Source organism: Maylandia zebra, linkage group LG13, assembly GCF_041146795.1.
Source record: "Maylandia zebra isolate NMK-2024a linkage group LG13, Mzebra_GT3a, whole genome shotgun sequence".
Taxonomy (NCBI): Eukaryota; Metazoa; Chordata; class Actinopteri; order Cichliformes; family Cichlidae; genus Maylandia; species Maylandia zebra.
In genome coordinates this window covers 25066282-25303140 of record NC_135179.1, presented here as the reverse complement: position 1 = coordinate 25303140, position 236859 = coordinate 25066282, and the positions used below count along the sequence as shown (strand labels likewise).

General features: G+C 42.0%; 4 protein-coding genes and 3 long non-coding RNA genes across 19 annotated transcripts; 3 read left to right on the top strand and 4 right to left on the bottom strand.

Moving 5' to 3' along the window:
* Positions 1-801: 801 nt before the first annotated feature.
* Positions 802-73876, bottom strand: ptk7b (protein tyrosine kinase 7b). Its single transcript, XM_014410010.3, has 20 exons — positions 73253-73876; positions 23490-23786; positions 17230-17332; positions 16945-17129; positions 15231-15378; positions 11363-11493; positions 9781-10047; positions 9233-9369; positions 8981-9116; positions 6982-7101; positions 6528-6677; positions 6007-6154; positions 5433-5560; positions 4504-4704; positions 4050-4211; positions 3723-3955; positions 3538-3618; positions 3069-3220; positions 2794-2972; positions 802-2705 (listed from the first exon to the last, which is right to left on the bottom strand). The coding sequence occupies exons 1-20, from the start codon at positions 73371-73373 to the stop codon at positions 2545-2547; spliced, it is 3240 nt and encodes a 1079-aa protein (XP_014265496.2). The 5' UTR covers positions 73374-73876; the 3' UTR covers positions 802-2544.
* A 1540-nt stretch (positions 73877-75416) lies between these two features.
* On the bottom strand, positions 75417-99473 carry klc1b (kinesin light chain 1b). 11 transcript variants are annotated; one of them, XM_076891853.1, is made up of 16 exons: positions 99367-99473; positions 89947-90214; positions 89395-89625; positions 88444-88525; positions 87992-88220; positions 87810-87897; positions 87144-87245; positions 86431-86604; positions 85711-85810; positions 84199-84248; positions 83872-83939; positions 83554-83662; positions 83031-83183; positions 77108-77232; positions 76742-76799; positions 75417-76649 (listed from the first exon to the last, which is right to left on the bottom strand). In XM_076891853.1, the coding sequence occupies exons 2-16, from the start codon at positions 90193-90195 to the stop codon at positions 76575-76577; spliced, it is 1893 nt and encodes a 630-aa protein (XP_076747968.1). In that variant the 5' UTR covers positions 90196-90214; positions 99367-99473; the 3' UTR covers positions 75417-76574. The 11 variants fall into 11 exon arrangements, 10 of the variants coding, with proteins under 10 accessions (XP_076747968.1, XP_014265483.1, XP_076747972.1 ...); XM_014409997.4 differs by lacking the exon at positions 99367-99473 and adding an exon at positions 96163-96300; XM_076891857.1 differs by lacking the exon at positions 99367-99473 and adding an exon at positions 96163-96300 and having other exon boundaries at positions 83058-83183.
* Positions 99474-104784: 5311 nt separating this feature from the next.
* Positions 104785-107347, top strand: mrpl2 (mitochondrial ribosomal protein L2). The gene is made up of 8 exons (XM_004559710.2): positions 104785-104911; positions 105246-105336; positions 105431-105602; positions 106250-106391; positions 106471-106586; positions 106668-106778; positions 106879-106952; positions 107035-107347. Exons 2-8 carry the CDS (start codon positions 105265-105267, stop codon positions 107242-107244), a joined length of 897 nt encoding a protein of 298 aa, XP_004559767.1. The 5' UTR covers positions 104785-104911; positions 105246-105264; the 3' UTR covers positions 107245-107347.
* A 4-nt stretch (positions 107348-107351) lies between these two features.
* Positions 107352-153159, bottom strand: LOC101469954 (phosphofurin acidic cluster sorting protein 2). 3 transcript variants are annotated; one of them, XM_076891850.1, is made up of 25 exons: positions 152825-153159; positions 135376-135463; positions 128074-128163; positions 127237-127362; positions 125404-125561; positions 124039-124135; positions 123780-123860; positions 123381-123440; positions 121821-121972; positions 120612-120705; positions 119657-119740; positions 117905-118071; positions 117612-117744; positions 117381-117485; positions 117018-117124; positions 115748-115902; positions 115553-115663; positions 114254-114356; positions 113598-113630; positions 111971-112013; positions 111824-111866; positions 111476-111614; positions 111115-111338; positions 110264-110377; positions 107352-110152 (listed from the first exon to the last, which is right to left on the bottom strand). In XM_076891850.1, the coding sequence occupies exons 1-25, from the start codon at positions 153034-153036 to the stop codon at positions 110037-110039; spliced, it is 2835 nt and encodes a 944-aa protein (XP_076747965.1). In that variant the 5' UTR covers positions 153037-153159; the 3' UTR covers positions 107352-110036. The 3 variants fall into 3 exon arrangements, with proteins under 3 accessions (XP_076747965.1, XP_076747967.1, XP_076747966.1); XM_076891852.1 differs by having other exon boundaries at positions 117905-118032; positions 152825-153158; XM_076891851.1 differs by lacking the exon at positions 113598-113630.
* A 7697-nt stretch (positions 153160-160856) lies between these two features.
* On the bottom strand, positions 160857-164773 carry LOC106675451 (uncharacterized). The gene is made up of 3 exons (XR_003024752.2): positions 164568-164773; positions 163308-163442; positions 160857-162024 (listed from the first exon to the last, which is right to left on the bottom strand). It is a non-coding gene; the product is annotated as an uncharacterized LOC106675451 (long non-coding RNA).
* A 2304-nt stretch (positions 164774-167077) lies between these two features.
* Positions 167078-169094, top strand: LOC143421848 (uncharacterized). Its single transcript, XR_013101459.1, has 3 exons — positions 167078-167110; positions 167272-167359; positions 168961-169094. It is a non-coding gene; the product is annotated as an uncharacterized LOC143421848 (long non-coding RNA).
* Positions 169095-184545: 15451 nt separating this feature from the next.
* LOC143421815 (uncharacterized) lies at positions 184546-200739 on the top strand. Its single transcript, XR_013101403.1, has 2 exons — positions 184546-186178; positions 195564-200739. It is a non-coding gene; the product is annotated as an uncharacterized LOC143421815 (long non-coding RNA).
* Positions 200740-236859: the final 36120 nt, after the last annotated feature.

The following is a 236859-nucleotide window of genomic DNA, read 5'->3' as shown; positions in this document are numbered from 1 at the left end:
CACACACACACACACACACACACACACACACACACACACACACACACACACACACACGCACGCACGCACGCACACACACAAATTGCACAGTGCTCAAAGTTAGGAGGAGACCCATAATGACTGAGGGAGTGCTAAAACTCACTAAGCACATAGACCCATTGAGGAAACTTCTTTAAAAGCTAGTTATCACATTAAACTGTAAACAAATTATAATAGGGAAAAAAATGTTTGGCAAGCCTCAAGGGTCAGCTTTAATCCTTACCTAACCACACAGCGCCTTCTAGTGGCTACAACAGAGACTTTTTATTTGGATAAAGAAAAAAACAGTACTGGATGTACTTTTACAAGGTCATAAGAGTGGTTTAACAAACTACAGCCCAACACTATAAAGTACAAATCCTTTTAGTCCTACTTCTAGCCCCCACCACCACCACCACACACACTTTAATTATGTGTGTGTGTAACTTGTAGAGACTTGCAAGAGATAAACAATCCACCTCATTTAAGATTTCATCACTTATGCTTAACCTCATATTTTGTTGTAACACGGCTGCAAGAAGAGCGTGTCACACAACACTCTGGTATCAGTGAAGAAGCCACCAGCTCCATGATTTACAACATATTTTCACTTCAATACAAAAAACAAGGCATTTATTTCTCACCACTCCAACACCTTATTTGGGGGTGAACTTGTACACAGCTGAATTACCACATTTTTTTTTCAAATATTTGTTACAACCTCAGCATAAACACTGAGCTGAAAATATTAAGAAGTTAAAGTAACTGTCACAACAAACTGGGTAAAAACACTGTGAACCTTTATTGACAGCAGCATGTATGCTTTTGTATACATCTGTGATTACTGTGAACATGTGCTGAAGCAGATTTTAAAAAAGAAAGAGGTCTAGTTGTGAGTGCCTAGCATTCATAAAAACAAAATATTACACTAAAAACAACGTATAAAAACAGGTTCATAAACAAAGGCCATCGCATATGATTAGATGATGTAAAAACAACAACAAACAGAAAGGGAAACGGTTAAGATAATCCTTCATTTACTAGGCACTTAAACGAGCACTGGTGACCTGCAGTCACTCTTTTGACCTCCTTTGTACTTTGTGTTAGCATACCCAGCCGGTTACCAGACTGAACGCACACCGAGATGGACCGTGAGAATGAATACATAGCATAAACCACCTCACAGAAGTACCTTTCTATTACAGTTAAAAAAAACAAAAGACAGGACCTTCATCATAAATAACCAGGCACCTGCATGTCCTTCTACACAACATGATATATATATTTATATATATATATAAAAAAGGGATAATCTTTTAAGTGAAGTTAGTGCAAGGCTTCTAACATTATGTACACACTGCCTGGTGTGATGGTCCGCTTCGCAGCATTGCACAAAACAGGTGGACCAGGAGAGAAACTGTGATTGGACCTCTGGAGAGAATAAAGCAGGTCAAACGTGGCGGCGGGTTCAATTCCTGCAGCTGAGAGGACACGATGGTGTTCGTGTGGTAAAAATGAGTACTCCTACCCATCAGCAGTGACCTGTAAGCACCTCAAAGTTAACAGAGCACACTTATAAAAATGTATAAAGCCCACACTGGCACGATCTCATCCGTTCAACATGTTCCTTGGCTATAAAACATGCTTCTTTGTTGTCGTTGTTCCGGAAGTGTTACCGTAACACGGATTACTTGTTTTCCACAAACCTTCATGCAAAACCCCATTCCTTATCTGTCTGTAGGGACAACAGTTCAGTGCATGTACACACACACTCACTCAAACACACAAAAGCAAACAATTTGGGGGATTGTACCCGGTGGAGAGAGAGCAGACACCTGAGGGGTCAGGGTGGCGGACTCGGGATGCAGCTCGATGTAATTGCGAGGGGAACAGACCAGTTTAAACGACCTCACTCGACACACTAGTAAAGTGGCTGATTATCTACAGAGGCTTCATCGCTCCACTGCAGTCCCACTGTGCCCCACTTTCTCTTCAATATCCTCTTTAGATTAATGAGAAAACTCCAAGGAGTTAAGTGGTGACGTGACATTTCAGGCAAATCCTTTGCACTAATCAGAGCCAGCGAATGCACCATCATTCCTACAAACTTAGAGAGTGTGTGTGAGTGTGTGTGAAGGGGCAGAGGCACTGAGGTTGTGAGGCTCCGTGAAACGAAAACGGCCGCAGACGGGCGGGGTCACAGTGGAACCACAGGCGGAGGCTGGAGGTGGGGGAGGATCGTCCATACTGCGGTGAAGGCAAACTCCTGGCACTGCTCGCACGAAGCCATTCATACAAAGGTGAGTGCAGTTCCACTCATATAGCAAACAAGTCTAATCCACACTCAAAAAATTGTTGAAATGCATAAAAAATTAAAGTTTTTTTTTTTCTTTTTTCTTCCCCCTCAACTCTCTTCCCTGAAATGTGTGAGACTAAATAATCCAGCATTCCTGTCTGTATTTTAGGGGAAGGGGGGCGGGGCAGAGTTGGTAACAGTTCCTTTCTGCTGTGAGATGATTGGTCACTTCAGACTTTGCTGTCAGAGGGCAGCTCTCCCAGGGCGTGGACGATGTCGGTGAACGAGGGGCGCTCTTTGAGGCTCAGTGCCCAGCAGCGGACCATCAGCTTGTAGATTTTAGAGGGGCATCCGTCCGGAAGGGGTAGCTTCAGCTTTCCTGCCTGGAGACCTGCAGAAAAATGGGATGAGATGCCTTTTAAAGAGCGATTCCCTCTTCCTGGGGTAAAGACAGTAATGTGTTGCAGCGTCAAACTCACCTTCTAACACTTCGTCGTCGCTCAGTTTGGTGTATGGCATTTCCCCATGACTGAATACTTCCCACATCAACACTCCGAAGGCCCACACGTCCGACTTGGTGGAGAAGTCATCTTCAAACACAGACTCTGTTGGGAGCCAGCGCAGCGGGATCCACGCCTGCCTGTAGTGGTAGTACTCACTACACATGTGAACACCAGAGAAATAACAAAGGGATGGAAATATTAACCAGATGATTCTACTCAGAGGAGACTTTATTGTATGTTTTTGAACAGACCTGTTGTAAACGTCCTTGCTGAGGCTGAGTGACGACACTTTGACACGCCTCTGACTGCTGATCAGGCAGTTTCGGGCGGCGAGGTCTTTGTGAACGAAGCGGTGATTGGAAAGATGCTCCATGCCCTGAGCCACCTGAGTGCAGATGGAAACCTGGAGGGGGAAAAGGGGGGGGGGGGGGGGGGGTCATGGTAGAGAGACTTTGATAAGAACATAGAAGTTCAAAGTGAGCAAAGTTCAACAATTCCTCAATGGTTACTGTAACTTAACAGTGATGAGTTCAGAAGGTTAAAGGTCAAGCTACAATGGCCTGTTTCAGACAGGATGGCCTACACGATACTGCAGCAGAGCCCAAAGACAAAAATACAGAGCTCTGTATAACAGTTTATTTCCGTTTCCGTTTATTTCAATGGCTTCTGGTGTGCAGAAGGCTGTTATATGTCACTCATGCTGCACAGTTCACTGCTTACTTTGGTCTTGGTGCTGATAGGCTGACTCTTGACTTTGTCATCTTTGCTTTTGGAAATTCTCAGGAACTGCTTTAGATCTCCCTGGCATGAGAAAAGCAGACATAGAGAGCAGTGCGTCAGGTACAAAACAACATTTCTGCACTTCTTCTGCGTTTGTGTCTGTATGTGTGTTAGTGTGAGATTACCAGGTCATAGTACTCTAGGATCATGTAGTGAGGATCCGCCTCCCTGCAGAGGCCCAGCAGGCGGACGACGTTGGGGTGGCTTAGCTTGGCGAACATTTCTGCTTCCCGGCGGAAGTCGAGTTGGAGCTGCTCATCTCTGGTCTGCAGGCTCTTCACAAGAACCACCGTCTCCTCCTCGCCCTCTTCGATTCCCTTAGCTTTGGATAGCAGCACCTCCCCAAACTCCCCTTTTCCTGAGCAAACATTCACGTGACACACAGCAAAATGTGAGCGCAGAAGCGCAATACACTTTTTTCACAGAAAACAGAGATGCATAGACTACTCTACCTAAAGTCGTGATGGTCTGTAGGTTTGTCCGGGGAAAGTGGAGCTTATCGTTGTTGACGTGGCTGTGGCGTTTCTCTGTGGTTGCGATGGTACCCATGTTGGTGAGCGCCACCTCTTCCTGGATCTCAGCAGTGGTGTGGCCGTTCTGTTGGACTGCTCCGCCTGATGAACACAACAAATATTCTACTGGGTCAAAGGTCACAGACGTAGTACAAATATGAATAAATCTGATCGATTTAGAACATGTTTTATATAATATGTTAAAATGCATTGTATATACAGAATATAGAACGGAGGAAACAAACTGATACTTGTTGCTCTGCTCAAAACTTTTTTTTGCCTTTTTACATGTTAAGTGTAATCAATAAAATGAACACAGGGTGGCAGCAAAGATCTTGAAATAGCATACAGGATTATTGTGTAACTGTAACCACAACTTTATCAGCAATCATACCATTAAGGCACTCCATCTCGGGCTCCTCTCCATCCTGGCCCTTCTGCATTCTTTGGGCGTTGCGTCTCTTCTTGCAGTAGAACATGAGTCCCAGGACCACAATGATGTAGGCCACAGCCGCTCCCACCGACAGACCGATTGTTTGGATCATCTTGTAAGGAGCCTTTTCATCCTCTTCAGTCGGGAAATGCACCGGTTTGTCTGTTTGGCACAGGTGAAAATTGGGGCTGACTAAAACGTGGCTAAGAAGTACACTGTGCATGGATTTAAGTCTTACACACAACAGACTGTGTTACCAGAACGCTAAATCTTTCACCACAGTGAAAGATGCAACACAGTTGATGGTAAAAGCATCAACTTTAGTGTAAACACGAACGTAAACGTTTCATAGAACAGGATTTTAAAAATAAGATTGGAACAAGCGGATGATAGAAAAGGTATTTGTGGTGAATTTTAACACAGTTAAAACCACAAACCGACTTACAAACATACATACGGTCCTTCCATTTATCTGAGCTGCCCTGTTACAGTCAATTACTTGTCTTTTACAAGGCGCGACAAACATCTAAATTTAATTGTCTCCAAAACAAAAAAGCAAAGCTGGAATACCATCCTGCTACTTTGGGAGAAAATGAGGTGATGTGGGACACGAGTGCTAGTGCGTGACTGTAATTTTCAGCTTTAGTCGGCACACAAGGAGCCACAGAGTGCGAAGCTTTATTAGATCCAGCGTCTGCCCGATCCCATCACCTCGGTGACAGCCGTGGCGTCAGAGACGCGCCTGTGGTTATTAACCTGTCCGCACGGATGACAGACAGAGGCTGAAGGTTTAATTAAAGCCTTCATCCTACACTTGTGATTCTGTGCCCATTTGCTCCTGATAAAGCAAAGCCTGTGTATGCAAATATGTACGAGTGTGCCAAACTCACCCACTACATACAGCTGAGCCACGCGGTCTTTGATGCTGCAGCTGTTTCCGGCCACACAGGTATATTTGCCGGTGTCATCCGTAGTCACGTCCCTGATCACTAGGGAGCCATTGGGCATCGTTTGGAACCTGGAAGAAGGAGCGAGACAGAAAAACACAGAGGTCTCAGTGTCCAATCTGAATCTGATTTTATATCTGCATCATTAAAAATCATCTGATTTAAAGATAATGGCTATAATTTGTGCAATTCAGGGTCAAGAAATGCAGTGCTTTCAGAATACATTAATATATTTAGCTAACATTACCAAATTAGACCATCAGGGCTATGATTGGCCCAGCACAGGAAAGTGGGGAAAGCGTGTTTAAATAATAGCTTTATTTGCTCTGGCACATTCTGACGGAGCAAATGAAACGTGAACTCTCATACTCGTTTGTTTCCAAGGTTATAATTCTATGTTAGCACAAGCTAAATCCACAACGAATGTGTGGAGATGGAGCTTTAATCAGTCGTGTCAACTGTGTAATCCTAATCCATGAAGGCTGAGCTGTGGAGAAGACAAATGTGTTTCGTTTACCTTCTGTTATTACTGATGTCCAGCGGCTTGTCTTTACCCACCCAGTGGATGTGAGGCTTGGGATCGCCCGTTGCCTGACAGTGCAGGATCGCAGTGTGACCCTGGTACACCGTCGTGTTGTCTGGTTCCACCTTGAAGCGAACGTGCACTGTTTGTGCACAAAAAGCACACACACAAACACGCACAGAAACAAACAAATCATATTAATACAACACTTTAACCACATCTGGGGCGACAGCACCTCTTTTACAGCTTGTGCTGATTGTGGTCACTGTCCTCCCAGATAATCTACAACCCAAACGCAATTCATTAACCAGACTGTAAAAAGGCCACCAACTACACAATAAATGCTGCTGTGTTTGAAACTTAATGGCAATGATCAGTGACCGCCTTGCTATAAAACCACCCTCACATGCACCAAGACCACAAGTCCTCCTGATGTGGGGCTGATGACTAATACAGTAGCGTGGACCCTTTCTTTCACTACTCCCTGCTTCCATGACGATGAGACAGTGGTTTACCGGCTACGGTGAGGGTCACAAAGGCCCGGATCTCCCCCTGGAGGCTGTTGGAGGCGATGCAGGTGTAGTTGCCAGCGTCGCTTCGAGTGACTTTGGTGAAACGGAGCTGGCCGTTTTTCTGCTTGACGTGAGGCGGCAGCTCTCCTCCATCTGCAGGGGGAGCCAGAGAGACACACGGGGACAAGAGCTGGTCTGGTTATCCATGTGGGATTCAAGTGGTTAATTAGACTATTATGGCTACTGCAGATGGAGGAGGGAAGTGATCTGTGGTGATAAATCGCCCTCACATTGTGTTTATTCTACACAGGTTGCTACATATTCTTGCGGAAATGACATTTGTCATCATAAGCATTGAAGAATTAATGCCTGCTAAAGGGTTCTGGGTGAAATATTGCTCAACAGCCATTCCTCATCAGATCTGAAGCTATAGCAAGTGGAATCAGTGGCAGCAGACCTGTTTTGGACCAGCGGATGGTGGGGGGCTCTCTTCCTTTAGCCGAGCACTGGATGGGGATCTCTTTGTCCAATTCCAAGCACTGGGAAGGCTGCGGGGTTGGGGTGAACTTTAGTTTCTCTGAAACACAAGTAAAAGCACAGCACACGTCACACACGGATGACACTAAGCTGACGCAAATCATGTTCAGACATATTTGGGAAAAATGTGTCAACAGGCACGACGAGCACACAGATCTGATGAGCGTAAAAGCTGAGATCTATCAGAGGTTGAGATCATGGCATGTCACACCTTTTATGAGATCAGATAAGAATTGATCATGGAGATACCACGTTACAAATGGAGGCTAAGCTAAAGCTGTTGTGTGTGAGTCATATTTTACATCTCTGTGGGTGTCCTGCAGGGTCCCCAGATCCACAACACAGTTATAGAAAACCACGCACACAAGCCCACAGCCATGACCACATCGCATTTATTTTTCATCTCAGCGCCGTATTGCTCATCATTCTCTCGCTCATTACACATCATCTTTATCTCCGGGAAATATCTTCAAATAGATTCGGAGCAAACAAAGGATAATCCACTGTATATACTAGAGATGGACCGATCCGATATTACGTATCGGTCCGATACTGACCTAAATTACTGGATCGGATATCGGAGAAAAATAAAAAATGTAATCCGATCCATTAAATATCACGAAAGCACCTCACAAAACTTGCAACACACCGTAACTCACCTCAGAACGTTAGCACATCGGAGCAGTATGCATCACGTGATAGAGCGGCTGTGGCATGCGGGACCTGTCGGTGGTCTGGATAGCATTTGGAGCTTCGCTAGCAACCCGGCATTTCATCTCCGATAAAGTTATCCCGAGAGAAGTAAAGCAAGTGTGTAAGTCCATCTCTGAATGTTTGTAAAGCATTCCTGCGTTAAGCTTAACAAGCGACTGCCTCTTCTTGCTGCTACTTCAATCATGAAACTGCTTAACGATCAGCTGATCGGCTTTTCTGTCGGGAGTCCGTGTCTCTAGTTTGCTTTTGCCCCACTTTGCACCAGAAAGAGGAAACCAGCGGCTGAACAACAGCAGCACGTTTAAGCTTGATCAGCTGTTGTTAGAATTTATTTAATATTACTTTCTACTCGAGGATCTTTTTCTACGTAGCTGACGCTGGTAACTGTGCAGGGGCGGATCTAGCAAAGTTTAGCCAGGGGGGCCGATAGGGCATTAACAGGGAAAAGGGGGCACAAAGACATACTTTTCTTTCTTATTCTCATTTAAAATGTCTAGCTTTTAATAAATAATTATCTGACACCCAAAGTTTTAATTTGATGTAAAATGAATAGAAGTCAATTACTGTATATAGTGACTATTAAGTCTAATATATATACCCTAGTAAGCTATAGTACATTTTCCTTTGGGAAGGTACCATCTGTGCAGTCTGCAATTTTGTTGAAGAAAGATGTTGAATCTATTTAATATTTCTTGAAAAATAATTGATTTCTGTGTATTTTTTTCACACTGCATCAAATTAAGGTTGATTACATCGATTAAGCATCATGAGGTGGAGGGTGAGGGGTGGTTCCCTATTTTTTATTTATTTATTTTTGTTGTTGCTGGGAGTTGGAACCCTATTAGTTAGGTTGCTTAATATTTATGCTAAGTACTCTTTAAAATACCAGAATAGGGAGGATGGTGTAGGTTTAAGTTTATTAGATTGATCAGTATTGCTGAACTATGAAATATTTTTTTTTGCATACAGGTATAACAGAATAGCTTTAGTGTAGTTGTTGTTTTAAACTTGAGTATGAACTTATACAAAATGCAGCAAGATATTTAAAAAACAGTTTTGTTGATTAAAAAACACTATATCGGATTCATATCGGTATCGGCAGATATCCAAATTTATGATATCGGTATCGGTATCGGACATAAAAAAGTGGTATCGTGCCATCTCTAGTATATACTGATCAGCTAAGTGATTCCCACGCATCTTACCGAGCACAGCGACCTTAGCATATCCCATCAGCTGTCCACCCAGAGTTTTGGTTTGACAGCTGTACACATGTGCATCATAGACCTCCACATTGTTGATCCTGAGGGTCCCGTTAGGGAATATCTTAAACCGGATGTCCTGGTGAGACAAAAAAAAAGACAAAAAGTTTTAGTAAAACTGTGAAGGTACAAACAGACCAGCTTTCTTCTGTATGTCGTTAAAAGAAAAAGACAGTGAGGAAAGTGAAAACCTACCTCGGGCTGAATGATGTTGCTGCTGCGGAACCAGGTGACCTCAGGTTGGAGGTTGGCTTGAGCGTGACAGTGGAGGTAACCGGGTTTACCTTCTTCTAAATGGCTGTCCTTAGGCATGTCCACCCACACTGGGGGAGCTGTGGACAAAGAGACAACTCTTCAGCTACATATCGCTGCCCTGAAGGAATATCCAATGTGTCAATCACCTAGGCTCACTGAACAGACAAAATACACATTAGCTTCTGTTAGAGGACCCAATGCTCCCAGCATTAATAAACCTACTGTAGGATACATCTGGGATACTGGATGTATCCTGCTAACATTAGCAAGCTTGCGCTCTGCCCTCTCACTTCATGCTCTACGCATCATGCTTCTTAGCTCTCAAGATCCCATCTTCCTTTTAAATGCCTGCAACACCACAGTTACAATCTAAACTTTGATCATCTCCGTGTATACATACAAACGACAAACAACCACTTTAAAAGTACTTTCTGTACTTAGTTAAAGTGAATTTAGGGTGCATTTAAAGTGGTCTTTGTAGGACTTACTGGCCACAGTGAAGGTGACCTCCTGTATCCTGCGTCCAGCCTTATTCTCGGCCACGCAGGTGTAGGTGCCCGAATCTCCCTTCTCCGTGGGACTGAAGACCAGATATTTCCCATCTTGGTGTACTCGGCCCTCTGTGGGCACCCGCTGACCTTCTCTCTCCCACCACACCACTGGCGGAGGTTTGCCACGTGGGGCGTTGCATTCTACCTGCTGCAGGCTGTTCACTGTGAAAACCTTCGACGCCCGGGGCACCATGTCTTCTATTTCTGTAGCGGGAACCAGAGAGAGCGAGCAAATGTTACGAACTGACTTAGCAATTCAAATGCTGACGCTGATTCATTAGAGGACCGCTAATAATCATCAACCTGTGCTTTAACCTTGTACGAGCCTAAGATCTAAATCAATTAATGAGAAGAAAACACATTTCTCAGCAAATGAAAGAGAAGCAGAGCTGCGAGAAGAGGGAGGGCACTGAAATGAATGAGGCGGAGCCACGATGGGAGCGACTGTTTCAACTTGTCCCTAAACACTGAATTCTACTGTGACACAATCCCCTATAATGCCTGCAGGGATTAGCATCAGATTAGGTGAATTAAGGTATTTAAATGGAGCTGTGGTTCACTGGGTTAAAACTGCAGATACAGTTGTACCTTGTTAATCCAAAACCCTTGGGGGGAGAAAAGGGGCTGCTGGAGAGGGGAAGGAAAAAAAAAAGTGCCCGGGACATTGAAATGCAAAGAAATTTTAGCCCTGAGCTTATTCAAAATATTTGACGTGCGTGCACTTGCATTTCAAAAAGCTGGCTGATTAGTAAGATGAGAAGATACTACAGTCATCTTGTTGTAGTTTCAACCTCAATGAGCTGTTTTAAAGTTGTTTCAAGAGGTTATCTGGGAAGACGCGGCGCAAGGAAAGAGCCGGCTTTGTTAGTGCATGCGCAATATTAAAACAGCTTCACTGTGTTTGGACTTGTATATAATTTGGTTCCCCTTCCTTTTAACTTCTTCTTCTTTTGCACCACCAAAGACTTTTATTTGTTGTAGTCTTAAAATGTCATTTTCACATTACACTGATTTATAACACTTTAGAAACAGTCATCTCATGCAAGGAAAGCTGCAGCGTGTTTTAATGACGTTCGGCATTTCACAACCTCCTAATTACACTGCTCATTACCCTGGTTGAGTCACACTGATGAGTTATCTAATGTAACATCTACTGCTTGAGTAAAGCGGTTGCCAGGTGCTGTTCACTTTGGAGGAAACTTGATGAGTTAAAAAAGCTTGGAAAACAGCTGGACGCTAAGGGGAAACAATATGAAGGGGAAGCAGCAAAATGCTTCTGTACGGCACGTGGTAGTGGATGCAGCTGGGCCGGATGTCAATACAGGAATGTGATTATCATCGGAGAGATCTGGGCACTAAGTGAAAGCGGCAGAAGGAGGAGGAGGGAGGGAGGGGGGATTAGAGCAGGAGAGATGGAGGGCAGTGTTCATATGTAGCCCGTTCCACTCAGATTATAGGATAACAGGGGTTTCTAATTGTTTACGCTCGAGTTTTGTATGTGTGTACGTGTGTGACGCACCAGCTATGAGGAGGGAGGCCTCCAGCGTAACCTGTGATCCTCTGAGGCCGCGACCGACACATCTGTAGGTCCCCGTGTTCCTGGGCTTGACCTGGGTGATCAGCAGCGTCCCGTTGGATAGAAGGAAGACTCTGTAGAAGAAGAGAAAGAAACAATCTCTCTCAATCACTGATCCACAAACAACATTTCGCACATTCTTCGCAGAGAAAAGCACAGCGGAGAGAAGATTTCTGCACAGATACAGCCAACGAACCTCAAATCTTTCTCAGTCTGCATCTGCAAACCTTTCTTAGAGGTTTCGCTTTGACCTGCAAGTCAACTGCCCGAAAATTTGGACTTTCCATTCTAATTTGGCCCAATTCAGTAAACCCAAGCCATCTGCTGCTCTAAATCTGTAGAGGTAAATGCTAAGAATCTGTCCACGGAAAACAAAGAAACAAATGTGTCCTACATTTTGAGTTAATTAAAAAGAAAAAAAATCTCGTGCTTCAGGAGGCCTGTCCTGACAGCTGGCCCCTGGAGTCTATCAGGCCGATGGGAGTATCAGTGTCAGTGATGGACAGAATGAGGAGTAATTAAAGGCAGACCTTAAGCCAGCTTCGGGGATGACAGAAAAGGAGCTGAGCATCCGGCACAGCAAAAACAGAAGATCCCAAGTCACTGCAGAGCTCATGGGAAAAACAAATACTCGGAGAGGAAAAAGGAAAGCCACTGCAGAATGATCTGCATTCCCTCAGAAGAGTTTTCCAAAAGCGGGGATTCATATAAGAATATCTAGTTCCACAGTGGATTCCCTCAGGAAAAGTGAGATTTCTGTGTCATCCCTTCTTCTTTGTTTAGGAGAAAGAGGGAAATGAGCTTTGGGAGCTGGTGTACATTTCCACCTGAGAGACGGAGAACTAGTCTGTGGAAACAGGCCAAAATAACTAGAAAACAAAATGAGCAAAGAGCGATTTTTAAAGGCAATCACGAGTATGGTTTCACACGTTTGACCCGTGGGGCAGAAACTGGCTGCAAAAAAATAGCCTTAAGCTCCAGATGGTGTGTGTGGGTTTTTTTTTTTTCTTGGTTTCACACATTTGGAAAAACAGTCTACACTAGTTATTCATTCATTCGCTAGGGGAGGTTATCTAAACAGCCTAAGTGCAGACACAGATGATATCACTGCAGAGAGCTGCGTAACTTAGGGACTATAATCAGCCCAGATCAATAAACTAAATCACACAAAACACCAGGCTGCTGTGGAATAACCTAGCCACAAAGAGGTTAGGCTTCCATGCTTATTACTGAGTCCTCATCACTGCCTAGGTGACCAAACCTGCCTCTGACAGGCTCATTACACAAATGACTAACTATTGATATTGGAGTCATTCACCCTGCCTAGCTCAACGAGCACAGTAATCACTTCAAAATAGAAAAGCAGGATTGTACTCTACGTGCGGAACGGGCTCATGTATAAGCATGAGGCGCTATGAAAGCTGGCATGATATATAGAAATTTATTATGAAGTCCTATTTATAAAGACGGGGGATATGCTGGTAATCTGAGTGTAGCTCGAGGGTCTTTTCCTCTCAGAGCGTGGACACTGGAGACCTGCAGACTTCTCTGATAGGTTACAGAGAATGGGTTTGTTCCAGTGATGTGCAGACTGAAGAAAAAAAACTTTACCGTGCTTTTTTTCCCAGTAATAACATTCCTCAATGTGCAATTTATCTTGAGCTTTGTGTTGAAACAGCACATAGAGAGGCGAGAGCCCGATGCTGGGGTTCCACCTCATCGGGCTCATAGGAATACCAATGGCTGCACACTAGGGCTGCCACAAACGATTATTTTGATAGTCGACTAGTCACCGATTATTTTTGCGATTAGTCGACTAATCAGATCATCATCCATTGGACGTACAGCGTACAGCTTATTGCACCAGCAGCATCTGGTCTTATATAACTATCATTAGCTTACAGCTTGAAGTGTTTGTGCTAACTAAAAATAAAGACAAGATGGTAGTTTATTAATTTTTAATGAAATTTGCAGATTGTTTCGGTGAAGTTTAATAAACTCCTTGCTTTCTAAAATATAACAGGACACCGGAGTATATTATCCAGCGTCTCAAACTTCTGATGATCAGCTGTCTGCTTGAAGTTTATTTAGCTGTGCAAAAACTATAACTTTAATCTTAGCCAAACCGATTTACTCAGGAACAAATAAAATACTAAAGAAAGCCAAACAATAACATTTTAAGTTATCTAAGTGACTTATATATCATGTTTAACCTGAGTAGCGAAAGACGGCGGTGGGTTTGAAAACGATTTGCAGGGAGTCCGGTGTTCTCACGGCTCTAGTTAGCCTTGCCCCCGCCTAGCTAACGAACTAGTGGGTAACAGACGTCTCCGAAAACGTCGGAGAGCTTTTGAAAATATGTGGTGTCTTGATAAACTGAGCAGATATTTGAGGTTTACACAGCTACATTCTCGCCTGAAAATATGTTAAACGTTTATTTTGTGACCCAGAAAGAATAATAAGAGTAAAGTTAAAACTAACTAGCTGCCGCCATTGTTGACAACTGCGCTGGGCTGCGCTATGAATTCTGGGACACAGCTTCTTCTTCTTCGGGGTTTAACGGCAGCTGGCATCCTTGTACATGCAGTGCTGCCATCTTCTGTTTCAGTCCGTTATTACACCCTTAAATCCTACTACTCATTCCTGCGTCCTTTGTGATCTTACAAAGCTTCAAACGATGCGTCGACTATTAAATTAGTCGTCGACGATTTTAATAGTCGACATAATCGTGACTAGTCGACTAATCGTGGCAGCCCTACTGCACACTCAGATACACAGGAATCATGCTTATATGATGGTAAGGAGAAGGAAGAGGGGTGAAAAGGGGGTGGATGCAAGATGGAAGAGGAGGAATCGTAGTTAAGACGTACAGCGCTGAGCAAAAGCCTTGAGCCACATCTCATTTCTTTATATTTTACTAGAAAAGATATATAATAGGTAGAGTGGTTTAGTTAAACATACATAAGCATAAATGGAAATAAGGTATATAAGGCAAAAACAGCCCAATTTATCAAATTATCAGTCACTGTTTGGTGTGACCACCTTTATTCTTCAACAGGTCTGGGCTCTCGGGAGGCCAATCCATGACTGATAGTGTTCCAGTGTGTGTTCTTCTATCCAGGTGTGCTTTTACTGCATTGGCAATGTGTTGGGAATCATGCTGCAAAGCCTGTACTCTCTTGTTCAGGCTTTCTTTCACCACATTTTACAGATGGCTGTAGGCACTCACGACAGCCACACTTCCACTGAGGCCATTTCTGATGAGGCGTCAGTAAACAGTAGATGGATCAACAGAAGGGCCAGATGCATTTCTCAAGTCCTGCACATGCCTGTCACTTCTTTCCTCCTTCTGTCCAGTTTCCTCAAATTTGTAAGAATACACATCAAACTGTGCTGAAATATGATTCACTTTGTTGGTGTGGAAACACTATTTTATCCCTGAAACTGTCATCATTTTTTTTCTTTGCTCGGTTATCTCTTATATATAAACACTACACTGGTTCATCCCTGGAATTAGGTGTCTTTTGTGTGCTTGAATGATTCATATGACTGTTAAGGGGCTTAAGAAACAAACCTTCCTTTGAAAATGGCCATGGACAAGGGGAAAAAAGTCAAATAGGAGCCAATGTCGAAAGAAAAATTAAAGTCTGGAGAACTATTGCTCAAGGTCACTTTAATAAATTATACCAAGGTCTTGCTCCTTGAAGGAAGAATAATAAAGAAATGAAAAGTGACTCACGACTTTTACACAATACTGTATGATGAGAAACAACAAAGTGACACAGAGGGAAAGATTTAGCACTCAACATACCTGGACTTGTTTGCCAGCAGCTCGTTTTCGTGGTACCACTCCAACGTGGGCGCCGGCTCTGCAGTGAACTGGCAGTGGAACACAGCCTCCCCGTTCCTCACTACCACCTGGTCCTCAGGAGTGACCACCGGCCGCGGGAAGCTCTTATCTGTTAGAGAGGTAGAACATCTGTATGATTACAGGCAACGGACCATCAAGTTCCATCTGCGTGGACGCTCGTGCATCACACCAAACTACTCCGGCTTTATTAAAAGCTGCCAACAGCAGCAGGAGGCTGGTGAGCCAGCAGTGTTCAGGTGGCAGTGTGTCAACACCACAGGGGCCCCTAGGACAGACTTAATGAGGTCAGAAAACAGAACCAGCAGCTTCCCTGCCTTTTCTCTCTCTCTTTTTTTTTTTCGCTCTTACAGATCGTAGAATCACACATAAGAGATAATCCTTTTCTTTTCTGCAATGGTCCATAAACTAGTTATTCCTGGAAAACAGGGTTAGAAACAGCTCCACAGGAAAGAAGAAAAACTCAGTGCAAAATCCACAAACCCCAGTTTTAAATTACATATTAAATCAATCACTGAGTTTTAAATGACCTGAAAAATGCTTCCGCTGCTGCATTTTTCCTTATGTTCACTTTCATTTGGCCCTTTCTACCAGCCACAAGCAGACCTCTCAGTGTTAGCCAACACTGCTCAGACCTGCCAAAACTTCAGATTAAGTCTGGTACAACCTAAAGGAGGAGTAATAGCTACACAGATTTTACTAAATTGTTACACTCCGGATGCAAAGCAGAAGGACGTCGAGTTAACGCACACACACTAGGAAGAGATCGGGAAAACACGTGAGTATCAGCAGAGCTGCTGAAGGAATGGTGCCAGTAGCAGTTATAGGACATTACGAGTGGTTTGAGTGAAGATAAAGAAAGGCGTGCATTCAGAGCACACCTGGCCCACCCAGGACGTCAACGGGAAGCCTCAGCCTACGATCTGAGAGCATGCACTGAAAACCAGTTTAAATCTGTCAGCCTTTTCCTTAAGGTTAAGCCCTATAGAAGAGCAGAGGGTGGTGACACCGTAACCTGAAACTGAACAATTATCCTTTCTTTCTCAACCCAGGTGCTAATCCGATGTCTCTGTGTTGCAGGTGGCTATGTGAAGCGGAACAGGGCGTCAGGTTTCTAATGCTGATTGGGTGCTGTGCTGCAAACCTTATACACGGGGGAGAAACAGAGCAAACAACACGACGAGAGCTTGTAGGAAAGAACCTACCTGTAGAATAAACTGTAGCAGAGGTAGTTGTTGTTAGACACACGGAGGAGACCCTGATGCTGAGGGAGCTGCTGTTATTGTTCTTTTAAGACATGTTACAATATTGTATGTGTGGGTGGTGTGGGAGGAAGTCGCTAACAGACTTAAAGGTAATCACATTACACGCACTGTAACTTTTTTCTGCTTCCTGCTTTCTCTCACCACTAATGCTCTTTAACCACACACACCTGGTCGTCTCCATTTCCAGGTGCGGAAATGTGGGAAACTCACTACATCCTGAAAACCTTTGATTAGTGAGCTACGATCAATTAGTGGATCGAGTAGCACACCTGACAGCAAAGTAAAATCAATATGGTATCATCTTACAGCCCTAATGTTTCTCTATAATATATCATATGTCAGTTTTATATTCTTGCAGATCTGATATTTGTTGCACAAGGTCACACACACACCTATAATGTTAAGAGTGTAGTTGGTGTTACTGCAGACGTGCCCAGCTGCATTTTTGGCGCAGCAGTAGTACAGGCCATTATCATCCGGACTGGCATTCTTGAAGGTGAGCGTCCTCTCTTTATTGTTGATCTGATGAGTTTTCTCCGTCAGCTTCACGCCGTCCTTGAACCACTGGCATGTCGGCCTGAGAAGCAGCAGGATGAGGAAGAGAAAGAGGAAGAGAAATCGTTCTGAATACCGTCTCATAAACCTGAATTTTGATCTTGAAGTGGGAGGAGACTCACCGGGGATGTCCATCAATATCACAGCGCAACGTGACCAGCGAAGAGTTCTCCATCTCCCTGTCAGAGACGGGTTCCTTCAAAATCACACCTCCGCTCTCCAACCCTGCAGTGATAGAAGAGGCAGAAAAATCCCGTAAGTGATGGAAGGGAGCACAAGAGGACAGGGGGAACAGCTGAGGAGAGGGACAGGAGGAAAAATTGAGTTAAGTGGTCGCCCTGTCCTCATGCGACACATGACGACGCTAATGAGTGCAGCAGGGACGAGGGGAGAGCGGGGAACATCGCTGCGACAGCACTATGACTCCACATCTACCACATTAGTGGGTCAGCTTACATCAGCATACCACAGTCCTGCACTCACCACAGTAATTCAAGTCCTTGAGGCGCTTTTCAAATGAAAAGTTCATTAATTGCTAATAGCAACACTCTGCTGTCAGAGCGGCCCATGAAATAAGGCAGCAGTGAACATGTTGTGACAAAGCACCTGCTAGTTATAATTTTAGTAATCCTTCAATTGAGCGCCCATCAAAAAAAAAACAGTTCTTCAAAACTAATTATGTGTGTTTACATTATTGCATCAAAGGAGAAATGAATGCCACAACAACGCGATGAAAGACAAGAAGGCTGATCGCTTGCGTCTCGGTGATAGATGAACAAAAGAACAAAGGAAGAAAAACAGATTGTGGGAAAGTGATCCGCATTAGTCCCATACATGGAAGCAAGCTTTTGCAGGCAGAAACAAAGAGCACATTAAGGATTTCGCCCAGTACACATGTGCAGATAGTGTGTCAAACCTGACATCAACAAAGCTTTCCTTCATCCTGCTCAAGTCCAAGATTCTTCAACATGTTCAGGTTGGCGAGACAGATAAAAAGTTGTTACATAGAAAGACAAAAGCTAGCTAGTGACAGCTTAGATTTAGCTGCAGTACCATCTTAGCACACCTTGCTGGAATTCCCCTTCTCCCACTGTTGACTACACAAACACTTGGTGTTTACACTGAATGAGAACAAGGGCTAATTGTTATTTACGTGACAGTATAAAGGCTGAGGTATGATGTGCAGAGACTGTGTAAACACTGCGGTTAGTGGATGAAATCACTGAGAGAGCATGTTTGTTTCGGTTGCCCCCGATTTCTACACGAGTCCGTGGGGGTTTTGTGTATGTATGCTGTGCGTGTATTAGTGTAAGACATCCCACTAACGCTGCACCATTCCTATGGCCCTTGGCTGAACAGTGCTGCTGCAGTGTGGATCATGTATGAAATATGCATGGTATGAGCCCACCTGAGAGAGCGATGGGGAGGGAGGGAGGAAGGACGCAGCACCCCTGTGAGGTCACAAGGGGCGCTAGAGGGAAAACTGTCACAATGAATTACTCAGGAACTGGCAGTGCTGTGCAGCCTGAGGGGATCATGGGAAACCATCTCTACAGCAACAGGGCTTCCATTCTCCTTCCTTATATCCCATCTGAGCCGTGCACTGCTCATTACCTCCCTCCTACCACAGACGGCCGACAACAGTGTGTGTGTGTGGAAGCATAGCTCAGCAGTGGAGCAAGTATGTGCGTGTGTTTATACATCTGTTTGTACATGCAATGGTGTATGCGAAACACAGCTGACGATGCTCTGCCTGCGAGCCTGAGTGCATGTGTGCAAGTGTCCTCAAATATCTGACAGTTCAGCAGATGCAAATTAGTTGTGTGTCTCATTCAAGGCCATTCCAGGCAATAGCTCCACTAACTCGAGGAGGAGGAGGTAATGAAGGGCAACTGCGCTATCGAGGCCTAAGGCCCGACGCTCAGACCTGTTATTAGCGAACTGAAAGCAAAAAGCGACCCACAAAACCAGACGGGGAGACGATGAATCACTGAAGACGAGGGCGTAAGAAAAAGTTTGACGGAATAACAAGTCTTATTAGCGAGGGTGAGTACGAGTGGCAGTCGGAATAAACGTCATCTGCAAACGAAGCATTGTATCGACTCGGCCGGAGGAACAGGAGAGTGGGTTCAGTATCAGGGAGGGTGTCATCTGAATTCATGTATCAGATGCTCATTTGCATGTTCAGGAATAAAACAGCGAGCAGCACGAGAAATACCAGACGCGCTGTTTGGCTAATCAGAGCCTTCAACAGAGATTTGCAAACAACAGCAGACAACACACTCTGCCTTGTGTATCTAAAGTTTCTACCAGTCCTGACCTATTTTCTTCTGTGGCACGTTAAAACCGATTCTGGCTATCCACTTAATTTTCAGTTTGACCTGGATTTTCTTTCTTTCTTTTTAAACCAGCCTCACGTTCTTACCACTCACAGCTCCATTCACAGCTCAGGTTTCTCCAGCTGTCCGCTCGACAAACAGAAGGCACTCTTTCATAACCTATTAGTGGCAAATGCTTCCCCATAATCCCTCTCAGAATGCATGACTAAGTGTTGGAGCGGGCCTGGCAGCTAACGGCATAATTAGGAGCCTATAATTATTATGTTGGAGGCAGAACAGGAAGCGCTATCAACACGGGGATGATAACGGATGAACGTGAAGATATCATCAAGACAGATGATCGGACGGCTCGTTCAGTCATCACTCTGAAAAGCAGCTGAATGCGTGTCCGTCTCTTTCACTCAGTGAGCTGATTCGTTGCCATAGAGAAGGGTTTCTGCAAAACGGCTGGGGATTTCATTTGATTGACAAAACCATATGGGGATGAAAATAACCAAAACATATGGCATAGTGTCCTCGTATTGTAAACATTGCTATAAAACCAAAAACCCCAAAAAAACAGTGGTGTGGCAGATTCCAGGGGAAAATTGTTAACTGAGCCAGCTCGGTGTTAGACGAGGTGTCAGATTTTATCAGCTGTGGCTGACAGGGGTCAGCAGGCCAGGCTGCAAACTGCAGGGGAGAGATGCTGCTGCAGCGACAAGACAGAGACAGGAGGAAGGAGGAGGAAAAATGAGACGCTGACACAGGAGCAAAGTCACCCTACAGGAGAGAAGCTGACGGATGGAGCCCGGGTCGTTAAACATGAAGAGCTGCGTTTTGTCAGCTCACAAAAGACAGCAAGAAAAAAAAAAAAAAAAAAACATCCTTCTGTAGGAACTGTGAGAAACGAAATGGGGGAAAACTAGAGCTGTACTCATGGTCTGTACAGACTCTTTAAAAATGTGTCTGCTGAACAAATGTGGGTTAAGGACACATGCTGTGTGACTAAGCCAAGACGGCGTGCGCATGCCTACTCACGCGCGAGTGACTGAATAGGGAGGAAAATGTGTTTCTACTCAATCTTCTCCTCATTGCTGCGTGCTGCTGTATGACACTGACATCCAAAAACACCGTCCGTGTGTGTCTTCTGAAAGCCGTGCCTCCAGGAGCAACAAGCATGCTGACGAAAGCGACGCCTGAGCCCGGTCTCGCCATGGAGACCCAGTGACCGGGCGGGACAAAAGGGTGAAGGGGGCGCGGAGGGGGGGGTTAAAACCTCTATTGGTGAAAACAAGAGGGGGGATAATTACTCTGAATAATTCTCAGCTGGCAGGACTTGCCCACCCACCATTGAAAGGAAAAATAAATTAACCCTCTCTCGTCAGTGGGGGAGGGGCGGACGAATGAACTCCAGAAATGTCCCTGATACAGTACATATGGAAAACCCCACCACCACCACCCCCTACAGTCCACATTCACTACCAAGCACGCAAAGTACCGTACACATGAGTGAGTGCACGGTCAAGATTAATGCCAGAAGACGTCTACTTTAAAGCTGCACGAGCTTGACCGCTTGTTAAAACTGTATATGAGTGGAAATATGACAACAGCCACCATAGCGTGGTCTGATCCACTTAAAGTGAGCCGGACAGCCAAACCGCAGATAATGATGCAGAGGTAAACGTGTTGATACGCACACACAGACGTAGCATCCGAAAGTGGTTAGGGATGATTTACTATTGCAGTTTGAGCATCTGGTTGAGAAAAGTGTGCACTAAGCTCTTAAATAACATTGTTTCTTGTTCGTAGATGTTTGTTATCTGAAGCTATGCCTGAGGAATCCACTTATGTGATTTCTTATCAAGCTGACTCAGGCTATTACCATTTTTACAGGAATGGTAATGTGCGGTGCATTAATAACTTCATAACCAGCATCTCAGCTGTGTGCCGGTTTCTTAGGTTGTCTGTAAAAAGTGCCTAATATGATGCTCCAACATAAACCACCGAGAATCCATTCATTCATTGTCATCCATGCATCAAATAGAGTGAACGGGGACACCGTGGACAGGTCGCCTATCTGTCACAGGGCCAACACACAGAGATAATCACGCACACGCTCTCATTCACACCTACGGTCAATTTAAAAATCACCAAATAACTTAGCCAAATGCATGTGTTTGGACTCTAGGAGGAAGCCAGAGTGACCGCAGAGAAACCACACAGACGCGGGTGAACATGCAAACCCGACACAGAAAAGGCCCAGACTGGATTCAAACCCAAGACCTCCTTGCTGTGAGGCAACAGTGCCGCAGACACCGCTGTGTCTCTAGTTTTTTATTGACTGAACAGCGCCCCCAGTGGCAGTCAACAACAGAAAGTCTCTTATAATGACTCCTGTAACATTCTTAACTTTACATCAAAATCACATGTTTACAGACTGGTACCAACAAAGTCTGTGCCCCAATTTTTGTGAGCTAAATTCAGGTCTTTAATTGGTCCGTTGCTCAGCACTCTATGGCAGTTTAGATGTAGCTTGCTAACTTAGCTTGGTAGCATTAGCAGACAACTTAGCAGCCAGTTCTCGCATCCAAACGTACGCACAGACTTCTAGAAAAATCTATTTACAAAAGCAAACTAATGTTTATTACGATCGATGTGTGTCATGAACCGGGACCAGACTGTGCAGCGTCAGCGCTCACGTCAAAGAACGGGCACATTTGTGTGAGCCCGACTGCTATCTACACCGATCAAAAAGGTACGACCACTCTTATATAAACATTTCCACGGTTAAATGAGTTCAGCCTATTTATATTGCATGCCCTTCCTTTCAAGAAAACTATGCCTTGCTTTTCCAGTGCGTGGGAATGTTAATGGCTTGGCAGATAATGCAGTTTATTCTGCTCTGGAGAACTGGTGCTTCATGTCTAACTTGTTTCTTTTCTATTAAGTCTGTGGGAGTAAGTCGGTTGAGCTTCATTCACACACTAGATCATGTTCAATTGCAACACATGTGAGCGGTTCCCGTCAGATCGGACAGGGTTTGGGAAAAACCGATGGGCCTCTTTGGTCTTTTGGCTACAACTGCAAGCACTCAGAGAGAGACGGTGCTCGACATCACACGCCTCAAATATCCACTTGTGGAGACACATCATAGAGAGGGAGTTAAACCGCTGCTCTCTCCCTCCATCCGTCTCTCAGTTTACAACTAGGAGGTCTGGACACTCATCTGTTCTTGTAATCACCCTTTGAACAAGCACCATCACAGCAAAGACAAACCTCCAGGCTGAATGTAGCAAGAGAGGGGAACATATTCCAGATGGAATCATTTTTCGCCCGCTTTGCCTGCTTTTTTTTTTCCTTTCCCTCTTTCTACCATCACTGAAAACTCTGTTTGTATGACACAAAGGCTTTACAGTAACAACTGGTACCTGAGGGCCTCTGACGAGACCCAAACAAGGTTGTTATTTATCCCAAACAGAGCTGTGCAGAATTTCCCGGCTTCCTCTGCTCTGAAACTTAAGCGGGTCACTGAGGTTTGGTTATGAGGCTAAATAACAAAATTAAGACACTAGCGTGCTTCCCCTTAATTTGACAACACATTTAGAAGCTGAAGATGTGAAAAGCATGACACAAATAAAAAAACTGGAGCAGACAGACCTGTGCTAATCTAAACCGAAATAATTATACTGCTTTAAGGTGAACTAGACTGTTCAGTAATTTCCTGACAAAAAAGCCCTTTCAGAGTATATGGGAAAGAGAGTGTTACACAACGGAGAGGAAAGACAAGCAACAAAAAAACACATGCTTGGTGGCGCACATATCCAGTTTCCTATAGAGAGGAGAAGCCACGAAGAATAAGGCAACAAGGTGGAAACATTCCTTCAGCTTACACTACCCCGTCATCTTATACTGCAACTTTTGTTTGGCTTTTTTGATCCAGAAACTGGATGCACACCCTTGTTGCCATTATGAAACCCTGTCAGTTGGTAATTTTCACTTAAGAGGGTTGTTTTATTTCCTCCGTCAAAGGAAGGGAAAATGGCCTGAAACTCAACACTCACACTTGATATTGAAGGAGGCGTTGTTGGAGTGGAGCGCTTCTCCTGTGGCCGTGTTTTCCGCAACGCACTCGAAGTTTCCTGCGTCCAGCCGCCGATCCACGGCGCTGAATTTGAGGTTGCTGCCCTCCTGGAAGCGCCTCTCGCTGTTCTCCAGGGGCTGGCCGTTGTGAAGCCAGCTGTATCTGATGTCGGTCGGATCGCTGACCTCGCAGCGCAGCATGGCGCTGCGGCCGTGCAAGGCATCCTGGGATTTGGGCTCCTTGGTGAACTGAATGGCAGCGGCCTGGATGGACAGAACTGGAAAGGAGGAGAAAAGGGAGAAAGAGGGGAAAGTCAGATTAGAATGGGGCTGCTGTTAATGTTTTACTGCTTTTTCCGTTCATTAAGTGTACGCCATAGCAACCACTTAGCCCTGTGGAGGAATGTGATGTTTAGACAATAATGGCTAGCTGTGAATTATTTTCTCGTAAAATCATCAGCCTCTGCGCCGGGGGAAAATACCTTCCCTGTTAGATAGACTGATGTGAGTGGGTGCTCTGACACTCAAACATCACACGCCCACGGTCACATGCTGTCATCGGCTCAGGAAGACGTGTCTCTTAAATTAGACGTGATGTGCTTCGCACACAAAGACACAGCCTCACGTACACTTGAATCTTTTATTGTCCCTCGTGGTGCTGCGGACAAGATTTGTGTGTGAGACATGTTTTATGCTCTACTAATCCACGTCTCAGAAGATTATCGGTCCGTTCAGTTTTGTTTCGTGCTCTCAGTTAAACGTGAAAGTACCGTTGTAGCACAAATCACAAAAGTCTCTGCCAAACAGACGGAGGAAACAGAAGACAAAGCCGACCCACTGTTTGCATACTGTTGTGAAGCATATGTGAAATTTGGATTCATCACTTCATAAGACAGCTCTGATTTTTAGTCCATTTCTTTGTAATTCATCATACAACAGGCTATTCAGTGGTTTCTTCACAGCCACCCTCCCACTGACGCCATTCCTGATGTGGCTGCAGTCAACAGTAGATGGACCAACACTAAAGGGCCAGACTGATATCTCATGTCCTGAAACAACATTACTTCCAGATGCTGTTCATCTGCTGCAGACATCTGTAGGTCACCCACTTTCCTGAAATTATTTCTTCAAATTAAGTGTTTTTGTAACATCCAGTTAGTAACAAAATGCCTAAAGATACAAACATTTGTTTAGATCTGCTACAGCTTCTTGTGTCCTCTGCTTGTCCAGCTTCCTCACATTTTTTTTAAGGACATACTGCACACCGTTGTTGACATATGCACACTTTTCAGCCAATAGCTGACCAGCATTTGTCACAGATTAAACCCAAAAAAGAAAGATTAAGTGTTTTTGTAACTGCTGCTAGTAACAAAGTGCCTAAAAATGTTTTTTTGCTAAGTTGATTGTTATGTACTATGTGTAGACAAAACTTTTTGACAGTACAGTCGGTCAAGTTAAAAAGAACACACTGATACTACATAATATTTTATGACTTTATACAGATTCAGATCACGAAACTTGTGTCCCACAGCTGGTAGTTTCTACCCTCATTTAAATACAGTCATGCATATCCTTACCAGACTATTGTGTCTACCTCAGAGTACCAACATCATGGGAAGTATTTTTTTCCTCTCATTCAATTCAGTTTTGTTTATACTGTAAATCTCGGTTCACTAATATGTTTTTTTTATGACAAACTACACTCTTTATTGTTGGCAAGTGTAAACATACAGATGACATTATCAGAGTGCACCTGATTTAAACTCAGCAGCTGCCTACTAGTTTGAACAACCACCATAATGAAACACTTATCAATAGCCATCTGCAAAGGTTGTCGAGGCAGGCCCTCATGAGCCCCGTATAACACAATGTTATCCTGCCTGTCTGGGGTTTGTTATGATAAGTAACGGTCCACCACCAGAGTTGATTAACCATACCTACACCTGTGTGACGGCGTGTGTGTCTGCCTGTGTCTGGCTAGAAAAAAAAGGTAGATCTTTCAATAAAGTTAAATCAAGGAAGATGTTGATAATGAGCCAATGAAATGCTCCCATCTTTGACCCTCTAACATGCCACCGCTCCTGTCCTGCAGGTGGTTAGCGCTGACAGGCAGGTAGGCGGGAAAAGACACAGCGAGTTAGAAAGGATGGTCAAACAAGACTTCCATTCTGGTGAGCCTGCAGTAAGGTTCAGGTTCAGTGTAAATCAGATTGCCTTATATGGCCACAAGTATTACTTACAGCATTTCAAAGAAAACAGTGTGTCAGCTTAAGTCATGGACTTTTATTTGCATCAGCAAGACCGAAATCAGAAAATTCCATCTAAATGTTACATGAAAGGTGGGCAAATAGCCTTCAATTGCTAGGAAGGTTGTGCAAAGCACGCTGGAAAATAAACTTGTCTCTCCAAGGCTCAAGCGTGCCGACTCTGACAAGGTCACGGCACCGCAGAAGATCAGAGAAAAGATTACTCGTAGAAATGCTAAGCAACAGCTCTCAACACTGACATCAAATAAATTGAAGCAGTACTTCTTTAAAATCCAGAGAAAAACAACTGAATATTTGAGACCATCGTATAAACCTTTTCGGTCGCCAGTAAAACCTCGGCTCTGGCTACACCTTTATCAGCTGGTTAAAATAGCTAAGAATGGAGGGCTCAATGACTGTATGCTTTCATTTTGTCATTTTCCATTTGAATAGACTCTTGCTTTTTTATTCTTCTTTGGGGAATCTATTTTTATATAGACGACTTCATCGGTTCTAGCAAAGACACCAAAGGCCCGATGATTGGCTTTTACTTTATCTCGAATCATTCCTCCATGACCAGCTTCTGCATAATTTTTAGAGATGGACCGATCCGATATTACGTATCGGTATCGGTCCGATACTGACCTAAATTACTGGATCGGATATCGGAGAAAAATAAAAAATGTAATCCGATCCATTAAATATCACGAAAGCACCTCACAAAACTTGCGACACGCCGTAACTCACCTCAGAACGTTAGCACGTCGGAGCAGTATGCATCACGTGATAGAGCGGCTGTGGCATGCGGGACCTGTCGGTGGTCTGGATAGCATTTGGAGCTTCGCTAGCAACCCGGCATTTCATCTCCGACAAAGTTATCCCGAGAGAAGTAAAGCAAGTGTGTAAGTCCATCTCTGAATGTTTGTAAACCATTCCTGCGTTAAGCTTAACAAGCGACTGCCTCTCCTGCTGCTACTTCAATCGTGAAACTGCTAATGATCAGCTGATCGGCTTTTCTGTCGCGAGTCCGTGTCTCTAGTTTGCTTTTGGCCCACTTTGCACCAGAAAGAGGAAACCAGCGGCTGAACAACAGCAGCACGTTTAAGCTTGATCAGCTGTTGTTAGAATTTATTTATTATTACTTTCTACTCCAGGATCTTTTTCTACGTAGCTGACGCTGGTAACTGTGCAGGGGCGGATCTAGCAAAGTTTAGCCAGGGGGGCCGATAGGGCATTAACTGGGAAAAGGGGGCACAAAGACATACTTTTCTTTCTTATTCTCATTTAAAATGTCTAGCTTTTAATAAATAATTATCTGACACCCAAAGTTTTAATTTGATGCAAAATGAATAGAAGTCCATTACTGTATATAGTGACTATTAAGTCTAATATACCCTAGTAAGCTATAGTACTTTTTCCTTTGGGAAGGTACCATCTGTGCAGTCTGCAATTTTGTTGAAGAAAGATGTTGAATCTATTTAATATTTCTTGAAAAATAATTGATTTCTGTGTATTTTTTTCACACTGCATCAAATTAAGGTTGATTACGTCGATTAAGCATCATGAGGTGGAGCGTGAGGGGTGGTTCCCTATTTTTTATTTATTTATTTTTGTTGTTGCTGGGAGTTGGAACCCTATTAGTTAGGTTGCTTAATATTTATGCTAAGTACTCTTTAAAATACCAGAATAGGGAGGATGGTGTAGGTCTAAGTTGATTAGATTGATCAGTATTGCTGAACTATGAAATATTTTTTTTTGCATACAGGTATAACAGAATAGTTTTAGTGTAGTTGTTGTTTTAAACTTGAGTATGAACTTATACAAAATGCAGCAAGATATTTAAAAAACAGTTTTGTTGATTAAAAAACACTATATCGGATTCATATCGGTATCGGCAGATATCCAAATTTATGATATCGGTATTGGTATCGGACATAAAAAAAGTGGTATCGTGCCATCTCTAATAATTTTCACTCAGTTTTTTCCTCGTGACTTCATGCCAGACATAATAATCATAAGAAGTCACGCTCTTATACTATTATTCAGGCAAAAAAATATTATTGAGCAAAAATACTTTTATTGTATTTCTTTCAGCTTCTGAAATGTATGATTTCTTCTTTTTCACTGATTAACAATTAATAATATTTTGACATAGTTAATAAATCATTTCCCACAGCCTCTGAAACGAGCTCTACCATGAAGGTTCCCCATGATTTATTGCACAAAGGGTTGTAACAACTCCTCGTCTGTATAAGCAAATGGTCTCCAGCAATTCTCCTGTGGGACTGAGAATTTGTTCCATCTGTGCAAAACTGGGATAAAAGGTAGCAGATGGGCTGGAAACACCAGCGAAGTCATCCTCGCCATCCACCTCAGACAATCTATGCTCGCAGACAGCCTTCCGCCTCCGTGCCAAGCCTACAGCTGGGGTGCGAGGTAGCATGCCAGCTTCCATCACACCGAACCTCCTCTGCGCAGCAATGTTACGAGCTTTGGCGGAGGCACGCGGTTGATGGTTTCATTTGAGATGCTCGCTGACAAACAGCGCGAGTTTGTGAGTTTAGAACCACGCAGACGCAGAGGGAACAACTTCCGGAAAAAGTCCCGGCAGATGCGGCGCAGACAGATAAGGCGTTTTCACATTCCACGGAGTGACAGACGTGAGAGTGAGGTGGGTAGAGTGAGGCGCGCGAGTCTGCCAAGTTTACTGTACTGAACAAACAGAGAAGGTGCCGTGACCTACATCTATCAAGCGCGCTCCAATCCTGCTTCTCTAAACTGGCGCAGAAGAGCAGACTTCAAGGGCACACGTGCACAAACAGTATAAACACAGTCATGCACACAAAGCATCACAACTGCCATCCCTGTTCTTGTCTTTTACCTTCACTTTACTCACTCAGGAACCCAAATTTCACTGAAGTTGTATCAGTCTGGCCAGATCGACACAGGTAATTTAGGTCACGCTTTTCAGTGAGTCACAAGAGGGCTGCAGAAAAGAGGAATGCTTGGATATTCGCTGTGTGGCATTTGGGATAGATAAGCAGGGTAAATGCTATCCAAACTCAGACTGAGGGCCCTTCAAAGAGAGAGCAGTTGAAAGGGAGAGTTGCAGATAAAAGGCAAAGAGAGTGAGACTGAGGAACACAGGACGGGACTGTTCTTATGACAAAAAACATTCAACACAAAGAATGCTGCGACTAGCAATGTGCCATCAGAAGGAGTGAGAAGGAACGTCACACGGTAGCAAACCTGCAAGTAAACAACGCACCACTGTCTTTTGGTCAAGATGCAATTAGCAAAGTTTTAACAAACCAATATATCCATTAATGACGCATTAGTGTGTTATTTTGGTTTAGACCGCTCGTTTGAACAAAAAACTACATTTTATACTCAAGTTTTCATTTTAAAACTTGCTCATTAATAAAAGTTCTTTTCACTCACGAACTCTGTTCAATTTCTGAAAAATAGTTTGGGATATGTTTCCCAAAATTTGTGCAATTTCTGCACAAACAAGCCGGGATGTTTTCAACGAAATTCTTTCTCATATGAATCACACAGAAGGAAACGGTCCGCTTCACACATGTTCGCCTTACTGGAAACGCTCTGTGTGCTTCAGCTGAAGGAGCTGCCTGATCAGCAGCACACGTGACATTCACTCACAAACACTGGATGAATATTTGGTGCTCTGTCATCACATCGAGATCACACGTGTCACGCATTTGCGTTGCCATATGACTGGAAAACCTCGGAGTTCAGGAGCTGCAGTGTATGAGTGAAACAAATTCTGCATGTCCTGACATATGAGAAGCGTAAACAGTGTTGAAAAACTGATACCTAAAGTTTCTACTATTCAAATACGTTTTTTTTAAGCTAGAAAGCCATTAAAACAGTGAAATATCTTTCAGCCCGCATCCACAAAAATACGCCTCGGCTTCGATACCGATCAGCAGCCCAAAAAACTTGCAGCCCTGTTAATGTTTCACGTCAATCACAGCACATGGGTGTTTTTGACACATTTCAAAACAATTCCTCAGAATTCAACTGACGTATCTGGAAATAAGTCGGACGAGACAGAAACTGGGTTAAAGATATAGCAGGAAACTGCTGAGAGGGTGAAATATCTGCACACGGGGATTCGCCTCTTCAGCTCACTGCACTGCCGACCCCATTAAGCCTGGCACGGCTGTCATGGCTGTCAGGTGGGAGTCGCCTTTAAGTCAGCCTGACAGCCAGAACCCACCATAATAGGTTCATCTGAAACTCACCGCCTCCTTTCTTTCTGTCTCTCCCAACTTTGTTTGCTGGCACTGACAGGCAGGGCTGGCCGAGCCGATTCAGTTTTCAAGAACAGATGCAAGATGCAGACGGAAGATGTGTGGGCAAAATCAGTGTTCTAATAACACAATCTAATGAATACAAACAAGATTTCACATTTCTGCATTTAAAAAGAAAAATGAATTCTTTGAGATGAGCAGCATCAGAGATGTTATCAGTGAAAAAACCTGCGATGAGCACTGTGTGTTTCCACCAGGCCATCACACACACCACAATGTTATCTCTGAAAGTTTCCCCAAACATGCCTCTGCAGGGTGACGACATCCAAGGATGACACACGAGCCCGAGGCTCCATGAGGTTAAAGAGAGACACACACAGGAGCCACAAATACGTGGCACCAGACACACACCCACTGTGGGAGCTCGAATAGCCCCATATGTGTGCGGTTTAACAGCTTCTCAGTGGACCGTGTCAAAGCGAGACAGCTGCGCTGAAATGTTTGCAAATGACAGGACAGCAGAACAAGGAGCCTTGGAGTCGCAGAAATGAGTGCTGCTGACGGCGCGTGAGACAGTGATTGGAGCGTTTGACATTAGACATTAATCTCAATCCTTAAAGTGACACGCATATCGCAGAGTCTCAAACATTCAACTGCAGCTGATACGCTGTATCCAAGCAAAACACTGATAAATATTTAAGACGTTAAAGGTTCTGTAATTCAGCCTGTTTGCTATTAAAATATACAGTGAGGTTATTATGTCCTCAGAAATGTCAAAAAATTAAAAAGGTAAACAAAGGTGATCAGCAGGTGATGAATTATTTAGTATTTAAAGTATTTTAATTATGCTTTTCTTTCCCATCCTTATTTATGCGCACTCATTTCCTTTAAGCACAGCGTTGGAGTCCCAGATGTTTTTGACTCTCCTCTTTCTTTCACCACGTTTGAAATGAAATAAATGGTGCCATGTTTGTGTCTGTTTGTGCATTTGGCTACGCAGAGCGAAGGAGTGTGGGCACGCATGTGTGCAGTCTTCAAATAAATAAATCAAATGTGTGCGCAGCCTGACGGTGACACTGAATGTTTAAGAACTGGCCTGAACAGGAAAAGGAGTGACAGCAGAGTTCAGCATGAAGGGGAACAGTATGAAAAAACCTCAAAAGATAAAAAAAAAGGCACTCAAGAAAAGCACAGTCAAAGGCTGCCGCTGACAGTTTACAAAGCTTTTAAGACTCAGATTCACTTTACTTTATAGAATTTAGTACATATAGTATGACTTCTTCTGGAGGCTGAAAGCTGTGCATGAGCTCTGCTATGGTAGTCTCTTAGGTTTCAAGCAGGGGACTAAGGCAGAGAAGGGCTGTGTACATAAATAAACTTTATTTGTAATCACATGTATAATAATAATAGGTTTTTTTGTAGGTTGACAGAGGCTTTGGTCAAATAATAAAACTGGACACACACAAATGCATTAGAGCTTCAAAGTTGGGTTGCCATGGCAATAATTGTGGTCTAAATATTGAAAAGAAAAAAAAAAACCTCCTGTGATTATAAATTTTGCAATATTTGAGCATCCTTTGCAGAGAGCAGAGCACCAGGTGTGCCCAATGCTCGCACTTTTTTACACTACGAGTAACTAATTTAAAGCGCCACTTGGTAACAAAGAGTCCATAACCCATGAAAACGGCACTATCTAACGTGATCACTCCATTTTCATTACTCCATCCTCTCCCAAATCGCAATATCTACATAACCCAATTACGGATAAGACCTGCAAGACTGCTGATAACATCAGCCCTCCCAGCTCAAGCAGCACACGCCGACAACAAACAGTGAAACTTCAAAAGAGTACACCAAAAAAAAAAGGGGGGGGAAATAAAAATAAGACTCCGTCTGATTAATAATTCATGACTCCAAAAGTTCACATAAGATCTGAAAGTAGGTTTAACATCTTATTCAGTCAATGTCACTCAGGAGGTAAGACAAGCAGCACTGCAACAAGCACAGACTGGAAAAAGATGTCATCAATTTTTCAGGATGCAAAAGATGGCACGCTGATGCAACTACTCCCTCTTTAAAAGCATCCACTTTAGTAGGTTCAGTCCCCGCAGCCCTGCCATGGCTACACGAGTAAATATGGCGATGCTCCACACGGGGTCATTTTTACAGGACAAAAAAAAACAAAAAAACAAAAAACAGAATCAAAATCAGAGGTGGATGACTGTCCTCATCTTCAAGCTGGGGTTATGAATACAAACCTACAGCAATCCATTAAACCAGCCAGACATGCATGCCAGCAGTGGGGAGAGGACCATACCTTATTTGCTCTGAAATTTAGCAGCTGCTGCAGATTCCTACTGCTTCACTGGAGTGATAAACTAACAAGATTAGCTTTCCTATTAGGCTGTATGTCAAACAGAGCAAAGGAAGAAGATGTTCCTCACGGTTATGAGAAGAAAGACAGATGCAGAGTGTGGCAAACACAAAACAGAAACCTGCACACAGTATCTGGAAAGAGCCTCTGGGCTTGAACCTAAACACCGTTTAAATGGCACCAAGTGATAAAAGTCGACTTTTCCTGAGCATAAGCAAAATACTTGGGAGAAAAATCTGATCTTTAAGAAATCTCAGGTGACCTCATTAATGACTGGCATGCTGGGATCACACATGCTGATAACCATCTATCAGAGTCCAGGCAAGTGTGTTTTTACAAGCTGTAGTAAAACCTCAGATGGAAAAGTGTGATAGCTTCATCCTCGGTTGGGTGGACCGAGATGTCAGAACGATCAAATGGAAAGGAGAATAAGTGGCAAAGTCATGGGAAGCTCTGACGCCCACTGACAGAACTTTCAATGCCCGTCAACAAATTACTAGATTTGTGTCTATGTGTGTGTGGGTGTGTGTTTTTCAGTTTTCCACTGGCTGCCTGACTTAAAACCGGCTGGCAGAAGATCTTCCCTAAAAACTGACTTTATGGTTTATTAATAAGTGCTGTGGAAAAAAGGGAAGAGAGAGCACGAAACAGGTAAGGGAGGGTGATTAATATCTTGTGACTTATATCGTGACAGTTTAAATTCCCAGTACGTCTCAGTCATGCATCGCAGGGTTGGAAAATGTTGATCACGGACAAATATCGGCGTTTTGTTTGCGGTGATCCAGGAAATTTCAGCTTCAGTGATTTCTTGGGCAATATTTTAACATTTCTGTCTGTCAGCAACAGTTTCGTCTTCTCCAGCGTGAACGACGCAGAGCGATCGCCCGTACACGGAACAGAAACGGCGCCAAACGAAGAGGTCAGGTTGCCTTTTTGAACTCGACAGGAGTGAAGATAAACAAGATCGAGTCAGACCAGGTACGACTTCCCTGTCAGCTCACTGAAACGCGAGTGACAGATATGCACGCTTAACTGGGTGTCAATGTCCCGGATTTATTTATTGCAGAAAAATCCAGAAACGAGGACACAAAAAAGGTCAACAAGCACAAGAAATATATTCAAGATCTGCTGTGAAGTGACAAAAAACATCTGATTAACTGGACCCTGCAGATAAAGCCGATTTAAATACAAGTTAAGCAGTTTACTTTTCCATAATGTTTCTCTCAACGTGAACACAAACCTCAGAGTGTTCACGTTTTCTTAAATGATATCGGAGCCTCTTAAAAGGCAGCTTTCAGTGTTCAACCCCAGTCATTACAGAGGCTCCCAAACTCCATCAAGTCAAGATGAATCAAAGTAATACAAAAGGATAACACCCTGCTGACTCTTTCCATTAAATCCACAAAACTGACCCCAGGTAGTGTTTTATTCTCTGCGAGGTGCACATCAGCACAGCGCTTTCCTGCGTTTATTCATCTCCTTTAATTGAAAACCATCTTCAAGCAGCCAAGCCAGCCTGCCCTTTTACCGGTGACACTCATATGCACGCGCGCTACCTAAATTCAATCGCTGCCATTATTGTACCGGGTAATTGCCCTGTGGAAAGGGTCTCTCTCTGCAAAGCGGCTTGCTCGTGTGCAAAGAGAGGGCTCATTATAAGAAACCTCGCTGAGATCCCTATCGGTTCGTGTGTGTTTCACTCCATCTCGTCGCTGACGGCAGGGAGCGAGCACGGCACCAACTACACAAAGAACCCCCCCTCCTCCCCAACTTATTACCAGGCAACACTGGCATGGCAACCGGGATGCAACCTCGCCAGGTAGACTTGGTTCACTCCTTCCATTATATTAAAAAAAAAGGAGAAAGAGGGAAAAAAAGAAGCTTCTGAACTGATTCCCATTTTGAAAACTCTCGAATATTTTTTCACCAAATTATTCCAGATGACAGAAATTAATTTGTCTTAGAGAAAAAAAGAGGGCTTGACAGAAGTATGTCACCTCTCCTATGCAGCAATGAAAAGCTCTCTCATCACTTCTAATGAGCCGCTGCTTGCCAACACAGCTCGCTCTTTCAAATGAAGTACTCCATATGGTATCCATGACAGGAGAGACAAAAAACAACACTCAAATGGCAGTGTGAACAGGAGAGAGGGGGGTGCATGAGCCATAAATCTCTTAATAAGCACACTGGGAGGCGGTCAGCAGCATCAAAGTGTTGGCTATGCCCCACCCAAACATTACTCCCAACAGTGTTTTAATAGGCCACACAGCATCACTGCCTCATTATAGTCATACCAGGAGGCCCGAAGCACAATTCAGACTGGGACGGAGGATGCGGACTAGTTTGGGGCATCATGCGGAGCTCCATTTGCAAAAAGAAACCTAATCATGGTTTAAGTAGGAAAAATTATCTGTGTCTGTGCAAAAATCTTGAGCCAGACCTCATTTTGTTGTATTTTGCTTCCAAGCAGCCCAATTCTCCCCTGGAAGGGGAATTGGTTCTGTTTGTTTGTCTGTCTATCTGTTAGCAGTCTAGCCTCCAAGATACCATTTAAAATTTCGTGTGATAGTAGATACCAATAACAGCTCGAGCTGATTTCATTTTGGTAAAAGTCAGGTCACGATCAAGGTCACACCGAATGTGAAAAATCAATAAAAATGTTATATTACCCACAATTTTTTTTTTTTTTGATGGATCATTTTCAAACTTCCCAATAATATACTAGGGACATGCAAGTATCGAGGTTGGCTTTGACCTTTATTGCTAGTGCCCAACGTTGCAACCACTTATACATAAAATACAAACACACAAAGAAGTATACCTGAATTTACAAGCCATTTTGAAACAAGCCACATGTAACGGATGTTGTCATGATTGAAACAGTGTTGGATCATCTTGACAGGACACAAGAAAATGCAACTAACATTCAAAAACCTTTAGGAAGCCTTAAACTATTCCTGAAGACTACTTTAATTATAAGAAAGCTGTGCAAAAAGTTCAGGCTGTGTTGAAGGTCATAACAACTCTATTTTTGCCTTACACGCTTATTTACTGCCCTTATTATTATTTTCCTAGCAAAACATGAAGAAATGATGGCTAGCTTTGCACAGCACTGCATATTCAGTACAGTTTAGTTCTAGGACTAAAACAAAGTGTTGAAATTCAAAGGCCTGTCTTCTTCCCACTCCACTGCTGAGGTTATTTAAGTATTACCACAGTATAACGTTGTAAAGCGATTCCTCATTATCATAGGATGTGTAAACAGCCGCAGACTGAGACTGATCGGTTTGCTTTATGGCAGATGCAGCTCCAGTATGCAAAGAAGCCTTTCAAAGATGATGTGTGCCACGTCGCTCATCGCCCCCCTCGACTTCATCCCTCGACACCCGGCTTCATAACTGTCATGCTGCATCTAAAATAGAGACATCTGAGCACAGCCAGCTCTCACCAATTTTCAACACCCACTCATAAAAGGCGGGCTGTTGAAACACAGGCGGCCTAATGCATCTCTGCGTAACCCACACGTTACCGAGGACAGAGCGTGAGCCAGCAGAGACGGAGGGGAAGAAAAGAACGAGCTGTGATAAGATTTTAAACAATCTGTCTGCAACGCCCACATGATGACGACGGGGAAAAACCTTTCAGACAGTTCACAGATCTCGTCGTGACCATGAAAGCGACCTTGGGTGTTATTACCCATGGTGCACAGCGACCTGGAGCCACAGCCGTCCCCTGCAGCTGTGCTCTTAGGAGACAGAAAATATGGGAGCAATTATTAGATTAAGACGGATTAGGCTTTGCTCAGGTAAAGTAGGTTGGGCCGTTTTTGTCTCTTTGGTCCTGAAAAACGCGGCGGTAATCCAGTAAGAACACTTTTAAAAGAAAACTTGAAACGGGCTGGAATTTTTCTACTTTACTTTAAGTACAGAAACACAACAAAAGGCTCTCCACGCGAGCATGTGAAAGCCTACCGCTAACGGTTTACGCAATAAGTGCTCAAACTATCCTGCAGGGGTCATGGGCAACATCACCACAGAGTTATCAAGCGAAACACAAAGCAACGGTAATGTCAAACATCTGGGGTCACTGTCAATATTTTTCCTGAAGTATGAGCCAAAGATGGAAGATTAAGTCACAGCTGAACAGAGGAGCTCGGCACTTTGCAGCCAGGCTAAACACGCAGGTCTGATAGACGTTGCAGACAAAAAGAGCCTGCTGTTTAGGTGGGAGTTTGAGAACTGAAGCTGGCTTCATGGTTAAATCTGGCTCTGCAGGCCTGTGGATGCTGCAGAGTGATGTGACAGATAGGAGATAAAACAGAGTTTGAAGAAGTGGGATGCTCTTTCCAAGTCTCCGTCTTCTGAAATGTGATCTGTGATGAAGGATAACCTCGGCGGATTAAAAACAGAGAAGAGGGGAAAGAAAAAATAAAAATACCCCGACTATACAGGCCAAAGCCAAACATGCAGACTTGGTGCAGAAATCTTATATAGTGCAGGAACAACACAATATGTCTCCAGATTGACAGGAGCTGCTTTTCACATCAGTCGTAATAAACGATGGCTCCCCTTGCTGGCTCCAGCAGCAGATGGGCGCTGAGTTCTCGACTGCCTGTGCCAGCCCCGTCCTCTGCAGGCGGCTCTGGCTGATGCCTGCACCTCGGCTATGTCCAGACATCCGTGCCAGCCAGGAATGTGGTGGTGGCGCTCTTCGGTACGCTGGCAGACGCCCCAGCGCCGATGAGAGCGAGCTGAGATAAGAAGGCTTTCGTGCTAAAAAAAGAGAAGATGAGGGCCTGAACGCTTGTTTTCCATCAATCTGCTGACAGTGTATATTATGGCTGGAGTCTTTGGGGACTTTTGGCTTCATAAAGGCGAGAGCACAGAGTCTGCTATAGTCATTACTCTATCTCGCTTCGAGGAGGACTGGAGATTGTGTGAGGATATAACCCAGTCCCCTTGACGATTGACGATTTCATTCTAGGTCAATTCAATTTCAGATTCCGCTACGACGTCCAACTGCTAATATGCTAAGCATGACAATTAAAATAAAAAAATAAAAAAGGTTTGAAATTAGATTCTTCTGTCATGGCAGCCTCAGTTACGTGATCTAATGAGGGGAACTGCAGAGACGAAATGAAGGAACTCTTAATGATAGATGGATGAATGAGCATGCCCAGTTTTAAGAGTCGGATTCTTCCAGTCGCTCAATGAGGCTCCAGAGGACAATAACTACTCCATTAAACCTCCGTTTCTCTCCTGTTTTGTTTTGCTGTCTCTCTCCATCACACTATTACAGCACATTTGCCACTGACCTTCAGAACTGTATTTTAAAAGCTTCCTGGATACTTCTGGAAAAAGGCTATCTGTATTATCCTCGTGGGTTTTTTGGTTCTAGCACGTGGACTCACATGCCTGAGTGAAGCAGAGAGAGGAAAGAGTGTGTGTCTACCTTTCTTATTTCATTCACAAAAACAGATTTAGGACATGGATGGCCCATGGGCTTCTCTGGATCTTCCTTTCTTTGCTTTCCTTCACACACACACACACACACAGAGATGTTGATGCTGGCAGGAGGGAATCAAACAAACCTGGCAACTAGGCTGTTTCCAGCTAGTTGCCAGTCAGCTTCTGTGGTGTAGGTTTCCTGGCAGAGCTTGGCTGGCGCTCCAGAGCGGGATTAGTGCAGTCACCACAAATTAATTAGCCACAACCTTCCTGGACAGAAGTCTACTGTAAGTACAGTAACTGGCGTTTCTCGTGCTGTAAGAAAAGCCTCTGTGACTCTGGACCACATGGGTGCGAGAAGGTGCTTTTTTAGAAATATGTTGACTCAGCAAACACTACAGCAGGAACTTTTAATGCAAGTCTTTACGAGTGCGCAAAGATGCTTTCGCTTTATTTTCAACACTGATCCCAGAAGTATTTCTACAAATCCAACATTGTAAATGCTGACGTGCACGAGATAACACAGCTAATCTGAACTTAATCTAATTTTTTCAGACTAACAATTTCAAAAATCTCAAAAATACCCCATAACAACAGATCGCTGCAATACAACAACGACTAACGTAGTTATGCATAAGCAGCAACAACACAAAAACACAGTGTTTTCACCTTCCTCTGCCTCACTAATTGAAACCACGCAACCGGGACAGAGAGGAAAGAAGTCGAGCTAAAAGCACACACAGTAAACAAGGAACTAATGGTACACTTAATGAGAACGTGTGTCATCTTAATAAAATCTGACATCAAAAGAATCCCATTACGAGTTGCAAAGAGCTCGTGAGTCTGTTGTTCCAGCATTGAGCCCAGTGTTCTTCATGCATCTGCAGCCTAAATTATAATAATTAGGTTGTATAATCTTTTAATTAAGCAAGCCACTCTGTGACATCATGTTTGGATGCTGGCAGGCGGTCTGCTTGCACCGCCACGAAGAGGAGTGCAGGGGGGTTAGAAAAACCCACTGGTGCACTAAATCTTTGTTTCTTATGGCTGCTCAGGCTTTTTTTCTTCTACACACACACGGTGAGACCATCTTAAGTCTGGATGCAAACGACATTTTACTGCAGATCACACCTGGTCGCAGAATCCATTTCAACTGTGGCTTAGAGAGCATTTGTTTATAAGGTCCTGTGCTAAAGAAAATACATCACCAGTTCACCAGTACTCCACTTCATGGCTGGTGCAAACATTCAGTTGTTTATTTAACAATTCAAATTGGAGTTTATCTTATAATACAGACAAAAAGAATTCAGATTGGGACAAGGAAGCAGATTTCTATCTACCTCCAAAGAACGATCACATAATAAGTTATGCGAGACTGAATGCATCACCAGTGCACATCTTTGTATGCAGCGAGTTTAAGAAAAACATTCAGAGAGGCTCTTTTGTTAGGTTTCATATACAGTGGAGTGCCTCTAAAGGACACTCGGCTATAAGTGCCACTTTCAAATCTCCTGTGACGACTTTGTAGGAGCCAAAGGGGGGCCGTGACATTTGCAATGACTCTGATTATTTGAATAACAGAGGAATGGGGCAGGATCCAGCAGACCCCCAGCGAGGCTCGCTTTGAATTTAAAGGCAATGTCAACGTTTTCATTTGCATAGACAGCATTTCAATACAGACGGCAGAAGAAATGTGAGCGACAAAAGCAAACGGTTAACGTGTCCTTCACTGCCAGACAGTTTGAATGAATTTCCAGTGTAGCAGGTCTTTGTATAATCTATGTACCATTTAGCTGAAATCATTAACAGGCACTCAGGTGTGTGCTGCTCATGATGTAACCACCGAGGAGAGCAGCACATGAATCAAACCGAAGAATAAATTACTGCAATTTTCCAAAAATACAGCGAATCCTGGATACGAGCGCTCTAGATGTCTTGTCGCCCAGCACGGTAGCTTTATTCAAGCACTTACAGCCACCATTAGTACGGAGCGTCACACAGCCGCTAACTGACTGTGTTACTTGGCAACACAAGCCACTTGTCATGTTTCCTCCCACTCAGGTTGAGCTGAACACAGTTCAGGTGATTATGTTATTTCAGCGAACAACTCAACAGCTCAGCACTCGCCCTTCACACCTCTGCGTTAAGAAAAAGAACAGCTCTGTGTTCCCACTGCTGGTACGCAAAAAATAAGGCGCTGTGTATCAACCAAAACCAGATCACTCTAGGCTCACTGCCTCGTACGCACTGCAGATTAAGGGTGCGGGGACAGGAAATGAAATGTTTAATCTCTCGGCGTCGCGACTGTGTGCAGTGTTTGTCCAGGTACCGCACCTGTTGATAGGCATCTAGACACGGCGATCTTTAAGCAAAGATCTAAGATATGACAGGAAGTCAGACTTCCTTTGGGATAAGCGTGACCGATAAGCAGCAACACAAAGACACAAAGGGCCTCAGACGACGGAGCCGATTGGACCAACGTACGACCTCTCAGCTCAAACAGCTTAAAAGGCGCCATTCTGTCAGCAAAGGGTTTATAGAAAGCTATCAACAAACTGAGAGAAAAAAACGTACAAACAACAGACAAGGTTTCCATCTGTCTGCTGCAGAGGTGCAGGACTCCCTTAAGAAGCCCTCGGAGCAGAATTGAGAACTGCAGCTGGCATCCATCGCTACATCTGTTCTACAAATGTTAATGTTGAGTGAGTGTACTGACACTGGCGGAAAAAAAAAAGATTGATCGAGACAGGAAGTGAGGGAGCCAAAGCTCTGGAGAGAGAGCGAGAAGGATGAATCGACCTCAAGAGAAACAGACAAAACAAAAATGGAAGTGTTTGCCTTTAAGCTTTTCCAGTCTGCCTGTTGGGTCGTGGTTAGGACGCTGGCGGTTTTCAGGGTAGTGCCCCGGGGATCAAATGGACAGCGTGCTCTCAGCTAGATGTACAGTTTCTCCTCAAGGCTCACGTCTGATGAGGATACCAGTGTGTGGAGTTACAGACCGAGATCCCGACCGGCCAACGCGAGTTCCTTCCAGGCTCAGCAGGGATTCACAACTCCGTTTTCAGACGAGAGCGAAGAAAAATCATCTGAGTCACTCGCTATAAATACATCACATTTGCTTTTTCATTTCCCAAATCTGAAAGTAGTCTGTCGCTGCCAGCTATCAGTTGATGCTTTTAAGGGCAGAATTAAATTCCCACAGTAATCTGTGTCCTGTGTTTTACTCAGTTGAAAAATTAATACAGTTAATGTGAAATATGCGAGAGCTCCGAATCTAAAAGCATTAGTGCCTGCTTTTAATGGTATTAGTGAAGGATTTGTGCTGAGCTTAATTTAGGTATCTAATGGTTTATGCAGCCACTTTACTTAAGTAAGAATATCCTAATAATATGTGAGGGAAGCCCTGTAGTCTAATGTCTCCGACAAGACATCTAATCCACAGCTCTCTCTCCTCTCATAATGGAGAGACGTGTTTGCCTCCTGAGTACAGGAAGCACTCCTCTCTATATCATTTCCCGTATATTAAAGAGACAGAATTTGCTCACAAATCCTACTACACAAAAAGAAAATGAGGAAATTGCAAGAGCTGCTGAAATATATCACGTAGGAAGGTGGAGGGTGTAGAAGCAGGAGGGAGGGTGGAGGGGGGGGGGAGTTTCTCTAAAACCACAACAAAACTGTGAAAGTCATCAAGGTCAGCATGGAGCACTTTATTGGTTTTTAAATTTTTATTAAAACATGAAAATAAAGACTCAGGTCCATTAACTTGAAACATAAAAGTTAACTTTCCCACCACTTATGGAATGAGTGTGTTGTGGAGTCTTTAGTAGACACACACACTCACACAGACACACACACACACACAAAGATAACATACTGGTTTCTTCTTGCCCTAAATGTAAACAGCATTAGAAACCAGTCAGGCCTGACTGCCACAATGGCCTCCCTCCGAGTGAACTGTCACTCACACTCTGGGGAAAGACACCTCGCTGCAGGAGGTGGCGCGACCCCCTGAGACTTAACGAAATGACACCTTCAGAGAGACACACACACGCACACACTGGAGTAAGTCTCAGACACGCAATTATATGCTATAAGGCCCCTAATTGGCCTGCTTGGCTGTGTGTGAATACTAACTGGGTGCGGGGCAGCAGCTGTTGTTATAGGCACTTCTCTCAAAGGTGAAGAAGGGCGGAAGAGAAGAGGAAGAGGAAGGGAGAGAGTTTGTGTGTGAGAGGAATAAAGAATCTGGTGTCACGCTGCGCTGTCTCCCGTGCCGACAGCCAATTACCTGTGTGAGAAGCCGGAGCCCTCCCTTGTCTTTCTGTCAGAGCTCGTCTCGTCTTTAAGCGCGATTGGACAATGCCGCTTCCTGTCTGCGTTCTCCTGACTTCCTGGGAGACCACGGTCTATCCCATAATCGTTGCCACATCAGTGCATTTGGATCATTTTGTTTCCTTGGCCTCTTTAGTCTGTTTTTATTTCCTTTTACAGAGGAGACAGTTTGTACTATAGTGGAGTTTTGAGTTTCTCCACATACAGACTGAGCTGGGCGAACTGCCCAGATATATTATCGGCCACCTAAGTGCATTCTGACCCCCTTTTAACAGCGACAGTCTGACATCATGGAAGAGAAAAAGTGCCCTGTCCATGTGTAATATAGGTTTGAATGGTTTTCCTGACCAGAACACATGCAGTTAGTGTGGTTCGGTTAATTGGCGATTCTAAATTGGTCATAGGTGTGAACGCAAATGGTTGTCTGTCTTTCTGTAATAGCCAGGGTGTACCCCGTCTCTCGCCCTATGATAGCTGGGATGGGGTCCACCACCCGGAGTTGGGACTCTGACGAGGATAAGCGGAAGAGAACGGATGAATGATTTTCCTCACTTAATCGTAAAAACATGTTGCAAACTTTCTGGGTTTTTCCAAGAATCCCCCTCACTAACTTCACATTCACATCTAGTCTTTTTGTTCTGGAAGCAGGTCTTAAATATGAGAGAAATTACATCCAAGGCAGAAAGAGTTAAGCTACACTCCACAGTGCAAAGAAAAACAGCTCTTTTTAATGATTAGACATGTAGCTGCTAGAAATAAGACTCTGAAGAATTCTTTACAAGTCTTATTAGCGGAGGTGCTAACTGATGAATAACAAATCAACAACTTCTGAGCAAAGACACATAAACAATGATTTGAGTTAGCTGAAGGGAAGATCACAGATGGAACAGATTGTCAGAAAGTGTCTTCAGAAAGCCCAGAATCAAAACCAAGGACAGAGTCACCCCCAGCATCAATACAGACACTTCATTTGCATATAAAATGTTGCTGCCTCTCATGTCTGTAATTGCTTTGTTTCGCATTGACAAGTGACTTGTTATTGTGTCATCTTATTTACCCAGTTGAGAATATTTTGGCATATAAACCTACTAGGTTGAGTCATTTGCAGAACTTTTTTTTTTTAAGTTGAATGTTTCGTTTTTATTTTCTTAATTCTTTCTTTTTACTTGCTACATTTTTAGGCATGTTCTTCCTCTTTATGTACAGTAAAGTGGGGGAGAGTCAGGAAATATGAGGGAAGAGAATAAATGAAGAACATGCAGGGCGTCCAGCTGAGGACTTACTGCTCAGGGCACTGGCACTCATGTTTTATGCACTTATCCACTGAGTCACCCTGAGATTAGTTATTGTTTTGTTTTTTTAATCCAGTTTTCTTTAGTCAACATCAACTCTGTAAGTCCAGCAACACTGCCTAAAATCAACAGACTACTGTATACATAAGATTTACAGGTCTTAAAGCCTGAACCATGAAATAAGTGCCAGAAAACTTTAATTTTTGAGTGTTTACTGAACCTTCCTACAAAAAAGAAAAAAAAGGGGGAATTAAATATCAATTTGCATAATTGAGTTTTACCCAACTTCAAAGAAGGAAAACAGGAATGGCTACTCAGCCGTCAGATCTGCAGCTGTCTGTGTCCATATCAGAGTATAATCCAGGCTTAAAGGGAAACCCATCTATCAGATTCCTGTTATCTAATAAACACTTTAGCACTAGCTTCATCTCTTACTGAATTCATCATGTTGTTCATTTGGTAAATTATGGTTAGCATTAGAGCAGGGCGATATGGCCAAAAATATTTATCACGATATATATTTGAAAATTTGCGATAACGATATAACCGACGATATAATTGATGCGAGACAAAATACAACTCCACAACCTTACTAGCGCAAAAAGACAACCTTCCATTTATTTTCACTTAAACAAGAAGCTGGTTTTTATGTACATTAAAGCTTTATAAAAATTTAACAGTGCAAATGCAAATTCCTTGCTGAAAGTTTAACCAAAAGGCATTTCCACTAGAAATGGGCTGACATGTCCTGAGCATAACCATGTATAATATCCACTGAATTTAAAAAGAGGTGCTTTGCAACATTAAACTGCAGTGTGCAGTACGTATTTTTCAGACCATAAGGTGCACGGGATTATAAGGCACATTAAGCGAAACAAAGCAGTCAGATAAATCAAACTTTATTAAACTCATTCTTCTTGCTTCCTCCACTTCTGTACCATTGATTCATTAATGTTGAATTCTCTGGCAGCTGCTCTATTCCCATGTTGTTGCAGTATATTAATGACTAACCTCGTATTGTGGATGGATTATCTCAGTTGTTCTCCTGACTGAAGTTTGGTCCGTTTACAGCATCCTGCCACGCGATTGCATTTGTCTCTAACTATCAGGAACCTTAACGTTAACTTTTATAAGTGGAAAAGTGTTAGTGTTCGTCCTCCAGCTTCACTGTTTATGTTATGCTAACATAGCTGTGTCGCTAGCGATCACGTAGCACATCATTATATACCAGCTAGCCCAACTTCAGTAACCCTACAAACGTCACTGCTGTTTAGTTTCCTGTCTTCATTTATGTTGGAAGTGATAGCAGAGCTGTACGTTTGAATTTTTTCAGAAATCTCTCAGTCAGAACATGCTATATCATGCTTAGGTAACTAGCGAAACTAGCGAGCTAACTTCCGAAGCATACGGAGTTTAGGACCCAGATTACTCCCACATTTAAGAGCATCTTAGTCCGACAAATATGACAATAACGACGGCCGCTTGCATGTTCTGCAAAAAAATGTGCTTTGTCGTGTATCTGACGGACAAACACCAAACCAGTTCCACATCACTGAAGTTGCACCATTTTTACAAACCAATTCTGGTTCATCTGTTTCACTCAACAATCGGCCATGTGCGTATGAAAACAAAGGCACTGCGCATGTGCGTTTTACTCATATTCTATCGCGATATTTCATTTTCCTATCGTTGCCTAACATTATACCGGTATTACCGTGAACGGTATAATATGGCCCAGCCCTAGTTAGCATTACAATTAAATAGGAGATTAAAATATGTGGGTATACTTTAAGGCGGGGTTACCTTGCAATTGGCAAGTTGTTACCATGTAAACATGTTGTTTGTATTCCTTAATCACCCCAAGTTCAGCCAAGTCGCTCAGCTCAAGGCTTCAAATTAGGCCTTCACTAACCACTGGGTGACATTATGATGGCTGAGTCCATCTTTTATTCCCAATCAAATGACACACATCTAATTAGGGTTTTAATCAGCCTAATCATTAACTCATATGAAAAAACTCATGATGGACAAACTCATATAATTTGCAAGTAAACAAAGTCGGTACTTCTATTCAAGAGTATGGGAATCCTACTGATCCAAGTTCTGCTGGGAAGCAATCAGCTGGCCATTTCCCATGACCACAAAGTCAATGTGTTTGGGTTGCAGTGCAAAAAAAAGTAGTGGAAATATAGGAATATATTTAAGCTTACCTTTGATGGAAATGCCAACATCAGTCATGTCCAAGCAGACATAAGGAGAGAAGGAAAGAAAACAAGAATGTTAACCATGGGCTCAATGTCAACACAGACTTAACGGCACAATAAAGAGGTGGTTTCAGCCTGCTCGCTTCTACTTTCTCCTCTTGATTTATTTTGTTCGTTTTTGAGGCAACCAGAATATTTTGTATGTTTTTCAGGCGCTCTCCTGGTATAGCATGTGGCGTACCATAGTCTCGCCCCTTTCTTTGTCATTGTACCTCTATCAAAAGTACAAAAATATAAAAGCATTGTACAGAAACACTGTTATAACAGCGTGAAGCCTCCTGGCACAGAAGCCCCCTGAGCGCCTAAATGGAAAGCAGGACAAAATAAATCAATCCAGGTGTAAACATAAAGCTATCTATTCATCCTTCATCCATTTCCTACAAAACTGAATGGCTGCAATGGATTCACAGTTGATCTTTGCTGGCGGCATAAACCTCGGCAGTAACAACAGGAGTGGTCTCGTGGGCTGAACCAGAGGGCTTCTGGGTAATGCTTTCAAGGGGTGGTTGATGGGAGGAGGAGGGGGGGTGGGGGGTGTTTCAGGTCAACACATCTTCCTCTCTTGAGTTCTCTCAGCCTCAAAGGAACAATCTATAAAAAGGTGCACTGACTACATACTGAAAGCCCCCACAAGCACTGAAACATAAATCCATTTTTTTCCTCTTCACTGGCTCCGTCTCCACATTTATATTCTCCCCACTGTTTTGGGTTCATCTTGGCTCAGTGTGAACACCACAGGAAGATGGAAAAAGAAAGAAGCAAAAGCTACATAACAGATAGCAGATCCAAAAAGTGAGACATGCATGGATATCCATTTTGAAGACTCTTTAAGACCAGACCTTTTGCCACCATGGGAGACCCCATGCCCCTCTGCTCACCCTGTGAACACATTGCTTTATTGCCTGTAAAATAGACACAGTGGCCTATTTATAAGAGGATTAAGTAAAGAAAGACAGACAGCAGGAGGGTTTTTTGGTCTCTGCCAGCACTCACAGCCTGAGGGGAGGACCTGTTACAGGGACAATGCAGCACATGTATGCAGCCTTACGTGACCTTGGATGAAGTCTGGGTAGAGTTCGTTGAAGGCGGTGTACAGTGAACCGCACTGTCCCCAGTTAAACTCTGGTTCCACTCCCCCTGTCTTTACGCATCTTCAAAGAAAGGATGTCTATTACATCTCAGCCAGCTTTTCAAAGGTGAAAAGGAAACTCTTGCTCTCGAGCATCATCACCAGCTGGCTCGCTCCCCACCCCTTGCATCAGTAGCCCAGAGAGCAGCTCTGCCTCTTTTCACATCAATGATGACCGCTGCCTCCAGACCTAGTGATTTAATGATTTTTCTCAGGCTTCAGAGGCTGGGTGAGCTTCAGTAACTGAGCCCTGCCTGGCCTTTTAAATTGCCTGCTGCTACCAAAATGATCTTTCCCAGCAGAAAAACAGCCATGCTTTACCAGCAAATGCCAAACAATAATGGATCAAATTACACAGTAAACACAGGAGCATGTGCATGCTTAAATTCAGCTCTCAAACCTACCCACCTCAGATTGATCCATCTTTCCATCTGGGCTAACCCCAGAAGCCAGCCTACAGGGGCTAATACAGCCCCAGTCTAGTTCTCAGGTGTCAGTCCTATTGAAATAAAGCCAGGCGGGACGGGCCACCGCCTCCTTTCATATTCTGAAACAGATCCAGGACCAGTGGGACAGCAGGGGAGGAGAACAAAACCACCAGGATAGGGATCGTTCAACCCTTGTAGACTTGTACACACAGCCTGTTTGTTTTTATTCTTCATTTCGATGGCATGTATTGATCCGCAGCCCCGTGCAGCTGAAGGTCTTGTCTAACAGAGACCCAGACATGCCCTTGCAATGGGTTGAGAGCTTTTGACAAGGATGGGATGTGAGCGGCATTACCAAGAGATGGAAAAGATCCTCCTACCGGCGAACCACCGGTGATAAATGTCCACATAAATACATCATATATGTAGATTCTGCAAGAAAAGACGAGAAGGAGGTGGTGGTTTGTGTGTGGTAGCAATAAAGGTGAACAATGCGTAGCACTCAAAACATCCCTCATTCATCTTTCAACAGGCGTTTCTATGGCAACTGTGGAGAAGACGCCTCGCCTGAGGTCAAAGGTCAATTAAGGTTAATACATTTTTGCTGAGAAAAATCAATAATCTTTCCATCTTCAACGAGCCACCCTACTAGCATGCTTTCACTTGAAAGGGAGTGTTGATATTCAAACATCCACCAGTGACTGATTTCTCTGGCTGCTGTATTTTGTTGCTTCAATAAAATACAGCAGCATTACCCAGAAGCCCTCTGGTTCAGCAGACTGACTTTCGCTTCAGTGCGCATTTCCCAAATTTCCTTAAAATATGTGCATAATACAATGCTGCTTTCCTAATACTTCCCCAAATTCCTTGTACTACAGATGTTGTAAACGATAGCAGAAAAGGGCAGCTTCTTTTTTTACACTGTTAGCCCTCAATCTCCTCTGGGGCATCACCACTTCTTTACCCATTTTATGACAACAGCACTACAAGGACAATCTAACCATGTTCGGTGACCTAAATAAGCCCACAGTCGAAGCGATGCCCACAGGCGTTTCACATATGAGAAATCTACAGCGGTATCGACTGTATGCAGGTTAAGTGTTCACCCACACGGGCATGCCCCATCCAGACGCACTTGTTTAAGGGTTAAAATGCTATTGTGTCAGTGAGGGCCAACAGTAAGACTCCTAGATGCCACATGAATGCTAAGGACGCTTTTAAACAAAGCCGCAGAGCTAAACTGACCTAAAGCCCTGGGCCGAGCAGCCAGCGGCCAACCAGCTCAGTGGGCGACCTGTATGCAAGGCGTATTAAACCGCCAGCGCTCAACAGCACATCAAGAAAAACCACAACAGGCACAAATATTTCTGCACGCCCTGCAGCACAATCCACCAACATCATGAGATACTATACAGCTAATTCAGGCAAATGACATTTACTGAGGAGTTATTTAGATGCTATCGGTGGCTCGGGTCTTTGTGCTTAGGGGATTAGCGCCACCGTGCCCAGCGCTGAAAGGCGTCTTTGTGGCTGTAGTCTTTAGCAGGATGGGAGAGGGGCTCAGATGCCTGCGTGGAGGGTGTCAGTTATCAGGGATCCTGCCATGCCTTGCTAATCTCTGGCCCTGCAGAGTTCCTGAACCCCAGCCAGCGTGTCCAACGCCAGCCTCTAGAGTTCCCTCGGACCAGGGGGACAATGATAGGTATTCACAGGGAGAGGCACTGGACCGTCAAGCTCCTCTCCTTGAGTGAGCAGCATAAGAGCAGGAAGACGGCTCAGGCTGTGGTAAGAGAGGTCTAAAGAACCACTTTGGCCGCCATAAGCATTCAACAGAGACACGCTTCCGACATATATATTGGCACCGTGCAGCCACACAAGCACAAATCCCAGCCAGGCAACAAAGCCACAATGTACATCCTTCAGTTAACTGCCTTCAGTCGTTTCCAGCATGGTATTTTTTCAACATTTCAGCCAAAAAAACCAAACAAAAAACAAGGCAGTCATCTGTTTTTAGTGAGTTAGATTAACCTACTGGTGTCTGTTCTGTTTACATTTTCACAGTTTGCCTCTTTGCTAAGGTGATTAATGTTACAGTAAAAAATAAATAAATTATGCAGCGTTTTATTATCCCGATTTCTAAAAATCTGGAGAGAATTATTCATTTTTCCCGCTTCATCTTTTTTAAAGTCATTTTATTTCTCAAAAGCAACGCTTCAGCCAAACAGCAGGGTGCTCTCTACAGAAAAAGTCAAAATCCCAACTTTATTCCAAACACATTAAAAGCTTAATCAGTCTTCTGTCTACAGTATCTATCCAAAAGTAATATAAAATTCCTGCAGGGTATACCAGCTAATGAAAAAGTAGGTCAGAGGACTACAGTGCCATATGTTCCCAAAAGATCAGCACTGTTCACACTCCTAAACTCTTGTCTGTTGTCTCTGATGTTTTAATTAAATGTAGATGAGCAGGAGGAAGAAAAAGATATGCAACACTGCAGCAATTTTCGTTCCGGGGGTCCCGGAGCTTTAGGAGTTTGAATAGTTGGAAGGGGGTGAAAAAAATAAAAAATAAAGGATTGCGTGGGTGCAGGAGGAGGTTGATAGAAGAGGGAGTAAAGGGAGGGGGGAGAAAAATAAGGGAGCAGTGGATTAGTGAAACTAAATGAAGAGATGATTCAGTGAAAAGTTGGAATTAATTTGCGGTTGTCAGTTTCTCTTTCACAGTGTAGTGTTCAGGGTATGGGGCGTCTTCCCCCACCTCTCCTTGGATCCCACCGCTTCCTCCACATGCCTTGGCCCAGCGCAGCTTGGCTCCCCTTCAGCCCTGCATGGCCTCCTTTCCACTCCACTGGGAAGCAGACATGCAGAGGACTGTCGTAAATGCTTGGCTGCAAGACTTCACAGACCGCAGTCTCATCTCCTCCTCCTTAGCTCTCCATTGTTCTCTTAACCTGGTTTTACTGTCTGGCGTGATGTGCCGAGACCCCCCTGGTACCAGCTCAATCCTGGTTCAGCACACCCCATCTACTTCTTTCAAAGCTGTAAAGAGCTGGGCAGATTTTGGTCCGGGCTTCGTTACAGTAAGCCAAGTCCCTGCAGGCATATATCCAATAATTTCAACAGTTCTCTGGCTTCAAAAAAAGAGCTATAAGAATTCAGGCAGAAGATCAAGCAGTGCACTGCAACAACTGGCCTGTAAAGTGAGTTCAGACTCTGTGCTAACTGCTCCGAGGTGAAATACTGTAGAGCAAACATACAGCCCACGGCCAAAACAGACTTAACTAAGGGATCACAAAGCAGATTGGTCTTGACAGCTCTGAAGAACTGGAGGTCTCTTTCACTAAGCAAAGGGACGCGACACGCTCAGGCAATCAGGGACATCAAGTCTGTGGCGTCCCAACAACAATCCCAAGACCCCCACCCTCTCTCTCTTTCTCTCTCGCTCTCACACACACCTCTCATTTTGGCACTGCAGTGGAATGTAGCTGCTAACGGCTCGGTCCCATCCCGGTGCTCACTGAGAAGCTCAATACAATGTCTCTTTTCAAAGGAGAAGCTCAGATAAAAGCAGGCAACTTAATTGCCTTGGCTACAATAGAAACCTCCCTGTAAGGCTGTCCCATTTCCCCTGGCAATTAGGATTCACTTCCCCCCCAGGTACTTGTGAACGAGCCGTGGGGGCCGACTCTCCTGCGACTGAGCCGTGGCACGAGGACAAGATTCCACCTGTCGTCCGCTAGTTGTCTACAGGGCGTTAGGACATGATGGATTGTTTCCCTGGTACTTACACTACTTGGATACAACGGGAAGTAAAGGAGGCCAATATTAGTAAGAAAAACAGCTTTGGCAACCTATCCAAAGATAATACCATTAGGGAAGTACATATACAAATAATTAAGCAATGTGGAATGTTCCCTATAGATTTATTAACACATGCACTGTGACTGCAGGTTTCTGGATAATATCAGACAAATGCAAGAACAACAAGATTACTGGATGTAAAAATTATTTGCCATCTGATACCAGCTTGTTTATCTGAGATTTCTGGCACTCTTTCAGAAGACCGAGTGGCTGTAAACCAAGGGCATCTTGTGCCTTTGCCTCTGACTGAACAATGAACCGCTTATGAGCAATAATTATATGGTGAAGACGCTGGGTAGCCAGCTACAGCGGTAAGGCCTCAACGGTGGAGTTTTTCACTATGATTAAAGCAGAATAATTAGCTCTAATAACTTCCTGCTTCACACACACACCATCTCCTGCAGGTCATGCTTGCAGAGAACGAACAATGTTTTTGCTTTTTCCCGGGATTCCGTGTCAGCAGCGACGTGATGAAGACGCCGAGGAGCGTGAGATGACCGCACTCCTAAACATGCGTGTGTGAAATGTGCACGCTTGAACACAGGAATGACACACAGACGCAGGAACACAGAGGGGCTGTTTGTCAGATTAAACTAAGAAGGAACTGAGTGACAAAACCACCTATTATAGGCTCATTTGTATGTACATCACAGCCTCTCTTTGTATCGGAGTAAGATGTGTTGAGGCGCGCTTCTCGGCTCCTCAATGAGAGAGTGACAGGCTTGCAGAAACCCAGCTACCCCAACCCCCAGCCCTAAAAAACCCCAGTAAAAACCCCGCCTTGAATGAGATCTCTGCAGTGGTTCCGCTAAAATCCGTTCGACATTAGTATGGACAGCCACTCATTCAGAGTGGGACGGCCAACATACATGACAGAAACAAAACAGCGCAGAGGAAACGAGGCTGGCGAGCACTAATGAAATGGTTCAATTAAACAGCACTCCAGAAACCGCCGTCGGTTTGAGTACACACGTAAGATTGTGTGAATAAATTAAAGTTGTAATTACAAAATCAGATCATACGTTCTTATCACCACTACTGATTAATGTGCTGATAGTTCATTTAAATCCTTATGTATGATGATGTTCTGCTCACTCACAACTTGCATGTGTGTGTGTTGCTATGTGAATAATGTGGATTAGTAGGGATTATTATACAGCAGCCCATTATTAATGGTCCCACTCTAGTTTAAATCGCACCACCCTTTAGCCACATTCGCTCTGGAGCCCCTTTTCAACTCCTTCAGTCTGTTGAAAACAATGAGACCGACTTCTACAAGCCCAAATCCAAAAATATTGGGATGCTGTGTAAAATATGAATACAAACAGAATGCAAATCTCATATTTTATTCCAGAGAAGATGGTGATTTCTGAATCATGCTGCTTCTATGGATCATAGAGCCTTGACCTGCAGTCGTGGGTGGCGCAGCAAACTGTGTTCACAGGCAATCATTTATGGAAGTGTTTCCGGAGCCCACGCAGTGATTTCCATGACAGAGTGGTCACTGTTTTCAGTGCAGCACCGTCTGACGGTCTGAACATCGTGGATATCAAATATTGTTCCTCACGCACAGAGATTTCTCCGCCTTCTCTGATTCTTCTGATGACGTTATGAACTGTAGATGATGAGATATTCTTTCCAAACTGTTTGCAATTTTACATTGAGGAACATTATTCTGAAATTTTTCCACAATCTGCAACAGCTTTTTGCAAATTGGTGAGCCTCTGTACTTCTCTGGAACTTTGCCTCTCTGGTTCTGTTTTTCTTTACATTTTATGCAACGTTCTGACATTTTTGAATCTAGGATTGCATAGAAAAATGTATCATGACTTCCATTATGTTTTGGACAGCTAACCCATGTGATGCAACACTGGTAAATCTCTGACCCCCCCCCCCCCTTACTTGTAGTTTTCTCAGAAATATCTTAACACTTATTCGATTGATGGATAGCATTTGGTGCAACGTTACATGTAGCACAAAATCATCAGGTCACAATCAAAGTGCAATCATTAAACTGTGTCTGAGAGCAGTTTTTGGACTGACAGGAACATTCACACTGAGGTAATGTATGAGGTAATATATGTATTTCGGCAAAGGGAATGTGGAAAAGAATTACAATGGATCCAAAACAGACAGAACTGAAAGGAAAATATTTTTAGGGTGCTCAGGATCTCAGGCTGGAACAAAAGTTAACATTTAACAAGACAGCAGCCCAAAAACAGTGCCTCTGAAAATCTTTGTGAAAGTCCCAGAATAGATCCAAACCTGGTCACCACACAGCACATAGGAAAGACTTAATAACGGCTTTCAACTGACGCTCCCCACAATTCTGCCAAGAAGGACGAGAAAAACCTCCAAAAAAAAAAAAAAAGGTGTGCCAAGCTCGTAGGATCACTTCCAAGAAATCTCAAGGTTACATTGCTGCAAAAGGAGCTTTAACCAAGTGGAAGGACTTTATACTTAAACTTTACAAATTATTCTTCTTGCATTTTTATTATGGAGTGCTTTTTTCCTATTGGGGGGGGAGGGGGGGGGCAGATTTTACAGCGAGTCTGAAAAAAAACTTTAAAAAATGCTGCTGAAAACTAGATATCAGTCTCTTTATTCTTCTTCCAGTGAAGAAAGCCCACACTTCCTTTGCATGCATAGCTAAACCCAATAACCTTGCATATTTTCCTATAGGAAGTTTATAATTCAGAGTGGTGATATGCCTGCAACATGCTGTTCTGTTAGTGCAAATGGGATTTACTCACTAAAAGCTCTGATGAGTCAAGGACGGTCCACTTTGGCTAAACTCTCTCTTGGATCTTGTTGGCTGATCAAAGTCTTCTACTAGCTGAGACTGTAATCTCCTAACCTCACAGCTAATATTAATAGGCCCAGGAAACCACACTCCCACTGGCAAGAATCTCAGACAAACAATGCCTCTATCTCCCACAGCTCCCCCAGATCTCCCAGCTGTATCAGCCACAGGTTAAGTGTTTCATTCTGTCTGTGTTTTAATGGCGCGCTGGGGGGTAAACATTCACAGTGACCAAAAAACAAGTCATGGCTTCAGAAAAGGCATTTAAATGAAAATCACTGAATCCTGTGAGTCACACCTCTGTTAAGCTTACATGCATTTCCAAAGACGGATCTAACACCTACGTGTCATGCATTTAGCACATGAAAGCCCGCTGCGAGAACAAACAAATGCTATTCCATGCATGTATGTGCATGCATGGATCACAAAAGGCTTGAGTCCAGGCACTCTTGACACTTGGTAATGAGCCAACACAATCTCCTTACCAGTCATCTGCATCCATCAGTAACACACAGGGGGCGGATTAGATGGACTGCATCCATCACCTGACAATGCACGCTATTCCTACAGGCTTTATTCCAAGGAAACCAGATCTGGAGCACTCAGTTTCCCTCCTCTGTGTGTACATCTGTGAGTGTTTTCTGGGCAGTTGTGAGCATAGGAACTAGAAAATTAGATCTGTGACCCATGAAAAGGGACGCTGTGTACTCAGCCTGTCACTGCCAAAAAAATAAATGAAAAAAAATCCCTATTTCAAATTGTTACTTGGCATAGCAACCATCACCTGCATGCAAGAACATCACATGTATAGTCACTGTGCACAAAAAGCTGCACAGGATGAGCAAAGACAGGGATCAGGCAAATCGCAGATCTCAAGACACGAAAGGTCAGCCTTTCCCTGCCCGAATTATTCATTTAAACCCACAGAGAGACGTCCGCAAAAGACTGATTCTGTTACAAATGTCTGCTTCAACACATCTCCTGCAAGGACCAAGTGGTCCATAATAACTGCCAGTTCTAATGGACGACTTGGCCTCTGCACATTAGGTATTTAAAAGAGGCAAGAGCACTTTTTTTTTTTTTTTTTTTAACTGAGTGACAGATGAAGCTCCTAAGCCGCTGGAATTTCCAGTTCTTCCAAATGGTGTAGCTGTGTGAAAGAAGAAAGGAAAACTGTTCCCAGCTCTATAATCTGTGTCATGTCATTTGATTAGTTAAATTTTTTAAAGGGGATTTCTAAAACAGAATGGGGGGAAAAAAGTTTTAAAAAGTCATAAATTCAAGCAAAGCCTGGCAAGTTTAAGCTCAGCAGCTGTTACAGTGTACATCTCAATTATAGCATGAAAATTTCCCACATTAGGACTCTGGATGCTGTTGATTGTTGAAGGAGAAAAGAAAATGTTATACATTATTAAATTTGGAGCTAGCCAGGTGGTTTTACAGCCTGTGGATGCATTAAAGAGTAGTTTACACTTTATTGCATCTTGGTAATGTTCGGGGTTTGAGCACAGGACACCGAAACAGCTCTTCATGCTGAAATGCACCGATTAGGATATCTTTGACCTGGGCTCTAATTAAATGGTAATCCCCTTTAACAGACAGCAACAGCTACCCAAATCTTTTTCATCCCTCCATGTCACCCCGAGGCATCCCCTGTAACATAAATCTCGCTCTCCACCCGTCGCTCTAAGCTGCTGAAAGTCGCAGCCCCCGAGAAGCTGGCACTGGCTGCAGAGAGGCAGCTCGCATTTCAAGACAAAGCTCAATCCTCTGTCAGAAAGGAGACACTTTCCAAAGCAGCCCTGCCATTTATCAATCTGGAACCTGTTTTTCTGCCTGTTTCCCCGACTCACACCTCCACGCTGAAAAGCTGCCCAGGAAAGCTGCCTTTCGCCAAAGAGAGACTAACACGTTGCCAGGAATCACGCTCAAACCGAGCTTCTCCACTGGCTGTGCGTGACTGGACAGCGAGTGGACCCCGCCTATATTCACCTCTGCCTCATTTCCCTCGGCCCTGAGAATGATGTGTTTTATTTTAACGTGATGAAAAGAAAAAGAAAGAAAAAAATCAATTAAACTTCGCAAAGGTATGCAAGGTGACACGGCCTCTGTTTGAGTTTCACACAAACAGAAAGAGATAGGGTCAAGGTGGGCTGACAGCGTCAGCGCGGCGTTCGTTCTGTAAAGTTTGAATAAACTACAATTTCTGTAGAGACTTTTGCCCCCCGGCACAAAGAGCCCAAAAATTTACATCCTGAGAGTTATCAACACTCTAACAGTGCGGCTTTTGTCCGAGTACACGCACGATTAAAAGCAGCTGAGACCGTTTTACAGAATAGTGACACTGTGTCAGAATTTAAAATCTTGTTAAACACACAACAGGGATGCAGCTTGTTGCAATGGGGTTTCCTGTGTGAAATAACAAGGTGGGGAAGAGGCGAAAAAAATCAGATAATGATCTTGTAAGGAGCAGATTTGCCTCGTTTTAAAGGTCAGAGGTCATCCTATACTACACAGACTCCGACTCTGGCTTACATGTCAGTTACAGTTTGCCGTGGCTTACAGCTGAGGGTCAGGATAATGGTTTTCTCCCGTGCTGTAACAAAGACAAACTAAACTCTGAGGCACACCCAGCCTCCCTGCGTGACTTTCATTAAAAACAGCTTTCTGCCACTTGTGGATTACAACAAGGAAAATATCCGAGCTTTGCAACTCAATATTCTGAATGTATTCTATTACAAGAACCCGCCTCTTTCCTGAGGCTAAGAAAATGTAAACCTCTTGCAACATCAGTGTTTTGTTGAACGGACAAATTACAAAGAAAACACTTGACATTAAGGGAGGGAGGGAAAAAAACCTACAGGCTGGCTGAAAGGTATGTGCGATGTTTTGTTGATTTTGCATGAAGCCATGATTCCATCTGGATTAGCAGAGCTTTCTTGGATTGAGGCCAAAAACAAACAAACCAAAAAAAGAAGATCAGCACGCTGGAGATCAGTCTCCTCAAATACCTTCAGTCACCTTGTTTTCACATTCACGCGGCCACCTGCTCGCTGCTCCGTGCGCTAAACGAGTTAAGAGAAAATGGCATTGCGAGCAATTTCCTGTCGTTTCCGGTCTGAAGACTGGAGCACAGTCAAAGGTGGTGTTGTTGTCTTTGACGTTAAACTGCAGATGGAAAACGTCTGATAAGACCGTGTGCTGCGAGGATGGAAATCACATGAAAACTCCAAGCGCGAGCTAAGAGCAGATGTCTGTGAAGGTTGATGTTCACCTTCACTGGCTCCTTTCAATGTGGAGGAGTAGCAGCTCCGCTCTGAGTCCCTCCCAAATGATTGAGCTTGAGGGTGGAAGGCAGGTTAGCCTCTCGCACCCTGGTGACCCTGAACTGGATAAATGGAAGAAAATGGATGGATGGATCCATCCAAACCCAGAGGTCTGATCTTCTGAGACACCAACTCTTTTAAAGACAAAAGCTAAAGCTGCTGAGTTTGGTAGTGTATCCTGTTAGCTTTAGTTCCTCTTAACTATTTTTACACATGAATGGAATAAAGAACCAAATCTAACAGTTGACACCTGTTTTACTTGTTCATCTGACTCCCCATATGTCCACTTATTAAGGTCGGCTAAATCATTCACCACTGTAACTTCACTGCGCATGCCAGGTTTCAAAAAAACCATGGAGGTGCACGGCAAGCTCGAACAGAACCCAAGTGCAGCACTGATGACATTTGTGACTGCCGACAGCTCAAACTGCGAGTGAACGGAGCTAAAAGGACACTTAAATCACAAAGTGGAAAAATCAGCAACTGTTTCATGTTCATTCACTGAAGCGTCCTCATATTCCACCATGACATCCTAAAAAAGGCCCCTGTTTATTAAACGAGTAGTGTGCGCTGGCACTAACTCTAACAAGATCTTTAAAAAAAAATTACCAAAATAAGAAGCATATGGTTTCACATTCAATTACTGCCATTTTCTCTCCAGCTCTCATTTTAAAAGAACCACTTGTTCTCCACTAAACAACATCTTGAGGCATCATCTCACCACAGCCCATAGCGACCTCAGGAACTAGCCACCTTAAAGCAGACCTCATTCGTAAAAACAGACCTTAAAGGGACATCAGACGCACCACAAGATCCTGTGAAACGTAGAGCTTGTGGGCATAGAGCAGAAAAAAATGACTAAAGTCTGACTCACAGCGAGGACAGTCAATCCACTGAGCTCCCTGTAAAAACGGCAATAAATCACAACTGCATTTTAGCGTCCAATCCTATTCAAATTGTCGACTTACAAATACTTAAATAAAACTGAAACGTGGGATTAGTAACAGATGACTTCCTATGAATGAAAATCTGTTTTTAAACCCACATGTGCTTTAAAACTACTCAATCCTGCGTCTGAAAAGCCGAAGCAAGACCCTGCATGCAAGTCCTACATGAGCGCAGAGTTATAGCGCGCTAACCTGCAATGTGTGGCGATGTCCTCTTTTTACTTACAACAAGTAAACTCATGCAGCCTCTTGTAATGAACAAATTAGTGCTGTGATTTTATGACGCTGTAACCGCAGAGCAACATGATATCATGGCGACACTAAACATGAAGCTTCTCGTCTTGTACGGTTGAGTTTTCCCCCCTCTTGTAAGTTTCAACAGAGAAAAAGGCAGTGAAAACACCTGGAAGGGGGCGAATTTTACAGCCTGTACTTAACTAATTTAATTGTCAGCACAGAAACACGGGCCCTATCTCTGTCGCATCGCATGACCGCGGAGAAGATCAGGATCACAGGACGAAGCTGGCGAGTGCCAAGATACGATCGCCTCGGCGGAGTGAGTGACTTCCTTTGTTTACTCGGACCCACACACGCAGTTCTTCATGGGACTGATTAGGTTAGTTCCCTTTACAGATCCGTGTTTTTGGGACAGTCCTTGATCCGAGCAAGAACAATCGCTCCCCTATCGTTAGCTCACAGCTGCGCTGACCAGTTGCTCTGCATTTCCTCTGCAGCCCGCCTACCCAAAGAGCGCCCGCTGAAATGTGATGTTTCAGGAAGCCATTTGTAAAACAAAGTGAATCTGGAGCAAGCGGATCCCCCGGTGTGTGACCCCGACCTTTAATCATTCATTACACTTTTTTTAAAACTTCCAGAGTGCCACTCGGGAGCTCCCACTTCCATCTGTGGTGGTTTAAAACCTGCAGCTCTTCCTCACTCTGAAGCTGGTTAATGCTCATTAGAGTCCATCTGCATTGAAACCTGAGCAGGTCTTTAGGGGTGCGACCTTGGCTTCTCCCTGACCCTCCACCTTCTCGTGGCCTGATATCCTCCGGCTGGCCAGATTGCCCACACTCCTGCCACAAATTTAAGTCTTCATTAGGACATTTACAGGAGCGCGGTAAAACACTGTCTGAATTTATGGCCTAACGACTAACGGCTTTCACTATGATTCACAGTGATTTCCACGCGTGGAATGAAAAGGAGGAGGCGGCGGCTTTGCTTTGTGGCTGTCTGGTTTTGAAGTGTCAGTTAAAAGGCTCCGCTTGTTATTTCAGAGGCGGGAAAAAACTATATCCAGATTTACATCAAAATCAGTGCTTTATCCAGCTCTCCACGATGTATTTTTGCACAAAATGAGACATATTTAAGCCTTTTGGTTTATGCAGCTGTTTGTCAATGTGTTCCCACTAGGCGTAAAAATAAAACCCAAGCCTGCTGGGGGTTTCTGCTACCTTCGCTAAACATTTGTGTACAAGGCTGGACTTAAAATAAGTAACCTGAGTGTGGGTTTGTAGATGTGTGTGTTTACTGAAATAAACAGGGCGCACAGACCAGCGGTTCTGAGAGACTTAGGCCCCGTCGTATGGCTTCAATCCACTCAGCATATTCTCTGAACCTCTCTTAACGTTTCCTTGCTCTTGGGGAACTCGCTCATGTTTAATGCCTTTTGAAAAGGCGCAGAGTTTTAGGAAGAGTTACAATGCCAGAAAAAAGATCAAACAAAGGATGTGAGGTGGAGAAAAAAGCTGCAGGACATCCAGCTCTCCCTCTCTCTCCTAAGAAATGAGAAACATTTGTGTGTCTATGAATAGCAGTGCTTGTTTAATTCATGACTAGCTTTGTTTTTTTCTGCAAGGTGCAGCGTAGTTGCAGCGTAGTTTGGCCCCGGCAGGCTGAAAATCTGAAGCCTTGATTGTCTAATGAGTGAAGCTGATGTAAAGATAGCTGAGGTTTCATCAGGATACAGTGCGTTTGCCGCGCTTTAACATTTAAAGGAATCGATTTAAAGCGCAACAGTCTGTCAAACCCGACTATTTAAGTGGAAAGGTGTGCCAGCTTCCCCTTGAGGTGTTGTATAAATCACCATGAGGGAGCTGCGATTGCAACATCCCAACAACACTATGTGAAAAGGAGCACACAACCGGAAAATACTACAGCTCTGTTTTTTCCACTTTGAAAGATTTCGGCGGGGGCGTTTCTGATCGTTCTGCGAGACACCTACAGTACGAACATGACATTTATTGAAAGCACGCCACGGGATTTCTCGCCGTTTTTACATCAAGAGCGTGAGACATGGTTGCAGAGCCGGGCTGGTTTTTATCCCTTGACAGCATGCTGCCGTCCGTGAGAATGTTCAAAGAGCCTGAGCGAGGGATAGCAAAGGAGGTTCACCCAGGGCTCGTGTGTCATCTGACCTCATTTCTGAGATGGACCCGGGAGGTTGCAGGGAAGGCAGAGGTGTAGCTTTCACTACAACCTTTTCTTTTGCTTCCTGCAAAATGACAGGACAAGAGGAGGGAGGGAGGGAGGGGGGATGTGTGCACACAATGGCAGAGTAAGATGTCTGCCTGGAAACCATCCATGGGGAGATGAAAGAGCACCGGTGAAGTCATGGTGCAAAAACGCAACGGGCAGAAATACGCGGCTCCATCTCTGAATAACGAGTGAGAGGAGCATTCGATTACAAAGACAGGGAGAGCAGGAGAAAGCAAAGGGCGCATAATGCTACAACGCATGGATGATATGTTAGCGCATGCACAGCATTCATCATCTGGGCTGGACATTATTAAAAGGTGCAAGGACTGCTGCAAAGGTCTAAAAGATTATTTGAGAACACATCATTTCAGTGCAACAAGAAAAAAAAGAGCAAAGTGGGTGTCCAGTTTGAAAACTGCAAGTCTGAACTAAGCTCCTCCACCGACCTGCTTCAACACAAACAAAGCTCTTGATGTAAACATACAGATAAATATTCGCAGGTGCACAAGCGACATGAATGCGGTGATGTAAAACACACACTTAAACAAAAAGTCTATTGTCTGTGTTTACATAGTTTAAAAATTCCAGTGGCAGTGGAAACCCCACAGCACACGGTCCCCATCTGCACCACAGGAAGTCAACAGCCAAACAGCCGCTGGCCTTCTCCTGTCACCACGGCTCCTGGCCAGACCCGTAGGGAGATTGCAGTCTTCGCCCGCCACCCTGACAACACACGCACGCTCAGGCTAAAACCAAAGCCACACAGTGCTCAGCGAGGAAAGAGAGGACCTTGGTCCTTTGTCTGGGTCCTAACCTGGATGAGGACACAGAGCAAAGGTGAAAGCTGCAGCAGGGGACAGAGAGGACTCTGCGGAGATCCTCATCCGCTCTGACGCAACACCAGGAGGAAGCAACCACAACAAAACATCTATTTCCTCTGCTATCTGGCACAAACCCAGGACCATTGTCAATTGTCAGACACAACATGGGCATTTCTGTCTATCCTCACCTCTACAGATAAGGACAGGAAACACTGTCCTGCGCTCCATAATCGGCCAGGTTGTGTCGGCTGGCTGCACCTGCACAGAGCAGCCTATTGTAGTGGTGTGTATAATGTTTGTCCTCTGTAGGGATTGAGTGGTGTGGGGTTTTTCAGGGCAAATACAGATATTGTTGACTGAGGCTGGTAATAACAATGTCTAGATTTCCATTTTCATTTCACCCACAGACAGCTGACAAACAAGGAACAAAGGAATAGTTGGTGCCAAAATATTTAGTGCATACTTTCTACTAGAACATAACAGCACTGTTTTGCAGGTGTTCATGAAGAACTAGGTGGTTTTGACCTTCTTTAATAACCAAATAAATAAAAGGTGGGAGTCACCAGACACCACATGGTACAATGTTATCACAACACTTCACTCATAATACGATATTATTGGGGGTTTTATCCAAGAGGACAAAGTTATCTTCAATTCTTGGTTTATTTGGTGCAAAATAAGATTGTCATGCATACAACACTGTCACTCGCACTGCCGTCCGTCTGCGATTAAATGGGCACATAATGGTACATTGCAGATTGGATGATTTGTTAGTGCATGCACAGCATTCATCGTGTGGGCTTGGTATTATTAAAAGGTGCAAGGACTGCTGCAAAGGTCTGCCATCAGTCTGCGATTAAATGGGGTCAAGTCGGAAATTACATGCTGGTAATTAGATCCATTTCTAATAATAGAGCAATGAACTGTTATAAATCATCAAAAACTGTACATCTGCTGCTGTCTGCATACACAGAAATTCACATTTAACAGAAACAAGCAACTTCCTGCCCTGTAAAATATAACCAGAACACAACCAGCTGGCAGCCAGTTGACTCGAGTCCCTTCGAGTTGTGTTCATTGACAAACGTTGACAGTCTGTGTGCATTTATAAACTAGGCTTCGATTATTTAAAACAGCATCAAAAATCTCTGAGGGTGACTGTAGTCAGTCCAAGTCAGACTGCAACTGTCTGCGGAGAGGTTGGTTTTTACCAGGCCAGCTGCGCGGTCCAATTTCTACTCCTGTGGCTCAGTCTTAGCTTGCACTGAATTAGCTTCGCTTTGTCAAGCTAAGCTAATTAAGAAAGTGTATCCAGTAATGCTGCACTGATTTTTTTCCCCGCCTCTACAAATGATAACTTTAATCCTCCTTTTTCACAGAGATGCATTGACTGCCCATCCAGGGTCAATGCTCAGCGCCCTAGCTGGCACTCTGCCTGACTGAGCGGTCAGTCTCACGCACCTTCTCATCTTCTCATATCTCACGATTGTGAGACGCTAGCAATGTCACAGTCCGTGCACGCTAACACCCACATGCCAACATGCTGTTAAAAGACACAAAGTTTGTAATAAGTGCAAGTATTCAAGGAGGGAACTGCCACAAAAACATTCAGGACAACAAATCTAATCATTCACTTAAAACAGCACCAACCAGCTGAATATGCTCAGTTTGAGGAAGATAAAACGTGAAAGTGGCTGTAGCTAAGGAGAGCCAGAGCTCAGAGACAGACAAAGGCCAGCAGGCCCTGCTATCTTCCCTTGATATGAGCACTGATAAGCCCAAAACAATGAGGAAAACTTTCGAATTCATGGCCCTACAGAGAAGCTGTTCTCTGTAGTTGGGGGAAAGAAGCTTAAGAAACCAGATTAAATTACATCAGACCAAAGCAGCAATTTTTAAATCGAACTATTTATACATATATAGCATAACGGTGGGTGCACAGTAACAAACCACTGAGAGAAGACCCTGTAACCTCCTGCAGTTTTGGGGGAAATTGCAAAGTTTAATATTTTCTTTCATCATGAAAATGAAATTAATTGAAGAAATGTTGATTTTACATTGATGTATGTACAGTTATAAGTCCAAAAAAGAAAATCATAGTGACATTTTGTCAAAGCCAGTAATGTTTTGTAGTATTATAGAGAAAAATGAGATTTCAAACCATTTATTTTGGGCTGTGAAATTATAACGGAGCATAAGGGGTACTGTGTTTTTTCAGTACTTACTACCTGTTAAAAAAGGTTTCCGATGCAACTATTAAGACCCCAAGTGTAGATAACCGAGAAGAGATGGACTGAAGTAATTTATGTTGGAAAGCTTTTATGAATTTTTGGTGTATTTGGGAGTAGGGATGAAGAGATTCTGTATACTTCTTATTTTCTCTTAATGCAGCACAATTCCTAAAAGAAAAAAAAGGGATACTCGGATCAAATTTGCCCCTGAGGAATTTTATTCTTGGCAGTGGAAAAAACAGCTTTAGACTGGTGAAAAATAGGCATCCAGGGAAACCCAGAGATGTTTTTAATTCATTGAAAACACAAGAATTTTTCATTAAATATACAGTAAGACAACAAGACAGAATTAAATTTTAATTAAACTTCAAGAGCTGACCCATTCATCACAAAGTCTGCTCAGTAAAAGCTAGAATAGTGAGGAAGGAAGGAGGGAGTGTAGACTAACAGGAAGGATGTTTCTGCAGCAGATGCTCCAGACTGGTGAAAACAAGTCAGAAAACAAGCGAACCGACTGAATTTTCCGCTCCTGACATGACACCTCGCTGCTGGACAGCCTGGAGGTGTTTTGGTCAGGAGGACATGAGCCCGAAACAGAGTGAGGAACCAGACGCCTTTGAATCAATACCGACAATTTGTTTGGACAAAAAAAACAACATCCCCAAAGCAGCTGTCTGAATAAAACACAGCTGCACGCTCATTTCAGCTGAGGAAACATCGAACAAAGGCATAGTTTTACAGGGAGGGGGAAAAAACCATCATGCTGCAAACCTACTCAGTTATTCTGACTGTGCTGTGCCATCCCTCTGTCGGAGTCGATTTTTAAAAAAAAGCACTGAAGTCTGGCTTAACGTAGACTCGGAGGGAGGTTCAGATAGAGGACAGCAGAAAGGAGGACGGGGGTTTAAAGGGATTTCAGCATTTGGCATAGTTTGTGCGACTGGAAGGAAGAAAAGTGAAAAGGGGCAGAGGAGGGTGAAACGGTACAGCAGCAGTAGCAGCAGAGCAGGAACAAGATGAAGCTGGGGATGCCGTGGAGGTTGTTTAACATAATTAAAAACCACAAAATAACTACGCTTGTTGTGTAATGAGCTTCTCTCACTAGCGGTGACAATTACTGTCTGCTAACACAGAACAATGCGGGCCATAATGTGCAAATGCTGCCTGAGCGTGCACGGCTGCAGGAGGGGATGTACGGCTGTAATTATGCACGCCTGCGTACCGAGACTCCGGTCAGCAGAGGTTTCACTGGCCGATTATGTCGCCATTAAATAAATCTAGTGAACGACCGCCTTCGCTGTAAGGGTCTGATTACAGGGCAAATCCCACGCAAATGAACAAAAGTTAATCGAGTGTGTGCAATCCTGAAAAAGAGGCCTTAACAGAGTAAAGATTAAATCTAATTCGAAGTATTTTCACGCTGTTAAGAAGCCCATAGTGTCATACCCACTGAGCACGGCAAAGCAGTGCAAAGAGCAGAGGTTTAATCCTGGTTAAAAGCGTCAACTGCAAGAGGGCAAATGAATGAATTACTCACAGGGCCTGTGGGGTGGGGGGGGCTGTTCTGATGTTTGGCTTTAAAGCCAACAAAGCTTTCTTACACTTCTGGCTAAAAGTCACCTTTCTTTTGAACACTAGCTAGACTTTATGAGAAAATACAAACCAATTCCTTTCATACTAACACGACACAAACCTAAAGAGGTCAATTACTAAGAAAGAGTTTGTTGTAAAGTTAAACCATAAGCAAATATATTAAGCAGAACTTTGGCTGGAGGTAGAAGATGCAAACAAAGGCAACGACCAGTTAGTTTTTCTGCTATCCATTGCAATATTTAAACCAGCTACAGATGGACAGTAATAAACACACAGAAATGAGCAGCTGGATTTTTCTTCGCCCTACGCCACAGACTGAAGTCCGCCTGCCAGAAATGTAAATACGAGTCACGGCAACAAAGACCTCAGTCGGTTTGATTGGTCCACTTGGTAAGCATATTAAATGCGATGCCTCCTTTAATCAAAATAGTCATGTGTAATGGGCTGTAATTGCATCTGGCTTGCACGATGCTAATGCAAGCCATCATCCTGCTAATGTAGCCACATGTGTCTCTCTTGCTCCCGTAGCGCTGCGACTGCTCAGTATCGATTAGCTTCAGTGAGATCAGCTCAGTTTCAGTCGCCACTGTTTTGCAAAGAAACTCGAACCGGTTGCATTAAAAACCTCAGTGTGTAACAGTAAAGCGCTGAATGACAACGAGAGCAAAAGGAGTCGAAACTAAGACAAAAACAAAGTCAGAGACAAAAATAAAAGCAAAGCTGGAGCGAACTGTGACAGATGCATGGTAATATAATCTAAATGTCTTCAGCTCTCAAAGACTCAATTAACAAGGACTGCCCTGGTGCTCAGGAGTACCAGCTGTCCCTGTTTGTCACTTTAGATCAATAACTCTTACAGTTAATTGTAAACACGTCTGCACACACACACATAAATCTCTAAGTGAGACATCCCCAACTTTGTCCCCATATTTCTTTCAGTGCGGTATTAAAGAAAACGCTTTTGAGAAACACTGCTGTGTTGAGATATTCTTCTACTCTTCACAGCTTCGGAGAACATGAGCGGTACTCTAGTTTGCACCTCAAATGTATGAGCGCGGATTCAAAGGAACCGGGGAGCTCTAAAACATTCACAGCCACCCTGCGCCAAGAGCTGATAAAGCCACCAGCTTCACTCATACATTATGCTGGCTACATCAGTAAATCCCAGCTGCTCAGCTTTAGTCAGGTACCGGGTCCAGGAGGTTAACACTGTACAGGCTGCCATGGAGACAGACGTGGCCCTCCTGGAAGCCACGGCAGGAAGATGAAACGGCAACAGCAGGAACACGGCCAAAAATAGCAGGAGGAGGCTGGACGATACGAGAAATTAGGATAGAAACAAAAATATGCAATCTACTCAAAGAAAAGAAAGTCTTCAGAAACAACAACTGGTCTGCCCGCAGGGTCAGTCGGAGCCAGCTGGAGATCTGAAGATCAAACATCACTAACGGCCTTTCTCAATAAACACCAGTGGCCTTGTCAATCTGTTTAAATCCGCTGCCGTGCCAAGGAGGAGCTGAGGGGTGACTGAGAGCCCAGTGTCACTCTGCCTGTGGCCTATCGCTATGATGAGTTCATTCAGCCTCAGGACGCAAAGAGTTAATGGCTGCTGGGATTATGCAATGGCGCCCCAGACGCCTTTTCTCCTCTCCTGCCCTCCTTTTTCTTCCCCAACTCCCCTTCAAACGGGGCGCAAGCCAAATTAGGCATTCCTGCACGTTTCAATCAGATGCATTTGAATGCGACGTTAGCTCCGCGCATGCTTTGGCACCAATGCGAGAACAAAACAGGGGTTTTGTTTCACTCCGAAGCCTCCCCTCGCCAGGGCCTCGCACCTGCCCTGCAGGGAGAAAAGTTGTAAGGATTTACAACCGTCTGAGCGGGTTACAGCTGCAGTGTGTCAGGCTAGTAAAAACACATGTATTTCATCATTTAAGGTAAATGTGATACTACAGGTTATCACTAAAAGCAGAAGGGTGATTTCAGCCACGGCAGATTAGACAGGGTGGAGGTGAAGGATGGCAAGAAGATGTCACGCACGTCATCTGATAAGAGAATAATAATGTCACATTAGTGAGACATCAAGTGAACGAGGGAAGAAAACCTGATCTGATTTATTAGATTAGTTAGTTCACTCTTTCACCTTTTCCTTCACAAGTGAGACCGGACCTGGGAAAAGGATCAGGAGATAAGATAATATACAACACCCCAACGTAAACACCCTCAATGCAATCTCAGGCAGGCCTCATGTGGGCCAAACCTTCAACAAAAAAACAAAAGACCCTGCACATTTTTACTTTTATAAGGTGGATTTTCCAGACTCTGTCACAACAGTGATTACTTTCCCTTTCACTGCAGCGACTGCAAGACAAACAGCACAAAGTTAGCGTTCTTGTTAGAAAGTAACTCTCCAGGAATGTGTGAAGGCATTCGATCGGCTGTGAAAGCTCATTCCAGATGACGCCTAATTATCATAAAAGATGGGAAAAAAAGTGTAGCTGAGTAGGTGCGTGTGTGCTTGTCCTTTTCAAACTCAAACATTTCCCACCTTAAATCTTAAAAACCTCTAATTTAGATCCAATCCTCTAAAATAAGACATTTTAACAAGTGTTGCTTTGGCTAATCAGACTTACCAGTAGAGCCCAAACAGATGTCTGCTGGTTACACAAATAAAAGAAGTCAAAATGAGATTCATTTATTACAGGATCTATAACAAGTCAATGGCGACCAATGAAAATAACTCAATTAAGACTTGCAGTTTATTTTCTGTCTATTGATTGTTGACTAATCACTCATCACTGCTTTCTAGGTGTGTGTGTGTGTGTGTGTGTGTGTGTGTGTGTGTGTGTGTGTGTGTGTGTGTGTGTGTGTGTGTGTGTGTATATATAAACTAACAAAAAAGCCCATCTGATTGGAAGATTTCACCACTTGAGCTCTGATAAATTTGCCAACTGGGTAGGCAAGTAATTGAAAACGCTATAATTTCTGTGCATAACACAAAATAAGTAAAGGGGGGGTTAACCGCTAGTCCAGTCCAGACAGGAGACAGAGCCGTAGAGGCACCGAGTCGATAAACAAGAGCGATCCTTCCACATGAGACGGTCGAGCACAAGAAGCAACAAACCAAATGCAACAGGAAACAAGGAAAAGGAGACGGGAGAGCTACAAGGGTTGATTCCAATCACGACCACAGGGCCTTGCAGCAGGAGCCAGCGCAACCACACGCATGCACAGCATCAAAGAGACATGCACGCAGCACTCAGTGGGTCATTACAGAAACAACAGGGGCTGCAAAGAGCAGTGGTCAGTATAAAGAAAATAAACCTGCACATATCAGCAGGTAAGCTTCCTTAGGCGCACATACCAAACATTAAATGTCAGCGCCTGGAAAATAGTAGTCAACACTACATCTTATAAGCTATCACATCCATCTTTCTTTCTTTACTCTCCCTCTGGGGCTGGTGAGAGTGTTGTTTTTGGCAACCACTGATCCATAACTTCAAAATGACTCCAAACAACTCATTTAGCTGGCAGGAAAACTAAAACGAAAAAGAGCTTATTCCCCATAAGAAAAATAACATAAAAAAAGAAGGCTTTTATTGACACAAGAGAGACCATGTGCAGAGGCATCACAGTGACATGCGTTTGCCAGCTGACAAATCTTCAACAGTGCTGTGTGCCTCCAGTTCCCAGCATCCTTAAAGCTGGCACACCTAGATCGATTTCGGGGTCGCTGGAAGGACGGAAAACCGAGATGATGAAGACGCATCAATTTAAAAATGACATGGACCCCAGTGGGCTGCCATGAGTGTAGCCTCTGCAAGAGTGCAAGAAGATCCTCCCCCCTGGGAAAAGAGCCTTCCATAATGGGAGTGAATGCAAGCCGGCTTAGGAAAACAGGGGACCGTGGAGTTCAAAAGGCTTCACCTAAACCTGAATAAACACGGCTGATAAACGACCAGAAATAAGAGCCACCGAAGACGCTGAGAAATCCTCCCCCCTTGTTCACACAACCAGTGCTACCAGTTAAAGTCTCCCATATGCACAAACGCGCCGAGACCCCGATCTGTACAGACAAAATCCGCGGAAGACATTTTGATACGAGAGCGTAGATAAACACAGGTGTTACTCATTATATTCATTAAGGCCCGGTAGCTAAATACAGCAGAGCTTTCATTACTTTCATTGCACGCCTTTGTTTACCTACTCTTTAAAGGTCTAAACGGCGGCTGGGACATTCCTCTCCTCTTTGCTTTGTATCGCTGGTCTATGCTCTAACAGGAATGGTTTGTGCTATTTCACTGCTTCCAAGGGGTTTTATCAAGTCTGCTTATGGGTCCATTTGCGTATCAATACTTCAGCTGCTCCCTTTCCCCCCTCCCACTCACAGAAAACTGATCGGGAATCATCGAGGCTTCTCAGTGTCAACACAACTGTTTAATTAACAGTAGAAACTGAAAATAGTAGGAAAAAAAGGTGCGAGTGTGACTCAGATGAGCAAAAGCTTCACTGTTGTGACACGCCACCATTTATAACACTTACAGGCATATGAATGTCACAGACTGGACCTGTTCTTGATTCTTGTTCTTATTGCCTAACCGGTAAACCGGCTGGGGCTGTATTGTGGCCAATATTAACACGAGGTATTGATAACTGATAACCATCAGCTTATATTGAGAGTATATTGCTCAATAAATAACATAAATTGGAGAAGAGAAACCCAGATCGTTTGTCTTTGTCACTGGGGTATTTGGGAGATTCTCAAAAATCAATTACGATAAAAAGGAGATGAACAAATATTTGTATTTTCTGTGTTTATTTTGCTTTTGCTGATATTTATTTCTGACAGAGTAAAAAAAAAAAGAACATTTTTTGAGTGTTTAATCTTTTCATCATATCTTACCTAACTGCAAAACTGAAGGCACACAGATAAAGGTCAGCCATGGACACTGGGAAGTTTCAACAGGCTGATCAACAGAGTGTGAACAAGTAAATAAATAACTACACATAATACATTTTAGGGAACTCTGTATATTTTAAGTGCGACTGAAAGAAATATCAGTATGGGTCTTAAAAATCCTAAATCGGGGGATCGGACTAAACAAGGCAACCCAGAGACCAAAAGAAAGTCAGTGCCATTCAACGACAACAGGCCAAATTACCAATGGCAACGCAACTTAATGTTTTCTAAACTTCAAGGAGAGCGACTGAAGCACTTTTGTGTAGGCGTGACTGATACTGTTAATAGAGATGACAGAAAACAGGGTAATGACATTACATTAGAAGGCCACCTAAACGAACTCTGAAACACCCATCAGCTACAAAATGAGGCATGAGGAGTTTTTTATTACTGAAAAGAAAATTTACCATCAGATCATTAAATAAGTGGAATAATATAACACGTGTAGAAAGGCTGCTGTTAGGTGATGCATTGCACAGCACAGATGTTCATCGGTCTTTCTCAATATCATCTTGTGATGAAATTTCAAAATGCATGAAGACAATCATGCTGCGGTCTGTACTGCAATCCAATCAAATATATATGGATTTTTTATTTTTTTTTCCACATTCAATGGCTCAGTTTCAACACAGTTATTAGAAACAGCTGCGCACGCCTCTGACAGTAAACAGACAAATTCCAAATTCAACACAATGCACTTCTGTCTTTGTTTAGTCTACATCCCTCCATCCCCTCTGACTTTAAGCATTCGGAGAATCCGCCTTGTGTGCAGCCAAACAGCCTTCAACCCCAGCAGGGCTAATAAGAGGCAAGCGTATGGATTTTAAAATAGAGCAACAGCAGGTGGGTACGCCAGCGAGGCATCCTCACAGCCACTGGTCGACTTTCCAGGATAGGAGAGCTTTGGGATACTGACATCTTGCATCCTTCTACTTGAAACCTTCTTCCCCTTTTTGAGAGATGAACAGATCCAGTGCCGTGCTCTGTGGTTTGCGCAGTGTAGCAACAGCGTTTTGTTTTATAGCAGATTCTGAAAAGCCGGAGAGAACATCCACACAGTAAACAAAGTCTAAACTCAGAAGTGATTCCCAAGAAGAAGCTGGACAGGATGTGCATTAATCATCGCAAAATGATGATTATTAGCGTGATAGAGTGATTTTCTCCAGCTGCCCGAGACAGAGAGAGGGAGAAAGATCAAAGACGAGGGCCTGACAAGAGCCGCTCCTCTGCAGCCAGCCCAGTCATTTTTTCACATAAATCTTTCAGGACGGGGAGAGAAACAAAGAGGCAAAGATGATGAAAAATACACCATAGATGAGCAGATAAGAGAGATGCTGCATTAACGTTATGGACATTGACTGGATGAGTGGCTTTCATGTACTCCAGAGGGCTGCCACGTCACGTCGGCTACAAATAGAAACCAGATCAACAGAGGAGCAGAGAGCCGAGCAAAGAGTTATGACTGCCAAGTCAAAATAAAGACAGATCTCAGTAAATATTTGGCCACAGGAACATGGAGTGTTTGGTGCGGACTGCTTCATGTGGGGAGTAAAGATCTCTGTGGCGCTTTCACCCATTCAGAGGCCCCCTTTTTTAAAAAAAAATACAAAAATAGGGCATTCCTAAGGTTGGGTTAAAAAAGCATGGCTGTCGTGAAGGTACCTGGCTTGGCTCTATTCATTCATTTTATAAACATAAACCCACTGCCTTGCTTGCCTCCGTCTCCCCTGCTGCTGCCTGCACACAGAGGACACATTCATCCCCCAAAGCGGGCACCATGAGGAGACTGGAAGGGACGGAGGGGGGTGGGCACCAGACACACTTCAACTTCAAGGAATTTTTCAGCCACTTTTGAACATCACTGCGGCGCCGACAGAGCGAGCAAAAGCCCAATCTGTGCAGATCAGATAAAACTTGACTCAGTTTTGACACGAGGAACACAGAGTCTCTGATCCCGATCCCCCGGCAGGATAGCAGCATTCCTCTGCACAAACTCGGGAAGGATCTTCTTGCGGCTTTCTTCTCGCTCTGCGGCTGAGGTTATGAACTCCGGAGAGGCTTCACGCCATGGGAGGCCACGGAGAAGGATCGTGACTATCTTTTTTTACCCCACTTTTTGTAGCTCCTCTCCACCGTCACCCATGATGGAGCGTGCCAAAGCTGAGAGGCAGCTCAAACACCCAAAACAGAGTTATGAATATGATAATCAAGGAATGGCGTATCCAGTGTGTTGTGTGAGGTTTGAAGTATACTCAAGGGAACACATAATGACATGGCAGGGCTGCTTCAGTGATAGATTACAACCAGCTATCATCCCATCATTCCCCTCTGCTGCTGCAGATGAGAAATTTAATCACTGTGTAATTACAGTGATATGCAAACAGAAGAGCTGCAGCATTGTGAGAAAAAGAAAGTGTTTAACAATTTCAAACCTTTCAATTTAAAAGCATTTTTACTCTTCATCCCCCCCGCACTCTAACTTCCCTAAAGTTTTCTCTCAGTCCTGGAACAAACTGCCTTTCTAACTCATAAAATCAAGTCTCCCCCCCCCCCCCCCCCTTAAAAAAAACGGGCTCAGTGGGGGAGGGGTACCCCCCTTTTCCTCACTGACCACCGCTCCCTGCCCAACAAAATTTAACTTCTTTAAATTTCCACTACGTACAACAAACACTTTCCTTGCATGAATGAAAAAGTCGTCAAGCATCACCTTTGACTCTCTGTAGCAGCCCTTCTTTGCACGGAGTTCCAACAGTGCACCAACTTCAACCAGCTACATAAGTAGTCACAAAAGCATGGAGGTCCATGTTGGCTCCACCAGCACTTATTTATGTTTTTAAACTCCTTCTTCTGGAGTTACAGTATCTGGATGCTCTGGAGTAAATAAAACCCATATGTGCTCTGCTCGTAGTAGGAGTGTAGAGGAGCTTGTTACCAACCTTGGAGGCAGATAAAGCCCACAGCATACATCATATCCACCGGCATTCTCCTCCTGGTAGTCGCAGCGGGGGTTCTCCAGCCTTCCCCCCGCCGGGTCTCGCTCCCTCCTCGTTGATCCATGACCGTTCCGGTGCTCGGCGGCTTCCTGGGTTGCTGTTCTCCGGCGGCTACGGGAGAGCCGCAGCGCGAAACACAGGAGCAGGGGGGTGAGCGTCAAAGAGATCCGTGCGTCACCGTGTGCTTACAGGTAAACCAACACCGCTGCCTGCGCGGCTCCTCCCGGGAAAAGCGAGACGGCCTGCTCACCTGGTTGTTCCGGAGACTAGCGAGAGCACAACAGAAACATGTGGGGTGGACGCTTCGGGTTTCAGGCTGCTCACACAAAACGAGTGAACGAGTTCAGACTGAGATGCCCCGCCGAAAGTTTGAAGCGAAGTTTAAACTTCCAGGTGGCTCGCAGGGGAGGGCTGCTGTGAATTTAGGCTGCGGTGGTTCATTACAGCCCGGTCTGTGTTGCCCGCCGTGTGCCCGCTCTTAGAGCCGCTGGACCACCTCGCTCTCCAACAAGAGGGAGTTTCTCTCCGCCGTGTTTCCAAGTTGGCTTCCTCCCACTCGCCTGGGTGATTTTTTTACTCCAGAGTTAAGTGGGCGGAAACAACATACGATAGTTCCTGTCGGAATTTTCAAAATAAATGTAACAACAAGGACCACTTTAAATACCGAGTTTTCCACAATTTCTCATTTGTATATTTTAACCTTTAATTCATGTATTTTAATTTAGTTTATCAGTCTTTTCATGCTGGGTGAGGCCAGTAATAGTCCAATAGATCATTATCATTATTATTATTATTGTTATTGTTATTATTACTACTACTAGTAGTAGTACTAGTAGTAGTAGTAGTAATATTTTTATATTACTACTGCACATAATAAATAATTTATTATTTATTAACTTTACTCGTGTTTTTAAATAATTACGTGTTCAATATTATCGAGACACTGTTTTCTATGCCATTGATGCTGTTAAGTAACCGGCATGGAAAAACAAATGTATATTATTTTGAAATTAAACTTCCCGTATCACTCTGGTTACTTCACGGGTTATTCCATCTTTTTCCTCGGGTGCAGCTTCCGGTGGCCGTGCCTGATGTGGGATAAGGAATACAACACCGCGACCCTCTGGTTCAACCTGAGCACTGTTACCTTATACAGAAACCTTACATATCACTCAAATAATTCAGATTTTTATTCAAATGTTTTATATTTTCAATATCTTAAAGTTGTTTTTATGCAGAAGATTTACAAATTGAACATAACTGGTCCAAAAGAAACACATGTCAGATTTTTTTCACTCTGTAATTCCTGCACGCTTTTACGTGTTTGCATATTACTAACCTAATTAATGTTGTACTATCTCTCAGTTCGGTGTTATGCATACAAAAAGCATCGATTCACAACAACAGTCGTCTTTATAGCTTAAAGTAAAGACTCTACAATACTGAGGGGACCTCACAGACCTCAGCAGGAATGCATGTCCCTGTTAACACCTTCTGTGAGTTCACATCACTCTGACCACGAGGTGACGGCCCCTTGCTGGCGCCACCGTTGGGGATATGTGTGGGCCCAGAGCCACGTTGCTGGTCCACTTGGCCCACAGATGACTGTGGCTGACAGAAACACTTTAGAGGATTAATAGAGGGTTAGTAAAACCTTTTCAAGGGGGGCAGATATAGAAAACAAGTTCATTCACAAAATGAATTCCTGAGGGAGGAAAGAGAGGCAGTAGTCCCACTCTTATTTGAAGTGTCTGAGGGCATGGTGTCAGCTCCCATGCAATAATTAACTCTGCTGCTAGTCACTTACCTCTTAGAAACAGGAAAAAAGGGAATCCGGCAGCTCTCAGCAGAACCCAAAACCACGAGTATGGGTTCATATAAAGCTCCACATTAAAGCTCTGACATCCTGAGAGATTAGCAGCGAGCAGACAAACCCCCTCCACGCTGATTTGTACCAGGTGGGAGGAGGAAAACTCAGAAGTCTCGCATCTTAGTAAGACATCTATGTTCCCCGAGTTCCCACACTCACACTGGAGTCTGACGTTGTAAGATCTCGCTTGGTGGAAGAGCGTAAGTGGATAAGACGAAGATATTCAAGCGAATTCAATTCTGAGTAGAAAATGGTTTTATTTCTTTTATCAAGATCAGACACCAACTGGGGTCGTTTTAAGTATCAGATCAAAACAGACGCGTGTGCAACTGTCCCCTTAAATGAAAAGCGCTTTCTACTTGTTGAAATTTGAGCACTTGATCATATTCTATCCTTTATATTTATTACATAGAATGAAATGAAAACAAAGGCAAAATAAGGGAATTAGAAAAAAAACCCATTCCAGTTGTTTTTGAGTAGCGACACGAAAAACACAATCAAACAACACACTCAAATCACACATCCCCAATCACAGCATTACAGAAAGATGTGCTCAGAGTTGGCAACTCAAACCTGCAGAGTGGACTAAGTCCTGCATGGCACCACTGTTCAGGATGAACAGTTCAGTCCTGATTGGTTTACTTTTTCACACACATATATGTACATACACAAGTTGTTGTTGTTTTTTTAAGGAGTGCTTTCCATGGTTTACACGATTACACCTGTGTCTTTCTCTGCAACGCACGAGATCAGCTGTAGTGGTTAAAGCAGCAGCTATAATTTCAGTCACAGTCACGTCAGTAGAATAAACATCTTCACCCTGTTTCCCAAAGTTTGAAGCTACACCCCTAACATCGCAATAAATCTCAACGGGCAAATCATTAAAAGGAAAACGTTACATGTCGTCATTTCAAACCCAAAACCTTTTCATCTTTATCTACCGTCGAAGGCAAAAATAAATCTACAGTCTACAAAGGATCTTTTATTTACATGTAAGAAAAACGTAATCTTAACTAAAAATCGGTTATTACTGTCAAAAGGTGGCATTTATGGCGAGAGGCGAACTCAAAGTGCAGAGTCAGTGATTATGAATTAAGGGCAGAGATGAGGTACGGCAGGTTTTCTTGGCCACAATTAGGAGGCACCAAGGCTCCAAGGCAACAAGACATTAGGACTACGACGAGGGAAATGCAGAAATGTGGCAACGGGAAAAATAGACTGGTTACGTAGGTATTCATCCTGATGAGTGGGAATCTAAGAGGATCTTTGGGTCAGGCGTGTGGACAAAATGCGTGCTGGACTCGACACTGTCCGACGGTTCTGTTGCCGAAGGCCAAAGGGAGGAAGAGGAGGGGGAGTAGTGTCTTTGGATGGGTGAACAGAACCGCCTGCTGCTCAGTTTCCAGAGTAGAGATCCACAGTGCTGGAGCTGAGCCCACGGCTCTCCCTGAAATTACTGCCCCCTCGATTCTGGCAAGGAAACAGCACAGGTTCAAGTGGAGCATTCAAAAATAAATAAATACAACAACAAAATGCAAATCTTTACAAAAACTGATCATCACCTGGAACGTTTCATCGCTAGATTTGTTCAGATAGTTCAAGGAAGAGGCTCGCTTCATACTGATGGACAAAGAAAACAAAGATTAGGCATTTGTTTCTTTGAGAGGAGAGCACACACACAAAACCAGGCCTGACCACGTTTGGGGAGTAAATGTCCAATAAACTGTGACCTGCTAATTAAATTCAGTGGAGAGAAATTGCACTAAGAACATATGTTGAAAGGTTTAATGTGGCTTATCATGTAAAGGGCTCTGTGGTGTCATTAAGACTAGAAAAGCCCTCTGAGAACTTGTAGAAGCAGTACATTTCTTTGGAATCATTTATAAAGTAAAACATCCATCACAAGAGAGGATTGCTTGAGTTATTACTTGGTGCTGCGAGGTTCAGGGGGTACGTTGCCCTGCAGTTTCTTCACCAGCATCTCGCTGCTGCGACGCAAAACATCCCTGAGCTTCCCCAGAGAGCCACTGCGATAGAGGGTTCCACTGCCATCCTGCAGACACACACAGATGCTCGTTAGCTCATCCACACTCCCCGCTGCAAACATGCCTGTTCTTATCATTAGCCAGTAATCATCAATTATCAAGATGCATGTTTGTGTTTCGCTTGAGTCGTGTAGCACATCACGACGCGTTCTAATCGGCTGCTCCCAGCCAAACGACGTGTTCGTGGTGCCTCACACAATTAAATTAGGTGTCACGGAGCTGGAAACATCTACCCAGAATCAGTCAACTTCCATTTACATGCAAGTCTTTATAGCTTGATCCAAAGGTTGTGCTGAGTGCCATATATATATACAGTCATTATTAACACATGGCACATCTTCATTGAGACAATTAGCTTTTGCTGCTTTTCTTGACACCTCATATTCTCACTGTGCACTTATTACTTCACTCCCACACAGAGATCTGTCGTATCGTTGCTGGTTTGATTCATAAGGAAAACAAACATGAAACTTCATGTTGGAAGGAAATCGGCAACCTTGCAGTCTGATAAATTGAATAATCTGAAGTTCATTTTCAGCAGAAAGAAAGCAGAGATTGATTTTAAGAAGATATGTAACCATGGTTACACGAGTGGAGTAGATATGCAGTTTTAGGTTCCTGGGACTTGGTAACACAGCAAACATCTGATGATCTTCATACACAAACTGTGACACACTTCTACATAAGCCCAATAGAAACCAGCGTAACCAGTTTAATTTGTCGTATTTGCCTTAAACGAATAGCTTTATTTGTAAGATTTACTTAAATATGACAGTTTTATTTTGTCAGTAGCATACTAATAAAAATCCGGATGTTCTATTCAGACAAATTTTAAAATGACCTTAAAGTTAATTGCAATAATCCATCCATTCATTTGTTAGATTCTCCTGTGCGTGTGTGTCTAAGTGTAATAGCAACCAACTTGTAAAGTGTCTGTTTTAATTTCTAATCAGCAAATACAACATGTACTTGTCTTGCTTTCCCAGTGTGTCCTTTTCTCCTTGAGGGGACTGCTGTTGTGATTTGGTGCAATATAAATAAAACGGAACTTTTTCTATAAAGTGGCTGTCACACTGCACTACTACAGGAGTACCAGCAGAGGGAGCTGTGTGTACAGATGCGATTTCTGTTGCTTGTTTGGCTCAGCAGCTGACATTAAAACCTCAAAGCAGGAGTGTGTGTGTCTGTTTGCATCAGAAGCAGAGAAAAGACAGACTTCACAAATGGAAAAACTTTATTTGAGAATACCAACAAGTGTCGATGCAATAACCTTCACAATGCAGAATGGTAATTATAATGCAATCCTACTTACTAAGTGCGTTATAGACTTTTCCATTTATGTTCTTTAGGAAACTGAAAGTCACACTACATATGTCGAGAACAGACAGTTCAATAAATAAGCATTCCACTAACACAACAATATTGCCATAATTATGTGATGGACAGTCTTTTATTATTTATTTATTTATTTTGTTCATAGTTGCATTAGAAGTATAGGTGTTCGCATGGGAAGGAATGAAGAATCAAGGCGAGTAGCATGATGAAAAGCCATATAGTGAATGCACTTGTCAACTATTAATACAGCCTACTATTACACTTCCAAGATGTTAAATCATTTACATTCAGTTAGTTAAACATCTGAAATAATGTTGATCTTGAGGAAACACTCGCACTGTACTCCTGGTGTCTAAAAACATGATTCACCGACTGTTTACTTGCAAACAACTGTGTGAGAAAAAGTCCATCAAACTGTGTTCAAATTACAGCATCCATAGCGGGCGCTGCGACTGTACCACCAAACATACACATGAATACACACTACAACTACTGTAGGATCCAGGTTTCTGTTGATTTACGATGCTATCCTCTACTGCTACACCAACAGATCAAGGCAATTGTGGGCATTTATGCCCATTTATTAAACTATATAGAGATCACTCAGGTGGCCAGTGTTTGTGCTAGTAGGTCTCTGCTATTGTGTGGGCTTCACAGCGTCAGCCAATGTTGCTAATTCCCTTTGTAAATGCACGTGACTGTAGAGCCTTTGCTAAAGCTTGAAACAGTCACACTGAAGCGAGTAAGCAGAAGCTGAAAATAAATTACCATGGCGACACAACAGCTTGCTGTGATCTGGCTAATCTGCCGTCACGTTTTGGCCTCCATCCTGTTCCGGTCCCGTCACAGCGGGCAACGCAATGTTGACATACTACTGCCTTTATATTGAGCCACATAATAATAAAGTATTTAGAAAATGTAAACAATTTCATACAAAATAAACCAAAACAAATTAATAGCAAATATATCTATAAACACACAAAAAAAACAACCCCAAAACAAAATTGGCAACACTCCCTTTACTCTTCCCGCTGACTGTCAACGTGTCAAACTATACAGTACCATTCATTTTAAAACTTGTTAAGCATTTGATCGCAGGCGTTAGTTCAAACTGTCAAATACACACTGGCAAAAAACCCAAAAAGATACAATTATGGCTAAATACAGGCACCGGGTTGGATGCTAGCTTTGATGTTAGCTGTCATTTGTAGTGCTCAAGGCAAACAAATTTGGAGTGAGAACAATGCAGAGTAACCGTGGAAGTTCATTATCTGTAGCGCTTTATCTGGTTATGTGCTGGAGTGATGTCTGGAGCTATTCTGCCTTGTTTCAATAAATGGCTGCTCCTCTTATGAGCCAATAAATAAATCTGCTGTGCCCCTGTGGTAAAGACACACGGGTCTGAATAGAGGAAAAATGTGCGAGTTACTTCCTCACGTGGAAAGATTACACACAATGACTTTCTTTTTTTTTTTTTTTGTCTTTTTTGTGACAGAAAGAGTTGAAGTTCCGACATGGGGAAGGGGTGACGCAGGTTAGTGAGAGGGAAGGACAGGGAGAGAGAAAGTAAGGAGGAGAAAACAGAGCAGAGGTGAGAAGACCAAACGTCCCAGCAGCTGTCAGTTGAACAGGGGAGAGAGGTGACAACCAGGAGGGGGGCTTTCTGAGTCTCTGCCGCAGGAGAGGGGGGAGCATCAGGAATGGCAGAGGAGCTGTTGGACAGAGAAGGCCAGAGGGAATGACAACACACATCCTTTTGCTATTGTGTTGGGGAAGGAGAGAAGGATGGAGGAATAGTCTTGATGGCTTAGGCCTGATAAAAGAGAGAAACAGACAAAAAGAAAAAGAAAAAAAAGAAGGCACACATCGTAAGATTAAGAGCTCTGGGTTGGGCTTCCTACTCTAGACATCTACGCTTTGATAAATTACCCATGACTTGCACTAGATTCAGTAACTTCCTGCAGATTGGAGGCTGATTATTCTTTTTCTAAACCCTAATTTAGTAAACGGTAAATGATACGGGAGCATCAGTCTCCGATTCTCTCTGAAAGATTACATCTGTCTTAGATGCTACACTAGCAGGTAAGTGAAGCAGTAGGTGCTGGCTGCAGTCACCGTGACTCAGCTGTTTCTCTTTCCTCTTGGGGTACCAGAAAGGCTGAACTTGGCACACAGTGCCCAGCCGGTGACTGTGCACTGCAGACGTGAGACATCTGCAAGCAGCAGCACTGAAATGGGAATACTTCGATAACTATCACACTGATGGTGGGACATGAATAAACCTAAGTAGTATACATTTCACAGAAGCTGCATCTAACACACGATCCTCCACCTACGTCCTCACCTGACTAACAAACTAATCTATTCTACTCATCGAGTACCTAAATACCAACCCACCCAAGCTTATTGTGTGGAGAGGGGGAGAGTACAATCCACTGAATGAGAAGAGCAAATTTGACTGACAGGCTGATTGGTTGTCATGGCAAGAGGAATCGACATGGAGGCACGTTATTGACAAACACAAGGGGGGGAAGGGGGATGAGGAAAAAAAAAAAGTCAGAAGGTGAAATCTGGAAAACATGCAGCTAAAAAGGCAGCATATTAAAGCAGACCACTTACAGACACACAGGAAGTGGAATCATGCATTTTTTTTTTTTTTAAACAAGAGCCACACATACACGTCAGTAATTAACCTGTACACAAGCACAAACGCGCTGACAAGCTGTCGTCTCATGGTTATTTCCTAGACAAGCGCCACTTTAATAGCAAAACAGGAAGTGCTTTTTGAGACATCTGAAGCATGTAAACAACTTCCACAACGTTAATGACACAGCAGACTGAGTGCAGAAGAAAGAGGAGATGAGACTTTAAGCAAAGGTGAGTGACAGCTCTGAACCACATCACCACGCGGCAAGACACAAGTAGACTCTTTCCTACACTAATCTTTGAAAGACAATAACCATTTTAAGCTGTGTAAAACGAATGGATGGATGGAATTTGTTATAAATAAAAACAAAACTTGCTTAGTCAAAAAGCAGAAGTTAACATGACTAGAAAATAGTCAGAAAAAGCATGAGAATGTCATGAATATATTTTCTGTTTGAACTGAGTCAGTTTAACTCCTGCTGCTATAGCTACACGCTGGCTAATGAAATGCAGGCACACACACAGACACACACAGACACCTCTGGATGCCAGGCCATGTTTCAAAGACAGACAGGTGCACGCTCAGATGCAGACACACATGCCGTTAACATTTGCTGCAGTGCGCTGTGAAGCAGTGTGGAGTAGCCGTGTTACGCTTATGAACATGTGCAGAGCAGCAGACATCAGGTTAAAGAAAAGACACTTCTCAACCAAGTGAAAACACACTGAACACATGACGTGCGTTAGTGTGTGTTGTTAAGGGGAGGGGAGGCCCAGCGGGCTGGCATTGCTGCATGCATGTTTGGACTGGGTTGGCGCAGCGGAGGGCGTGGCTGCACTTAAGTGAGGGGTGAGGCACAGGCTCAGATGAGGCATCCCTGCCAACGCTCTCATGCCTTATGCAAGTCTCATTATTTGGGGGTGAACTGCGCCCCAGCAACAGCGGTGCCAATTTGACTGCATAGAGCGCCATGTTTTATAGCCTATTTTCTCACTGTAAAAGGCCAAAAGTGCAGCTAACAGCCAGAGTGAACATTACAATAAGGCAGCAGGATGAACTCTTACATATCATCCACTCTGATTACTGAGCAGAGGGACAAGCAGAGGCACGAGCACCGACGATATCAGGAACCTTGTCAGTTGTGCTTAATGGCAGAAACATGACACATCCTATTAGAGATTTAGACAGGCTATATCTCTGAGCATATGAATGTTTAATGTGTTGCCAGGGTGCCACAGTCTAAACCTGTGCCTCATAGTTACTGCTTCACTTGTGCAAAAGCATCGCCAGAAAAATTGCCTTTATTAAAAAGGTTAACATGGAGTCCAAAACTGAGTTTTGATGCTGTCAAAATAAAGAGGGTGCAGCATGCCAAGACACTCAATCAGCGTTACACTTTGAACTTGCAGCTAAATCTCATGGTGGTATATTCACAGGGAGATGGTGGACTGGTACAGGTATAGCTCACTGGGTGGAGCCCAAATCGAGAACAGGCTTTTGAGTGGATAATCCACTAAATCAAAATAAAGTGTGCTTCAATGTGATGACTCGCATAATTACAAGGTCATCCAGGTGATTTGGTAAAGTCTGGACTCATTGAGGGCTTCCTGACGGGCTCTGAGCCAGCGGAGTCGCTGTCCTCACTGCACTAACCTAACAGAAAGGAACCCTCTCGGCTCTCCTTTTAAACACATAACACGTCTTTGTCCTTTATTCTGAGCATCCTGTACCAGTACACCCTCGCTGTGATATTACCAACACAGCCTCGTTTTTCCAGAGAGGCCAGCGGACACGTTGACTCAACCATAGTGGATTTGTACTCACCCCGTTCCACTCCACGCCCATACTCACTTCCTCGCCGGTCTCAGAGCCGCTCTCATACTTAACGCTGGCGAGACTGTCCCTGCTCTTCCGCCTGTCGCCCTCTGTATCTTTCAGGATCTCCACCACACGTGTCTGGTGGATTGGGTCGATGCCCTGATGGGTGCAACACACAGATGCAAGAAAAAAGAAACAAAAAACAAAACAAAAACAGTCAGAAGTAGCACTGATGTAGCCGTCAGCATGTCGATATTGGCAGGAGTGCAAAGTTAAATGGAGGAATTAAACGTGATTTCATGTTTCCTTTCCCCTATTAATGCTTTCAAAGCACTGGGACACGTTTTAAATGACTGTGAGATGGGAGTGATGTTAGGGGAGAGAAGTGGAGGCTCTAGTTAGAGACAAATCAACTTACTGTGTTGCTCTGGATCCATAGCAATGTAGGGAAAGGGAAAGAAATATCATGAGATTCACTGTGCTAACATGGGGAACATATTACTATTTTCACGTAGAAAACTATGCTGACCTGCTTGCGAGACCTCGCAGCGCACTCTTCCAGGGTCTCAGCAGCTTCTAGCTTGCCCTGGCGGCGGTACAGAGCCCCCAGGTTCCTCAAGGTGGTGTTTACTGTAGGGCTGGATGCACAGACAAGTTTCGTTATTTGAATCTGAACAAAGCAAATAAAGTTACATAAGTTACACAAGTCTAAAAATAATAATATTTTTACAAAAAAAAAAAAGCTTCCGATACAAGTTAGTGACATACAAAGCAAATTAAATAATAAATTTCTGCCTTTGTCACGTGACCATGTTGTATAAAACACTCTTATCAGTCTCCGCCTCACCTATTGACTTTGCAGGCCTTGTACCAGCCGCCGTACTCTCCGTATGGAGTATTGTCTCTGTGCCTGCCCTGGAAGTAAATAAGAGAGAAGAGGAAGAAAAACGTGAAGGGGTGTGGTTCAAATGAATGAGCAATATTGTGTTCCTGTGTTTATGTTTAACTATCATTTAACTTCCGGGGATTAGTTCAAGGATTGCATTTCTATTATGACGAAGTGGCATGCTTTCCTCATTTCTCAGCCTTGTGTTAGAAAAGCGGTTTGAAACAAGTTTTGTTTGTTTAGCTTTTGCTCAAATTCACGCGAGGACGGTTACAGAGAGCCGCTCACCTTGCTCTCCTCCCTTTCCTCGGCGTGCATCCAGATGGGCTTGTTGTCAGCTGCAGACAGACAGGAGAGATGGTGTATGCGTTGGGATTTTAAATAATTAGCCTCATGCCTGGAAAAGTGAAATCAGCTACATGTGGTGGAAGAGTGAACGTGTGTCGCTTTGGCTAAAGAGTGAATCTGGAAACATGTGACTGAGCCATTTCAGAAGGAGGCAGAGCTGCGAAGGGGTAAAGGAATTATTAAGTATTCAAGTGCTGTACCGTCACCAGTGGGTCGAAAATGAATGTGGGTTCAACGGGTTATTCCAGTTACTACCATAATGGATTTTATAACATTTCTGAGGCTTCATATTTTTCCAAGTATTCACCAGAATCCATCTGAGATTTTAGACTGATGGCACAGTAGATCTGACCAAGCATTAAAAAAGTCAAGCATTATTAACTATTTAAGCCAACAGAAATAAGACTTAACAGGAAGTGAGGTCATGACTGAGGAAAGTCTAGCACCCATCTTGCTGACACCCTGGGACAGTTACTTATACCTCTGTGCATGTGCGAGCACATCAAATATTGGGCTGATTCGGGTTTCCAGGTCAGGTGGTGTAAAGAAGGGAATTTATTTATGACATTTTGTTTGCAAACTTGCAACTCATTTAAAAGATCATTACTGGTTTAGGCAAACATCTGCACCTGCTTGATGTGCTGGTGGTTTAGTAATAGAGTACGAGTGTAACAGCTTTAATAAATTTACTGCAGATTCGTCCCCAAACAAATTACAGACAGTACAAAAGCACCATTAAAATTGTTTTTAATGGTGTAGAGAGGAAGACGATACTACTGTTGAGGTAATAAAGACAAAGAAGATAAAACATGATTATTGCATAAAGTGCTGCCACCTTAAGAAGAAAGAATATTTATGGTTAACTGTTGCTGCTTCAAGTTGCGTCACCTTAACCTTCAAAGCACTTTAGTATTAAAAAAAGAAAAGAAGAAAAAAAAAATCTTACAATATTATCAAGGTAAGTGACACACAAAGAATAAACCTCTCTGAAAAAGTTGGATGTTTTTGTCAAAAGGCGTCAGAGCGCTGCTTTGTGCCAAGTGACTTTTATTCCTTTTTCAAAGCAGTCAGTCTAATCCATGGAGGAAAGCCAACAAAAAAGCTTACTTTAAACCAAAAGAGAAGAAAATTGCAAGAGTTCATCTTTCAAAGCAAACTCTTTATTTCTTCAGAAAGATCGAGTCCTCTGAATGGTGAAGCTTGGTACCGTGCTTAGACACAAGTCCACTTTTTAACCACCTGTCCATCACTGCTCGCTGGTGTGGCACAAACAGTGGATGGATAAGAAAAGTGAAAAACAACAACAAAATGATGCTGAATTACTGAGCTGCAGTTCTCCTGAGATCATTTTATAGTCATTCACTGGTAAGAATAAAAATTCTCATTTGTACTAATATAATTAAACATTTACTGCTATACATGCACGCTCCAGTAGCCATTATATGACCTTACCATCAACAGATCCAAATTCTTTCTCATGAGCACGAGTCAGGATCTCTTTGTAGAGAATCTCAGCCTCCTTGTATTTCCCCTGTTTGAGAAAGCAGGATGCCTGAAGAACAAAGAGGTAAAAGGGGATTTTAGTGTTGAACCAAACGGGCTTACTGGATCAGATTTTGCCTCCCTCGCTGTACATAAATTCTCTCCATCATCAGTGAGGCAGTGCGGACATAAGTGAAAAGGAAAGCCTTGAAGATGTAGCAGAACAGCAGATAAAAGACTACTAACCTTGTGCTCTTTAAGCAATGCTAAGTGACACGAAACAGTTCTTTAAACACCTTTTGAGGTGACAAATCTTATGCTGCAAGAGTAAATTGATTGCTAACTTTTATAAAAATCTTGTGTTGAAGTAAGTCGTGCCCTTTTGAAAGAAAAAGGGAGGGGAAAAAAAAACAAAAAAACAGTTGAGTTTAAAAGACATTTCAAGTGGAATCTTTGCAGGCTGGCACCAATATACAAGCTCAACACCTCCGCAGAGACCAAGGCTGACAGAACAAATGATCGAGTCTGTTGGCAACCAAAGAAAACTCTGCCTGCGTTTACCTCGTTACACTCACAGCTCAACAGAGACTGCAGTTCTTATCAACAAGTACAGCATTAGAAGTGAAAGGTTTGAAAGAAAGACGAGAAAAAGGACCATGCGAGTGGATTTCCTGTCAACTTCTCGCTCACCAGGTTGTTCTTGGTTTTGGCCACATTTGGATCATCTGGGCCCAGCCTGGACTCGTAGATCTCCAGGGCACGACAGTAGTAATATTCCACCTCCTCATATTTGCCCTGATTCTGACACAGCAGGGCCAGGTTGTTCAGCTGTTTGGCCACATCTGGGTGGTCCTTCCCCAGGACCTGATGGATATCAGAAAAGTATATGTTCAGGTTGTCTTTCTGCCTCAGTGCATCTCTCCTTTCTATAGCTCCAAATCCTGTTGCTGCTTTCACCAGGCAGCACGTCAGCCTGCTGCAGGCACTCAGGAGATCTAATAAAAGGCTGGCCGATCAATAGCGAGGCTACAGAATAGAGCTTTCGGGCAAAGAGAGACTCTTTGTACCATGCTGAGCTCGGTAGTTTTGTCATGTCTCCTATCCATCTCCTTCCTCGCTCCCCCAACGCCTGCTATCCATTTTCAGCTGCGCTCTCAATTAAACCCTAATTCCCTGCTGACAAAGGAATGGCCCCCAGTGGAAACTTCACAGACAATTTAAGAAAATCATTTGCTCTTTTTCCTATTTATAGTAGCTGGTATTACACTAGCTTTGACTGACATTTTGGAAATGTTACCACTGTTAATTACTTTATAACAATGGGCTAATTGTTCACTGGTTTAGCCTTGAGATGAGACCTCGATAGCAGTGCCCTGCTGGTGCAATCCAGGGATATGGCCTACCTTTTCTCTGATCTCTAGAGCTCTCTTACACAGAGGCTCGGCCTCCTTGTACTTCCCTCTCTTTCCATACAGCACGGCCAAGTTATTCAGGGTGGCAGCAACCTGGAAAAAATAAAAACCAGAATGACTGTACTGGCAGGTTAGATTTCAAAATTCACTGTTTTCAAGGAATTATCATAGTCCGAAAATGTATGCTGTTCAGTGTTCTCAGAAAAACCTAGATAGTAAGTGCCTTGTGACAAACTGCAAAGGCCACAGTGCAGCTGAGCTTTACAGGCTTCCTTTAGGCTTTGTGGGGAGTTTTAGTGCTTCGGTGTTAGTAGTCTTACACATCTGTGCACAAAAAGGAAACGGTGTCTTTTAACGTTTCCCTTTTGGTTGCTGTATTAAAACTGCAAGGATTCAATGGTTAATGCCGGATGTACAGGCAGACACTGAACACTGATGACTGATCTCTTCAAGCCTGCAGGCACATGGTCAGAAATCCATACTTTAATAGTCGGAAAAATCTATACGGGCTGATTGAGTAGGACAGTAAAAAAGAATATTGCCTTCCTATTGAGTCTTTGGGAGTTATGAACAAACAAAAGATAACTAATCTGATCTGTCTAAACATGGATGAGTCCATATGAAGATATGGTAGCCATGGCAACCGTGAAGTCTTACAGCAGGATGGTCCTTGCCCAGGGTTTTCTCACGGATGGATAGAGCGTCGTTGAGCAGATGGGCTGCCTCTTTGTATTTATTCTGATCCCTGTGCAAAGGAGAAACAGAGAACACCATGTGTAGCTCAACAAATAAAACAGGATACACGGCACCGAAAAGCCAAACACAGTATGTTTTCTAACCTATACACCAAAGCCAAGATATTGAGCATGGTGGCCACATCAGGGTGATCATGCCCCGAGGTCTTCTCCAGGTCCTCCAAAGCTTGCTTGCACAGGGGCACGGCCACCTCGTACCTGCCCTGAGAGGCATACTGGATGACCAGGTTGTGCAAGGTTCTCAGACGTGCTGGGATCTCATAGCCTCCCTGCTGGGCTGCGACCACGGCTGCACTGTTATGTTGGTGCTGCACTGTGGGGGACAAAGGAAACGTGCAAAATCAAAAGGTCAGATTGGCTCTAGTGAGTAGAAAACTGTAACACACACCACTGTCCTGGAATAAGGTAGCCAGGTTATTTTACACCGAGATCATGCATGACACAATTTATTCAATATTATCCCGACAGCAAACCAAGAAAGACAGCTCTCTCTTATTCAGATAATCAGATGAGTCATTGTTGCCGTTTGTTCTTACTTCCTTGGCCGTGCTCCTCCTCATCATTGGGGAAGAGGTCATCCAGGGAGTCCTTTGGTGTTTCTCTGTCTTTCTCCTCCTGCTGAGAGGATGAAAAACCTGCCAGTCAGACTCTCTAACGAACAACAGGTATAATTCAAGAGTTGCCTTTATCAGACATGTGAAATGTGTGTTAACGTCTAACAGGGAGAGATGAGGCGAGCCTGTTATTTAGAAAAGTGAAGATTTCATTTACCACCATCCTTAATAATACATCACAAGGAGTAAATTTCAAAGATGAACAAAACAAATTATTTTAACAAATACAAAAATGGTAATAATCATCATCATAAACAATTAGGATGGGAACATTAAACAGACTATTCAAGAATTATTTCCCCTTGAAAGGATAAATGAGATCTTAAGGATAAACTGCACTCATCCGTCGTCACTAAAAGATTTCTTTAATGTGGAAAATGGAAGACAAGAACTTTCCGGCTCTGGCTGGATGGGCCCCTGCTCAGCTAAGCAGTTAGAGGCTGTAATAGCCTGCATCCACTATCTGTGACTAACAATATGGTAAGAAAATAGAGAGATTTATCCTTGACACCAGATCAATGAGGACCACACCAGAATGGCTCATTCCAGGAAGGAATGCAAAGTTTTCTTGTTTTAACGAAAACAGTGAGTTTTTTTTCCTTGCGGCCAATTATGCTGACAGTCTCGTGTCCTTCAGAGTTATATCAGCAACTACAAGAAAAACTAAAGTCTTTTTCCATTTCCCTTCTTATGCTAAATCCAACTTGAATCTATTTAGCTGAAAATGTTCCAGTTAAGAACATAAATAAGGACGAATATATTTCCTACATGCCTCTTGCAATACAGACCATATACACACAAAAATCAGTTCTCTTCAATGTACCAATCTAATCCCACATTAAGGCCTATAATCTTTGTATAATCATTACTTACAGTGGGTGAGACATCTTCATCGTATTTTTTGAGCTGGTTCATGAACTCCAGGTGCTTCTTCTCCTCTTCCAGCTGGGCCACGCTCTGTTCACTCTTCTGCAGCTTCTGCTGGGTGTTGGCCAGCTCATCCCGCAACCACTGGTTCTCCTGGCAAAGCCTCCTCACCTGTGCGCGCAGCTTCTGCTTTTCCGACTCCACCGCGTTCAAGTGGTTGGACAGGGCCATCATCACCTGGGATAGAGACAACATTGAAGAGCAGCGATATTTATCAAGGACAAAATGTTACGGTGACAGGGCGGCAGAGTATAAACTGGGTCTGAATTTCAGTGAATCATGATCACAGCACAGGCTCAGTATAGAATGAGGAAGCTGTGAGGAAGCAGGAACAACCAAAGAAGATAATAAAACAAATCTACCACTTTAGAAACCCTTCTGTTTGTCTGACAACACACAAATTTTTCTTTCACTCATATCATCAGCGTGGTTAAACTGAATCTCCTCTTTAGGTTCAAACATACAATTCTGTAAATCCTTGTAACTTCTCAGTCATACCTGTGCTTCTCCCAAGCCCAATTCAATCATCTCCACTGACTTGCGGAGAAGATTGGACTTCTCGTGCACCAGGTTGGCCTCTTCATCCTTCTTTAGGCACTTGATGGTCTCCAGGAGGCTGTGAAGGATGGAGTTATGCTCGTTCTTCAGGGCCTCGAGACCCTGGATCACGAGCTTTGTGTTCGAGATGATCTCCTCCTGAGAAAGCTTCTCCAGCTTCTCTTCCCGTGGGTACACCATGGTGGACATCTTTTTAGCTCAGGGAAACCTGTAAAAGATTGGAGGAAAAGCCTGAGACACTGTAGGAAAATTCCAGCAGCAGCTGTAACAATTTCATAATGATGTGTCAAACATACAGCTGTGCTTGCTTAACACAGAACAGAACCTAAGAGCACAGCTGATTTGGCTCAGCTCACTGCAAATGTCAAAACACGTCTCAGTACAGTTCCTCTCTTTAACCAAATACATCTTTAGTTTTTAATGATCATTTACACAATTAGCACTTAAGGCATTCTCTGATTATGTATGTTCCTAATTCTGACAGATGCTACTCTGCTAATAAGATCACAACCTCATCCTGCAGCAAGGTGATGGCAATAAAAGGGGAAATGAATGCATGTTTATTGCTACAGCTCAGATTAGAGATTCAAATTTCATAAGAGAAGTACGTCAGCAGTTGTATAAGCACACAAATTGAGCACAAACAGAAAGAAAGAAGGGTGGCTACATAAAACATAACATATATATATATTATATTGCCTAGCTGAGAGCCATGGGACACTGATGGAGCGACTGCTGGGACTTGGCACCTATAATAAGCTCAGGCTGGGAGCAGGGCTGCAGCTCGCTGTGTAACACAGGGCACACAGCTTCTGCAGTATGGTTTCTCTCTGGTGCCAGCACCCAAACAGAGGCCAGCCATGCTTGGTGCATGATTCACTGGCGACTGAAGGAGAGAATGATGTAGCAAAAGCTTCAGCAGCACAGCAGCTGGCCAACTCGACAGATTTTAAAAACACCTCTGCGAGTTAGTAATGTGATGGTCGTTTTTAGAAATGTCAGCCCTCGGGCGAGTCCATGGAACACTTTACCTAAATAACATAAAGATAACTTATGACTCAATGAGCCACATCACTACTGGCTACATCATGCAAATGTCAGTGCAAAACGCAGCCCTGCCCTTCCAGCTGGGGTGCAGCCAGTGTTGGAACTACTGCATTCTGCATTTTAACAGCACTGAGGAGAAATAGTTAAGGAAAAACGGGAGCTTGCAGTAACAAAAACACCAGCTGAGACCCATCCGCAGTAAAAAATAAATAAATAAAAATACACCATTAGTGAGCCACTCCCTTCTTTACCACTTCCAATTGTCTTTTAAAGCAGCAGAGAAAATAAACAGACTAAAAACAGGCCCAAAGAACTGCAGTGAAGAGCTCTTTAATTTGTATTGTGACAACAGGAAGCATGATGGCGGGGGCGTATTTGGCTTAATTCAGGCACAACCATTAATGAGTTATCAAGATAGTTGCTGATTAATTTCTCTTGGTGGACTAACTGCTGCTTTCTTATGTCCTTAAACCTCCTGTAAAGATGACTTTATCTGCTTGCATATTCTCAGAGGACTTTGACTCAGCTTTAAATCAAACATGGTAAACAAACCCAGCTGGTTTACAGCTAGTTTTGGGCAATCATGTCCCTCCTGTGCATGTCACATCATGTAACTGCAGCTGGGCTCTGTCATGAGGGTGTTATTCATTATACTAATATGTACCACGCCGAACAGCCAGCCAGGGGCCAGCTGCTGTACTTGCCTAGTGGACAACTGAATGCCAATGAGCCTGTGGAAAGCAACAAAATAAGCAACTGCTGGGGTCTCCGGCTGGGCAGGACAGCAGCAGGGGCCGATAAGAGATGGGTGACCTAAAACTATTTTATATGTTATGGGGGGGGACACAGAACGGTCTTAATTCTCCCCACCACCCATTTTTCTCTAATTAAAACCTTTGCTATCCTCATGAATCCGACAGATTAAATTAATTTGCGAATTCAAAACAAACAAAAAAAAAAAAAAAAAAGCAAAATTTTCTGTTTTGTGACAAATTTATCTCTAGGGAGAGAAATGACTGAACTCTCTGCACAGCCCAGGTAAAGCATGAAGCCATTTGTTTAAGCTGTTAAAACACTTCAACAATGGTATTTAGCAATGCTGAGCTTATTAGCTATGGTACCACGAGGGGAGCACGCTCGACTTCATATATAACCACCCCCTCTATACTTATTCTAATCGGGGAGCAGTACAATGGAAAATTCAAAGAGACAGCCAACCTCTTAAGAGAAGCCCCCTTTTCTATCCCAAACTGACTGAACTCTAATTAAAAGTACAAAAGCAATCCTACAGAAATATTAACTCTGTAGTGTTGTATTTGGTGCTGGCTTAGAACTGCTTTCACAATATACATTATATAATTATATAATACATTATATAATATGCATTATAAAATCTAATAATAAGCCGTTAGAAGATAAGGGTTTTAGAAGGCGAAAGCAAACATGAAAGCGAACAGAAAAGACTCAAAAGAAAACAAAAACAAAAGAAAAACCCTCACTCAGTTCCATGAAACTCAAATGCCAAAAACAAATCAACTAGAACTTCTATTTGCACGATCAACAGAGATGCCAAAGGACTGAGGCTTCATTAAAGCCAAAGCAAATATTGCAGAGACCCTTACTTTGCATGAAGGCGTGTCAGACAGCTTTATATTTTTCATCTGTGCCTGCAGTCGTTTGAAAGTCTGGCTGTGAGACGCCTCACTCCTGCGAGCACGATATGAAATGTTTTCTTTGAAAGATCAACACTGCTCGCAGATCAAACAGCTTATTACCCTGTAGAGCTCCTCCGACTCAGCTGTTTAACACCTGTATGGATGAAAGCCGGGTCTACAAGAGAAGTGCTTTCATGTGAGCCAGCATCTTTACTTTTAATAAAGCACTCCAATTAGGGAGTTTCTTTCCTCAGACGGCTCGAGTTAATATTTCCCCAAGTGTTTAAAGAGGTATATGAGAAGTCCAGCAGTCCTGTTGTTCTCTGCCCTTGGATTAATCTTTAACATTTACTTTGTTTTATGAGATCATGTGGGAGGGAAATAGCTGATATCATCAAATGGAAACACAAAAATGCAGTATGCTAGCAAAATAAATGAAAGACAACACATCTAGTTTATGACCTCTTATACCAACAAAAAGGCCAACGGTGCTTTTACGTGCCCTCGTGATGCACACGTTACTGTACGCAGCAGTATACATTCACTCGATGCAGGCTTCAATACAAGTGACCTCATCATTGGGTTCAAGAATAATGAGGGTCAAGTATGACCGAAGGTTCTCCAGCTTAAGTCAGGTTGCTAGAAAATGCATACCAGGAAAGCATTTTGAACAAAACTGCCAGCCCACAGCTACATGACCTGCCATTTCAATAAGCACACGACACGCATTGCTTTAACAGACGTTCATCTCGCTCCATGGTAAAGCAGATGGAGTTTTTAAGGAAATGTAGCTTTACAAAAACTGAGGTGGAATATATAGAGGAATAATAGAGCGATGCATGACAAAGTCATTAAACAAAGCGACAAATAGCTGCTAAAGGCTAAAAGCCATTCATCATATTTTCTGCTGCTACAGCTTGTACCAGAAAACAAACCTGGGTTTCAGAAGCAGAGCAGAACCTCACAGTTTGGCACGGGGAAAAGCTGGTGAAATAATGTCCTCCTCCTTGAGGAAAAGCGCTACACACCAGCAAACGGCATCATAAACCTGCCCTCCTAATCCAAAGAGAGATCCTTTGTTTTGTTTTTTTTAAAACAAACAAACACAAAATAACACAATAAACGTTCAGTGTGAAAATGAAGCGAATGGAAATGAAGCTGGACAGTAATGAGAGTGACGAATGCTAATTTTGGTGAGGATGAGGACGAGGAGCTGCCTGCGGGATGATGTGACCTTCCCCAGTGCTTCGTCAGAACAACCAGCATCAGCTTGGGTGCACGTCGGGAGACGGGCCCGCCCACAGAGGGACAAAAACAGAGGAGTGCAGAGGAGCAGGTCAGATGGGGGAGGGAGTCATCCCGATCTAGAGCCTGCTCCTCTCCTCTATACTCATCACACACAAAGGAAGAGACCTAATGAGGCACAACAGAACAGCCTCAGTGACACAGGCTCAAAATGGTCTGGCATCCTAGGAGCTCTTATATCAATACTGAGCTTATTTACATATAATACTCATCATGGCACTAAGAATGAAATGCCTCATATACCGTTTACCTTCAGCACGTCAGAAAATATTTACACTGCCATGATACGTCACTCACACAGTCGCCTCGCCCGAGCGATGTTCATAGGCTGACTCGTGCAGCAGGGGTGTGCAGTTGAGCACTGGATGGTTTGAATACTATGATTAAAGAAAATCATAATTCACAAACTCCAGGATCTCAACAGATGTGATGTGTGGACTTTAAACTGTGACTCACACCAGTTACACTCATATGTACAGACGCAGCCTAAAAATAATCTGAAAAATATAAACAGAATAGGCACGATTTAGCTCTTGTTACCCAACTTGGACCGGGAAGACAAGTTAGATGAGTCATTCTTGAAGAAGGCTCAAAGGTCATACAACTGCAATTACAGCACTTCCCACCATGAGGCCAGTATGAGAGCAGGGAACAATGTATTGAATGAAATACAATTTAAACAGAGGTCGGCGTACTCCATATTGACTGGCTCACTCCCCTCTAACCGGTGGAAATCTGGGCCTCGTACCTTCATCCAGAAGCTACAGCCTTCATTCGTCTCCATCTCCCGGGATGCCTTAAGATTCACATTATTACTTTACTTCTCGGCCAACACCATCCTCACTCCGTCTCTTTTCTTCTAACCCATCTATCATCACTACCGTCACTTGTGAAGGTAGTGCTTTCCCCCCCACTGAGATCACAACAGTGGATTAACGCAATAACAACTGGCATAAATGTGGACGCTCTGCTACCAACTTTAATTTCGTAGTCATTTTGTTTTGTCTGTGAGGCAGGGTTAAAAACTCTCATCTTAAGATAATAATCTAGTCTTCTTTAAAATTGTCTGTGTTTAGTTGTAAACAATCCTACTAGCCTACCCTTTTTGAGAAAGGGTGTGATGCATACTGGGAGAGGAAATGGGGGGAAAACGGCAGAGAGGAGTCAGCAACTTCCTAGCCAAGCCAGTGGGAGAAACCAAAACCATCTCCCAAGGGGACGCCTTTCCTGTCCACTTGGTGAAGTTTGACACCACCGGATTAATAATCCTTATTTCCTGCACAATAAAACAGCAATCCAACACAGTGTCGGTATCACTGTGAGAGACACAAAGGAGAGCCAGCCAACCCAGAGGGTGTGGCAGGGCCTGGAAACAACCAGCAGGGAGGTGCCACTGACTGTCCTCAGTCATCCATCACTACACAAAACCAGCAGCTGGAGGGCTGCTTCCCACTAATGGCTGTCTGACAAATGAATATGCCTGCGTATTGCTAGGAAAAAAGAAGAGATGTTCACTTCAGCATCGTACCATGCCGAGGAGTATTATTCAGGAAAATCAGACACCTGTGACGAGATCGCAGTTCCCCACAAACAAGCCGAGAAGATAATGACGGGAAACAGCTGAAAACAGAGGCGCCATCCTAAAGTCGTGGTAGTTACATGTTAATAGCACTGCACTGCCGCTAATGTGGACAGAAAGCTCTGTGTACATTTTGACATCACTTCAAAGCGCAAAACACACCAGGTAATCTGACATCTGACGCTTTTCTAGAATAACACAATTTCATATAGCTTTAGCCATCCATGACATTTTCTTCTTTCACCTACCAATTTCGTTATGATCTCTAGGGTCACACTTGAATTTTGATGGGTTTACCGTGGGTTTTTTAATGATCGAAGACTCTTTAGTTTTGAAAGCTCTTACTGCCCGATCTGTGTAGAGCTCCGCTCAGCGCCCAGCTAGCTCTCAGCTAGCCAGCGATAGCGTCACCACTCCCCGGCTAAATGTCGCAAGTTCATCCTTTTCAAAGCGCAGAGCTGCTCATTTCTATACGCAGCATCTAAAATCCATGCTCCCGAAGCACACAACCGCACACACAAGCTCACACAACACTAACGTTTCACGGAGAAAATACAGCTTTTCACTTACCGAGAGCTGGGACTGACGGCTAGCTCAGCCCCTTTAAATCCAAAATGTCTCCGACACGGCAGCTACCCAGAAGCCTCTGCGACTGGCCAGACCGAGAGTGACGTCATGCTTACTTTTCGTCACTTTTCGTTTATCTATCTAATACATAACAAGATAGGGTCACCCATATAACCCCAGAACAACAAATGGACATAAGTGTGGTTTGTTCGGCTTAATTTTTTTACTTACAAAGAAATCCCAGTACGCTATGAAAGCCCATAAATGACTCTACAGCAGAATTCAAATTAGGATGTAGCGCCACCTGGTGGATATGAGTATTTAAACTGTAGCAGTTTGGAAACATTTTCTAGTATATTTTTGGTCAGATGATGAAGCTGAAAATATGAATTTGTTGAGGAAAAAGACACACAGACAGACAAATAGGTCTCTTTCAATCACAGTATGAAGGATATTGAACACTAGATAGAAATATGTGCGTTGTCAGGCTGGATGAATAGTTCATTTCCCAAGCTTTTACAATAGAATAAAATAGAATAGCCCTTTATTGTCATTGTACATGTACAACGAAATTGTGTTTGCTCCACACCAACTATGTTGGAATTAAATATAATTGGCAGACAGCAAGAATAAGTAGCATACAGGAGATATACATTCAAGAGGGATATATACAAGCAATAGAAAGGCACACATTGGAGAAAAAGTTGCAAAGTGCTTGGAGGTAGTGCAAAGAAAAAGACTTGGCCTGAATAGAGTCCGTGTGTCTGTGAGTGCCCTGAGTGATTAGGGTTACTCAGTGTTAGTGAGTCTGGAGGTGTGGAACCTGACTGACCTGAGGCGTCGACCAGATGGCAGTGGGTCAAACTGTACGTGGTGCACGGGGTCACCTATGATGGTCCTGGTTTTTCTGAGACAGGAGGATCTGGTGATGGGCTCCAGGGGTGGCAGAGGGCAGCCAGTGATTTTTTGGAGCGGTTTCAATGACCCTTCCTGTTCTCAGTAGGGCCCCTGCGTACCAAACACCCAGGCATTGGAGAGCACACTCTCCACTGAAGAACAGTGGAAGGCCACCAGCAGAACCAACGCCCTTCTTTACCAGGGTGTTGGTGTTGTGGGTCCAGGTGAGATTGGTGGAGAGGTGGGTGCCCAGAAACCTGAAGCTGGAGACAGATTCTACCCATTCTCCAGGGGGGGAGTGGACCTGTCTGTGCCTCCTGAAGTCCATTATGAGTTCTTTTGTTTTAAGGATGTTAAGCATCAGGTTATTTTCTGAGCATCAGTGGTACAAGTTCTCTACCTCTGCCTTGTGCGCGGTTTCATCTCCATCAGAAAGGGTGGTGTCATTGGCATACTTGATGATGACGTTGGTTGGTTGGGTTGGTGTACAGGGCTGAGAACGTGGCCCAGCAGGCATCTGGTGCATAGTGACAGAAGGGGGTAGGGTGGGGGCCAAGTGGGACTGACTGAGGCCAGTTGGTTAGGTAAGGCTTCTGACACCAATGCCAGCTGACATTGTTTGCACTTCTTTGTTGTTCAGAATCTTATTTGTATTGTTAATACTTGCTTTAATTTTTTTTAAACTTTATTCTGTTTTTATTTTTGTTTATTAGGTGCTTTAAAAAATAAACTTAAAGGCAAGGAATGTCTACTCCATTTTCTCCAGATACAGAGAAATGTATTAATCAAAACTTTGCATATTTGTCATATGGTTTGATATTTGTATGAAGGCAAGCCTGCCCTCTAGAGGCGGAGTTTAATCTAGCTGTCCTTAATGCAAGCATTTAAACAAGAGAAGCTACAAATGCAACAAAAGGGTCAGCTTTAACTGACCTGCTATGCATTTTCACTGCTATGCAGATGACACCCAGCTCTATCTGTCCATGAAGCCAGATAACACACACCAATTAGTTAAACTGCAGGAATGTCTTAAAGACATAAAGACCTGGATGGCCGCTAACTTTCTGCTTCTTAATTCAGATAAAACTGAGGTTATTGTACTCGGCCCTGAAAAGCCTAGAAATATGGTATCTAACCAGATTCTTACTCGGGATGGCATTACCTTGGCCTCCAGTAACACGGTGAGGAACCTTGGAGTCATTTTTGACCAGGACACGTCCTTCAATGCACATATTAAACAAATATGTAAGACTGCGTTCTTCCATTTGCGCAACATCTCTAAAATTAGAAATATCCTGTCTCAGAGTGACGCTGAAAAACTAGTTCATGCATTTATTACTTCCAGGCTGGACTACTGTAATTCATTATTATCAGGATGTCCAAAAAACTCACTGAAAAGCCTTCAGCTAATCCAAAATGCTGCAGCAAGAGTCCTGACAGGGACCAGAAAGAGAGAGCATATTTCTCCTGTTTTGGCTTCCCTTCATTGGCTTCCTGTTAAATCCAGAATTGAATTCAAAATCCTGCTCCTCACATACAAGGTCTTAAATAATCAGGCCCCATCTTATCTAAATGACCTTGTAGTACCATATCACCCTATTAGAGCACTTCACTCTCGCTCTGCAGGCCTACTTGTTGTTCCTAGAGTATTTAAAAGTAGAATGGGAGGGAGAGCCTTCAGTTTTCAGGCCCCTCTTCTGTGGAACCAGCTTCCAGTTTGGATTCGGGAGACAGACACTATCTCTACTTTTAAGATTAGGCTTAAAACTTTCCTTTTTTCTAAAGCATATAGTTAGGGCTGGACCAGATGACCCTGAATCCTCCCTTAGTTATGCTGCAATAGACATAGGCTGCTGGGGGATTTCCATGATGTATTGAGTTTTTCCTTTCCAGTCACCTTTCTCACTCACTATGTGTTAACAGACCTCTCTGCATTGAATCATATCTGTTATTAACCTCTGTCTCTCTTCCACAGCATGTCTTTTATCCTGTCTTCCTTCTCTCACCCCAACCGGTCGCAGCAGATGGCCGCCCCTCCCTGAGCCTGGTTCTGCCGGAGGTTTCTTCCTGTTAAAAGGGAGTTTTTCCTTCCCACTGTCGCCAAAGTGCTTGCTCATAGGGGTGTGATGGCATCAGCCACACAGGGGTAAATTAGTCCATTTTTCACTTTATTAGTTTGCTTTGCAGTTTTCTTCATTAATCATTTGGTTAAACCTAACACTGGTATTATGAGGCGCGCACATAGTAGCATTGTGTGGTTTTTCTAAAATGTTTTGTTATATTAATTATGTTTCTCTTTCTTTGAGTTACCTGGGTTTGGGCGGTGGCTGTTTCCTGTCTGGGCAAAAGGCGTGGCTGAGGACTCTGGGGACAAAATGCCTGCTCAGCAGGACCAACCATGGGCTTACCAGGAGCAGGGGTGTTTTAGGCTTAGTTAGGTTATTCTGTGCTTAGTTAATATTAGTGTGTGTTTTTGTTTTCCCCCCTATTGTGTTCAAATGGTTTGGCCAAATCATTATAAAAGCTACCCTCATGTGTCTTTTTAATTAGGTCAGTTTGTGAGTTAAGTTGTGTCTCACTTTGTTGTTTAAGTTTTGGAAATTACTTTTTGTAGAGTTATATGACCTGTTTTATGGGCCTGCTAAGTATGGTTTTGAATTTTGTTAATTTTGGACTTTTTGAGGGTTAAAATAAAGAAAACCCTTTTTGAAGATATTTTTTCTTGTGTCCTCTTTGCTTTGGCTGCTTGGTCCCTCACAAGGGGGTCATATGATTGTTGGGTTTTTCTCTGTATCTATGAAGCGCCTTGAGGCGACTTATGTTGTGATTTGGCGCTATATAAATAAAATTGAATTGAATTAACTTTTAGAAATAGTTATTCGCTGTAACTGTAAAATAACAATTGGTACAAAGGGGACCCTCCGACTATCTGTTAAAAAGACTTTGAAGGGGAGTTGGGGGCATACGTCTAGTGATGGTGAGATGAAGCCTCATGATGAGCTGAAGCTTTCCACCCAATTGGTCGACTCATGGTTCGAAGCGTTGTGATGATTCATTTGCTCTACTGCGCCATCAAGTGGACAATTCAAGTGAAGCGGGCTCTGTGATTATAATGATGTGTAAACCTCTAAACGGAATAAATAAATAGTTTTCATGGTTATTTATCCCGAATATTGTCTCAGTATGTGTGATACAAAAGAGAAAGTGGAAACTATCAGGACGGAGTTTTGGTATGATTGTGTAACTGTTAGCCTCAGACAGTCAGTCAATAGTATAATTCAGATCATAGATCAGTACATTTGCATATTTTTATAACTATAAAAAGAAAGCTGACACTTTCGAGACTTTATCTAATGTGTAAGCATCACAGCAGATGCCTTTGTGTCAACATAGCTGAGGCTAAAACAGAAAAACGATTTTATAAAAATATTCAGCAGTAGATCAAAACCGAAAGAAAACCAATAATCAACAAATGAACATTACCTGATGCTGCTGAATTGAAGCAGAGCAAATTACAGAGGTTTTATTAGAGACACACCTTAGCGTTTTGCAATTTTGCATAATGTTAAAAAGTTTAAATTATTTTAGTAGCCTATTGAACGGCAGAAATTAGGTTTTCTTTTCGGAAGTATTTAAAATGGAAAAAACAGCGGCTGACAGCGAACGGAGGTCTTATGCGTAACAAACAAGCGAATAACACAGAAAACAGATTTTTAGACGAGAAACTGGTCTTGAAGTATACTGTGTGTGTGTGTGTGTGTGTGTGAGTGAGAGAGAGAGAGAGAGAGAGAGAGAGAGAGAGTGTGAGAGAGAAAGCTGTGCATGAAGTGTGATATCCTGGTGAAAGCAAAACAGCAAAAGTAAGAGGAAATTCATGACGATGTTTATGTGAAGCGTAGTTTGGATCTCCTTTTACTGCTGGTTCGGTCAATATATTGTTTGAAGAGAAATAAAACCTGCAGCTTCAGAATCAGCGCAAAAAAGGCATAAACATGAAGCACAGACCCGCCGACGGAACAGAATCGGTGAGCTGTCGGCTTTCAGCCCCGACCGTGTCCCTGCTGTCTGGTGAGAAAGGCGACATCTCACTGATTCTGATGCGTCAGCGGTCCACGCTTTGTGTTTACGTCTTTGTGCAGAATCCATGTACCTGCTTTCATTTACTGTTTCAGTTGTTTGGTGGTGGTTGAAATGTAGTAATATTTATATTAAAAATCGATTCAGGGTTTTAATGAATCGATATCACGTTATCTAAGCTAGAATCGATTTTAATCGATAATCAAAACCTGCTCCTAGTACCTGTGTAATCATGCTACATCTGGATAATGACACAAACTAGTGTTTGGTGCTTCACTTTTTAATAAACTAAAAGACAGAAATCAGATTATAGGATCTGTAGTGTTGTTTATTTATATTATGATGCTTATCATTTGTGATATTTATTACTGTGTGCATACTTTATTAGGAGAGATAAAATAAAATAAAAAATCTCTTCCTTGCTGGTTCGATCGAAGAAGAAATGCTCAAGTAACTATGTAACACGTACGAAATCCAGTGTGATGGGAAATCTGCTGTGTTTTTCTGCCCATTTTATTTCGAATCTGGCGCGAACCGATGAACCCGTCCCTGAATCAGTCACGTGGTACGGACTGCCCGCGAGGCCTCGAACGTCACTGCATACGTAATCAAAGCAAGCCTCGATACGTGCTTCACAAAAACGCCCCCGAGATTGAACATCAATTTATTTTCCACTCTGGAAAAATTTGGCTTTGGCAAGTTTTTCTGTAAAGCTGTCAAAACCTTATACACACATGGCAATAGTTCTATTAAAATGATTAACGGCTCCACCCCGAGATTTGACCTGAAACGTGCTATTCGCCAAGGATGTTCTATTTCACCATATTTATTTTTACTTTGTACACAAATTCTTGCTACTAATATTTCAAACAGTGTTGTACAAGGAATCACCATAGCTGATAAGGAGCTCGTCATCAGCCAGTTAGCCGATGACACCACACTCTTCTTGAAGAATGCAAACCAAATCCCTCCAGCCCTTACTGTGATTAGTGATTTCTCTGAGGCCTCTGGTTTATGCCTAAATCTAAAAAAATGTGAGTTACTAGCAATTAAAGACTGCCCTGCAAATACTATCTGTAATATCTCTGTTAAACAAGAAGTCACATACTTGGGACTGTTAATATCCAAAGACCAAAAATCAAGATGCTCTTCAAACTTCACTCCAATTATACAGAAAACCCTAAAAAAGTTCAACCAGTGGCTGCAAAGGGACTTGTCTTTGAAAGGTAGAGTGTTAATTACTAAAGCTGAAGGGTTATCCCGATTAACATATGCTGCTCTCTCCTTACATCTGGATAAGAAAATTAGTAAAGATATTGACCGTATGCTCTTTAATTTTATATGGAAAAACCGTACGCATTATATTAGAAAAACTGTTGTGATGAATAAGTACGAATCAGGTGGACTTAACGTCTTAGACTTTTCTACTTTAAATAACACTTTCAAAATTAATTGGGCTAAACATTTTCTTAAAAACCCTACCTCTATCTGGAACTTTATACCACATTATATTTTCTCTCGTTTTGGTGGCTTTAATTTTGTTTTAAATTGTAATTACAATGTTGAGAAACTCCCTGTAAAGCTTTCATCCTTCCATAAGCAGGTCCTCTTAGCGTGGACCCTCATTTATAAACACAACTTCTCACCTCACAAATATCTTATCTGGAACAACAGAGATATTTTATATAAAAATAAATCACTTTTCCTGGAAACTTGGGTCCAAAATGGGATCCTATTGGTGGCTCAGCTGGTTAGTAAAGAGGGACAACTACTTACTTACTTACAACGACTTTATTGCACTATATAATTTTCCAATCAGTGTTCAGGAATTCTCAATGGTGCTTGGTGCCACACCCTCAGGGACTTTAATGTTATATAAAAACACTGACAGCTCAATATCTACCTCAGTCACTCTCCCTGATCCAGCTGAGTCACCAATAGGAAAAATCTGCTTTTCACAGGAACTTGGTAACAGCAATAAGAGAATACGTAGTTTATTCCAAGAAGATATCGTCTCTCTCCCATATATAATATCTTATTGGAACCGATATGTTCCAGATATCAAGTGGAAGACAGTCTGGATGGTCCCCCATAAATATTTGATTGTAAATAAGGTGAAAGAAGTCTCATTTAAAATTCTACATAAATGTTATCCAGCCAGTCACTACATGGTAAAATTTAAAAGGGACATAAATACTAATTGTACTTTCTGTGGGGATCATCCAGAAACTGTGACACATCTTTTTTGGTACTGTTCTTTTACACAGAGATTCTGGAAGGAATTTAGCAGGTTTGTTATTGTCCATATTTTAAGGGAGTTTTCTGTTGGTTTAAGTTCCCCAAGAAGTATGATAAATGTTTTTTTATGATAAATTTGTTCATACTTTTAGCGAAATTTTTTATCCATAAATGTAAGTTTACTAACAAAACACCATATTTCTGTCATTATTTTAAGGATGTGGAAATGTACATACAATCAATATCAGACTCCACCAACAAAAAGGCTCAAAACAATATATGTATGTGAATTTTTGCGTGTATTCTTATAATTGTTACCTTTTTCTTTTACCTTTGGCTTTTTGTGTTGATGTTCTGTTGTTTTGTATACTTCATCTGTTTGTATGTTGTATACTCATTGTTTGTTAAATAAAGTTAAGAAAAATAAAAACGCCCCCGAGATTACCCGACACATTCGACGCTTTTTTTTTTCAAAATATTAAACTTTATTAAGAAACAGTATACAGAACATGTACACAATCAGAACAAAATTAACATATGCCAGGGGGTGTAATACAAAGAATTGCAAACATTCAAATAATTTGTAATTACTACAAATAGTAATAGTTTTCATAGCCTTTTTGTTAAGTGATCCACTAATCAATTTTATGTAACATAAAACATCATTATAGTAATGTTTAAAATTAGGTTTTTTGTTACTGTATTTGCATTTGTGAAAATAAAATTTAGCTAAGATAACTAACAAGTTTATTATAAAGTAAACATCTTCTTTTTTTTGCCTTCGAAAGAAACAAAATACAACATTTTCCCATTTCACAGTAAAGTCATTATAGAGATGTCCAGCAATGAATCTACTGAAGTCTTTCCAAAATGTTCTAGCGTATGAACAGATCCAGAAGAGGTGTTGCACAGTCTCAGGATGGCTTCCACAAAATCCACAGTTCACATTTATGTCCCTTTTGAACTTTGTCATGTAATGATTAGCAGGATAAAATTTATGCAATATTTTAAATGAGACTTCCTTCACTTTATTCGTTACCAGATACTTGTTAGGAATTGTCCATACTCTTTTCCAGTTAATGTCACTGACAAAGAAATTCCAATAAGAGACCACATGTGGAATAGTTAGAGATTCTGTCTGGAACAAAGCACGGATATTCTTATTACTTTTACTGTGGTTTGTTAGACAGATTCTTCCTATGTGTGAATCTAAAGGGTTGGGGAGAGAAACAGATGATATGCAAGGTTGAATACCTTTAAAAAGCATTATAATACCCGTAGGTATTGCATCAAATAATATGGCATATTCTTTGGGTGTGGCTGGAAATTTATAGGTGTTTAAGAATTCTGAGTAGGACATAAGCTGCCCATTAGGATTAAACAGCTGATTCACTAAAACAATCCGTTTCTCAACCCACCACATTCGACGCTTCGACAGACAGGACACAGCAATACATACGTCATCACTGCGCGACATCGCGTGCAGGACTGCGAAGGACGCAGAAGAGACGCTCGGGTTGAAATAAGTTAAAATATAAAGGTTAGTCGAATGCTACGGTTAGGTTCGGTAATATCACACACTTGACCTCAGACTAGGGGTTAAATAAGATCTGTTCATTAAAACCGAAAAGAAACGTTACTGAGCTGATGGAGCTGTCTTTGTAGAGAGACGCTAAGCTAGCGGTGGTTCACGTTTGCTTGTCATTTGGTAACTGAAGATATGCTAAGCAGAGCTGAGGCGCATATGCAACCACCGATAAAAGTCAGGCGAACTATCGATTATGTGACCGATTTGTGTCAGCTACAGTCGGGGCCGAAAGCAGGAGAAATGTTAGCACTTACTTGATTTTAAACACAGTGTCTCCCTTCACCAGTCTGCAGGTCCTTGTTGTGATGGCGCTGTCGTGTCTAACTCGAGCCCTGCGCTCCCTGACTCTCTCCCAGCCCGCATTGGTCTCCTCTCAGGTAAAAACGCCTCCTGCCTTGGTCCTGTCAGCCATATTTAGACAGTAAACATGACATCAGGAACAATCTGAGCAGCTCTTTTTGGTGTTGACAGGCAGCTGCATGGAGTAAGCTGGGAGCTCAGGTGCCCAGTAGTGCGGTGATCCAGTGCAGAGGCTTCCTCACCACAGCCTCTCTGGAGCAGAACAGGGTCAGATGGAAGCAGAGGGAGAAGTACACCATCAGGCCTATCGGAATGAAAAAGACAGGAGGCAGAGATCACACAGGTAAAGTGCAGTGGTAAAAAAAAAATAGCTGTATGTTCACAGGATGTTTTTGAGATACAGCCACATAGGGGTTTGTTTCTCCTCTCCATAATGAACCAGGGATCTTTCCCTTGTTTTGCGAATATGTAAAGCACTACACTATGTAGCCACTGTGTTTAAAACAAAAAGATGCCACTGAAGTCAGAGTTTATGGTGGCATTTAAATGCTGATGTACAGCTTTTAAATGCTGCACATCTTCTAGTTTATCAATGAGGACAGAGAAAGCTTTTTATGGTGAAATGGCCCCTTAATGCCTGCTCCCTCTATACCCAGACATCGGTGGATGCAGGGGGTTCACACTCAGAGTGGAGTGAAAGTCACGTGAATTCAGACTGAGGTCACACTGCACACTGTAGTGTGAATGCACCAAAGAGACTTGTCTTCAAAAGAACAGATTAGATTCAACAGATTTTTTATTTTTTGTAGCAGTCTGCTACAGGAAAGGTTTTGTTACATTTTGTAAAACACATTTTAATAGAAACCTGCCTGGTGCTATAGTTAAAGTATGAAATTGTGCTCAAGGTAAAAGTTTGAACTCCTGTGTAGCCTCAGAATTCAAGGCTTGTGGCTTTCTTTCAAGCGTTTGCCGCCCTACTTCCTTCTACAGGAAGAATACGTACACATGGCATTGGCGGTGGTCATAAACAAAGATACCGGTGGGTAGACTTCCATCGTCTACGGTATGAAGCCAACAGAGAGGGCCAGCCTTTTGAGGAGAAGGTTGTTGAAGTGCGATACGACCCGTGCAGGTGAGACCACTTACTGCCCGGAGTCTAATGTGTACGCTCAAAGTACTGAAAACACTAAGCTGGGTTTGTCTGCGTGCAGGTCTGCTGATATCGCCCTGGTAGCTGGAGGTGAGCGAAAAAGATGGATCATTGCAACAGAGAACATGCAGGCTGGAGACATCATTAAAACATCTGGGGTTATTGGACGCATGGCAGGTACAGGATCCAAGTTTTTCAGTTGGAGGTTCGTCGGCCTTCGTAACCTGTATATCTAATGAGAATTGTTTAATTTTGCAGTTTCGGCCAATGAGGGAGATGCTTACCCGCTGGGGGCTCTTCCTGTGGGGACGCTGGTGAACAACCTGGAGTTACGACCTGGGAAGGGATCAGAGTATATCCGGGCTGCAGGTAACCTACTGTACTGTATCCCTCACTATGTAAGCTGCTGGAAGGCGAGGTTGCTCAGAAAAGCTACTAAAGTGAACGCTGTGTTTCATTTGGTTTTCAGGCACGAGCGGCGTTTTGCTTCGTAAAGTAAATGGAACGGCAATCGTTCAGCTTCCTTCAAAGCAGCAGGTTCAGGTGAAGTAATCTGGAATAGGATTACAGCCGCTGTTAAAGACACGTTCAGTTTGGCTAAATGCTGTCTCGTAAACACACACAGGTGCTGGAGACTTGCATGGTCACAGTGGGACGCATCTCCAACGTCGACCACAATAAACGGATCATCGGCAAAGCCGGGCGCAATCGTTGGCTGGGCATCCGCCCTTCCAGCGGCTTGTGGCAGAGGAAGGGAGGCTGGGCAGGGCGCAAGATTAAACCGCTGCCTCCGATGAAGGTCTACATCAACCTGCCCTCAGTCTCAGCGAGCTAACACGGCACATGTTGGACATGTTTAGCGGATTGTAGATTTTTTTCTTTGATCCCTTGGGATGAAATCTAACGTTGTTCTGAGAAATAAATCTAAATAAAGACGAGCCGTTTGTACAGAAGATTAAAAATTTTTATTAAACACAACTGCTTGTGAGAGCATGGAAAGAAACAATATAAAAATCCAAAACATATTTACATCTATAGTAAAACATGCAGAAGTAACCCATATTTTTATTTTTTTTAAGATTTTTTTTTTAGTGGTAAATTTAAAAATACTGTCATGTCATTTAAAATAGGGTTTGTGCAAAGACACTGGGTGGCATTTCAAGTAACCGGAGCAATGAGATGGCATGATGTAACTTTAGCTAGATCAGGAATAGAAGGATCAACGCTGATGATGCGTTCTTTTGTTTGCGGTGCTAAATCACGGTGGCAAAGTGAGCATGCCTGCTCATTGATCCAGCCTTGTTTAATGCCCCCATGCTACCTCTGGATTTTGGGCAAAAAAAAAAAAAGTCTTGAGGTTACATACATTGAAATACACTTGTTATTTAGTATATGAAAAGCTAACCCGCATGACAAATTCCCCTCACATAACTCTGCCGCTGTTAATACTTAATGCTGAAATATTTAAGGTTCGGTTTGCGCTCCTGACTTGAAAGAGGGTGAACTCTTCAAAAAGCAGGAGACGGAATAACTTGACTGTACAAGTCACAGGCAGACACGTGTGGTGGAAGCTGTAAAACAGACCTCAACATTTAGTGGCAAAAAGGTTACGTAACAAATGAGCCATGATGGGGTTTTCAGACCAAACATGGCAGTTAAAGCCATCAATGTAACACATCATCCCTATGGTTAAAAAAAGAAATCAAGAGCCTTCTCCTGACTACAGGTAGTGGTTTAAATTCCAAAAGTAACACCTAACACTTTACCTTGAGAACCAAAGTATGTCCCAATTTGAGCTACAATGTGTGTAAACCCATATGAAAGTGCATCAGGGAAATGTATATGAGGAAAACATACCTAATAGTGTTTGCATTGTACTTCATAGTTATGAGTTCTGGAAATATATTTGGCATTTATGTCAAGAAATAAAGGTATACTATTTGTGCTTTCAATTTAGTGGAAGAGGGAGGGGAGTTTGTGATTCACAATAGTATATCTTGTACATGTTTATATACAATGCTAAAAAAAAAAAAGCCAGCCTATCAAAGCTTGTTAAGTCTTCACTTTATAAAAAGCAACAACCTCATAGAGAAGGCCCTTTGTCCAAAGGTTTCCTATTGCAAAAGTTTCACGTAACACTACTCAGGAAGTACCATCGAACATAGAGCACACCTACACAGACACACGGGGGGGGCAGTGACTTGGACGTCAGGCAAGACTCCATACACTTGTAATCATATTTCCAAAGCGAGTCAGCACTTGGCTGTCCCCTCCCTCCGAGTCAGACGGACTCATTTGTAATATTCCCTCCATAGCCTTATGCAATGCTGAACCCTTTCAGTAACGTGCACATCCAACCACAGTGAAGCTGCAGATTACACAATTGTAATCACTTAGAAATGTTTAGATTTGGCTAAATGTGGAGCGCTAACTGGTGAATTTGTCTCAGAAATCGTAATACTGATCTCCGCAGGGACCACAAACACATCACATATACAATTTGAGTTTTCACTTTGACATACTATGAAGTTAGGCCTGGCCAAGATACTCCTGTGACTGGACTGTTTAAAAAAATAAAAGGACTCGACTTTGGCACATCACTGCACAGTCTAGTTTTTGCTAAGTTACTGCAGGTCTGTGACAGATCTGCTCAGGTAAAGCTGAACACAGGGGCGACCACGTTTAACCACAGAAATGCTGAAATTCCACCTGGAAGGTCGAATTATGTAAAGGCGGAAAGTATAAAAAACAGCACAACAGCTCATGCAATCGCAACTAAATTTGGCATTTCAGCTGTGGGGAAATAAGTAGTTACCCTGCTTCTAAGTGGCTGTTACTGTACAGTTTGCATGTACACCAACAGCAAAGGGAAAACATCTGCATTAATAATAATGAACTGATCTGATATTCTGCTTACACGTAACAAATGTGTCATAGCTACATTCATTATAGCTACCTTCAAATACATTGCTCGACTTGGTTTTTTTTTTTTTGACTTGCTTTAGGTATACAGTGTGCTTCAAAGCAACGAGGCAAAGAACATTCTGTTCCTTCCTATAAAAGCTTTACCTTACTGAGAAAGTAAAGGGACGAGTAAGAAAACTGAGCAGTGAGTTAAAAGGATTCCATCTAGATTCACAGCAATATTCCAACTTTCAACAACGAAACACAAACACGGTCTCCAACAACCTCACGCACGCCACTGCACATCACCATCACACTCCTCCATTGTCTATAGAGTAACAATAAATGTAGGATTTCACAGAAATAATAAAATGTTAACAAAAACAAAGTGCAAACACAGCTGCCATTATCGAAATGTGGCAAATTGTCAAAAAACCTCAAAATACCTCCGAGGCGGTAGCGCAAATATTACAAATTAGTACTTGTTCTGTTTTGTAGTGTGTAAAAAAGAAAAAAAGAAAAGAAAACAACAGCAACATCCAACAACATCAAAAACATCAACATGAAATTTTGTCTTGAACGTGTGAGTCTGTGAGTCAGTAAGATTTCCACAGGAAAACTATTACTGCCGGGAGGAACGAGGAGGATGTCGGTTTTTCTTCTAATTTTCTGCAGCCTCTCGCTGAGTCGGGTAGAGCCGAGAGATTCTGGTGGCGGCCGGGGTCACACGGGCTTTGTGTAACCGAAGATTCCCACCGGGAAGTGTTTGACATGCGTTGGCCACTGGGCAGCGAGCTGGAAAAACTTGACGTCATTCCACTCCACTCCGTCAATAGTTACTAAGGGCAGAAAAGACAGAGCTAAATGCACGAGAAAAACATGATGGCTATGCTGTATTATGAACACAAGGTGGCAGTGGAGCTCCAACAGTGGAGGCTCTCAGCTCTCACCTCTCAGCATCGTGTGCTGGTGCTTGGCTGTGCAGATCAACCTGCTGATACCATCAATCACTTGGCTCTTAGAGTCCAGCTCTTTTTCCTTCGGCTTCTTGCTGAGAAAAATCACTGGGAAAGGAGAAAGAAGCAAAGTCATATACAAAAGAGCGAAAAAAAATACTTTAATAATGAGAAATCCACAAAGTTTGGTTTCACAGGTCATGGAGGATGCTGCTGCATTACTTGCACAGAGCCTGCTGGGAGAAGCCTCATAAACTGCCTCAAGCAATGTCGCCTGAGTCAGCATCAGAGAGCGCTGAACACTACAACATTTGGACCTCTGTAGCCTGCTTCACATCTCTGCTGGAAACCACAAACTTGATTTGACATCAGCTCCTCCTGGTACAACACACCCAAATAAAGCTACGTTCAGCTGCTCCCTTATTTCCCAAGAGTTCGCCACAGTGGATGTGTCCACATGTTTCACTTGGCATAAATTTCAGTCCAGATGCCCTTCTTGACAAAACCCTCCCATTTATCTGGGCTTGTGACCCCCTGAGGCTGATTTGTGTTTCCTCCTTGAACCGCCAATCTTTTTGTGTACAGCACATGTGACTCTGACTCAATATAATTGTATTTTCAGTAATCACGGCTATAATTTGGAGAAAGAAATAGAAAATGTGGAATAAATGAGGTAATCTATCTGGTTCTGCCTGCTTTGGTTTTTTTTACTGTTCATTGTAACTACAACAAGAGAGTGGAGACTAAAATTTCAAAGAGTGGAGAAAAATAAGCAAATAAAACCAAAAATACAAATTTGAAAAAGATTTTTTAGTAACTTCTATGTGCAACTCCTCCAAGTGTACCTTTTTTGTTCTTCTCCTTAGTAACAACAGTCATAGCCATGCTTGGTGGAGGAGTGAGTTCTCCGCCGCAGGGAAGGCGGCTGACTTGTAGTGAACGGAAGTTACTCTTCAGGGTGTTCTTCAGTCCTATGTCTCTCTTCTCGCCCTCTTTCTTCTTCTCGGGGCCTTGCCATGTCCAGTAGTCCACTTGCAGCCCCATCACCTCACTGCCCGAACATGGAGAGCTACAAAGGGAAACAAACACGGCTTTGCTTTGGTTTGTTTGTGGTTTGTTCATTTCCACATCCGTTTACCCTGAAAGCTACAGTGATGTGGGCAATTATGAGTAGTTGTTTTAATAAGAGACGTGGGCTTTTCATACCCAGCTCCAGACAGGGTGGTGGACACAGAGGGGGACTGTGGGGGCGTGCCCCCGATCTCCTTTCCATACGGACCGGCCGATGGAGGCGTCGGGGAGGACAAGATGCTTGTGTTGCCTCCCATGGCATCATCTGAGTCCACTGCAGATTTAGGGGGGGAAAAAAATCACTGTAAGTGAAAACTGTGTCTAAAAAATATTTAATGCTTTCCAGATTATGCCAACTCTTCCTATAACTGAATTAAGTAGGAAAAGAGGGCTTCTCTCTTTATTTTCCTGGTCAGTATCCTGTGAGTAAAATCCCAATGACACTAAACTGATAACACATCTTTAAAAATGTGCTTTTCTTACCTGAGGTCGAGAGGCTTTGTTCCACAATCCCAACTTTCACTACCTGTAACAAAAATAAGAGCCAGTGTTAAAGAAAATATTCAATATAGAATGAATTAAAAAAAAAGTGCAGGACATGTTTGCATGGTAAACAAATGTGTTTCTTACCCCAATAAATGGCACAAATTTCTGACAGGAGTCCTCATCAGGGCTGTGAAAAAGAGCGAGAACAAAAAGAATCTGTGAGTTTGACCAACGGTGGGTCTGAAACACTTTCAACACTCCAGAGGTGCACATGAACACTCAATGGTCCTGGAGGGCAGATGGCTGTGGCATGGCCTGCACCATGTCCCATCACAGCGGAAATGGCACATGACTGGCTTGGGTGGAATGGGATCATCTCGGGGAGTCACGATACAATGAGATGAATGAGAGGACCTGCTCCTTACAACCAGAAGAAGACGGGGAGGTGGGGTCTCTCTTGTCAACCAGGACGATAACAACAAGTGTCTGCTTTTAAATACACGACTGTTTTGGATCTGTCCAGTAACTGTGTGGCTGCTTTATGTCCAAGATTACATGCCTATCCAAACAAACAAAAAACAGGATGACAGTCAACATCCCGTAAAGTTTGAGGCACGCTCAGGCCCATGATCAGAGTGCAAACGGTTAGCACCATAGTTCTGCAAGTGTCCAACAGTGACACTTTTAAAACAAGTCACTGATTCTTCCTTAGTCTTTAATGAGCTTACAAAAATAGTCTGCTGCAACATCAAACAACACAAGAAGCACTGCTGGTACCCACTCCCATACGCATATGCAGGACAACACTTCCCAAACATTTTAATGCCTTGCTTTCATTACACAGAATTCCAGTAACATTATCGAACAACTACATCAGGACTGAACTGCACCACCTCTTTACTGTGTGTCAGGTCATTCACAAGATCCTAATAAAAAACATCTTATAAAATATGGACATGCTAAATCTACTTGCACTATTAAAACTTGAGTGTGTCAACTCGTAATACCCACGTATTATTTCTAAAAAAACATCTGCCCGACAGGAAGCAACTCGACTGTAAGCACAACATTCAGGTATCTGAGCACCACTGTGAGCTGTAACAAACTTCCAAAAATAACAATTACAAAATAATCTTAACTGTCAAGCTTTTGCATACAGGCTTTGCTTTACTCTGTTGTGCACACAAAACGCATTTGTCAGTAGTTAGTATCATTCATGCAATTCAGAACACTAGCAGTGTTATTAAGAGTTCAGTTTTAGTTTTTCGAATGGGAATGTAATTTAACTTATACTGTGTTGTCTCTGTTCACATCATCAGCATTTTTGGTACATTTTATAGATTTTAAAAGATAATCTGAAAATGTTGTGAAACAGTGTTTAGGTGACAAAACAGCTGATCTTGTGACTGATATGGAGTTCTTTTGGCCCTGCAGTAACAGTTGCATCTATAATAAAACAAGGAGCGGTTTTAAGTGTAGCATCATATATACATATATACTGTTAGATATTGTAAGTCAGCAAACCATCCACGCTGTGAATATTTATTTTAAGGTTGTTAGGCAAATCGTCACAGCAACAACACGGAGGACAAAGTAAGAATCAAAGTCATACCAAACCAAAGACACACGCTGGGACAGAGTGCAAAGTGAAGTTACAGTGAGTATCGAAAGTGAAAAGGGAAATGTTAAGACACAGCAAGAGGAGCTCAAGCCAAATGGAGAAGGGAAAATAGGGAAGGGGGGGAAACGAAACACGAGTTGAATTAGATACCTGATGTAAAAATCAAAATACAAACTTCTTTTCCTTGAATGCAAATCAAAAAGGGGGGAAAGGGGAGGAGAAGGAATGCAACAGCGTTAAAACTGTGTTGTATTTAGTACCTTCTGACCAATAGGAAGCCACTCTCACAAAGAAGGGGGAAGGGTTTGGTCAAATCTCAGAAAGAAAACAAGCAAATGCACAGAGAAATGCAGTGGACTGTCTCTGTCTGCAGATGTGACTGTGAGACACCTAGACTGGACTTTTTAACATTTTTATCAAATCATACAAAACCTACAAGTCCTGCTTTCATTCAAGTCAAAATAAACAGAAGTGAGTTTAGTGTGGAAACTGAGCTGACGCTCGCTTTGTGTGTTTAATGCATGTTCTTGCAGCTGCATGCTTACATGCACATTCATCTAATTATGTTCCTCATGCAGTTTTAGCTGATATTCACTACAAGTGCTAGTTTATGATGGGCTGTCAATGCAACATTAGTTCAATGATTCATTTTTTGGAAACATAGAAGAAAATTAACATCAGAACTATCAGTTACGAATAACTGCAACACAGACTTGCTTAGAGCACAAAAAAAGCACAGATGCATGCTCAAATACAGAAAACATTGGATGAATAAGCCACGACTTCAATAAGCACGGTCACTTTACCTCTTCTGCTTGTAGGTGAGCATGGCTTCTGAGATGGGAAACTGGTGGGACACGTTGGCACCGGCCAGATACTGAATGATTCGTCCTGCTACATCTATGTTATCTTCAGGGAGCAAAGAGATAGATTGTTAACAACAAGCCTCTCCTGTTTTATGTCTTGCTAACAAGCTGACATTTGATGCAAATGGTAATTTTCACATAGAGCGGTGTGCTAGGGGACTGTGCATTCATCATTCACATTCCACTGAATTAAGGAGATGGGGGCTGCTGAGTGTAAAATGTGATTAAAATGTGGGTGAAGTCGACCGTGTGACACACGGGATAAATTATATGTCAAACAAAATGCATGTGGGGGTCGCTCGTATCTTGGGGCGCAATTTTTTTTGGCAACTTGAAATATAGACTTGAGTTTTAATCAATTCATTTTGACCTGTAGCTTCTCGGCACTTAATCGACTGAGAACACTCAAAGTCGGTCCTATTACAAACTGCCTTCAGTGTCGGGATCACACCTTATGTTAAGAATAAAAGACCTCTGCTCTAGATCTTTTTTGTTTTTTGGTTCAACCCAACTGCTTTGAGATGATTTAACACCATGTGTAACATTGTGACTCTTGCACCTTTGGGGATTAAAGGGAGGGAATTAATAGGTGAGGATGGGTGAAGATTATCAGGCATGTTTGGGCAGAACAAGTGATAATGGAGGAGTTGGATTGGAATAGAGGCTTAAGCATGGATTTATGTGAGCCATTTTATGTAACATTCTCACACAGTGAGAGTGTAAAAAAAATATATTCAAGGCTTAAAGTTAACAAGAAAATCCTAAAATAAACATCAAACACGCAAATGTCTTCGATTTGGCTGCTTGGATTAATCCTACGGATTCCTACTTTATTGTTTCAGACTAATTAGCTACAACTGGCACACAGCTGGGAGGTTTAAAGCTAAAATCGTTGGAGATGTTGGAAAAAGTTGAAACAAACAAACCCAAAAAGGTTATGATGATGTGCCTTTTCAAAAACAACAACCTCTGTTTTTAATATTACAATGTGTTAGAAGCTTCGGGGTAAAAATGAGAATAAGACTTCTGACAGTCTGGCGGTCTTCTTAATCAGCAGCAGGCAGTTTAAAGGAAGACGGAATAATGCCGTGATCTCAAACAGGATGTAGCTGTCTTTTGCAATTGGAAGAAATCTCTTTCTCCAATTCATCAGCCCCTGACCTCTGCTCCCACCCAATTTCTTTCCCTTTCAAGTTGGCTGCACATAAGAAATGCAGACACCAGAGCTGCGTGTCCTACCTGAGGCGGGCCGGTCTGTCCTGCAGAACAGCTCCCTCCACGCAGTGTCCATAAAGATGCTGTTGAACCGGCTGTCAAAAGAAGCCACGTGCTTTGCCAGGGGATGAGAGCCTGTGGAGAGGATTTTTATATATAAAACAAATGCTAAAATTACAGAATATGCCTGTATGGATTTCGTATAAATCAATGAATTACCAATGGGGATCACCAGGAAGCGTATGTAACTCAGCCAGTCAGGAGTCTTGTTGGCTAGCTGCTCCACAAAAAACCTCAGGATGGTGCTGAGGTAACTCTGGTCACCCGCCACCGCCACCTTCATCGTCGGTGGTGTCTGTGCATTACAGTTACAGCTGCAAGGGATAAAAAATGGAGACAACAGATGAGTAATTAAGAGGAAGACTAAGATCCAACTTCTTAGAAATATGGGTCAGAGCATGAGTGTGAGAGAAGTGACAGAAGTCTGAAGCAGAGATTTATTTCTCAATAAGATCCGTCTGGTTTAAAACCGGTCTTACCTTTTTGGGAAGCCAAAATACGTCATAGGCTATAATTTATTAGGTACTTGCGAGTATCTACAAGCCTTTCTAGAGCAAATGGCACAACATTTTTTAGATCCTACTCCTACAATAATAAACCAAAGACCAATTCCATCTTTAAGTTAAACGACAAAAAAAAGAAAGAAGAATAAATTCAGTTTAGCCAGGAAAAATTCATCAAAAGAGTCTTAAACCCGCAAATAATTTCAAGTTTCACGAAGCTCTTTCTAAAGCAGCAATCAAACCCTAAAAGTACTTACATGCTGTAACATATAATGGATCATCTTAAAGAATTTCTAGGTAATGTCAAGAGAGATTAAAGCAGAAGAGAATGTTGATACATTTGGTATTAAAAAGACAAGAAAGTTGTGTTTACTCCAAGTGACAACATCTCAGAAAACATCATTCTGTTAGCGGTGGCACAGCACTGAGCAAGCACGTTAACATCAGCGACATGCGCGGCTCTGCTTGACGTTGCCCCAGCTGGAGTAAATGCGTTGACTGAGGAGCAGGTGTCTAAAGCGCTAAAAAGTTGCAGTTCAGCTGAATAAGGGAGAAAAACATGTTTGACAGAAGCAGTACAGCAAACCGAGAGAGCCTCGTCTCCCACTGACATGACATCCTGAGGAGATGACAGCCGAGCAGGTGGATCCAGGAAACGGAGAAGGCAGCTGAACTTAAGCTTTTCATGAGGAAACGGCCGTATTTTGATAGAATGGGTTCACGCACAGTGAGCGCTTTAGCAGCATGAGCAATACCATCCTGGAATTATCTAGTGAGTAGCCATCAAACACATATAGTTCGGTGAAGATTGGCTCAAGATAATGAGATAAAAAAAATAAAAAATAAATAAACAATAAAAATCACGCCATCTGATGGGCTGTGTCATTCAGCCAATGCGTGTGTACGTATGCATGTATGTGACTCACAATCTCTGGATGCGAGTAACGATGGTGTTGAAGGCAGCCTGAACATCTGCAGCAGAGCAGGTTGACACAATGGGCTGGCTCTGTTCATGGAGCAACTCGGCTACATACTGCACAGAAACACACATGAGAGGGACACGATGAGTTAATGGATATACCAGAGGCAGGGTTGGAAAAAAGAAAAAAAAAATGCTACTCGGAAGCACACACACATTTTTTTTTGTATTTTCCTCTTTTTGCAACACTGTAATGTGTGCATGGGTAAAAATAAGCCCTGTTCTGCATGATCCGTGTGGTTCTATCGCATGTATGAACAAATGAAAGTAAAGGAATTCATGATTCAATGCTACTTATAGAAAAACAGACCTGTCCTTGCCACTCTGTAGTGTTGATGAGAATGATGCTCTCTGGTAAGCGTTCGTCAGAGATGAGAATCTGGTTTAGTTGGTCATAGACGGACTTCCTTGGAACCTTTGACACAAATTAGGAGCGCAAAGTATGACAATGACACAAGTCAGCACATTTCCACTGGACTGAAAAGAAAAAAAAAAGTGTAAAGAACAGAGTCTGATGCTCGATCCTGGATGCGTTGTCTACCTGCGCTATGAGTCTTGAGTCTGGGGAGCACTCAGACTCCATGCTGCTGGTCCTGTCGCTTTGGGCCTTGGAATTCTGCCTGTCTTTCATGGAGGTGCTGCGAGGTCGTCTCTGCAGCTTGTTTTCCACTTTACTGAGGCGACAACAAGCGAAGAATAAAATATATGACAGTCAGGAAGAAAAAAAAGAACCTAATGATCCAGTTTATAAGAAAAGCAAATTAACAATTAAAGTAGACAAACATTAGATCTATACTGAATGCTTATTCCCAGATGTAGTCATCAGCACTTTACCTGGGAGACATGTGGTTTTGGGACTCAGTCTTGCAGAGCTTGCCAACGGAGCAGGGCACCCGTTCAATGTTAACATCCCAGCTGCTCACCTCCCCAGGCCCTGGCCCGCTGTCGTCAGTCTCTGGCTCCTGAACCAAAAGGGGGGGAGCAAAGATGAGCCAAGAGGGCTGTAAGAGGACAACGCTAATGTTTATCAAACACAGGCACTGCAGGTTTGCAAATGTTCAAGACAATCAATTTGAGAGAGAAAATCTAACTCAGTCATACCACAAGATTAGTGGAAAACAAAAAATAAAGTGCAAATAACACAAGTGCATTTAACGTCACGTCTTTTTCAACATTTCAAAACTGTATAAAACAATATGACAGTTCATTTCTATTAACAACGAATATTAGCTGGAGTCATGCATTAATAATAAATTAACCAGGGCTCCATGATCCCAGGCCTATGGAAAATAACAGCTAATTTGTCTCTTCTGTAAGTTACAGAGCTCAGTTAAAATACTTAAAAGACTGAAAAACAAGACCAAAAAAAAAAAAAAAAAAAAAATCCAGAAGAAAGATGCAAAAGTACGTTTCAACCTGCAGGGCTGAGTCCAGCCATTTGTCACATTACAATTTGGTTGAAACAGAGCTTTTTCCCAGCAGCCGTTGCAACGTGAAGAGAGCAGGTAAGCATGTGTTGCTAATTAAAGCTTTGTTTATCAACTGTTTCATGTCAAATCGGCTGCTGTCAGAAAAAAGCTCCATACGCACTCCATGGGCCAATGAGCTTCCCAGCAACTGTCTCCTGGCAACCAAAATTTTCACCTAACGTTTTATTTGTGTGTCTACAGTAACGCTTTTCTATGTGTCTGCATAGTAAAGCACACAATTAGAAAGTACTTCAAAGTTTGGATCAAACCACACATTAAAGGCGAGTGTCAAAATGTCCAACATACAGTCAAACATATCATTCCTGCATACACACTTCCATATGCACATTAAAAGATCAAGACCTTTAAAATGAATATTTCCGATTTTGAATTTTTCTTTTTTAAACACTCGCAGGTATTGCATGGCATCTCCAATTCAAACGGCATCAGTTTCTCTTTCTGTGGTTTTGTGTGTAGCCCTCCTGCTGCCAAGACGAGAGTTGAAAGAGCAGAGGTGGAGGGTGAGGAGCTAGAAAGATACTGGCTTGGTGAATAACTGAGCTCATTTTTTTGAGGTTTGAGATAATGGTGTAAGCCGACCATGACATACGAGATAAAAAAGTCATGGTCTCTTAGCAGGTGGCTGGGGAAACACTGCTCCTGCAGCTTAGATATTCAGTTTGAACTCACTCAGTGGATTGGGGTGGTGAGTGGCTCAGAGGGGCGGCTGGAGCTCGATGAACAAGGTTAGACCGACCCGACAGCACAAGAACAAAAACAAACACAAACACCCCCCTTTCCATCCTCATCAGTCAAGATTTATCCAGCATGAAGCTGCCTTGCCTGCTCTGCTGATCCATAATGGATGACTATGCTGTTTAGTTTGCATGCCCTCGCACGCTCCCTCCCCTCTTTTCTTTTTCCCGGAAAACAACTAAGACCCACGGGAGCAAAAGGGCACTCAAGTGGAGAGGGTAGGGGGTTGGAAAAGAAAAATGTGAGAAAGGGATGCTCAAGGGTATTAAGTAAAAGAAAAAAAAAGAAGGAAAGAAAGAAAGAAAGAAGTGGGATAAAAAAAAACAAAACAAAAAAATGTATGACTGTTCCAAAAACATACCCCAATGGTTGTGTCTGTGACACTGTCATCCTGATATCGCCCCCCTTGTACTTTACATCTGTCCACAGTGAGAAAGTCTCCACTCTGGGGGGTAAAACACACATGCCAACACATTAGATCATTTTAACCATGAAGCTCACCTTTCTGGTGAAAATAAAAGCTCCAAATGGAAGTGCTCATGTCATAATTAATGAAATGCAAGATTTGTAACCGACCAGTTTTACAGGGTAAGTATATATAAATACCTCACCTATAGTGCCTGTACATTTCACTACTGCTTGGTGAAATATATATAAACCCCAGAAGTGCAAGAGGCACATTCCTGTTTTTAATTCTCGTCTTGTTTGAACGGCTCTTGTAAAGTGTGATTTATTTAAATATTAGATTAAATAGTGTACATTCTGGCAGCAAGACATGTTTATGCAGTTCGACTAGAATGTAGTAGCCTGAATTGCTCTGGGCCATTTTATTACACGCCAAAATGGATTCCCTGATATATATAAACACCTCTCGCTCTCTCGCCATCACACTCAACGTGTCTCTCTTGTTGTTCAGATGGGCCATAAATTTCTGAGTAGGAGTTCAGGATTGCTCCATCCAATCTTCTCTCTGAGAAATGGGAGCATATTTGTGTGCAGTGATGGTGGTGAAAAGGTCATTTTGTGTCAGACCCTATAAATTCTGAAGGACAGCAGGACCCAGTCCTTTTCTGCCAGGGTCCACATGGCGGACATGCTAAGAATATCTTCTCTCTAGTATCCTTGGGAATCCCTGAACCACAATATGAACAGAGGGCTGCCAGGAATTTAAACACTGGGGCAATACAGGGGAAAGTCTTTTACGTAACACTGTTTATAAGGACGTCTAAAATAACTGCGAGGCAGAACTTTATAGATAAACAGTGCAACTCAAAGGCAAAGGGGTCTGTTCATAGAGTTCGTGCTAATCAACTCACAGGGCATGACATCTCTCTCTGCTGACTTTTTTGGCTGTGGATGCTTCCAATTTCTGTCTGCGAGCTGGAGTGAGACATCCCTTCAAAAAACGGCCTAGAAGCAAGAGCAAATATTTGAATTAGACAAGAACAAACAGTTTAAGTAGGGGAAGCCTTCGGATTGATCGAAACGTTTGCTTTAAGATGTAGTAAAATGGGCATCAAAGTAAGAAAAAAACATTTTTGAACTAATAAAGCAAAATTCATATTGCTCTTGTCCATACTACAGGTGTCAAACAATTACAGTGTAGTTTAGAAAACTATGAACCTTCAAAGCTACGTGCAGTCAATAGTCCGAAAGCCCAAAGCATATTTATAAATCAATAACATATAAATTGTCAATCTGTTGATGTCAAACCGTCCCTGTAAACATCGACTATTAAATTGATGTAGCTTCCAGTTCACAGTTCAAGCCTCACCCCTTTGTTCTTCATTACAGCCTGCAGAGGGCAACTTCTCCGGTTACCAAAAGGCATCCAATTGCATACAAGTCAAATGGGAAACAATGCTACTTCTCACTTTATTTCTGAACTCAAGCACTTCCCTTATGAGTTTATGGTCTTGGATGTAGCTTAAAGGCTTATTTTATACAGCATAAATACTAAAGCAGCATATGACTTAGGATGTGGCAGGTCAGTACCACATGAGCGAGCAGTACTCTCATGTTCCCAGCCAAATCCTTGGAGATGGTGAACATATCTGTTCATAAATAGGGATGATCTCAATGACTGGGCATCATAAAGGACACTGCAGCAGGACAATGACCCTAAACACTGCAGTAAATCTACAACAGAACAGCTTCAAACAATATCTGCTTTTCAGAGTGACCCATTCAGAGCTACTGAAACTACTACTACGTGGAATGACCTAGAGAGAGTCACTCATCCTAGAAATATATTACTGAACTGAAAACAGGTTGCAGAAGAAGAATGCTGGTCTGACCTACAGACACAAAGTATCTGTCATGGTTACTGCTGCTAAAGGTGAAGAATAAGTTCAAGATCAAATCACAGTATAAAAATGAATGGGCGCTTTTTCCCGACAATGTATATGCGTACTTTTCGATCATTATTTAACATTTTTAAAATGTAACAGTTCACCCTATAACCACATACAAACTTTCAACTATAAACATTTTATCTGGAAAAAAAATATGAAAGACAGACATACTTGAGTTTGGGCTTAGGAGTGCTCAGGACACTCTCATTGTCCTCCATCTCTGGCCCACTGTCACTCTGATTATACACCTCTAGACTGTCATAGAGTAAGTCCAGATCCTCCTCAACCTCCTGTGTCTGGTCTACTGGGTCAGAGTCCAGGACCTGCCACACAGGATAGACACATCATCAGTATCCTGTAATCAAGGATTTGTAATTATGGCCATGGATTAAATAAGGGCAGGGTGTTACTGGGCGCTGTGCATAAACTAATCACTTTCACAGCTGGAGTAATGGAGCTTCAAGAATGAATGAGAATAGTGAAAGCTGTAAAACAAACATCTGTATGTAATATATATATATATATATATATATATATATATATATATATATATATATATATATATACAGTCCTGCCTTAGTTCAAAGAAGAGCTAATAAAAAGTGAGCGTTAGCGAAGTGCTAAGATGCTGAGCCTTGCTCTACCAGCTGCACAGTGGAGATGTATATCATAGGAACTACACACAGCCAGGCTTGTGGACTAATCAGGTGATTAATGCCACTCCATAAGTGCAGGAGCTGGCAGGGAGCAGACAAACACAGTCTGTCCCCTCTCCTCCTCCCGGCTATGTATTTATAGAGCCGCAGCCACAAGAAGGAGATTAGCGACAGGGAACGTGATTAAAAGATCATCGGGCCACCTGGAGCTTCCAGAACCATCCAACACCCCCCCCCCCACACACACACACACACTGGCAAAAATGCTGGTGAAAGCAGCACTAGGTTAAATATCTCAGACAGAACTTTTTAGATCTTGATCACATATAAACGAATCCCCATTCAGTCTGAAAACCCACATAACTTGTTTTTATGAATAGGATTTTTCGAAACATGCTCGCTGATATAGTTATTGGATTGCTTGCAACACAAGGAGGAAGAAAGATGAGAAACAAGGCATGTTCCAGGTTTTCCCTATAGATTTCTTACAGTTCAAGGATAATATTTTCATCCAAAGGGCTTAACACAGATTATGCACTAATGGACATGTAGGGGTTGCTGCATACAATTTGTCAATGTCCTGCTGATGACCTGATTACAAGGCATTATGCTGAGAGACATTTATTCATAACAAGAGCGCAAATCTAAATAATACATTTTGTATTGCATTAAGTAGTAAAAAATAAGATGGTTAATGGATTCCAGATATAAATCGCTGCTAATGGAAATGTGCATCTGTGAGGAGAAATGTAATGCAGCGTAATGATGCTTGTAACCCTGTTGTGGCAGTGATTTCTCTACTGGTGATTGCCCTCTAGTCAGGAGCACATTAGCAGTGATGTAACAGAATGCTGCTTAGACAGTCAATACTGAGATTATTCCGTCCTGCCTCGAGGGTAATTTACTAAATGCAAGTTTCACAGCTGACCTCCAGAAGATTTCATAAGAGAAGGACAGAAATTCCTGGGGGCACAGCGAGGAGGATGCTGTATCCCTCATTTGCTTTGACATTGAACATGTTCTTATGCGGTGTCAGTTCAAACAAATGCAATTACCTTTTTTTTTTGCAACTCACCTCATCGGTCACCTTGAACCTCTTCAGCAAGGCCACAAATTTCTGCTTAAAGTTAGGTTGCTGCAACAGAAAAACAGAAAAAACCCCCACATGCAGTTACGAGAGAAGGATTAACAGAATAGAAGGATACCAAGTCACAGTTAAATAAGCACGATAGCTCCACTCCAGGTAACTGTTCACTGGATTACATATTCAGAGCTGTTCTATGTAAAGGCCATTTTAGCCACTTCACTGGGTTCATTTACACGTCTGTCCACATTGTCTTAATGGCCTGAACAAGGAACACAGTGTGTGCTTTCCCTTAAAAGCTTGTAGAGAAGCAAACACAGGTTTTAAGCTATTCACAAAGTGACTGCTGAGCATGGAAAACTGCATACAGTGGAAAAGAAAGCTACTAACCCTAGTCATGGAAGTGGTTCGGATCATTTTCCTGCGGGCCTTCTTGGGCTTCCTGACCTCGTCGTCCTCATCGTAAAGATCCTGAAATAGAGAAATTATTAAAATCAATTTCTCTTATATTTTTATAAACAAAGAAAAAAAACCCTCTCTACTTCCTGAATAACATTTGATGTAGACTTCTTTTGTTTATATGGGAGATTTTATTTCTTGGTGTATGTACTATACATTTGTCTGGATCTAAACATTCTCTGGCACGAACCTGGCCGTGAACTGCGTCATCACTGGCTTCTTGCTCTGACGAATAGCTGTCGTCATCGTCCTCAGAATAGTTATCCATATCTGGGGAGCGGTCTGAGGTACGCCAACCACACACACACACACACACACACACAAACAAACACATTGAGGTATAAGTCTAGAGGAATATATCTAGGCTAACATTAGCAGCATTACACCAAAAAGGTTAAAATTTAAAGTTTTGAAAAGACACATCTTTTCTAAAAGTTCAAAAGACAGAGATACAAAGTGTGAAACAATAATCCAAGATGACTGCAATATCTAATAAAACAATGGTTCTGGTTCTAAAAATTGTTCTGGTCAGGAATTTATTAAGTGAAACCTCCTAAACTTAATGTTTAACATGGTTTTCTTCACTAAATATTCTTCTTACCCTGCCAGTGCAAAGCATAATGTCTTACACATACCAAACTGCATAATGCTAATAAGATGTAAATCAGGCTGTTATTAAATGTTTAGTCCATTTTTCACACATATCAGGGTGAGGCCAAAGGCAGTTTTACATTTTGTGCGGGGAAGGTTTTTCAGTTTTCTGCCTAATGTTCTTCTGTTTGTTAATAGTAGACTGTTTCGGCTACAGGACAAGAATAATGGGCAAAATATATGAGAATACAAAAATGCACGGAAAAGCTCTTTTTGTTTAGTTTTCAGGTCTAATGGTTAATAAATTCTGTGTCATCTGAACTGGACATCATTTTAAAGAGGCAGTTTGTTAGTTTGACAGCTGAGGGCAAATCAGGTGATGGAATATCTTTACTTTTTATTTTTTTGGTAAATGTTAATGCAGACTTCCTTTTGCCCGTCAAACATCCTGTTCTGCGTTCCTAGGTGGGATGGATGCTATTAAAGATCACTGCAGAGGAGAGAAAGGCAAACATCTTTTCTTCCCTCAGAGTGACACCAGTTTAATACTTGGTGCATGAGCTCATCTGTTATGTTAGAGCGGCCTCCCTAATAACATCCAGAACAGCGACGGATCAGCACAGCGGGATAAAAGCACGGAGTCCGAATAGGGCCCAGTATTTCTCCTCAGTCCAGAATTAGAGTTGTGTAAGGTAATAGGCCCTACATCTGTTCAACTCTCAAATCAACATTACAACCATAGCTAAAGAGAATAACATATCCTTGGCCACAGCACAGCCTGGGATTAATAGAGTTTATTCTGTCCTCAGTTGGGAAATAGGAGCCATGTGGAAGGAGGGAAGAAAGAGGCCTGAGTAGGGTGAGCTGGCTAAAATTACAAGCAGAACTTGGCTGGGCAGCATGGGTGCAGGCCTGTCTAACAGACCCAACACAGGCAGGTGAGAGATTGCTGTGCCCACCTGAGGTTTTGGTCTTGCGGCCAGCCTGGCCGCTACCATCCTCGTGGTCGATGGGCTGGCTGGAAAGAGAGTACACGCTGATCTCCGCCACACGCACTGGCGCCTCCTTTACGTTGCTATGGAGACCCAGAATCTGTCCTCCGTCTGTTGGGTGTTGCATCACCTGGACATAGTTCAACATTGAGGCCAGGAATAATTTTTTAGAATCCATTCAAATGACAGGCTGAAAATTGAGGTATAAAAACCCCCACTTTAGTCCTTTTTTGTCCCTCACTGAAAAGTTCCTTATACCTTTCTTTTTTTAACGTTTTTGCTGAGACTTCATGACTTCGATACTTGCTATGCATATCAATCTTTTGGAGCTACGCTGGAGCAGGAGGGATCAAATATTGAAAATACAAACATTTTTCGCAGCAGACAATCAGGATGGAAGAATTTGTCTCTTTACAGAGCAGATAACGATCCCACAGAGATCAAAATGGCTTCTGCCACACTGCTTTACACCAACTGACTACAAGCAGACAGCTATGCTACCTCTAAATAAATCTTCATTAGCACAAAAACTGAATGTCTAGAGGAGCCAAGCCAATTTGTGCATATCACCCAGACAAACAGAATAACACAGTTTACATAAACTGTTTTGAATCAGATGAGAAGGAATGAGCTTTCGTTCCGAGCTCCATCTGTGGGGTGCTTTCAATATTTCACTTGATGAATTGCTCTACAGAGAGTGGGCTCATTTTGCTCAAACGCTGACAGGGGTGCACTTTGAATGTTCCATTCAAAGTCCAATAAGCGACTTCCTCCTACACAATGCTTCGATAGTTTCAGAATGAGGGCACAAGAGGGTTTACGCCACAGCAGATGACAACGCAATTACCCAACAGCATCCAATAATGGCCTATCTAGCTTTATTCATAGAGGTCTGGGAGTTGCTTCATTGCAGCAAGCACCAACAGCACAACAGCTGAGTGGTATTTTAAAATACAATAATGCATTAGTCTGTCCATCAATTGCCGTCCTGGGGCTCCTGCTGGAAAATAACTTTGGAGAGGCACATCAGGAGCTGTAATGAGAACTGTCACCTTTTTCTTTCTACAGATAAATGTAGAACTCAATAATTATGTCTAAACCTAATGGCAGTCTTGAAGACGCCCCCCACCACCACCACCACCACCACCAAAAAAAACAAAACAAAACAAACCAAAACAAAACAAACACCCCAACCATGGAGCACACTCGGCTTTGTACAGTTTTGAGGGGATGACAGTTATTGATCAGTGATCTTTGCTTGTTTGCAGAGAGTGAATACAGTGGAACGACTGCAGCAAAGTTTCAACGTCTGATATCAACACTGATAACAGAAAAACAAATACGGCCGTTTTGAAAGTCAAATATAGCAGTTTGATGGCCGAAGATACGTGCAGGATCCAGCTGAGCACTGTACTCACATTAAAGGACTGCAATCAAGACAAAAAAAAAATATTCCACTTCAAACAAACATCCAGCTCTCACTCAGGTGTTTCTGCACAGCATGCCTGACTGCACTGTTTTTATACAAGTGCATATGAAGGCAGATCCAGATGGTTCATAATCTCATACGGCAATATGTGTGATGACTGAGTCATCTGAGAAAAAAAAAAACGTGCATCACAGGAGGGCCTCTCTCTCTGGCAACCAAGACATGATAAACAGAAGCAAATAGCCATGTCAATCACTGTGAAAGAAGAATGCCATCGCAGGCTCCAAGCAAAATGAAATGTTCCTGAAGAACAGCTTACAATGAAACAAAAGTAAGTGAGTGAAATAGCTGCCTTAGTTAAGGCACTGTGCAGTACCTCTGCCATATTGATAACTCCCACAGCCAAAGTCTTGTAGCCCAGGATGGTTCGGTTCTTGTAACGTTTCCTCCTCTGCAGCATAATCTGCAGCCTATTGGCATCCCGCTTCAGAAAATGGGGGTACTGAAAATAAGACAAATCAAGTAAGACAAGCAAAATAATAAATTCATTATGTCCTGTAAAACGTAAGAGCTTTTGCTGCATACTTATAAAATAAAACAGTTCTGACTGTTTTTACTTCCAGGCAGTATTTTATCCTGATCTGACAAATGTTTAGATGCCCCACAGATAACTGCCATCAAACGCAGTATATACTGTGGCAACAGGCATATTATTAGTCATCAGATACATCTGGTATTTTACCAACCACTGTGCTCCTTGGACTGCCATTGAAGAATTTAAATTTTCACAACTAGAGCCCATAAATGCATTTATGAGAAAAATGCGTCACTTTTTTCTCAACCTTTTAGGATGTACTTGCCTCCCTCGGAAGTCACACTGTCCCAGATCTTTACATGTCATCTCCATCTTACCAGCATCAAGCCTTCACTCAACATCACTGTATTTTCACCCAGTTCTTACTCTTCTGAACTTGTGCATTTTTATCTTTTATACAACTTTATAAAACTCGTTCACTTAATTTTTTCACCTCTGTAAACTGCATTCTACTATTGCAGTCTACAAATGCCTTAAAAATGTCAATGAGAACAACACAGGAGATGCTGCAGAACTTCGATCTATAAATGGGGTAGACAACAGATTCCACACGCTTTTGCTCCTCAAGTAACCGCCATATTTGTGTGAGAATTCACAGTATAATGTCAGTGCGCTTGCCTGCAGTGAGAATGTGAGCTCCAGATCTGTCTCCATCAGTCCACTGGGTGGGAGGACATACTCGTTTGATCTCAGAAGACGCTTAGAACCCTGTAGGAGACAAAGCAAAGCAAAATGTCACAAAAATGCTAGACAAAAACTCATCACACCCAGGGACTTCCAGGAGTGACTTACTCTTACTTGAAAACACCATAAGCCTGTTCTAAAAATAAAAATGACAGTGTTTGCTGTTGAAACTGGGAACTGTTACACTCCCAAGCCCTCTTGCGGCGCGACTGTCTGTTCTGTGTTGCGGGGGATCCTTTCCGGAGCTGAGAGAAATTGGTGGAAATTTGAAACACCTGGTCAGTGTTCGGCACAGCTATTTAAACACTGCTTTCCTGTGGACATGTGCTGGGGGCTTTGCCTCGCAGCCCTTCTTCATTGCTTAAAACCACAGCTAGAGTTACAGTCGTGGCCGGTGAGACGATCACGACCGGGATGTTCCAATGTGACACTGGGAAGGACTAGTGGTCCAATCCCGGCTCAAAAAATATATATCAGGTAATGCTGACAACAGACTGATCAAAACCATTCAATTTGTTTTTTGTTTGCAGCCACACATTAGAAGCAGCGCACAAGTTCCTAGCAGGAGAGCTAACAGCATGTAGGAGGCAACAGCTTTTCTTTATTTGTTTGCATAGTTTATGATCAACAGCAGTTATGTGAGTTGATAAAAGCTCTGTTGATGACGACGACGTCTTTTCTGTCTGTTTTGCTGTCAGTGTTTAACTTGTTTGGAAGGCTTTGTTTTTTCTGTAACATGACATGTCCTCAACTTGACTGTTGCTTTACAGCTACACTACATAAGTAATGCACATGTGAAGTCGTGCACCCACAGTGAAACTGCGAGGATACAGAATTGGAACTAGTAAGACCATAAATGGCGCAATGAACCGAAATGAGACTTCTGCAAATAAATTAGGTGAAGGACCACAGTGTTTTATTTTAACACCGGTATTGGACAGGTACTTGGTACTGGCAGATATCCAATACCAAGGCTGAAAGCGCTTGTTTGCTTTTCATCAGGGCAAACAAATAACAGTTAAAAAAAAGAAAAGAATCACATACATGAAATCATTAGATGCTACTTGGTTGATAAATTGACTAAAAATCCTTGACACAAAAATCAATGAAGTAAAAAAACAAAAAAAAATCCCAACAAATCACATATTTTGTGTTTTTTCTTAACCGGTTATCAATGCAGACAACAGTGAGTGAGTGTGCATACCCTATTTTAGTACCAGCCTCCTTCACATTCACACATTTATGCAGATTCGCGCCTTGTGGTAGCCTAGTACAAACAGTCCTCAACTCCTTTGCTTCTACTAGGATAAGTTAAATAGCTTGTGCTAATATATTTAAAACAGTAACTCTCTAATCAAAAGCCTGCTATACTCAACATATTGGAAACAGCTGTGAGTATTCTTAATCATACTTTGAGTGCGATCTCTAGTTCACGCAGAACTAAGAGCATAACACTAAGAAAGTTATTAGTATAAATACATTCACACAGCTATTGTATTACACTTTTTACTTCCACTGATATTCAAGCTACTACTCAAAACCAAAATTAGCTTCATTACCTAATGCTTTCTATTCTTGTAGAGAATTGTCTGTTAAGCCGGTTGAGAAAGTCTCATCACCTAAGCTAGTACTGGGTTCTGGCACAATGATATGGTGACCTAACATTCTCGGGGGATTTAAATGGCACAGGCTGAACGCCGCCTCTTCCCTAAGTGTAACTGTAAAGACAGCAACACACAGCGTGTCCTCAGATGACCTGTCTCAGCCCTTAGCAGTTCCTTAGATTTCTGTGATATGCCTTGGATTAAAGCCTCTCGTGTTTCTTGCCAAATTACAGATTTCCACAACTAAGCGTCTTTTTCTCCCTCTTATAAACTTAAAATTGGGAACTAAAGTGTGATTATGAGGAAATAAATAGCATGTCAAGCCTTTGGCTCCTGATGTTTTGCCAGAGTAGCAGTGCTGTGTCATCCCATTGACAGCTACAAAAATGTCATGAACACTCAAAGCTTAGTTCAGGTATGTGCTCTATCTGATGATAGAATTAAATAAGACTTGGTGAGCAGTATGGAGTACTGAGGATATCCAGTGTCTCTCTTAATACCCAGGAGAGAAACTCATGGAATAGTCCCACGCAGTGGGTACGACATTGGATCTGACTGTTGCAAGAGCTGCCAAATCATGTAACAGATACCAAATAAAATAGTTGAATGTGTGCTGAGGAATCATCACAAGACACCAGAGGGGTCACTTTACACTGCAATATACTTCAGATGAGATGGCTTGTAAAATCTTGTTCTAAGTGATAATGCGTGGATCTGTCTGTATGTCCTTGTGATTAAGTGGCTTCCTTTTCAAGACATTCTTTGGCAAATTGTACAAATTAAGCTAAACCAGACCTAGCTTTGTCACAGATTCTATTTGCAGCTTTTAAGCATAAAACTTATAGGCACTGTAGACGCTGAAGTGTAAAGCAGGTGAAATGACAATTAGCACCTCCGGATCTGATACCACTGCCCTTAGTTACAAAAGGGTGGAATGCCTGCCATATGTTGGGAAAGAGTAGTTGCCTCAAGTCAAGTAGTAAAAGTAATTCACGAGTTTTGTTCACAAGTGGGAAAGAATAGAGTAAGAGACTGACAGAGGAATCTGCAGGTGCTGTAACAGCGAAGATAGAGCTGAGCCTAAAACTCACAGTTTAACAGATGAACTATGGAAACATCCTCTCACATAGTCACAACCTGTTAGTAGTGAGAAAGTACCAAGGTTTTAGTACAAGCAGCAGTAACTAGGTTTCTACAAAGAACCTACTTTGACTGTTTCCCTGGCAACCCAGGAAAAAAAAAGAGTAATTAGATGATCGGACTGTTCGTTCATCGTTTTAAAGTTTTAGCAATGTAATGGTGCAGATATGTATCACCACAACACACACATGCATACACACATATATTGCATTATACACACTTAAAGCCTTTTGCTATGTTTCTAGTACTGAGCAATCATGTGAAAATAAAGGGTAATAAACTATTTTTCTATGACACAATGTGGGATGGCAGTAGGAAAATCACTTATGTAAGTGTTTAACATATTTAATATGACATTGCCCCGGGGTACAAGAACTCTTTTTCTTTTTTTAGCTTCATAAAATAATTGTTAAGCACTCCACTGTGTCCACATCCAGAACTGGTTTAAGTACTTCTATGTCTTTAAAACTCAATGCAGCAAGAACACAATGCAATGTTCTAGCTTAACTCACAAAAGGCGATAGAGAACAATGTGCATTTAAAAAGCAGAAGGTGAGACACAAAACTTTAAAGGACTGAGGGTTTAAGGATGTTAACCGTTGCTGACTCTTAACAATCATTCATTTCTTTTTCTATCTAACCTAATGGCACGATATGCTCCAGAGAGGAACGTGCTGCCAGTGCCTCGACAGTACCTGCAGCTTTTGTTAAGTATGGATATATTTATATAAAACATTAAGGTCAAATCTCTGTCCAAGTCTGACCTTGTCACTAACTTGAGCTCTATAAAGAGGCCTTATATGCACCCTCATGCTTACTGGCTAGTACAATGAATCAAGGCACAAAAGCAGAACACTCTGAAACTGCATGACATGCATTAACAATACAGAGCCTTGGCAAGGAAAGCTTGTACTGAATGTCCTTTGGCCCTCCCTTTCTCTCATCCTCGCTCCCCTGCTGCACACTTTGACTGTCTTTCTGGGGCCAGATGGGCTATGTTACAGACCTTCTCCCAAGCTTTACAAGCCTGTGAAAACAAGTTCAACTATACAGTCTCAAGGTTTCCTTTTTAGACATTTTCAATTCCCTTAATTGGACCCCCATCCCTTTTTTTGTTGCAGTAATGAGAAGGATTAAGGGTAGGGATGAGAGCTCAATGTGAAATTGTATTAAATAGATTTTAAAGGTTTTGAGGCTTCTGCCTTTACCCAACACAGTGTAAGTCAAACATGCACAAACACATAACTGGATCATATCTAAGTATACTGCAAATGGAAGTGCTTTGGACAACAACTTGCACTAAAATGAGAATTGAATGATGTTCTCCTATCATAATCCAGATGACACTGAGGCCTGCCCACAGCCTCAGTCAATTGTACACAAAAGACAGGAAAAAATTTGGGATCATGGAGTACATACGTAGAAGCAACATATGGAAAAATATGTATTACACGTAGCTACTTGAAAAGAGCCAGAAAAAAAAAACAAAACAACTTTTTGCAGACTAAAATGCAACGTCATCATTCTTTCTGCTTCAGTTTAAGCAGACGATCCAAATGTCTTTACATGAGCTCTGTGCGTGCATGCAGACCACTTAACCTAATGAGGCCCAGAGAAAGAATAGAGAAGGCCACGGACCATGCTGCAGAGACAACCCGATGACATGCAGTAATGAAGCTTTGTCATTTACTGACTGAAAACAAAGCCGTTCCTTTCCTCTGTCATCCTCCCCGACTGTCTCTTTTATACCCTCAATGTCTCTGTTCTCTCTAACCAAACCTGCTAGAAATTGCATTTAATGCTCCAGTTCCAGAGCCATCGTGAACAGAGCTTTGCTCTGCTGTCCTCCGGGCGGCTCAGCAGAAATGGAGAGATTTCACGCTCTGGAGACGGTGTAGCTCATGGATCAAGCCACATGTGGTTGCTTTCTTTCTCCTTCAGGATGACAGTAAAGAGAGGATGATTTGTTCCTTCTAGAACAGAATTGTCCAGTCCAGTACTACATAGACAAATTTTCAATTAAATACATATATATTAAAAAAAAGGGGGGGTACTTTTGAGAATGGGATTTAAAAAAAAAAAAAAAAGGTCAAATAACGAAGAGTGGATTTTTTTTTAAAATAAAGTGTCTTTTATTTATATATATATATATATATTAGGGGTGCAACGATATTCGTATCGATATTGAACCGTTCGATACAGTGCTTTCGGTTCGGTACGCATATGTATCGAACAATACAACATTTGTAATTTATTTTATCAATTTTCCTTCTGACGATGCTGTCTGTGTTGAGCGCTCAGTGAATCTGTGTTCGACTACTCCGCCTAGGCTGCACTGTCCAGCGCAGATCCACTGAGCGCTCAACACAGACAGCATAGTCAGAAGGAAGAGCGCAGGGCAAGCTAGCGAGACAGAAGTTAAGCTCTCCTTGCAACAGGCAAATTGAACCTCATTCAGATCTGGCGTTTGGAATTATTTTGGTTTTCATGTGACGTATGACCCTGAAGGTAAGCGAGTCATGGACTAAAGTAAAACAGTATGTTGGATGTGCCATGCAATGCTCAATTACATTGGTGTGAACTAGTGTGTTAGCGCAGTTAGCTTGTTAACGTGTTGGCCGTCTAGCCCCATGCACGGAGCGATCGGCGGTAGCTCGTTAACGGAGATTTGCCGTGTTGTGGCGTTAAGGTCATTTCAACGAGATTAACCTGAAAGCACTAGTGGGAACACAACGAATATGACTGCACATTTACGCCGACATCATCCTAGTGCAAAGACAAGTGGAAGCAGACAAAAAAAAGCAAGCATGATACTAACTTTAGCCGAGTCATTTAGACAGCTGTTAGCACATGATTCTCCTTATGCTGCTGAGAATATAGCCCAGAAGAAGCGGATAGTATAGCTTTTATTTTGGAAAGAGACATTTCTCTGTAATAAACTCTCTTTTCCAAAGATGAGTGATTCCTCAATCAGATACAGGGCTTGCAATATCGCTAGCCCGACGATTTTTTCAGTCGGGCTACCAAAATCTATCTCTTCCCTGCCCGTCGGGCTATTGTAGGAAGAAAAAATATATGTCAATGCTTTTGCATTCTTTCAGAAATGTAGCTGGGTAATTATGTCATTGGCATCGGTGAGCCACTGTCAATATGTGACATATTGAAGTCGCGTTTGAATTTGCGCTTGTTTTTTTGCTTTCACTTTGCAATCGTGCGAACTGTGTATAGAGAGCGACAGCACTGATCTGTGAGTGATGATAATTTGTGCACCAATTCCTCTGACATCGTCTTATTAATCGTTAGCTTACTATGCAAACATGACAAGTGAAATCTCCCGCAGCAAGCTTAAACATGTGAGAGGTTGATCGCGCAGAGAATCGCTGAGCTTATGTGAGTGCGTGTGTAAAAGCATTTCAGTTCTGCTGAGCCAAATAAGGGCGAAGAAGTGACAGCCAAAGAAAAGCTTACCACAAAACGGAGAAGTTATGACAAATGAGACTATAAGGCAAAAAGAAAGTGCAGCTTTATGGTTTCATGGACAAAAGAATTTCTGTGGCTGCAATATGACGAGCTAAATAACCAGGGCTGCACATAAGTGGTCCGCAGGTGCGCATTCGCTGTCAAAATAAAAAACACGCACAAGGGTTAGGGTTAAATTTAAAAACTGTACTTTTGAGTTAAAATATATATTTATAATTTTAATAAATGACAAATTAAAAATGCATGAACATTTTTTGGTATCGAAAAAATATCGAACCGTGACACCAAAGTATCGAACCGAACCGAACCGTGAATTTTGTGTATCGTTGCACCCCTAATAAATATATATATATATGTATATATATATATATATATAAATCATACATTTAACTGGAAATAGTAAAAAAAACATGACAGTACAACTTTGTACTTTAATCTCCATGTAAACCCAGGCTTCATCATGTTAAGTGAGGTCTCTGTTGATGCAATTTGGTCTAAAAACCAAACAAACACTTGTTCATATTCATATATTTTAGGGGTCGTTGTTTTGACAGAGAATTAATTTGTTTAAAAAAAACTGTCCAAAACACTCAGCTTTTTTAAACCTGACATTAAAATCACACACAAAGTAACCTCCATACAATATATTGAACGGAAATGTTGAATAACACCGAGATTAGGCGAGGCGTGCATGCACAAGCAATCAATGAAAGATACACAATCCGTCTTAAGGTGCTAATGCTACTGCTTAGCATGGTAATGCCAGTCTGCCATTTAAGGAACCTGAGAGCACGTGACTCACCACAGCTTCCTGTTCACCTAGGGAGGTTTTTTCTTTTTAATCAACCAGCAGGATTACTAGCTTGTCTTCTCAGTGTCTAGGCTTTGCAATTACATTCAACAGCATCAAGTAAAGAGGAAGCAGTGAAGCACAGACTCCAGATGGTGACACACCGCGATCTTACAACTGAGCCTGTTATTCCAATCACACTAGGGAGATTAACCCACCCACCTGTATTTTGACAGCTATAGACAGAGAGTTCAGCTCTTTATCCAGTTCTTTGAGGACGACCAGCTTTTTCAGTGTGAGGGTGCAAAGCCTGTGGAAAAGAAAACAACAGAGGTTGAGAAAAAGACCCGAGTAAAGGCACAAGTACAAGAGCACTTTCATTACTTGATGAGGAATCTCAGTGTTCAAGGCTACTTCTATTCAGCTTTGTGTCCCCTTAGGGAAAAATCTATGGCCTTTTTGTAAACAGATGATACACAAAGGTACTGCTGCTTTACAATTCATACTGTCTGGTTAATGGGCAAATTCCTTCTAAAAGATGGCATAGCACAGATGCTTTGACAAGCCACAAAGTACCATTAGTGAAGCCTGCAAATGCTGTTTGAGCATGATAATACACATTAAAATGCTGAGCAGAGAGGCTTATGGGATTCACTGCCGTGTTTATGATTAAATAAGATGAGGAAAAATTTGTTTTTTTGGGGGGTTTTTTAAGTGGGAGCTGTTAAGCTGTGATCCAGGATGGGTGAAATACAACGAAGCAATCGAACACAGTAACACATAATGTTTAATCAGGAAAAAAAACCCCACACAAACACACACAAAGAAAATGCACACAAACACACACACAAAATTCCTTTCCTCTTTCACGGCTATACAACTATTTCACAATTCTGCTTCCTTTCACCCACACCAGCTCCCCCCCAAGGAAACTTCCCTCTGCAGTGAGATACTCCACAAAAAAGTCAACAACTCTTAGGCCAAGTTTACTAAACTTCCTCCTGACCCACTTTTCCCACCAGCCCTGTTGGATTAAATTGTGATCAGCTTGAGCCAGAGATGCAGACAAGAAAGAAAAACAAATCAATCACTCAATTTTTTTTTTCAAGAGCCACTTTGCTATACTCACTTCATCCAGGCACTTCCTGCTAGACGACTATGATTCACAAAGACTCATACTGTTCAATACAAAGAAAAATGCGGTGTTGCAGATGACAAAAATGGAGTGGTTGTTTATTATTCCATGCAGGAGGATGACGAACACTGTTTGTTTTTTTTGTTTTTGTGTCTTTACTGCTGCTAAAGGCTCAAAGATAGCTTTAACAATTAAAATAACAGTTTAAAATAAGATTTTAAGAACAAATTGTATAATAACACTATAATTTATTATACGGCTTCAAATGAGATAAAGACCAATAAATTCCAAGGGAGGTTTTTCCAAGTGTCCCAAAATATTTATACACATTCAATTATGAATTAAAAAATATATCTGAACAGGTCAGGAACTCAGTGTTCCTGTGATGACTCTCTCTAGGCCCACTTAGTGATGACAGTCCACTTGGCTACATAAAGTACCTCATCTGCCTTGGAATAACAGTTGCAAATCTATTTGAGGTTGGAGTAATTAAATGGTAAATCTTCTAGGTAATGCACGGATTCAGCTTGCCTTCCTGTGAGAATGACTCATCAGTCGGCCATAGCTCTCTGTCAGGACACAAGGAGAGAGAGAGAGACCGAAAGTAGGGCTGATGGTTTAACAACATCTCTATCCCATCACAGCTATCTCTCCTCGCACACACTCATTCTCCAGACTCTGATTCACATGTAATCAAAACAGCTTCAGGCGCTGAAGGGGGTCACCTAGGGTACTGGGAATTTTTTTTATTTTTATTATTATTATTAGAAGTGTTATCACCACTCCTGCCTGCCAGTGTGTTGTGTTGTAAGTGAAACTCATGGCCATCTGTTGTGGCCTGGTGCCAGGCTGGCCCTGTGCTCCTACATAGAGCCAGTTTACTTTGCCACTCAAACTGTGATTTCAGTGACAAACCAGGTGTAGCACAAAAACACTAATCAGTGTGGTAAAATAAGTAGTACACAATGATTCAAGGACATTTTAACTAGTTTCAGAAAAGATTGTGACAGTGTGTGATTTAACAGAAGAGGGGGGGGGGGCTGCTATTTGTGTGTGGTCTCCCTTCCACTTAGTAGACACTGGCACACGCTCAAGATAAAAATAGGGGCTTGCAGGAGCCCTTCACAAGTTGCATTAATCCTCCCTTTTTTTTCTTTCCCAACATTCCCACATTCCCAGAGAGACCCTGGGGTGGAATCATAGCACGCCTGTCTGTGCCAAATGGGACCAAAGCAAAACAGTGTTATCAATCCATAAGGAAAGGCAGGGTGAGTGCAGAATTTATAAAACAGTCTCCAATTCAATAGTTCTGTGAACAGGCAGTGGAAAGGAAAGATAAGTGACATATTTTCTGTTTCCCAGTTGATAAGAGTCCATGAAATTCCTTTCAATTTCAATGCTTGTGCTGGTTCAGCCAATAAACTGCCTGCTAAGCTTTTCTGATTGAGTTATCATTGTGATACACTGAGTTTATTTATGCTAGAATCCTGGTTATAAGGTCTTTACAGGCTGAGTTTGAGAGGGGATTACAGCCTACAAAATGACTGGAAGGTTGAATCGACACCTGCTCAGACAGTTATTTGATAAAAGTTGAATGTTAGGAAAGGATTTATACATTTGTCGTGTATCTACCATAGCAGTGACCTTCACTGGTAGACTAATGAGCCCTGTCACATCACACAAACTGTTCTGAAACAGCTAAAGAAACACAAGAAGAAACTCACGGTTTTGACCTGGCATTCAAACTCTATACATCACATCATTTTTACCTTCAACAGAGAAGAGTGGACTAAGAATGCTAAGTTCAAATAGTGCTATGCGTAAAGACTGTACAAATCCTAGCAGGACGCTTAAGTTCACCAATGACTTCCTTTCAAATGGCACGTCAAAAATGATGTCACAACTGCTGGAGCGTGGTGGCTTTGGTATAATTTTGGCTGCTTCAGCCCGGCTGGTATGTCATCACTCAGCTGCATGAGTAATGCTTCTCCATCTAAGTCCATTAGCGCGCCCAAGTCACTCACTGCACCATTACTAACTGTTAACCTTTTCTGCCTCTAAAGTAGAGCAAGGTCATTAGATTGCATGGCCATTTCCGCCTTTTAGATCAAGCAGACGTTCAGATATCATCAAGGAAATCAAAACTATGGAGGTGGCAAATGTTTCCATTTGTGTTAAGCAAGTAAAACTATCCAGACAAGCAAGGAACTGTTCAGACAAGCAGAGGAAAGATAAAGGATTTGCATGGAAATCTCTGTAGCTGAAATAGCAAACACAACAAACCTTGCCAACTATAAACACAACCTCATTTCTCTGGTAGTTTATTGCCAGTCATCAATTTTTTCTGGTCTAACCATGGAACTAAAACTGTATTACTGCAATGAGAAAAATCAATATAATCAACACTTCTTATGAGACAGATGGACGCTGTGAACTGGCAAAAAAAATGTACCTTATAGATCAAATGTTTCTCTTTGCTGTATTTGGTTTTAGGTTTAACCAATCTTTTCTAATTTTCCTCGGATGCAAAATAAACTGTGAAGTTGCTGTTGTAAAAGACGGTCTGTCTGTAGCTACACTTGAATCCTTTCACTTTTATCTGTGTTGGACAAACAAAACAACTTATCAGGCAGTCCACTCAAACAGTTGTGGCCAAATATTTGGTTCCAGATAAGAGCCCTGTGATTGTGGGTTGTGGAAGGGTTTACATATCATCTTATCTTTTCTCTCTGCTAATAACAAATAAAGGTACAGAAGTAAAAGACACATTTGAAGTTTTAAAAGTTCAGTTTTGTATAAGAATAATCCTTTCAACCTGTCCCAGAATAAGGAAATAACAACAGAATTTGCAGAGTCATAGTCAAGCCAATCCATCTCTACCTCTAAAGACTGAATATTTCGGTTCACCCCTTATCAAAGAGATGTATGAACATCAGAGGAAAATCAATTTTGAGAGGTGGATTAAAAGGTGGACAGCAAAGTAGCAGTCAGTCAAACACATATTCTGCACCGCTAATAATTCTTTTTGTTATCTACTCTCTGCAGCCAGGCTGGCTTTCTTTCACGAGGAGGCCTGACACAGGTTCCTCTGGAGTCAGCTCTTTGAGTTTGACACTTTAGTAAAATTATATGACTGTGTGGAGACTGCTTATGTCACATACACTCTATATTTCACTGACTTCAAAAGGTATTTAAAAAAAAAGAAACTAAAACTCAAGACTGGAACCCCATGGACCTTAGCTTCCCATCACAAGACTGGAAATGGACATGCACCTTATGATTGGTCAGTAATCCGATTCCTCATTTCGATCATTCTTAGAAATCTGCGTAGACTTAATTCATTCCAAAGTCTCCTCTCTTTTTGCAAGAATCTCAGTAAAGTTGTTCAACATTCATTAGCTTAAACTCAAACACAATCTGTTCAACTCGCCGATTTAGAGTGCAAGTCATCAAAGGATAAATGTTACTAAACTTAAGTCATCAGTCAATTAAAGATAAGCTACAGGAATGATTGAGTATGCCATCTTAGAAAGAAAAACTGAATCACTCAAAATAAAAAAAACAAAAACTGGAATTAGTGCATGTCTAATGGAAATCTTGGGGCTGAAAGTATTTATTATTTCCACTGTATGCAGTTCCACTGTTAGGCTGACAACAATCAGCTTACTACAGAAAAATACATCATCACAACATCAGTTAAGTGTATTTCTGGCGTGAACAGGCGTTCATTCTGTCTACATCAACATCTTTGAAAACTGGTTGCCCAACATGTACTGCCCCTTAGGAGTACATGCAGTTACTATCACCAAACTATTCCTGGATATCTGTATTTGCATGTCACAGGTGATAAGAACACTTCTAAATTTCAGAGCCTTTAAAGAGCCAGCAGCTAAAGTAATCAAAATTCCAAGAAAAATAGAAGCCCTATTTTGATAACGGTGCTTGCGCAGGATGACTCTAGCTGGGTTTTCAGCTTCTTCACGTTTTTCCAATGCACATTCGTATCAGTTGAAATGACAAACACCCGTAGCTCTTCAATGCTTTCTAATTTGGACAGTTTTTTTTCCAGTGACCAAAAAAAAGAAGAAGATCTAAACATATACAGGACCATCAAAAGGTTTATTGTGCAAATATGGACATGCTTCTTTACACAAATGAATGTGCAAATGTGCATGGTGCTGAAAGGGAGGCAAACAAAACCTCTGAATTTAACTATATGCTGCCTAAACAAAAACACACTTTTGTAATTCATCCTGTAATCCCTTGGTCAGCATTCTAGTTGATGTTTTGCCAGTTCCATGGCCTCGGATCACTGCACAGCAATTGTCAGTGGCACAAAGCAGAGGGAAGTGGTAGATGGAGGATGAGTGATGTAACAGAGTGCTCAATGAAAAAAACAGTCTATGGTGGATATGTGCTGGGGGGCTTCCAGATAAGGGGGGGGGGAATGCTTTTAGTGGGTTTAACGTATTATTTTACGTATTCTCTGCTGAGATGTAAATGCAGTTGCATTCATTCTAATAAAGCACCGCTGAGCATAATGCAGTGCATGAAATTCTTAAGAAGGCTGCATGTGGTACCAGCTTATACATCCCTGAAGAGAAAAGCTACAGCACTGCGTTCCTCAACAACACTATTATTTTTTCACATCTGGTTGCATAACTTAACCCAAATAAAAGTTACGCTAGTATAAAAGCTACTTCTACTTAATATTTCATTCACTTACAGCAAAAAACAAGGAAAAGTCTATTCATCAGAGGGTTCGCTTATGGAACTCCTGAGTTTGTCTGGGCCACAAACCAATTATGTTCTCTGTCTTTTTAATATTTTATTCATCATCTTTCAATCAAACTGCAACGAAAGTGAAAAGGCACAAAACAAAGCCCTGCATTCGCTGATCTAAACTCCAACACACCCACTTAAAAGTTCTGTTTCACATTTGTTAAAGTTTAGACAAATATGACAAAGCAATAGAGGCTGCAAAGCAGTGGCAAACGTAAGTGTGATACGACATTTGAAAGTTGCTAGAGTATTTTTTAAATACAAATATAAATTATGATTGATGAGGACTAATACATGAGACCAAATATATTAGTTTAAACAAGTTCAAAAAGTAGAATGTGCCATGAGAGCTTAGCCTGCACTTAGGCTTGCATGCAAAAGCTATTTTAGCCCCCAAATATCTAGTTGTTTGTGCCAGATGGCCATATGCTGGTTGGGCTTTAATTCCCTGAATGAAATCTTCTGATGGTCACAGTGACAGAGCAGGAAAAGGCTTTGACCAGACAAAGGGAACAAGAGAAGCAATTAATCTGGTAAAACCTGATTTCTGTAGTATTTGTGTGAGGAAAAACACACATGGCCATAACAATATAAAATTGGAAGCAAACATATCTTTGATAAGACTGTCTCTTCGTAGAGTGGTGTGTATGGTGCCAAAGAGGTTTTAAAGCTGCAGTCATAGACTTTGGGGGACCGTGCTGTCTGTCCATTTTTATACCAGCACATTGTTGAATGTCAAAAGGCCAGAACTGAGTCAGACATTACAGAGATGGCAGCTTATCCCTTAACAGAGGGGTGTACTACAAAGCGAGATTAATGACTTAGTGAGCTATGTCAAGATTAAAGTCAAGAGTTTTCTGTGTCACAAAAGCAGCTCTCTTTACCTGGCTAAGTTATGCAGAACATATATCTTTTTTTATCCACAACATGTTATAAGTGAATTATAGATTTTTTTCCTGCTGGATGGATGGATGGCTGTTAAGCCATCCCTTTCTAAAACCACTGCGAGAAGTGCAAACTGTTTTTGTTGCACTGTCACAGGAATATGCATGTATACAAATGGTGATGCAGACAATGTATTGATCAAATTACACTTGACTCTAATCGGCTGCTAAGTATCTTTTACACCCCTGGAACTACTACTAGAACGTAGAGCACACACCATGAATACTGCCTCATTAACACTAATTTTAATTTGATCTGCCAACCAACTGAAGTGCTTCCCACATCTTTTATTAGGCGCTGCGACAGTAATATATAATATTTAAATGTATCCAGTTTAACGCTTCAGACTTCTAATGTGCAGCTGTCACTGTAGAAATAAAGAACAGCACCAAGAGTCCACTCAGCCATAATATAATTAACTTGAATTTAAATGTTTATTTTACCACCCGGTGTCATAAATCCCAAGATAAACACTTTTCTGCAGAATTAATCTCATCTTATTTATAACAGTGTTGCATTATATTATGTTAAAGATCCTGATAGAATTTTAATCACACGTTTATCATCATCACCATCATCTGCTCAACTGAACATCCCTGATTGGAGCTTGGTGCACTCACAGGGATCGTTTTTTATGTAAGAAGACTCATATAATCTGTGAAACTCCTTTTTTGTGAGTGTGCAAAGGCCCTAAGCAGAAAGCCTGGCTAAACAGAAAAGTTGACAACTGTTATCTCCAACTGAGAATTTAGGCTTTGTCAAGCCAGCTAACACAAAGTAATTCTGGCTGTCTTGACCTTCAGAGTATACCCCTCTGAGGTTACTTCACTAAGTCAGAATCCTTACAATGCAATCAAATGCTCAAATCTTTTCAATATCAAATACTTGAGCTTGCAGAGAACAAGTCAACTCCTGTTGTGATTAAATCCACTGCCCAGTTTTTATGGTAGTAAAACATATAACAGCCATAAGTCTGAAAACTAAAACAACTCAATCTTTCTATGAACTGTTCATTAATGTATTTCGTAAACTGTTAACATAACATGAAGCCAACGTTCAACTCTGAAGCAAGGTCCGCTCAGTTGTGATGCATACTCCACTATAGGAAGTGCTGATAGCATTGCAACTGTTGATTCACAGGCACTGAGTCTATATGCACGATTTAAGGAATTTGCAAGAAATTCGCTAAAGGACACAAATCAACTTTTCTGCATTTAATTTTATAAATAAAAATAGCAAACCTAAACTTATCAGTAACATCAGCTGACTATGTTTATCAAGCTCCAAGTGAAACATCAAAGACTTGTCGAACAGGGTGCTGTCTTTGGTTTCTCTCTTCTCCGGCTGCATGCTCCGTTTATTTCAATAAATCATATTTTGACAAACTATGGCTAAGTGCACAACTTCCTTGGATTTTTGGAGGAACACGGCCACTGGGAAAACCCCAAGAGACAGGAAATACGTCTTTAAAAAAATCTTACACAGATTCAAACCACAAACAGTGTACAGGTTATAATTAATACTGTGCAAAATAGAAATATTGCCATTTAGGAAGCATTCATATTCAATACATAGTTTAAGTCACTGCTGAATTGAACATTTACTTTCTAAAGCCAGTTGATGCATGACTTTCCATTGGTTTCATCAGTCAGGTATGAAAGCACCCTGGCAGATGTGATTAAAAAAAACAAAGGTAGGGGAGGGATTGGTCATAACACTCTGTAATTAGGTCTTTATGAAGTTCTTGGTCATGAGGCTATCCTGAGCAGTGGTACAATATGACTGCGGGATTAATTTTAGGTAATTTTACAAGTGAGTGGTACACTGCAGCTCAGTGCTAGATTTTATTTCAGTTTGGTGAGTTAGGCCTTCAGTTCTTTACCTCAAATACTCAGATGAAAAAAGATTTATGTCTGAGAAGTGTAAATCAGAGGTTTAAGCAGTATGTGCTTGTTGTGAGGACGTTCTGGTAAACTCCTCTGAAAATAATGGGTAGCAAGTTTATATTCCTGGCTGATATAAATATGGGTTAAAGGGAAAACCATCGTTAGAGGCAAGTCAAAAAATGCAAAGCTTGCTGTTAAGTGACAACAGGAAATGCATGCTTACATCTAACCTGGCCCTATATTTTACCACGCAGTAAACCAACTGAGAAAGCACTTTTCCCAGTTGTACTGGAAATCTACCAAATTACCAAACTGGTCCTTAACTGGGTTAACACAACCCAGTAACATGATTTGTGAGTCAGCAAGTAAGAATCCTTGAAACAAAAGCTTTCAGTTGCAGACACTCCCACTGGGATCTTTCAGGCTACTTTCTTATTCAACTCTCCAGCCTCTTTAATACTAATTAAAAATACAACTCCATGTTGCAGTCACACCTCAGTGATCTGACAGTAATTTTCAGGAGCTCAGTAAATAGTTGTCATCCTTTGTTGTGTTTCTGCAGTGGTAAACAGCTCTTTTGTCTCTGCCCTGAACACATATTGGTGAGGTCAGCAACCCGATGTTTGTAGAGGAAATGCAAGACATGACAAGACCAAACATGGCATGACTACAGGCAATATCAGATCCAAAGATACCAGATCATCATCATCACAAAAGAATATAACAAGGAAGATAGTATCTTGCTAGCATGCAGATGATACTGATGATAGATTATTTTAATAAAAGTGTTTATAAGTTCCTGTCTGCTGTATTCAGTAGCTTCCATGTGACTCTTCATTCACTACTCCAATAGATACGGGTGAATGGTAACTGCCACTGACAATGTTGTGGCTAAATTTTAAAATCCTATTAAAGGTGAATAGTATTCCTGCTAGAAATATTCTTTTGCAAGTGTTCTATTGGTTTGATCAAAAGCTTAGTAGCGAAGCCTTCTTCCACTCTTTCTGTCCAGCCTAGTGATCAGGAAAATTCAAGTTTTTGATTTTTTAAAGAAGAAACAAAATATTGAAAAAACTCAATGGAGGATTTAAATTAAAAAAAAGAAGGCAGGGCTAACATTAGGTCAGTTTCCTCTAAATCTGGGACTGTTATTTGTTGGCAGAGATAGTTTGATAATTTTAAAACACAATATTACTGGATATCATTTTATTCATTATATAAGTATCACTTTCTGATGCTAGAGTGGATCAGTGAATGTACACAAGGCTCCATAAGGTTTCTGTACCCCTCCAATTTGTCATGACTGCTACTATACTAACAAGGACACCAAGTGAGCATGTGCCCTCAAAGGCAAATAGAAAGTAGTATAAGGATGACAATGGATTCCTCGTGACTAAAGCAGTCCATGTGCACATCCACAAAGAAGTATAATGCAAATCTTATTGTATCGTCATACATACTAAGAAATGTTTGGAATGGCATTAAACAGCATGAATATATTAAAATGTACACAGCCTGTAGGAGACTGGATTTATAGCATGCTGAGCTTATATAAGCCTTTTTAAAAAAACAACAATGATTCATCTTTAAAAGCCATGATGAATGGGCTGCATTGTGAAAAGATGAAAGTGCAATGAAAGGGCTGGCAAGGGAAAGCCAGCCAGACCGCTGCGTTGACCCCGAGAGCTTTGACACATCCATTGCTCCACGTCAGAATAGACCCCAGCTGAGTTTTCATGATATTGTACAGTAAATCTGAAGTCCTTAGTCCTGTTTAATGCAGTCTGACAATCTACCACCTTTAATATGAATATGAATAAGCAGAATCAATTTTCAAAGCTGTAAAACCTAGCCAGCAAAGATGTACATGGCTGCTCCTATCTCCAATGTAAGGACACGGCATTGAAACTGAGTGAACTTGATGATATCTTTCAGTTACATTTAAGCATTGCTGACATTTCATCTAAAGGATCAGTGCAGCTTTCCTATACATATTTAATACTGACATATGGTGCCTCTGCTGAGCATCAGACAGGATTAGGTCTGCCCTTTAATTCTTGCATCCACCACACCGAATCTGTCTGCTCTCATTAATGATCTGGGAATTTAGAAACACCCTCAGCTTCCTAAGAAAAGAAACAAGAAGAAATCGACTTTATTCAGGTTCTACAGATGATTCGCGTCTGTATTGAGCTCTATGGTAACTGAACCAGATATGGCAGTATGATAAATCAAGTGTAGAAAATATTGCCTGACGAAGCAAGGTTTGCCTGTTGTCATTGCTAATGATGCTAGAAGGACTTCAGCTGACAAAAACACCCTTCCAAACCTGCACTGACTCGTACCATTTTCTGCAAAGTAGACAAGACTTTCAAGAAAGAAAAATGATCAGGACACTGAACTGGGAATTGTGCAAACAACTATACAACGGTCAGCATCAGCAAATAGTTCACTTTCCCCCCTAAAGTGATTAAAAACCTGACACAACCCCACCCCCCATTTTATACATCCAAATGACTAATGGACTAACTGTATCCGTGCTCCAGCTTCTTCAGAGATTCTGCACACAGATCATGTTTTTCCTTTTTATCAGTTCAGCAGTAATTTTAACACCAGTGATAGCAAGGTGAGTAAAAATAGAGAGGTGAGGCCAATTAGGCTGACGCTGTTTGCTGCCAAGTAACAAGCACAGTCATTTTTCCATTACCACAGATAAGCATGTGAACGCAGTATGAAAAATGCCCATTTTTATATCGTGAATCGTTAATTAATGCAGTTTGTGAGATGAAGATGGGAGATGTTGGATCTATGTTAACGATCCATCTTTTTAACATTAATCTTAGACTATGTAATACAAAATTCTCATGTGCAATGCTTTGCGGCACCTAGATTTAAAACAGTAACATCCAATTTTTTGTCCTTAACCAAGTAAGTGTTCATATTTAATTTAATTTCACCTCAGTGCAGATCTAACTTAATTCTTTGTTAAAATAAAGCTGCTTGAATTTAATGCACAGAAAAAGAGAAGGTGGCACAACTGCAGTGTGGGTCAACTGATCAAAGGCGCATGGACAGAAACTGGAATCCAGACAGTTCAGACTCCTTAATCTGTGATTAGACAAGCAAGCAAGCAGGGCATCCAACTCCATGTTATCGGAGATTTCTCACTCCAGGGACTGTTATGTCCTCATCCAGACAGAAAAGGCAAAGATGCTGATTCTTTTCTGGGGCTGTTAGCCAAAACAAGGGAAAAAAATCTTCTATTTATGAGACTCAGTAAGATGAAAGAAATGTTCTTTGAGTATGGCTGACAGTTAAGGTAAAGTGATTTGACGAAGGATAAATATAACTGCACTGCCAGTCTGTGTTTGTTTACAAGAGAAGACTCTGCTAGAAATGTAGTACAGGATTTCAGACTGCCATGATGACAAATCTTCATGTTTTAAAACGGTCTGTCATGTTTTCTCATTCATCAACATCATAAATGTTTTGTGTCTGAAATAATGGTGTCTGTGTTGCTGCTGGCATATACAGCTCAGGAAATGCCTCACTGGGAGAGGTGGGAAATAAACAGTGCAAGAACAAGAGAGAAAATATGAGTTGAGAGACGCTGTCCCCAGTGTGCTTATTTTGACAGGATCCTCCCTGTATCAGAGGACACTTTCCTCGCCTCGCTTGCTGGCTCAGGAAGCTGGATCTCTTCACTAGCAGAGACCCCAGTATCCGCCCACAGAAGAATCTGGCCTCGCTCCCATACTGAGGTCCACGCAGGGGGAAACAAACCTTTCTTCCCTTTGTGAGACATTCAACATGAGCATTCAGTGCATGCCTGATCACCATAAAGCTCAGGGCCAATTCAGCAAAACTTTTCAATAGAGTGGACAATCCACAGCTCAAATCCTGGCTCCGTTCCAGAGAGCAGGTTGTTAGTCAACAACGGAAGGGAGAAGGGTACTGAAACCAGACTGAAGGAGGCTGATTTCAGTTGCACCAGCAGCTCTCTAGTTGCCAGGAATGTGGAATGTTTCCCAAGGAAATTCCTCCTCCTCCAGGAAAGCAGGGAAGGAAACCAAGAGAATTTTGACACATATCAAGCAGTGGGAGTAAGCACGAAAAAGAGGGGCGTGAAGGTGCTGATTGGTCTTCTGTCAGCAAAGTGTGTGAACAGCATGGACAGCATGGAGCCAAGTTGAAATCTTATTTGAAGACATGATAAAACAAAAGGGAACTAGTTTAACTATTAATGTGACTAAAATATGAAACATGTCTTAAAAGAAAGCCACATTATGGATTCTTATTTCTCTAACAAGAAAAATAAAAACGTCACGATCCAGTTACATTTGCAATATTGTTACTTTCAGTATCTGCTTTAAAAATGGAGCTGTCATCCCTCTAAATGCACCTTTGTTCTGAGTTGTTTATATTTTGCATGGGCATCTTGCCAAGTATCATGCCATGAAGTCAAATGTTGCTTCTGTAACAGAGCATTAACAACATGCTCTTTGGGGATGATTCCTCAGCCTAAAAGCTTGCTTCATTTACATCATTCAAAATACCATATCAAATATGAACATTTAGCATCAGGTGTCAAACAACGATTGTAAACATGGTGCAAACAGATGTGGCGACTGTGTCACAATCCTGAAGGGCACTGGAGGCGGCTGATGTATATGATTCCAAAAGGAAGCAGAGGATTAAGCAGACAGTGTGCGTGCAGCATGAGATTACTAGCTCCTCTTTTCCTGTTATGAAATCAGATTACAGCAGCTCCCCTGCTAAGAGAAACAATACCCATGCCTTGAGATGAAACACTTATTGAGGAGGTGAAAGGGTGAATTTAGATCATATTATCTGACAGTCAGGCGTTCTTTACTTGTACCCAGATTTAATGGTCTCAGCAAAGGGTTAATCACTGAATTTACAGAAAACTCGAAAATAAATCTAAGAGATTAAGGCCATGGATGATACTAGAAACTGCACGCTAACAGTTATGCATGAGGGATATTTTTACATATCCCTTATGCATCACAGCATAAAGGCATAAGGGATAAGTAAAAAATGTCTTGCTGATGGCTTCATCTCTGCTGACCCAGAACAAATATGACACAATAACGTTGCTCTACTTGAGCCCGGGTTTGTTTTCGTTTATCATCTATATCTGCCATACACAACACAAATCTGTTTGATACACTACAGATTGAGGCAGAAGATACAAACATCTGACCAGAGTCTGCAAAGTACACTCAATTACTATCAAGATAAGGCTCTGCCGCTCATGAGAGAGTAAAGCCATCTTGGGACTCACATGAATCACACAGACAGAAAGAAGGACGCACTACTCGGCAGAGATAAACATCAGATGGGAAGAGGAAGACGTTTTTTCGTAGCTTGCGAGCTAACTGAGATGTATTCACTTCTCTGAGTCCAGAGAAATGTAATAGAGGGATCTTTATACACAGAGGATTTAAAAAAGAAAATCAAGGGCACGCCAACATTTTCAGATCTACAAAACATTTTCCATTTAGCAACCCAAAGAGGATGATGTTTACTCTGAAAGCAGACAAATTGTCAGCTTGAAAGTAAGTTAGTTATAGCTTCATAATGCACCTAAAGCTTTGGACACAATGGAGGTTGGAGAGCTTTTATGGACACATTAGCACGCTGCTTGTTCGTGTGTAGAGATGATGTTGCAACAGATTTGAGCTAGGTGCCACTTTTCAAATAATGTCTGGGCTTGGTTTAGTCTCAGGTAGTATATTTTCAGCTCTTTTAGGGTTTTATCAGTGCAGATGTTTATGAAAAAGTCCTCTATTTTGAACTTGGCAAGAAGCCAATGCTCTCATCCTGCTGAAAATTCTTTATCAAAATAAGATAAACACAGGACCATATTTTGACCGTCGCATTAGTGCCATTCCTGCAAATACCACATCATTACCTCAACAAATTCTTGCCTGTAGACAGCTCAGCTGGATTTTTGAACAGGCCACTAAACTTCTTTAGTTCTGCTGTGTAACCGCAGCTACACCTGTCTCTTTATTATTCTCGTATGCTTAAATAAAGGGGAAAGGATTGGTAAAAATAAAACCACTCTACCAAAACTGTTAGGGTCAAAACAGCTAAGAAAGCACATCATCCACCATGCAGAGCACTGACTAAATTATTTTTAAATCTACTCTAGTACAAAAATACCCCAGTTTTTTTAAAAGCTTAGTTTTACATGCATAACTTTATATTCAGCACAATTTCCCAAAATATCAATGAGACACTTAAATGTGTCCAGTAAGCAGGTTACATGAAGATGAATAATGTGGGTATTATGTCCCTCAGCTGTCTTTGGTAAATCTGCAACATCAGCAAAGCAGTTGTCTATTCTTTTAAGAGGGGAAAACAGGTGAGACTTCTGCACTTCCCCCCTCCACTGCAATAATAATAAAAACAAGAAAAACAAGGGGAAAAATTATCAGCTTATAAGAAATAACCTGCAATATGAACAGCACGCTGTATTTCACTGGAGGGTGGCAGACTGGCAGGCATGGCAATGCTGGAATCAAAACAATGCTTCTCTAACTATTCCAACAAGCCTGTTAAGGATGGAGCTGTCACAACACTACGTCCAACAGGTAGGAGCCAGAATACTGTATGGTGCACTGCAATAAAACTCTATTTGCATTTGGATATACCCAGAATTTAACAAGCGCAAGATTCTAAAATATGAATTTTGTTTCATCCAGCTCCACAGTTAGAAACCATAAATCTGTGCTAATATAATAGCATATAAAAGCTAACAACATGTTTTCCATTCTGACAAAAACATCCTTTCCTGAGCATGGCTTTCAATGGAGCTGAAGGGCTTAGGATTATTTACCATGTTGTAATTATTAGAAAACAACAGCTGTGCGTGATGTTTTGGAGTACCACAATAAAAAACACTCAGCTGGTAACAGCCCCGTGGCCTCATCTGAAACCGTGCCACTTAGCTGGACACCCACATTTGCTAAAGGCCAGTTGAAGAGCAAACAGCTGCACACAACATGGCCCAGCCCCTGAAAGAATGCCAAGGCAGAATCCCCAAAACAAGCCTTGGGTTGGGCTTCATACAGGACTTTTCACACTAGCTTACACTAGCAGAATAGCCTGTGAGCACTATACCTCAAAGCCACCGCATATAACAATAATTACAATAAGGCTTTTCAGGCTGAATAAATAATTGTGTCATGAATTAATATGCCTAATAAGTTCTTCTCCATACATATCAGATCTAACAAAGTATCCCATTCATCAACAAGAAAGCTGTGGGTCGAGTAACAGTGTACCTTCACTGTAAAACTCATTAATAATTCATTGTGATCCTCACCCATATTCATCTCGGATACAGTGCCTTGTACATCATCCACTTCAGAGAACAGTGTAATGACAGACGTAGGAAATCAATGTACATAGTATGGCATGTTGTATGAATGCACAACATGCTGTTTTCTGCAATCCAGTCTTAAAACTTAACAGATACAACTATCCAAAATAATCTCATGCATTAGTCACTGTGCAGCATTTGCTGTGGCCTGTCCAGGAACTAAATAAATAGTGAAATCACATTTTCAGAAACAGGACTACAATGAAAAAGGGCAGGGAGCTGTATAATCTAAAAGCAGTGCTGTCACTTCAAAGACGATTCATTCTCATTCAAGCTGGCTTTAAATCGTTTGAACCATCACAGCCAAACAGAACAATATTCAACATTCACACAGGGATCTGAAAGATCAGGAATTTTCCCACATGCAATGATTCCGTTCGTACATACATGCTCATGCAGGCACTATAGAGACACAGGCACATATACACACATACGGCACATTGACTGTAGAGGAAACCCTCCCCTCCAAGCCCACTTCTATCCCAATGAGTGGAACAGATCTAGGTCAAAGCTGATTAATGTGCCCACAGCTCCCGAGAGGTTTCTGGTCAGGTGGCACCAATGCCTGCTCACTGCTGAAGAATACTAACGCAAAGTGTCGCAGAAGATAACTGATAACGCAACAGGAAAACAATAACATTAAACAATCAAAAGTATTTAATTTCTTGTCATATCCGCTGTTTCGTCATTACTGTGAGTCGCTTTGTTTGTGATTGTTTATTGCTGTCTATAACGGGGTAGTCGACTCCGATCTATAGAGACGTAATCACAACACAACCCACAGCATAAGAACTTAAAAATTCTGGGAATTTCAAATCGCCAGGCAGCTGCAAAACTGCTCGTTTGGTCAGGCAGCTCATGACACATAGGGCTGCAAAAGGATAAAAAGGATGTCTGTTGCTTATGAGACGAACGGCATCCATGCCACTGTATTTATAGATAGTTATGCCGCTATTGGGTGGCAAGCATTCCTTATACCTAATCAACTACAGGCCTATCCGGACATTTATTATGTGCAAAGCTTCATCACCATAAAAAGAACATAAAGGAAACCTAGTAGAATCCGTCTAACAGATGAACTGGTTAGCTGAACTTTTGTTAGCCAGTTATAACGGTCGAAATACATTAAAAACACCGAGTGTTAATAAATTATTACAGGCTTGTTAATTCGTCTAAGCTATTAAGATACAAATGGAAATTTTAACATTGGTACTTTTGGCGCACTGCACCTTAACGTGGCAAAACAAATGTGCATTTAGCACAAAACATTATAGTAACTTCAAAACATTTGCTAGGTAGCTTTAGCATTAGCCACCTTGCTAGTTAGCTTGACAGTTAGCTCCCCAACAGTGTTTTGGAAATGTGAGGCAACTCGTCCGTCCTGCCTAACGTTCCACTCAGCGAGGGCGTTGTTAAAGCAAACGTTAGCCAAAGATTTATTCAACGTTATGGAGGCTTGCAAACATTGTGATTTGTGGTATTTTCACGCTAACATGCCAATGTTAACGTTACCTCGGGACGCAGCTTGGAGATGATCGGTCTATCTCCCAAGTCGCAAAAAGGTTCATGGGCACAGGCATGCTGCCGGAGCCCGAGCCTAGGACCACAGCCCCGGCCAACGCTCCGGTCGGGAGGCTCGTCGGCGCTGGTCCACCACCGCCACCGCTGCTCGGGTTCAGGAAAGCGGCACGGACGCCCCCTCTCTCTACAGCCGCCGCCATCATCACCACCACTGCTTGGGGAGCAGCCCTAGCTAAGTGTCGGACGAACGCGGGAGCCGCTGAACTCCGTTGCTACCTGCTCCTGCTCCTGCTCCTCCACACTGACTCCCAGCTGCTCCCCACTGACTGGAGATGCTGATAGTCGGGGCGGGGCCTGTTACCACTGATAGAGCACGTCGCTGCGTCCAGGGTGGGACATGCTTACTATTAAACTGAAATTTAGCATACACACGATAGATACATTAAAAAAATACACGTCATAAAAATACTAATCTATCTCTGGCCTTGTTTTAGGTGAAATTTAATTAGTATTTCCATTTAGCTGGGTAAAGGTGCTGGCCTACATTAAAAGTTCAGCCTGGACTTTTTAGTCTTTTTATCCTTTCATTTAATCCAGTTCGTTACTGTCCTTTATTTATCTATTCTTTTACATTTTCAAAAAAAGTGCAAATAATGAGTTAAAATAAAGATCAAAATAAACATTCAGCTAGGTAATAGCCTTTTACCTCATTTAATATCTACGGAATCTAAGCAGGTGACAGCCTAAATACCACCAAAACTGATTAGGTTTGTTTTTTATTTTTATTTTCATGTGAATGTGTTTAAATTGTTTACTAATATCAAAGCACTGCGCGTCAATGACACAAACCAAATCTTTTCAGTTATCTTCAGTACTCAAATTTTAATTCAAAATCTGCCCACTTTCAGGTGCATATTTTTTCCTCCTCAAATAACTGTTGAAATGTTATTCAAGATTTATCATCAGTCTTTACCGTGAGTCAGTTATTGCATAATAACACCTGGTACATGATACCTGATTCAGTTATTGTTCTCATAAGGCAGTTGTTGGGAAACGCATTGAGTGTAACTGTGACTAAAGACTCTAGAAACCTGACTTGACATAACATGCTCAGGAGGGTTGGGTAACGAGTGTGACAGCCTGTTTAAAGCACCGGGAAAAACACACACACACACACACACACACACACACACACACACACACACACACACACACACACACACACACACTCCATTTGTCAAACCTTTCTCTATTTTGAAATATTCTGTGGTCTTTTGTAATATTAACACGTCATTCTGGATTTCCTGATCGATCATTGCTGGCGTATTCACCTTGGCTTTAATTACTTTTCATAGAGTTTTTTTCCAGTCTTTCACTACAACAATGAGTCACTGTCAGAGCTCGCACAGATAAACAAATGTGAATTTTTTTAATGAAAGAACTTCTTCTTTATTGCCTGCAAACCTAACCTTATCACACCTGACAGTAGACACATCTCTGACTGAGGGTAGCAAACATAAAACAGTGTCAAATATGTTATGGTTCACATGTCAAAATCCTGATCAATTACAATAAAACAGTGTAGAATTAATCTTCCACCCTAAGGCAGTGTGCGTATAGAAATCCGAATAAAAAGAAGGAAAACTAGTAAGCTATTTAGTATAAAAATGCATTACTGAATGAGTGCATCGCCACCTAGTGTTTGAAAATAGCTCTACATCCAGCAAAAATCTGGACACTTTAAAAAGCTATGGTTGCAAGTTGAAATTCACCCAATAGATGGCGCACTTTCTGCATTTATGGATCAATATTACAAGAAAGCTGCGCCTTTTTCTCCTCTTCTTCTTTTTGTCTCGCTCTCTCGATTGAACCTCCTCCTCCTATAAGTGTGAGTGGGTGGATGCATATATTCTGACACTGTGACACTGCTGATGTTTCCACAACACGACAGTCTGACACTTTATTACCAAGCCTCTCACCTTTATTGAGTTACAGCAACAAGAATTACAATACTCAGCCATTAGACTGTCACATAAACACCTGCTCAGTGACAGCCGTACGGCCTCAAAATTAAAGAAATTGTTCCGCTTTTAATATCAGGAGAACAACTATCTGGGAAAGGAGAGATCCTGCAGTGCACTGACAGCTGACAGGCTTTAGCAAAGACAGGAAAGTGAACATAGCAATGCACCTCTCTGACGTCACCACTATACTGTAGGCAGTGAACAACGTGTTGTCTCTTAGGTAACACTGATTTATTCCTTGAATAAAAACCACACATCTTTCATAATTCCAGAGTGATAAAAAGCAAAGGCATGTTTCCAAGCACATCTTTATTTTTAGGTGTGTGAGCTATTGTTCTAGACTTGTGACATTGTTTGCGTACCACCTCCACACCATCAAAGTCAGGCATTTTTAATGAACAAGCCTTTCATTAGAAGCTAAAAACAGCACTCGCCTCAATCACTGCGCAGGCTCCAGTCACACATGTTCCAGCTTAAATTTAGAACTTCAAGGGCATCAGTCTTTTTTTTCTTTTCTTCCTAGTGTTTGCAAAAACTTGTAAAGTTATCAAGACTTGTAGGAAACTTTGTATCTCTCTCCAAGAAATGGGAGCCAGCAGTTTGTTTTGTTGTTGTTGCTGTTTTTCTGTCTAATGAATAGGAGGTTAATAGGAAGTAAGCTAAATATCTCCAACAATCTCACTGCAGTTTGGCTATACAATGCAAATGAATCAAATCTGATAATGTGGCTATTGTTCCAGAAGAGAGAGAGAGAAAATATATTAGCACTGTCAATCTGTTCACAAGTGGGTGCCTGTATGCAGCAAAATTTGGACCATATTGGTGCATTAATTAGAAGTGTTTAGGGCCCGCTGAGGGGCATAGAATAAATTCTTGCCAGCCATATGCTGACCCCCGAGGTGCGCAGTGGCGTGGTGCTGCGGAAGAGTATGGATACTCATTTGCAGCACAACATACTGCGTGGGAGCAGCATGATACCTGCAGCAAAGAGTGTTTATTTGAGTTTGTGCCTCTGGAGGCAGAGTCAGCATCTGCCTTCCTACACACTTTATAGTTTGTGCATATAAAGATGTTAAGTGGACACAATCAAAAGAGACAGATGAAAAGAGCTCCATCTTTTCTAATTTTAATTGCACATTTCAGAGGTGTTTTGTACCGTTTAAAAACAGAAAGGATCTTAAAAAAAGGTTGGTTTTAACCGAGTTTGCTATCTGTGCTTTCATTGAAGTGCTCGGTGTAAAGGTCTGCAGAGGAAAAAAGGGTTAACTTTCTGCTCTATCAAAGCCAGCCCATTTAACATTAGTTTAAAGGGGGTCTCGTTCATCAGGGAAGCCGTGCACAGCGTTACTGTGATGGTTCTCATTTCACACACATATTACAGCCGGCTCCGGTGTCGGCTCGCGGTGATTGGTCTTTGGTGAGTAGTCGGGCCCAATTTAAAGACCTTGTCTATTTGTAATCTGCTGAAAACATTATCGCATGGCCTGACACAGTGTATAGAGCAGATAAAGCCAAAGCGTATCTCTTTCGTCTTCATGAGCTCTCTGTACACCTCTCGCTACTAATAACACTTCAAAACACTAACAGCTGCAGATAAGCTGCTGATCTAATTAAGGTTTTGCAATCCCAGCACATTAACGATATTATTTTCTTGGATTACATCGTCTGTTCAAGCACAATTGACGTACAATTTCCAGAATTTTTGATTGATCTCAGGTATTATCACGAATCCTGTGCTTGGTTTGAGTTTGTGTGCTGCAAGCATCTGTAAGGGGGATGAAACTGAAGCCCATCGAGTCTGAAAACAAATGAGAAAATATGACTGAAATCTGTCAACAGCAAGAAGAAAAACACACACACACAAAAAAAAAATCCCTAAAAAAATAAACTAAAGCACCAGAGGAATTTAAACCTGAGTGGCAAAGCTCATTTAAATCAACATTTCCAAAAATCCACTTTGAATCTATTTCCCATCTTTTTTTTTTCTTTATGAAAATAGGAGTTATTTAGTCTTAGCAGGTAAAACGCAAGGTGATACAGCTGAATGGCTGTTGAACGTCCTTATAGCGTTAGCAGCATACTATAGCATACTATAGTATGCTTCTTTGAAAACCAGCTGCCTGACTGCATGTGATGTGAATACCTCTCTGTAGGAGTTAGGAGTGTCACGCTATTCACGGTACTTATTTGGACTAGTCTTATGACTGAGTGTAACCCAGTAGAGCAGGTATGTGACTGACTGATTATCCTTCAAAGGAACCTCAAATGAATGTTTCATCGTTAACATTATTATCTACATTTCACCCTTCTAATTTCCCATATGCTCCCAAGATCTTTGTTGCTGTGCCTTGTCTTTCACTTATGATCTTTGCTTAGGGATTAGCGACAAGAAAGAGGAAAGTAGCCTCTACATTTATTAAGAAAAGAAGCATTTTCCTTTTTTACAGTGTTAGAGCCTCAAACCAGATTTGCATAAATCCAGAGCGATGTGGGAGTCAGACTGGAACATAACAATTGACAAACACCTCTTTTGTCTTCACTTTCTTCTATGTGCTTTAGGTGTGGTATAGATATTGATTTCTTTGTACACTGTACCTGGCTCTGTATAAAAGTGGCCCCTTCTGGTATGACCTCTGAATTATATTGAGTATATCACAGGAATCGCTGTTTCTTTAGATCCTGAATTGAGTTTACTGGGAAACGTGGTCAGTCGATCTGTGAACAAACACCAAGTAAAATTTATAGAGGTCACCTTATACGTAGCTAGGAAACGTATTGCAACAACATTAAAATCTGCCTCCCCTCTCGGTATGTACCATTATATACAGTAAAAGCTGTATCGGTACATTAGCCAAGATTTAAAGATGTGACCTTGGGTGATGCCAATTTTTTTCCCCTTTTTTTACTGTGTTTTTGCCCCATTGTAAAACAGCTTCAAAATAATATGTATATATATATATATATATATATAAAAGATGGATATCCAGTAATGAAACCACTATTGTAGATGCTTTTTTTGAGGGGTTACGCATCCTCATCCTCGGAAAAGAGAACATGGCATCAAATTTACAAAACAGATCTTTGGAACGTCTCAAATACTCTCAAAAAATGTATTTTAATTTCAGTTGTGAATAAACTGCAACCCAGCGAAAAAAGGGATAGATTCAATACTTCATATTGCCACTTATCACTGAAAAGAAAATCCCATTTGGAGGTTATGAGTGAAATGAGATTCTTTAACACAAGCCCTTCATCATCTTACAAATAAACCAAGGCAAGAATGCATCTGTGAATAGAGGTTCCTAACAACTCGGTACATTTATTGTGTATTTGCACATGAATAACAGAGACATTCCCATTCCATCTAGCCAAGATGCATTTGTGCTGGTTGTTTATGGAAACCCTCCTTACGCAGGGCGCATTAACATTTCGAGTGGAATAAAGTCATTTTTTTTTCTCCATTTTTTTCCTTCAGAGTGATAACAGTGTACTTAAGAAACAGAGTTATAGTAGGAGATGATAAACAAAGAGAGCTGGCCGAGGGGAAAATGAAAACGTGATCTTGCTGGATCTTACTAATATGCAAATAAGGGGAGACATCATGTGTCGGCTTTAAATCTCATTTCAAAACTCGCAGTACATGAAGTCTCTCAGTGGTTACCAGTGTAGCTTCACTGAATACACAAGCAGACCCCCCCCCCCCTCCCAACACATATTGTGTTTCCACTGTGGACAATAGAGCCTAAAAAGACAAGAAAGCAGAGAGCTACAAAATCCATTTGCATCAATATCGGCTGCATAGACAAGCAGGCAAGACAAAAAGCCCTGTAGGAGTGCTTAAGACCTGCAGCATCTCACGTGAGGGCCTTGAAGGTCTGAAGCCAGGTAGCCTTACAAAGGGCAACTCTGGACAATGGCCAACACATGGGGAAATGTTCTGCAGCCATTAAGATTACCATTTAAGTGGAAGCAGGAAATGCACCTGCCATCTCGCTCTCCTTCCTCCTTTCTTCTTAATATGCTCAGATGGGAACCTTTGTTGAAAGGAACCATTTTGCATTTATATTTCCCAGGGTAAAACAAGAGGCACAGGGGGAAACTCCCGGCTTGCCGACATGTTCCTCGCAGAGAAAACATTTCCTAACGAGTCCTTTTAAGCTTTGCTTGATTATTTTTCTGCATTTGAATCGTAGCTGGAATTGCTAGCACGTGTTTTCCATGTTTTTAACCCAGATATCTAAAACGGCAGCCCCGGGGTACATTTGATTGCTCTTCCTTGGTCCTTTGAACTTGCACTGCAATCACACAACCCCCCCCCCCCCCCCCCCCCCCCCCAAAAAAAAACCAAAAACAAACTTCATCTATTTTTTACTGTTAAATAAAAAAGGTATCTGCCTATCACAACACTCCCTGAAGCCATCTGATGAGAAGAAGCAAACCCTGAAAAAAACAAGTCCTGAAATGCCTTATGCAAACTGCGATGCTAACAGAGGCTATACCGCTCCCTCTGTCCGACATGCGGTTAACACAGCCAGTGTTGTTTATATGTGTGTGTTTTTGTGTCTTTGCACATTGTTTATCGTGCCCATCCAAAGATAGACTTCAATTCAAAAAGCTGAGCTGTCAAGATTAATCTAAGATCAATTTCTGTGCAGTATGACTATTTTCTGTGATGGCAGACAGAGTTTCTTTGTGATGCTGGGATGGCAACTTACTCAGAATAAATGTATTTTTCTTGCACATTCCCCCCGAGAACAGCTGCATTTCAATTGTAGTTGTTTAAAGTATGCATTCCGAACTACACACTTCAATGGCCTGTCTGATATGTCTAAAAAAGAGCAACTGCATGGAAACCTTATTTCAAAAGTACAGCGAAAGATTTAAGACATAAAATCCTTGAAAATACAACTGCAGCTTATTTTGAGAAAGAAAAATAAGGAAGGGGATTTTCTAACTACTCAAGACAACAACTTTGAGCCCCTACTTATTTACTGTTGGACAGGATGACAGATGAGGTCCGGAAGGAATTTGCAGATGACACTGTGATCTAAAATGAGGGTAGAAGAGAGCCTGGAGAGGTGGAGGTATGCTCTGCAGAGAAAAGGCATAAATGTAAGTACCGTAGATAAGACAGGATACATGTGTGTGAATGAGAGGGACTAAGGTGAAAAGGTGAACATGCAGAGGATTAGAGGTAGTGAAAGTGGATAAGCTTAAATGCACCCAAAGAAGGGGGCAGTAAAAAGGAGAGGTGAAAAAGAGCATGCATGCAAGGTGGTGTGGGTTGAGGCAAGAGTGAAAGGGAAGATTTACAAGACAGCAATGAGTCCTGCTAAGATGCATGGTTTGGACACGCTGTTATTGACAAAGAGACAGGAAACTAAGCTGGAGGCGGCAGAGCTGAAGATGGGAATGACTAGGATGGACGAGATTAGAAACAAGTACATCACACTGTAAAAAAATATTCCGTAGAAAAACAGAAAATGTCCTGGTAATTTTCTGCCAGTACATTTTCTGTTTTTTTACGGAGGTTTGACGGACCTTTCTGTAAATGATAAAACGGAAAATTCTGTAGATTTACAGTATACTCTCTGTACTATTTACGGACATTTCCTTCAGCTATAAAACAGAAAATTCCGTTTATTCACAGTATATTTTCTGTATCATTAACTGATATTTTCCGTTAATAGAAAAATTGAAATTTCTGTTTATATTACTATTTCCAAGCACTTCTTTTCACTGTAACTCATTAAATATAGTTCTTTATATCCTTAAACGTACATTTCTATGCAATTACAACCTAGTACACCATGTACTCAAAAATTCATAAATTAAAACTTAAATTAATTTGTGCTTCGTACACAACAACATTGGTACAATTAATGTTAAATATTCTTTTATTCTCCTTAACTCAAACACTATACTTAAATATAATGACAGCATCCATCTTGTCATAAAACTACTAAACAGCTGATACATGAACAAAATAACTCACAAGCTTTCAAATTTGAGCATTTTTATTTCCTTGAAATCAGGTTGCCCTCATGTAAATGTGTTTATTTACATTCATTCAAGTGGCTACCAAGTGTTTTCTTCAAACAGGACACCTGACAAACAAAAAATGTCATATTTAACGACATGTTCACATTTAATAATATCCAGAGTACCTTTTAGTTAGAATCACTGCCTTGTGGTAGTTTTGCCTCAGCCAAATGGTTAAGGTGTGGTTTACATCCATCTCTGTCCACTTATGATACAGTATACACATGTAGTCAGTTATAGCCAAACACCTTTGATTACTGAATTGCATTCACTTCATTAATGAAGTGAATGTAATTCACATTTGTGTGAACATTTGTCTGAGATTAACTCTTTGGGCTCTTTACCTTACAATATAACATACTTGAGTCAAAATTTGTTGACTGTTTAAGTGGTGCCACATGAATACAACTGAACAGATCTAAAGAAGATGTTCCTGAACTTTGGGTTTATTCGAACAGGACTGATGGATAACCACAGGACTTTTCCCCATATGATAACTACAACACATAATAAATTAAGACAGATTACTGTCCCAAACTTAAAGATAAAAGTGTATTTACGGGACTTGTTTTGTCAGTGAGGAGCAAAGTATAATTAGAAGTGCTTGTTCTGATGAAAAGTTAAACTGTAAACAGCAGCATAGTGAATAAGGATCTGTGTCCACGAATCCTCAGCAGTGACAACACTTAAACATCATAGTTCAAAATCCTTAATGCACACCTTTTTCTCCACGGTGTTCAAATTCTCTAAGCTGGTTAAGTAGAGGAAAAAGTCTGACATATTTCATGACCATTAAATGTTAGACAAGGCTCTGAAAACGAGGTTACAGTTACAAACAAAAACCTCTGCTTGTGCGCACAGACCCTAAATCACAACAAATAAGACAATAGTAAGACAAATTACTACAAAGTCTTGTTACCGCTCTTCATATAACAGTGTGACAAAGTCCTGAATGCAGCCTGCATGTTAGTACATCAAGGTCCATCTGAGCTTTAAGTAAAATACACTCAGCTTTTCCTTGGATTTTAAGAGTTGCTCAGTTCATACAGGAACTGCAGCAGTCGGAGTTAACGTGTCGCTGTGTTGCTCCTCCGTGTCAGCCATTGAGACTAGTCGCAATTTATTCTGAGGAAAAAAAGAGAAACAACAAGACATTTTTAAAAAGTTTGTATTTTTATAATTTTTTTTTACCTAGAGCATAAACAACATAAACAAAAAAAGGATTAGGGCTGTGCGATATGACGATATATATCAGATTACGATATAAAAATGTCTATCGTTTCATATTATACACTATTCTTTGTTTTGTGGTGTTGCAAAATAAACTGTTTACGGCAATATTTTTTTCATGGTTTTGATGGTCACTGTAGTTGCTATATTATTTCTTAAAGTTCTCTCCTTCTCTTATACTTAAAATAACCACACTATGGACGGACAAGTGACTGTTTTTACGCGTACTTTCGTTACCAACAATGAGGATAAAACCATCGTGTGGCTCCGCCGTCCGCTTGTTTATTTTCCACATAAACCTTTCACAATAAAGCTCAAGTTTCTGTTGAGACTTTTCAAACTAAACTGAAATGATATACATTATTCTCAAACATAAAATTTCAGAATATGCATCAAACAAATGACCTCAAATAAAAACATCAAGTAACTATAAATGGCGCTTACAGTCACCACGCAGATGAAGGCACAGAGAATACCAGCATGGCCAGCAAGGATGAGGCAGAACCAGAAGGACCAGTCAAAAGAAATCGAGGACCTTATTGTTAAATGAGGGGCTACCTCTGTAGCATGGACATGGTTTGGTTATGAAAAGTCTGACACGCCCCAGAAAACTGTACTATGCAAATTATGCCACAAACTGGTCCCCACCACCACTCGAACACGACAAACCTCTTTAACCACCTACACAAGAATCACATGAAAGAGTTTCGAGAGAGTTTACGAATGAAAAGCAAAAAAGAGTCGTCAGGTGCTCAAAATAATCCTTAGACTCAAACGTTAGAACAGGCTTTTCCTTGCAGCACGCCGTCTAATAAATACTCAGAAAGAAAATGGCGGCCATTTAAACTCATGTCTAAAAATGTATAGTTTCATGCATCGGTCAAAACACTCGACTCCAGGTACACGACGCCCAACTGAAAACATTTCACATAAGTCGAGTTGCCCGAGAATCACAGAATTTACAGAAAATGCACTATTTTGTGATATATATCGTTATCAGGAGAGATACGTCTTATATTGGGATATGAGACTTTGGTCATATCACGCAGCCCTACAAAGGATTATAATTCACGTAGAGTTGCATACACATAACACCATTCTGTTGCAACAAAAGCAGTTTATAATTAAAGTAACATACATACCTTGAAAAACTAAATCAACCACAACATTAAACTCACCTTGTGTTTGTAGAGAAGGTGATCAGGGTTTTTCTTCATTTCCTGAGACCAGCTGCTCTGGATCATCACCAGCTTGTATCTTCATCTTTTTTTTCACTCGGGGAAGTCTTTCCTTTTCTTGGCCATTGCTCTGCACTGGAAAACCAAAGTGTGTGATCAAAGGTGAAATAAGGGATATTTTTCCACTGCAGGACTTAAAGTGCTTCAAGTAGTGATAGCTGTTGATCCATTTCTCAAATAATCTGTAAGGATCTGGATTTTTAAGAAAGATACAAATATCTCTGCTTATATTTGGCTAAAAGCTTGATATAGACAAGGCATATAGAGCCCCTGCACACCAGCACTGCGCTTACATTATAGTTCAATCAAGAAATAGTTATTATTGATTTATTATTGAATTTATTTAGTAATAATTTTTAGTATTTAATCACATTAGCACAGTGGGGTGACAAAAATATTCCACATACAAGAAATGCTGCTCAGCATTTCATAAATTACATTTTCAACAAATGTTGGAGTAAAAACACAGTTACAGGGAAAATGTATCTGTCTGTAAATATTAACTAAACATTTCTATGTGCTACAAAATAGACATACTGTAATTGTAAATGTGCTGAGGTGAAACTATACTTTCAATAATTTTACCACTACAGTCTGTTAACCACCGAAATAATCTATGCTGGTCAGCTAGCTAAAAGTCTTTACTTTAGCAGCCCAAATCAGAGGCTAACATTAGCATTTGCTAGCGTCAGCCAGGAAGGTCTGAGGCTTAAACTAGGGTTAGTGTAACTTTGCCTGAAACCATTTATAGTGTACAGTAGAGCCAACTGTAAAACACAGGTATTGATACAGTACTTATTAGAGTCCTAGAATAATTTCTAGAACCATGAAGTTCTCACTTTCCCAGTTATCCACATCGCTGACTTTCGCTAATTAGCTAGTTAGCAGTCACAGCTGTGTAATACCCAGAGAGACACAGACAGCTAACTATAATATTTATGAAAACTGGTTCAGCCACTGAAGGGCAAAACTGGTGGTATCACAGTAAAAATTATTTTAACATTAATTAAAATAAAGCTTAAGTCATGTTAAACCTAAATAACAATTATTTTAAAAAATGAGTCAGCAAAATATTCCTGACTTGTCTGGAGACAGCCGAAACCAGTTAACAAATAAATTAACAATTCTTTCTAAATAAAAACACGGAATCTTTTGAAAAACATTATTTTAATAAAACGAAACATGAGTTTTAATACTTACCACAGAAATTTGAAGGCAGTTTCTCCAACTTCAGAATCCAAAATCCAGATGAAGCCTGAAAGAAGCCTAATGGCTGCTCTTGCGCTTACTTTTCCCTCCTTTTCAGGTTCTTTTTCCCACAATGCATTGCAGTAGTTGAGAAATACAGAAAAATACCTGTAAATGACTAATACGGAAAATTCCTTCACGTTTATACAGTAGATTGTACTGTATTTTTACGGATTTTTTTTACAGTGCAGAGGGACAGCTCAGGTTGAGCAGTTTGGAGACAATCCAAGAGACGCAAGGTTCAGATGGCTTAGATATGTGGAGAGGAGGGGTAGTGGATATTCTGAAGATAGAGCCAGGGAAGGGGGAAAGAAGACCAGAGTGGAGATTTATGGATGTAGTGAAGGAGGACATGCAGAGGGTTGGTGCGAGATAAAAGGAAGCTAGAAACAGGATGAGGTGGATACAGATGATCCACTGTGGCAGAAGAAGAAGAAGCTAAGTACCAGCAGACATTTACTTTGCTTTGTACAAATCACAAATCATCAGAGAGACTTGGGTTCAGTCCTCAGTTACGAGTGCCTTGTTCATGGCTTTGTAGGTCAGAGAACTCACGCTTTAAGATTTTAGCAACAGAGAGGACGATAACTAACACTGCTGTGTTATTAAACGAATAGTTGATCATGTGTCCATTCTTATTGAACTGTGGAGAAAGGATGGATGGGCACAAGAAGAAAATATCTGTGATTAAGCCTGATGAGATGCTGTAAATATGATCCCTTTATCCAAGCTGCCAGTAATGAAATAAAAGTGCCACTGTTTCCGAGAGAATATGTTGGTCCTTGTTACCAGATAAAGCTGTTATTGCACTGCTTGTCCTTGCTTCACGTTGTCCTTCAGCAGGCACTGAGCTGTGACAGGAAGCATGCAGTACCTTCTGAATGTCAGCAGGCCATGCTTTGACCTCACTGTTGCCCTAACCTGTCACTGACGTCTCTCACCGCTCTGCCTGTGGACAGGTTAAGGCAACATGGAAAAACTAGGATATCTGAATTTCACAGACAGAGCAGAACAGAAATGGGGAAGGGATCACTTTGCAAACACTACCCCGAGGGCCACAACGGAAAAACAGTACTTGCTTTATCTTGTCGGCGAGCCTTAAATGTCGGGAGCATTTTCCCTGACCCCTGTCAAAACTAAACGCCGTCAAAGTGAAGCTGTGCTTCGGTGTGTGACCTGTAAGCCTCCACATTAGATCCAGGGAAAATAAAAGCACATGTTTAAATAAGAGTTATGTTTTAGGGTGTGTGCCATAGAAAACTGGAAATAAACAGCAGAAATATCTCGTAGCTGTCAAAGTAGACAGTAAAATGGACCACACAGCCAAAGCAATGCTTTTACTTGACATTGCACATTATATGTTATTGCTGTTGGTTCAATCCACACAAAGTTTTATTGAGTGTTTCTTGTTCTGGAACTATTTCTTGGCTGTGCACAAAGACTTCCTGGAGTGGTCGACTCCCCTGGCAACCCTCACAGTAATGACAGGTCCTTGGTATTTTGAAGCATCGACTCAACCCCGGTGAAATACAATACAGACATAATGCTAAGAGAGTATAGGTGGTCAATACATATATGGTGCCCAAAGCTAATTTTTGCCCAGGCTTGAGTAGAATTTTAAAGCAACCCTGCACTTCATGCATCACATTAAGTGGAATTTTTTTCTATTTTTCTACAACATGAATACGATTTTAAGACAGCATATGTTGCTATTGTGGAATTGATAAGAAAAAGTCTGGTTTTCTTTGTGTATGTTGTTTAATCTGGAAGTCACATGCACTGGCACATATTGTGACAGGAAGTTGAACAGTGCAAAAACCTGAAAAGGGAGGAACCAAACAGACCAAACAAATCAAAGAACCCTATCTGTCAGAAACCACAGCTTAGGTAGCTTCTCAGTGGGATGTTTGACCTAGATATGAAAACAGAATATCTGAAGCAGCAGGGTATGTCAAGCACGAGTCCCAGGCATTTATTATTTAATCATATTCTGTTAATCCTGCACATAACTGAACTGAAAACTCCTCAGCAGTACAATTTTGAGTGGGTTGTGTCATGGTCCTGGTTGGCCCAGTATTCTTAGTTTTCGTGTGTTTTGTATTTTTTCCTTATTTATGCCTTGGTAGGTTGTTCTGTTAAGATGTTCCTTATTTGATTACCCCCTGTGTGCCCCTCTATGTATCTGTGAGCCCTCGTTTCCCCTCCTTGTGTTTTATTCCATGTTTCCCCCAGCCCGTTATGTCTGTGTTCTCCCCGTGCTCTCTCTCCTCCTGTCTGAACCTCTGTGTACTTCCTGTTTTACTTTGACAGTCTCTCGTCAGTATGCGTCATGTTGTCTTCACTCCTGCCCTGTCTCATTACGATTATCTGTGTCAGCTGTGTTCCCCGTGTGCTCCCACTTCCTTCGTTAACCCTCTGTGTATTTATGTCCGCGACTCCCTCAGTTCAGTGTCGTGTTCTCCCTCACGACTGTGCGCCCCTCCGTGTGGTTCCTCGTGAGTCAGTTCCTTTATGACTTCCCAGTTTTGTTTCATATTATTTTGTATCGCCTTAACTTCTGTCAGCAATAAAGCTGTATTTTGAGTTGAGTTTGCGTTTGGGTCCTCATCCTGCCTGCACACAGCCTAATCATGACAGGTTGTGTATTTGTTCATAGAGACACCCACGAAATTCATCACACGGTACAATGGAGCTGCAAGGTTGCTGCCTTTCCAGCTGGAGGCTAGATTCTTCTCCCATCAAGGGTAACCGTTCTCGTCTCGATTTATTTTGTGCTGACTTGGTTAGCTCTGACAAATAAAAAGCTCACAATATGGAACAAAACTTTCGCAAAGTTCACCTTCAAGAATGTTTTTCTTGTGACAGAGTTTTTACTGTGTGCACCTACACTGCTGCTTAAAATGACTTCAACTTCAGGTTCTTGCTGAAGGCAGTGTATAAATAAGGCAAGCAAGTACAGAGTTGGGAGCTGCGAAAGAAAGAAAGCTATTTCAGATTCTCACAAAATGTTGAATGGACTCATCAGAATGTATTTTTTAAGCCAGAGTTATACTTTTTTTAACCAAAACATACAGAGGAAAGGGTGTCAAAGTAACAACGAGGAGGTGAGGTTTTGGTTTCCAGATTTGCTTTGAGATACGTCAGCTCCGGTTTGAAGTAGCGTCTCGGTTCGCCAGCCGTTTGAAATGACCGAAAATGACCTGAACGCTCACATTAAACAAGCCTTATTAATTTTCAGAAGTTCTGGGTTGGAGAGGATTAGGAGTTTGTTTATGTGTGGCTGTGCAGATGATTACTAGGATGGCTTTTACTGGCGATGCTGAGGGATTAGAAAAGAATAAACTCAAATGTAAAATGGTCTGTTATCTCATGCCAGGGAGGAGTGTGGGGACCAGATGTTATCTTTATGTGGGTAATGGGTTATCACATCTTGGGTCACAGCTTACAGATTTATTGTCCTTCTCTCTCCCTCTTAGATATTACGGAAGTTTTCATTATCTCTTCCACACACTGTCACCTCAGTGACTCAGCTTCTTCCTCAGCCCAATGCGTAGTCACAAAGCAGCTTAGTTCCCGTCACCTCATTTACCCTCTCACACCAATCTTCATAACTCCTTATCACCATAAACATATCACTGAATTCCAGCAATGACTTTCCGGTTATTAACTTTCATACTGCAGTTCTAAAGCTGATGGGAAGATGGGGAATTTATCTGGCCATACTTTGAGGATAAGAAATGGTTAATGGTTGTTTGGCTTTATCTCCTAAGTGGGAGATTCTGAATGGTTTGACAGATGCACCTATCAAATAATATAATGGGTAGTGAGTCAAATGTCAGATAAAGCAACAAAGCTGCAAAAACAAACTAAAGGCTTTATTCAGTTTGGTACATTTAGCTGGTATTCGCCCAAAATGCCATTTAACCACGCTGTCACATAAGAAAGCAAATATCTGACAAATGCGTGCAACCATTAACACCTTAAATCCCCCAATTATTTAATCAATACAGGCTTCATCAGAGCTGACGACTTGGATAATTCTCAGAGCTGGTGTCGTCTTCTTTTTCGTCCTTGCTCTGAGAATTATCCAAGCCACCAGGGGAACAACAAGGGAATAAACTGGGATTAGACTTCTGTATATCCTGGGAGCTGTCGCATAATGCACAAATGTAAATGGGGTCATGTCAAATAAGTAGAGAGCCTGATATTTCTAGTTGGGTAATCATCCCAAAGCGGAAGTCCAAAAATATGGAGCTTTCTGAAAAAGGCAGTCCTATGTATAGCAGATATTAATTCTTTGATATCTCCAAGATTTCTGCTGACATGTATTCTATGATTTCAACAGAACTAAGTGTCTGCAGTCATGCTAGCAGCCCTGTGAGGCTGTACTAAGGCACATAAAAGATAGACGCAACCACTGTGACTGCAGCCATTACTTTGTGACCTTTTGATCTGCACTAGAGCCTGGATGATAAGGGATTTTTGAGACTAATATGGTAATGATATTTGGTGTTTTTAAAGCACAACATTCCCATATATAAGCACATATCCCAAACATTTGTTATGCATAGTTGTGTCTTTACTTGCTTTTCCTCTGCTTGATTCTACTCAGATCAGCTAGCTGTTGTGTGGTGCCAGCAAGGAAGCTGCAGAGTTCCCTCTGTTGGAGAAACAATGCAAATCAACATTCATGGCTGTGTTTCTCACCTGTTTGCTTTGACTGTTTTCATTTTCATTCATTGGCCATTATAAATGAAGATACCAAAGATAGCTAAATAGCTAATATCTATACAGATAATATCAGTTGGCCAATAAATAATTTGGGCTAGTTTGCACCAGTGGTTTATTTGAAATCAATCAAATTAATCAAATCAGACACGACAATATTTGGAGAAAGAGCGTAGAGCTAGCATGCTAGTTTGGTTAGCAAGTTGCATTAATAATTAAAATTATTAAATAAATTAAAGCTGAAAGTTCTTAATCACATAGTGGATATTCTAATGGCCGCCAGTACTACCCCTCATCCTTCTAGTAGACACACTTAAGGTGTGAATTTTCTTGAAATATCACAGTCACAAGATTTAAAGAAAACTTGACCTTTGATCTCCTTCAGAGGTCGATACCACTAAGATTCTAAATAATCCAAGATTGTTAATAGATACGCTTATAGCACCGATTTGAAAATCCTAGGTTATATCTTCTCGAGTTATCTTATTCAAGAAGATTTTTAGAAAACTCGACCTTTTCACTGGTATTTAAACTTTTCTGAGATTTTTAGTAGATACAGCTATGGCCTTCAAAGTTGCCTTCTACGTTGCCTTCTTGTGTTATTGTGTTCACAAACCTGGGTGCCTGTGCCGCCTGCTGGTGGGGTTTACTTTTTTCTACCAGGCTGTGAACACGTTTATTTCTGCTGTAAAGTTTCAGGATGGACGTCTGTGGTGATTTAGCTGCTTTAAAAACTATCCTCCAATGGCCTGTGAAGGAAATGCTGCTGTTTGGCACTTTTGTGCTGCCTTCAATTCAGCCCCACAGGCTGCCTTTTGCTCAGACACGACAACGCTTTGATAATGATCCGGTGTACTGAGAATCTCTTTTGACTATGAAAAGTCCGAGCATCACCAAAAACCTGTATGATTCGTTCTCCAAGGACCATGAACCACACAAAGTGAAATGCCAGTGCAGAATTGCCTGGGTATTCATTCAATCTCTAAGTTGTTCAGATATTTCACTCCGTAAATGAATAGATGGAAAAGAAGAAATAAATAAATAAAAGCCAATGATTTGTCCCTGCATGCATCACTTCTATTTAGAACAATTTGCTGTGTCATTTTTGTCAATACAGAAAGTTGAAAACTAAGACGTAAGAGGTGCTGAAGATAAAAACTTTTCTGTTCTTTTGTTCGAGCCAAATATGGCAAAACAAAAGAACCCTGTGAATGAAAGCACCAGATTATAGGAATTAAAGTGAAGTGTAGCAGAAGTAACAACAGTTTATAGAGAGCTGTGTGAAATACACGGACCCCACACGCTATACTAGTGTTTTATTATTGCATGTCTGCTGTTCAAACAGTTTCAGAGCAGATCACAAATACATTTTTATCCAGTAAAAATGTTGGAAGACCTCAAATTACATAATTTAAGAAAGCAAAAAAACCCCCAAAAACAAACAAAAGACAGCAACAAAGAACTAGTGTTGTACTGTTGCCCCTCTCTCTGTGTGTGTGTGTGTGTGTGTGTGTGTGTGTGTGTGTGTGTGTGTGTGTGTGTGTGTGTGTGTGTGTGAATGAGATCAAATACACAGCACCTTTCCATAGGATCTAACAAACCAACACACCATCCGCTATTGAGCCCCATACTGCACACCCCCATCTGCCAGCCCACTTCCCAGCACTCCAGCAGAACCTTTCTATCATCTATTATTGAAGAGAAAGCCTCAGACCTGCGGAGCAGCCACTGGCTGATTGAACTCCTTTGTGTGAACTTGAGGCCAAATGTCTGTCACTGAGACTGCATTTGCATTTATTTTATATGAAGGTTTGTAATTAGAGCAGTTTCTTAAAGGTTGAAAAGTTTTTTGTGAGGTTATGTGAGCTTCAACTTAGAAATGCAGAAAGACTTTTTCTCAAGATGGTCATAAATAGTGATGTCTTCTACCAGTGCTTCACCAATGCTGTGACTCACCACCAACTTCATTAGCTTCACCTTGCTAGTATGGGGTTGGACTTCCCTTATGCCTTCAGAACTGCATTCATTCTTCATGGCATAAACAAGGTGCTGGAGACACTGATAGCTTCACATTGTTACTGTAAATTTGCCATCATAGGCATCCATGATGGGAGTCTCTGGATCCACCACAACCTAAAGGTCCTCTATTGGATTGAGATTTGTTGTAGAGCAGTGGTCCCCAACCCCCGGGCCATGGACTGGTACCAGTCCGTGAGTCGTTTGGTACTGGGCCGCGACAGTAGAGACTCCGATGTGAAATGTATGGTTTTCAGGGGTTTTATCGTTATATTGGGCAGGGATAGCTCAGTAGGTAAAGTGGTCACCCCATGATCGGAAGGTCGGCGGTTCGAATCCACTTAACGGCTACCCTGAGGTACCCCTGAGCAAGGTACCGTCCCTACACACTGCTCCCCGGGCGCCTGCTTAGTGGGCTGCCCACTGCTTCACTGAGTGAATGGGTCAAATGCAGAGAAAAACAAGTAATTTCCCCATGGGGATCAATAAAGTATCCATTATTATTATTTTTTAATCGTTTTTATATTTAACTCAGTTTCCCTGGGTCTTTTCCTGTGTGTTATGAATAAATCTCCTGGTTTTTTTTGGTACCATTACTGGTTTTATTTTGTTGTATTTATCCACGACACCTTAAAGGCCGATCCGTGAAAATTTTGTCGGACATAAACAGCTCCTTTGCGACATGGCACATTATCCTGCACGAAGCAACTATCAGAAGATGGGTATGTCATGGTTATAAAGGGATGTACATGGTCAGCAACAATATTCAGGCTGTGGTGTTTAAAAGATGCTCAGTTGGTACTAAGGAGACAAAAGCGTCCCATGGAAAAAAAAAACAAACCCACATCAGTACAACACAACCAGAGAAAACCATTGATATAAGACAGGACTGATCCATGCTTTCATGTTGTTTATGCCAAATTCTCATATCAAGACTCATCAGATCATGTAATGTTTTTTCCAATCTTCTATAGTCCAATAGTGGTGAGCTCCTGTGAACTGTAACTTCAGCAGGTTTTCTTGACCACATGCCTAAATGCACTGAGTTGCTGCCCCCTTATTGGCTGATTATGTATTTGCCTTAAGTAACAGCTGAACAGGTGTACCTACTAAAGTGGCTGGTGAGTATACTTGTCAAGAGTATTTGTCCACAAATCAGAAGTACGGATCCAATAAAAACAAAGTGACTGACTCTACAGTCGGGACTGGGTTACTGAGGAGGCAAATTGGGGAGCTACCCTGCGGCCCATGATCCTCAGGGCTGCCTGAGGCTCAGTTCACCATGTGGCAATTAGTCTGTAATTTTGAAATTTCTGAGGTCCCTTTGTGTAGACCTCCCATTGACTATAAAGCCTTGTTTTAAATCCCCAGTTATTTCAGTTTATACCTAATTAGGTTTGTGCTAAAAAGGTCAGTCTGAAGATTTTACACATGAAGTATCACTTAGCCTGTGAAAAAGGTTTTTACTTTTCTGTAAAGGCAATCATTTACTTTTCAGGCCTTTTGGGCAATTTATATATACTGTATATAAGATCAATATGATCAAAAGATGTTTTGCAGAGAAAAATGATCGTATTCTTTTGCACAACTGTTCAACAGTCTCCAACATTAGTTGCTGGAATTTTTAACCTCTCCTTCATACAAATTTTCATTGGCTGAATGGTATTTGAGGATTTTCTTGTCCTGCCTGTGCACCATTCATGTAGTCGAACAACTCTATATTTGATTTGTCCATCTGAGGACATTATTCAAACATTTTGGGCTGCTTATACGTATTTGGCAAATTTTCATTTCGCTCTAATGTTCAGTTTTCACGTGCCACCTTCTTTGGAGGCCTCAAACCTGTGCTCTCTCGTTCTGATCGTAGACATATAGACTCTGACAGAAACAGGAGTAAGAGTTACCTGCAGATCCAGGATTGAACGTGTGGGTTTCTTCTCACATCAAACATTTTGCTCTTGGGCTGAATTTGCTGGGGCTGAACAATCTGTAGTCATTTGGAATCTAATGCAAGATTTTTCTGTCAGCCGTACAGCCATACTTTAGAGAGCTCTTGAAATCTTGGCAATATAACACCGCACGCCTCCACTGAAAGGAAAGGAGCGGACACGCGGACGCTTTAATTAAAACAGGGTTCATCTGTCACTGCCTAATTGCTGGCACAGAATCTGCAACTTCTGACTCAAATTTATGGCTTGACGTTGTGATTAATCTAATGCAGTTGCTTTGTCTGTTTGAATGATTCGCTCATTTGTTTACTTATTTATGAAAATGACTACACAGTGTCAGTCTAATGTGTCATTTAGAAAATTAACTTTATCCTATGGCTTGGTTTTTAAAGAGGATCGAGTATTTGCTTGCTCATATATGCTGAAAAGGCAAACAAACACCATGAGAAATGCTTTTAAATGCTTTTTTATGATTATTGTAAATTCAAAAGGGCATACCTCAAACTACCGTTGGCCCACGATTACAACAATTTAGCCCATCTTTACTTTCAAAGTGTAATCCCAACAGAAATGAAAGACCTCACGGTGCAGGTGAAGCAAACGTGTGCAACACTGGCAGAATTCTCAGTGCTGACATTTCTGAGAGTCCAAATTGAGTGGCAGTGGGGCTGCTGAAAATCCAAAATGTTTCAGCAAAGAGAAACATCTTGGTAAAAGATAAACAGACCATGCAGCACAGTGACTTTCGGAGCACACAGCCTTTTACCGTCTCTGTGTGTGTGTCAGTCTTTGTGCATGTCCCTCACACAGGCATAGTAACAAGCTTAGCAAAGCTTGTCCCTGTTTGCAGAGCTCGAACCACGGCCTCGTGTGCATATTTTCCCCTTAAAGGGCCTAGCATGTATAACAGAGTGTGTAAGTTTTGCCACATGCTATGCTATAGCTCCTGTTTCTCCAAACTTTAAAAAAAAAATCTTTTTCATTTTATCGTTGTCCACATGGAGTCAGATAAGTTCGGATTTTCAAAGGCGGTGACAAAACCTCCATATACAGGATCAATACAAATGGCCTGTTATTAGATGTGACTGGAGTGGGTTGTTTGGGGACTTTTCAGCAATTGGATAACTCCCCCTACAGAACTCAGTAATCGATTTGAAATCACCACGCAGCAGATGCATTGAATTCTCCAGCTATTTCTCATTCCACTCTATGATGCCATACTGTGCTGCTGTGACCGGCCCTCGCAGAGGGAGTCTTAGTTCCACCCTTCAGGCCAAAGATATAAACAAAGTAAATCTGCTTTGCCTCCGCAGCTTTAGCAGGCTGAATCTGCACATGTGATCCTTACAGTCCTATGGATATTATGTATTTGGCTTCCAGCTGTCTATGTGTGATCTTATCTCGCATTTGCAGTGCATATCTTTTCTTGTCCCAGCGAGGCAGGTGTTTTGGTTTTCCATTTGTTTTCTCATTCCTAGGAATTCAGTGCACTGGAGCTGCATATTAAGGAGCGCAATCAGACTCTGCACACGCTCATAACCTGAGTGTCATGAGGACAGATGACGGCTCAGACTATACCAGCTCTCAGCGTAATGGCTGCTACACTATTACATAGCATAACACCTATTCCACTTTGGAAAGGGAAGCGATGAGGGGGTTAGAGAAACTGGAATGTCCTTGTTTGCTTTTGCTGAAAATGTGCACAATATGGAGCATTCAGCGTGACGACCTTGCACCTTTTGATGCACTTTTTACGGGTCATTAAAAAAAAAAAAACCCACTCAAGCTAAGAAGGTTAATCTGGCTACGTACGCTCTCAAAAATATAGCTGTGCTGTGCACCCTTAACAAAATTAATACATTCAATTTAAAGCTGGACAGTAAGAGTATTCTAATATCAAAGGAGTTTTCTTGAGCTCACTTTAATATTAAATGCATTTAACATCATAAAGGAAGCCTCTGAGATGAGATGAGAAAAAATGCCTGACCTACTGTGTGTATTTGTACTATGTGATAGTTTAATGATATCAGGGCTTTTGCTGCTCTGTTTATAAGATAATACCAGCTGAATATTAATAAGTAGAAATTGCTGTTTACATTGATACAAAAAAATCAGTGCAAACAGCAAATTGATACGTGAACTACAGAGCACCGTTGGGCAGGTTTCTGCTCAGGGGCGTCTAATACATAATCCTTCCTAACACGTAAGATTATGATACTCATAATCAACAAGCTAAAATCCAGAATAAACTAGTGTAACTGATCTTCTTTATCTCAAAGCGTCATCAAGCTCTGTGTGAATAAACAAGCTTGATCTCATAAATGAAAGCAGCAAAGTCGGACTTTTTTACTTTAATCAGATCAGTGGGATAAAATGACGATCAGTGCATTTTCTGCTATAGATTCACACAATGAATTTGCATGAATTGCAGTCCAGTGTGATATTGCGTCATTGATCTGTATCTCTTTTTAACTGTTTGCCCCTTGAAAGCTTACTTGGAGAAACCCTTGAAGCCAGTAAGGGCGGTCTCTGCCTATGTAGCTACCCTCGGAAATACCCCGAAACTATTCTAATGGTGGTCAAAATGTCGCTAACAGTACAGAGGAGGTCGTCGAGTGTCATCACTGCGGGTGGAAGAGTTAAAGTGCAGCCTCTTTACACACGCTCAAAGCTGTGTTACTGCTAATGCAGTAAACTCCACGTTTTCAACACCTGCTGCATCACATCAAAAGGTATGGAGAGTCCTCAGTTGTGAAGAAGCCACAGGAAACACAGTGTTTGTCTGTGAGGTAGGCGCCGACTGGGATCATACAGATTGTAGAAACAGCTACAGCAGCTCTCTCGCTTTGTCACCGTCGAGGCTTGCCACAAGTTCTAAACAATTGTTTCTTCACGCCTCCCCCCCGCTGACTTAAGATAAGAGAGATAAGATAGAACTTTATTAATCCCTCGGGTGGGTTCCTCTGGGAAATTCGACTTCCAAAAAAAGCACAGCAACGACCAAAGTTACAGTTACAGAACTGTTATATATATACACACACACACACACACACACACACACACACACACACATATATAAATACAGAGACAAATATAAATAAAATATACAAAGGGGATAAATAGAATAAATAGGAATAAAAAATAAAAATACAAGTGAATTGCACATTTCAAGTATTGAGTCTATTGCACTGTTGACTATTTACAAAAAGTATTGCACAAGGTATTGTACAGTGAGGTGCAGAGGCACTACAGCTTAGTTGTTCCCCCCTCCTTTGTCCTCCTGTTTCCCCTCCCTCTCCCCTCCAGAGAGGACTTCGAGAGATATTTGTGAATGCTCTGATTACTAAATGTAAATAAATAATATTTTGCTTTTGATGACAGTTTTTTTTGTCTGTTTTTTCCACCTGTTCTTCAGGCACTGCAGATTTTATTTTTCAGTGCATTCCTGTGACTTGTTGTCGTTTCTGACCTGCCATAACAACATCATCTCTGTTTTCTGGTGCCTCTTAATTTATAAATGAAGCCCCAAGTAAGAATATGGATCATAAGATTAGGAATACAAATGAAAAGCAGATGCTTTGTTGCTCTTTCAATGTCAGAAGGGCTTGGATAATGGAAGGGGAGAGACTTTATTTAATGTAGAGCACTTTATTTCTGACTTTTTCCCCCCAAGATCTGCAAAAAGTAGAGATGTATGACAAAAATAGTATACTCTAAATATTTAAAAGAGCCCTTTCCCCTGGCTCCTGTCACGGCTGATGGAAGGTATGGACTCAAGCGCGGAGCTCTGGGTTGAAGCAGACAGTGCGTTTATTTAAAGTGCGTGAAAGATAGTCCTTAAACATCAATATATCCAATAATTGTCCTTTCTTTTTCAGTTCCCAGAAGTGGTGAAGGTGAGTTTTCCCATGAGGTCTGTGTGCGCTCCTTCCGTGTGAGCTCCTCCTCCCGAAAACACCAGTGAATCCTTTACTCCACTCCTCCGTCCCGTACTTCTCCAATCTGAAAGTCGAGCAAACACAACAATGGATGAGAAGGCTTGCCTGGCCACGCGGGTGACAAGATCACGCGCACACTTAGCTACCGAGCTCCGAGTACAATCCAGCGTCGACTGCCGTCTGGACACATCGTTAAATACCTCCGTCTAGTGAGGAAAGATTAGCGGCAGCTGGAGCCGAAGATTACACTTCCGGGTCAGAGATCGGCCTTTCTCACTCTCTCGGAGACGCCGTTCCTCGGCAGCCAGACCCGCAGAGTAGGGAGGGAGAGAGAAAGAGAGGAGGGCATACACACACACACACACAAACAAGCAGGTCGTCCGGGAAGACCATCCGACCGTGACAGTACCCCCCCTCTAACGGGAGCCCCCGGGCGGCCCACGAAACTTATCCGGGTGCCGGCGGCGGAATTCCCTCACCATACCATGGTCGAGGATCGCAGACCGCGGCACCCAAGAACGCTCTTCCGGACCGTACCCAGCCCAATCCACCAGAAACTGAAAACCCCTACCGCGCCGCCTGGCATCCATAATGCGAGTAATGTCATAAGCCGGGGCGCCAGCGACCATCTGGGCGGGCGGCGGGGGCTCAGGAGGCGGGCACAACGGGCTGGTCCGGACCGGCCTAAGTTGAGAAACATGAAACACATTATGCACCTTCATGTTGCGCGGGAGGGCCAGCCGGACCGTAACCGGGTTCAGGACAGCTTGCACCGAAAACGGGCCCAGAAACCGGGGACTCAGCTTCTTGGACTCGGTCCGCAGGGGAATAGTCCTAGAGGAAAGCCATACCTGCTGGCCCACCCGATAGGCCGGTGCAGGAACGCGACGACGGTCAGCGAGCTCCTTATTACGGCCGCACGTCCGCAGAAGAGCTGCCTTGGTCGCCCTCCAGATCCGTCGACAGCGCCTCATGTGTTGTTGGACGGAAGGCACAGCCACCTCGCCCTCGGAGATGGAGAGAAGCGGGGGCTGATACCCCAAGGAGGCTTCGAAAGGAGAGAACCCCGTAGCAGCCGACGTGCTGGAGTTATGGGCATATTCAACCCATGCCAACTGGTCACTCCAGGAGGACTGGCTGGAGGAGACGACACAGCGCAGCAAGGCCTCCAGCTCCTGGTTAGCTCGCTCCGCCTGTCCATTAGTCTGCGGATGAAAACCAGAAGACAGACTGACCTGGGCTCCCAGCTCCGCACAAAACTGCCTCCACACCCGAGCGGTGAACTGGGGCCCACGGTCCGAGACAATGTCCTGCGGAATGCCGTGAAGGCGAAAAACGTGCTGGGTAAGGAGCCGGACGGTTTCCAGTGCGGTGGGGAGTTTGGCAAGGGCAACAAAATGGGCAGCCTTAGAGAAACGGTCAATAATCGTGAGTATTACGGTGTTACCAGAGGATGGCGGAAGGCCGGTGACGAAGTCCAGAGCGATGTGCGACCATGGCCGGCCGGGGACGGGCAGCGGTCTGAGGAGTCCCAATGGAGGGGAGTTCGATGACTTATTTCGAGCACACACTGGGCATGCTGCCACATAGTCGCGGACGTCCTGAGAAAGAGATGGCCACCAGAACAACCGTTGCAAAAAAGTGACAGTGCGGTTCTTACCCGGATGGCAGGCGAACCTCGCGGCGTGGCCCCACTGGATAACTTTACACCTGGCCGCCGAGGGAACATACAGTCTGCCGTCCGGACCAGTCCCAGGGTCGGGTTCCTGTCGCTGGGCGTCCCGGATCACCCTTTCGATCTCCCAGGTAAGAACCCCCACAAAGCAGGAGGCGGGCAGGATGGGCCTCTCTTTCTCCCCCGGGTCGACGTCAGGTGCGAACTGGCGTGACAAGGCGTCCGGTTTCGTGTTCTTGGACCCGGGTCTGTAGGTAATGGTCAGGGTGAACCGAGTGAAAAACAACGCCCACCTGGCCTGTCGGGCGTTCAGACGCTTTGCCGCTTGGAGGTAGACGAGATTCTTGTGGTCGGTCCAAACCACTACTGGATGCTCGCTCCCTTCCAGCCAATGCCGCCACTCCTCCAGCGCCAGCTTGATGGCCAACAGCTCCCGGTCGCCCACGTCGTAGTTCCTTTCCGCCTGGGTGAGACGACGGGAGAAAAAGGCACAGGGGTGCAGTTTACCGTCGAAGCGCTGTGAGAGGATTGCCCCAACCCCTGAATCCGAAGCATCCACTTCCACCACGAACGGTAAGGCGAGATCAGCTTGGGCGAGAATGGGAGCCGACACGAACAGGCGTTTGAGACGGTCGAAGGCCTGCTGAGCTGCTGGAGACCACAGAAAAAACTGTTTGGGTGAGGTGAGTTGAGTGAGAGGCAAGGCTACCTTACTGAAGTCCCGGATGAAGCGCCGGTAAAAGTTGGCGAAACCAAGAAAACTCTGCAACTTCTTCCGGGTCGTGGGCACCGGCCACTCCAGAACGGCCTTGATCTTCGCGGGATCCGCTCGCAATCGGCCCTGTTCAACGATAAAGCCCAGAAAAGAGACAGAGGAAACGTGGAACTCACACTTCTCAGCTTTGCAAAACAGGCGATTCTCCAGCAGACGCCGCAACACCAGCCTGACGTGCTTGACATGCTCTGTTTGGGTCCTGGAGAAAATCAAGATGTCATCAAGATAGACAAACACAAAGTGGTTAAGAAAATCTCGCAAAACATCATTCACCAACGCCTGGAACACAGCGGGAGCGTTTGTAAGCCCAAAAGGCATCACCAGATACTCAAAGTGGCCCAGGTGGGTTTTGAAAGCAGTCTTCCACTCGTCCCCCTCACGGATACGAACCAGATGATAGGCATTGCGGAGGTCGAGTTTGGTGAAAACGGTGGCCCCCTGGAGGAGCTCAAAAGCTGACACCAGAAGAGGAAGAGGGTATTTGTTCTTGACCGTGATCTTATTCAGGCCCCGGAAATCTATGCAAGGGCGTAGGGTCTTGTCCTTCTTTTCAACAAAGAAAAACCCAGCGCCCAGTGGAGAAGTGGATGGGCGAATGATGCCCACAGCCAAGGAGTCAGTTATGTAGCGCTCCATAGACTCACGCTCGGGCTTAGCGATGTTATAGAGACGGCTTGAGGGCAAGGGAGCACCAGGGAGCAGGTCTATTCCGCAGTCATACGGGCGATGGGGCGGCAGCGATTGGGCTCTGTCCTTGCTAAACACCTGACTCAGGTCGTGGTAATCCGCCGGTACAGAAGACAAATCGGGTGGAGTGGGCAGCCCGGCCGGATCAGTAGTCACGCAGACAGGCACTGCAGAGCGTAAACACTGCTCGTGGCAATACGTGCTCCACCCAGTAATACACCCCCTAGCCCAGTCTATATGTGGGTTATGCTGCTGAAGCCAGGGAAAACACAAAACTAAGGGGGTGTGGGGCGCCTTGAGGAGAAACAGGCGAATCCTCTCTGTATGATTGCCGGACAGGGTGAGAGTAATTTCTTGGGTGCGGTGAGAGACAGAAGCTAGTGTGCTGCCATTAAGCGCCGAAACCTCGAGCGTTTCAGGGAGAGGGACGACTGGCAAACCTATCTTGAAGGCCAGAGCCTCATCCACAAAACTCTGCTCGGCCCCAGAGTCGATCAGAACGTTACATGGGTGAATGCAGGAAAGAAACTGTAATTTCGCGGGACAGCTAAGGTGGAGAACCGAACTTGCAGGTGCACCCGTCAGTATCCCCACCTTTACTGACGGGCAGACTCTTTTGACCGAGAGGGGCAGGCATCCGCGAAATGCCCCCTCTTCCCGCACTCAAAGCACTCACCCACCAGTCGTCTTCTTCTCCGGTTGAATCTAGTCCGCCCCAATTGCATGGGTTGCTCCTCATCAGCTGGAGAGTCGGGTTCCTCCTCCCTCCATTCCAGCGAGGGAATTCCCACGCCCCCTGCTGACCTCCGCCCATCTCCAGATCGCCTCCCAAACTCTCGCATATGGTCATCCAGACTGATACACAAATTCACCAAGGCACTCAATGATTTAGGTAGCTCTTTGGATGCCAACTCACGTTTGATGTTCTCATTCAAGCCGTTCAAGAAGGCCCCTCAGAGTGCCTTCTCCTCCCAGCCGGCTTCTTCGGACAGGATCCAAAAATCCACGGAGAAGTCAGCCACGGTCCGCCGACCCTGTTTCAATGCAAACAAACGATGAGCAGCACTGTCTGGGTTAGACCCCTTATCAAATACACATCGAAACTTGCTTAAGAAGTTACTGTATGAGATAGAGGGCTGAGCGCTCAGCACCGCTTGAGCCCACTGCAGAGCCCTTCCCGTCAGTAGCTCGACCATAAAGGTGATTTTGGTAATGTCAGAAGCATACGCTTGAGTCTGCTGCCTAAACATCAAGGAGCATTGAATCAAAAACCCCCGACATTTATCCAGGTCCCCGCCGAATTTCTCAGGCACCGGCAACGCGTGTTCACGTCGTGGCGGGGGTGGAGACGGCGGAAGGGGAGACGCCGCCGCTTCGTCAAGCAAGGCTATAGGTGGTTGTGGTTGCGCAGGGCCCCCTTGTGGCTGAACGGGTGCCCTGGGTGTAGCGAGTAGCATACCTTTTAGCTCCGATACCACCTGTAGTAATGCGGACTGCTCTTTGGCGACATGCTGCAGCATTGTCTCGTGTCGCTCCAATCGTTCAGCCTGAAGCGCGATTTCGCGCTGGAGGGGGGTAGAGTCCGCTGAGTCCATTGCTGGCTGGATTGTTCTGTCACGGCTGATGGAAGGTATGGACTCAAGCGCGGAGCTCTGGGTTGAAGCAGACAGTGCGTTTATTTAAAGTGCGTGAAAGATAGTCCTTAAACATCAATATATCCAATAATTGTCCTTTCTTTTTCAGTTCCCAGAAGTGGTGAAGGTGAGTTTTCCCGTGAGGTCTGTGTGCGCTCCTTCCGTGTGAGCTCCTCCTCCCGAAAACACCAGTGAATCCTTTACTCCACTCCTCCGTCCCGTACTTCTCCAATCTGAAAGTCGAGCAAACACAACAATGGATGAGAAGGCTTGCCTGGCCACGCGGGTGACAAGATCACGCGCACACTTAGCTACCGAGCTCCGAGTACAATCCAGCGTCGACTGCCGTCTGGACACATCGTTAATAGTGATGGGTCGTTCGCGAACGAAATGGCTCTTAGAGCCGGCTCCTTATCGCGAGCCGTCACGTGGGTTTTTTTTTTTTTTTTTCTTTCTCTTAGCCTCTCTCTCGCACTTTTTTTCCGCTTCACTCTGCACGCGAGTCTTGTGCTTTACGCTGGGCAGAGGGGGGAGGAGCGGTAGTTACACTCAGTAGCACAGGAACAGAGAGAGAGAAAGAGAGGCAGGGACAACAACATTAGAAAGGTATAGTAATCATCCACAACTATTTTCGGTTGCAGATGATAAAGGATTGAGAAAGTTTATTCATGCAGGTCCATATGACAAAGAATATGCATGTTCTTTTAGTTTTCATATTATAATTTATATTTAATTGTGTTGTGGTTTGCAGTGTTTTGTGTTCTTTTCACTTTAAATTTGTGAAAGGAAAAAGCTGAAAATTTAAATAGTTAAAACTTGAAATGTGAATAGTTGATTTTTGTATTATATGATTTATTTATTACATTTTATGTGGAGTGAATAAATAAAAGTATATTTACGGTGGCCCCTAGAGACAAAGCACATACAAACTTCAAATCACGTACGAACTCTGAAGCATGTACAAACTCCAAAACACGTAAAAACACGTACAAACTCCAAAACACGTAAAAACTCCAAAACACGTAAAAACACGTACAAACTCCGAAGCACGTAAAAACTCAGAAGCATATAAAAACTCAGAAGCACATAAAAACTCAAAACACGTACAAAAGACAACAGAAGTGCTCCAGGATGCTGGGCGCAGTGTTGAGCCTTTGTTATCTTGTGGCTACACAAGCCAGCAAGTACCAACGACCGGATTTGGTGTGTGGTAATAACAGGTAAATGAACTTTTTTTTAAATTATTTGAATATATATATGAGTGCCTGTGTATAAATACACAAACAATACACACATGCTTTCAATTGTGTAATTTAAGTGATCTAGTAGCTCTGCTTTGGAAGTTCAGTTCATGCTAGAAATGTGTTTTGGAGTTTGTACGTGTTTTGTCTCTAGGGGCCACCGCATATATTTATATATAAACATATATAAATAAAACCACTTGTTTTTACGTTAGTAATTCATTTTGTGCATAATTTTATATTATTGTTAATAATAAATTAATTAAAGCAACAAAACAACCTGAAGAGCCGGTTCGGAGCCGAAAGAGCCGGCTCTTTTTAGTGAGCCGAACCGAAAGAGCCGGTTCTCTAAAAAGAGCCGGAAATCCCATCACTAATCGTTAAATACCTCCGTCTAGTGAGGAAAGATTAGCGGCAGCTGGAGCCGAAGATTACACTTCCGGGTCAGAGATCGGCCTTTCTCACTCTCTCGGAGACGCCGTTCCTCGGCAGCCAGACCCGCAGAGTAGGGAGGGAGAGAGAAAGAGAGGAGGGCATACACACACACACACAAACAAACAAGCAGGTCGTCCGGGAAGACCACCCGACTGTTAGATATTTTGATACCACGGTAAGCATTTACAGGATATTGTTTTATACAGGAAAACTGTTACTCAATAAGGCCGATCTACTAGTTGTTTTTCTCTTTCTCTGTGACCCAAGAATTAATGTGAGACTCACAAGCTGGTACCTCAAGGTCGAAAACACCACAGAGATGAGACCACTTCTTTGCTCCCATCCTCCCTTTTTCTTTATCTCCTGGAAAAGGCTCGTTAAAGGCTAGGTGGTTTGTTTCAGAATTCACTGATGAAAGAACTCTGTATTCTATGTCTAGGAGTGTATTTTGCTGGGATGATCATAAATTGTAGCTGAACTGATAAACTACACAAGGGATACTTTGCTCAGAAGGCAGGAAGACGTTTCCTTATTTGGTCTGTACCGGTTTGAACTGGGAAAGCTGACACACGAACCTTTTTTCATCTATATAAACTGCTGTGTATCAAATAAACCTTTGAGTCGATTTGGGAAGACAACCTGAAGCAGTCTGTGTTTCCTTGTTCTCCCAAGCTGCTCCCGACGTCGTAACTAACCCAGCTGAATGGCATACCTGAGTGTTACTTTAAATAATTAGGAATCTTATAAGGAAAGGACAGAACTCTGCTTATCGCTCACGCCACGGAGGAAACCCGGGAAGGCAATTTCCTTCAATCTTGGTGTCAGAAGTGGGATGACTGACAGAAGGTAAATATGCGTCTTTCATATTTATATAAAGACCTATTATACCTCTCTCAGTGATCGATCCATAAAAAAAACGGGATATGCTGACGAAGTTTCACTTAGTGATCCAGAGAGATACACTGACTGACTTCCTCAGTCCCCGAATAAAGAAACGGGATATGCTGACGAAGTTTCACTTAGTGATCCAGAGAGATACACTGACTGACTTCCTCAGTCCCCGAATAAAGTAAATTAACCCTTGTGTGGTGTTGGTGGACACAGGAAGTTGCCTGTTGTCTTGAATATTTTAATTTTGTTTAAGTTGCTCACTCAGAAAGAGTGACACAGGAAGTTGCCTGTTGTCTTAAATACTTCTCGTTAAGTGAGAAGTTGCTCACCAAAGAGTGACACAGGAAGTTGCCTGTTGTCTTAAATACTTCTCGTTAAGTGAGAAGTTGCTCACCAAAGAGTGACACAGGGAGAAGTTGAACGGGTCTCACAGACCCGATTACCATACAAGGGTTAAAAGCAGTAAATTAAAAGCAGAAAGACACAGGAAGTTGCCTGTTGTTTTACGAGAAGTTGCTCGTTAAGCGAGAAGTTGCTCGCTAAGTGAGAGTTGCTCACACAAACAAAAAAATTGCTAGCAATAAATTTAAAGTGACCTCAGCTGTGCCGCAGCGAAAATACTAACATAAATCCTCCTAGCGTGTAAACCCCTCTGGAAATCACTGAACATGGGTCAGAATTATTCAAAGACCACAGACAGGTCCGATAAAAAAAATCTAAAGTACCTGTAAAACCAAAAATTAATAAAATACAAAATAAAGTCTCAAATAACGGCTCAGTATAACTCCCATTTCCGGTTACGTGTAACCTACGTCCGCGAATCGGTGAAGACGTCCATGATCACGTATCCAGAACATGCGGGAGTGCTTATGTGACTGACTTTGTTTACAACTTAAGAAGTTCAATGCATTCTAATTTATTTCCGGAGCCTTATCCCGAACGATTATCGCCAGAAAACAGGTCAGTAGAAATGTTGAATATCATTTGTGATAAGAAAAGTAGTCTGCTTAAAAAGTCCTGTAGAAAATATATGATAGAATGCCGCGACGTGATGCATCAAATGTTACCGCTATGGACAAAAGGAGGGTAAATAATGACAAAGTCGCCGATTTCTTTAAGAATCTAAAGAAATTCCTGCTAACAATGTCCAGAGACAAAAGTGACTTAAATGCAGTAACTATGTGTAAACAGAAGCCTGATGAATCTATCCTAGTATTCATAAAACGCTTTATGCACTGTTGGACAAGCTAGAGGTGCAAATTTAGCTCAGTTTTCCAGCAGCCGCAGACACCCAAAGCAAAAATGAATTTGTGTATTTAATTTAACATAAAGGGTGAAATGTTTGCTGACACTGATAACAGCTTATGTTTTCTCTGCCCTATGTACCGACATGATGGAGAAGGAACATCCTCTGTGTCAGCTGGACCCTCAGCAGAGAATGAACTCAACATCCTTTTTGTCCGGTACTCTATGTCACACACTGTGCCAAAAAAACGTGTACAGACGCCACTAACAGGTAATCCCATGACTGGGAGCCACACTTTTGTTTCTCTCACACTGTTCAACAACATGATAACTGCTCACACAAGTGAAGGTTGAAGGATATAAAAAAAAAACAACAACAGCAATAGAATAATATTAAACACAAAGTGAACCCGTCTTCCTTCATTAAATAGGTTCTTTTAGATGTTAAGGAGGAATTGACTTAACCAGGCTGGCGGAGAATGAAGACAACCGGACACCTGCTGCAGATGGGGAATCAGTGAACTTTTATTGAGACAGAGACAACCTCTCAACACAGCTCACATCAGGAGATTCCTCATATTTGCTGTGAGGATGGGTATATATTCTCTAAAACTTACAGGAGGGGGTTGTGAGGAAAGTGCTGCATTAGCAGAAAAACAACTCCATAAAAGGAAAGCGGCCTTGGGTGTTCTAGTCTCTTCGCTTGCAGATATCTTGCACCTGCAGGATGAGGCGATCGCTTCTTATCGCTCTCAAGGCCAAAGTCGTGAGCACATTTTTATTACACAGTTGCACAGTAACTTTAAAGCTGAACAATATTTAAAGCTGAATAATGTTTGATCGGATTATATTTTCTTCAAATCCCCCTTTTGACCCATCTTAAATGGGTCAACACACAAAAATAAGTAACATTCAAAGGAACACAGAGACGTGTCGAAGCCTGGCTCGAAAAACTCCTCGGGTCTTATCATTTGTCTTTATCTGTCATTGCAGATGAGGAGAAAAGAGTCCAGGCACCACCCTGCCCAGGGGTCGGCTGCAAGCAGTCTCGGTTCCCGACGAAAGCAGTAACAGCTGTCCTGCACACACGGATACAACGAGTCAGTGCAACCAGGGTAGTGACACAAAATTAACAGTTCCTGTAACTCAGCAACCAAAAAGCATAAGTAATGATAAAAATGTGGAGAGTACAGAGTATACTATAATAATGAGAGATATAAACGTGAAAATATGAAAGAATAAATCAACCGTAAAATAAACCCAGAACGGTAACTGCTAAGGACATTCAAAAGTGAATATGTTAAAAAGTGAGGAAGGGGTGTGGAATAAAACAATTTATATCCAGTGGTGGGAGTACACATTCGCTCAGGCTTAAGTCCGGAGACCCTGAGAACATCGCTTAACCCTCACAACCCGACCAGACACAGTTCAACCAGATATATCCTTCAAGAGGAAGTGGGTGAGGGAAACAATTAATAACAAGCCTAATACAAAACACCACAGAGAAACAACCATTCTAGAAGAATTTAAACAAGAGAAAGACGATAATGTTCGTCACCCTCACGATCAGAGTTTTCATCATCCGTTGGCGAGGAGGTGGGAAGTTGACTAGCCAATAAAGGCATCTGCCGGGCGAGATCCTTATCCTCAGGAGTGAGAGCTGTAACAATCAGTCTCTGGAAGAGGGATCGAATGCATGGAATACAACAGCAACCGCAGGTGACTAGGATAGCAACAAAAACTGAGATGGAAACTAGGATGGAAGCTACAAGGGCCTTATATTTGCCAAACATGTTAAGCCAAGAGTCCCACATGGCAGTATCAACGCCCGAGTGTTCCTTCATTTTAACAGTAAGAGCTGTGAGACCAGTAATAGCTTTAGTGAGGGAACCATCAGGAGCTGTGTTATTGGGGATATAGGTACAGCACTCCTGACCAAAAAGGCTGCAGACTCCGCCTCTTTCTGCGAGGAGAAAATCCGTTGCGACCCTGTTTTGGAAAGCCATTAGGGAAGTGGCAGATAACTGTGCATGCACAGCTTCAAAACCATCTCGAGTGTAATTAGCCAACAGTTGCACATTAAAGTGAATGTAGTTAATTCTGTCTACATTCGCATTTATTTCAACCATCCAAAGTATCGAGGCCCATCCTGCTTTAACCTGGTCTCGCAGTTTATATTCATCGGGGACCCCACGGGGTATACCCACAGCATCAATATAGGTTGGATTATGAGCTGAACCTGGGATTAGAGAACGTTTAGAGCGTCGTTCAGAGGAGGATGGGAGGCCAACTTCGTGTACTTCTATAGAGAGATCTACTGGAGTGACTAAAACAGGTAAAATAAGAGTTATGAGAGCGCAAAGACCTGACGCATCCCGAGGGAAACCATCATATAACTTGTTATTGCCACACCACCACCACAAATCAGCCCTAGCCGTAGGTCGGAAGTTTGGTTTCATAACCGTCATCTCAGTGCACCAAGAAGAGTTCAAGCTACCTAGTTTTACTGCATTGCCAGTCAGGTTAATACAAGTGAAATTGTTCACAGCTACATCTGAAGAAAAGAAAGGTGGTTTATTAGAGACCGAGCGTTGAGTTTTAGGAAAGTGGTTTTCCAGATATGAGCAATGACCTCGTTTTGTATTGTTCATAAGATGCAGGAGGCATGCACTATTGACTGGCGCCGGTACAACTCTTAAAGTGGGGCGTGCTCCCATACAAACTATGCAGTCGGAAGCCGTCTTGTCAGCAGCTTGTTCAGCTAGTAGTAACCAGTTGTTTGTTGCTCCAGAAATACCGGTTAGAATTTGGAAGAGGTCATCTTTAGACATTTTATTTGTGTCTACAATGCGTATTCGGCCGTTTCTCCCCCCGTTTGTATATGTCACCGGAGGGCCATTAAAGGTGGGGTTATCATCTTTAACTACAGAGCTTGGAGCTGCACCAACGCTAGGGCATATTTCCATTTGCCAATACAGGGCGGTGCGATCAGTCCAAGGGGCAAGTATAAATTGTTGACAGGAGGTCAAGGCCAGATCCTTTAGGGTAAAAATTAAGCCTGAAAGATCCGGTTTTTTTGCTATTCTGAGCATATTTTGGTTTCTCCAGTGCAAAGCCTGACCCCTAGAGTGCTTGGACCAATCGAGGTCCGTTTCTGACACTAAACTGGACCACTTCCACTGATGCCAACCTCCCAGGGTTATATACCACACTGAGGAGGAGAGATGTACTGCAAGGTTAAAAAGATCCCCCCCTTGGTCTTTGGTGACGGGAGTGACTGGGAAGCTAGCGAAATCTATTTCGACTACCCAACTTTTATTGTTGGGGACACAGAGAGTAATCATTCTAGTCGTACTTGGGGTGCAGGAGGTAACCGTGTGTCGTTTCTTTCTAAATGGATCGGGCGTGGGCAAAACTGGAGAGGAAGTGGTGGGCAAGACCCTAGGGGCTACATTTGTCAGATTGGGACTGTCAGAAGGGGGCGAAGCTTTTGAACTTGAAGGTGTCAGAAGTGTCGGGGGCCCTTCACAGATCAGGATTATGCCAATGGGGATGAGACCCAGGGCCAGGAAGCAAACAAAGACGCAACATCTTTGCCTGCCTGTCATTTCAGGGGGAAAGGGCCAAGACATGTTTACTTAGCTTGGATGTCGTCTAATAGAGGATGATGGGGCACAGAAAGGTGGTCCAGTTCCCCCCACCTCGCCAAGGGCGTGTTCTAGGAGTTAAAGAGCAACAAAAAGTATCAGCGACACAACTTTAAATGAGCTTTCAGCGGTTAAAACTATTGCAATGTAAAATGTAAATCTTAAAAACTCAAGCCAATATAAAAGCAAAGTCATAAAAGATGTTAAAAATAGAAAAATAAAAATGTTTAGTTCAGTATGAAGAACACCCCCTTTTGTAACCAGCCGGCTTGTAGGTTGAGCTTTGGCTCCCTCAAGTGGTTGGTGATGCTGTTGCAGCTCCTTCTGACAGGTCCTTCTGCACCTCTCTCAAGGTTCTTCCTGGTTCGGTGGCAGCAGCGCACTGTGTGTAATGAAACCAGGTGTCACCTTTCCCTTCGAGCCTGACAGCGTGGGAGGTCCGCTCGGTTATGCGGTAAGGGCCTGTCCAGCGAGGCTCAGCCCACTTTCTCTTTGTGACTTTCAGGAGGACGTAGTCCATTCCAGGTGTAGCCGCCTCTTTCAGCTCTTGCTGGTTTCTTTCAGCGACCTGTGAGGAATACTGGGCAACAAAACTGCGGAGCATGTTATAATATGTCCTCGGATCGAGGTCTGAATCAGCTTCATCCGACATTAACAGGCGAGAGGAGGGGCCAGGAAAAGGCCTGCCATGCTCCAACTCAAATGGAGTGTAACCAGAGGTTTGATTTACTGAGCATCTTATGGACATTAATGCAAGAGGCAATGCCTTAACCCAATCTAATTTGGTCTGTGCACAGATTTTAGCCAATTTAGTTTTTAGAGTTTGATTCATCCTTTCCACTTTCCCCTGGGACTGGGGGTGGTAAACTGAGCCAAACTTATGTTTCAAACCTAATGCGGCTTCAACCCTCTGCAGATCGTGGTTCCTGAAATGTGAACCATTGTCCGACCTTATGACCTCGGGAAACCCATGCTGTGGTATATAATGATTAATCAGACACTTCACCACAGTTCTACTGTTTTCACTTGCTGTCGGCCAGGCTTCTGGCCAACCTGAAAATGCATCCACAGCCACCAGCAGGTACCTGTAACCACCTACTCTGTCCACCATGTCTGTGTAATCAATGATTATTTCTTTCCCTGGGCAAAGTGGGATGGGGAAGTACCCTGCTATTGGCTTGAAGGCGGGCTTGATTCCAAATTGGTTGCACTCCTTACAGGTTTTAACCATGTATTTTGTCATGTCTTTTAGATAAGGGTGCCACCAGGCGGCTAAGTTCCTCATCATTTGTGCAGGTCCCACATGCCCCACTCCATGTGCCTCTTCCATTGCTGTCTGTCTGACCCCTGGCGGTAGAATGGGCCTTCCATCTGGGCCACGCCAAACATCTGTGTTTGTGGCCCCTCTTGTTACCCATAATGATTTTTCCTGGGGGCTGGCTTTGTCCTGTAACTCTCTGATTGTGGCTAGGCCTAGTTGTATGGGTGGTCTTTCTGGAGGGGGTGTGGCTTCTGGGTCCATTACCATAATCAGGGAGGGTAAGTAACCAGCTGTCTGCTTAGCTACTAAGTCGGCCTGTTTGTTACCTAATGCCACTAAGTCCAATCCGGCACTGTGTCCTTTGCATTTTACCACTGCCACCTTAACAGGTAACAACAGTGCTTCCGCTAATTCCCTCATTTCTATCTCATGTTTAATAGGCTTTCCGCTGGCTGTCAAAAAACCAGCTCTTAGCCACTGCTTGAGCTCCACATGCACTGCTCCCACAGCATAAGCTGAATCACTGTATATATTCACTTTCTGTCCCTTTCCCATCCTTAAGGCTTCAATCACCGCTCTCAGTTCAGCTCTCTGTGCAGACTGTTGTCCTGTCAACTGCTCTGCTTTCACTGTTTTCCATCTCATGTCTGTCTGTTCCACTATTGCCCATGCAGCCTTCAACATTCCACTTTCAGTTCTGAAACAACATCCATCTGTGAACCAATCTTTTTCTGCATCCATTAGAGGTTCTGCCTGCAAATCTGGCCTGATTTTCTCCTGTACCTGCACAACCTCTTCACACATATGTGGTTCCCCTGATCCCATGTGATCAGCCATGTTTATGCCTTCATGTGAGTAGGTGATGTGTGGTGCTTCCAAAATGGTACTGAGGCGTCTCTGCCTGAGTGAAGTGAGTGTGAAGGCCTGTGAGGAGACGTAGGCCACCACACTGTGTGATGTCAAAATTTTTAGTGGGTGGTTCATCACTATGTGTGCTGTTTTCTGAATGATTTTTGCAAGTCCAGAAACGTGTTGTGTGCACGGTGGGTGGCGTTTTTCAGTGTTGTCAAGCATTACGCTTACATATGTCAACACTTTTCTCTCTCCCCCTTTTTTCTGGAACAGGATACCATTGATATGGGTTCCAGTTCCAGAAACATCAAGATGAAAAGGCAAAGCATAATCTGGCACAGCAAGGTCAGAGGCGACAGAAAGCTGTTGTTTTAACTTTATAAACGCCTGTTCTGTTTCTGTAGTCCATGAGAGGGGAGCAGAGAGGTTTCTCATGCCTTGTTCATTTACCAAAGCGCGCAAAGGGGAAGTAAGGCCAACATAGTCTGGGACATAGGTCCTGCTGTAACCAGTCAGGCCCAAAAATGACAACATGTCTTTTACAGTTAGAGGTTTTGGATGGTGCAAAATGGAGTTCCTGTGTTCTGGGGACAAGGAAATACCGGACTGTGAGACCATGCGGCCTAGAAAAGAAACCTGTTTTCTTGCAATCTGTAGTTTGTTTTTGCTCACTTTAAAACCTGTGTTGGCCAGGTGGTGAAGTACCACTCTGGTGGCCTCCAAACAGATGTCAGCCGTGGGGGCAGACAGCAAAAGGTCATCCACATATTGTATTAACATACAGTCAGATGGTAGTGGGCTGGTTTGTAAAAGTTCTTTCAAACACTGATTAAACAGTCCTGGGGAGAGGGCAAATCCCTGTGGTAAGCGAGTGTAACGCCATTGTCGGCCTCTAAATGTAAATGAGAAAATGTCACGCAGTGACTCACGAAGTGGGAGGCAGAAGAAGGCATTAGCCAAGTCAATGCAGGTGAACCAGGCATGAGATGGTGGGAGGTTGGTCAAGGCAACATAAGGATTAGGCACAGGCAAAGTAGGAGTGCCAAGTAAGGCATTAATCCTTCTCAAATCATGTGCCATTCTGAACTTCCCCGTGCCTTTTTTCTCAACGGGTAGGATGGGCGTGTTCCACTTAGAGCAGGAGGGCTCCAAGACACCGGCAGTGACCAAACCAGAAATTGTTTCTGCAATCCCAGCCTCAGCCTCCGGTCTGTGTGGGTACTGAGGCTGCCACAAAGGGGTAGCAGATGACAGTTGAAAAGAGACTGGCTCCACATCAACTAAACCTACATCTGTGGGTCCAAGGGACCACAAACAATCTGGAAGAGAGTCGAGTAAAGGCGCAGCATCACAGTGGTCTGTGTGTTCTCTTCCATGTGACCCGCTGACCACTCGATGTTGCAGTGTTGAGGAATTAAAGCAATCATTTAAAATTTGGTATGTCTTGGTAGATGGAGAAAACAAAACCTGTGGGAGTTTTGTAGGTGTCCAGTCAGTGGCCGCAAGGGAACGTTTAACCATTCCACCCAGCTCCTTAGCCTGGTGTCCAGGATGTAAGGCCAGTGACACATGGGGAGCTGCCTCATCAGACATCATGTACCACTGTAATTGATCTGTTGTAAAAGTAACCGCTGCTGCCACTCCCTCCGGTGCCGCAAAAATGCACGACATGTTCAGAGACCAAGCCCGCCCCTCACACTGCTTTTGGAACATGTGCTGGTACCAGGTGGTGTCATGCCTGTCATAAAACAGTGTAACATGAGGTGGGTCAGGGGGAGGGACATAGAAGAGGGGGCTCTACCACTAGCTGAGGATGTCGCCGACAGAGAGGAGCTTCCTGGGCAAAAATGCTTGGTATCTATGGGAGTTGGAGCTACGGGCGGTTCTTCTCCAATAGTCATTATTCCACCAGAGATATTAAGTACCGGATATATGCCTGCTGAGGGCGGAGTTGAGGCAGAATAGGGAGGTGGCTGAGACCTATTTTTCTTCATGTGTGGTTTTGCAGTTTCCCATAAACACACCCAGTGATTAAATTTAGCTTTGCGGCCTGCGTGCTTATCTGCTTCCTTTCTGTGTCTCACCCCGCTCATCACACCTGCACCTGCTGCTGCTGAGTTGGCTTCTTCCTCTTTCTCTTTTGCCTGCATAGCCTTATTCTGCCAAATTATTCCCCAGTTACCACTACTCCCCTCGTCCTTTCCCTTTTCTTTCATTAACCTTTCAGCTGTTTTCCTCAATGACTCTTTCTGCTTTTTTGCTTCTTTGGGCTGGTGTGTGGAGTTGATGACTGTCTCAACACATGTTAATTGTTCTCCCAATGTGCTAAGAATAACACCGGGACCCCAACCATCATCATTAGTTTCTCGATCTAATTCTCCATCCATTTTACTGTCAATGGAGGAGTGTTCTTTTATTGATTTTAAAGGAGAATTTGGGCCAGCTGGGTTTCTGCCTCTGTTAGGCACTAACAGCTGGGGCGCTGCTTTAAAGGTGAGTCAGCACTGAAATATCCCTTCAGGTGTTACCAGGCTTCTACCAAACCGGAGTCTGGCGGGTAACCTTGCCTAGAGCTTCCTGATAGGGGTGCTAGTTGGTTGTCACCTTGTTCACACGTCTCATTCACACTTCATACATTACCTGCAGTCACTCATTACCCTCCTTATGTATGTAATAAATGTGTAAAAAAAAAAAAATTCTATGTGTGGTGTATTATTTTAACCAAAAGAGGAACCTAGTTCCTTTAATTGTGTAATCTGTGAACAACGGAGAACCAAACTGTCCTGCCCAGTGTTCCACAGCAAGCATTCAGCGTGTATTTATGTGTGTCCAATATCAAACAGAACATCAAAACATTTAAAACACTAAAATCATCGGGGTTTTAAGAAGAGATCCGTTTTCTCCTATTGATCAAAGGGACCCCTCCTTTGGACTCCAACCAGTACTTCTCCTTTTTAAGTTTTAGAGGATCTTTTCTAATAAAGTCCTCTGGGCCTTCCTAACCCTTCTGTAGTTTAGAGAATATTACTAAAAAATATTCTCAAGGCCTTTAACCTTTTAATTTGTTTAGAAAGGCGTTACTAATAAACCCTTTCAAGGTCCCAGACCTGCACTGAGGTATTTATCCGACACCGGAGAGCAACCCGTCGGCTGCAACCGTGGTCAGACCTCAGTTCACTCTTATCTTTATTCACTTATTCACTTATTTCTTATTCACTTATCTCTTATTCACTTGTCTGATTCTCAACAAGCCTTAAGTAAGCCAGACAATTTTGGTTATGAATTACTAGGAGTTTGGACACTAAGTATTTTTATAATGTTCAATATAGCAGAAATAAAAGGTCTGCTTACCTTGTTTTTGTGTGCACACAGCTTTTGTCCAAACTCCGTTCACTCAGACCACGGCCGAAGTCCTCCCATCCGTTCCAGTTGACCTGGAGCGGATCCTGTTTCGTGACGCCAATTGAAGGATATAAAAAAAAAACAACAACAGCAATAGAATAATATTAAACACAAAGTGAACCCGTCTTCCTTCATTAAATAGGTTCTTTTAGATGTTAAGGAGGAATTGACTTAACCAGGCTGGCGGAGAATGAAGACAACCGGACACCTGCTGCAGATGGGGAATCAGTGAACTTTTATTGAGACAGAGACAACCTCTCAACACAGCTCACATCAGGAGATTCCTCATATTTGCTGTGAGGATGGGTATATATTCTCTAAAACTTACAGGAGGGGGTTGTGAGGAAAGTGCTGCATTAGCAGAAAAACAACTCCATAAAAGGAAAGCGGCCTTGGGTGTTCTAGTCTCTTCGCTTGCAGATATCTTGCACCTGCAGGATGAGGCGATCGCTTCTTATCGCTCTCAAGGCCAAAGTCGTGAGCACATTTTTATTACACAGTTGCACAGTAACTTTAAAGCTGAACAATATTTAAAGCTGAATAATGTTTGATCGGATTATATTTTCTTCAAGGTCAAACAGTGATTTTGTTACATAACTCAGACATAGGTTACGAAATATGTCGTCACATAGATCTAACCTACCCTATCGACTGTACTATTTCTGCAGTTACATTGCCAGCTGAATACCAGAATATGACATTATGGTCAAAAAGTGAGAATGATATAGGATTTATTGACTGTACACTTTATCACGTACACCTATTAAAACACAACAAGCAGTATATGTCAGGCAATGTCCCCTTTCCACGGAAAAAGCCGCAGCCCTAGATGTCATCATAGGAGATTTATTGACTACAGGAGTAATAAAGCCCACACTCCTGTCAATCCTGTGCCAAAGCCTAACAAACCTGGCGTATGGCGTTTCATACAAGACTTGAGGCAAATTAATGCAGTCAACATTCCTCTGCCACCTCTCGTTTCAGATGTTCACAGCATATTGACATGCATTGCATACACATTTTACCGTGGTGGATTTATGCTCCACTCCTTTTTCTCAGTACCTGTGACACACAGCCGTTATTTGCATTCACACATAGAAATAAGCAGTACACTTGGACTCGTTTGCCCCAAGGCATGATAGACAGCTCTGCTGCTTTCTCAATGGTGCTTCACTCCTCCAGGGCTGCACCCTGATCCACATGTGGATGACCTCCTCCTCTGTGCTGAAAGTGAAAAACTATGTCAAACTGCTACACACATGCTTCTCCAGCACCTCCAAAAGACTGGCCACAAAGCATCAGCAAAGAAAATGCAGTACTGTCAGACTTCTGTTCAATATTTGGGATTTACACTGTCTCACGGAAAACGTTCCATGACTGCAGACAGGGTCAAAGCTGTGACCTCCGTCCCTCGTCCCACTACACAGAAGGACATGTCGTCCTTCTTAGGCATGGTGAACTATTGCAGACAGTGGATACCAGACTGTTCTTTTCATGACCACATTCTGCGTGACTGTTGTAAAAAAAGACAAGCCTCCTCGAATACTGTGGTCCACAGAAATGACTGCCTCTTTCAATGCATTACAGGGAGTGCTGACCTCCGCCACTCAAAGGTGCTGCCTGAATTGTTCAGGAATGCCGGCCTGCCTGAGGGCAGTAGCAGCTTGCTCTATCATGATAAGGGACTGCGAGAAGCTTACACTCTCACATGACACTATTCTACACACCAATCACCAGGTCACGACCATTGTAGCAAACATAACTAAACAACATATGCAAATCTCACTATAAAAGCGAGCAGCACACCTGATTCGCCATGACATTTATTGATACTATTCTGTGTTCTTCTGACCGACAGGATGGCTCAGACAGGCTTGACGATGATGACTGCATGACACGTATACAGGAATCCACAGCACCACGTCCAGATTTAGAGCAAACACCTATCTCAGACTCAGCCACGGTTTATGTGGACGGGTCCTGTTCAAGGCCGAATGACAACTCATTTCTTTGTGGCTATTCAGTGGTGACATTGCCTGACATCATACTAGAGGCTCACTCATTACCATTTCACTCAGCACAAAAAGCAGAGCTCATGGCTTTAATACGCGCCTGTGAGCTACATTTGGATAAGCATGTGACGATTTACACAGACAGCCGCTATGCATTTGGCGTTGTGCATGACTTTGGCACATTGTGGAGACAGAGAGGATTTAGATCTGCTGATGGAAAATAAATTGCTAAATTCTGATTTTGTTAAAAGACTTTTGCAGGCTATACAGCTGCCATCGGCCGTTGCAGTTGTAAAAACGAAAGGACACAGTACAGCTGACACAGACGAAGCAACAGGTAATGCCTTAGCAGACGTGACAGCCAAGGCTGCAGCTGCATCACAGCTCCCACCGCCACAGGAAGTATTATCTTTGCCCCTACAGCTGCCACTTGTTACACTCCCAGACTATTTAGACACAAATGTTGATTTAAAATTCATACAAGAGCAAGCCTCTGCATAGAATAATGACTGTACCTTAGATGACAGAGATGGCCTATACAAAATCTTAAGGGTTTGATTGCCCTCCCATATTCCCTGATGCCAGTCCTTGTCCGACATTTTCACGGTGTGAGTCATGTCGGACAAAGAGGGGTAATAGGGGCAATAAAATTAAGATTTGTAATTGAGAAAACATCACATGCAGTAAAAAGCATATTAGCAACCTGTCTAACATGTGCGCGAACTAATGTAGGTAGCTCAAAAGCAAAACATCAGCATTTACCACAACCAGATTTTCCATTTCATACATTACAAATTGATTTCACACATATGCCAGCGCAAGGAAGCATCAAGTACTTACTGGTAATAGTGGATCAATTTAGTAAATGAGTAGAAGCTTATCCAACCTCAAAAGAAACTGCAGAAGTAGTCTGTCAAAAGTTGAGCAATGAAATAATACCCAGATTCGGAATACCTCACCAAATTAACAGTGATAGAGGACCTTCATTCACATGAGAAGTAATTAAAAAATGTGCTAAAACTTTAATGACCTGGGTCAAATTACTTCCTCAAGTCCTCTGTGAGATTGGAATGACTCAATCTGCAGTAACCAAATTATTTCCATTTGAAATAAGACTATTTCCAACACCATGGTCAGCTTCCAGAGGGGCACCGCTAGTAGAAGGTGATGTATATTGCATTGTCCACTGATGTTCACAACCTGGTAGAAAAACTGAATAATAACTATCAGAAAGTTTGTCTCTCTCAGCTTTTCCCCTCCACAGTTCCACCAGTGGAGACAAGGAGACGCATGTTGGAGAAGCCACTAAAACCAAGGACACTCTGGGAGGCCGCGTTTTCCAGCCCCCAGGCTTTACTGGCAGTGACGAAGAACCAGCATCCTCACAGACGGACAACCTCAGTGGATTCATGCCAGCAGGGTTAAGACCAGCCCAATCGGACCATCTCAGGCGTCGGATCAAGCAGACGACATCTCCGGCGAGCCAGCGCCCGGATCCAGAGCAAATAAACACACACGGGTAGATGACATCTCAGGCGAGCCAGCGCCAGGATCCAAAAGTTACATACACACACGCAATCACTGATTAACACACAACGTCTGAAAGAACAACAACAAGGTACTCAAACATCCAGCAGGAACAGAAAGCCAAAAGTACCACATGATGTCTAACCTGATAAAGCCAGACTCATTTCATCCTGATAATGGAGAAAATGAAATGCCCATTGTCATCATACGACGCTTATTCAATGTCTCTCGAACCTGGGACCAGGCCAGGAGACAACTGAAGAACTGTTTTTCTTATATACTTTCTTATATATTTAGGTTATTTATCATATCTATCGCATTAACCTTAAGATTTCTCTTTGCTATTTTGTATTGTAAACTGCAACCATGTTCACATTTCTGCAGGTCATATTTTGCTGACTATACCTCATGCTCCATTTTGCAAGACACCTACTTAATGCACTCCTCACGTTCCCTAAAATCAGTAAATGACAACATAGACGCCACTAATAAACCATTTTATGCACCCTCTAGAACAGGAGCTAACGCCTGGTATGAAAATGCCAGAACAGCCGCTCGTGATTTAGGAAACAGTAACTGTTATGTCTGTTCAAAGGCTAATCCAGAACAGGTAATAGTAGGATACCCCATATCCGGTTTCCCCCTCACTGAGGGACTAGAGAAAATCGGCGGAGATAATGCTCTCTTTAAAGACACTTTACAGTTGACTCTGAGCCCTCTCGACTGCCTACTTAGACACACACACACACCAACTAACCCTGAGACTCCATTAGGCGAATTATTGAAGTTATCTAATGACACCGCAGGGACCTGCGCCCCAATGAAACGCCCTAAGAATAGGTTAAAGCCCTCACTGCCCTTAGGACAGATCCCTCTCCATTTTAATACTAGTATGATATGTCTGCGCAGACTAAAGTTAACTGGCCCAGACACACACATAGATTATACAGAGGATAACTATACATTCTTCTCTGACTCCCCAGGTGCACGCTGTAATGAGACATGGCTAGCTGTCTCTGTGGCTGAAGTTGTATCATATCTGGAGGAACACACACACAGTTCAAGTTCGAGCAGAGAATCGATCATTGTTCCCCCAGACGGTGTATTAAATGACACTGACTGGGGGGAGTTAGTTAAATCACACATGGTCACGCGCCTAACTAGACCAATCCCACGTGCTTATTGGTTGTGCAATAATACCCTTAGATTAGCTTTACCTGTTAATTGGACCGGTACCTGTGGTCTAGTAACCGTTGATGTATGCTGTACTTTCATTCCCAATAATACCGCCCCTAACGGTTCATTCACACAAGCTATGAATAATCTTGAAGCATTGCAGATAGAACTAATTGCCAATACAGGTCACGGTCAGTGGCTACATAAGTGGCTACAGGACACGTTTGGAAAATGGAAGGAACTAATTGTAGCCTTTGTAACCGTTGCAGCATGTTTTTGATGATTATTGTCTGTTGTGTGGTACCCTGTGTACGTTCAATGATAACCCGTATAGCCACTAGTACAGCCACTTCAATGTATTTGCAATTGGCACAAATTGACCCAGATTATGTGTCAGATGTCATCAATGATGTTCCTGATGTGTATATTGAACATTAGGTTGTGAACTATTACATTTTATGATTTGCTTTTTATATTATGTTATTACATTTGTGATTTTTCCTTTCTATTTGAGTTATTATTTTTAAAAAATAATAAAAGAGGGGAACTGTTAGATATTTTGATACCACGGTAAGCATTTACAGGATATTGTTTTATACAGGAAAACTGTTACTCAATAAGGCCGATCTACTAGTTGTTTTTCTCTTTCTCTGTGACCCAAGAATTAATGTGAGACTCACAAGCTGGTACCTCAAGGTCGAAAACACCACAGAGATGAGACCACTTCTTTGCTCCCATCCTCCCTTTTTCTTTATCTCCTGGAAAAGGCTCGTTAAAGGCTAGGTGGTTTGTTTCAGAATTCACTGATGAAAGAACTCTGTATTCTATGTCTAGGAGTGTATTTTGCTGGGATGATCATAAATTGTAGCTGAACTGATAAACTACACAAGGGATACTTTGCTCAGAAGGCAGGAAGACGTTTCCTTATTTGGTCTGTACCGGTTTGAACTGGGAAAGCTGACACACGAACCTTTTTTCATCTATATAAACTGCTGTGTATCAAATAAACCTTTGAGTCGATTTGGGAAGACAACCTGAAGCAGTCTGTGTTTCCTTGTTCTCCCAAGCTGCTCCCGACGTCGTAACTAACCCAGCTGAATGGCATACCTGAGTGTTACTTTAAATAATTAGGAATCTTATAAGGAAAGGACAGAACTCTGCTTATCGCTCACGCCACGGAGGAAACCCGGGAAGGCAATTTCCTTCACCGACCGTGACAGGCTCCACTGTATTTTGGAGCAGGCTGTGAGGGTGAATCAGCTGTATGTGCACTCATCTGCATTCATCATGCAAGCAAGTTAATTGAAAATGGGAATGAATTAGTCATAGTAAAACGAATAACATGTATGAATTGTATTTTTGTATGCTGTAGTAAACTGTGATCTTCAGGGTTTTTTAATCCCTTCATGGCTGCTGCTGAGCTCCATATATATTCATCCATCCATCAGTCTTCTTCACTTTAAAGAAAAGTACACTTTAATTCATTTCTTATTTAAGTTTTAATGTATGAGGAATTAATAAATACGTAAATATTTATATGAATATCATATGTTAATAAAATCAAATACATAAAAAATCATTTGGTTCTCAGCAAGTCTTAAAATGAAATGAATTCAACCTAATAACAACAAAACATGGCACTCTACACTGTGTAAATATCTGTTTAATTAAAAACTATGTGCACCCTTACTGCTTTCACAGCTATTAATAGGGTAAGTAACAGCCAGGCGCTCCTAATTAAATCCCTGATTATCAGTGTGAGTGTGAGCACCTCTATAAAAGCAGAAGTTTTGGCAGTTTGCTGGTCTGCAGCGTTCTGGTGTGTGGAAGCTCAAAGCCTAATAGACAGGACATCTGCCATGAAATCAGAGAGAAGCAACCGGTGCTGCCCATCAACCTGGGAAGGGTTATAAGGCCATTTCCAAACAATTTGAAGTCCATCATTCTTCAGTGAGAAAGATTTTTCACAAGTGGAAAACATTCAAGACAGCTGCCAATCTTCCCAGGAGTGGACATCCCAGCAAATTCCCCCCAAGGTCAGACTGTGCAATGCTAAAACAATGCTGCAAAAACCCAGGGAGATCCATCTCAAACTCTATAGGCCTTATTTAGCATGTTAAATATTAGATCCTGTGACAGTACAATTAGAAAAATGCTGAAAAAGTAAGACTTGGTTAGAAGGTTCTGAGGACATAGCCTCTTGTCTCAACTTAGGTTTGCAAATAATATCCGCTTGACACATAAGAACAAGGTGGAGATGTTTGGTTGCAATAAACAAAATAAAACACCACATATCAGCACAAATAATTCATATCAGCTGTCAGCACAGTGGTGGAGGGGTGATAATTTGGGCTTGTTTCACAGCCAAAGGACCTGGATACCTTGCAGTCATTAATCATAGAACAATGATCCCAAGCACAGCAGCATAACATAACGGCTGAAAAAGAAAAGAACCAAGGCGTTAGACTGGCCCAATTAAATTCCAGACCTTAATCTCACTGAGATACTGTGATGGGACCTTAAGAGAGCTGTGCATAAATGAACACCTGCAAACCTCAAGAGTGGGCCAAATGTAATCCACGTTGATCTGAGAGACTGATGAAGTCACCATTACTTCATGTTATTGCTGCCGAAGGTGGTTCTACAAACTACTGAATCATTGGATGGAAATATAGACTGCCTCTGGATTTTTACTTAGTTTTTCTTAAATAAATAATAAAACCATCATGTGTAGTTGTCCATCTGCGGTTGTATTCATTTGATTTTTAGTCCTAATAGCAACCAAATTATTATTTTTTATCATATCCTGATGCATATGTGAAAATTAGCACTGAAAGACGTACTTTTTACCAACTATATATGTTGCTCACAATTGAGTGAAATGTAGGAATGAAATAATCACATGCACTCAAATGGATTTATCTTATGTGAATGCAATAAAGTTTGGGAACTTGTCATAAAATGTGGCTTTTTTTCTCCCATGTGGCTTTTTTCTGGGTGTATGTGTATACAGACACCTGTCATACATTTAACGGCACACTACATTAAAAGCTATGTAGACTGAGCTTCATGAATACATGCACACAACAGCTGATAACATCACTGATGCCATGTTTTGCTGGTGTTTTTATAATACAACAAAATAAATCACTTAACTCCTGAACCATCTGTCACTATCTGTCATTTTGTCTGCTGGTTTTAGAAAAACAGCGCATCCTGAATGAATATGAGACAATCAGTGGCAGCTGTCATTTGTAATCAAAGCAGGCTACAGCAGCATCCACCGCTAATGCAAAAATGTTTTTTTTTGTTAACTTGTTTCCCAAGCCAACGGCCAACATTTCCAAACTTCAAAGAAATGCTTTCACGCCCACATTCTCCTGCAAATCAAATAAGAGATTGAATATAATTGCAGCACATGAATAATTCAGTTGTGGGGTTTATGATAAGACACAATTCTTATCAGGGCTTTCCCTCAAGGTCCTGCAGACTGCTTTCCCCATTTTGTATGGCTGGCTGCTTGTGCAAAGTTCTGAGGTCTCTATCTTCTCGCTCCCCTGCTTGTTCTGATGCTCGCCAGGAGAACAAAGTCAGCAGAATTCACACTGACTGACTGACACCGAGTCACTGCCAACATACAGGCGGCTCACTCTGCAACAATGTGGCTCAGTAGATTAAGACTTCAAAACAGACACCCTTCAAAACACACAATACGCAAGGAGACGGGTTTTGCGTTAATTATTCAAATGTAACGTCTCTCTACCCTTAATAAGCCATGTTTACAGTGATGAGGAGAGCGAGGCAGGAGGTGGAGAGAGCGCAAACAGAGAAGGTGAGGTGGAAACAGTTTGTGATTTGGTGATGCTGTTTGGAATAATCTGTATAGCCGCATTGTTAGCAAGAGCGGAGCGAACAATAGGCACCATCTGTGAAAGACATAATAACAGCCTAGAGTTGCTTCTTTCTTTTTTGTTTTTGAACACGTCTGTCCGGAAAATGGGGATCAGTGAAATCTTTAGCACTTTAAAGCACAACAAGAGTTCTCCCCCGTGTGTGCAGTTTTCCAAGTGTTGTGCCTGTAAAGCGTTTTTTCCCCCTTCCTCCACTTAATCTATTGTTGAGAAGCTTATACTACAGGGTTTAACAATGACCTCAACAAACTCTTCTCTTTCCCTGGCACTCTGCGACTACTTGGGAGTTTTACCATACTTTGCAGCTTACTTTTACTTCAGAGCTGTCTATCCTGGGCTCATATCAAAGGGATAGAGTTTCTTAACTGCTGCCTGATTTTCTCAAAAGAAGAAAAAAAGAATCCCCCCTACTATTCTCTGCACCAAAAAGTCACCTCCAGATATATCTCATACACATCACAAAAAGAAAAGAAAAACGGAGGTGTATTTCATAAAGGAGGAAAAGAGGGATGTGCTTTCGTTAACTCACGTATGTCGATCTTGAATTGATAGATGAGACAGGTCTTCAAATTTAACGTTCAGTGCTTTCTCCTGATATACCAAATCCATCCCTGTCATCTGAAAGTTTGCATTCACCCTGCGATGATGGCCCATGGCTTCAAGGCACTCAGAAGAGATCATAGACAAAGCGGAGTCAAAGCTGGGTATTAAACGGACTCGGAATCCATTTCACTTTTGGCACTGCCTGCCAGACAACTTTGTTCTGATATAGAGAGGTGACCTCGGCTCTTAAGTGCCTGCGATGACTGCGGGGGTCAGCGCTTTTAGAAGTCTTTCTCAGATGTTGCAGGGACCTTTAAGGACATCTATTTTATGTGCAAGAAAGGATTCTTTTGGCCACTTTCCCGCATGCACGTCTTCATAGTAACTCACTACAATGGACTGACTGATGGATGAATCCAGTAGGAGTGGGGCCTGTCTACGCTCTGTGATACCTAATTTGGTAGGTATTTTGATATTTTGATAGAAATCACCACAAGGTTCTGAAATATTACATTATTTTTATTCTATGCAGAACTGCCAGTTACAGAAAAATAGTAATGACTTCATGTCCCTCGGCTGATTCCTCTTGACAATCTCTGACTTCCTTCTTTTTTGAATCATTGAAGGAACTTGGGCATTTTAAAAAATGTAATCTTTGTCAGTCAGTAACTTAAAATCTATATAGATACATATTTTATAATGGTTTTTAATAATTCTGTAATGCTTCAGTGAGAGGTTCATTTCCTGAGTAAAATGTTACAGTTTTTCTCAAATGCTAAAACACATGTCACAAACGTTACCACCAGGTCCCCCAATGTCCAAACACAACACCCTTCTCTAAAGCTACATAAACACAACCACACCTTCCCACTGCAAAACTCAAACTCCCACACCAAGAGAGCAGCTCGAAGCTGTCAAAACTGTAAACACTATACACAGCATTACACACTACAGCAAAACAATTGAAAACACAATGCTCAATTTGTGAGAAGGTTCTTTGTTTCATAACTGCCAATGCATATTTTAGAAACTATACAGTAACGGATCGTCGTAGATCTCTGCAGAGGATTAGGCATTTAGATTTGTGAGTTTCATATGAGTAGTATAAATCTATAGAAAATCCTGCATGTGCGTACACTACTGTAACACAACTCAATGCAAAAACAGAATCTATTGCACACAACAGTAATCTTGAAAACATGAACAGGGTGTGAAGTTTTTTTATTTACGTTATTCACACCACACACACACCACAATCACTGTGCGGCATCATGTCGCTGAGCTGTTGCTCGCATCTCGTCCGTAATGATGGTGCGAGGTTGTCTTGCTCTCCCTCCTGGACCTTCTCCTCTCCCATGTTGGCCTTCTCCTCTTCCTCATTGGCCTGCTCCTCTTCTTCCAGGGCCAGCTCTTCTCCCTCCTCTGCATCAAATTCCTCTTCCCCTGACTCTGCCTTCATCCATTGTGTTTGTTTGGAACCTTCAGCATACTGTGAACTCTGAACTTGCTTTTACATGTGGGTACAGCATTAGCAACAAGTGTCTTCAATTTTGAGTCATTGTGTGTAGTGAATGACGCCAGGTGTGTTCCCTGTGTTCAAAGATTGGTGACTGTGGCAAGCATTTTGCATCACATGGGCTTTCATTTGAGAATATGAGCAGAGTTGTTTTGCAACATGTGTTTTAGCAAGGAAAAATGTGTTTAGATTTATGAGTACAGAGGGTTGTGTTTTGTGAATTGTGTCTTCATGTGACATGTGTTTATGGTACTGGAATATGGTGGCTACATTTAGTAAATGTGTTTAGACTACTGGTCATTTGGGTTACAGGATTGGCTTTTGTGTTTTAACATTTGAGAAAAACTGTAATTGATAGAAAAAGACAAAAATACTTTATTTATGATCTGACATATGATATTAATCTTGAGTTCAAAGGATAATCAAGTCCAAAAACTCCACAGTAAAGGTACTTTTGGGTTAAGTAAAAGTGGAAAGCGTTACCATGCTAAAATTCAGTTATCACATTACAGTTAATTGAGATTATTGTAAGTTATGGTTAATCACCCATCTAATGTTTTACCCTGCTCACTTGTGCTACATTCAGCGGGCTTCTCGTTGCGTGGAAGGAGCAGAAACCTTACAACTTTTAAAGACTGTAGATATGGACTTTACATTCATTTTTATTGCACAAAAAGACGAAGAGCTAAAGGTGACGCACAGATCTTGCCCAGGCTAGAAACACCTCTCCAGTAACAGGAAATTGAATCTTTGCGAGCATCTGCAGAGACAGCATCCTAACACAAAGCTAGTAGCAAAGAACCGCAGACAAAGCAGGACGGGAAAGCTGCTGCTGAGCCCCAAACCAAAGGCTCATTTTCAGCAGGTAAAAAAAAAGGGGGAGAAAGCATTCGTTGGATTGGAGCTATGATTTCCACTGTTAATAATTTGTGAGTTTTCAACTTTAAAATTTAAACACTAAAAGATCTTGTATATGTCTGCATTGGGATAGAGATTTGTGTGAGGGCTTGGAACAGGCTGTATTGTGGTGTAACAGAAAACTAATATAACAAACAGTGTATTGAATTACTTTTTGGAAGGATTAAATTACATAGAGCATTACTTTTATAAAATGTAATGAGTAATTAGCTATTATTTCAGTAATAATCCCAACATTGGATAAGGCTAGGGAACACACTGTACTCTTACCTTTATCTTAATGAGTAAAAAACGAGAACCACCATTAAGGTCCTTGAGAATTGTACTCACGTTTGAAAGGTAAACACTGGGAAAGTGGGAGTGAACAAGAACCTTAAATGACAAAAATCGAAAATTTTAGTGACAATCCATCTCAACCCAACCCTTCATGCCATTTTTCCAGCAGCCACTAGGAGGCGCTGGACTTTTGCTGAAACCAGTAATGCTACTAATAATGTCTTTATAACAATAAAACAAAAGTACCCCCTTGGAAGTGCCAGGCAACCATGACTAGTGACCTCCAACAGAAAGTTGTAATTTTCAGCAGGCCAATCAGTGAACCAAATCTAAGGAAATCTATAAATGAATGTTATTGTTATATGATATTATTGCACTTAAACTGTGTGTGTGAGAGAGACAGAAAATGTAAGAAATTGTTTGCTCTGCTTACGACCTCCTGGTTTGCCAGGATAGATTCACTGACAATAAAAGTGGTACTGCAGTTTATCTGGCGATAACTTTTTAAGTAGACCAAGATTTAGACTCCCCTCAAACATCATCAGACCAGGACTCACTCCTGCTTATGATCACCAGAACAGACAGTTCAGGAAGGGTTTTCACACATTCCAGGGCACATCAATTCCTGCTGGAGCAACATGTCAAACTGTTAGTTTTGGCCCCAGGGGCGCTCTTGTGCTGTACAGGATGTCCCACGCCATCAGACAGTTTCAGGCTGCTGTCAGACTCTATATGTTATTCTCATGCTTCTCCTGCCCAAGGCCATAGAGCCAAACGCCTGTGTTTGCTTTTAGCACTTCAAGGTCCTTTGGATCCTCACTAAAAGTGAGAAACTTGAATCTCAAAGTGTTGACCTATAGAGGTCCCTAGATATGCATTCGAAAGCACCTCCTGCCTACACTGTGTAACTCCATGACAGGCCCACTCTGTGGTATTCTGGGCTAGAGACCTTGACAGAAAAGGGCTTAATCTCCCATGACATTCTAGCTTTCATTCTGGCCCAGGTGCTGTACTCTTCACCTGACCCCTTTTACACAGAAGGCTTTAATCCTAAACTTTTCTCTTACTGACTTTACAAAGGCACAAGTCACATTGGAGACATATTTTTTAGTGTTGGGGTAAAGAAGTTCTGTAGAAAGCATAAAAAAGCATACAAAATGCAAACCTTACAAAACATGTAGTCTGATTTTCTCAGGGATTAGATCATTAGAAATTATTATCATGACCACAAAACACTCATTATTTGTTAGTAAATATGGTAGGTTCTCAATATATAATAGGAATACCTTAAGTCATTAATGTGCTTGCTGAGAATTTTCTTTATATAAGATCTTTATTAATGTCATTGAACTCTGTTGGATTCAGCTTCTTCATGCCTCTATAGTGAAATGACATTGAGATAGGCTTCTTCAAAGACCTGATAGGCAGCTCAAAGCAGCATATTTATTTGCTGCGGTAACGTTTAAACATGAGAAAATGTGCATTTCTTTGTCAAGACCAAATGTCTCAAGTGAGAAGACGCAAGGAATTGCAGCAAGACACGACTAAAAGGAATATTTGAACGATGAAAAAAAGAAAACAGAGGCCAGATGATAAAAAAACAGTTTACTTGGTGAAAACGGTGCAACAAAGCACGAGAAGGAACCTTACACAAAAGACAACAGACGACAGAGACGCCAAAAAATATCAAACTCAGCTGAAAATCAGACAAAAACCTGAAAAACACTTTTCTCTCTTTATTGTTTCTTTAACCCAACATCAAACAGTCTCACATTCCTTCAAGCCAAATTTTAACTTCTTTTTGGGACAATTTTTATATTGATTTTACGACAAAGAAAATAGCAAAACGTAACTCCAACCCTTGTAAACTTTCTCACTGGATAACAGCGCTCGATTTGTATGTGCAAACTAAACAGTGCTCACATTGAATTCGGTCACACAGCGCCTTTGGACTAACAAAAAAGAAAAGGATCCAAGTGTGTACAGCTGACAGGATAGCTTATTGAAAACAAAACAACAACCAAAAAACAATAACATTTAATCCAACTTTCAACAAAACTGAGTTATTTCTAGTTCTAGTTCCACAGCATCTTTAGATGAAACCATTTCATGAAGAAATATAATAAAAACACAGTTAAAAAACCCCAACTAATGGCTACTGATGGTACAATAAAAGACTCAAATCAATAGAGGACCACTTCTTGGCGGGAATCCAACACTTAACCACATCACTTGGCTCAAATTGCTCTGACACAAAAAATTATGAGCAGACAGCAGTCTAAAGAGAAACTTAAGGTCACATCCTATAAACAGAGTATTGGCTTGCACAGAAGAGTGCTTAAACCCGCGGACTTGGGCAGATAACAGAACTGGGTGTCCAGCGTAAGAGGCTACAGAGGCTTTTTAAATGCACAAGTGATTAATACACAAGGGTTAATGATTATGATGCAAAAGCTGGGATTTATTTGACTCTCACACATAGTAAACCTCTTGAAACACTCACACACAGGAAAGGGGAAAGCTTCAAAACGATTTTACACATGGTGTGAATTATAAGTCTTGTATTTGGTCTGCAGGGAGCTGTATGACAAACTGCGTGACAACTATTAGCATTTAAGGTGGCAACCACACAAATCACCACTGTTGAACACAGTGGAAACGGATGAGCTCGCTGCATGTTAATGGAAGCTCGGCGGAGGATAAATAATTTAAGACAGCATTACATAATGAATGAACTTCCTTCAAATGAGCATTGTTGAACAGCGGTGGGTTGAAGGAGGATAAGAAGCAGAAAGGCTCAGTGAGAGTTTGACAGTACAGGGGACCCAAGAGACCGCTGTGGCCAAGTGTGCCCAGGGCCTAGAACTGCAGCCATGAGATCAGAAGGAAAAGTCTCTCACATGAAGGACGGACTGACATGAGAAAAAGGGAGGAAGAGGAAGAGGACAGTGACTATGGGGAGAAAAGGGAAAGAAACAAAAAGAGGTGTTTAGCTGGGATCTATCTGTCTGGTAGCCGGTTGATTTTTTTCACCTTGATTAACACAGGAAATTAACAGGGGATGTGTGCAAAGCCTTGAGGCAGAAGAGCCCCTCAGAGACCAGACAGCGTGCCTGAAAATTGAACTAGGCCTCAGGTAAAATGATGATAAAAGAAAAAAATGATGGAAAAAGCTTGCTACATAGCATGTGCAGTTGAATAATTTATTGAAATGTTGCTCCAAGTGGGTTGATTTCTTTTATGGTACATATCTGAAACTAACATGAGCATGTACAGTAATCGGATCACAGATTACATCACCGTTATCTTACAAGGTGCAGTATGTGGCAAATCTGTAAAACCAGGTAAGAGTAGTGATGACAAAAGCATTCCCACTGGCTCTGGTTTATGACATTCTCTGACATAATATAGTTGCTAAGCTAATTAAAGTTATAACTTTGCTTTCATATGCTGACACAGATATTTTAACTAGATACTATTTTAAGTTACACTTAGTAGTTTTTGAGGTTATTTAAAAGAAAAAAGAATATTGCACTCTTAAATATACATTGTGTAATTGCATCGTCCAACAGATTGATGCATTTTCATAAATTTAAAATTACTCAATTTAAAATTCATAGGAGCAGGCACTGGAAGCCACCGTCTTGAACACAGTGACTGAGGTGGTCGTTCAGCGTTGTCATGTCTGGATAAAGACCAGCCACATACTTTGTACGCTCTATAAGCTACTTTTAATTTGAAGATCTTGAAGATCAAATTGCTCTTTAGATATGACCAGTTAACATTTATACTAGTACTGTGAGCGTTAATCTACAGGGTGGGCCATTTATATGGATACACTGTAATAACATGGGAATGGTTGGTGATATTAAAGTCCTGTTTGTGGCACATTAGTATATGTGAGGGGGCAAACTCCTCAAGATGGGTGGTGACCATGGTGGCCATTTAGAAGTCGGCCATCTTGGATACAACTTTTGTTTTTTCAATAGGAAGAGGGCCATGTGACACATCAAACTTATTGGTAATGTCACAAGAAAAACAATGGTGTGCTTGGTTTTAACATATCTTTATTCTTTCGTGAGTTATTTACAAGTTTCTCTTTGTTCACAGCCATTGACATGTCGAAGAGGTTAACACGTGAGGAGCGGATCAAAATTGTTTTGATATCTGGTGAACGCAGTAACCGGGTCATTGCAGCAGATTTCAATGCAAGACACCCTACGAGACCACCCATCTCCCATGCTACAGTTAGCAAACTGCTTCCTAAGTTTCGTGAAACTGGTTCAGTGTTGGATTTGCCAAAATGTGGACGCAAGAAAACTGTCACTAATGAAGAAACATCAGTGGCTGTCCTAGCTTCATTCAGCAAGAGCCCACAGTGTAGCACTCGCCACATGTCACTGGAGAGTGGCATTAGTCGAACATCCCTTCGGCTCACCCCTCATCTGGGACTCTCCTCAGCTCTTTCTGGGACAGTGGCGCGGCTGCCCCTCTGTTGGTCTTCCTTGGTCTCTTGTGTTCTGGGGGCCTCTGGATGTCTGGAGTCTTGATCTCCTCCATACCTGCTTCATGCCCTGGAGGACGGGGCTGTGGCCCCCCCACACCCTCTAGCAGATCATTACATGAAGGAACCTTTTAAATACAAGCGCGCTCATGCTCACAGGTGTACACACGGGTGCTCACACATACAAACTACACCCTTTTTGGCTCCTACCTCAAAGCACACTGTGCGCTGTTGATCTTACACAATAATGTTTAATATTTAGTATTTACTGTTACATTCCCATAGATCATCGTGATGTTGTTTATTATGTTGCTCTTTTTTTTTCTTCTGCTTGTTTTCTCTTTTTTCTTTTTCAACAGGTGATCCAGGTGATTGATATATGCATTTTTTGTCTGCTTATTTTGTTGTTTTTTGTTTTTTGCCCTTTATCCCCGTCCCTCTTCCCCGCTGTTTTTCTTTCCCTTTCTTTCTCCCCTTTCTTTTCCCCAGTCAAGTCAGTCTATTTAACAAGTGAAAATAAAATAAAATAAACAATAAAAGGTGACTCAAATAGACCATTACGGCAAGGCTGGGATGGTCCATTTGGTAAAGTAAATCCGTTGGGCATCTTTCTTTGCCTTTAGACAATAATTCTGATGGCAAAAGAGCCAAACGGGACAGGCAAGAGAAAAACAAAACAAAACAAAAAAAAAAACATCCCTTCGGCGGATATTAGCTACTCACAAACGGCACCCTTACAAACTTCAGCTACTGCAGCATCTCACCGCGGACGACCCAGATCGGCGCACAGAATTTGCAGAATGGGCAAAACAAAAATTGGAACAGGACCCTCAGTTCACGCAGAAGATTTAGTTCAGTGATGAGGCAAACTTTTATGTGAATGGTGAAGTTAACAAACAAAACCACCGCTATTGGTCTGACACTAACCCACATTGGATGGATCCCTCCAAGACTGTTGGAACAAAAAAGTGATGGTTTGGTGTGGTATATGGGGTACAACGATAGTGGGTCCATTCTTCATCAATGGAAACCTCAAGGCCACTGGATATTTGAAATTGCTACATGATGATGTGTTTCCCTCTTTATGCACTGAAGCTGGCATGTTCCCTGAGTTTTTCCAGCAAGATGGTGCACCACCACATTATGGGTGCCAGGTACGAGCATTCCTAGATGAACAGTTTCCTGGAAAGTGGATTGGTCGTCGTGGGCCAGTTGAATGGCCCCCAAGATCTCCCGATCTGACCCCCTTAGACTTTTATCTTTGGGGTCATCTGAAGGCAATCGTCTATGGTGTGAAGATACGAGATGTGCAGCACCTGAAACTACGGATACTGGATGCCTGTGCTGGCATTTCTCCTGCGGTGTTGCTATCAGTGTGTGAAGAGTGGGAGAAGAGGGTTGCATTGACAATCCAACACAATGGTCAGCACATTGAACACATTTTATAAGTGGTCAGAAACTTGTAAATAACTCATGAAAGAATAAAGTTACGTTGAAACCAAGCACGCCATTGTTTTTCTTGTGACATTACCAATAAGTTTGATGTGTCACATGGCCCTCTTCCTATTGAAAAAACAAAAGTTGTATCCAAGATGGCCGACTTCTAAATGGCCACCATGGTCACCACCCATCTTGAGGAGTTTGCCCCCTCACATATACTAATGTGCCACAAACAAGACTTTAATATCACCAACCATTCCCATGTTATTACCGTGTATCCATATAAATGGCCCACCCTGTAGTTTAAATGACATTAATGCCATCACTGCATTGGGGAGTTAGCGTGGATCGCCCTGTGCGTGGGGCTGGACGGCGCTAACGCATTGATGGGTTATTTTAGGTCATTTTAACGAGATTAACGCTGACAGTACTAATTTATACATGTATATTTTCATCATCTCTTTCTTATTATGACTCTTCATCTGGCTCCTCCATCACTGCTCTTGCTCCTTCCACATTTCCATCATATACTCTTCCTTTTCACCTCAAGCCTCACCTCCTGAAGTCAGAACTTTAAAACATGAAAACATGTATTGTTGCATTGACTTATTGTAAGCAGATTAGACACGTGACTCTCCCATCTGGCATCTGGAGAGCTGACAACGAACAACAACAACAGCTGGTTATAAGCGAACATTATGAGAGCTTATGTTAGACCCAAGTGTCCTAAAAATCTAACTTTCCCTCTGAGAAACAGTCTGATTACATTCTTCATTATATGAGAGTTTATTTTCAATATGTTTGAGTCAAACAGTCATAGATCCACTCCAAAGAAAGTTTCACTGACAGAAAAGTTCCAGATATCTTCAAAAACTCAGCTTAGTATCGTGGTCATTGGACAGAAGTGAGTTTCGCTGACTCATCGACTAGTATCAGCTTCTTTAACAAAGTTTTACAGCTTCCTCTAGAATAAATAGGCATGGACACCCATCTGAGGCAAAGCTGTAGACGGCCAGTAAAGCCAGCTGTGGGCTTTACGAGACACAGGCTAAATTTAATGTTTTCATCCTCTGTTGGCTTAATAAAGCATGTTTGTCCTAAAGCCAGGATTATGCTAGTATCTAGTTGTAAGATTTTACGTAGAGTACCTTTAAAACATACCTTTACAAAGGATTTAGATGGGTAAAAATAGGATGCATCAGCAGGTGAACATCCAGATGGTCACTTGCAGTTATTTTTCAGTGCAAACTGTGTTAAGACTGTGTAATTAAAGTAGAGGATCCAAAGCGTGCCTGAAGTTTGGTTTCTGTGGCTGATGTGATCGCTGCATACTAAGCCCTGGGAAGCTTGACGAGGTGAGCCCGGGCCATTCATCTGGGCATGGTATGCATGTAGCGTAATTGCTAATTGCGCTCAAGCACAGAACTCTGTGAAAATTGCTGTATTAAGTAATTAACAAATCTATAAGGCATGGGTGAGGACAGCATGTCACTACCCCCCCCCCCCCCCCCCCCCCCCCTCCAATTAAGCCTCTAAATGCATAAAATCATGAACCTTATGTCCTGCAAGAGCACTTTTCAAAAGTGTGAGTGTGTGTACGTGTGTGTGAGTGTGTGTGCAAGAGAGGAGTCGAGATGCTGAGAGAAATTGAAGTGTACTTGGGCGCAGAATGTTAAACGCAGTGTGAGTGCAAGAGGAGGAGTGCACAGGAGGGACAATCATTCAAGGCACGGTACAAGGCAACCAAGCCTAGTGTGAGTACACCCTCAACCCAACCTAATAAGTGCATATGAACTGCTGCAGTGGAGTCGTTTCATCTGGTGTAGTTCTTTAATCTGTATTTGTAATATTATGCAAAGAAGTTGACGATATAACTAAGTTATAGAGAGAGATCATTCAACAAATCACATGAGCTGCTGCCATAAACTGCGGTTAGCTTTCAATGCTAAAAGATTCATCTTTGAATCATCTTCAACATTTTTTTATAGTGAATCTTTTTCATTTCATGGTCACTCAGAATTTACTGTCGCTGGCTAAAGCGTGATACTTCAATCAATTGTCATATACTGTGTGTAGTAGCATCTCATCAGACCAGCTGTTTGAAGGTTTATTTCAGTGCAGAACCTTCTTGTGTACAGACTTACTTATTTAACACCCAAATTCTAAACTGGGCATCTCTCCACTGTAACTTCACACATTCAACTTTGATGTTATTAATCAAACGGTATGAAAGTGTGGTATGGCTGAAAAGTAAGCCACCTATTTTACTGCAAGGGGGGAGATCTCATTGTCTCCCTGTGATGAGCTGAGCCTCTTCAATGTCATTTCAACACATCTGTGTTAGCTGCTCCATCATATCAACTAACACTAACAAAGCTAGAATCAACTAACTGATATCAGCGCAACTAAATCGTTTTATTTAACAATGGGATTCATGCTAAATATCAATCAATATCAATACTGAGGACCTGTCCAGGGTAAACACCTCTTTGGTTAAGAAAATCAACATGCTACATTTAGACTAAAAGTTCTGTTTTCCATCTACCATTCGATTTAGACATGTACTGGATTGCTATAGTTATTTTGCAAATGGAGATCGTGTTACATTTAAGTATACCAGCTAGCTTCAATAGCATGCTTAATGCAGGGAGAAATATTTTTGTTTTTATGCTATTTATTTATTGTTTGTGTGTTTTGTATGGTCTTAATTTTCCTTGATGTTTTTGCATGCTTTTATTGTGAAGTCTGCTGCTTACCGTGACGCCTCACATTTTGTGTAACTGTCAGGGAGGGCATCTTATAGTCATCCTATAGGAGGGACAGTGGCCTCACTGAAGAATGAAAAACAGAGGGGATGACATAAATTCTAAAAAGACTTTTAAGGATCAAATCCAAAAGTTGAGCAAAATGTATTTATTTTTATTTTGATAAAACTAAAACTGGACAACTTTTTTTTTTTTTTTAATTGACAAGTGGATCTTTTAAATAGTCTGTGGCCTCCAAGTTTATTGACCCATAGAACCAACTGGCATTTCCTTCACTGTGGTCGTTCCCACTGTGAGCAGGTTCTTAAAATGGGGACCACCGACTGCATATAGGTCTGTGGCTCTCTTTGCCATAACACACCCCTGCTGCAGACTTCTTTGTGCTCCATTTGCCCCGTGCTGCAACTGCTGCTGCTTGTTATGCAACTTTGCCAGGCACTCACCGAACTGCAAAACATCTCCATATAATTCCAGTCACACTTTATTATTTCTATCCATAATGTCTGCTCCACTCTCACTCGTGTTCTTTTTCTCCCTCCTCTCTCTCTTTTGTCACTTTTCCATTGTCCCCCATACAGTTTTCCCACCTCCCAGGAATACTAATGTTTCCAGCTTTAGTGAGAGTCTCTCTGGCTGGTAATCACGGGTCTATCATGGGAGCGGACTGAGCAGTTATTACTTGTTTAGTCCTTTAACTGAGGAATCAGGGAGAGGAGATTTAAAATTCTGAACAATTTTCCAATAAGAGCATGTCACAGAAACATTATAAGCATACAAAATATGTAAGAACACCAAAACCTCATAATAAATAAATAAATAAAAACATGCCAAATGGGAAACTGGTTCCACTGGAGTACACTATTGGCAGCTTTCCTGTCTAACCAAGTCAAGATGGAGTGTCATAGTTTTTTCTTCTTCCATCTGGTTGAGGAAAATCTTCTTAATCATGCTAGCACCGTTTACATTCTGACCACTGAGAAATGATGATATTATCTGTCACCATCTCCAGTTGGCATCCTTGTTTCCTGTTTTTAATGTATTTAAATTTGAGTTTCTCCTGAGACTTTCTGTCCTAGTGATGGAAAATATATTTATTTTTGAAATTGCTTTATGGGCTCAAAACTATGGGCAGAAATCTGTGCCATCAGAAACTGAATTTGAATAAGTTAAATTTGAATTTGAATTGCTCAGATTGAATCTGAATTGTAACTTGAATAAATGCTTTTGAAAACCGAATTTGAATTAGTCTAATTTGAAATTGAATTTATGGTTTGAAAATGATCATCACTAAATTGAAATTGAATTTTATACTTTGAAAATTAATTGATTTGCTTTGAAACTGCATTTTATCCTTTAAAAATCCAGCTCTCGAATAATTTCAGTTTCACTTCTCACCATTCAGTTTCAGTTCTACAATTCAATTTCAATTCCAAAATTCAGTTTTTTGGAACTTACATCCGGTTCCGGTTCAAGCGCAGATTAATAGAACTACGTTTTACTAGCGGACCGAAAGTGTTACCGATGGGAATCTACAGCGTCTTGAGCTGAATTAAGACTTCAGAAGTCATTCGTCATGTCGAATGACCAGCGGATAAACTCTCAGGTTGGTAATAAATGTACTACATGTATAAGAACAAGCGTCATGTTAACAAATGATAGCCGTACGGTAACTTTTATGCTTATTGTAGCTGCTAGCTAAAAACGCTAATTTAGCGTAGTTTGCCCTGAATTCAGCTTTGACAACAAATATGATCGACTGTTTCTAGTAGAATTCCAAAGTTGTCATCTTGTACCCTCTCAGAGAACCCCCCCCGTATGCTTGCAGAGACCCCTACAGTAGGGAAACATGCAAAACGGTGTCCAAACCTTTGTATTTTAGCTTTATTTATGTCTTACACAGCATCCCAACTCTTTAGCTAACTTAATAACTTTAGCTAAAGTGAATAGTTAGTCTAATTCATTAGTGCAGCATTACTGGATCACCTCTGTTTGAAGTGATATAATATGATATACAGCTATCACTGAAACAGCAAACTTTGTAAATAAGCAAACAACACTTCTCATTCTCTAAACGTTTGGCCACAGCTGTAGATTACACTATCAGTGCTTGTTCACTCTTAACAATAATTACATTTCTAAATTTACTTTGTGCATTTACAGGTAAACAATATCTAATATTTTATCTAAATGACTGCTTTGTCTTTGAAAAGGGTGAAGAGCCTGAGGCCGGTGACAGTCCAGTTCTACTCTAAGTACATCCTTACAGTGGCTCACAGGACAAGGCCACATTCCTGTCCTGCCAGAAGAGAAGAGAAGCTTCAGAGTCTTCATGCAGTTCAACCACACCTGTCATATTCCATATGACAGGGGTCTCAAACTCCAGTCCTCAAGGGCCAGTGTCATGCAACTTTTTCATGCCCTCGAGGACTGGAGTTTGAGACCCCTGCTGTATGGTGTTTATGCTGTTTTCTACCCCACAGTTACAGCATGTCTGACTGCCTGTTCAGCATATGCAAAAATATATGAGTTTAAGCATGTGATGACTAAGGCCTTCCATTATGGTGTTTGTCATCACATGTCACAGACATCTGGATGATCATTTGGAATAAACAAAAAACTAAAAACTTGTTACTTCATTTTACATTGTTAGGCATTAGGTTTATTTGTAGTAGTCCTTTCCAACTTCTTTCCCTCTTCCATGTTACTGTGGCAGCTTGTCAGCATCTATTTGGGGTTGGGAGTGGAATAGAAAGTAAGGAAATCCAAAGTGCCATTAAAACCAGGAGAGGTTCTTATATTTCAGAAGAAGGGATTAATTCAAAAGACCTCAATGCCATATTTTATTTAGGAACCCTAGAGAGCACTTTGCAAAATAACACATTCTTATAATTTCACCCTCAGATGAGCCAAGCTACGACTGTCAGGGAAGGTGATGTAGGTACAGAGCATATGAGAGTGGTTAAGTTTGTCTCTTGTCTAGATGAAGGCACAAGAGGGATGGATGGCAAGGCGTAGAGATTCAGTATCTTCAGTCTTCAGTGGACAATCCATTTCTGGCACAAAACACCTGTAACAGATGGTCGATTTAGGAGGTGACCCGACAACTTCAGCCTGTCAAACATATTAATGGAGCAGTATGTTTAAAAAAAAAAAAAAAATCTAATTAAGTAGAATTATTATGGTAGTTAAACACAGTGATAGTTGTATATCATATTATATCACTTCAAACAGAGGTGATCCAGTAATGCTGCACTAATGAATTAGACTAACTATTCACTTTAGCTAAAGTTATTAAGTTAGCTAAAGAGTTGGGATGCTGTGTAAGACATAAATAAAGCTAAAATACAAAGGTTTGGACACCGTTTTGCATGTTTCCCTACTGTAGGGGTCTCTGCAAGCATACGGGGGGGGGGGGGTTCTCTGAGAGGGTACAAGATGACAACTTTGGAATTCTACTAGAAACAGTCGATCATATTTGTTGTCAAAGCTGAATTCAGGGCAAACTACGCTAAATTAGCGTTTTTAGCTAGCAGCTACAATAAGCATAAAAGTTACCGTACGGCTATCATTTGTTAACATGACGCTTGTTCTTATACATGTAGTACATTTATTACCAACCTGAGAGTTTATCCGCTGGTCATTCGACATGACGAATGACTTCTGAAGTCTTAATTCAGCTCAAGACGCTGTAGATTCCCATCGGTAACACTTTCGGTCCGCTAGTAAAACGTAGTTCTATTAATCTGCGCTTGAACCGGAACCGGATGTAAGTTCCAAAAAACTGAATTTTGGAATTGAAATTGAATTGTAGAACTGAAACTGAATGGTGAGAAGTGAAACTGAAATTATTCGAGAGCTGGATTTTTAAAGGATAAAATGCAGTTTCAAAGCAAATCAATTAATTTTCAAAGTATAAAATTCAATTTCAATTTAGTGATGATCATTTTCAAACCATAAATTCAATTTCAAATTAGACTAATTCAAATTCGGTTTTCAAAAGCATTTATTCAAGTTACAATTCAGATTCAATCTGAGCAATTCAAATTCAAATTTAACTTATTCAAATTCAGTTTCTGATGGCACAGATTTCTGCCCATACAAAACGTGGTCATAAATATTTTGTACTTGTAAAAAAGATTTGTATGTGTAAAAAAGATTTGTGTGTGCGTAAAAAAGATTTGTATGTGTAAAAAAGATTTGTGTGTGCGTAAAAAAGATTTGTGTGTGCGTAAAAAAGATTTGTATGTGGACTTAGAAAAAACCCCCTGCAAGTTACAAGTACGGATTTTGACCCTATTTTTCTTCCTTTCATCTGATTGGTCAATGTCATGTCAATCACAAATGTAACAATCCAATCAGAGAACAGATGGGTTTGGCTGTCGAGGGACGCTTTTTTTTAACTGCAGGTCTTTGAAGGGAATAAATGCCCTTTTACATGCCAACCCAGCGTTTTCCTTCATCACCACGAAGGAAAACAGTCTGTGGTCGTCCGAGTTTGGTGATTTTTGTGTCACAGGTCTACGTGTTTAATACAGGGACTTCCACAGCCTTTTCAACAGCGCTGCGGACCGCGGGGTGGGGGCGGGCAGTGTTTTGGAAATGACAGTCTTCGTTACAAAGCTTTCTTCGTTATGAATTAGCATACATGTTTTTATTGAACATTTGAAGAACCAGCAAAAAAAACAAACTCTTGTAGAGGACATAAAGTCAGAGATAGAAAAGACAAGGAGCAGGTGCATCTAGTACAGGTAGAGCTGCTGCAAAAACCCACAGAGCCCAGCAGCCAGCGTAACAAATTCTGGATCCTTTGCTTTTAGTTAGCATTAGCAGCACATCCTGCGTCCGATGTGAAAGGACTTTTATGCTGCACACTGTGACTCACAGCAATGGTCCTGGGTCAGCCCTGACTTTGTGTTAAACTAATCCTAAAGTAATAATGATATTTCTAACCACTGATATACCACAACTTTATCCTTTCAACAGCTGCTGAAAGTAAGGGGACCTAGCTGCTATCGGATATTTATATAGCGATCCTCCAGCTTCAAACTGTATCACCCTTCAAGGACCTGCAGTTCAAAAAAGCGCCCCTCTGACAGCCAAACCCATCTGCTCTCTGATTGGATTGTTACATTTGTGATTGACATGACATTGACCAATCAGATGAAAGGAAGAAAAATAGGGTCAAAATCCGTACTTGTAACTTGCAGGTTTTTTTTTTTTCTAAGTCCACACACAAATCTTTTTTACGCACACACAAATCTTTTTTACACACACAAATCTTTTTTACAAGTACAAAATATTTATGACCACATTTTGAGCCCATATTGCTTTATTCGTTTATTTTGAGATTGATTCCTAACAATATTATTAAGTCCCCGCCATCCATGTATGTGTATATGTCTCTTTAGCGATGAATTTAGTTATGTGTTATTTTGCTGGTCATGTCTGTTAATGTCAGTAGTCTTGTTTCCATGCTAGTGACCCTCTGCGTCCCTTGTGGTTGCTAATATTCATCCCTGTATATGTCTCCTTTGGTTTGTTCATTTCTTTCTTTGAAGGTTAGTTTTCTCTTGTGTCCTCTTCTTCACGATTCTTTATATATACGGTCTTGCGAAAAAAGTTTCACAGAACCATAGTGTGAAAAACTAAGCATGACCCATGATTTATTTAGAAGCACATTTGCAGAAAGGACTTGAAGTAATGCTTTTGTCTCTGAGTTTATCAGTCTTTCACATTGTTGTTGAGTGATTTTGGCCCACTCTTCTTTGCAGGGTTGTTTTACTTCATTTGTTTACACATACACTGCACTCTTAAGGTCCCAGCATTTCCATCAAGTTGAGGTCTGGACTGTGACTGAGCCATTGACCACCTTAATTTTTAAATTTTTAGCCGTTCTGCTTTGCTGCTGTGTTTGGGATCAGTGTCCTCTTTCATGATCCAATTCAACGCGATATCACGGCAAAACGTGTTGTGGACACGCCGGTCCACCATGTCCATTTCACACTTTGCCTTTCCACATGCAGAAGCTGCAGTACCAGATATATCCAAATATATTTGAACCAAGAAGTTGCTGGTGACCAAGGAATATTTGAAGTACATTCCAGGGTCTTTCTACGCCAGAAATAAAATTGCTCCCTCTGCTGGTACTGCAACTTACTGCAACTTACTGCAATTTTTAAATCTGTGTCGATTTCACACTTTGCCATGATACTGAGTCCAATTTCAGCTAAGCTTTAACTGTCAGACAGTCGGTCTTACATTTGACTCCAGAATAATTTGGTATAGAGAGGACTTCATGGCTCAGGCCCTGTGGCTGAAAACAAGCCCAAATCATCACCCAGCCACCACCGTGCTTAACAGTTGGTATGAGGAGTCTGTGCTGATTTGCGGCTAATATGTAGCTTTTCTGTAATATGGGACTGTGTATTAGGGGCAAACGTCTCCACTTTGGTCTTGTTTGCCTAAAGGACGTTTTTCCAGAAATCCTGTGGTTTGTTCAGATGCAACGTGGCAAATCTAATCTGTGCCAGCATGTTCTTAGAGTAAAGGTAACTTTCTCCTGCTTGTCCAAAAAGCTATACTTGCTCAGTTATTTTGTAAATGTACTGTTGAATGTTAGCATTTAACAGGCCTGTAGAGTCTGAGACGAGTCTGAGATGTAGCTCATGGGCTTTTTGCAGTTTTTCTAAGCCTTGCATGGTCTGACCTTGGGGTGAATTTGTCACCATTTGTCATCATTGTTAAATCTGTTACATATAAAACCATTAGTATTTGTAGTATTAAAGGATTTGTATCATGTATGCATTGACGCATATTAGTGCAAATCTTTTTTACCTGTTAACAAGATGACGCTTACAGCTACAGATTTTCTTCTGGATTAAAAAATGAAATTGATGTTTCCTCTTTTTAATACATTCTTTTGAATAAATTACTACAAAATGGTTTCATGCATTTAAACATGCTGATACTCAGCAGCAATACTCATTGTTCGACGAATTATGGAAACAAAAGGAATCATACCTGTCTGCCTAACAGCAAAATGCCTCATGAGGCAGTCTCAACCTTCAACTTTGTTAATAAGAACAAGTCCCACAATGTGCAGCTTTAGGAGTAAGAACCTTGAGATCTTTTCCTGCAGTTACTGACAGGATATTCAGAAATAATGCTGATGTTGGATAGTTTGGCATCAGTACTGACCGGAACTTTTACAGACAAGCACAGCTGAGGTGTGATTTCTACAAAGCACGCCGGTGGAATATAAAACATGACGAACCTGACTCGTGAGACACAAACTACCGAGAAGAGTGTTTATTACACATCACAAGAAAAATAGTGAAATCAGGTCAGAATAATTGTCAGAGCCTAGAGGAAGGAGCGGTGCCAGTTTGTCAGGTTGTTTTTCTTTTCTTTGATTGTGTTTCTTTCATCATCCTGTCTGTTCTTAATAGGCTTGATACTCGAAAACAACCTGTCCCTGTGGATTTTGCTGCGTGTGATTCTAATATTTAAATTTCGCATCAACTTCATATTTTTTCTCTTTCGGCAGACTGCTCTTCTGCTTAATGGATTTGTTTTATGTCCCTTTTTAATGTGCAGAGTCTTGCTGATGCTGCAGCTTCCAAGAAAAGCCTTCCAAAGAGGTGAAATAAAAGACTGCTTTATGCTCCCATTGCTATCCCACAATCTCTAATATACTTAATGTTACTCCTAAAAGATTTTTTGATTTTAAATGCATCTTTGCCTGTTGTAGTCTGCAGTCTTCTTCTTCTTCTTTTTTATTTAGAAGCCAAGCTGCTTAGCAGAAGAATAAGATCAGTTTCTTAGCCTCCAAATCCATAAATGCCTTTTTTATATTTGGTTACACGTTTTGTTTTAATGCAATCAAACGGATGAATGAACCTTCAACAGCCAGTGGAATATGAGCGATCTCACTGGAGCACCACAAAATGTGTTATAATTTCCCAGCGTTAATGCCGTCACAATGAAGTATTTAAAGTGCACGCCTGTGGTTAAGTTGTCAACAAGTGGTTATTTCGTAGCCCACGGTGTCCAGAGTTATCCTCGTATTGATGCTTGTTGTACAGATAATGCAGGACGAGTACTTTTTCTCTCCACAGTCAAATTACCGTGCCAGTGCTTAGTAGTGCATAAATTCCTAATGAGAAGCAAAGCAAACTTGTGCAATGTTTAGTGGAGCATTATTGCTGCAGAACGGAAGAGGTCTGAGAACAACCAAACAAGACATAAAATGTCATCATTCAATTCATTCCCCGGGGAAGCTAAACCAGAAAAGCAAAACCACAGAAACCATTTCAAAAGCCAGTCATGCCGCTCCTCTGAACGCTCCCTGAAATTTCCCCTAAAGGGGAATGTCAGAGTTCTGCTCCAAAAGCACGTTTCTAATGAACTATAATTACCTTTCAAACCTCTTCTTCATCTCATTTCAGGTGTGGCTTACAATTTCTTTCATTATACCCTCACATTTTCATTCAGCATGTTATATGTAATTTACTCTGACCTCTGCTCTACAGAACAACCTTCAGCTTCCACATACAACCATTAATCCTCTAATTTCTCCATGCCAAGTTCACTGTGTGCAGCCATGTATGGAGCCAGTGGGGAGTGGTGGAAAAATGAATATCCACCAACAGTTTTTTTCCCTTTTAAAACCTGACATTATGGGACCTTATGGATTTCTTTGTATTTTTGCTGGAACCACTGAGTGCATAAAGGCCTTTGTGGTCATTTCTCCCAGACAATGACTCTTTCTGGGCTAATTTTCTTTTTCTACAAAGTCTAGCACATGAAGTCAAAATGATTACTAGCCGTACCTTTGACCTTGACTCTTTGCTTTTTATGCCATTACATCTGGAACAGTGTCTTCTGCCAGAAAGTAAAGGTGATTGGATTTAATGCATCCTAATCAAAACTGCCTCAGTCAGTTCATGTTAGTAAAATCACTTAATTAAATGTTTCTTTCTGTTTAAAGCATCGTTCTCATTATTTTGGGTCTCACATTTTCTGTTTTTTTTTTTCAAGCCACTTGACATTTACCTATGACTAATTCAACCATAAAAAACACCTAACTCAAATGATGAGTTAGTGCTGTGTCTACACAAAACAGAGACAGTTTTAAATTATATCTTTACCTTTGGCACTTTGTTACCATAAAAACGTGATTTGTTCTTATTTCTTTAGTTGATTCTATAAAAATAGACAACACAAATAGACATAAAACAGTATTTTTGCATCAGCAGGGTTATTCCCAAAGAGCTATTAGGTGAACATTTAGCATATCTCGGCATTGTGTGCAGCAAAATCCACGGAAACTGGGTAAGTGAAGGATAAAAGAAGAAGGAGATGAGCAAAAAACAACTACACTAGTTGAACAGTATCTGAAAGTCATATCCTTAAGAAATAGGAAAACAATCCAGGGAAGACCTGACACGGGACCTTTGAGATGCTTCTCCATCTACTGCTTTCCAAAGCCTCATTAGAGGTAGTCTCAGTTGAAGAGTGACTGCCATTAAGCCATTCTGAAGGAAGAGAATGCCAAATTACACTAGAACAACAGAAAAAAAGTGATTAACTAAATTTGAAATCTTTCGTTTCATCTCATTTCAATACTGTAAAAACAAACCTGGCTAAAAAAACACTATCAATCATAGACTGGCCTCCCTAGAGCCCAGACATCAACATTATTGAAGCAGAGTGGGATCATCTTAGAAGAGTTTGAAAGAAACATCCAAAGAAGAGCTTTGAATGTCCTTCAACAAGCTTGGGGAATATTTCTGACGATTACTTAAAGAAATTACAAGAAAGAGAGTTCAGGCTGTGTTAGCGAATAAAGGTGGTCACATGAAATATTGACTTTAGCTTTGTACAGACAGTTCTTGCCTTATATGCTGTATTTCCATGTGTTATTACATGTTTCAATAAATTCCCCAGAAACGGGTTTATAAAAGAATAATAACAAAGAAGTCTAAGAAATCATAGCGTTAGTTGCCTTTTGGAGGAATTTCCTGCCTTGTTTGACTTCCTGTAGTGTTGTCACTGTTTTTGATTAAAAAAGATATGAGCCTACTAATAAGAAAAATGACAAATGCCTTTGGGCATGCTCTTTAAATATGCTGTTTTCTCTTGCTTCAGCTTTATATGATAACCTAATTCTGCATGCATGTGGTGGGAATGTAATTATATGCAACATTCTCCTGTTTTGGTGTTTGACAGCAGTTATTTTCTTACTTGCAGTTGTACATATTTGGTTGCTTTTTTCAGCACTTGGAGTTGGAGTTGGGAACATAATATAGGTTCATGCTCATTCTGTCTTCAAACTTAGCTTACAGACATTTGCCATTAGTGGTATGAAGCTACGTTTTCTAACAGTGCCCCACAATTTTTCCCTAAGATACAGGAAGGTTTTGGTGTATGGTGGATAACACATAGAGTCACATGGCTTGAGGAGCCGTGGAGTATTGATCTTCAGGGAGTGTGGAGAATCAGTCTGACGTGCCTGCGAGCCGCACTGTGGGAAAATCAAATGATATTGTTCTGCACATCCCTCTGCTTCACTGGGAGCACAGAGAGGAGTTTGTCTGCAGTTCTTTAGCCGTGCCCTGCGCCTGCTGTGGCACATTGACTGTTTCCTGCAACAACGTGTAGGATAGTCACAATACACAAGTGCTGTGATTGGCAGTTTGATTCCCAGCCTGAGCGATTAGCTGCGTGCAGTTGCGGACTGCATAAATATGTAAAGCCTCACAAACTGAGAATCAATAGAACAATTATGAGACTCTTCCGCCGCATAAACGCTGTTTGCAGTGCGTCAGCTCTTTCACACAGAGAGAGCCTTTCACAAAAAGGCTAGATGTCACTTCATTCCCACTGATTCTTTGATAAAATTTCAAAAACAAAACACTAATAAGCTCTTGCCCAGTGGGGGATGAGAGTGACTTATTGACAAACACATTACTCAGAAAGAGTAGCTGATCGTGTCAAATGTTCCTCACATGAGAAGATCGTGTAGTAATTTCTTTTTGGATTATAACAAAGAGTGCAAAAATGTGTTTCATAGGAAAATTAGGAACATTTCATAGGTCAAAGTGATTTTCAGGCCAACAGATTTGCAATACCTCACTTCCACATTACAAAGCAGGACAAGAAGAAATAAATCCAACGTCTTCCACCTTCTTAAAAAATGAGCACATGAAAAATGCAGACCCGGTTTCTCAGAGATCCAGACTAATTACACCTGTCCCCCCAGAACACGGCACTCTCTTCAAAACACAAATCAGATGTGTTTGTCAGATACGAAGCCAGGAAGGCCTCCGAGATCATTCAGCAGCCGAAAGCGGAGAAGGCGGTAAATATTTCTCTGTCTGTCAGACAGCTACACATTCATTCTTTTAGGCCACATTACAGGTGCGACAAGCAACTTTTAAAATTAAAGCTGACAGTCTGTATTGAGTAAATATACAGTTTGTCCCCGTGTGCCAAAACATAAATCCCAAGTCTCTCTTTACTGTTTTTCACGGTGCTCTCTGTGGGAATCCGAGCTAAGAAGCCACATGAATATCAGAATTGCTTCACTTCCCGCAGATCAGCGGTGTTCACAGACAATCCCCGTGGTGCCTTGTTTGATGGCACTTACCTCAGCCTCAGGCTAGATGCATTCATAAGAGAGAGCTTGTCAAAATGAGTGGCACTTGGTAAGGCGGGACATTGACCGGCAGAGAGGGCGGCGGGGCACTGAAGAGCTGCCTCAAGGTGAAAAGATGCTTCTTTAAACTTGTTAAAGCAACAATAACAACAATACAGGACGTAACTCGTTAACGTTCAGTGATGTAAATGATCTTTTGTTGATTATCTGCAGTAGGAGCTCGGCAGATGAAGTAGTAGCTGCTGCTTATTAAAGATGAAGTCACTGAGATTTAAAGCGGCTGGAGCTCTAATTAAGTCATGAAGATGTGGCATTTATCGAGCGCACAATGCAGTGAAGGAACAAATAGGCCACAAAGGGAGGTAGAGACACTGCTGCCGGTGGCTTTAATGCGTTGGTTAATGAGCGTGTTTCTCTGGGTGGTCAAAAGAGGACCAAGGTGCGAGCCCCTGTGCACCGCGATATCCAGCAGATGCCTCCGCGATGACAGCTGGTGAGGTAAATGGTCCAGAGTGCAAACATTCAAGGTAATTATGGCATAATTATCCAGCATCACTGCCATATGGAAACCAACTGAGTGTCATACATCTTACTTTCATCCCGATATGGCTCAGTTGTTCATACATCAGGGGGTGGCATCTTCACCGACAGTTTGATGTAGCTGCGATCGGCAAAAAACAGCAGAAACTCTCTCTGTGAAATTTATTTGGTGTAAAATCGTCCAGAAAAATGTGCAGAAAGTTGGGACTGTGTGTTGGTGGCAGTCTTAGGACTGGCACTGTGCTTCATGCCTGAATAGATGAGTCAGTTATGCTAAAAAGACAGCTCCCAGAAGGACAAATTATTCATGTGAGCCTTAAGTTTTGTCGCAGTGGGAGGACACAGGATGTACGGTCATGCTGACAGCAGATTTGTGGCTTCATCAACAGGACGCGGCGGTGAGGTACTGCAGCTAAAAAGAACTACAGACCTTCTGTGTTATGTTAACAAACAGTCTTTAATTACTTTTGACACTCTCAATCACAAACCACACCAATGAGTGTTCTCTGCAATTAATCAGCTATTCCCCTTGAACTTTTAACTGCTCTTTTGGTGACCCAAGTCTCTCCCAGGTCCTTTTCTCATGTTTACTAATGAATTTCATTTTTCCCACATCAAAAGTGGGCATAATGAACACACCGCATCAGTGCTGTGATTCATTTTTCACACTTCTAGCAACAAAACCTCCTGTGAGAACAGCTGTAGATGTAACCCCTATCATTGATCTCGGAAGGCGTAGCTCGCTGCGTTTTTGATGTTCCCGTGGTCTCTCCATGCTGCTGAAACGCCTCACCCCCCAATCCCCCCGCCCGCGGGCCCGAGGGATCACCTGCTTCACTGAGAGACCCAACGCATAATCGCTTATCTACACTTGTCATGCTAGTGCTGCTACCTTTGCAGCTATTTGTCTTTAGATCTCCTTGGATATCAGTTATTTGACTGCACTTTTTCACGCTTGCACAAACAAGGCGCATTCACGTTGGTGTGCCGCCTCACACGTTCATTTGCATTTACTGCACGCTGCAAGTGCAAACACACTCGCTTAAAAATGCAACACCCCTTAAGGCCTGGATCTGTGTGTGAAAACACACGTCCTGCATTAGGTGGATGAAAAAGATATGAGGTAGAAGCTATGCTTTCTCGACATGAGGGTTTGGGTCTGACTCTTTAAAAAAGGTGATCTAAGGTTGTGCTTACGAGAACTGCAAACATCTGGATATCATTATAACCTTCAAATATAAATGATTAATAAGATTATATTATTGTATAAATATTAAATAACTTAATCAAAATAAACTGGAGCCAATTTATTCACAAGGTGTTGCAACAGCAGGCAGCTCCACATATTTGATCTGTCAGATTTTTATGCTGGATGCCCTTCCTGTTTCCGTCTGGGATCAACCTGAAGGATCTTTTTGCCCGTATCAACCACCGTGGAGTCATTAGCAAAATAGCTGACAGTAACTCACTAATACTAAAAATATAATTCAACCTGTCTTTTTTGAGTGTTTCAAAATCAGGTTACTAACTTATTGCAGTTTAAATTAAGCAGCCACTTCACGCTGTCACACAGTGGGTGCGCCAAATAATTTCTGCCTTAAATAAAAGGCATTTCATTCATGAACAGACATTCTTAACTCATCATAATAGTACATACACAATCTGCTTTCCTCTTAAAAAAAATTCAAATCTACCAGCTTCAAGGAGTGCAGGGGATGGCTGTTTACAACTCAAGTTCTTCTTAAGTTTTTATTATTATTATTATTTTTTAAACCTCTTACTCATTACTCAGATTTGTAAACCTGGCTTGCAAATGTTTAATATAGTGTCTACAAATAGAGCATTTTGCATTCAGAATTCAAAATATTGTAAAAAATTGTGTCTTTAAAAAATCTTTTATTGAAAATGAGTATTTAAAATACAGAAAGAAATAACTCTGTATTTTACAGTCACTGGGAGGTCACTGCTGAAAACGCTGGCTGGAAACATATTTTTGAAAGGTTTACTGGAAGGGGAAAGTGTGGTAGGAAAACGTGCACAACCAGCCTTGACTGGAAGACCTAACTTGAGAGCGCTTCACAAGTAGAGGACTGAGGCATTAAGAGCTACCACCCACAGACATCTCCAGGAAGGAGGCTGACAGACTCATTCTTAGTATCACTCAGCCACTCCTGAACCAGACAAAGCTTCAGAAGCTTCTAACCTGGGGCTGAAGAGATAAAGACTTGGACTGTTTCTCGGTGGTCCAGAGTCTGCTTTGCAGATGAAAGTAAGCTTTGCGATTCAGCTTAGTTAATTTTTTACATAGGGACGAAAACCAGGCAACACGTCACAGCATTTACAGCCTAAGCTAGTTTCCAAACTACTCTGTGTTTAATAAGGCTGTGTTTTTAATATGTTTTAATGCTTTGTATTTTATTCTATTTAATCTCAACAAGCCCTTAAAAATAGTCAGTGATCACTGTTGGCCTCTCTCGGTTTTTATTACCGCTAATCATTTTAAAGCTCAGTTTTTAAAACCTTACAATGTAGCTACAGCCCAGCCCATGCAGCAGTATATGAATGACTAACCTCGTATTGTGGATGGATTATCTCAGTTGTTCTCCTGAAGTCTGGTCCCTTTACAGCATCCTGCCATGCGCTTGCATTTGTCCCTAACTATTGGGAACCCTCACGTTAACTTTAATCGAGTGGAAAAAAAGTTTGCGTTCATCCTCCAGCTTCACTGTTTATATTATGCTAGCATAGCTGTGTCGCTAGCGATCACGTAGCACATCACCAGCTAGCCAAACTTCAGTAACCCTACAAACGTCACTGTTGTTTAGTTTTCCGTCTTCATTTATGTCGGAAGTAATAGCAAAGCTGTATGTTTGAATTAGTTTCAGAAATCCCTCAGTCATCACATGGTATATTATATTTAGATGGAAAGCAGCGAGCTAACGCCCTGCTAACTTCTAACTCTCTTAAATTTCATAAATTAGGTTTTCATGGATGGCTGGATGTTAAACTTAATTGCTACACCTGGTAGAGCATTTTATTGCAGATGAAAGAATTTTTTTAACTCTCAGGGATGCATAATGACATCAGACTTAAAGATCAGATTGGTTATATGGCGGGAATGTGGGGAAAGGTTGTGTGAATGCTAAATCGGTTATTTTTCTTTTATGCTGTCATGCTTTAGCTATGAGTGTGTGATTTGTATTGTGTATATGTTGAATGAATAAATGGCAGTGAGAAATAAATGAACTGAGGTAGATAGGGTTGCCAACTCCCTGAAAAATAAATAAGGGACACCTCGTGGCCAGGGCCGGGCGACCCAGTTGTCTTCACCCTTCCCAGTGTGGTGAATTTTCTAGCTCTTTTTTTGTGTGTGAAATTATTTTTTTAACCCTTTGACTTGAATTTGATTTAAGTAGATGTGTATTCTTTGTGATATGAACACATGTGAAACAAATGATAATTTAGCCATTTATTTTTAGCTCAAAATGACAACATTAACACGATAAAACAGGTCTCTTTCTTAAACAGAAGCCTGTCATGCTTAACTTTTGAGAATATAAGTAAATCTTTCTTTAAAAGCACTCTGTCCTGCTTAACTTAAAATAATAGAAAACAATAGAAAGAAAAACATTCTTGTAACTGTGCACATTTAGTGCATTTAGTACAATTGGCTTCAGTTGAGGTATTATTTCAGCTTTTCTAATGCTAATCAGCTGCTCCTGTTTGTAAACCCGCTTGTTCCCATGATTACACATCTTAACTCATCATCATTATTCATCTATGTATTACTTTTATGTATTAGTCATCTATTTGTTGTAATCATCTATCCTTGCAGTTGTTTATTACACAAAATAAGTTATATTATCACACTTCTGGCCACATAGCGCTGATATTCACTGCACATGCCCATATTAACTTTTTCCAGCCAGGTGTTTTCCTTTTCCCATTCTTCCCTTTCTCTGAGGGGAACAAACATTGCTGCTCTAACGCTGGGCTCACACTGTGCGGTTTTAGGCCCATTTTGAGACGATTTTTGAGTGATCGGACCGATTTTGGCCTTCATCGTGCGTCGTGTAGTATACGTGGGGTAACGAGAAGTGATTAACACCTCACGACCAGCTCCCGATCATCAATCGCTCGTGAGGTTCTCACCACAGCCGCTCACACTGCTCGCGCGCAAACACGTAAACGTCGGTGAAAAAGACGGAGCAGCACGGCTGTGCAGCGTGTGATCTGGACACAAGCGATGGAGGCACAACTTGTAGAACTTTAAAAAGCTCATCCGAGCCTTTTCGATGTGGCATCACAAAATTATCACGACCACAACAACCGTGAAAATAGTTGGATTTACACTGCTGCTCAATCACAGCTGCCTGATCAATGTTTTTCATTAGCAATTTAGCAAAGTTGATGGTGGTGGTGTGTGTGTCTGTGTGAGTGAAAGACAGAGAGGGAGAGAGCGACAGATTTTCTGTTATAACCTTCATGTTATGGAGGCACAGTGTGAGCACTCAGGTCGCATCAGAGCATCGGGCGGTATAGTGTGAGACCTGCATCGTGACCTACCAACTTCTAACCCCTGCGAGTCAATCGTGCAGTTTGAAAATCTCCCAGTGTATGTCCAGCTTTAGGTGTACTGACGTCCGAGACTTGCACCGCAGTGTCGGCGTTTGTTTCCCTGTTGGCCATGCTTCTTGTTGTGGTCATCTGTTGTCTTCCGGTATTTTCTCCGTAAGCGACCTTTCCTCGACCAATGAGATAAGCGGTAATCTGAATTGTCATACTCGAATTGTCATAAGTGTGCTGTCAGCTCATTGGTCACAAAGCAGGAGAGGGGCTGGGAATTATTTTTTCAAACAAAGTGTTAATTCCATTAACATTTATAGACTACTTTTGATTCTCACTGTATTACGGGACAAAGTGCGTCCCTTATTAGCTCAGTACGGGACGTGTACTTTTGTTTCGAAATACGGGACGATTCCGTATTTTAAGGGACGGTTGGCAACCCTAGAGGTAGACCCTAACTTTGGTCTCCTCTCTATTAATCCACAGTTTTTCTCATAATAATTTCCCCTAGGTCTGGCGCTGGTAACAGATTGCTCCAGTAAGATGGGAAATGTTGTTTGTCTAACCAAAAAATTGAGCCGTATTTAAATTACTTACAGTATAATTTGTCTCTTTTTCTTTGTTTCCTGCTAACACCTCTTATGTTAGAGTGCCTACCTTTAAGTATTTGTAGTTAAATATAATAAGATTGTAGTTTAAAATAAAATACATTGACATTCCATTTAGTAACAGGGGGATGAAGCCCTTATACGCACACTATGATTACATTTGAAAATCAAGGTCCGAGTGTGGAAGAAGAGTGGAGAGGCACGATATCACCTGCCCACAGTGCCAAAACTACTACCGAATAGTTGGATAGCCATGTTATTACTGTGCTTGATTGGCCAGCCATCTCACCTGACCTGTACTCCACAGAGAATCAAAGGGGGTCAAGAGGAAGATGCGAAACCCCGACACCAAAATACAGATGAGCTGAGAGCCGGTACCAAAGCAACCTGTGTCTCAAAAACACCGGACCAGAGCCTCAAGCTGATTGTTGACACGCTGCACTGATGCAGTAACCTGAAGTAAACAGGGGTCAACTAAGTACTGAGTATTCTGAAGATGCACATTCGTGTATTGTAAATCCTTTCAATGCATTTTAGGAGATACTTAATAATGTGAGATGCTGGGTTTTCTCTGATTTTAATGAGCTACATATAAGCCATAATTATCAAAATCAAAACAAATAGTTCACTTTACGTGTAACAAATACAGAATGTATAACCTTTTTGAATTAAATCTGAAAACCATTACATTATGTCTTTGAGATGCAGTACTGGATTTACTTTCCAAAGGTTATGCTCTGTTTAGGAATCTAATCACATTTCCAGATATTCTCTACAAGGGAAGGGCGGAGCTGATAGGACACATTTTTTACAAAGGCTGGAAACAACCTTGACAAATGTCAGAAATTAAAACCATATTTCAACATAATTTATGCTTCAGGAAGTCTACAAATTAAATCCTCAGTTGACCTGAGCAAACATCTGTCAAATATAGTAAAAGAGCTGATACAGTGGGAACACCTTGCACAAGCAAAATGAAGTCATCACAGCCAGCCTGACTGTAGGCAACACTGGTGTTTGGTTGGGACCATGACAGCACTGCTTTGGTTGGTGAAATTGCATTGTGAAACCTTGAGGTGAGCATTTTCACCGCATTTACTTCTGAAATATATGTAAAGAGCGAGGATTGGATGTGACTGAGAAAAACTGCACGCTCGTATGGTAGCGACTTATTCACCACAAGGCAGGCCCATCCTACAGAAGATCCTGCTTTATCCTCCACTTTTGCAATTTGAGACCTGGGAGCCGTGTCTGTGTTTGATGTACAACCCATGGTTGCAAATCATAATAGGAAGACAAGATCATATTAATTGTTTATTTGATAATTTTTAAGGATTCTTGGTGTTTTACTGAACATTTACGATCTAATCTTATTCCCCTCTTGCAAGCCTAAATTAGCAGTTTGTTTTTAATTGTTTAATTTTGATGAAAACACACATAATTTGCAGGTGTTTACTCGGGAAGTACGTGTACTGCATGCATAGGAAAAAAAAATAGCTTTTCCGTTCTTTACTGGCCGGCACTACAAATGGGCTGTCTCACTCATAAACAGGCATATTAAATCTGCAGTCGGCAGCAGGCTGATCCAAATGGAAAATGTTTGGAATGAAAAATAATTTCACCAACCAATCATGACCGTCTCTTCCTCCCGCAAAGCTTTGATATATTGTACCGAGCATCTGACATATGAAAAAGGAATCACTCTGTGTTCTCTGAAGCTTTCTTCCTCTGCTTTATCACAAGTGCACTGGAAGATGCCAGACTAGATTGATAACTGCTCATAAAGGATGGAGCCCAAAACAGCCACATAACTTGTTCACCGAGGGAGCCCTGGGAGGACGCTATCTGATGAGTGAAAGAAAGGGGACAGGCTGAGCAACAGAGTGAGTGCAGATAGATCTGGGATGCTGCGGGGTTACTGATGTGCTGAGAAGAAAAAAAAACACAAACCCCCCAAAACAGGAGGAAGCCTGTTAGGACAAGCTTTAGTGCTCGTCTCCATCTCCTTTAAACTAATCAGTCATAACGACACTTTCAGCCAATTCACTCTGGCTCATAGGATGCTATCACATGTCTGGAAAAAAAAAGGCATAGCTACTGAAGCTAAAAATTAGTACATGAATAGAAAGCGAGCTCTGTGATTTGGATCTTGGGCTTTCTCTGTGGGAAAGGCGTCTCTCTTAATATAGAAAGACCCTTGATCTTAAACTGGTAATAATTAAGCAATTAATTCTCATGCTACTCAACTTTAATTCTGAAATGGATATTATATTAAATTCTGGGAGGGAAAATCATTTAATCGAAGGGAACTAGTTGGCTGTCAGGAAGGTGTGGGATCAATCACAGCTTTATAGGAACTGAACTAGAGACGGGAACATTGATCTTGCACCGTTGTGTGAATTAGACTGTAGAGCACAAAAAAAGGGCATCCATTATGTTCGCTTCCTTTCTAATGAGCAGTATCACCATCTGGATCTTCCACCTGTGACAGTACTGTTTTATTAGCTGGGGAAAGCAAACTATTCCACTCAGGAAACTCAGTGAAACAGATTTTAAGTTATTGATTTTTTTCTTAATACGTAGGGGAGGTGGAACAATGGGAAAACATATATCATACTGACATATTATTTGCCTGTTTCCTGGGGATGTAAAGCGTTATGGAACCTGGTTTTATTCCCAGGGCTTTAGGTTGCTTTGCAGCTTTTGGATTTGTAGTTTTTCACTGTGTTTCCTGGATGCTCTCACTGCCTTCCTGGTGCTCTACATTCTTTTTATTGTTGATTTTTTCAGGATTCTGTGAGTCTCAGCTCCTGTTTATTTATTGTCACTTTTTTGAGCACTCATAGTTTTATAGTTTTTTTTATTGTAGTATTTTTGAGTCTCTTGGTGTTGCTACTTTTCAGTTTCTCAGGGTTTGTGGTATCTTCTGTTCAGGTTTACACTGTGTTTGTAGTACATTTTACTTTGAAGGTTTCTTGTCCTGTGACCATCAAGGTGGTTCCCTGGTAACTTATGGTGTGTAACCTGCTCTGGAGCAGATTCGATTCTAGATTAGAGATCACCATGTATGAAATCATAACTGACCAATCAATGCTCCAGAAAATCAATTCCTAGAAGATTTCTCAGAGTAGGAGGATCATAAATATACAAATAAATATAGATTCTTAGATGCCTCTTTATTCCTTGATTTTTCTCCCTCTGTTGACAGCAAACAATTTACAACATTTCTATTGCTTATTTCCTATTTAAGCATTAATATATGTTCCTGAAACAGGACACCTGCACTGTAAATGCAGACTTCATATCAAATTTGAATGTTTGATTTCTTTTTTAAAATGTTTCATCTTTACTCTCAAACCCCGAAAGAGCAAAAATTCAAACTTCTGTGAGTTACGTTCAGAGTTTGGGTTTAAAGCATCATGTTTTTATTTATCCTTTTATTTACAGCATGTTTTAAGTGTGTCATAGATTCTGTGCTGAGGGAATATATTTTATATGTGCATGGAGTTAAGCTGTACATTACTAAAACCACTGAATGAAGCACAAACTGCGCCTCATTCTGCTGCTAAGTTTGTGTTACACTGCTGGAACTGCAGCCACACCAAGAATACTTATCCGATCAATAAAGTTGATTTTATTTTGATCTACCGACAAAATAAAGCGATTTCCATCTCTCCTTTATTGGGCCATGGGCCTGTAACCTTTGCTGTTTAAAAGGATCACTTTGAAAGTTTCTGAGCTCTAATGTGCAGCCGTCACCTTACAAATAAACAACAGCCAAGAGAGTGCACTCACCAATAAAATAATTAACTGGAATTAAAGTGTTTATTTTACTGCTCCGTGGGAAAAATCAGCAGATTAATGATTTTCTGCAGCTTTAATCTCTTGTCCTTTTTGCAACAGTGCT

Bases quoted from the DNA above. Each gene is read 5' to 3' on its own strand.
- ptk7b (XM_014410010.3), bottom strand. From the start codon at position 73,373: ATGGATCAACGAGGAGGGAGCGAGACCCGGCGGGGGGAAGGCTGGAGA. The intron at 9,370-9,780 runs GTAAGTCCTACA...CTTTGTCCACAG, and splicing joins GGTCACCTTCACTGTGGCCA to CTCCCCCAGTGTGGGTGGAC. The intron at 3,619-3,722 runs GTAATCTCACAC...TTCTCATGCCAG, and splicing joins TCCTAGAGTACTATGACCTG to GGAGATCTAAAGCAGTTCCT.
- klc1b (XM_076891853.1), bottom strand. From the start codon at position 90,195: ATGTCCACCATGGTGTACCCACGGGAAGAGAAGCTGGAGAAGCTTTCT. The intron at 83,940-84,198 runs GTGAGCGGCTCT...ATTTACTTCCAG, and splicing joins AGGAAAGGGAGGAGAGCAAG to GGCAGGCACAGAGACAATAC. The intron at 83,663-83,871 runs GTGAGGCGGAGA...CTGTGCATCCAG, and splicing joins AAGGCCTGCAAAGTCAATAG to CCCTACAGTAAACACCACCT.
- mrpl2 (XM_004559710.2), top strand. From the start codon at position 105,265: ATGGCGCTGTCGTGTCTAACTCGAGCCCTGCGCTCCCTGACTCTCTCC. The intron at 106,392-106,470 runs GTGAGACCACTT...GTCTGCGTGCAG, and splicing joins GTGCGATACGACCCGTGCAG to GTCTGCTGATATCGCCCTGG. The intron at 106,587-106,667 runs GTACAGGATCCA...TTAATTTTGCAG, and splicing joins GGTTATTGGACGCATGGCAG to TTTCGGCCAATGAGGGAGAT.
- LOC101469954 (XM_076891850.1), bottom strand. From the start codon at position 153,036: ATGATGGCGGCGGCTGTAGAGAGAGGGGGCGTCCGTGCCGCTTTCCTG. The intron at 117,486-117,611 runs GTAGACAACGCA...TTTGTGTCAAAG, and splicing joins ACTCAAGACTCATAGCGCAG to GTTCCAAGGAAGTCCGTCTA. The intron at 111,615-111,823 runs GTAAGAAAAGCA...CTAAATCTGCAG, and splicing joins ACAAAGCCTCTCGACCTCAG to TGGACTCAGATGATGCCATG.